Source organism: Periophthalmus magnuspinnatus, chromosome 9 (genome assembly GCF_009829125.3).
Source record: "Periophthalmus magnuspinnatus isolate fPerMag1 chromosome 9, fPerMag1.2.pri, whole genome shotgun sequence".
Lineage (NCBI taxonomy): Eukaryota > Metazoa > Chordata > Actinopteri > Gobiiformes > Gobiidae > Periophthalmus > Periophthalmus magnuspinnatus.
Window position 1 is genome coordinate 25560903 of NC_047134.1, and position 288358 is coordinate 25849260.

The following is a 288358-nucleotide window of genomic DNA, read 5'->3' on the forward strand; positions in this document are numbered from 1 at the left end:
ATCCAAATGTGAAATATAACAAAGTAAAAGTAGTAAAGTACTGTTCTTAAGTACAATTTTTAGGTATCTGTACTTTACTTAAGTACATTTTACAGTGGATACTTTTTACTTTTACTTCACTACATTTGAGAGCAGGTATCTGTACTTTCTACTTCACTACATTTTTGAACTAGGCACTCACTACATTTGAATCCTCAAAATTTGTGTGAAATACTTACTTTTTACTCCTTGAGTACATTTTTAAACAGGTACTTTAGTACTTATACATAAGTATATTTTTTCTTTTACTATGATATACTTTTACTTTAGTATTTTTTGCTAGTAACAAAATTAAGTACTTCTTCCACCACTGGTACCCAATAGAAATAAATATACAAGCAATAAAAACACATTTTTATTCCATATTTCGGGAACATTCCAGGGAAAGCAGTTACATCTCCATGGCGACAAGCAGGTGCCGTGCCCTCCACAAGAAAAGCAGTGGAGGATCAAGTACTCAAGTTAGTTACTTAAGTAAAAGTACAGATACAGAGGTGAAAAGTTACTCAAGTAAAAATAAAAGTTACACATGGAAAAATAGACTTGCGTAAAAGTATTTAAATGCCCATTTAAAAATGTACTTAAAAAGTAAAAGTATTTCACACAAGTGTTGTTCATTTGCTGAAGTGTTAAATGTAGAGATATTGATTAAAAAATAATACATATGTTGTAATACAAATCAATTTCTTATGAATTTTGTGTTTATTTTTGTTTGCTCACAGCCGAAGCTTGAACTTGAAAACGTTTGTCAGGATGTCTCTACAAACATTAAAAAAAATAACCCCTCAAATCATATGAAAAGTACTTTTTACTTTTCAGGCCTGTTCAAAATGTAATGAAGTAGAAAGTACAGAAACCTACTCTCAAATGTAGTGAAGTAAAATTAAAAAGTATCCACTGTAAAAGTTTTATAGTGACAAATAGATTCTCTTCTGTCAACTGGACAAAAGTTGAAGTGAAGACGTTTCACTGCTCATCCAAGCCACTTCTTCAGTTCTGGTCAGATTACTGATGGACACTGCCCTATATCTGTCTGAAAGGAGGAGCTAACTACACCTACTTGTTTACAGTTTCTAATGGCTGCTCTTACACCTGTAGCATACTGGCTATCACTGTGTTTTTTCCTTGTTTTGATTTAGGTCTGAGGATGGGGGTATAAATAGGAGATAAATGATGTTTAAGCCCCTCATTCATGTCCAAAGATGGATTGTACATATACCTAAAATATCTATTTAAGTACAGTACTTTACTATACTTATTATTTATATATTATATTTACTATACTTCATTAGCTTCCATCACTGTAGAAAAATTGCATAGAGCATCTTTGATGTGATTTGAGCTACCATGTAGTGTGATTCGTGAAAGAAATATTTAGGAGGAAAGTCTTTCAATGCTTTGTAAACCAAATATCTACAAATGGTAAAGTAACTACACCACATTAACTGAATCACTGTGTCATTCTAGTTCCTACACTAATGTCAGTACTATAGAGTTTATATATAAACCTCTGTATACAGTCTATGGTCAGTACCCAAACATTCTGCACATTATAATCACAAAAAAAGGACAAAACTTCAGTTACGAAACATGCATACAGTGTTTATTGCGACCAGGACACTTTAAATAAAACTACAAAGTACTTCACTTATACAAAAGATAGATTATATCCCATTCACATACAAAAAAACATCAATAATTTACTGTATAAATTAAACTTTTCACTAAACTATATACAATTGCATGAAAACAATGATTTGGTCAAAGCAGAACTTGTGATGTTAGCGTGATGCTTATGTCAGCTAATGGACCGCCATTTTTAAATCTTAAATCTCAAATCTCAGATGGACGGCAGGACTAAATATTCCAGTTTGCATAATAAAAACACTGGGTTTTCCAAAATGGTGCTGTCTGGTTGAATTTGAATTTTACTTTCACTTTTGTGTGCCTTGTCTGCTATTTTTACTTGAGATAATTAATATACCGGTAGTTTAAATTTTTTTCTTGCAAGCAAAAATAGTTCCGGTTGTACTTTTGTTTAAGTTTTAGATCATATCAAGTGCTTATGTATGATAAGTACATGGCTTTTAATTGCTGTAACTGAAAAGTACAAATTAATTTCGTAGGGTAAGTGCACAATGAGCCGAAAGTTGGTTAAAAGTCCAATATTACACAAAATGGACACTTGTGAGATTTTAGCCATGTTATAATGTCATTACCTCATCACAAACAAACCTGGAGTTGTGTTTTGTTTCATTCACTGTCACCACTAGCCTCAACGAGCTTCATTTGGCTGGAGCTGAACGCTACGGGTGATGTCACTTTCCCTTTGTCCACTTCTTTATACAGTCAGCAGTTTAAAAACACAGTGGAGCACTTCCTGTATTACCACATGACATCACAAGGTGGCGCAGAGAGTTTCCTGTTTCAGGGAAGAAATCAGCCTAAATATGCAGGATATGTGAGTTAAAACATGTGTAAATGAAACATAACACAACTCCAGGTCTGTTTGTGATAAGGAAACAACATTTTAAAAGCCAATGTTATTATTATTTGCGATAGTCCAAAGCCTGGATAAAACAATCAAAATGGCATCTGACATAAATCGTACATTAATATCCCATCAATATGCAAATCCTTGTTTACTCCACGTCAATAGATTTAATGTGTTGACCCTGTACTGAGAGGAGCTCCCTTTAGTTTAACAGTGAAGGACGATTACTATGCAGATGGAGCAGTGGCTGTATTTTGACCTTTCAGGAGTAGTTTAAAGTCACTGCTGTAAGCGCCGGCTCCAGAGGACAGAGACACGCCGTTACACTGGGTAGGTTTGTCACGACAACGCTGATATTTGCAAAAAGGAAAAAAGTGAGAAATAGTTGTTCTCTGTGCAAACACGTAGTTACTATTTGTTTCAGATAGCACCAATGTACAGTAGAGATCGACCGCTGTGGTGTTTTTTCATGGCCAACGCCGATACGGATTGATTAAAATACAGAGGAAACAATGGCTGATAAGATATTGCGATATTTTGGGGTCAATGAGTAAAACTAAAGTGTTAATATAAAGCTTTGTGTGTATTTTTTAGGCAGCAGATCGACTGAAAAAAAAAAAAAAATCATCCTCTACTGGACATTTCAATGTAATAACAACATGGTAATAGGACAGAAACCTACCTAACAACAATTTTGGTCATTTTGGTATTTTCGTGGTAACAAGGCCTGTAGGTCATGGAAGTATTTTTAAAACAGTTAAGATTTCACGACCGTAGAACATGAATATTCTTTTTTTTTTTCATGTTTCGCTGCTTGGATATGTGTAGTTGTAATTATCTTATTACCATGTCCAAGTCCGAGACAAGAAGCCTCACATGGGCGTTCCCCCTGTAATATAAATTAATAGGAAGAGGATGCAATTGTGGGCCCTTAAGACCCTGGGGCCCGGGACAACAGACCCCTTTGTCCCCCTCTGTCGACTCTCCTGACCATGACTGTCCTGTAGTCATGGCATTACTGTATTGTAACGTAATGCAACCTTAACAATATATAAAATGATCTCGCTTATGTTTTTCCTTTTATCAATTTTAGTTCAGTGACTCTATCATATTTTACACAATATTTTCATTAAGTGTAACGACATGCCTCTATCTCCCTGTATTTAAACTCGATCACATACCACAAGTTCTGTAGCAAGTTGCAAATATTTTACCGCATTAAACTGAATCCCACATGAACCGCTTGTGTGTGAATCCATAGGCGTTTGCTGTGTTTTTTCCTTTTGTCCAAACACCAAAAAAAAAGAGCTGACATAAATATCGTCATTCCCAGGCTGAATTACATAATGTACAACAACAACATGTGCCCCCTTGTAATCAGAGGACAACTAAATGTGAACAATATGCTCAGTAAATGTCCCAGACTATCCAGACAGAGCACACAGACAGACGGAAGAAATAACAGCTATCTTGTACAACAGAAAGAGGTGGGTGTTGTAAAAGGTCCTATATTACGCAAAACTGACTCTTGTGAGCGTTAAGTCGTGTTATAATGTTGTTACTTCCTCAAAAACATACCTAGAGCTGTGTTTTGGTTCATTCACACATGTTTGAGTAATCCTTTATTACTAGTCTTAGTCTTAGTCTGTTTGTGATGAGGAAACAACATTAAAACATAGATCAGTAACTAGAGTAATATGGGCCCCTTAAGTCAATGTGCTCACAATGTCCACTATCCAATCTACAAGGTGTACTCTTTATATAATCAGAGGTGGGTAGAATAGCTATAAGAGTACAGTTACTTTACATTAGTATTAGTAGAAGCCAATAGTCGTGACCCAAATAAAAAAGTATTTGGTGACTATTACACCTCACTGCGTAACTGTTTGGACTTCGGATTTGAGTGTGTAATGGGACGGACAAATCTAAACCCTGTAGAATCTGGTATTTTCAACATTTAAAGGTTCAGAAAACTCAAATATTCAAACATTATTACTCATATTGGGGGGAGGAACCACTACTTTTACCCAAGTAAGGCTTACTAAAGTAGAAGTAAATGTAAGGTGTTGAGAAAACTACTTTGAGGTTATATCTGTGTAATCCCTCAGTCGTCCAGGTCTGATCCATTGAAAAAGAAAAATATAAAATCTGTCCAACGTTGTAGGAGTGAAGACGTTTTGCTGCTCATCCAAGCTGCTTCTTCTAGCCTGTAAACAGAAACTATGAACAATAGGTGTTTTTAGTTTCAGTGTAGTTAGCTCCTCCCTTCAGATGGATATAAGGCAGTGTCCAGCAGTGATCTGACCAGAAATGAAGAAGCTGCTTGGACGAGCAGCGAAACTTCTTCACTCCTACAACGATTTGTCCAGTTGACAGATTTCATGTTTTTGTTTTGCTTCTTTGCGAATATAATTTTTTTGAAAAGATTACTCAAGTAAATACAACTGATATCCAGCTGCTACCCACCTCTGCTTATATGTCATCAATATTTTCCATTCATTTCTGCCATTTAATCAAAGATCTCACAGTGATTTTACAGAGTGGAGCGCTCACTCCACAGAGGAACCCTGTTCACACACACAGATGTGAGCCTTCCAAAACAGATCCTTAAGGCACTTTACTTGAACACGATCAAACCAGAAAACCACCCACTCACTCACGAGCTAGCATACACCGCTCTCACATCTACCCCAGCCAATCCCTAAATGGCAGTTAGCTTGTCTGCAATCGGCACCACCCGTCTTTCCAACAAAACTACCCCCCTCGGGTGAATGTTGCGGTTTCTTCTCCCCAAAGGGATCCACGCCGATTTAGGAGTGGGCGAGCTCTAGCCTTAGATCTTTTATAAAGCCTGATTTATACCCCAAAGTGCTGTGGCATCTACCTTTCCGAGTCTTTTTTATTCTGTTTCGTCATCCGCGGTGAGCTCGCATCCTGCAAAACTTAACAGAAACGTTTGCAGAAGAAAACAAATAAACAAACACGTGTTTCTTTGGATGGAAGGATAGTTTTTGGTCCATATGAGGCAGTTATGTGTGTGTCGAACTCGTTTTGACACTGGTGAACTGCAAGTAGCGCTAGCAGTACGTACAGTAAAGTCTTATTTTGTCCCTCAACAAAGCGTCCAAAATCTTGAAGGGCTCCATTTTGTAGTAACCAAAACCACAAACCCTTTACGAAGAATATGTTTTACTTGATAATCCATTGCGTTCACGAAATTCCCCTCGCGTCCTCTCATCTTTGGCCCAACCGCTCTGGCCTAAATGCCATTTTGGTAGCAGTTCCCCATTTGTTAGCCATTAGCCACGCACTTGTTTAGCTTGTTAGCTTTAGCTTGCTCATCCGAGTCCTATTAGGTGTAGCCCTGGCGTTCGGCGTACACAAAAGAATTGAGGGAAGTGATTAGTTCTCAGTGAAGCGCATCATCATTATTATCAGCAGCAGCAGCAGCGATGGCGGCAGTGGCACTAGTTGCCCACCAGGGGGCTGAGGTCTCCGTGGTGGTTCTTTAGTTTCTTCTTGAACAGGGAGATGGTAGAAGGTCGGTAAAGGATGATCCAAGGCTCTGAAGATGTGGTGCTCTGACTGCAGCTGTCTGAACCGCTTACTGTTGGGATGTTCGGAGCCCTGAGACACAAAAACAGCTTGGTTGAGAATCAGGGACATAGGAAAAAGCCAGACGCACTGAGACAAGGAGGAGAAGAGAGGTAGAGAGAAGAAAGTTGAAATAAAAGGACCACAAAAGAAAGTGCCCAGAGGTGCTAAGAAAACACTTAGAAGAACAAAAGTGCTGCTCTACAAAGGAACTGGCTCCTCCGTGTGCCTCCATGTTTCATTCATGCTTTGCCAGGTGTACTCCAAGCACCAGCGGCAATCGTAGTGAGAAAAGTTCACTTTTAAACTTGATATGGCTCTCATAAGGATTCTTTATAAAAGGTTTCACACAGAACATATAAAAATCTGTTTTGATTTAGGTTCTGCAATGGTTAAGGACAGGCCCATCAACAGAAATGTAGGGGCCCGGGGCAAGAAGCCTCACATGGTCCCCCCTTTATAAATTAATAGGAAAAGGGTCCAATTCTGGGTCGCTAAAACCCTGGCGCCTGGTGCAATAGACCCCTTAGTCTACCCCCGTTGATTTCCCAGGTAAAGGAGGTCAGAAACTTCAAAGTCAAACAAAATTATGAATACTAGCAGCCAATCAATGTCTGTTGTATTGACTGATATTGTGTTGTGTATCTTGTGTATTTTAAACATTATTTTGGCCATATTCTGAATATTCACATTCTGAATGTTATGTTCTTTTGATAGTTGCTATTCTTTAGTAACATGAGGAGAAACATGGGGAAGACACATTTTATTTTGTGGACTGACACCTCAGCTGTATTTATACATTTCAAATGATCTGGTTCTATGATGGTGGTTGGTTCAGTTTTCAGTTCACAAGCAACTGCAAGTATTTTTATTTTTTTTACATTTTTAATTTTTTGTATAATTTCACACAAATTTAGAGTCTATTTGTAATTAGACATAGACTGATTGATATTTGCACTTTTTAGCGTATCGGCTATCGCCTTTAATCTCCAGCACAGGTCGATATTTTGCTTTGGCCGATCTGCTGCCTGAAGAATACACACAGCTTAATTTGAACACTTTAGTGCAAAGAGATAAGTGTACAAAACACAACAAACTGCTTTTGTTTTTAAAAAAAGAGGCCATGGGTGAGTTTGTAGTACATTTAAATGGCGTAATTTGGGGAAAATGATCTACATCTGCCCAACATATCATCTGAAAAAATATTGGCAGAGCTTATTGGCCACTGGTTTCTCATGAATCTAAACAATCGGTATCAGGATTGGCCATGGATTGGCCCTTTTGCATGGCTGTATGTTTTGTATTTGTAAAGATAAACTTACTTGACTGTAATGTGCAGCAGCAGCTTGGCCACCATGGCAATAACGGTGAGGACGAGCAGAGCGGCCAGAGCGTAGATGGTCCACACTAAAAACAGAAAGAACAAGACCTCAGCACATGAATCACAGCAACACGTGTTATCTTCACCGTATACGCAACCATAATGATAGAATGAGCAAATGGTCCGAGCACAAGCACACCTGCTCGATGTGTTTGGCAAGAAAATGGTTGAGAAATGGGGATGCATTTTGGGAGCACATCTGGTTTCCTCTAGTTGAGAAATGTATCTGATGGATAGCAGTTTGAGACAGAATGTTATGAGCAATTTGTGCAGAGGTTAAAGGAAAAGACGGGCTCTCGATCAAATCTAGATCCAATCACTTCCAATTGTCAATGATCAGCTTGGGGCTTTTTGACTGGGAGGTCTGCAGCCAATTGTCTGTCAGAAACTGCAAGTGGTTTGGAGCTGAGTTCCTACTTTGGACGAATACACAGGAGTATTTTTCTGGGTTAAATGGTATAACATAAAAGTCTGGATTGTTCGTAGAATTAGAATTGACAGCTATGTGGATTTGTTTTGAATAGGAAAAACAATTGCATGATCGATCAGTACATACGCCACCAGTCACAAGTTTGGACGCATCATCTCATGCAATGTTTTTCTACATTTTAAACACATGCAGAAGACATCAAATATATGAAGCAAGATATATGTAAAGAGAAAAACCTACACATAACACAAAATATTTTTGAACAAAGTAAAGGATGGTTACTTTGAGGATTTGAATATGAAATATATATATACATAAATAGCAGTAGTATTTAATGTTTTCTTTGCTACATAGTTCCATAGATCTTACTTCATATATTTGATGTCTTCTGTGTGGATATAAAATATAGAAAGCAGTAAAAATTAAAAAAATAAACATTGAATGAGATGGTGTGTCCAAACTTTTGACTGGTCGGGTACATACATAAATAAATCATGATACATTTGTTTTGCCATTACTGTCCAACCCTAACCTTAAGTCAAAAGTTGGACTCAAATGAAACATATTATTATTTTAAAATATTTTTTTTCATCCCAAGCTAATAAACAATGAAAAAAAAAACCCTGCATAACACAGTATTGTCAACCACTGTGGGTTTTTTCATGGTCGATATTAATACCGATTGTTCAGAATACAGAGCAAAGATGGCCGATAATCTCTGCTGATATTTTTGGACCGATGTTTGATTATTTTCCTCAAATTAAATCAATTTTAATTCACTACAATCTCCCAAGCCTTTCTTTTTCTTTTTTTCTTTTTTTTTTTTTTTTTTTTTTTACCATAATTTTACCATAACTATTAGACAGCTGTATAGTCATGTTTGTGCAGCTATCTCTTTGTATTTAAGTGTTAATATAAAGCTTTGTGTGTATTCTTTAGGCGGACGTTTGGACACACCCGCTCATTCAATGTTTTTCGTTTCTTCATTTCTACTGCTTTCATTTCATACACGAACAGAACACATCAAATATATGAAGCAAGACATATGGAATTATGTAGTAAAGGAAAAAACAACTATAACTCTACTAAATATCAGCAGATCAACCAAAAGAAAATATTGGTCTGTGTTGAAGATTTAAAGCCAATAGCTGATACACTAAAAAGTCCAAATATTATGGTCCAAAAAGAAAAAGGAAAGAAATTATCTGATGAGGCTTTTTGCTGAAACTAATCTCAAAATAAAAAACAAAATTGGACACCGCAGAGAGCTATAGTTTTTTCATTTTGGCAGCTGCTGCTCCTTACATTTGCGTCTATAAAGATATTTGTGTGTGTTTTCTGTTTGACCTGAAACTAATAAACAGAGAAATAATTGCTAACTTGCAGTAACCAAATGGTAAAACTGGAAAAATGACTTGTGGGTTGTGTCTACTGCAACTGCAAATGGGACTATTACTGTTTTTTTATATATTTTTTTTAATATATATTCACTGGAAGAAGTGGAGGACTGGAGGAAGTAAAAAGATGGATCGATCAAGTAACTTTTTTAGGATTTATATGGACCACAGCTGAAAAGAGTTTAAGAACCAGAGCATGCCAAAAGGGAGCAGAGATAGAAGCTTCCCCAGTACGGAGAGGACATGGGGGGGGGGGAACGGCACATACTAGCGCTGTGGCCGGTGGTCTGGGAGCGTCCAGCCCACTGACCTGGCATGCTGTGCTCCGGTTTCCCAGGGCTGGACGTGATGACGTAGAGGATCTGTGAGGTGCGCCCCCCGGTGGTGCCGTTGGAACGCTCGGTGACTCCTCCTGCCAGCTGTGGGCCCGTAGTACTGGAAATGTCCTCCCCATCATCCTCTGAGTCGGGTCTGTCCGGCCCTCGCAGCGCTGTAAGACAAGATATGGATATACGTTTCAGTGTGATTAAATATACTCATAATAAATGATAGGAAAGCGTAAGAGAGGATGACGGATGAGACCATTTGTATCTAAGATGGACCCAACCTTTTTTGGATCAGTTACCCCCAGAGACTATGAATACGTCCTTACTCGGGTATTAGGCAAATAACCACTATAGTATACTGTATTTTTAATTATTGTGCGGTTTAACCTACACCTGTTCGCCCCTCCACTCACCCACCAGTGCACCCAGGTTCATGTCTAAAATCCTCTGAAACATCCTTAAAGGGCTCATATTATACTATTTTCTGATCTATGTCATGATCTAACCCTGCGTATTTAGGTGGAGCTCTTCTCTCAAACAGAAAACACTCTGTTCCACCTTGTGATGTCACGTGGTAATACAGGAAGTGCTCCACTGTGTTATTAAACTCCACACACCTTCATTAGAATCATTTGGATGATTTCAGCCATGGAATTGCCAATCTCTACTGAACGTAAGGTTAAAGGTAGCTGTTATCTTGAAAAACTACCACTTCATGACATCACAAGGTGGTACAGAGCATTTTGAGCTTTGAAGATGTAGACTGACTAATAATAAAGGATTATTCAAACATGTGTGAATGAAAAAAACAACAAAACTCTGGGTATGTTTTTGATGAGGTGACAACATTTTAACATGGCTTATGCTCACAAGAGTCAGTTTTGCATAATATACGACTTTTAAAGAAAGCTTTTTTTTTATTATTCAAGTACTATTCAATTTGACTTTCTTTTAAAATGTGTAAATATATGTAGATATCATTGGCCCTGTAAAGTAATTTGGCCTCTGCATTTGACCCCTCCATGAACCTGTCAGTAGAGAATTAGCTTGTTAGGCCTGTTTTGGTGTAATGGGTCAACTGCAGTACCTTAAGACACCGCTAATGATACTTGCTGAGATCCACCTGAAATGTATATTTTTAAAGGAAATTAATTATAATTTTTAATTTCTGTTTAAACGTTCCTGACTATAATAACATGATATAAATATATAACAGTGACAAGTGACAGCAGACAGTAGCTCAGCTGGCTCATAAACATCACTGGTTGAGCGGTCAGATCTACTGACGAACAGGGCAAGACACTTAACTCACCTCGCCCCCAGAGTCTGTGTACACTGGTGTGTGAATGGGTGAGTGGTTCCTTGATGTAAAGCCCTTTGAGTGCCTTGAAGGTGGAAAAGCGCTGTATAAAAATGTGACCATTTACCGTTTTACCGTGAAATGCTGAATACAATGTTTATTTATAGCTTTTCAAATCACTTCAAAACCCCTTTGGTCACATCAGTTACTTAATCTACAGTGAGTACTTTTTACTTCTATAAGCTAAACAGCAGCCCATTGTGTGAACCAGTGAACCAAACTCAACCCTTCATATGTTTCAGTTTTAGACTTCACCAGCATTTATCACATTTGTCAAATATACAGTAGAACGCGTTGTACACATAACGGTTCACTGGACATGTTTTCTGGTTCCTTTTCAGCAGCTGCCTCACACTATTGCGGTTCCATTCTCCATCTCCAATTTGTAAAAAGTGACAGTCGTATTTTTGTTTCATGGAGCGATGAGTGATAGTGTACAGTGAAACCCAAGACCCTGCGGCGGCCATGTTGTTTGTAGTTTCACCTCTTGCTGGACATGGATCACTTAGCGGCGCTGTTACTGTGGCTAAACTCCCCACTCGCAGTAATAGGATACACAGTGTTGACGCGATTGTTGAAAGGACTTATATACAGAGGAGAACGAGTAAATGCTTAATATTGTGCCAGAACAGCTGAAGTTGCAAAGCCATCTGGGTAAGCCATAAACATGTGGTGTCGAGGGCTGCTCCAGACACGCGGGAAGGAGCGCTTGCAATAAATTTCGTTTGTTTTAACCTGAACGCAGGGCCACATGGAGCTTTCTACACAGAAGGAAAGGATTTAAAATTGTAGAGGTTTTTACTTTAACATGTGAGTATTTTGCATAAGTTTTAACGCCACCAATGTGATACCGAAACACAGAAAATATTGAATCAAATGCAAACGCGATTGCTAGCAGGTTAGCTATGTCCATTTATATATACAGTCTATGGTGGTCTCTTAAAGGTGCATTATGTAACTTTTCTGATGGAGGGTATGGCGCCTGCTCATCTCCATGGAGATGATATTGTGTTGCATTCAGTTTCTAATGTATGGCATTAACTCTCCAAAACGCATTGAAAAACATGCACTCAGTTAGCAGTTAGCCACTTCTCCATAGATCTGGCCTGTAACTTGGACTGGTGGTGTCACCTGTTTGTCTCCGTGGAAACTGATATATTTATTACCATACTGAGGAACATTTCAAGCATAGCAATTTCATTTCCAGGGAGAAATATATCAACTGGACAAATTGTTGCAAGAGTGAAGACGTTTCGCTGCTCATACAAGCCGCTTCTTCGACTTGAGCGAAACGTCTTCACTCTTATGATTTGTCCAGTTGATGGATTTAAACTTCATCTTTTGCTATGATTCAGACCTGAACGACTGAAGGTTTATGCAGATAGCTTGAGTAGTTGGACTTTAAATTTGCTATACATGACCCCACCATTAGAGGGTCATGTTCATGATAAGGTACGATATTTATTACGATATTTTTGTGGAGGCGAACAAAACTGTGAATATGCTACATTTTCTTTTTAAAAAGCCTCGACAAGACTTTGGTTCTGTCATAATCCAAAGAACTAAGATTTAAAAGTGCTTATAACAGATATTTTTTCATGTCGTCTGCACTGAAACAGCAAAGTATCATGGTCTGTGAAGTTCTCTCCCCTTTGATATATTGTGACATATTATTGTGAGAGTTTTGACAGTACGATATCACGATATTTTGATTACTGTTACATCCCTACACAGCATACTTCATATATAGCTCCTAACTCATTGATTTAGTCCAAGTAGGAAGCATAAACTGGCTGTGGATTTGGTTTAGGAGCAGAGACCAGGCTGCCGCAGTCTGATAACAGGGAGCTCTCAGAAAAAAAAACAAAAAAAACAAAACCTGTATTTAAATATGCAACGTTACCCCGGGCGCTGAGACATTGACTGGCAAATGGAAAAAGAAAACCTCGCCAGTGGTGTGACAAGTGCCTCACTACAGCTAAAAGCCAAAGTCCATTCAAGTAATGCCATGGAAATGTGGAGCAGACAGCCACAGAGCACAGCACACACCTGGACGGGCCAAATGTGAGGCCGAGGCTGAGGTGGAGGTAACCATCTGCCCCTCTGTTGGTAAGAGCACAGTCATTCAGGTCCCCAGTTCTCACCCCATAGACAGATTTAGATACTGCGCAAGTTTTTCATTGGTGCCATGTGAATTGTATACAAAGAAGTGAGGTTTAACTAAACGTTAACTTGCAAAACATATCAACCTTTCTTGCGCACTCGTCTTCTTCTGACTTTCTTGGTTGTATAGTGAGCTTTGTCAATTGATATATACAGTCTATGATCGTGAACTATTGCTATTCCAATCTCTCTCCATGTTTTGGTAAAATTAAAATAGAAAATTTAAAGCCGATGTAAGCAAGTGAAGCTTCCATGACAAGTTACAGGTCAGATCTGTGGAAAATCCCGGTGACCCACAAGAATGCATGTTTATCAAGTTATCTTTCAGCAATTATAAACACATTGTATTGACTAAATTCGAGCTTGATAAGTTTAAGGCCAAGCAATACCATCTCCATGGAGAAAAACAGATGGCTGATCCCCCCATTACAAAAGTTACAGCACTTTTAAAGTTGTTATTATCTATAAACTTCTATCTATCTGACCATGTCCCACTTTTACAACTATTTGTCACCCAAGTTGGAGGCAGCACTAGAGGCTATAGCAGCACTAACCACACATCATCACTCATACATTTATAACCCTCTTTATAGGAGTACTTTTCTCTGACCTTGGTAGAGCAGGGCGAATCCTTGGGCCTGGTTGGTGCGATCCGAGAAGAAGTACAAGATGACAAAGTCCCCGGTGATATTGACCAGCTCTCGGGGTGGGCTACGCCAGTCGAAACGCGCCACCACCTGGTTCGTGTACCCGTCCAGCATCTCCACCATGTCCGTCTGGTCCGAAATGTCAAAGAAGGTGAAGTTGAAAAGAATGGCGGAGGCCCCTGGTACTTGAATGGTCCAGTAGCACACGCGGCCTGGGTTGTATTTGTCAGGAAAATCTGGTGAGTAGATGACTCCGGAGGGGGAGGTGTAGTTACCACCACAGGCCCCCACTCGAGCTGAAACAGGCAATGTTACAGAAGTGTGAAATTAAAAACTGCTCTAGAGTTTATATTCGAGTCAGCGATGAGCGCTTGTGATTCTTTGGAATATAAAAAAGCAGGAGAATCAGTGTGCAATTTTCTGCTAAATTAATTTCAACTTATTTGCATAGTTTTGAGGAGTTCATGAACCTGCTTCTTCTTCTATGAATAATACAGTATACAGTAGTTTTGTATGCGATGATACTGATTTTGTGTGATGATTATTATGGCCAAAATAACTGCGATTAACGATTATATCACAATAATTATTAAAGTTGCTGACAGTTTAAAAATGTTATGGATATGAGTTAGAGATATATCAGTTAGCCAATACATTAGGACTATATTTTCCCTTTGTAGCACATCAGCTATCAGCCTTAAAACTAAAACACTTGTTGATATTTTGTTTTGGCCAACCTGCTACCTAAAATTTGTTTGAACACTTCGGTGCAAATTCATAACTGTAAATAAGGGCCTATGGGTAAATTTATAGTAAATTTAAATGACATAATTTCGGGAAAATTATCCAAATCTGACCCAAATACATCGGCAGAGCTTATCGGCCATTGGTTTCTCTGGCTTCTAAACAATCGCCATGGACATCGGCCATGAAAAAACATATGCATCCATCTCTAATATGAATAATCATCATTTTAATGTGATGAATAAGTTCCATGTTTAAACATTTGTTATATATAACTGCACTTTGTTATAAGTGAAAACTACAATCTAGAGGAAAACAGGAGAAGTAGGTTTGTTCTGCACATTCTGGAGATGTAATGGCAATTATCCTTGTTGGCAATTATCACGATTATTACGATAAACAATATTTTTGTTTATTATCATGTACATATGCATATGGAGTAGGCCTTCAATGATAATTACTATATCAACTCGTTCAATAGATGACAGATGGAACAATACTATTTGGTAGTTGTCATGTTTGTCATACTTTATCTAATACTACTGGCAAACTTTTAGTTATTTTTCCGGTTCTACAATTAGATTTGAGCTTCAGGGTTGAATAAGTAACTTCTACGACTCATTATAGATAACTACAGCAGTGTATTTATTTAGTGCTCTTTGTGTTATTTTAACCATATTACACATTTAGAACAGTTATTAGGGGATAATTCCACTTTGGGTTTATTATGTCAGTGGTATAAATTTGTTCCAGTATTATTGTTTATCGGCTATATTTTTGTTAGCAATAGTAATATCGAGCACATTGGTCTTGGTCAGTAATTGTGTTTTTTCAGGTTTGCATTTATTCATAAGAACTAAAGAAAACATATACAATTCAGAAGCAAAAATAAGTCTTTATAATTCAATATATACCAGGGCTGTTACTCATAATTAGAGATGGATCAATATGGGGTTTTTTCATGACTGCGTTTCAGATGACATCGCAACATTCTATTGGCCAGTAATATTTAATACAGTTGTTAGAGTGGGATTTGAACTGCCAACCTTCGAATCCGACAATCGCTCAACCAGCTGAGCTACTGTCGCCCCCGTATAGTTCATCTACGACACCAAAGGATCATTGTTTTATATTTTGGACCTTGATCTAAAAAGACTTAACAAAAAATACATAAATTGTGCACTTAGCAGAATACATAAAAATGTACATAAAGTTCTATACTACAAAAAAGTCCTTTGAGTTAAGATTAAACTTGAATAGGACACCGTACGTACTTGAGCATATCACCTCGTTGACCTTTCTGAGTGTGTGCTAAAATCCAACCGCAGTTTTAATGGCAGGTGTGAAAAATGCCAGCAGCACCGACTGTCCTCACCTCACTTCCTATAAACTTTACTGGAGCAACCAAAATGTACTTAGCCCCTCACCTCTGCAGCCCTGTACTTAAGACTTACGTACTTAGAATTATGTCTGCACCTTAACACAGAGATGAGAGCCGAGGATGCGGTTTGATTATTCTAATTTCTGGTTTAACCTTAGGGAAACATGTAAACAATTCATATAAATTAAGTAAAACTCTACACTAAACTCTACACACAGAAAGTAAGCACCATTTTGAATCTAAACGTAGTGTAATGATCTGATATTTTGTGTTTAGCTCAGATTTGACACCTTTTGTCGTTGCAGGCTAACTGTATATGTGTTGTTGTCATAGACTGTATATATAAATGGACATAGCTAATCTGCTAACTTCCCTACTCCAAACAGGAAGTGATCAAGGGTGCGCTTCCGGCTCCATTGACACTGGCTCCAATTCACTTTACATGGGAAAACCGTCACCCATCTCTCTGTAACTGCTGCTGTCAGGCTCTTCATTTTCATATAAAAATGTTCATATTAACCCGCTCTACATGATTCTGGTGTTTTTATTTCGCTATTGTGTCCGTAACTCCAGATATGAACATTAATAACTGCTTTTGTATGTGACACTTGGTTGCTATGCTGCAGTTAATGTGATGGTTGTATTTGTCAGTTACTTGGCTGGTTTTGGAGACTGGCTGTGGTGAGTTGAGACTGCTGTTGTTTAGCTCTTGTTTTGGCACAGAAGTTTGGGGAAGTACCTTTTTCCTTTTTAGTTCATAATTTGTTTACAGATTAGAAAGATTCAATATGGTGGTGAGATTATAAAGCCAAATCAAACAGTGTGGCAAAAACAGAAAAGTACATGATGTACTTGGATTCAGAAACAGAAATCTTGATCTGACTGGTTTCAACATATAATGTTGATTTTGATGTGTTAAATCCACAGACTGTATAAACAAGTGGACTGAGGGAATATGATGTCACCCATAGACACAGAGAGACCTTGGGGAAAGAAGGCGCCTGATCTGTTATTAATGTTCATATCGCGGCTTCGCGTTTTTTTGTGTGCAATTTTGCATGCTTTTTTTTTTTTTTTTTTTTTTTTTTACAGTGTATGAACGTGCATTGTGTTCTGCGTCCTGATTGGCTGAGGGACTGTGGACCATTGTCCATCAGTCTCCTCCGTGCCGTGTCTCCTGTACAGTACAGAATGTGTTCAGACAAATTTACATAAATGTTGGATCGCAGTGTGACTCTGAAGTGCTGTATGTTTGCAAGTTTTCTCCCTGACAAAACCCACAATGTCGATGAAACGTTCAGCACCGACAAATTTCAGAAACGCTTTGGACTTAAGTGTTTCTCTGCACAGAAGCGCCTCTGTGGATACCACTGGAGCAGAGGCACGTGAGCAACAAATTTAAAGCGATCATCGAGGAAGAGGGATATAATATACAAAGTTTGAACTTGAGAGTGTTTAAACAAGAGAGAAATGTGAGAAAATGTTAATGCCTGTGTGAGAAAAGTGTATAAAGTGTGTGGTGAGGGGTTTTACAGCCACAAAACATATAATAATTGTAAAAAATAAAGCTGACTACTTCATGGATTTCGACTATTGCCGGTTATTTTTAGAAAGTAAACCCTGCGATAAATGAGGGACCACTGTATTAAATCATTTTTTTCTGTCCATAGTGTATGAATATTTCGTCATGACAACAAGCCTGAATTAAAGTTGTGCTGTGGTCTACTAATGAATTTCTTGGTTAACTAAAGACATTGCTTATGCAACTATTAGTCAACTAAAAGGGTCTAAACACCATGAAGCATCTCTATAATCTGACTGGATTTCATGCAAATAAATAACTATTTATACAAAAAAGTACAGTTAAGTATGTATTTACATGTACAAAAGGTAGAACAAACTCACACTTCACTCCTAAATCCTTATAATCCCAGTAAAATAATAGTCAATTTATACAAATTTGGGTACACCAGCCACCAAATCATTGACTAAGAGACTAAAGACTTACAGCCAGGTTTTGCTACCTGCCTCAACACTATAATTGCGCATATTTATATTTGTTTAATACAGATATTCATAAATGTGCTCTGTTCTTAAACAATAGTTCAAGGTTGGCACTTCGAATCCCGCTTTCGACATAAACATCATTAGTAAAGTGGTCATATCATTTACATTTTAACTCATGTAGCTGTCCCTATATAATTCTAGCTAGACAGGATATCTTGGTGTTTTATTGTTCTTTGCCTATGGACCCTATATTTTTGTCAACTTTTGTGTGAAGCATTTTGGGTAGTTTAAGTTGTATTTTAAATGTGCTATATAAATAAAATTGAATTGCACTGAATACAGCAGTGTACCTGTAATACACTTTATATACACATATTTCTACTCACTGTCGAATATGATGACCCATCCATCACCTCCACACGGCTGGTTGTGGTTCCCGAAGCAGACGTGATTACACTCCATCCCAGGCGACTCCCCGTTCTCCTGCAGGTCCACCTCATTGCCACAGAAACAGGCATATCCCGACTCCATCCCGGCCAACTGTCAAAGCAAAACAAATGTTCCGCAATGCTCTTCAATTTTTATCTATGAGAAAATGTCACGGGTGGGTGAAATACGCTCATTCGCTTCCTGTTTGTTCAAATAAGTTTAAATATGCGAGAGTTTAGTCTTGGGTGTCACAGTCAAATAAAAATGATTTATGATAGATGTTTTGGAATGTGTAAGCAGTTGGATGTTGTTAAGTTGTTTTTTTTGAGATTTGGATTGTGTTTTGTCATGATTACACAACACCATTATGTAGGGGGACCGCAAACTCCCAGCTGATTTGTGGCACCGCAGACCAAATGGTAGAATTAAACTAAGAACAAAATTTAACTGCAAAACAAAAGTTGAAATTTAAAGAGAAAATGTAACCTCTCTGCCAACTACAGAAAAAAATATCAGAATTTGGAAAAAACACAAGTGTATTTAAAGGTCCTATACTACGCAAAATTGACTCTTGTGAACTTTAGGCCATGTTAGAATGTTATTACCTCCTCATAAACATATCTGGAGGTGTGTTTTGTTTCATTCATAATTTTGCGTATTATGAGTTTGTCTATAAACAAACTAATAATTGTCTCCAGAGGTTCACCTTGTGATATCATGAAGTGGTAGTTTTCAAGTTAACAGCTCCTTTTACATTTAGTTCAGTTAATATGGGCAGTTCCAGGGAGGAAATTATCCAAATGATTCTAGTGAAGGTGTATGGAGTTTAAAAACACAATGACATCACAGGGTGGAACAGAGTGTTTTCTATTTGAGAGAAGAACTCAGCATAAATATGAAGGGTCTGTGTGTTAAACATGTGTGAATGAAACAAAACACAACTCCAGGTCTGTTTGTGATGAGGAATTACAACAGATCAGAGTAATACAGGCCCTTTAAGGTAAGTTGGATTTCATATGAGGTAAATATAGTAAAATCATGTATTCATTATTAATAATAAATGTGGATTTATTCACAATTTAAAAAAAAAGAGTTTTGGTTCTCAATTCAGTTATCCAATCAGAAAGTGGAGGATGTTTCTGATTTTTGGTTGCCAGATCCAAAGATAAAATTCATTGTGCATGAAAATGTAAAGGGGCTTTCTTTGGAAGTATTCCAGATTCTGTTGTGATTGGATAACATTTTTTTGAGCACGTTTTACAGATTTAACATTAAAAGCTAAAATTCATGAAAGCCAAATATATGATGCTTTTTAAAGTAAAACCATTACACCAGTGACTTTATCTCATAAACTGTATATATAAATGGGCACAGCTAATGCACTAGCCGGCGTATTCCAAATAGGAAGTGATCATGGGCGCTTCCAGCTCCATCGACTCTGGCTCCAATTCACTTTACATTAGAAAACTGTCGCTCTTTGTAACTGCTGCAGAGAACCTCATCATTTTGACCTCAAAATGTCCGCATTAACCTGCTTTACACAATTTTTATTTCACTATTGTGTCTGTAAATCAAGATATTAACTTTAATAACAGACGAATCACGTGCGTTCTTTCCCCGAGGTCGTTTCGCTACCATTCCCAACAGGTTTGATTGACAGCGTTCCTAAGCACCCGCTCTCTGCTAAACCAGCAGTGTGGGTGGGAGGCGGCGTTAGCTTCAACATTCTCGCTGTGGACTGGCTTTTTGGTTACTGTGATGGTTACAGAATTCCAGATATCAAACTCGGCTCCAAATTCACTCCTATAGCTGCTACCCTCAAGGAGCTTCATTTTTACTGAAGATGAGTGCTATGGGTGACGTCACACTCACTTAGTCCACCTTTTTATACAGTGTATGCTCTAACTCTTAAATATATGAGGGTAAAATGAAAAGCACGTTCCTAGAGGAGTTGGTGTAGGAATGTGAAACGCCATATAGCATTTTGTATCCTGACCTCTCCACCGATCTCAAAAGAGCCTTTGTCCTTTCGATAATGACACTATTGTACCATTTTTGAGCCTGAAATGAATTGACACCACTGGAGGTGTTACACGATTCCCCAAGCAACGCTCTTTGCCTCAACCACTAGGAATGCAAATGGCTTCGGCATCATTCTATGCCTCGGTTCTTTAAGGGTTCACACTTTTGGTTTGGTCCTGGTTTGAAGTCAGTTTAGTCCTAATGTAGAGTTTGACTGGTCCTGTTCTAGACCAGTCAAACTCGACATAGTTGTCATGATACTAAAATGTTGATTTCGATACTAGGGAATAGACTTGATTCTCAACATCGATTCCAATGAAAAGAACTCTTTACTTAGGCAATCGAATGTGATTTTCAACATTAAATGGTAGTACTTTCTATATTACCATGTGGCCTTATATTTGTGTAATCCCTCGGTCATCCGATAGGGGGTGTATACTAGTCTTTGTGGTCTTATACTTGTTTTGATACAGCTCAAGATCATTCTAAAGCTATTCAGAATTAATTAAGGTTAAGGTAGTTTTAGTACTGATTAGTTTTCAATACTTTTGTTAACCCTGGTCCTTCTATACAGGACTCGAACAGGACTGGTATAGTCCTGTTTTAGACCAGGTATAGTCCTGTTCTAGTCCTGCTATAATCCTGGTATAGCCTTGGTATAGTCCTGGTATAATTGTGATATAGTCCTGTTCTAATCTTGTTCTAGACCTGGTATAGTCCTGTTCTAGTCCTGGTTCAGCTCTCCGTCGCGCTCTTACTCATCACACAGGCCCCTTTGTCAGTTACAGATGACGCATACTTCTAAGCAGAGTTACTTTTGCTCAATAATATATGTCGTCATGGTTTTCTTCGAAGAGATATTTTTATGGATGTAAATGAAACAAAAAAAAACAAAACAGACTACAGTATGACTAAGGGTCACCACACCACATAAAAATGGATGAAAACGGGACAAAACAGGAACTGAAACTGGACTAGACCGAGACCAAACCAAGTCTACGTCAGGACTAATCTGGGACCACACAAATGTCTGCATAGGGTTTTGTCATGTTATATCATTCATGACATATTTATATATTTTTGGGTGGCTAATTCCCCCAGCAGTTTTGAATGATGGGTCAAATGCAGAGTACACATTTCCATAGACAATTTATTTATTTATGTTTATTTATACAGGGAAATCCAATGACAGCATTCAGACTTTCTTTTTCATGGGCGCCCTGTTTAAAATACAATATAAACTGAAAAAGGAACGAAACAAACAGGTCCATATAAAACATTAAAAACAGGGGCAGGTGTGTGTATAAAAGTCTGTTATCAGATCATTAAACTGCAAATGTGTGACCAACATATCTAGTCTTGCTTTTCGTTGGATTGTGTTCCATTTTGGTAAAGCAAAACAGCAAAAAGCCTCTTTCCCGTCTCAGTTCTAGTGTGGTCACGTGATATTAAATGGTATTAAATGTCCCGGTAATGAAGTGGACCTTAACCATAACCTTAATTTGGTAGTTTGTTTTGTGGACTAACCCGATAGACTGTATAAAGAAGTGGACTAAGTGAGTGTGACGTCACCCATAGCGTTCGGCTCCAGTCAAATGAAACCATTATAATGACAGAAAGGATTTGTGGAGAGGAAGCAGACAATTTAACTAACATGTAAACAACTGTAACAACTTTGACCTAAAGGGTAAAGGCCATGGTTGAAGAATTTTGTCTATGGCAGGCTGTTATCAAACTGAAAACAAATTAGGTTAAAGACCATAGACATTATAAAGAAGTGGACTAAGTCAGTTACAGATCAGGCATTAATGCGAACATTTTAAGACCAAAATGACAAATCTCACTACAGCGGTTACAGAGAGAGGGGTGACTAATTTCCAAGGTAAAGTGAATTGGAGCCAGAGTCGTTGGAGCTGGACGCGGAGCCCGTGCTCACTTCCTCTTTGGACCACGGCGGTTAGCTATGTCTTGTCTCTATGTTTGCGACATATTACAGATTCAACAGACTAAACTAAATCCATCCACTAAAACTAGACCAAAACAAAAATGATTCACCAAAATCCTGACTAAAACTTCAAATGTCAAAATGAACCCTGCCCTGCACTCATTACAAACAGGAACAGTCGGATGGTAGGCAGCGGTGCCAGTCTGCTGCCACTTCCTGTAACATCTGTAGAGCTGAGCACGGAGGAGGCTGTCAAAGTCTGCCCATGCACGTCAGGAGAATTACACGCGCAGAAAATAAACACCTGGCATGGGTTTAAAGGAGGGACAATGGGACTCTATGAGGACAAGTACCCACTGGGCTAATCACACTCATTTCCAGCTGTCAGTTCTGATTGCTGGGCTGGTTTGTCATGCGCTGGCTGACTTCATAAAAAGAGTCAGATAGTGGACATGGTAGTGATTACTGCCCGGAAATGCCACACCAGTGAAGCTGATTTCCGCATTAGAGAGCTTATATTATGCTATTTTCTGATCTATGTTATAATCTTGTTTCCTTATTTAAAAAAAAAAACAGACCTGGAGTTGTGTTTTGTTTCATTCACACATGTTTAATACACAAGTTCTTCTCTCAAACAGAAAACGCTCTGTTCCGCCTTGTGATGTCATGTAGTAATACAGGACAGGAAGTGCTCCACTGTGTTTTTAAACTCTATAAACCTTCACTAGAATCATTTGGACAATTTCAGACCTGGAATTGCTAATCTCTACAGAACAAAAGGTAAAAAGTAGCTGTTAACTCGAAATCTAATACTTCATGACATCACAAGGTGGAACAGAGTATGTGTGAATGCAACAAAACACAACTCCAGGTAAGTTTGTGATAAGGAAACAACATTATAACATAGATCAGAAAAGCCTTTAAGAAAAAATAAAGATAAATGAATGATACAGTGTCACTAAGATGCCCAAAATTACTACAGGGAACTTTTGTCTTGCATACAGGGTCGTCTCTCCATAGATCTGACCTGTAACTTGGCCTAGTGCCATCATCTGCTTATTACCATGGAGATAGCTAGGTTTGATGACATACCGTGAAACATTTTAAACAAAGCAACTTACCCTGTATCTCTGTTTGCGACAGAAGCTGATGCAGTTTTGGATGGTGAGTTTGTTGGAAGTCTCGCTGGTGCCGGACAGAGTTGGAGGGTCCCCACTGTCTTTGTAACAGCCTAAGTTTCCAGGCACTGCAAAGAGACAATACACAACACCATAAGTCAATATAACATCACAAAATGACAGTTAAAGAGGAAATATTATGGTATTTTCTGGCAGTGGGCGTGTCTAGGGGGGAGTTGAAAAGGGAAATTTCAGTCATTTTCCACTTTCAACGCATTCAAAGCAGACATCGGGGGTGAAGGGGGTTAAGTGTCATGCCAACAGTAATCATCCATGGGAGCTGGAATTGCACCACCAACCTGTGGGCCAGTGAATCTGATCCGCCTATCAATGATGTTTTAAGGTTGAGAGCGGGATTTGAACCACCAACCTTCAGATCAGTGGACAAACACTACCAACTGTCTGTCACTCATCATTAACACGATAAGTGGAAGATAGTGGCTCAGTTGGTAGAGTGTTTGTCCATTGATCTGTAGTTGGCCGTTCAAATCCCGCTCTTGTCCTAAAATTAAATCATGATTAAAAGTCAATTTAGCTAAATATTTCTCCTTTAAGAAAAGCACGATCACACCTTAATTTAAGCCAAACATCTTATCTTATCGCAACATTTCAAAATTTGCAATTAGTACATTGCATCAACTCAAAATAGTGTAACTTTGTGTGGAATACGTTTACTACATTTACTGGGAACACACTGTGCTTTATAAAGTGCTGTGGTCTATCGCTGCAGTCTGGCCAGTGTAACCACAACAACTCTGCTCAATGCATTCTTCTTAGATAATTGGTATTTTTATAAATTCATTTTGTCTTTTTAGGAGAACTTTGATATGATATTTAGCAGATAAATGGCCAAGTGGTTGTCATTATGAGAATATATCCACTGTTTTGAATGAGGCTTTTAAATTTGCATAATTTAAAGAGGAAATCCCAACCGGACATGGGACGATACTGAAATCTGGTGTCACGATTATCATGGCCGATTAATGATTATGTCACGATAATGATTAAGTTGCTGACAGTTTGGCAATTATCTTTTGCCGATTCTCACAATTATATAAAATGTCGCACATAAGATTTTTGTCAACCTTTTTATCTCAATAAATGATATTATGATCTATTGTCCCATCCTTGTTCCCAACACAATATGCCAAATGTATATAGCGATGTATATGCTTCTTGGAGTCTCGAATCCCTGGTCCATTCAGCAACTTCTGTCAAACGTGGCCACCAATATAGAGCCTCTCTGATCACCTCCAATCACTAAGCAGATTCTGTCAGGTTAGTTGGAAAAGTCAGCTGTGTGAAGTGTTTTCATTGTACAGTAAGAGGAAATCTGTTAAAACAAAAATAAAATAAGACAAAACTAATTCACATGTGTTATGTAGCTATGAATTAACCCTTAAGAAACAGAACAGCTTTGTATAAAGGTATAAATAAAGTTTCTTTGGGCCAATTACTATTTGTAAATACTTCAATTTATATGTCCAACCAGGATATCAGTTGAATTGATATTTGCAATCAAATTTCCAATCCAACAATTTTTTTAAGCATTGGCTCTGATATCTGATACCACATTCCTCTACCAAATATGAGCCATGTGCCATAGAGTATTCCCTCATCTTTCTCTCGTGTTTATTGCAAACTTTTAATTACAAATGGATATATTCAACAAACATGAACAGATAAGGAGCTTCAAAGGCAAATCTTATTTAAGTCAAACTCCATCCAAAAACGATACAAGAAGTTTGAGGTCATTCCTGCAGTTTTACCAGTTTATCAGTTTACCCTCGTCTATGACCTCTCTCCTCTACTCCTCTTCCCATTCTGCCAGTTCATAACCACACAATGCTCTGAATATCTGACCTGTGTGTCATTGTGCTGCTGGGAAGAGGAGCCGTGTTAATCACCATCTTTAGTTTTCAGTTTTTGTTTGTACAAACTTGAGCCGGACTTGTTTTAAGGAAATAAATGCAGTTTTTAGTTGCTACTCAGTTGATATTGTGTATTGGCAGATGCTTAAACATAGTATCGAAATTGGTATCGGACCTAAAAAAATAAATAAATAAAAAAAAAAGCAGGATCAGTGCATCCCTGATCTAGAAAAATAAAGCACGGAAATGTACTGCTCTCTATAATGCTTACGTAGTACATTTAAAAGTATACTGTAGCCCTTCCTACTATGTTTGCTAATCAGTCTTCTGTGAGATAGTCAAGTATAATGTCATACTATGGAACATTCAAGGCAAAGCAACATCATCTCCATAGAGACTAGAAGGTGACTACGTTCCCCCTGAAAGGTTACAAAGTGCTCTTTATGTCAGACACCATATTATTTGGAAAGTAAAATTGTTTATCAGGAAAAAATAGCCTTAATAACCACTGTGTTGTTTCTACATTCTAACCAGGGGAAGACATAGGGATCCCCATGTGAGGTTTCATGCCCCGGGCCCCGAAATTTCTGTCGACGTGCCTGATTTTAACAAAACATTATCACAGTCTTTAAGAGTTCACCTCCTGCTGGCGCACACAAGTACTGCATTCTAGCGTCATTCTAAATACTATTACGTAAATAATCAAACAACAGAACGTTATCAGAGTGAAGAACAAAACTTTCCACATCTTTCACATCTTCACCACCCAGACTCCCGCTGCCCCCAACCATTGTGTATTCATCAGATGCTCCTCAGTCTTACCAAATCCGGCTCGCTGATTAAACAGTGCAAGTGCATTCAGTTCTACATAATAGGAAGCGGTAACAAAGCCCGCAGCAGTCCGTATCCCACTTGTTATTTTCCGTGGGAGTCAAACTGGCTTCATTCATTTACATAATCTGGAGGTAAAGCACTTTGAGTTCAAACAAGTGCCATCAACACTTTTTAGATAATCAGAGTCTGTTTCACTCAAAAGAGCATGTTCCACAGTATGGCATTTAAAGTGCCCATGTTACACTATGGTCTGATCTATGTTATAATGTTGTTTCCTCCACAAAGATATCTGGAGTTGTGATTTGTTTCAATTCACACATTTAACGGCTGAGTAATTCTCTCGAACAAAAAACACTCTGTTCCACCTTGTGATGTCATGTGGTGATACAGGAAGTGCTCCACTGTGTTGTTAAACTCCATACACCTTCACTAGAATCATTTGGATGATTTCAGCCCTGGAATTGCTATTCTCTACTGAACTAAAGATAAAATGTAGCTGTTAACTTGAAAACTACCACTACATGACATCACAAGGTAGAACAGAGCATTTTGAGCTTTGGAGATGTTACAGAATAATAATAAGGGGTTGCTCAAGCATGTGTGAATGAAACAAAACACAACCCCGGGTATGTTTTTGGGGCGGTAACAAGATTATGACATAAAGCTCACAAGAGTCAACTTTGGATTTTTTAGCTACAAAAAAACTTGCCATTGAAAAAAAATACAAGATAGATAACTTTAAGTAGTTTAAAGGTCCCATATTATGCTGTAGGTGGAACAGAGTGTTTTCTGCTTGAGAAAAAAATACAGCCTAAATATACAAGGTCACATGTGATTGAAACAAAACACAACAAATACAGGAACCAACATTATAACAGATCAGAAAATTGTGTAATATTTGACCTTAAAATGTGTTTTCTTTTGTATCAGACTCATGCAGTGATCTCACAGTGGTCTCTTTTTTATGCACGATCCCATTCTCTGGCTCTTTTTGCCGGGCCGGTTTTGTCAGAATCGTTGGGCTGTGTTGTTCCCGACCTCGTGCCAGTTGTTTATTGAGGGAGCTCAGCCGTCATCATTGGAGTTGGCAGCATTCCTCATGCAAATGTTTGGGAAGACATGCTTCACAACACAGGAGAGCTCAGGAGAGATGGAGGGTTTTGTTGGTGCTGCTGCAGGGGACCAATTCAACTCTCATACATATGTAGACAGTGTGAACTCATCATCAGGATCTGCCCCAGTTAAAACTACACGAGACCTAGACTGTCTGAGCGGCCTCATACTTACATAATAGTGTCACATCTCGATATACATTTGAAATATACAAATGTCATGCTTATTTTGACAAACTCCAGTTAGGTTTTTGACGAGGTAACAACATCATAACACCGCTTAAAGCCTAAAGAGTCCATTTTGCGTAATATAGGACCTTTAAGATTCTCCCAGTACACCGCAGTCTGGAAATGTCAAGTTTAAAAGAAAGTCAAAAAAGTAGAGAAAAGTCTTGGTTTTGTGTTGAGCGCTGACCTGCAGGATTCTGGTCTTGATTTACAGCTATGTTAAACTGTATCTGACAGGCGTCTCACCACCCCAATACAATGTCCTCAGTCTCTCTTAGACATGCAATAAATCATGTGTACCAATCCTTTTCAGACACAGCCCGCAGAATCTCATTACAGGATTAATGCGTTTAAATGACTTAAAGAGCACTCGGAGAACACAGAGGCAGGATTACACTGACAGCAGACATGACAGCGAGAGGAGTGTAGTTGTGACGCTGTGCTGAGGTAAACACTGAGGAAACTAGACTTAAAGAGGGGTCTGTCTTAATAGGCTCTGTGCCATAGACTGTATATATAAATGGACATAGCTAACCTGCTAGCCACTGCGTTCTAAATAGGAAGTCAGCATGGGCGCACTTCCGGTTACATCAACTCTGGCTCCGGTTCACTTTACATTGACAAATTGTCTGTAACTGCTGCTGTGAGCCTCGTCATTTTGGTCTTAAAATGTTCGCAATAATCCGGTCTAAATGATCCTGGTGTTTTAATTTCATTATTGTGTCCATAAATCAAGATATGAACATTAATAACAGACAAATTAGCTGACTCCTTTCCACGAGGTCGCTCCAACCAGCGTTAGCATCAAGTCCGCTCCAACTCGCCCCTATAACCGCTAGCCACGATGAGCTTCATTCGCCTGGAGCTGAACGCTTTGGGTGACATCACACTCCTTTAGTCCTGTTTTTATACATTCAGTCTATGCTCTGTGCAGCTCACTGTGTCTCAAAGTTAATGTCTCAAAGTCACGTTAATAAAAAAAAAAACACATAAAATAAACAACCTGTTAAAATAAAAAATAATTAAAATAGAGACTACATGATTTTTTTTTTTTTATGAAAATACTTCAGTTTGTTGCATTGTTTTAATATTTATTATGCATCAAAATTAGCATTAGCGTTAGTATTGAGACACAAACGTCTCTCTTTCTAAACACAGAACTTTCCTCCGGTGAAGTATTCATGTTGTCGGTGACATCCACCTGCAGCTCTCTATCCACTGCCTCATCTTTAAATATTATTCATTTTAGTGTGACTTGGCACACACCTAATAAAGATACAACTGAACAGGAAGTAGTGATGCTAACAGTGAGGTTGATGGGCACTACTCTGCACATAAAAATTCCCTGTGACCCCAGATTTACAATATGAATTTTGAATTTACTAAGAACAGTGTATCTATAATTTACATTAGATAATATGTTATAATATGTTTTAACTCTCATCCAAGAAAGCACAAGGAGCCTCACTTTGCTTCAACAACTAAGTCTGCATTAAACCCAAAAACCCTTTCTTTAAATGGGTTTCAGAATTACAACAGCTGCCATAGAGATTAGCAATTAAAAAAAATAAATATTGTGTTTTAATTGGAAAAAAAAAAATCCTCAAAATGTTTATGTTCACTCAAGCTGAAACCATGAATTCAAATGTTTTCTGCATAGACACCATTTTGAGGACTTAATCATTCAAAAGACCATTCAAAAGATATATTTTGTTTTAAATTGAGACTGAAATTATGTGTCCTATAGTAGCTAACGCAGCAGAGTCAGTTGTCATTGGATTGCCGTTTTAAGCCAGTAATATGTGTTAATTTAAGAGCAAAGAGGAGAACACGAGCAGATAAGCAGCCGTTTGGGAGCGGAGCGGCAGGTCGGACTTGAATGGCGTTCTGAAAAGGCGTGCGAGAAAATGCTCCTGCAGGGCTCAAACGCAGATTAAAGGCAGTGAGGCTTTTTTATGCTTTTCTGAGCTTTGACAAGAAGATTGCAGACTACACACAATTTACTACTCTTTGTGTTGTCCTGTCCCGCCGGCAGAGGAGGAGCATCGGCGGGGATCACATCACAGAACATGAAGCGGAGGTGCTGATGGGGAGGTAAAGGGGGATTATGTATCGGTATTAGTGATAGTGATGGTATGTTTAATATAATGATTCCTGGTATAAAGCCAATGTTGTTCTACCAATTTCTTTCTTTTTTCACCTAAATATTTTAAGTAGAGATGCACCAATGCAGCTTTTTCAGTTCCAATACTGATTTCGATACAATGGCTTTAAGATGTGGTGGAATGTAACAAACTAAAAGTAGTAAAATTCTGTATTTAAGCATATATTTTAGATATCTGTACTGTCTACTCCACTACATTTTTTCTAAAAAAAATTTTTTTTTTTTTTTTACTATTTTTTATTATAGTTTGGGACCTGCTGAAAAGGCTGAGGCTTTATTTTTAATTTGAGTTAAAAATATACAAATTAAAACAGGTAGAAAAACAAAATTGAGCACAAGTATTCACAAAATCAGTGCATTTTAAGCTTTATTAGATGCCAAAATATGCATGTACTTTTCCTTTTTGCTCTTTAAGTACATTTTTAAACAGATATTTGAATACTTTTACTTTATGAGATTTTTCATGTGATATTTTTATTTTTACTTGAGTATTTTCTTTGCACTGGTATCTGTACTTTTACTTAAGTAACAAAATGAGTACTTCTTCCACCACTGGCTTTAATTATTTGCTCATACCCAATATTGCACGATACCAGAGCAGAAACTGAAACTAAAATAAAATAAAACATAACGACTTGAAATGTGTTATGCAGCTTATGTTTATCTCTTATGTAACTACAGAGCATCTTTGTGTAACTAAAAGCTCAAACATTCTGAGACTTTGTGGACCAACTACGGCCAGAAAAGTCTTATTACATAATTTAAATGTTCAACCAGGATAGCAGCTAAATCGATATTTTGAAACTGATATCCAACCTAGCAAAATTTTCAGTATCGGCGTCACTATTCGATTCTAGTATTGGATTGGTGCATCCCTAATCTTAAGTAAAAGGACAACTTTTTCAGATTGGCAACAGACGCCATGTGGGCTAATTGTTCAACAGACTTACCGTGGTCTATTTTTCAAACCATAACAACAGTCAGTAGGCTTTTTTCTTCTTCTTCTGTTTGTTAAAGGTTCAATTTCTTTTCCATGAACTTGACCTAAATGTGTCTTGTCCCAGTACAGATATAGATATATTGTATAAACAGGTCTTGAGGTCAAAATAAGTCTGCTGCATGATGTCTATGACTAATTATACAGCGCTTTACTGTCAGATAATCAGGCAGTGTTGTTAGCTTTACCATCACATAGGCATTATAAGTGCCTATAAACAGATTGCGTGAATAAAAACAATGCTCAGAACGCATAAGGTGAGTGAGGAACAACTTTGGACCATGGCAACCTATTGTTCCTGTTTGTAAGACAGTAAAAAATCACATACAGCGCCTTTGCATGTGGTGGCTAATGCACTAATTCCGCCAGAAACGAAAGCCAAACACTGGTAAGTCTCGTTAGTAAAAAAATACGTATCTATATATAATTAAAAACATTCTTTCATGTCCCACCCCTCATTGTTGTGTAGTTATAGGAGCCTGGAGCGTGTTCCTGCTGTTTTTGGTGCTGAGTGGGGCACAACTTGGACAATAGCCAGTGAAGTGTGAAGCTAATTGACATATTTAACTGGTTATAGTTATATTAATTCCTTATGGGCATTCCACATTACATCTGCAGTATATGTGTTAGTATGTGAATGGAGGAGATAAAAATGAGAGAGAACTAAGAGATAAAGACACTATATGTAATTTTAAACTGTGAATCTAGTTAGCAAAAACACACACAACTATAACGAACAATAGTAGTAAGAGTTTAACTGCAAAAGGTTTGATTTAGTAAATAAAATGCAGTGATAAAACTAGTAGGGGATTAAAAGTGTAGATGGGGTTAAAGGAGCACTATGTATTTTTTCTGTTGGGGGTCTGCCAGTTGCTTTTTCCCATAAGGATATTACTGCTTTGCTTGGAAAGTTCCACAATATGGCATTAAACTTGTCTATTTACATAAAGACAAGCAGGTGATGTCAAGTTTTTTAAGATTTTTTTTTTTTAGCAATTACAACACCTATATCAATGTAACACTTATATTTTAATAATTGTAAGACATGTTAGTTTAATGCCACAATGTGAAACTTTCCAAAAATACCATCTCCGTGAGGACAAGTAGGTGGTTGTTCAACGCTGGAGAAGTTACTTAGAGTTGTTTTAAACTTGCCTTGTAACACTTCAGTTGGAGAGATTTTATTAATAACATACTGTACACTTGGCCTCGCGGAGATTGAAGTTTTATGGAATTTTCAAGGCAAAACAATAACATCTCCATGGAGACAAGAAGTTTTCAGAAACTGCACCAGAAAATCTATTAGTCCACATTTAAGTCCTATATATATGGACTCTTGAGAGGTTTTAGTCATGTCAAAAGTATATCTGGAGTTGTGTTCTGTTTCATCCTTTTAATATTAGTCTGTCTACAACTACAAAGCTGAAAATGCTCTGTTCCACCTTGTGATGTCATGAGGTTTTTCAAGTTTTCAAATTAACAGCTACCTTTCACCTTTGGTTCAATAGAGATTCAATAGGATCAGCAATTCTAGGGCTGAAATTATCCAAATGTTTCTCGTGAAGGTGTATGGAGGTTAAAAACACAGTGGAGCACTTCCTGTATTACCATATGACATCACAAGGTGGAACAGAGTGTTTTCAGTTTGAGAGAAGAACTCAGGCTAAATTGTAGTATGCAGGGTTTGTGCGTTAAACAAATGAATGAAACAAAACGCAACTCCAGTTATGAAACAACATTACAACATAGATCAGAAAACGGTATAATATGGGGCCCTTTAAAGATCTCCTCGTTTAGCTGTTGCTCTCAAACATCTGCTCTACAGGTGCAAACGTCTTAACTCCATGTACAATAAAAGTAAAAAGTAAATAAAAACACGCACAAGAACCCACAGCTGCTGCAGGAATCTGGACTTTACCAAGACGTGTTCCAGTAAGCCAGCAGGAGGGACCCCCGCTGAGGAGTGCAACGAGCGCCGCACTTGTTAGCCTACCCACAATGCACCACGGGAGGCGGCGGGGTTATGGCAGGTGACACCTTTGCCAGTGAAGCAGACACAACACGGGGGGAAAATCACAGCGCTGAGGGTATCATAAACAAACATCAAAAAGTTGAAGCAAGTTTTGGCAAGAGCGTCTGGCACAGCGAAGGAGCCCGGCGCTAACGTGTTATTAGAGAAGCTCAGTGACTCTTGTAAATCCAGTGACATCAAGACAGTGAAGAGATGAAAGAACAAGGGCAAATAAGAGGTTTGTATGTTAGAACAATAGACGGGGGCGGGGTTGGAAAAATATCAAATGGATGGTTTTCTCTGTCTGACACATGTTGCCATAGCGATTAGATATGCTAAATATTTTTTTATGAGCAAATTTTACACATGTCCGGAGGCGTTAACATTTGAAATAAGACTGAAAAATGAACTGACGTGTTTGTAGAGGTTTAAACTAAAGGGTTGCAAGGTTTGATACACAGGCCTGACATTTTATTACCTGCAGTGTTGCAAATTGCATCTATTCAAATTGTGATTTCAGTTCAGTTGCAACACATTTTTATACAGCGCTTTTCCACCTTCAAGGCTTTATATCAAGGAACCACTCACCCATTCACACACACGTTCATACACCAGAGTACACAGACACTGGGGGTGAGGTGGGTTAAGTGTCTTGCTCAAGGACACAACAACAGCATTCATCTGTGGATCAGTGGATCTGACCGCTCAACCAATGATGTTTATGTCGAGAGCGGGATTTGAGCCACCGACCTTCAGATCCGTGGGCAAACACTCTACCAACTGAGCAAATGTCATCCTAATATATAATTTGAAGCTTAATTTGAAAATATGTAAATATATAAATACACACATACTCTCAGTTATATTGGTGATGCATACAAACTGTGCAGCTGAAAGGTGAAGTGGTCAGCCATTTTTCCAACAGTCCAATTCTAAACATATAGTGTCATTACTTGCAAAGAAAACTGAAAAGAAGTTAATATCATTACATAAGCAGCTTTTCAAACAGCGCATAATGCTTTGGTGAAATTGTATTAGATTCTACAAAACCGTCTGCCCTCCCAGCGCTCTGTTCATCTCCAGCCCCATGGCTCATTATTAGACATTTGTTGAAGGCTGTTTGTTCCAATGAAACTTTGTGCTTGCTGACGAAAAGAAGAAGTATACCAGACTGAACCCATTTTGTGTCCAGACATGTTCATAATAATCAACACTTTTCCGATAAGAGTGACGGTCGCGTTTCCACTCCCCTCTGTAACGCCGATGAATACATAATTGGTTCTATAATTAATGATTTCAGCCAGATCTTTTTGTTTTTAATTGCAAATCTATAGCACACAACAGCTAATGTTTGTTTCTTTAATCGGCACTGGCTATAGGCCCATTAACATCTGAACGCTTTGAGAAGTTTCATTTTCTCTTTCTATGCTGTCTGGATAAATGGATATAGCTAACCTGATAGCCGCCATGTTCCAAACAGGAAGTGAGCATCCGGCGTCATTGACTCTGGCTCCAATTCACTTTACGTTGAAAAATTGTCACCCATGTCATATTGACCTGCCCTACATGATCCTGGTATTTTTCCGTAGCTCAACATATGAACATTAATAACAGAAAAATCAGCTGACTTCTTTCCCCAAGGTCATCCCGCTAGCTAAGAGGTTTGATTGACACCGTCGCTCAGCTCCCCCCTCCCTGCTAAACCAGCGGCCCAGGCGGGAAGGGGCGTTACCTTCAACAGTCTCACTCCAGCTTGGCACTTCGGTTGATATGATATTCGCGGTCGGACCTCCGAATGTGCAACTCAGCTCCAAATTCGCCGCTATAACTGTTAGCCTCAATGAGCTTCATTTGACTGGAGCCGAACACTAAGGGTGACGTCACACTCACTCAGTCCACTTCCTTATACAGTCTATGGTCTAAAGTTTTCTTAATCACCATCCATGTTTACTTGAAATCTTGCTTCACATTGAAATAAAATCTAAAATCCAAAATCCAGACAAGATAATCTCAAAGAGGCTTGTAAAAAACATACAAAGAATTCTTCAAAGAGAAAGAGTCGTGGAAAAAAGCTTAACTTAAATGTTTCTTTAAGCATCAAAAGAGCGTCATTAACATCCAATTACAGAGAAGCAGGCAGCCCAAGTCATTAGCCACACCACTTTAGTGCTGAGATGCTAACAGGCAGAGGTCAAGAGAGGAGACGCAGGATTAACGACACACTTTAAGCCTGAAGAGAAGTAAATATAAACTAAGGGCGCGCTTCTAACTTATACCAACAGCACTTGGGCTATGTGAGGTTACGATGGGCTATATGAGGTGTCGTTCTCTGTGTGTTTATGCTTTAGTCGTGGGTTGGTGGTTTGATTCCAGTTAATGGCCTTGCATGTTTTCATTGTAGCCATTGGGCACGACACTTCATTCACCTTGCCTGTATGAATGTGTACGATTGCATACGTGTAGGTGCAGAATCACTGGCAGCCAAATGGTCTTCAGTCTGCCCCATTCCACCTATGGCTACAAAAGCTGCTTACCTCAAGAGACTGACAAAACAATATAACGAATTTAAAAGGATGTTGTCCTCCATTGCTGTGAATAAACACATTTATTTTATTTGCACTGTATTGCCTGTTACTTTGGCCATAACACATTTTGAAGTGTGATATACTGCAGAACAAACTATAGACAATAATCGATAACATAGAAACTAATTTTTGCCACTGATACAAAAATCAAATATATAATATGTTTATAATATGGTTAAAAACACAAACTGCTATAAAAAATAAATAGCACAATTACCTATTCGAGTACTTTAGATCTGTATCTATAAAGAGTCATAGAATTTATTCAACCCTCTTCTGCTCAAATCTAGTAGTAGTAGTAGTAGTAGTAGTAGTAGTAGTAGTAGTAGTAGTAGTAGTAGTAGTAGTAGTAGTAGTGATAGTAATCTCATAGTACAGAAAAATAAAGAGTTCCCCAATCACCCCCCAAAGAATATTGTTCCATCTAACATATATTGAACGATAAGTGGATGTAGTAATTATCGTGACAAGCCTAGATACCAGTGCAGAGACTAAAAATATTTATTTATTTGTTTATATTTTGCAAAAAAAGTTCAAACATTATGAGGCTTTCTGGGCCGACTACAACCAGGAAACAATTAGAATTACCAAAATTATTTCTATTTGCTGAATGCCAGAATGAGAGAAGGATTTTTTTAAATTACTTTCTGTAAAAGTCAGAAGTTTGCATACAGTAAGGTTACTATGACTTTAAACAATTTGGGGACACCCAGATGATGATGTCATGTCTTTGGAAGCTTCTGATGAGGTGACACCATTTAAGTTAATTAGAGACACACCTGTGGATGTCTGTAAAGGCAAACCTGAAACACACTGCTTCTTTGTGTAACATCATGGGAAAGTCAAAAGAAATCAGCCAAGATATCAGGAAGAGACTTGTGGAGCTTGTCAGCTTTTCCCGGAGGCACACCGCAAACAAAAGTCCAGTAGGCTCAAGTAGATCCATAAACCAGGTTCTTTATTTCGGCACAGGCATCATTCAAACTGATTCAACATCATGATCTCTTCATCTCCTAATTTTACATCTCCAGAGTGGGCTCTATATACTAGTAGCACACGTCACATTCTCTTAATGATTAGCTTAGAATATACAGACATGTACATGTTATCTGGGTTCAATGAAGACAAAGTCAGCATGCTGATCTGGTCTTTCTTAAGAAACACACGTCTTGCACGTTTTGGTACAAAAATGCACATAGCACTTCCACGTCCATGTATGTTCCAAGTACATTATGACATCATCGTGCCACACTGGCACCCACAAAAACATACAGGTCAAAGTATAATATATCAAGTATAATAATATCATGTTACATGAAACATTAATCTCACAATCCCCCCTTTTGATCACATTAAAAACATGTGATCACACCAAAATTAAAAACAAAACACTACTTTCACATAATAATGCATTCAACTTAAAGTTCCCCTAATGAGTAAAATATTAGCATTAGCTTTAGTCACTGCATTATAACACATCCCAGCCCTTAGGCTAACATAACACATAAATTAACACATGACTCTCGGACAGCAAATAAGAAACAAGGAGCACTTACTAGGATTCAGAATTTGGATTTTATATCTTTTAAAACAAATGATCAATCTACATAGTTTTGACCAAACTTAGTCAATTGGTTCAGGACATGAGAATTGAGACCTTACGGAGAATAACGAAATTTGTGACGAGGGAACTTCTTCATTAGGACAGTGGCCCTGCACATGTCTTCGACCTCTACCAGCAATCTAAGACATGGCATGACACAACATCCAATTATGACTAAGATAACAAACATTTTGTAGAGCCAATTTGACCAAGTGTTTTCAGATGCGCCAGGATTTTAGCAAATTCCATGGACAAAGACTTAAGGTGGTTCAGATCCTTAGTAAAACTCCCATCAGCAGAGGTATTATTTAGTATATAAGTACAGCATTCTGCTTCAAACTTGATACATATTTATTATTCTTTGGCAAGTAACATATCTAAGGCAATCCTTTGGGTTTGGGTTTAGATTGATAAGACAACGACCTCTTTAAATGCATGATTATTTCTTGAGTTAACTCTGTATGACAATTTAATTTGTTTTAAATTTAGTGAATTTGCTACACCTTATAGTGAATAGAATAATTAACATAATTGATGCACAAACACCTGACCATGTTTTTGATAGAATGGCATACAAATGTAAATTTGCACATTGCAACCACCAAATATCTGCACAAGCAGTAGTGTGTTCAGTTAAAAGCAAATTCTCCATAATTATCAAAAGATAAAGTCTAATAACAGAAATCGTTAGTAAAACTTTCCATTTCATTTTTATCATTACTTCTTGTGTCTATATGTATAACTGCATCTTTAAGGACACAAGTAGCCATTCCCATAGTCCAAGATGGTACATCTTTTAAAGCTACTACTGGTAATTTATTATGTAAGTGATAGCATTCAGTTTTATCAAATTATTTTTAGTGAAGAGGTTAAGTATACAGGTCAGGTCTTTTTCATTAGAATATGGTATTGATGTAGTATATTTGAGCAGTATACTGTACCCATTTTAGCCAAGTATTTTCATTCATTACATATTTCAGTTTTGTTTGTTTCAATTTTATTTCTCTGGTTAAATCATTTTCTGGAACAGGTTTATTAGGTTCAAAATTGTTGTTTAGATGTAGCCTTCAAAATTTAACTTTATTTTTCTATTGCAGGTACAGTATCAAATTTGGAACACTGGAATCCCATGGAATATTCCAGAGTCATAAAATGTAGGATTTTTGATAGATAATATTAAAGGATTGCATCGTTGAGTAATTGATTTGCGCCCTCTACAATGTTTTAGGTTCGTTTGATAAGAAGCATAATTTTCCTATTTTTTTTTAAAGTAATTCTCTGTTGTAAGTCAGTTTCAAAATTATCTTTCTCTTTATTATATTGTCCATTGGTGCTGGTTACAACTCTGGCGATCTCTATAACTTTATCATCGTAAACATTGTTTTTGTCAGACATGTGTCCTTACAGACAACTTGTACATTTATTGCATGATCTATAGCAGGTACATCTCGCACACAGTCTAGCACTTCACATACTGTAGATTGAAGAGTATGTTGCAAGTTTGTCCCTTATAACAATATTTTACAAGTTTTGGTGTCCTTCTCTTTACTCTTTTCAGTGCCCATTGTCTCTTACCTGTATTATTGGTTGTCAGCTTGGTTTAATCGAGGCTTGCCATTTTGATTGTTGGCTGTCCGAGGCCATTCTCAACACTTCAATGAATAAGGGGAACGTACAACACTAGAACAACAGAAATTAGCATAATTAGCATAATCAAGAATACACATGGAACATTTTCAAAACATTTTTCAAAAAATATGGCCTATACTCTCCTTTTCCTTCGTCTTCTTCTCTTTTCCTTCGTCTTCTTCTCCCCCTTTTCTCCTCCTTCTCTGGAGCCCTAGTGGTAGCAGGTGGTCGGGGTTGCTCCTCAGAGTCACCGTGTCCAGTGATGTCCGGATTTGGTCGACTTTCTTCATCCTTCACAAGTGTTCTCTTGACAGTGGCATTTATTCGTTCACAACTCCTTGACTTATGCCTTGTGGAATTCCAAATTGTGGAAAAACATCAGCAGTTAGGTGTTTGACTGCTTTCTTCTTTAAGTTCAGTTTGGTATTTCTGCAATTGCAACTTCACAGTAGTTAGTCCCCACTTTTTCTGTTCTTCAGTCTCCTTCTTTGTGTGTTGGTAGTAATGTTTGTTTAGGCTCCTCACTGAAGCAAGGGAGGGGCAGCTCAATCTCCAGGCAGCCAGTGCTGGCTTTCACATATCTCTGAGCCTCCTCAGACACTTGTTGCACAGTGCTGTGCACAGTCACATTGAACTGGTCGATGACGTAAATAAACATATCTACAACAGACTCAAAGACAGGGTTCAGCTGTTCCATATCCAGGGTGGACACTCGGTCTGCAATGTCCTTCACAGCAGTCACAACTCATCTGTATGCTGTGTTCACATTGGCCAAAAGACCATCCAGATAGTCAGAGTTGATGGAAACGACAAACTCTTGAGTTTTGTTTACAACCGCTTTCAGGGTCTCGCTGATCTTGACCAGCATAGTATCCAGGCTCTCCATGTTGTTCACGAAGTCCACATTTGGTCAGAGATGCCTTTGCCAGTTATTTCGACATTGTCGATGATTTGACCAAAGGTCATCACATCTCCGATTGGCATGCGCAGCTCCATAGTGTTAAAGGTGTTCACAAAAGCATTTGTAGTAGTACTCCATGTTGTCATAGACAACTTGGATGGTGGTGCGAAGAACAGTAGCAATGCTGGTGGTCATATCCTTCAGAACAACAGGCAGGGTGGTCATCTCCTCAGAGCCAGGAAGACAGAACTGGGTCTCCCTGAGCACTTTGATGGCAGCATCCAGGAAAGCTTGGACATTTTCTGGAACTCAACAATGAAGTTGCGGAAAAAGATTAAGAGCTGGCTGAGCTGGACGTCGTAGTTAATGTCAGTGTTGTAGGCCTCATTGATTCTGGCCACAATAGTGTCTCTCCACTCCAGCACATTGCTTATCAGTAGGTTGTTATCAGTGAAGCTTTACAGAGAGGACAGGACAGCGGGGGACTTGAACTCAAACAGCATAGCTTTGGGGCCTCCATGTTGTAGGCCACCTGAAGAGTCATCCTATCACTGTCTTTGGGAGTGGAACACAGTACCAGGATGTCAACATCAGCATCTGTGTTGTCTTTATTCCAGCTTCATGACCTTTGCTTTTCTTTGATGTTTTACTGCTAGTTCTTTCTTCAAGAGTTGGATATATTCCCACAACAGGTTCTCTCAGAAGTTCTTCCTTTAAGATCACCCCTTCTCCTTGTAGTAGTAATCACTTCTTGATTATGCCTTGAATGATGGACTGGTTTTCTCGAGCCTTCTTTGGAATCTGTTTCTTCGTGAAGTGCCTTATTTTCCAGAACTCTATTAATTGGTTTAATGTGATTTAATTGGGACATTGTGATATTTTAGTATTTTGTTAAATTACCTTCTCAGCTGCTGTATAACAATTTGGATATTGCTTTGATTGTATTCAAGACGTAGAGTCTATGATTTTTATAGAATGAGTCACTATTTAATAAACGGTTTACTTAGATAGCGTGCGAAATCTATCTAGGAGCCAGCATTGCCTTATTATAGTTCTTAATTGAGATTATTTATTTTATTTATTTAATTTTTTTTATTATTATTATTTTTTTAACAATCTTAATATTTTCTTAATTTTATTTATGCATTATTATTTATTTTATAAATTTAACAAGCTTAGTATTTTCTTAATAACAGTTTTATTTCACATTTATTAAGCATTTATCTATATCTTCTAATAACATCTAATGATATCAACTGTTTTCTAAATTCTTATTTATTTAGTCAATTTATTTATATGAATAACACTTTATAAGAACTATACCCCATCTGGCCACAACAAGATACAGTCACTAATAAATGCCATCCAATTTTATCCTAATTTAATCATTTCAACTGTCTTCTCTATTTTGTGTTTCAACATCCCAACTCGAGGTAGAGGCTGAAACAGGAGGATTTAAGGTCATGACCTTAGCGTTCCCTGCCAAACGCAAACACAACAATATAGCCATGACCAATATGGATCCTAAAGTTTAAAAGATAGCAATAAATGCAGCCAAAGTGTAAATAACACTTCCTTTCTTCTTTTAGATCTTTTAATATTTTAGTGATATTTGCTAAATTTGACGGACACTGTTTTAATTTTACAGTGGCAAGATAATTCATGTCCATTCTGGGTGTAATTCATTTGGACAGGTTCGTTTCCTTGAGATCTTATCATGTTGATAAAAATTGCTGCTAGCGTTACATATAGTTTTTTGGGTACCACATTTTTGTGTAAACTTGATTAAAAGTTTTGTTTTCTTTTTAGTGTAAAGTTTAACCACTAAGTGTATTTTTTATAAAACTTGCTTTTTTTCTCTCTTCGTGCTAAGCCATAAACACGGAAATGATTAACTTTTTTCTAATCACACTTTACCTGATCAAAGTCTAAACTTGCTACTTATTATTAATTCCAGTGCTTTTTTTCTCTCTTCGTGCTAAGCCATAAACACGGAAATGATTAAATTTGTTTCTAATTACACTTTACCTAATCTAAGTGTAAACTTGCTACTTATTATTAATTCTAGTGCTTTTTTTCTCTCTTCGTGCTAAGCCATAAACACGGAAATAATTACAAATTTTACATAGTATTAAAGTTATAACTTAATTAATTTCACACAACGTCCCAAAAAAAAAACCCATCACATTAATTTAGCATTAAACCAATTGACAGAAATTCTATGAAAAAAGGCCTCTGTCGTACCGTCTTTCTGGAGAGCTCGTTTTTGCGATGTCTTTCTCAGGCGTTCTGTGGAGGAGATGATTTGCCTGTGCCTCCAGGATTATCACGTCGGGGGTCACCAAACTGTCAGCTTTTCCCGGAGGCACACCGCAAACAAAAGTCCAGTAGGCTCAAGTAGATCCATAAACCAGGTTCTTTATTTCGGCACAGGCATCATTCAAACTGATTCAACATCATGATCTCTTCATCTCCTAATTTTACATCTCCAGAGTGGGCTCTATATACTAGTAGCACACGTCACATTCTCTTAATGATTAGCTTAGAATATACAGACATGTACATGTTATCTGGGTTCAATGAAGACAAAGTCAGCATGCTGATCTGGTCTTTCTTAAGAAACACACGTCTTGCACGTTTTGGTACAAAAATGCACATAGCACTTCCACGTCCATGTATGTTCCAAGTACATTATGACATCATCGTGCCACACTGGCACCCACAAAAACATACAGGTCAAAGTATAATATATCAAGTATAATAATATCATGTTACATGAAACATTAATCTCACAAGCTGCACAAGTCTGGTTCATCCTTGAGTGCAATTTCCAGATGCCTGAAGGTGCCACATTCATCTGTTTAAACTTGGCCTACAAACTTGGTTTAGTTACACAGTTCTGTCAGGAGGAATGGGACAAAATTCCAACTATTGTGAGAAAGATATCCAAAACATTTGACCAAAATCATAGAGTTTAAAGGCAATGGTAGCAAATACTCATGACATGTATGTAAACTTCTGAGTTTGAAGAAAGTAATGAAAACATGTCTAAAAAAAATCCTTCTCTCATTATTCTGGCATTTAGCAAATAGAAATAATTTAGGTAATTCTAACTGACCTAAAACAGGAAACGTTTACTCTGATTTCATGTCAGAGTGAGAAAAAAAGCATATGTATCTTTTTATAAAGTGTACCTAAACTTCTGGTTTCAACTGTTTCACTTCTGGCTCCATTGATAATTGACTTTACGTTGAAAACCTGTTGTCCCCCTCTCTGTAACTGCTGCTGTCAAGCCCCTCATTTTCATTTAAAAATGTTAATATCAACCTGTTGTACATGATCCTAGTATTTTTTTTATTCCATTATTGTGCCTGTGAATCAAGATATGAACATTAATGAGAGACAAATCAGGGGCCTTCTTTCCCCGAGGTCTCTCCCACTAACGTTAGCAACAGGTTTGATTGACAGCACCGCAAAACCATTCATATGGGTGGGAAGGGACTTTAAATGAGCAATATCGCCCTAGATTGGCTCTTTGCTTGGTATGATACTCATGGTCGGACTTCCTAATATGGAACTCGACTCCAAACTGGCCCCTATAACTGCTAGCCTCGTGGAGCTTCATTTGACTGGAGCTGAGCGCTATGGGTGACGTCACACTCACTTAGTCCACTTCTTTGTACAGTCTATGGAGGGACATGGTGTACAGCCCATAAGTGTTAAAAAACTACCCTTCGCTTGTTTAGTATAAGACTCAGGTTCTTGCACATTTGGTAAACACACTCATGCATTACAAGCAAGTAATCTATTGAATTTTATGCAACAGCCCCACTAAACCCATTACAGACTTTTTCCAGCCGGTTTCATTGTGGCGTGGGCCTCATCTATTACCTCTTTTGTGTTACAGTATATTGAACGCATAAACAAATACAGCTGCCGCACTCCGTCAGCCCTGTGATTACTCTTGTTGACTGAGCACCACAAACCAAAACAACCCCGAGAAGTGGAGGGACCCCCAGGACAGGACTGTCTGGAAGTACGCTATTGTTTTGGGGGAATCAGGAGTCGTTTGCTTTTCTATTGAGATCGTGCTTCCTCTACAGTACAAATGGTTTATAATCAGACAATGAGACGTGGTTTGTTATTGAGAATGAGAATTAGAATGTCTTATAGGAGTGTTTTGTCAGTTACAGTGGAAAAGGATGTTGTTCATGATATTTTCTGACTATATTTTTGTTGGGTCATAATCATAAACTGTATGTATAAATAGATATAACAAACCTGCTAGCCGCCACGTTCCAAATAGGAAGTGAGTGTGGGTGCGCTTCGGCTCCGATTCACTTTCCATTAAAAAATTGTCCCCCCTCTCTCTGCAACTGCTGGGTTTGTCATTTTGGTCTTAAAATGTCTATACTGGCCCGTTCTACATGACTTGGTATATCTACTTAGTATTTTTATTCCGCTATCGTGTCCATAACAAAAGATATGAACATTAATAAAAGATAAAGCAGCTGACCTCTTTCCCTGAGCTTGCTCCTGCTAGTGATGATGAGCTTCATTTGACTGGAGCCAAACTCTATGGGTGACATCACACTCCCTTAGTCCACTTCTTTACACAGTCTGTGGGTCATGTGACCACTTTCATGTGACCCAAAATACCTATTGGGTATTTTTTCAGCTCCACTGCTGTTCACATTTTCACGTTGGTATATGCTGAACTAAATCTCTGTTCCTCCATTAAATAATATTACTTTCATTTAAATTACCTTGTGGTCTTATATCTGTGTAATCCCTCAGTTGTCCAGGTATGCCCCACTGTGTACTTATATGTATTGGTGGAAGACATACTAAATTTTGTTACTTACTCAGTACAGATATCGGAGCAAAAAATATTCAAGTAAAAGTATCACATTAGTATCACGAAGTATATTCAAGTAAAAGTATCACATTCAAAAATCTAGTTAGATAAAAGTAAAAGTATTAAAGTACATGTTAAAAAATTATACTTAAAGAGTAAAAAGTAAAAGTATTTTCAGGTTTTGAGATCTTATAAGGCTTCAAATGTAGTGATTTTTATACAGATTTGTGCTGAACTGGAACAACTGAATCAGTTGTTTTTTTAAGCTGTTTTCATTTGTATATTTTTCTTCGCTCAAATTACGAATGTGTTAAAAAATAAACCCTCAGACTTTTCAGCAGGTCTCAGACATTGATCAAAAATACGTTTACTTTTCAGTCCAGTTCAAAAATGTAGTGGAGTAAAAAGTACAGATTTCTGCTCTCAAATGTAGTGAAGTAAAAGTAAAAAGTATCCACCTTAAAATCTACTTAAGTAAAGCACTGATACCTATATTTTGTTACTCAAATACAGTACTTTACTACTTGTACTTCGTTATATTCCACCACTGCTCATATGACAAACCTCATGATTCACTTGCTGTTGCTGCTGTTCTCCAATTCAAATCCTTAAAATCTAAACAGAATAACTGTCGATTAATGCAATTTTAATACTGATTACAACTGATTAATCGATTTAACAACTAAAGCACTACAGACGCACATTATAATGTCAAGGACTCCAGTCTCATTATACCCAAAGTGTCCTTCCCAAGTCTGGCAGTTTGGGCTTATTTGTGCACTACCATTATCTCTGTTGTTATTACAGCTGCAACTGAGGGCCCACTTTATCTGATTCAACTGTATGTGTGTGGGTGTGTTTGTGCGTGTTTGTGTGTGTATGTGCGCACAACAAGATAGAGATGGAGGAGATCAATGGGCCAGCCCGGGGCCCAGGGATAGTGAGTAACCATCTAATTAGAGAGAAGAGGAAAGGGACCCAGTTTTAAATGAATAATTAGTGCTTGGGTCTTAACAATGAGACGAAGATGAAAAATGGCTGCCATACCACCACATCAGTCAAAGCCAGTAGATTGCGTCCCGAGGAAAGGACCTGATACGTAGCAGCCCGTATATGAAAAGATGAGCCGTACAGGGTGACCTCCTCGGGCTATAGTCGCACACGGCCCCTGTACTTCTATTTGTCATCAGCCACTTTGAAACCTAATCCCGGCCCCACCGCTACTGCCAAGGGTCTGCTGTCAGCGCGGTCATAAGTTCTGGAGAGGTTCCCACGACGCCAAACTTTAAAGGTCCTATATTACACAAAATGAACTCTTGAGATTTAAACAGTTATGATCTTGTTACCTCCTCAAAAATATACCAGGAGTTGTGTTTTGTCCCATTCACACATGTTTGAGTAACACTTTATTATTAGTCTGTCTACATCTCCAAAGCTCAAAATGCTCTTTTCCACCTTGTGATGTCATGAAGTGGTACTTTTCAAGTTAACAGCTACGTTTTACCTTTTGTTTAGCAGCGATCAGCAATTCCTAGGGCTGAAATCATCCAAATCTGGTGAAGGCGTATGGGCATCACAAGGTGGAACAGAGTGTTTTCCAGTTTGAGAGAAGAACTCAGCCTAAATATGCAGGGTTTGTGTGTTAAACTTGTGTGAATGAAACAAAACACAACTCCAGGTCTGTTTGAGATGAAGAAACATTATAACATCGATCAGAAAATAGCGTAATAAGGGCCCCTTAAAGCCATGAGAAACAGTTTTATTCATGTCTGGATTTCCCTATCTGGCAGTCAGCTTTTTAATTTGCACGTTTTAAGTCTGAGTGATTCACAACTTAATCTTAACTTTGCTACTTGGTTTTAAGGTTTGGGAACGGGTCCAAGTCCTGTAACTATGAGCTTAAGCAGGGTACACCATAAAAGAGCTTTGAGTCACCAAATCACCACTTGCCAGATTTTTAAGGAATAAGGGAAGAAGCCACACAAAAAGAAGCAAAAAAAGAAGAAACTAGATAAACATTGTGATGCTACTGAATGAGTACTACTGAGATATGTACAGAACTTATTTTTAATAGCATATTCTACATCGCTAACCACTACTTCCTGTTTTACTACATGACATCACAAGGTGGAACAGAGTGTTTTCAGTTTGAGCGAACAACTCAGCTTAAATATGCAGGGTTTGTGTGTTAAACGTGTGAATGAAACAAAACACAACTCCGGGTATGTTTGTGAAGAGGAAACAACTTTACAACATAAATCAGAAAACAGAGTAAACAGGGTGTATTACCGTGAAACAGAACTAACCCTCAGCTCTCAAAATGTGCAAGTGACTTTCCAAAAACAGAAGGCCAAGGTCGCTAAAAAGAAGTCGACTTGGCAACACTGTGAATTACAATTGCTTTTAGGATGCTGGAGTTGCTGAAGCCATTTACTCTTCATAAGAAAATAGGACATTGTAGATAAGTCTCCTGTGCAGTTAATCCAGTTTAAATTTTTAGATGCAATAGAAATCTAGTTTAGGTTAACAGCAGCCGACTGTCAAGACCACTGCACAAGACATTTATTTTCTTTGCTATATAATTTCCTATATCTTACTTTATATATTTGATGTTGTCTGTGTGTATATAAAATGTAGAAAGTAGTAAAAGTAAAGAAGTAAAACACTGAATGAGAGGGTGTGTCCAAACTTGACTGGTAGAGTACTTGGAGTAGTATTTCATATAAAGAGTTAGGTGCCTTTTATATGGGATTCATAATGGCCACTTCAACATCCCAACCCAACTGAATATAGTATCAGAACTGCCCTAAAATCTGCCATGCTTAAAAACTATTAGCAAAAATAAGCATAGCTATGAAGTCTGGGTCAGCCTTTAGAGTGATTCTCACCTCATCAACCCATATGTTAAAGACTTATACGGGTTTTTATGAGTTTTCTAAGCGTCTACAGCTGGGGACGGCACTATCTGAATAACACATGAAGTTCAGATTGCATTGGTGCACCTGTGCTCATCTTTGGCTGCCAGCCCTGTTCTTTTTTACTAAATGGGTTGACCGCCTATTCATCTCCCTTTTCCCAAAGACAAGTCCTAAACAATGGCCATCTACTCGCTCTCATTAGCAAACACTCTCCCAGACCCACTCTCCCTGTAATCAATACCTTTAATTCCCTAATGGGCCGGGCCGATTTGAGCCAGGAAGTGCAACCGGAGAGATCAGTCCAGCGTGCTCTGTCCTCGGCCTGTCACGATAATGAATTTAGAAGAACAATATAGTGATACAGAGAAATATCGAGATAAACGACAATATTGACAATATTTTATGGCACTGACACAAAACAACAAAGGCCTTATATTACGCAAAATTGACTCTTGTGAGCTTTAAGCCATGTTATAATGTTGTTACCTCCTCAAAAACATACCTGGAGTTGTGTTTTGTTTCATTCATACATGTTTCAGTAATCCTGCATTATTAGTCTGTCAACATCTCCAAAGCTCAAATGCTCACTTCCACCCTTTATGGCTCAAATCTGACCTTATTACATAAAAATGGCAAAAATCTCCCCACTATTGCAAAGAAAATGTACACACGATAAACATGGAGCCCCAAAATATATTGCTCAATTTTGATAAGTCGATATATTATCATGACAGCCCTACTCTGCCCTACTAATTCAAGGTTTAGTTTTAGTTAAGGATCTGACTGGCGGTGGTGAAGCGGACAGGTATTTCCCCCGAGGGCACAGCTTAGTGAGGAGGTCAAAGGTCAAGGGAGGACAACAAAGAGCATTCTCATAGCAGCCCATAGCACATTCACCTGGTAATGGGCCGGCCTAAAGCAGGTGAAAGAGAACGCTGAGCTCAGAAAGTCCCTAATTTGCAATGCTTTGTGATGGGACATACCAAATGACATTTTCAAACTCAAATAGACTCAATACTGATTCTGATACCACAATAATAATAATATGGCTCCAGTCAAATGAAGCTCATCGAGGCTAGCCAATCCGCAGTACAACTGTTGAAGGTAATGCCCCTTGTCGCCTGCACCGCTGGTTTAGCAGGGAGTAGGCTTTTAACAATTCTGTCAATCAAATCTGTTTGCTAACGCTAGCAGGAGCAACCTCGGGTAAAGAAGACGCCTGATTTGTCTGTTATTAATGTTCATAACCCAATTTACAGACATGATGGCGAAATAAAAATACCAGGATCATGTGGAGCGGGTTAGTGCGAACATTTTAAGACCAAAATGATGAGTCTGACAGCAGCAGTCACAGAGAGAGGGGCGGCAGCTTTTCAATGTAAAGTGAATTGCAGCAAGAGTCGATGGAGCAGGAAGTGTGCCCTTGATCACTTCCCATTCGGAACACAGCTAGCAGGTTAGATATGTTCATTTATAACTATATAAAACTATTGACGAAAGGTTCATTTCTGTCCTACTGATGAGACTTTTTTTTAGTATCGATACTTGCTCAAATGAGTATCTAGTTTCAGTACGAGTTTTAGTATCTGATGTCCGATACTTTTGACAACCCTAGTCACAATATCGTCATTATAATCTGTGTATTTTGTCTCATTTTTAATCATTTCTCTGGAGTAAAACAACTAGCTCCATGATGACACTAGGTCTGATCTGGATGACCTCACCGCTCAAAAATTACTTAAGCTTTCAGAGCAGCTCCCAGTCACGTCTGACACTCATCCTCGGAGTGATGTCCAGGCCTGCCTCTCTGCTGCAGCTGGGAACGCCGCTACAGAAGACCACCAAGACGGAACACTCAGGGTCTCAAAGCTATGACATAAACACTGCAATAACAAGAGCCAGAGCACCCCAATGGAGATGAGACTCAGGGCCATGTGTTCAGTGTAACCTCGCTATTGGCCTGAGTTTTATATGTTGTTTTAGATGGGATTTTTATGAAGGAAAAATATACTGCAAGAGTGAAGTAGCAAAGCAAACAGTAAGCTGACCTTAGAGAAAGCGTACTTACTTGGGTCATCAACAGTGGCGATAGTTGCCTAGCAAAACTACTACTGGATGTAAATCTATTTTGTTTTGTTTTTTACAGATGGATATCGATCTGATCCCCACACCCTTTGTCACACACACTTTCAGACAGTCAGGTTTGTTTATTTCAGTGACGTATGTGAAACAAAGTAATCTTTCTACCATTTACAAACAAAACCACATTTCTATTACCTCAGATTAGTTGTTGAGTTTAGTTCTTCGCTGTCTGATTCTTCAGAAATCTGCCATGTTTTCAGCCTCCTGTGATATTTATTTCATGTTTTTTTCCTTGTAAGCAGACATCTTTTTTTTGGATACAGACAGACCATGTGTGTCCCTGATTTGATTTTTCATGTGATACTTTTACTTGAGTGACTTTTTACCTCTGTATCTTTTACTTAAGTAACAAAAATGAGTACTTCACCGACTGTTCTAATTAACCAGACTCACATCTTCATAAAGTATTGAAGACGAGTGTGGCTATAGATTTTGGGTTCATGTCATCACAAATAATATCATTTTCAGATCAGTCTTATGTAAAACCAATAGGGATTTTAAGATGTTCTAATAAACTTAATGCTAACACGATAGCGTAGATCCACTTCTTAGGGCAATTTTTTACAGTACTTTTATATTTCTCTGATAGCAATTTTTTTAGTTTTGAAAATGTATCTTCTGATTCTAATTTTTGCACTCCAAATAAGTCATATACTGTATATATAAATGGACATATCTAACCTGATAGCTGCTGCGTTCCAAATAGGAAGTGAGCATGGGCGCGCTTCCAGCTCCATCGACTTTGGCTCCAGTTCATTTTACATTGAAAAACAGTCGCTCCTCTCTAAGTGCTGATGTCAAGCTCATCATTTTGGTCTTAAAATGTTCATATTAACCCGTGCTACACGATCCTGGTATTTTCATTTCGCTACTGTGCATGTAAATCAAGATATGAACATTAAAAACAGACAAATGGGGCACCTTCTTTCCCCAAGGTTGCTCCCGCTAGCGTTAGCAACAGGTTTGATTGACAGCTAAATCAGCGATATGGACAGGAAGGGACTTTATCTTCAACAGCCTCACTTCGGATTGTCTCTTTGGTTGCTACAATACTCATGGTCGGATTCCAAATATGAAACTCGGCTCCAGATTCACTCCTGTAACTGCTCTAGCCTCGATGAGCTTCATTTGACTGGAGCCAAACGCTATGGGTGACGTCACACTCACTTAGTCCACTTATTTATACAGTCTATGAAATAAGTATTAATATATTCCTTTTTGTCAATACAGCCCACACCGAATTACAAGGTAGATAGTAACACAACTACTAACTAAGTCAGTGTTAAAACAAAAAAACTCAATTGTTTGTGGCCCTGTGGATCCTCTCTACAGCAGGAGTCTATAAAAAGAATACTACACATTTACAACCATTGAGGCTGGGAAAGTTCAAAAAAGACTTGTATGAAACATCGTAAAAATGTGCCCCATATAACAGCTCAATTTCTTCTCTGTGTTCCGTGCACCTATAGGATTGTTTTTGTTCTTTTACACAACCAATCTAGTTCATTTTTTACGACTTGAAACTTGATATTGAAAATTGACTCAAATGTCACCTCTTCTCAAAGTGCCATTCACCGTCAACATTAATCAATCAGAATTAAAGACGAGCTGTCACGGCGTAGTATTTTCCACTGCTTTTTGTCGTAAATTCTCAAGACAAAAGCGTAACTACTCTGTTCTAATGACATTGAGGCGTGGCGCTGGTACGTTGCCAGATAGTTGAGGAGTCTTAAGTCATAAAAGTATTGACAGACAGGCTCAATTAAAACCCACCAGCTTAGCAAGTATTTTAATAAATGAAAGTAGTTTATAATTATCAAGGTCATTAAGTGTTCCAGTAGAAAGATATCCGATGATTTAATAAGGTTGTATTAAATGTTGTTTGTTTTGAAATGTTACGTCCTGGTGAACCACGATCAAAACACAAAAGGCATTTGATTGTAAACTAATAGGCTCGATGAAATATGTCAAATATCCAAACCAATCAGGGAGGCTTATTCTTGTAGTACTCATGGTATTGCAATTTTTATATACTTAAATACCATAGGAAAGTTGAGCATTGTTCTAGTTTAGACCTAGTTTAAAAATATGCTATCTATGCAGATGTTCTAGGCTTGGTAAATGGGCACATTTTTATATACCACATTCAAAGGAACCACCCATTCACACACACACACACACACACACATTCATACACCAGTGTACATCAACACAGTGGGCAAGGTGGGTTAAGTGTCTTGCCCAAGAACACAACAACAGTATTCATCTGTGGGAGCTGGAACTGTCAACCTTTGAATCAGTGGACAAACACTCTACCGACTAAACTACTGTCGCTTGGTCTAGTTCTGATAGAACAAGTGAGAAAGGTTTACTGTAAACACTGCCCCAGGAACACTGAAAGATGGGTCAAATGCAGAGGACAAATTTCTCTATGGGGACATTAAAGTGGACCTTAACCTTCTTCTTCTTCGTCTTGAATTATAACGTGTACATTTAGACGGTTAAGTTGTATTTTTACTGCCTGGGATCCAGAATACACTTCTCCAATACTTTATAAAGATGTGGGTCTGGCTGGTGAACCTCTCCGACTTCAGATGGGTGTGATTGACAGGTGGATTAGCCAATCTGGCAGACCATGCGTGAAAAAGTAAGAAAAAGTAAAGGGAAAAAAATCAGAGGGAGCTGAAAAACATGGGGGAGTACTGCAGATTTCATAAGTGAAGCGCCCAAAAATCTGATAAATTAAACTTTATTTGTAAATCACAGGTGACCAATGAGCTCCTTCGTTTTACATGTGTCACTGAAATAAATGGATCTGATTGGACGATCACGTTTGCCGTAGGGACCAGACTGATATCAATCTGTACAAAACATCCAGAGAGATATCATTCTGAAGTTGCCAGGTAAGTATTTTCAGTCCATTTCTCAAAAGTTCCCGAAATTCAGTGATCTCTATATAATTCTTACTGATCACTGCAAATTAAAAACTAACCGAAAACAACCTGAAAAAAAACATTGGAAGGTAAAAGTTACATTGGAAAACGGACATGTGAGTATTGTCTCGCACTCACAAAACACACACTGCCCCAACGAGTTCTTCTTGGTTGGATGCTGTTGACAGATAAGATCCCAGGACGCATACTTCAAAGGAGTCTTAACTTGGCAAGAACACATGACAGTTCTGTTCTGTCAATCAAAACTCTGCACAATATTTCATCAGGCAAACACAAATAATCCACTCCAAAACAACAGCGGAACCTCCCTGGAACTTCACAGAAAGCGTTGGTTTAAGTTAGGGGCGGTTCAGTTCCAATAGCTGAAGAATGTTTTGTAATTACAGGTAATAGAAAGGATATTTGCTTTAGTCATAGTTTTGAGCAGCAGACAAAAGCCAAAAAGGTGATGGGGTTAAGTAGCTGTTGTCGTCATAAATTATTTAACGGAAGAGGTGCAATTTAGTAAGGTTAAACAAGGGTGAGTGATAATGTTGGCGCTAATTCAATGTATTTTTTTCGTAAGTAGAAACTAGTTCAAATTCTCACAACTGCAACTGTGCTACTGAAGTTTGGTCTCATCTATTAAGAGAGATAGAATGTTTAATAAGGCTTTTTTATGTCCTAAAGGTACAATAAGGAACTTTTCTGGTGGAAAATCTGCAACCCGCTTGTTTCCCATGAATATGTTGTTACAGAAATGTTCCGCAATACAGCATTAAAGGTCCTATATCACGTGAAATTGAGTCATGTGACCGTTAAGCCATGTTAGAAGGTTGTCACCTCCTCAAAAACATACCTGGAGTTGTGTTTTGTTTCATTCACACATGTTTGAGTAACTTTTTATTATTACTCTGTCTACATCTCCAAAGCTCAAAATGCTCTGTTCCACCTTGTGATGTCATGAAGCAGTAGTTTTCAAATTAACAGCTACGTTTTACCTTTAGTTCAGTACATATTGGCAATTCCAGAGATGAAATTATCTGAATAATTCTAGTGAAGGTGTATGGAATTCAAAAACACAATGGAGCACTTCCTGTATTACCACATGACATCACAAGGTGGAACACAGTGTTTTTCTGTTTGAGAAAATAACTCAGCCGAAATATGCAGGGTTTGTATGGTAAATGAAACAAAACACAACTCCAGGTATGTCTGTGATGAGGAAACAACATTAACATCAGAAAATAGCATAATGTGGGTCCTTTAAACGTATCTATCTCCATGGAGACGAGCATGTGATGCCTCCAGGTAAGTAACAGGTCAGAACTGTGGAAAGACCAGTCTGCTCACAATAAGAATCATGTTTGTCAAGCTTCTTCTGAACAGTAAATCACCCATAATTACAAAAAGAAAATAGGTCAGCTAAATGCTATGCTGTGGAACATCGCAGGTAAAGCCATAACATCTCCATGGAGACAAGCAGGTAGCAGATCCTCCCTAAGAAAAGTCATACCATTTTCCTTTTGGCTAGTTTGTCCTCGAAACTTTACTATCAAACTGAAGTAATTCTTGTTTGGTGTTATCTCATCGTGCCCTTTGACCTCTGAAACACTTTAAACAAAACACATAGAGCGGAGCAGCCAGCAGTAGTAGCCTATTGTTTGGCTTGAGGGCTGGGTCATTACGCAACATTACCCAGTCTCATAAATCCTGATAAACGATCTAACCACTATCTGTAAACAGCCCACACTATTGTATTCTTCCATCAACGTGATTTGTGGCTTGCAATAAATACGCAAATGTTGTCAGATCTGCTGTTTAGGTTGAGAGGATGACTAGAAAAGTGAGTCAAGGTGGTAGCGCGTATTGCGATGGTTTAAACTTGTTAACATACAGCTTTTGTCACTTAAGACTTACTCACAACAAGGAGAGAAGCCAAAACTTTCACTCAAGTACTGCTACACATGCATTTTAAGACATGTTTGTATAGGGAAAAGATACAAGGTTAGCATGTTTTAATAGTAAAACCAGTGAAGAAGAGATATTGTGTTGTTTGTGGAGAAAACATAGACTGTATATATAAATGAACGGAGCTAACCTGCTAGGCGGTGCGTTCCAATTAAGAAGTGAGCATCTGTGTGCTTCCAGCTCCATCGACTATGGCTATGACTAATGCTGTCAGGCTCGCCATTTGGTCTTAAAATATTTGTATTGATCCGCTCTACGTGATTTTGGTGTTTGTATTTTGCTATTAGGTCCATAACTCAAATCAGGCACCTTCTTTCCCAGAGGTCACTCCTGCCAGCGTTAGCAACAGGGTTGATTGACAGGGTTGCTATGTGGCCACTTCCTGCTAAACCAGCAGTGCGGGTGGGAAGGGGCGTTACCTTCAACAGCCTTGTTCCAGATTGGCTCGTTAGTTGCTATGATACTGGTGGTCAGAATTCCATATGTTGAAGCTCTAAATTCGCCCCCTATAACTGCTAACCTCGATGAGCTTTATTTGACTGGACTCGAACTCTATGGGTAATGTCACACTCACTTCGTCCACTTCTTTATGCAGTTTATGGGAGGAAATGTTTCTATTCAGATAATAGCAGCCTTTGCAATCACTTCAATGCCTAGTAAATGTTCTGCTGTATTTTGGTAAATTTTGGTAAGCCATCACATTTTTATATAGCGTTTTTCCACCTTCAAGACACAAGCGCTTTACATCAAGGTACCACTCACCCATTCACACACACATTCATACACCAGTGCACACAGACACTCAGGATAAGGTGGGTTAAGTGTTTTGCCCAAGGACACAACAACAGTATTCATCTGTGGGAGCTGGAATCACTGAAACTGACCGCTCTACCAATGATGTTTACGTCGAGAGTGGAATTCGAACTGCCAACCATTGGATCAGTGGACAAGACACTGTGGCACTAAACATATATATATCGCCATAGAAACAAACACAGTAAGAATGTTTATTTTTAGCATTAAGCGTTTTAGCATTATGTCTGTAATTAAATCAATGCATACAAAACTTTAATGCCATACAGTGGAACATACCAGACAACATAATAAAGAGACAAGCAGTTCTAAGAATAGTTACTTCTCTAATGTCTTCAGTGGTGGAAATGAGTGTGTCCCCTTTATGATGTTGACATAGCTCTGAGTATTTTCAGAGTCTGGTGAGTAAATGGCCTGGTGTGACCCGCCTCCTCTCCAGGGTGGCACGGTCCAGATGACAGGGCTGTGGACGGGATGATAGACTGACCAAAGATCTCTCAGCACCAACACGCGACATCAAACGTGGAGCAGAGCCGCAGAGCAGACAAAACAATGGTCAGACTGAATAAAAACAGTCCCACAGCACGGTGTCTTCTGCAGCAGCAGGAGGAGGAGCTCACACTGGGCTGGTTTAACAGGGTTTCACACAGGGCACAGACACACTTTAAAAGTACACTATGCAACTTTTCTAGGGGAAGTGCATCACTCGCTTGTCGCCGTGGAAGCCATAGACTCTATAAAGAAGTGGACTAAGGGAGTGTGACCTCACCCATAGCGTTCAGCTCCAGTCAAATGCAGCTCGTCGAGGCTCGCAGTTATAGGAGCGATTTGGAGTTAAGTTCCATATTTGGAATCTCAACCACGAGTATCATAGCAACTAAAGAACCAATCCGGAGTGAGGCTGTTGAAGGTAACACCCCTTCCCACCCGCACCGCTTAGCAATGCTGTCAATCAAACTTGTTGTTAACACTAGCGGGAATGACCTCTGGGAAAGAAGGTGCCTGATTTGTCTGCTATTAATGTTCAGATCTTTTTATGGACACAATAGCGGGATAAAAATAGCAGAGGTTAGATGTTCTCACGATAACAATTACAGAGAGAGGGGCGACCAGAATCAATGGAGCCGAAAGTGCGCCCACGATCATTTCCTATTTGGAACGTGGCAGCTAGCAGGTTAGCTGTGTCCATTTATATATACAGTCTATGGTAGAAACACATCTAACTTGCACTGATGTTTTTTACTGCTTAAAGAGGGAGTCTTTTACTTCTATGGGGTATTAACTGCTAACCTATAACATATTTAGATCCCCATGTTTCCTTTTATTGTTTTGAAAATGCTATATTCACCCAAAACAACGTATTAATATGTTTATACGTTTATATGTTAGGTATAAGTTTCACTTTAGTTTTCAACGCTCTGAGTCTCTCCTCCCTTTGTCAAGTTGCTGTGGGCGGATCTTTGGACAGAATCTTACAATAAGGAGGGTTCGAATAGGGCCCCGGAGAGGTCACTAAATTATTGAAACATGCATGGATGACATCTAAAACCTCCTCAGACAGTTTTTTTGTTTTTTTTTGTTTTGTTTTTGATGAGGGAACATTATAACATGGTAGAAAGCTAAAAAAAAAAAAAAAAAAAAAAAAAATCGATTTTTGAAAAACATGCATTCAAGTGAGTAGGACCATCTCTCCACAGATCTGACCTGTCCTGTCCATGGAAATAGTTTAACATAGATAGTTGAAGTTTAACGCCATACAGTGGAACATTCCAGTGGCAGCAATATCATCTCTATGGAGACAAGCAGACCAAAACATACATTGTGCACTTTTAATAAGAGTTTTGATGTTTTAATTACAGGTATTATATGAGATGATAATTGGAATAAGAGTAACACCCAAAGAGAAAAGGGTGATCGGGTTAAGAACTGGTTTGCCTTAATTAATTGGTGCCATTTTGGTAAGGTTAAATACAGGTCAATAACAATGTTCGCAATAATTCAAACTCCATTAACTCCTTATTCTGGGCCGTGTCACGGGTGCAGCAGACTTCTCTCACCCCATAGCCCCTTCAGCGTCTCCTGGGTCTTTCCTTTTCATAATCAGAAACCAATTTACATTTGTACATCTGCTGCGTTTGCTCATCATTTATTTTCTTGGTATTGGTAGAAAAAAGCATTTTTATGTCTTGAAGGTAGAGCTGGGCAATTCATCAAATATGAATCAAGCTCGTGAAACAGTTATTTGTAATTATTAGTGATCAGTTTGTGTCTTGTTAATGGAAAGCTCATAGTTTGGAGAAATAAACTGTTTGATTTTTTATGACAGTGATTTAAAGTAGCAGATTTTAGTGTCTCCAAAACATGAAAACAAAACTAGTTCATTTTAAACATTTTGCAGGGGTCCAAAGTTATTCCTCACTTAAATTATACAGTCTGAACATCCTAATTATTCACCACAATGAGTTTAAAAGCACTTTTCATATCTTTCAATGACCAATGTATGAGTTTTGCTGTGACGGTAAAGCTAAGTTGTAAATATTTGTAGCTAATCTTTAATTTTTTTTAAAATCTTTGTTGAAAACTCAGTAGTATGCAGATGTACTAATGTAAATTGGTTTATAATTATGAAAAGGGAAGACCCAGGAGATGCTGAAGGGACTATGTTTGTCGGCTGGCCTGGGAACACCTTGAAGTCCCACCGGATGAGCTGGAGGAAGCGTCTGGGATGAGGGAAGTTCTATCATGTTTTTGCATGTTTATAAGATCGCACTTTAAATTGCCTTTATATAGCAATTTGGGCAGCTGTGGTTGTTTTTAAATGTGCTTTATAAATCAATTTGACTTGACTTTAACAACAACTAGCATTATAACGCGCACTTCCTGATTATATGGCAATAAATCGGTTTATAATTAGACAAAGACAGCACGCAGTAGACTTATTTTGACCTCAAGAGATGCTTATCCAATAGATCTGTACTGGGGCAAGAACAAATTTTGCTGGGAAATAAACGGAGGCAGGGGCTTTAAAGAGTAATATGTAACTTTTCTGGTGGAAGGTTCGCTACTTGCTCAACTCCACAGAGCAGAGCCGCGGAGCAGACAAAACAACGGTCAGACTAAATGAAAACAGAACCCCACAGCACGATGTGTTTGGCAGCTGAGGAGGTGCTGACACTGGGCTAGTTTAACAGGATTTCAGACAATACACAGAGACAGCAGGGAGCTCCATGTGGACACTGGGGTTGGACAGTAAGTGAGTCATGAGTTTCCTCTGCAAGGAACAACTAAGCAGACAGGATTTAGAACACTGGAAGTATGATCGTATTCTGTAGTGGAGGAAACGACTCTGTTTTGCATAGAGATTTGTATAACGAGCTGGCTGCATATAATCATAACAAATACATAAACACACATATTGTTTCTTTTCACTGTTGGGAAGAACACTTTGCAAATGTATTTAGTTACACAATACTGAACACCTGCATTAAGTATGTATTTTGTAACATATTCAGTTACATGGGCCAATCAGAGTACTGTGTTCTGAATACTCTGAATACGTTTACACTGAGTTTGTTACGCATTCATTTATGTCTAAGTAGAGAAGGAAAAAATTGTACGCGCACACATCACTTGAGCTGTGTTTTCTTCACTCTCACTAATACTGTGCAGTTCAAAGCTAAAATGGCGTAATGAAGTACTGCCACGTATTACTTTGATTTTACTGCAACTGTACCAGAATGCAGTTACTCAAAAGAATATGTATTTTAGTTACTTTTCAACACTCATTATTTTTAAGATGGATATGGCACTATTGACAACCAGTGGTGAATGAAGTACTCCATTTTGTTACTTAAATGCAAGTACATATAGAGAGGTAAAGGTAAAAAGTTACTCAAGTAAAAGTAAAAGTATCACATGAAAAAAATCTACTTAAGTAAAAGTATCTAAGTTCCGATTTAAAGATGTATTTTAAGAGTAAAAAGTAAAAGTATTAGCTCAGCAGTCTTTTCTCCCTAACCCAAAGTTTGTGGTTTGATTCCTGATCTCACCACTGCTTCTGTGTCGTTGGGCAAGACACTCAACCTATAATGCATCCAGTATCTGCAAATACCTTCTATGCGTTGCGAAATTTTAGTCAATGCTAAGGCTGCACGGTTTTGGAAGAAAAACATCTATTTGTGTACTGGGATTTTATTTATGAGTTTGTTGTTTTGTGTGGATATTCTGTAACTTATCCCTTAAGCCCCAATGAGGTCACCCAACAAAACATGAATTACATTTGAGAAACAATAATAACTCATTATAACTGAAGTCACAATTATTGGGTTTGGCACACTGGATCCAAGAACAACCACAACATTTCAAAGTTTTCGCGAGACAAAGCTTTGGCTAATACCATCAAAGTCCGTATCCTTGTAAGCTCCTCTTGGACTTCACCAGAGACAGAACACAAGCTAAATGCCCATTTGTTTTAAGTAGGTCAGTCCGATGCCCGTTCTGCCTTCTTACACAGAGAGTACTGTGTCGTGCGGCTAACAGCTACCATTAGCAGAGCGGCTAATGTCTCCTGAGCTTTTCAAAGGGTGGTCTTTAGTGAAGAATGCTGCTCAGATGGGATCGCAGTGAGGAGGCTGCAGGGTGGTGGGGGTATGAGGGTATAAACATGTACAAATAACTGTAATATTCTGTAGGTGGCGAATGTGTGCTGCCCCTGGTGGTGTGAGGGACCCTCTGCAGTTTGAGTTTTTGTTTATGTTAGAGACAAATGTAAATGTATTTGCGTTTGTCCCTCTCTGTCTCATTTTAGACCTTGTTTAGACCTACTTTTGGCCTGATTAAGTTTAGATCTGGTGGTACTAACAAACTAAATATTATCGAGTTAAAAGTTTGAGAACCAGTGTCTTAAATATTGTCATTTGAGTTCGTGTACAAATGAATAGAATCTGTTTGTTTACGGTACAGAGGTGGCACCACACCTGCATAATTCTGTGGAAATAGAAAGTTAAAACCATACTTCGAAACATTATCTATGGAGGTAGAGCTTTATGCCATACTGAGGAATATTATAGCCAAAATTACAATATTTCCATGGAAACATCCCTTTATTTGTTATACACATTGATGTCAGTTTGGTCCCCACACCTTCCATTGCATGTCAGGCCAGAATCAAACATAATCATCCAATCAGATTTGAGTTTTTTTTAAGTGACATGTGAAACAAAGGAGCTCATTGGTCACCTATGATTTACGAACAAAATCACATTTCTCGCACCTCATTGATTCTACAGAAATCCACAATGTTTTTCCGTCCTGTGTTATTTTCTCCTTTCTTTTCTGAATGTAAGCAGCCATATTTGTTTTGATACGGAAAGACCATGTATGTCCCTGATTGGCCAATCCACCTGTCAATCACACACATCTGAAAACAGGGAGATTCACATGTGACCAGACTCATATCTTCGTAAAGTATTGAAGAAGTGTGTGTTCTGGATCCCAGGGAAAAACTAAAAACTTAAGTGTTTCATTCTGCAATTTATTTATTTCAGTTAATGATTTTTAACAATATTGCAGATTTAGAATATTTTTGCAGTTTTAATCTGCTCTTGGGTTAGTGTGTCAGTGGCATAAATTTGTTTCAGTCTTATCGTTTATGGTCTATATTTACTTCAGCCATATATCAAACTTCAAATTTTGTTAGCATGACAGGCTTAGCAGGATTTCCAGAGTTTGGCATCAACTCTATAGTTCCACATCATCCTCCTTTCATCAGCGCTGATTAAAAAGGTGGAGAAACTAAAGTGAGGAGATTACATGGAAAACAAACACACGGAAGCCAAACTGGTCCTGAAAACAGAACTTCAGTCAAGCTAATCGATACAACACAACCCATCTCTAAAGCGCACAAAGCCAACCCAACAAGAACATACCATTATTCCTCACAACATTGTCAAAACAAGCACAACGCCAAAGGGGAAAAGTCCGCAAACCCACACACACACGCAGTCAAATTAGAGAGATGATTGACAGCTCATATTATAGGCAGGACAGGCCCGGGCACGGAGGGGGAGGGGCAGCGGCACCAATTAGAGACATTTTTGTGCATGATAATAACTGTGTACAAGTCTATAAAGGCTATTGATGGCAGCAGTGCAGATGAGCAGAGTAATGAAAATACCTGTGTGTGCCCAGAATACGGCCCCGAGGGCATGACCCGGTGTGTGTGTGGGGGGGTGCGTGTGTGTGTGTGTGCCTCTGCGTGTGTTTGCGCCGGGGTGTGTGTGTGTGTGTGCCTCTGTGTGTTTGTGCCTCTGTGTGTTTGTGCCTCTATGTGCCCATGTGTGTTTTTGACTCTGTGTGTCTGTGCCTCTGTGTGTGTGTGTTTGTACCTCTGTGTGTGTGTTTGTGTCTCTGTGTGTGTCGGGGTGTGTGTGTTTGTGCTTCTGTGTGTCTGTGCCTCTATGTGTTTGTACCTCTGTGTGTGTGTGTTTGTGTCTCTATGAGTGTGTGTGTGCTTCTGCCTCTTTGTGTGTGTTTGCGCCTCTGTATGTGTGTGAGTTTCTGCCTCTGTGTGTGTTAGTACCTCTATGTGTGTGTGTGTGTTTCTGCTTCTGTGTGTGTTTCTGCCTCCGCATGTGTGTGAGTTTCTGCCTGTGTGTGTGCACCTCTGTGTGTTTTTGTGCCTCTGTGTGTGTGTGTCTGTTTCTGCCTCTGTGTGTGTGTGTGGGTTTGTGCCTCTGTGTGTGTGTGTGTGTGTGTGTGTGTGTGTGTGTCTGCCTCTGTGTGTGTTTGAGCCTCTGTGTGTGTGGTGAAAGGGAGAGAGGGAGGGAGAGAGGAAGAGAGAGTGAACGGGAGGGAGAAAGTGTGAGTGAGAGAAGGAGAGAAGGAGCAAACAGGAAGAAAGAGAGATAAGGGAGGAGAAGAGAGGGAAGGAGAGAGAAAGAGAGAGAGAAAGAAGAAGAGATGAGAGAGGAGGGACGGAGTGAAGGAGAGTGAGAGTGAGGGGACTGGAAGGGGGGAGAAAGAGAGGGTGGGAGAAATGGAGAAAGATGGAGGAAGTAGACGGGTAACTGAAAGAGAGAGAAAGCGAGGGGGCATAAAAAGAAAAAAGAAAGAAAGCATGAGAGAGACAGGATGACTGATGAAAAGAGGGAGGGAGAGATTGGGATGGAGAAAAGGGAGATAGAGGGAGAGCAGAGAGAGGGAAAGAGAAAGATGAACGCAGAGAGGGAAAGTCAGAGAGAAGGAGAGTGGAAAATAGGAAGTATGAGGGAGAGGAGGATGGAAAGAGATGAAGAGAATGGTGGAAACACAGAGAGAGCAGGAGGAGGAGGAGGAGTGCCCAAGACTCACTCTGACAGGTGGGGATGTCACAGTAGCGCCAGTAGATGCCGTCTTCATGGTCTGCGATGTAGCACCAAGGCTGAACGTCTCCATCTGGATTCCTGCAAAAACAAACAAAAGGGTCAAAACACTTAAACAATGGAAGAATTAACATCTAGGACAAAAAAAAAACATAAAAACTGTTATATAATCCAAACAATTGGATTATACAACTACAAGAAGCCATGTTAAGTACCAACCATAGACTGTATATATAAATGGACATAGCTAACCTGCTAGCTGTCACATTGCAAGTAGGAAGTGAGCATGAGCACACTTCTGGCTCCAATTCACTTTACATTGAAAAATAGTCACCCCTCTGTAACTGAGCCTCTTCATTTTGGTCTTAAAATGTTCGCATTAACCTGCTATACTTAATCTTGGTATTTTTATTTCACCATTTTGTACATAAATCAACATATGAACATTAATAACAGACAAATTGGGTACCTTCTTTAAAACTGGCATTAGCAACAGGTTTGTTGACAGCGTTGCTAAGTGCCCGCTTCAGTAGTCTGGTTCCCAATTGGCTCTTTGGTTGCTAGGATACTCACGGTTAGCCTCAATGAGCTTAATTTGGCTGGACCCGAACGCTTTAGGCGACGCCACACTCACTTAGTCTATTTCACAACACAAAGAAAAAAAATCTACCACGTAACAGGACAGGACAACTCAAGTGTGTGTTTTGTTTCTTCCAGTAGTAGCCAGTAGTTTTGATTTTTCTTTTTAATTTAATGACCAGAAAAACATTTGTTATGGAGAGATCAGGGGATGAAAGAGTCACTCAGAGGAGGTGAGGACAGAATGAAATGAAAGTAAAAACAACAGAGACGGCTCTTCCTCTGAACAGTTGGCTCTGTTACTCAATATTGTTTCAAGGCCTAATCCTTCCGTCACTCAAACATGATCACCCCACAAGCCTGTTGTCGTCGTCCTCTACCTCTACTCGGGCCTGTCAGTCATGGGGCAAAGGTGAGTGGAGGTCATGAGGAAGGCTACTGGTAAATACCTTCTCGTTTAGGTTGATACCAGATGGTTAAATCCGTGCTCCTGTTGACACTTGACACCATCTACTTCATGGATGTCTATGGTGAAATATTCAGCAGTTACCACGGTGAGCCTCTGATCAATACAAGCATTCTTGGTCCCATTTGGCTAGCTAGCTTGTGACTGCTATGTTATTTGAAAGAAATGTGTTTAACTGTACCAATTGGCTCTCATGATCATGGTGTTTTTATTTCGTCATTTTGTCAGGTGCCTTCTTTCCACGAGATTGCTCCAGCTAGCGTTAGCAACAGGTTTGATTGACAGCGTTTCAAAGCGCCTGCTCCCTGCTAAACCAACGGTGCGGGCGGAAAGGGGCGCTACCTTCAACTGTCTCCGGATTGGCTCTTTGGTTGCTACGATACTCGCGGTTGGAACTAGTCTCCAAATTCCCCCCCTGTAAACTGTAACTTGTTTAACTGTAGAAACTGGCTCTCATGTTGTTGTTCAAAGCTCAGATTAAAATCTAACGTGCGTGACACAGCTTCAGATACAGAAGCAGACACAGTAGTAGTAGTACCTCCAGTTAGCTTCACTTTGCCTCTTCCAAAATTTGGTCATGTCAATCAGGGGACACTCTGCTGCTCCAGAGGTTTTAGTGGGGGGCGGAGGTGAGTGGAGGTCATGTAGAAGGCTCTTTGTGGAAGGGATTGTTGTAAAACTCCGGGTGATGAGCCAAAACCTTTTGTCTGAAGTCAGGGCGTTTTTGAACCTCACAGAGATACTTTTAAGTCATCACAAGGCGCTGACAACCCCCTTGGTGCTTTTCAGTGTCACTTTCAATAGCAAAGATAGAGAGTGGAACATTTAAATGGCCCATAGCAGTCTTCTAAGGTGAGGGGAGACGATGAAATTTGTACTGAAGTAAGAGTACTGTTCAAAATAATATTACTCTAGTGGAAGGAAGTAGTGGTCCAAGAAATGGCTCAAGTATGAGAGTAAAAAAAATACTCATTATAATTTAAAGTCAATGTATTTGTAAGGGCAAAGGATATTTTCAAAGGATAAACCAAAAAAAAAAAAAAAAATAGACAAACTAAATCATATCTGAAAGAGTAAAGCAAGAAACACAAACGCTCAAATAATTTCATTTTGTCAACTTAAAGCCTTTGTGAGTAGCCGTGTACAGCTACTCACAGAGGGAAGAAGAACAGAAACTAAAAGCCGGAGTGGTTGGTAACAGTTATGAAAACTACAAGAGTAACTGTGAGCTGCACTGAAAGAAGCCACAACTTAGAACAAGTGTATATTTGTTTGCCCAGATGCTGAATGATGAAGGTAACTCAAACATGTTATTTTTTCACATTGTTAAACTCAGTGGTCAATGTGTAGCCTGTTCTGTTATGTGTAAAAAGCAGGAAAAGTCCGCTAGCATAAGGCGCTAGCTAATGCTAACATGTCGTTTAATAAAAAACTTGTTAACACTTTTGTAGCCACACTGGCTTCATCTACACAATTTACCTTGGTATAGAACTTATTAAAAGGTAATACACATCATAATATCACATAAAGGTGACGTACTGTCTGAATTCGGGTTAGCTACTCTAGCCCCGCCCCCCGCTGTCTTCAGCCGCTGCACTCACAAACCTTTTGCCAGTGTACAATTCAACATTTACGCATTCAAACTTTTTGGACCAATTGTACCTTTATATCAGGGACATCAAGTTTACATGCAAACTCTATGGTGGACGCGCATCTTGGCCGCACTGCATTTCTACAGCGTCAGACACAAGAGTTGATCTCCTCCATTGTTGGGTTTTATGTATTAAATACACTAAAGCCATTCTCTCGACCTGATCTGCATCGTTCATAAAGAGTCTGGGAAAACAAAACATCCAAAGGCACTCACAGACTGCAACGGACACCCCTGGACGTGCATCCAGTATTTTTCTCAGATTTTCTTAAATGCAAGGGCGTCCAAGGCATTTTTGATGCCCGAGTCTGAACGCAGCATAACAGTGAGGTTGCCGGGCGCTGTTGTGCACAGAGCCAATTGTTAAGGCGATATTTCGGGATGAATATGAACTATAAAAAACACACGCCCGTCAACCAGTACATCGTCTAAAATGTCAGTGCTACTTTTCGGTCCTGTTGTAATTGCCGGAGACCCTTTGCGTGGTTTCTTTTGACACAGCTCATTGTAACTTCATGAAAAAGCCCTGTGGCGCTGCCCTATCCCATTTCGCCTTTTGTGAGTTGAGTTGTGAAGGGCGTTTCCAATTCTTTTCTTCTCCTATCAAAAACACTATCCTGGGTTTCCTCCTCTCTTTTCACAGTCAGAATGAGGGGATGACAAAGATGTGGCCTCTATAGACTTTTTAGCTGCTGAACTCGGGTTTAAGTGCCTTAAGCTTTTCTTTATCATCAACAACAAACTGTTTTACAACTGAAAAACAATTCACTGAGAAAAATAGGACTTAAAAAGATATCAAATTGTAATTCAGATCAAGATTTAGGAATAAATAGGGCTATTTTTGTGTTGAAAAGCACTGATTAAAAGTCTGTATTGTTTTTGTTCATGAAATCATTACTGAAAACCATTTTTTAATTTAGATTTTTTTTTTTTTTTTTTTAATATATAAATTCAATCAGATATTGAGGTTAAGATTAAGGTACAGTTTATTGTCCCTGTAGGGAAATTTGTCCTCTGCATTTGACCCAGATTGGTCAATATGAGGGAAAAATGTTGAGTCATCAACATTCCCTGGAGGTGTGATGCTAACTGTGAGCACTACTCTGTTAGAAGCTCCGTTACTAAAGTTAGACTTTAATTTGAGCTTTTTTTTAACACAGTCTGACCAGAAAGCGCTGACTTAGCTGGAACTACAACAGGCGAGATGATTTGTGCTGTTAAACAAGTCATTCTCAAATAACATTACAGTCACAAGCTAGCGAGCATTAGCCAACAATTTTGTTTTTCAATAGTTTTTTGTTTTTTTACAGTTCAGTTTTTGTTGAAAACCAAACACAGGACCATGAACACTCACATTAATCACAGGCTTTTGAAAACGTGCTGTTTAAATCCATTTTTTGTTTTTTCTTATGTTTTCAGACTATTGTAAAAGCTTTTTTTCTTTGTTTGCTAATGCGTGCGTGGTGTCATCATGGTAAATGATGAACATTGCACCAACAGAGCTACGTGCAGAACACCCCCAGCGTTTATTGGCTTTAACTTGACTTTTTTTGCCTTATAAAGTTGTTTTCATGCCTGTTATGTTGGGTTTAAAATGACATTTTTATTCAAATTTTAAACCGTGTTAACTTACTCAACTTGGCACCATCTCCCGTTACAGCTGTTGTTGACGAGACAGCAGATTTGTTTACCTGCAAAGTTTGACATTGTATCTTGGACAAAGATCTGTTTGTGGCTCCACCCTGACACCTGTTTTGTCACGCCTGAAGTCACTGGTAAAAACACAAAAAATCCTCATATCCATCCTAAACTGAATTGTATAACCTTCCGCCATTTTCCTCTTCTCTTCTCTCTTACAATCCTGTCAATGTGAAATACGACTCTTAAGAACTCATCCAAGACTACTCAGGTAATTTACTGCAGTTTATAATCACCCCCTACGGACAAAAATGTGAATTACAACTATCAGAGTAACTGTAAAGACGATCCTGACCAGACCACCCCAGCTAATGCTTAGCCGGCGGCCGCTTTGATGGCTAAATGATGTAGTGAGCATATGAGATTTCTTCTCCAAGCCCTCGGTCCCAAAATAAAGAAAGATCATGTCTCGCTATCATACACCTGTGCACGGATCGCTTGAAAAAAGGAGGGAAAAAAGCAAAAAAAGCATGGGAATATCAGATACAGGTCTGAGCTGAGCTGAAAAGTAGAACCAACTGTGCCCCAGGCCACAGATTGTTTTTAAGGGTGACAGGGGAGAGAGGTGGGGGTGGATTAGGGATCAGAGCAGACGCTGAATTAATTTTAAGACAGGAGTAGGTAAAAAGTGTAATTATAAGATTCAAGTTTTAAGTTTTCTGGTTAAAAACACCAAAAGTTTTCTGTAATTCTGCTAATACTGCAAAGATATGAGAAAAGAATAACACACTAGATTCATTACTAAAATATGGGGAATTCATAAAAAAGTATGTTTGTAGAGTCTTATAACCCAGTATTTAGATATGCAAATGTATTATAACTATGAATTGTGTTTTTAAAGCCCCAAAATACAATTCCCTCACTGGCCAAATTTGACAAAATGTTGTTAAAATCGGAAAATATTAAACTACTTAAAAGAAACGATTTACTTAGATAGGTTGAAAAATTGTACAGTTCAAAACAATCAAAACTGCATACATATTTTGACTTTTAATTTTATGAATAAATACCATAGACTGTATAAAGAAGTGGACTAAGGGAGTGTGACGTCACCCATAGCGTTCCGCTCGAGTCAAATGAAGCTCATTGAGGCGAGCAGTTATATCGGTGAATTTGAAGTCAAGTTCCATATTTGGAATTCCGACTACGAGTATCATAGCAACCAAAGAGCCAATCCGGAGCGAGTCTGTTGAAGGTAAAACCCCTTCCTATCTGCACCACTGGTTTAGCAGGGAGCGGGTGCTTAACAATGCTGTCAATCGAACCTGTTGCTAATGCTAGCGGGAGAGACCTCAGGGAAAGAAGGGCTCTGATTTGTCTGTTATTAATGTCTGTATGTTCATTTACAGACAAAGTAGCTAAATAAAAATGCCAGGAACATGTAGAAAAGGTGAATCCGAACATTTTAATACCAATGGAGCCAGAAGCGCGCCTATGATCGCTTCCTATTTGGAACAGCTAATGCGTTAGCTATGTCCATTTATCTACAGTCTATGATAAATACACAAACAAATGATAGTTCTAAATCTGACGCAGTGATATTATAATCTGTGCTCATGTATTTAATGAATGTTCTGACTTCTACATCCCCTCTGACAAACGGCCTCATTGCCAGAGCTGGATGCCAGAAGATGTTTGGACACTTCATCGGGACTATTAAACTGATTGACTCTTTTAGCTCCAACTGAGAGACAAACTTCACTATAGAGACAACTAAAGACTCGTTCAATTTATATCCCACAAAACCCCTGTGCAGCAGTGGAAACAAGTGCCCAACCTGTGAAAGCAGTGAAAGCAAATGGGTTCTCCATTCTGTTATCAATTCTTCAGCTTTCACTAAATGCCAGTAGGGTCTGGGGCCCCCTTTGGCAGCTCAGATGCACTACAGGGGATGCCAAAAGCTATTTACGTAACAAGCACATGGGTTTGAAATCAACTTTAATTATATTTGTTTAAAGATCTGATTAGCAGTGCAGAGATGGTCCACCCTTTTTCACTTTTCTGTCTGAAAATGCTGTTCTAAAGCTGTGCTAGTTGCCAAAATGTATGCATGTGAATACTGACTATGTGCCAAAGAGTTTGTGAACACTAGGAACAAATCTGAGATATTTAAATACTTTAATACTTAGAAAATTAGGTACCCAAGCTTTAAATGCACTACTTTTAGCAAAGTTAGTATTCTTTTTTAATATATTTATTACTGGCAGGCCCTGAAAGATTTTTGGGTCAATACGGGAGCCATTGTGCTGCAACATTAACAGAATGGACTTACTCACTTACTAATCTCAGTTTTCTAAAAGTTAAAAAAATATTATCAATAAATAAAGATTCAAAAAGGCCAATTAAAACAAAAACTTGTGTAACTAAAATGCCAAAATATAGATTACAAAAGTCTGTGTGGAGTATTCGAGGTCACCAGTCGGAAATAGTGCTGAGACAGTGTAATTGCCTGGGATGATTGAGCATGCAAACGCCATGTCTGCTGCTGCTTTTATGAATGCATGTATTGACAAGGAGGTCTTTTATGTGATGTGTATAGTCTACTGTCTATTGTGGTTCTCAGACTGCCTACTCCAGCAAATTACAAGGCCTGCATCCTGGAGTTATGAACGAACTGCAGTTATTTTCATCTTTCATACATGAAGAATCTAAATGTGAGACTGATAAGTGCCTTACAGTTATGATATGGTGGAAATAGAAAGTTACAACAAGTTACAAAAGTTACAAAATTCTAATCTGTCAAATGGACAAAACGTTCTGAAGGTACATAGATATAAGGCAGATATAAAGCAGTGTCCACCAGTGATGTGACCAGCACTGAGGCTTGGACGAGCAGCCAAACGTCTTCACTCGTACAACTTTTTGTCCAATGACAGATTTGATTTTTTCTTTTACTATAAATCATACCTGGACGATTGAGGGATTACACGGATAAAAAGTTCTTCAGGAAGATGGCTATGTTTTATGCCTTATTGTGGCCAAATAAACAACATTTCCATGGAAACAAGCAGGTGAAGTAAGATTCAGGTCTGTGGAGATGCAAGCCCATTCACAGTAAGGACGCATGGTCAGTGAAAATCAATAGGGACAAGAAACGTTATGGTATTTTGATCTCAAACAGCACAAGATCTTATCCCATGTCTACTCTTATATTTTAAATTCTGACTTGTCTGAAGGATGCATGTTTTTCTATATTGTTCAGTCCAATAAACACAACCAAAATGAAAAAACCCTCTTATTTTGGTCTATTTTTTGGACAAAACATTACTACTGTGGCTTTAACTTACCAAGCACCAGTCCGACATTAAAACATAAAAGTAGACAGGAGATAGTGTCTTGTGCTAGTGTTCTTTTCTTTGTATGTGTAGTAGCACAGTTAAAAGTCACCTTAAGGATCTGCATACAAACTTGTGCATGAACTGGCACAATGACTTTGTTTGAAATGTGTGTACACTGGCACGTTCAAACCAGAGCTCTCCTTATTTACAAGTCAAATTATTCTGCATGGAACAGTGGCTCGTATAATTCCTTCTCTCTCCTCCAGTGTTGATCTCTCACCCCTCTGCTCTGCTCTGCCCATCTTGTTTTGGACACCTCCATTAACTGGTTCAATTTAACCAGCGCTGCTCACAGGTTGTAATGCTCTTATAGCTCAAATGTGCAGCTAGCATCACAAAGATTCCATTACAACTTGAAGACTTGAAGAGAACCACTCACTCTGGCGTTTCTATTATGTCATCTCTGTATGGCAATGGCGTGGAGGACGATCACAGCATTCACATTACACAAGGTGGTATTGAAAATGTTGTCTTTAGGATATGTAAAGACTGAATCACTAATATAGAGTCTATAATCAGAAGCGTGTCAAAAAGGAGCAAAAAAGGATTTATTCCGGAAGTTGCCATCATTCAGTTTGTATTATTTTGCATGGGGCTGTCAACAGCAAATAAGCTCTATTAAGAAATAAGTTCTATCTAGATTCTAGAGAGCTGTTTTAAAGTGTTGATGAACACTGAACATTTTACACAAATCAACCTACTTTATTTCTTATGTTAGTAGCAAAACTTTTCCCAAATTCTCCATTGTGTCATGATGTCAGTTTCCCTGTCCTCCCGTGCTCTCTCCCCCTCCCCTACCTGTGTGTCTGGAGCTGGGTGGAGTGCCTGACTCCTCCCGTGCACACCTGGGGTGCATCAGCCTAATCACCACCACCTGCTGCTGAGTACAAGAAGGCTTGGCAGTCTACACTCGGTGCCAGACCGTCCGCGTGTAAAACGTGAATGTTTCTTGCTAAGCTTTGTTATATGGTACTTTCCGGCAAATGCTCATTTGGATTTATGCACCCTCCAGATTCCTGCCTCTACTCGCCCAGCTCCTGCCGCCACGTTCCAGTCCCGGTATCGCTTCCAGCTCGTCTTGTCTCCTGCTCGTCTCGTCTCCTGCTCGTCTCGTCTCCTGCTCGTCTCGTCTCCTGCTCGTCTCGTCTCCTGTCCGGTCCTGGTCTCTGGTTTGTCACCCGCTCCCCGCTCTGGTCTTCGTCTGATCCGCCTGCCCTGGTACCGCACCTGCTTCTATCCCCGTCCTGGTCCTGTCCTGCCCGCCTCTACCTGCACCGCACCCGCCTGACCCGTCTCCCGCTCCCCGGTTCCTGTACCTGCTCTTGTGACCTGTTTAAAGACTGCATTTTCACCGCTGTAAATAAACACTGTTAAAACTGCTCTGGTCTGCATCCTTTGGTCCTATCCGCACCGTTACGACAGAACGGTCTGGCCACTATGGACCAAGCAGGCTCAGATCCGGACCAGACGCGCCGCCTCACGCACTCTCACCCCGAGGCGGTGCTGGGTCAGCATGAACAATCCATTCGGACTCTATTGGAGCTAAATCAGACATTGTCCCAGCAGGTGGCACAGCTTAACCACCAGGTGGCCGCGCTCCTCGTCACCCCGCCTGCTGCAGCCGGAGCGCCGCCACGCCTCCCGGAGCCGAGAGGCACGGATCCGGAGCCGTATGCTGGACAACCTCACCTCTGTCGCGGATTCCTGTTCCAGTGCGAGTTCATGTTCCAGCAATGCCCTTCTCGTTTCAGCTCGGGGGCCACCAAGATCCGATATATATGTGGATTACTCCGGGGCAGAGCTCTCCAGTGGGCAGAGGCGCGCCTAATGAAGACGTCTGTGGATAGCCTGGATTTTAATGAATTTGTGTCCACGTTTAAGCTGGTGTTTGACCACCCGCACTACCAGGACAATGCTGCCTCCCGGTTATTGACTCTCAGCCAGGGCTCCAGGACGGTAGCGGATTATTCCATTGAATTCTGGACACATGCGGCGGAGCTGGACTGGACGGACAGCGCGCTGCGGGCTGTGTTTGTGCGGGGCCTGAACGAGACTTTGAAAGATGAATTGGTTTCCCGGGACGAACCCCCCGACCTGCGGACCCTCATCTCCCTCACTCACCGTATAGACAACCGCCTACGGGCTCGTCGCCGAGAGAGACGCCGGTCACCGGTCCCGCCGGAGCCACGCGCTGCCCCGCCCCCGCCGGATGAGCCCATGCAACTCGACAGGACCCTTGTGTCGGCCGAGGAGCGTCAACGGAGGCGTCGTCTGGCCGGGGCTTGCCTCTACTGCGGTGAGCGCGGACATTATGTGGTCACTTGCCCAGTTCGGCCAAAAGGGGGGGCCCACCAGTAGCACTGGGAGTACTGGTGGGCGAGCAACACATCCTGGACTCTTCTAATAGACTGCGGCTCAGCGCCACCCTGTGCGTTCGCACAGAGACCTTATGCGTTTCCGCCCTTATCGACTCCGGGGCTGAGAGGGACTTTATTGATGCCCAAGTCGCGGAGCAGCTCGGGGTCTACCTGGAGCCCCTCGAACGCCCCTTAAATGCCCAGGGGCTCAATGGACGTTTTCTGGGGCACATCACTCACATCACAGAACCTGTCACCGTGATTCTGTCCGGCAACCACCAAGAGAACCGTCAGTTTCATGTCCTGTCCTCCTCCGCTTCTCCTCTGGTCCTTGGTTACCCCTGGCTACGCGCCCACAACCCTGTTTTCGATTGGGCCAGGGGCGGAGTTTCGGGCTGGAGTCCCGATTGCCACGCCAAGTGCCTTCGGTCCGCCCTCCCTCCGGCCGGGAGGTCCGTTCCTGTCGCTGATCCGTCCCCAGACACCCCCAATCTGTCCTCGGTGCCTGCTGAATATCACGACCTGGGGGAGGTTTTTAGCAAGAGCAAGGCCCTCTCTTTACCGCCCCACCGTCCATATGACTGCGCCATTGACCTCCTGCCGGGTGCCCCACTACCATCTAGCAGGCTATATAACCTGTCTAAACCTGAACGCGAGTCAATGGAGGACTATATCCGTGGGTCCCTGGCTGCCGGAATCATCCGCCCGTCCACTTCACCCGTGGGAGCGGGGTTCTTCTTTGTGGCTAAGAAGGACAAATCCCTGCGGCCTTGCATTGATTACCGGGGTCTGAACAATATAACTGTAAAGAATAAATACCCGCTTCCCTTACTGGACTCGGCATTTACGCCCCTCCACGGTGCGACCATCTTCTCAAAGTTGGATTTGCGGAATGCGTACCACCTGGTGCGCATCAGGGAGGGAGACGAATGGAAGACGGCCTTCAAGACACCCCTGGGACATTTCGAATACTTGGTTATGCCCTTCGGTCTCACCAACGCCCCTGCCGTATTCCAAGCCCTCATCAACGATGTGCTCCGTGATTTCCTTAACCGATTCGTCTTTGTTTACTTGGATGACATCTTGATTTTCTCGCGGTCCCCCCAGGAGCATCATCAGCACGTTCGCCAGGTTCTCCAGCGCCTCCTCGAGAATAAACTGTTCGTGAAAGCTGAGAAATGCGAGTTTCACGCAGAGGAGGTCAGCTTTTTGGGCTTCATTGTAGGGCGGGGCCAAGTAAGAGCTGACCCTGAAAAGATCCAGGCTGTCACTGAGTGGCCCGTTCCTACCAGCCGGAGACAGCTCCAGAGATTTATCGGCTTTGCCAATTTTTATAGACGTTTCATCCGGGATTTTAGTAGGGTTATCTCGCCCTTAACTAAACTCACCTCTCCTGCTTTGCCGTTTGCCTGGTCTCCTGAGGCGCAGACAGCCTTCGAGAAGCTTAAGAGACTATTTACCTCCGCTCCCATCCTGCACCAGCCCGACCCTTCACGGCAATTCATCGTGGAGGTCGACGCCTCCGACTCGGGAGTGGGGGCCGTGCTTTCGCAGAGGTTCGACCCCCACAACCGCCTCTGTCCCTGCGCCTTCTTTTCCCGGCGATTGTCCTCGGCCGAGGTCAATTATGACGTGGGGGATCGGGAGCTCCTTGCCGTAAAGCTGGCCTTGGAGGAGTGGCGCCACTGGCTCGAAGGGGCGGAGCAACCATTCATCGTCTGGACCGACCATAAAAACTTGGAGTACATCCAGTCCGCCAGGCGCCTCAATCCCCGTCAAGCTCGTTGGTCCCTCTTCTTCAGCCGCTTCAACTTTCTCCTCACCTACCGCCCCGGATCTCGGAACGTCAAACCCGATGCCCTCTCCCGCCAGTTCGCCCTGGAGGATAGCCCGGTCACCGCAGAAACAATTATTCCCTCCTCGTGTGTGGTGGCCGCGGTCCATTGGGATATCGAGGACACCGTCCGAGAGGCCCAGACCAACGACCCCGACCCAGGTAACGGCCCTCCAGGTAAACTGTTTGTTCCCGATTCTGTCCGGTCTCAGGTGCTCCAGTGGGTCCATGCCTCCCGTTTCGCCTGCCATCCTGGTGCCGGTCGCTCTCTCTCCCTCCTCAGGAGACGCTTCTGGTGGCCCACGATGGACACAGACACCCGGGCTTATGTCGCCGCCTGCCAGGTATGTGCTCGGGCCAAGGCCTCCCACTCACCCCCTTCTGGTCTCTTGCATCCTCTCCCAGTTCCTCGTCGCCCTTGGTCCCACATCGCCTTGGACTTCGTGACGGGCCTTCCCCCTTCCCAGGGGAACACGGTGGTTCTCACCATTGTGGACCGCTTCTCCAAGGCCGCCCATTTCGTTGCCCTGCCTAAGCTCCCCACAGCCAAAGAAACTGCCGACCAGCTGACCAGTCATGTCTTCCGACTCCACGGCATCCCGGTGGACATCGTGTCCGACAGAGGGACCCAATTCACCTCTCAGGTATGGCGGTCTTTCTGCGACGGTTTGGGGGCCACGGTTAGCCTCACGTCCGGGTTCCATCCACAATCTAATGGGCAGACGGAGCGGGCCAACCAAGACCTGGAGTCGGCCCTACGGTGCACAGCCTCCGCCAACCCCGCGACCTGGAGTACTCACCTGCCCTGGATAGAGTATGCTCACAACTCCCTCGTGAGTTCCGCCACTGGTATGTCCCCCTTCGAGGCATCGCTGGGATATCAACCCCCTCTCTTTCCCACGGAGGAGAGGGACCTCGCCGTCCCGTCTGTTCAGCGCCATCTCCAGCGCTGTCGCCGGATCTGGAAGAAGGCCAGGGCGGCCCTTCTTCGGGCTGGAGCGCGCACTAAGGCGACGGCCGATCGCCACCGTGTCCCGGCGCCCGTATACCAACCTGGCCAGATGGTTTGGCTCTCCGCCAAGACGGTCCCGCTGAAGACGGACTCCCGTAAGCTGTCCCCCCGATTCCTGGGACCGTTTAAGATCATGAGGATCATAAATCCATCGGCGGTGCGCCTCCAGTTACCCCCGTCTCTCCGGATTCATCCGACCTTTCACGTCTCCCAGGTTAAACCAGTCCGGACCAGCGACCTGTGCCCTCCGGCCGATCCCCCACCGCCCGCCCGAGTCATTGACGGCCACCCGGCGTTCACCGTCCGCCGCCTGATTGACGTTCGTCGCCGTGGTAGGGGCCTCCAGTACCTCGTCGATTGGGAGGGTTACGGTCCGGAGGAGCGATCCTGGGTGCCCAGGGCACGCATTCTGGACCCCGACATGGTGAGAGACTTCCACCGCGCTCATCCTGACAAGCCTGGGGGTCCACCAGGAGGTGGACCTTAGGGGGGGGGTACTGTCATGATGTCAGTTTCCCTGTCCTCCCGTGCTCTCTCCCCCTCCCCTACCTGTGTGTCTGGAGCTGGGTGGAGTGCCTGACTCCTCCCGTGCACACCTGGGGTGCATCAGCCTAATCACCACCACCTGCTGCTGAGTACAAGAAGGCTTGGCAGTCTACACTCGGTGCCAGACCGTCCGCGTGTAAAACGTGAATGTTTCTTGCTAAGCTTTGTTATATGGTACTTTCCGGCAAATGCTCATTTGGATTTATGCACCCTCCAGATTCCTGCCTCTACTCGCCCAGCTCCTGCCGCCACGTTCCAGTCCCGGTATCGCTTCCAGCTCGTCTTGTCTCCTGCTCGTCTCGTCTCCTGCTCGTCTCGTCTCCTGCTCGTCTCGTCTCCTGCTCGTCTCGTCTCCTGTCCGGTCCTGGTCTCTGGTTTGTCACCCGCTCCCCGCTCTGGTCTTCGTCTGATCCGCCTGCCCTGGTACCGCACCTGCTTCTATCCCCGTCCTGGTCCTGTCCTGCCCGCCTCTACCTGCACCGCACCCGCCTGACCCGTCTCCCGCTCCCCGGTTCCTGTACCTGCTCTTGTGACCTGTTTAAAGACTGCATTTTCACCGCTGTAAATAAACACTGTTAAAACTGCTCTGGTCTGCATCCTTTGGTCCTATCCGCACCGTTACGACACATTGAAATGAATGGGATTCTCACTTAACCGGAAGTGCCACCACCACAGACTGTAAAGAAATGGACTAAGTGAGTGTGACGTCACCCATAGTGTTCAGCTCCAGTCAAATGAAGCTCATCAAGGCCAGCACCAAAGCAGTGGTGCGACACTTAGCAACTCTGTCAATCATATCTGTTGCTAACACTAACGGGAGCAACCTCGGGGAAAGAAGTTGCCTGATTTGTCTGTTATTAATGTTTGTATCTTGATTTACGGACACAATAGTGAAATAAAAATACGAACATTTTAAGAACAAAATGCACTGACTGCAACACTTACAGAAAGAGGGGTGACAATTTCTCAATATAAAGTGAATTGGAGCCAGAGTCAATGGAGCCGGAAGCACGCCCATGATCACTTCCTATTTGGAATGTGGTGGATAGCAGGTTAGCTGTGTCTATTTATATATATAGTCTATGGCAGTGGTGTCAAACTCAAATTCACAGAGGGCCAAATTTAAAAACTATCACTAAGTCGTGGGCCAAACTAAAATATTTATTGAAAAATTTCACCAACATCTGCATGTTTTTCAGAAGGGGTGAATTAAATTTGAGTGAGGCGACAAGTAGCAGATGCTCGTGAGTGACAACAGAAGTGGTAGAACCATTTGCAAAGCATTCTGGGATTCGTAGTATTAGGGGTGCATGTGCTATACTGGTGCGGCGGCCGGCGGGCCAGCTCTAATACATATTTGATATGACCTCGCCCGTGGGTCTGAGTCTGACATGTCTGGTCTATGGCCACCACAAAGAAAATGTGGTGTAGGAGCATTTACGGCAAAAATGGACGAAGCACAATAAAGTCAACAGTCTATTCAGTGGCTGCGGTTACATGAACAGCAAAATCTGATTATAATGTAAGAACCTTGGGTTGTCTGTAAAGACAACACTGTAGGAAATGCATTTACCTACCATTATAATCTGTTTTAAAATTAGTTAAATGACATACAGACAACAAAATCTATTATTTAGCTGTTCATGTGTCATTTATAACTCTTTTGAAGAGTTCTTTAACGTGAATGGTTGAATCTGAATCACATTTTTTTAAAGACCTGAAACTTTCTCTTTCTAATTTGTCTGCAATTTTATACTGATTAACATTGAACCGACACAAAAATCAACACAGAAGCAGAGCAGGTGTCATGAGCGTGCACAAAAAACATATTTGGCATCATAATTACAGTTAGTTTTAAAATTAGTATTATTGTAGTGTAACGTTTTATTTAGATTTTGAATAATCCCAAAGGTTAAACTCACTCCCTCTCTCAGTTTAAACTATTTTAAACACATTTAAGACTTGGTCATTTCTCTCTATTATTAGTCTGTTGTTAAAATGAGTTCTCACATTGGCTTCTGTCACATAAATAAACAGTAAAAGAGCCAGTCTTTGGAAAGGGTCTGAAATGAACACATCCAAAAGATTCAGATCCCATAAATGAGCCAAAAGTCCCATCACTAATGATTTCTATTATATCATCAGTTTATGGGAATGACATAGAGGACAATCATAGCATTCATATGACACAAGATGGTACTGAAGATGTGTTGTTTAAGATATTTAAAGACAGAATCACAAATATAGTGTCTAGAATTAGAAACGTTTCCAAAAGATGTAAAAAGGGATCCCTATAAGAAAAGACACTCTTGCAAACAGCCAACATATAAGACGATATGTCTGCACTGCACAAACAGCCTTTTCACTGGCTACAGCTACATTCACCCCCAAATCTGATTATAATCTAAAAGAGACAACGCAGTAGGAGATGTATTTACCTTTTTGACATGTTTTGGCGTTTAAAATAGCTTAAATGATAAACCCCAAAATTCTATGTGAGTAACCAGAGGGATCATGCAGGATCAGAGAGAAATCCTATTATTTAGCTGTTTACATGTCATTTTAATAGTCTTATAACTCCAAAAGTAACACAATAATCATTTTGAGTACGATTGTAACCGCAGTGCAAAACTACAGCACTGAACAGTAGGCCTGTCATGATAAGTGCTATACAGAACTATAATTTTTGGGGATAGGGGGGACTTTTCTTTGTAGTACTGGTAAATATTTGGTTTAACAATTTTGCACATTTCGAACACTTTTGGGGGATAATTCTGCTTTATAATTTGGTTTCAATATTATCTTTTATCATCTATATTTATGTCAGCAATACATCACATTTCAAAATTTGTTATCGTGACAGGCCTGGGTTACAGACACATTAACGCTACTTTGGATACATTCATCTTGTAAGTTACAATAAGACAAAACAAATCAAGATATTAACATTGTTGAGATGAAGCAAAAACATGATCGGATTATAGTTCTCGGGAGAATAAAAAGAGAAAACAAAGATCTGGAGAACAGTTTTTGTCCATATTGTCTACACCTGGATATAAAGAGGCAGGAAATGTCTGCTAGAAGTATTCACACCACTCACCCTTTGAACAGCAGGTGCTTCACACTTGCACTAAAACAGCTGTGGGACTGTCACATGTGAAAACAGAAATGTTAAGTGCATGTCTTGGTTTGATCTGTGGTTTAAAGGGCTCATATTACACTGTTTTCCGATTTATGTTATAATGTTGTTTCCACATCACAAACATACCTGGAGTTGCAAACTGAAAACGCTCTGTTCCACCTTGTGATGTCATGTGGTAATACAGGAAGTGCTCCACAGTGTCCACAAGTCAGGATATGAACATTAATAACAAACAAATCAAGCGCCTTCTTTCTCTGAGGTTGTTTCCCGCTAGCATTAGCAACAGATTTGATTGACAGTGTTGCTAAGTGCCTGCTCTCTGCGAAACCAGCAGTGTGGACGGGAAGGGGTGTTACTTTCAACAATCTTGTTCTGGATTGGATCTTTGCTTGCTATGATACTCAGGAATCAGTCAGAATTCCTAATATGCAACTTGGCTCCAAATTCACCCATATAACTGTTAGCCTTGATGAGTTTCATACAACTGGAGCCTAACGTCTATCATGATCTCTGTCAGTCCTGCCCTTTTTTGCGCTTTCTCCCCTTCCTTCTGTGTTGAACCTGGAGCTGGGCGGAGACACCTGGACCTAATCCGCAATCAGCTGCACCTGGGGAGGGTAAGAGGAGCCAGGACCTGACACTCAGCTCCAGATCGTCCGTGTATCTTTGTGGTACACTTTGGTTGGCTCGGTTCATGTTTTTTCACTTTTTGATTCCTGCTGAATTGGATACTCTTGCTCCTCACCAGATCCCGCTCCCTGGACCTGCTCAGCTCTTCAGTCTCCGACCCCGCTCTCCTCTACAGCACTGTTCATCTCGTCTCAGACTCTGCTACTCCCGCTCTACTCCTGGACCACAGCAATCACCCCGCTCTCAACTCACCGATCGATCTACCGTCATATTGCACTCTGTAAATAAACACCGTTAAACCTTTCCCCAAGTTCCGTCTTTGGTCCCTCCTGTCAGTCTTTACGACAACGCCATAGCTGATGTCACACTCCTTTATACAATCTCCACACCTTCACTAGAATCATCTGGATAATTTCAGCCTTGGAGTTGCCAATCTCTACTGAACAAAAGGTAAAAGGAGCTGTTCACTTAAAAACTACCACTTCAGGACATCACAAGGTGGAACAGAGCATTTTGTTCTTCGGAGATGTAGACAGACTAATAATAAAGTGTTATTCAAATGTGTGAAAGAAACAAAACACAACTCCAGGTATGTTTTTGAGGAGGTAACATTATAACAGGACTTAAAGCTCACAAGAATCAGTTTTTGCGTAAAATAGAACAATTAAGAATTGTAACAGAGAGAAATATTTCATACACTAATACTTTTAATAGGGATTATTATAATACAGTAGCTTTTATCAAACATTATAATTTAGCATCTCATAAAAACATGTTTACATAACTGCATTGCATAAGCATTACTCATAGCAACTCAAATATAAATGCCTGGTTTATTGCTACTGATTTTTAACGAGATATAATTGTTGTTCATTTAATTAAGTTGAACCAAGCTCAAGTTTCAGACGTCATATAAAAGTTTTGGGTGTAATTTTGGCTTGGAGTTACAGTACCAGTCAAATGTTTGGATACACCCCTCTCATTCAATGTTAAATATTTTTCGAGGGTGGTTACTTTTTTCTTTGCTACATAATTCCATATATCTTACTTCATATATTTGATGTCCTCTGTTTGTATATAAAATGTAGAAAGTAGTAAAAATATATAAATACAAAATACACATTCCTCGGGGAGTCGAGCTAACTAGAGGCACTGCTGCATCTGAAGATTTGTTACTTAAGTTAGACTTTAATCTGAGCTTTATTTTAACACAATCTGACCACAAAGAACTGACTTAGCTGGAACTACAAGAGGTGAGCTGATCTGTGCGGTTAAACAAGTCCCTGTCAAATAGCATTATGTCACAAGCTAGGTAGCATTAGCCAACAGTTTTTCAGTTAGTCACTCTCACCTTTTTTGCTGAGCCATGAACACGTTTATTAATCACATGTTTAAATCTATTTTGTATTTTTGTTTTGTTTTAAGACAATCTAAAAAAATGGCTGTGTTTGCTAAAGCGTAACTGCTAAACATTCCACCATAGACAGCCATGTATGTCTCTCCTAGCATGTACTGTCACTGCAAACCAATTGTTGCGATTGGTAGCCTCAGTCACCGTGTCACGATTCGCAAGTGATAACATGTGCTGCTAATTTCCAGCTGCAAAACTGAGGGGTATAAAATGTAATCTCCTAATATGAAATGAACTGTGAACAAGTGGGATAATGACTGTAGAGACTAATCCAATAAAAGAGCGCTGGCTGGACACAACGGCTTCTGTCCTTTAGCTGAAACTTTTGCCTCAGAATAATGTGACATTCCCCCTCGGCCTGCTCTCTGCGTTTTCACTGGATGATTTTACAGCCGGCCATAAAGATGAAATGTGGAGAGCTGATCCAGTCTTTCTCTTGCACCGCTGCGAGACCCTCTGCTAGGATCAGCTTCCAGAAAACTCCAGTCACAAGAGGACAGGAGGAGCTTCACAATACTTATACTCGAGATGCTGTAGCTCAAAGTCGTCTATGTGGCATAAATAAACCCTTACAGCTCCTTTACTACAGCAAATCGAAATCGCAGTTTGAGTTGGTGCTGTTATCCAATCGTAAAGCCTCCCAAGTATTTATGGTCACATTTTTATACGGCGCTTTTCCACCTTCAAGGCACTCAAAGCGCTTTACATCAAGAAACCACTCACCCATGCACACAAATACTCATACACGAGCATACGCAGACACTGGGATGAGATAGGTTAGGTGTCTTGCCCAAGGACACAACGACAACATTCATTTGTGGGACCTGGAATCGCACCGCCAACTTGTGGGTCAGTGGACAAACGCCCTTTTGCATCGTTGGTTCGATCCATACTTCATACGCTCCTGGAGTTGTTTAGAATATAGTCTGAATATAATCCTACTTTTTAAACATATTGCAAAACTAATAGCAATACTTTTTGTCCCCAAAACTCCACAGCCCTGTTATCAAATTCAATAGAAAATGTACCTTGGCCGGGACAAAAGGGTACGCATTAAATTTAAAAGGAAAAACGCAGCATTCTTTACAGCAAGATGAAGAGTTCGGGTTCAGTTCCCAAGCCAAGGTCATGTTCTCTCTGTTTGGATAGATTTCCTCTGGGTACTGTTCTTTCAAATAAAATAGACCCAATAGACTAATAAGTAGAAATTACATTATACAAAACGGCTTTTCTGGGCTGCCCAGATTGTTAAGATGAAGACATAATACTGGAGGATATATAAAGATGTTGGTTGAATCTTTGTTAAGCTTGTGTACAAATGTAAAACGTTTCCTAATGCTGCTAAGTACAGTATAAAGGTGGTTTATTAGCAAGGCAAGGTAACTTTATTTGTATAGCACAATTCATAAACAAAGTTATGCAAAGAGCTTTACAAAACAAGAAAGACATTCAAATCACAATACAAACAAATCAAAACTTAAATAAACATCATAACATTTGTCATTGTCAAAGTAGAGGCCTGTCTGGCATCTTCAGGAAGAAAGTTCCAGGTTTTAGCTGCAGAAAACTGAAACCCCGAGTCCTTATGTTTAGTCCTGGTTTAGTCCTGGTTTAGTCCTGGTTTAGTCCTGGTTTAGTCCTGGTTTAGTCCTGGTTTAGTCCTGACTCTGGGCACCAGCAGGAGGCCGGTCCCTGAAGTCCTCAGAGTGTGAGATGGTTCATATGGCTCTAACATGTCAGAGTTGTACTTTGGTGCTGGTCCATGTAGAGACTTATTCACAAACAGAGCTGCTTTAAAGTCTATTCTCTGAGCCACAGGAGTCAGTGCAGAGACCTGAGCACAGGACTTATTTGCTCGTACTTCCTGTTTCTAGTCAGGACCCGAGCAGCAGAGTTCTGGATGTACTGCAGCTGTCTTAACGCTCGTTTGGAGAGGCCAGTGAGCAGGCCGTTACAGAAGTCTAACCAACTGGAGACAAATGCATGGATAAGTCTCTCCAGGTCTGGTATTGACAGTATTCCTTTGATTTTTGCAATGTTTTTAGACAGTAAAAAGCTGCAGATGTTATTGATTTGATGCTGTTAAAGTTCAAGTCTGAGTCCATTATTACCCCTAGATTACTAGACTGATTTGAGGGTTTTAGAAAGAGAGACTGGAGTTGATTGCTGACACGTTATTGGAGACGATAAAACCATGAAAATACAAAATAATTCCACAAAGATATGACTGGAGCGTTTAAGGTTACAATAAGCTTGGAACATCATTTGAATTGCAAGCATATGTTGTGTAAATAGGGACATTTGCAAGACAAAGCAATGCAAAAACATGCAGGGCCACCCAGCTCCAAAAACTTCCTCCCTCCGGTGATGTGATTAAAGGCTCCTCTGATAATCTGCTCCTAAACAACTGCACGCCCTCCGTCTAAGCTGTTCTCATCAACACATACTTGACCCACAGTGCAACATGCCACAGATGCCTTCTCCGGGTTCTCACAATGGAACGGCCCCTGCACTGCCCTGGCCTCTGCTTCATTCTTCACAAGTCAAATTTGAGTGTGCAATTATTGCGAGAAGAAACATCAGGATTTTACCATTTCTGACAGTTATTAGCAAATGAACATAAGCTAGCAGTTAAAGCCAGCTTTCTTTCAAATTGTCTCTAGAGAAGTTCACCATTCCTCAAACTTTATGAGATCAAACTTTCTGAATGATAAAAGTTAAAGGTATACTATGTAACTTACCACTGCAGAAACTGAGAATATTAATTATTTCCTTTAAACACAAACGGGGAATGGGAAACAATGATACAAATGTGTTTTTAAACTAATTTATCATATGAAGTAACAAAACAGCTTTGAAAAATATACAAGTTCAATATTACAAGGCATTCTGGGACAATATTGGTAAGTAAATCATCTTATTACATTGCGTGCCAAATCCAGAATATCTCTCTCTATTTTTTATACAGATTGATATCAGTCTGGTTCCCACGTCCTCTGTTCCTCTGGTCCTCAAGCCCAATCAAATGTGATTGTGCAATCAGATCTGTTTATTTCAGTGACACATGTGAAACAAAGGAGCTCATTGGTCACCTATGATTTACAAATAAAATCTAATTTCTCTCATCTCAGATTAAGAGTTTAATGCTTCACTCATTGATTCTGCAGAAATCCGTAATGTGTGTCAAAATCCGTAATGTTTGTTATTTTTTACGATACAGTGGACCATGCGTGTCCCTGATTGGCTAATCCACCTGTCAATCACGCCCATTTGAAACGCAGAGATTCCCCAGTGACCAGACTCACATCTTCATAACGTATTGATAAGTGTGTATTCTGGATTCCAGGCAACTTATCACACCAGTTGATGTGCCAAAATGGGATATCGACCGAACCGATACCTTGGGACTGATATGCAATCCATCAAAATATTCAATATCAGTGTACTAGTACCAATACCAGTATCGTATTGGTGCCTCCCTGTCCACAGTATGGCATTAAACTTATCTACCTCCATGGAGTCAAGCAGGTGTTTCCACAAACCCAAGCTACAGATAAGGTCTATGGAGCTCTCACCGTAAGAATACATTTTTCAAGGTATAAAAACACCAAGCAGTCAAGCAGTTGATGGAACTGCCCCAGAAAAGTTCCATAGTCCACCTTTAAAATGGCAGAGATACGAGACAGGCGAGACAGAATAGATTGAATAGCAATATCTTTATTTTACTTCTAAAATGGTTAAATATCTTATTTTCCAGTCCATATAGTTCCTAGGAGTCAGGTGCCAAAGAGAAAGTGAGAGAAACACACAGCTGTTTGCGATGGAAAAAACTGTCATGTGTCCCCAAACAATAAAGATGTTGATTTTGAATTGTGATAAACACGGCACATCATGCTTAATGCAATGTGTAAGCTTTGGTGTCTGTCCCAGAGCTCTCCACATAAATCACAGAGATTCTCGTCCAGTTCTAGTAAAAACAAATGAGCCGGGTGCCACTTCAAAGCATTGCTGCGTTATGAGTTTACAGCACTGACTTAGAAAAATGTTTTAGCGGCTTTGGACTGAAGAGGAGGGGGCTGTGTCTGGCTCTCAAGCTAAACCTGCCAAGCCACTGTTCTGAATAGCTGTGTACATTTGTGATTTGGCTAACTGTGTGTGTGCTGTGCAAAAACCAGAACTGACAGCCTTTTGCCAGGGACATTCAAAACCACTGTGTCCACTTTAATACAGGTGTAGGTAGAGACGACCCGACCATAGACTGTATAAAGAAGTGTGACGTCACCTATAGAGTTTGGCTCCAGTCAAATGAAACTCATCGAGGCTAGCAGTTTTAGGGCCACGAGTATCATAGCAACCAAAGAGCCAATCTGGAGCAAAGCTGTTCCCGGCCGCCCCTCTGGATTAGCAGAGGACAGGCACTTAGCAACGCTCTCAGAAGGCGCCCGTTTTGTCTGTTATTAATGTCCATATCTTAAGTTATGGACACAATAGCAAAATAAAAATATCAGGATCACGTAGAGCGGGTTAATACAAACATTTTAAGATGTAAATGATGAGCCTGACAGCAGCAGTTACGGAGGGGCCACAGTTTTCTAATGCAAAGTGAATTAGAGCCGTTGGAGCCGGAAGCACACCCATAATCACTTCGTATTTGGAACGTGGTGGCTAGCAGGTTAGCTATGTCCATTTATATGTACAGTCTATGGTCCCAATCCAGTTTTTAGTGTTTTCTTGGCTCCCGATCCAATACAGATTTTTTTTATTACGGCTGTGCCTTTATAAAATTCCATGGTGAATTTCGGCCCAGTTGAACGAGTTGGCTCTTTTGAACAATTCCCCGACGTGAATGATTGGAATTGGATCTAATTTTTTAAAAGAACTAGGCTCATCACAATAAGTGAAATAAATATAGTACATACACAATAATACTGAAACCAAACCATAAAACAGAATTATCCCCCAAAAAGTATTCTTTAAGTACAATGCACAAACAGCAATAAATAAATAGCTGAATGCAACATTCAAGTTGTTAGTTTGTGTCTATAATGAGTCATAGAAGTTCATAAATCCACCATGGCACACACAATAACCAAACTTTTCGCACTAGTGCAAAGAAAAAGTTCTACGATAAATACTGACCTGCAAAAAGTATTGTTTCATCTGTCATGTACTGGACAATAAGTCAAAATATACTTTAAAGCAGCTCTGCTTGTGAACAAGTCTCTCCATGACCAAGCACTAAAGTCCATCTCTGACATGTTAGAGCCATATGAACCAACTCACACTCTGAGGACTTCAGGGACCGGCCTAAACCAGGACTAAACCAGGGCTAAAACAGGACTAAACCAGGGCTAAACAAGGGCTAAACATGGGAATCAGTGTTTCAGTTTTATGCAGCTAAAACCTGGAACATTCTTCCTGAAGATGTGAGACAGGCCTCTACTTTGACAATGTTTAAATCCAGACTCAAAACTGTTCTGTTTAGCTGTGCATATGACTGAAAGGATTTTATTCTGCACTCTTCTCTTTTAATGTTAACTTTATATAGATTATTTACTTTATGATTTGTTTTTTTGTGATTTTAATCTTATTCTGTAAAGCACTTTGTGTTACTTTGTGTACGAATTGTGCTATACAAATAAACTTGCCTTGCATATTTATAGTGACAGGTTTTATTATTCCTTTGCCTGAAAATTTCCACCGTATGGCATTAAAGTCATCTCAATGGAGCCAAACAAGAGACACCACCAAACCAGGTTACAGGTCAGGTCTGTGGAGAGCTGACCCCAACCATCATAGGAAAGTGTTTTTTTGTTGTATAAATGGATGTTAGATAAGTTTATATTATACTGTGTATTATCCCAAGCAAATAGCTAACATATACTCAAAAAAGTTGCATAGTGAGCTTTTAAATTGCTATGAGTGCTTGACGTCTTATGTTGGCCAAAGACTGAAGCGAAGACTGGCGAACACCAACACTCCAGACCTGTTTGTGTCCTTGCATTGACAAGGCCCAATACAATATTCAAAGAGTGTCACAGTCCATCTATTGTATACAAATATGATGAAAAATAACACCAACCTGTGTATGAATTATTCACAAGTCAAGAGCTTTGTTCCAAGAGGTCAAGGCCCATTGGAATGTGATTAGAATATGGCTTCTACTTATTGACTTGCATATTTCTGCAAATAATTTATGTAGTATGGGATTTGTATTCGTAAGCTTGTGTCAAAATCAAATTAAAATGGTGGTGTCAGGGTTGTATGTTGCCTAAATAAGAATGCATTGTATTTAGAACATACTTTACATTAGAATACACATGTCAAAGTGCTAAAGAACATGGTAAGAGAATGACCTATGCCTCCTTCTCGGTCTTTTCCAAAATGATTGTGTTCACATTGCTGTTGCTTTCCAAATAGGATGTTAGCATGCTCCATTAATTATGGTCCATTTCACTTGCTATTGAAAAACTGTCACCCCTTTCTCTGTAATTGCTGCTGTCAGGCTCGTCATTTTGGTCTTAAAATTGTCGTATTGACCTGTGCTACATGTTCCTAGGGTTTTTATTTCGGTATTGTGTCTGTAAATCAAGATAAGAACATTTATAACAGACAAATCAGGTGCCTTCTTTCCCCGAGGTCACTCCCTGTAGTGTTAGCAACAGGTTTCATTGACAGCATTGCTAAGAGTCCGCCCCCTGCTAAACCAATGGTGCCCCTGTAACTGCTTGCCTCAATGAACTATGGTTGACGTAACACTCACTTAGTCCACTTTAGTCTATGGTCTTCATTCATGAGGAAAGTTGTTTTGCTGTTACAAAGCGCTGTAGAACTTTCATCAGTCCTAAGAGATACTGACCTGCAGTAGTTATGGCTGCCCAGTCCGCCCTCTCCGTTGGGGTATTTGAGTGTGTTGTACGGGTGCTGAAACGTCTCATTCCAAAACAGACACGGTTTACCCCCATGCAGGCTGGTCACGTTCTGAAACCCTCTGTAGTCCTCTCCGTTCGCCGTGTAGCACTCTGAAAGAATAAAAAGAATAAAGATGATTAAAACCTGGCAACCCCCAAAAAGAACATTTAATAAGTTATAAATCAAAAGCTTGGATGGAGCCTTAAGCGTTTCAAAGACAACCACATGTGAGACCTGTTTTATCGAGAATCTGTTTCTGCTGAACTGTTTATTAAAATGTTTTGCAGCGATCATAAATGGTACAGTAAGAATAGCTGTTTTCTAGGCCGGGGATTAATCGATTTTCGCTGCAGCCAAACATGTACAAGCCTGATCCATCCTAGTATTGTTTTAATTAATGTCATCACACGTGCTGAAAAAAGCCTTCGAGATTTTCAGTAAAAGCTAACATGGCTTGAGTTTCCACTTTCCAGGAAGAGTATGACAACCATATGGTTGGGCAAGCGAGGGACGGGAGTGAGAAAGGCAGAGAGCAGGGTTCCCAAGGCAAAACAAAGGCCAGTGCAGGACTTTCTGTGCCCTAGAGACAAGAGTGAGATAAACAAGATGTGATGGGAGTGAGATGACGAGCCATCAGAGCCCGCCAGCCTCACGGGGGACCCTTTAGCGAGATTTAACCACCAACCAAGTCCATGTTTGATTGCATTATGGGAATAAATATTAATCCACAAGTGACATTGATGAATGCAGACCCCGACAAATGGTGTTTACACAGCAGTTCATGGAGTGTTCTCAGTAGTCCCAGTATGAAGATTATTTTTTCCAATAAAAATGGTACTGGAATTGGTAAATGATACTGGTGTCAGATATCGGCTTACAAATATCGGCTAAGTCGATATCCTGTTGAACCAATAACACTTTTTACTGGCCATAGTCATAGATGTCTCATAATGTCAAGTCTCATAATGTTAGAATTTTTATTTAAACAAAGTTGTTCTGTAATTACTTGAACGATAAAAAACATTTGGAGTTTCAGTTTTGTCCTATTTAATTTTAGTTTAAAGGAATTACACGCTGTTTTCAGTCTCTGCACTAGTATAGGTCAATATCAGGTAAAAGCGGCAGATACTTAACGCTACAATATTGAAATCGCTATCGGAACTAAAAAGGCTGGATTGGTGTATCCCTATAAAAATATATTAGCTTTCAAAATAATCGTTATTCATGTAGATGTAATATTTTATAAAGCCTTTAGGAGATCATGGACGCTATCTGCTGCTTTTAAGAGTTCTTACTTCACTGTGATTGGTTAACTCCACCTGTCACTGAAGAATATAACAGAGTCTGACCAATGGGAGGTCTAGCCTTAAAGCTGCACTATGAAAGTTTCTGGTGAAGTGTTTGTCACCCCGTTTGCCTTGTCTTAAAATGATATAGTTTTTTCTGGGAATGTTGTATAAACCTATCTAGCTTTCATTAGTTCAATTACTTTGTTTTATAGCAGAAAATATATTTGGTTTGGAGGAGTCACTTGCTTGTCTCCATGGAGATGGTTACGTTTTAGGCCATTTTGTGGAACTTTCCAGGCTAAACAACATCACCATGGAAAAAATAAGGTTCTTACCATCCACCTAAAACTACAAACTTTAAGTAACGAGTAAGAAACATGATGAACACACTAATAACATTTTCACATTCTAAGTATGGGGCACACTACATTCCATCATAAACAGTTATATACAGCGTAAGCATCGACATAGAAGTATTACAGGAGGTCACTATCAGGCCCCACTCTCTCCCATTACGCTTCAATCTGCCGCCATGTGACACTAAATGAATGGGTAGTTTTGAAATTCTTAAAATAGTTTCTTTCAAAAATGTCAAGAGAAAAATGCTACACTCTTCCTGTCAATCAAAGCAAAACACGGCGAAAACAAGGCGGACTTGTTTGGCCCGTCTCCATGGGGTCTCGTTGCTATGTACGTGGTTAGCCAATGACCAGAGCCTCTCATCAAACCAAGCTGTCTAGGGCCAGTATGAGGTAATGCATATGACAATCATTATGCTCCTCAGTCAAACAGCTGCGCTCCAGGACACTTTTTTTTATTTAGCGGACTTTAATACCTTTTACAGAAATGTGGGATTTTTGCCACACCAAATTTGCAATGGAGTAAACATATGGCTGCTTCTAAATTGTATTATTTATGTATTTATTCAAAGTATTTGGGAAGCGATGTTGAATACTATGTATCAAGAATTCATCGTCGACAGAAGCCATGAGCCGTAGGCATGGAAGACGATATTGTCTCAAGACTAAATAAATATATTCAGAAAATGTCATCAAATTATTTAATGCTAACAATATAAAAAAAGTTTAGAATACAAAATGCCTCAAGGGGTGCATTAAAAAGCAAAGTGTTATGTATTATGAAGCAAAAGAAATGGTACCTGTTGTCAACCTAGCTTAAACGCTCAGTGGAGGCAATTTGAGCTTTAACATAATCAGAAAAAAAACAATTATGGAAGGGGTATGGACTTTAAAAACATGGAGGATCTTCATGAATTGCTTCAATGGTAAACGGTTACATTTTTATATAGCGTTTTTCCACCTTCAAAGTGCTTTACATTGACACTGGGGGTGAGGGGAGTTAACAATGACAACCTTCATCTTTGGGAGCTGGAATCGCAACTTCAACCTGTGGGTCTGTGGATCTGACCGCTCGACCAATGATGTTTCCATTGAGAGCGAGAATTGAACCGGCAACCTTCAGATCAGTGAAGAAACAGCTACTATCACACCCCTCCTATGGTATCTATTGTCAACGTAGCTTAAATGCTCAGTAGAGGCAATTTGAGCTCTAACATAATCAGAAAAAATGTTTATTGTAGGCGTATGGACTTTAAAAACATGGAGGAGCTTCATGTATTGCTTATGTCACCAGTGAGAGCATTTTGGGCTCTAGATACAGAGGGAGATGTCACTAAAACATGCGCAAATGAATGAAGATATAACATAATTAAAACTTAAGAAATGCAGTTTAGACATTTTTATGAACTTAACACTTTACCGGAACAAATGTGTGTGCAAATATTTACGCTCATTGTAACACATTCTGGAGAGATTAAAAAGAAAGTTTTCTCTCTGTTTACATTTTTAGCGCCGGCAGCCACAGCAACAGAAAACACCGCCATTGAAAGTTTGGCAGCGGCACAAACAGCACAAACATGAGTCACGGCTCCACAAAACCAATGGTGATGTTTAGTACTCAGTCAGAGGAGAACATCAGGACGACAGGACCCTCACCACATCCCCAACAAGCTCGCTCCCTTCAAATATCACTCTCCAAAACAACCAGCACACTCTACCAAAGGAAATGAAACTTTCCTCTGGAGTGTAATAATGTTGACATGATACTAAAATTTCAAACTTAATTTCTATTCAAAGGAAAAGCCTCAAAAATCACATTGATAATACAAAACACTCTTTAGAAACGTGTCTAATCAAATTATACGGCTGGGCGACGTCCCTCATGTTGATCGATCATATATTCCTATTTAATTTTGACTTATTAAAGACAAATAGGAACGATATGGTATGAGATTTATTTCCTGAAGATAAACAAGACTTATGAATAGTCAAGTCCTCCGATGTCTGAAGTCTGCTCCAAACCACATGCTTTTACTGACAGAGTTTTGGCTGTAGATCTTTCAAGTACAGTAAAAAGATTCAAGCTGATCACTCATCATTACAAAAGACTGATTAAAATGTAATTAATAGCACAGCCTTGAGTAATTTTAAATGCAAAATAATAATATCCTTTATATTACCATGTGGTCCTAGACAAGTTCTGATACAGATAAAGATCATACAACAAGAAAGGTCTTATTTTATCATGTGACAATTCAGTATTACTACTTGTTCAGTAATTAATAATAAAGTAATTAAATATCCAATTTTGACACAAGTGTGAAGGTAATGAAGTACACATAGTAAAGTACTGTACTTAAGTAGAATTTGTAGGTATTTTTAGGTGTCTGTACTTTCCTTAAGTACATTTTACTGTTGGTACTTTTAACTTTAACTTCACTACATTTGAGAGCAGGTATCTGTACTTTCTACTCCACTGCATTTTTTTAAAAATTGGACTCAAAAGTAAAAAGTACTTTTCCTATGATTTTAAGATTTATTTTTACCATGTTTGTGATGACATCCTGACTAAAATTAGGATAAACACACAAAATACACCAAATTCATATGAAAAAATAATTGCCGATGACCAAAATATGTATTATTTTTGAATCAATATCTCTACATTCAACACTTTAACAAATTAACAACACTTGTGTGAAATACTTTTACTTTTTACTCTTAAAGTACATTTTTAAATCGGCACAAATACTTTTACTTAAGTAGATTTTTTCATGTGATACTTTTACTTTTATTTGAGTTACTTTTTACCTCTATGTCTGTACTTTTACTTAAATAATAAAATTGAGTCCCAAAACGAAGCTTCCATTTATCATGAAGAAGAGGAGTGAGTGAAGAGTGAGAAAACCATAATATACACAGTCCAAGGAGCATGCGCATAACAGAAAAGTATTTACACTAGTATTAGTATTGAAATGTACCAGAATATGTAGCATAAAGAAGTAGTTTTGCCCACACATGGTCTGCTTGGAACAGCTCACCACTTGGCTATCGTCCCTGCTCCACCGCAGCCAAGTGCTGTTTCCAAAACGAGATAGTAAATATGGCAGTGACTTGCTACCAGGAGGGGGCCGAGGGGGAGGAGACGTGTGTTCCATGTGGTTTCAAGGCACCATTTGTTTGCGGTGGGGAATGGGAAGTAGCAGATCTGTTTGGACTTAGAGATATAGGGAGGCCAACATAAAGATAAATGGGATGATTAATGAACCCTGAGGAACGCCACACATCTATTAAGCTATTAGGGTAAAATGGGAAAGGCAGGTTTTACAGTGAAGCAGCGTTGATGTCATGGCACAGTAGAATATAGGGCTTGTGGACCTTTATTTTTAGGCCTGTCATAATAACAAATTTTGAAGTGTGACATATTGCTGAAGTAAATATAGATGATAAACGATCCAAACCATCAAACAGAATCATCCCCCAAAAGGTATTCTAAATGTACAAAATTGTAAAAAATAAAATAAAAATGAACTACAATAAATACATGACAAAACACAAGAGTAGAGTAGTTAGTTTGTGTCTATAATGAGATATGGACGTTCATAATTCAATCTTCTGCAGCTCAAATCTCATTATGATGCAGAAAATTAACAAAAAAATTCCAATCTGTGCAAAGAAAAAGTCCCCATGATAAATATTGACTTCCAAAAATAATTGTTCCATGTGTCATGTATTGAAGGATAAGTTGACATATATTGTGACAGGCCTATTTATAGTTCTTGCAGTTTTATTCTGGTTATTGTTTAATCTTGGTTTAGTCTATTTGTGGTTAAGAACTAGTAATGTTGTAGTCTTGGTTTAGTTGTACTTTTTTCATTGATATTAAAAATTGGAGCACAAAATGTATATGGTTCAATTTGTTTGTTTATATGTATACATAAAATGTATATAGTGTATAGTTTTCAGTTTTGTGTACTATGTTTTTGTTGAAAAAAAAAAAAAAAAAAAAAAAAAAAAAAAATATATATATATATATATATAGATAGATAGATAGATAGATATATATAGATATATAGATATATAGATAGATAGATAGATAGATAGATAGATAGATAGATAGATAAAAGATTTTAGATTTTGTTTTGAACTGTTAACGGCCATGACAAGAGTATTATGTATTATTTTTGTTCTTTACAGTGACACCTATGAGCAACAGAAGCTTTGTTGAGTCAAACACATTTGTTATACATACAGTTATAATGTTGCTTACATATCATTAAGCGGAACATTTACTAAATAAAATGGAACTATTTTGGCTCCACTCTCACTTCCAAACACACCCAGCATCCCCTCTCAACTTGTCACCAGGCAACTGTTGCACCCTCGTCACACAGGCCCAGACTTTCTTGTGGTTTCATCATGGACCGTGATGAGAAACAGAGCTAACCGCTGCATGAAAGATGGGGGAAAGGCCTGGAAAAAAAAAAAAAACTATAAAATACATGCACATCTACAAATAGAAAAAGTCCGGGAAAATGGGAAGAAGAGGACTCGCCCCCAAAACCAAATGCTGCACCACCCGGCAACAAAATAAAAAAAATAAAAAAAAGCAGAGTGCAGTATAGCCAGTGGTGGAAGGTAACGAAGTACAATAGTAAAGTACTGTACTTGTACTGTAGAATTTTTTGGTATCTGTAGTTTACTTAATTCAGTTTTACAGCAGATACTTTTTCCTTTTACTTCACTACATTTGATGCATCCAATACTAGTATTGAATAATGGCTCCGATACTGAAAAATTTGCTGGATCATATATTGGTTTCCAAATATTGATTCAGCCGATATCCAGATTGGACGTATGTATCAATGTAGTTGAACTTTTATTTACACAAAGTTGTTCTGTAGTTACTAGAGAGATACATAACAGCTATATTTGGATAAGTTATTTTAATGTTTGTTTTAAGTAAATAAAGGCTGTTTACATTCTCTGGTATCGGTTGATATCGGGTATCGGCAGATGCGGTATCGTTACTGAAAAAGCTGGATCAGTGCATCTCTAGTTTGTATATGGTCTGGTTTAGGCCTATGGAATTGAAAAGAAACACACACTCCTGCTGTTCCTTCTGTAGCTGTAGCATCTATCAAACAAGTAAAGAAGTATCTGTACTTTTACTCCTAGTTTTGAGCACTATAGTTACTTTTTAATTTCATTTTCTATCAACAAGAAAATTACATAACATACAACATACATTACAAAAACTATGACTAATATATTAGTTGCAGTGGTGGAATGTAACCAAGTACAGGTAGTGATACCTTTTACTTTTACTTCACTATATCTGTACATCTGAGAGCAGGTATCTGTACTTTCTACTCCACATTTTTTAAAAGGCCTGAAAGGTAAAAAGTACTTTTCATCTGATTTGAGGTTATTTTTACCATGTTCCTGACTAAAGTTTTCGAATTCAAGCTTCGGCTTTAAGTAAACAAAAAAAACAAAAAACAAAAAAATCGATTTGTATTGCTGTTGACCAAAAGTATATCATTTTTAATCAATATCTCTAAATTGAACACTTTAACAAATGAACAACCAACCCTTGTAAAATACTTACTTTTTAGTCTTAAAGTACATTGTTAAATACTTTTGCTTGAGTCAGTTTTTTCATGTGACACTTGAGTGACTTTTACCTCGGTATCTGTACTTTTATTTAAGTAACAAAACTGAGTACTTCATCCACCACTGAATATAGCTGACAGAGCTCGCTAATCGGCCTGTTATTATATTTGTTGGGATTCACGGCTAATTGCTTCCACATTGTATCTTCAAATGGCAAACAGCGAGGGGGGGGGGGGTCAGAATGAGGTTTGAGTGGGGGGGGGTCGGTCATGTGACTTAAGGAACGCAAACAAACAAGTCTACATACAAATGAGTTGTGTGAACGCATCGGCGGGTCACATGCACACACTGCTCTATTTGTTGCGAGGGATGAAAAGCAGATAATTACAGACGAGGGTTGCAGAGGGTTGACATAAAGAGCTTCCTTCCATCTTTATTATAAGCCTGGGAGCTCTGACGACAGCGGAGAGGTTTGCTCTATGAGAAATACTAGCTCCAGCAAGGCCAGCACAATGTGTCACAAGATTACTGATATCAGACTGGTTAATACTCTTTCCATACTGCAAGAAACTAAATATAAACTATTACAATTCTCCAACTAACACAGAGTTTTGAAAAGTTAAAATGTAAAAAATGTCACTTTTCAGTCCATAGCTTTGACTTTGTGTTGGTTTAGTGCTTGTCTCCATGGTGATAGTTTTGTTTTGCCTGTTCCACAATATGACATTAGTCTATCTATCTATCTATCTATCTATCTATCTATCTATCTATCTATCTATCTATCTATCTATCTATCTATCTATCTATCTATCTATCTATCTATCTATCTATCTATCTATCTATCTATCTATCTATCTATCTATCTATCTATCTCTGTCTGTCTCTGTCTATCTATCTATCTATCTATCTATCTATCTATCTAGCTCTCTCTGTCTCTCTCTCTCTCTATCTCTCTGTCTATCTATCTATCTCTATCTCTCTGTCTCTCTAGCTCTATATCTATCTATCTACCTCTCTCTCTATCTATCTCTCTCTCTCTCTGTCTATCTCTCTCTCTCTCTCTAGCTCTCTATCTATCTATCGACCTCTCTCTATCTCTCTATTTCTCTATTTCTCTCTCTCTCTCGCTATCTATCTATCTAGTTATTTCCATGGAGACAAGGAATTGACACCACCACCAAATGTCAGATCTGTGGAAAGGCAAGTCTGCTCACAGTAAGAACACATGTTTGTATCAGCAATAAAAATGTCTGTAATTGTCTAACTGCAATATGGATTTGTTTTATGTTTTATATTCAAGGCAAACCAACCACATCGCCATGGAAATGGGCAGAGAGCATACCCCTCACAAGAAAAGGTTTCATAGTGCATATTTACTTTCGGGATGCACAGATACCGTGTTGAATATCAGTGCAGATCCATGGAAATTTGCTGGATTGGGTATCGACTCCAGAATATCAGTTCTGCCGATATCCTGGTTGGGCCTTGAAAGTGATGTAATAAGACTTTAAGACTTATTACTGATCATAATTGGTCCAGAAAGGCTCACAATGCAGCTTTTAATACAAAGTTGTTCTGTAGTTACTTACTAAATAAATAACAGCTACATGACACGTGTCTGTGCTATGTACTGACCACTCCTTTGAAGACAGTGAGGTACAGATCTTAGCCAAAAAAAAAGAAATGCTTTGAGTTTTTGTTAGGAAAGACAATCCATCTTTGAACAGGAATCATCTATCGTCGATCTTCTATTTATATCTCCATCCTCAGACCTAAAACAATAGAAAAAAAATTGGGCTAGCCAGTATGCTAATAGGTGTGAGAGAAGCCATTAGGGGCCTGAATGATTATCCTAAATATGACTGAACTGAATGTTTCTTTTACTAAGCTACATAACACATTTTGTCATATAATACTTCTTACTTTTAGGAAAATAAAGTCTATTTTCAGTGGTATTGGTTGCAATCTATTTGTACAAATGACAACACTCTACTCGATCTATTTGTACAAGTGACAACATTAAACGAAAGAAAAACACTTAAACGCTTCCAAAAACAACACACGAGGACGATAGGAAATGAAATGACAGATAATTAAAATGCAATCGTCTACAATATGGCTCCCCTTTACCGCGTCCTGGTAGCGATTACTGATGGTGCTCATTAATGTCACTGTACTGAGAACAGGGGCCAGGGCCGGGCCAAACCAGGCCAGATGTGGTGGGCTGTGGAGTCCTTTACTATGAGATGCAGCTGGCAACAGTTGAAGCCTGGTCCACCCGTAACAACATCCATTTCCACATCAAAACCACATCACAAGAATCTGGCCCGGGACAGATTGGAATGAGGCTATCCGGGCATGTGATACGCACTCAATCAAGGGAACGCCAACATTATTTGAAACATGCTTTTGCTTATTTTTGAATAGATGATACTTCAAATGTGTAGTTTTGTAGTTAACAGGAGAAGTAGTAGTAACAGTAGTGTAAGTGTTAGTGTTATTAGGAGCGGTTATTGTCACAGTGGTTTTACAGCACCTCAAGGAGCGAAGGGGTTTATTTGTTTTGGTAGTACTACAATGTTTGACTTGGACATAAAGAGAGCTGGACTTCTAATCCCATTGGTTTTGGTTAAATATCCAAGTTTTACAAAAAAAAAAGAAGTTATGAATAATAATACTTTATACTTCAGTTACAGTGGTGGTGTTGGTTCTTGGTGTAGAAACAGGCAACAATTTCCTGTTGGTTTCCTGTATTATCCATTTAACGACATACACTACCAGTCAAAAGTTTGAACACACCCTCTCATTCAATTTTTTTTCTCTTTATTTTGTCTACTTTCAGCATTTTATATACATACAGAAGACGTAGTAGCACATATGGAACTATGTAGCAAAGAAAAAAGGTAAATAGACTGTAAGTATAAATGGACATAGCTAACCTGCTAGCCGCTGTGTTCCAAATAGGAAGTGAACATGAGCGTACTTCAGGTTCCATCGACTCTGGCTCCAATTCACTTTACATTGAAAAACTGTCGTCCCTCTCTCTGTAATTGCTGCTGTCAGACTCGTTATTTTGGTCTTAAAATTTTCAAATTAACCCACTCTACATGATCCTGGAATTTTAATTTTCCTATTGCGACAAACAGACAAATCAAGTACCTTGTTTCCCTGAGGTCACTCCTGCTAGCATTAGCAACAGGTTTGATTGACAGTGTTGCTAAAAGCCTGCTCTGTGCTAAACCAGCGATGCGGGCGGTAAGAAGAATTACCTTCAACAGCCTTGCTCTGGATTGGGTCTTTGGTTGCTATGATACTCGTGGTTGGAATTCCTTCCTATGAAACTTGACTCCAGATTCGCCCCTATAACTGCTCTAGCCTCGATGAGCTTCATTTGACTGGAGCTGAACGCTATGAGTGACATCACAATCACTTAGTCCACTTCTTTATTCAGTCGGTGTAAATAACTCTGAAACATATTTATATTCAAAACCTCAAAGCAGCCTCCCTTTGCTTTGTCCAAAAATATTTAGTAGAGTTATTAAACTTTCTTTCTTTATAATTCCACATATCTTCCTTCATAAATTTGATGTCTTCTGTGTGTATTTAAAATGTAGAACTTAAAAACTGGTCGTGTATTCCTAGTGCTACTTCTATTTTGGTGCAGTTTCCATGTTACATTCTTGAACACATTTAATCATCTTAGAACAAGTGCAATAAACAGAAGTCCATGATGGGGGCGTTAACACAGGGGTTACTGCCTCTCACCTCTCACCTCCCCTTTAAGAGCTGTTAAAGTGTCCTCACGCAGGAGGGTCACAGTTAGCACTAGAAATAAAGCTGGGGAACTTCCAACGCTCTGCTAAAAAGCGCCTTTAACTTGTTCAATCGCTACACAATGACTCCTCAGTAGGATTTTACAGTCCCTACTTCTATTTCATGCTTTTGTCAAAGGTTGTAGCCCCCAGATAACCAGGCTGTAAAACCAAGGCTTCATTCAGTCCCAAAATAGACGACCTCACCGCTATTCCTCCACCACCTCCTGAGTTCACTTCCACAGTAGCCACAAACCAACCGAACCTGCCAAATTTGGGTAGCACCTATAAAACCCAGGCCCAGCTCATTCTAGTGTGCCCCCTATTATTTAAATCTGCAATGGAAAAGCTTTAATCTGCTGGAACTCATGGTGCACCGCCAGAAAAAGTTTGTTTGATCTCTGTTGTCGCAGTAAAGCATAAAGCATAAAAGATTTTTTGGAACAAATTGCTGCTGTCTGGTCTTTGATTTAGCATTATGTATCAGCGTGAAAAACAAAACATATTGGGAGAGAAACAAAGAGAATGCATTTGCTGGATCATGTGGGATGGGGTGGAACAAACCGAGCTTTTACTGCACAAAAGAGTAATAAAAGTAAATATACATAAAAGGCCCATGTTACACTATTTTCTGATCTATTTTATAATGTTTCCTCATCACAAACAGACGTGGAGTTGTCTTTGGTTTCATTTTACATGTTCAACACACAAACTCTGTATATTTAGTTCTCTCAAACTGAAAACACTCTGTTCCACCTTGTGATGTCATGTAGTAAAACAGGAAGTGCTCCACTGTGTTTTTAAACTCCATACACCTTCACAAGATTCACTTGGATAAATTAAACCTTGGAATATCCCATTATTAGACAGACTAAAATGGGATACTCAAACATGTATGAAATTGTTTTACTACTACTATTACTACTTTTAAATACTGTTGTAGAGATATTGAGCATGGCAAAATATCCTTAGCTGTACTAAAATAAAGATATTCCCTGTAAAAAAAAAAAAAAGTATTTTGAGATTCTTAAATTGTACTCCACCACTGGGAGAGGACATTGACGTCAAAGCAGCCCAGATGGACATAGGCACATTTGGTGGCATCACTGAACGCCAATGGAATGAGATGGGACAATTTTGCGTTAAGTTTGGCTTGAGTTCAGGCAGTGAATGATGGCTTGTGGGCCCAACTATGACGCAAAGGACGTTCAGGGACTCGTAGAACGCCCAAGGGGAAAAAAGCAGTTGGCAAAACGTCGACATCGAAGAACTGCCAATGAAACTGACAAGAGGGTGGACTTTAGTTTCCGCTAGATGTGCTGTCGAACGAGATTAAGGTAGTCGTGTAGGTTCTTGCAGTTGCTAACACCCTATCGCTGTGGCAACCTTCAGGTGAAAGGGTTAAATAAAGACGAGTTATCGCACATGGTTCACACAAGACAAAGAAACTGCTCTGACGCTACTATAAATGACAAAGTGATGGTACAGACTAGAGGTAGGCGAAGGTATTGTATAACATAATAGCCAAAAACTCCAGGAAAGAAAATAAACTCATGGGGCAAACTCTCAAATAAAGATCAAATGTGGTGTTTCTGAACTTATTTGGTTATTATAAAGCTTGAGAACAAATGCCAAAAACAATGTTACAGGAAAGATGTGCAAAATGTCCACAGAGATACACATAAGGCAAGATATTTGGTACACACAGTACGGTAATTCAAAGTGAAATTCAAATTCATTTTTTGGTGCAATACTTTAACCTAAACTAGGTAATATACAGCTGTTTTTAATATATATATTTAAGGTTATCAGGGAAAAAAATGTAGATAGAGTTCCAGACCCACTTGCAGCGAATAACTTAAGTGAAAGGCGACGCAAGGGTTAGAAATATGCTGCAGCCAACAGTAAAAACTTGATAATTCACATAAAATTCATGTAAAACCACACGCTAAAGAGGAGTTGATACACAAACACTGACCAACGAGACAGAGAGGGACTAAAACCAATTTTAAAACCAGACCCTGCTGATCGTTAACCCAGCCTTCAATTTTCATCTTTCATCTTTGTTTATTGCACCCTCAAAGTCTAATTTCCATTTCCCATGTTACAAACCAAAGGCCAAGAAAAGTTCAAGCTTGAAACATTAACAACACATTGCACACAACACAAAGACATCCAAGGGGACTTACAAATGCACACTCACTTTTAGTCTAAACATCTAACGCAGATCTGAATAGAAAAAACATGTTGATTTCAGCAAAGCAGCACTCATCCCATCTGGGCTCCCCCGTTGCCTTTGATAAGCAGAGGATCTAGAGGCCTGGGACTCACAACATGATGGCGCGCTCTTGCTAATGGCGGTATGCGCTCATATGGGGGTGTTTGGGACTTGCATGTTTTGCCTGTAAAAGGAAAATTGGAAAAATGATCTCTCAGTCAACTTGTGCTGTCAGGTCCCCTCTGATAAGCACATGCGCTGACAACATTAAGTCCTACCCACATCATTCCAGGATCTTTCTCTCGCTCGCTCTGTCGGTCTTTGTTTTTCTCTTCCTCTCTTTTTAGTTCTCTTTTTCTGTTCCTTGTGATGTCATGAAATAATACAGGAAGTGCTCCATTGTGTTTTTAAACTCCGTACGCCTTCACTTGAATCATCCGGATGATTTCAGGATCTGGAAAGGCCAATCTCTACTGAACTAAAGGTAAAAATGTAGCTGTTAACTTGAAAACTAACTCTTCATGACATCACAAGGTGGAACAGAGCATTTTGAGATTTGGAGATGTAGATGGACTAATACTAAAGGATTACTCAAACATGTGAATGAAGCAAAACACAACTCCAGGTACGTTTTGGAGGAGGTAACAGCATTATAACATGACTAAAAGCTTACAAGAGTCAGTTTTGTGTAATATAGGACCTTTAACAATGGAGGAAAAATAAAACCTATAAAAATAGTTATCTCAGGAAAATAAAAATCTCAGTCTCAAGTCTGAAAACTCATATTTGTCATGTTCAAAAAGCAGTGGGTTGATGTGACCTCATGAGCTCCCACCCTCTGTAACACAAGAGCTTTGATTCATATACCACATTATATACCACCTCATTTTGTATGGCGGATTCGTGAAGGGCACTTCAATATGACGACATATGAGAATTATTATTTCTTCTCTTTTCATCCATATTGAACTCAATATTATGCTCTCATCCCCTCTCTATTTTTCTCCCCTCCCTCTCTCTCTGTTTCTCTACAGCCCCCCGTTTCTTTATCCCTCTGTCTTTCCCTCCCTACCTTTCTCCCTGTTTCTCTCTCTCTATTTCTCTTTCTACCTGTTTTGTTCTCCCTTACCCTTTCTCTGTTTCTCTCTCTATCTCTCTCTCCCTGCCTTTCTCCTTGGTTCTCTCTCTGTTTATCTATCTCCCAGTTTCTCCCTCTCTCTCTCTCAGTTTCTCTCTTGCTCTCGCTTTCTCCATCTCTCCCTCCCCCTCTCTCTGTTTCTCTATTTCTCTGTTCCTCCCTTTCCATCTCTCTCCCTCCCTCGCTTTCTGTATTGCTTCATCCCTCTCTGTTTCTTTCTCTCTCTCTTTTTCTCTTCCCCCTCTCTTTCTCCCTCTCTGTTTCTCTACCCCTCTTTCTCTCTCCCTTCCTCCCTCTTGTTCTCTCTGTTTCTTTCCCCCTTCCTCACTCTCTCTCTTTGCTCCCTCTCTATTTCTCTCCCTCCTTCCTCTCTCTCCCTCACTCTTGTTCTCTCTGTTTCTCCCCCTTCTTCTCGCTCTTCCTCCCTCTTGTTCTCTCTGTTTCTCCCACCCTCTTCTTCTCTCTCTCCTTACCTCTTGTTCTCTCTGTTTCTCTCCCCTCTTCCTCTCTCCCTCCCTCTTGTTCTCTCTGTTTCTCTCCCCCTCTTCCTCTCTGTTTCTCCCTCTCTCTCCCTCCCTCTTGTCCTCTCTGTTTCTCTCCCCTCTTCCTCTCTCCCTCCCTCTTGTTCTCTCTGTTTCTCTCCCCCTCTTCCTCTCTGTTTCTCCCTCTCTCTCTCCCTCCCTCTTGTCCTCTCTGTTTCTCTCCCCCTCTTCCTCTCTGTTTCTCCCTCTCTCTCTCCCTCCCTCTTGTCCTCTCTGTTTCTCCCCCCCTCTTCCTCTCTCCCTCCCTCTTGTTCTCTCTGTTTCTCTTCCCCTCTTGCTCTCTGTTTCTCCCTCTCTCTCCCTCCCTCTTGTTCTCTCTGTTTCACTCCCCTCTTCCTCTCTCTCTCCCTCTTGTTCTCTCTGTTTCTCTCCCCCTCTTCCTCTCTGTTTCTCCCTCTCTCTCTCCCTCCCTCTTGTCCTCTCTGTTTCTCCCCCTCTCTTCCTCTCTCTCTCTCTTCTCCGTCATAAACCCGCACACTTGCAGAGTGAGAATAGAGAGGAGAGGTTTGGTTGGTGCAGAGATGGTCTTGATGTGGAGGCATAAACACACAGACCTCTTTGTTCTATTTACTGTTAGACCCAGAACCACTGAAGAACTGTTGTCTCCCACTCGTCTCATGCTCTTTAGATACTGTCCATGAAGTCACTCCTCCCACAGTGAACCTACCGCCACCAAATCTCTGCAGAATTAACGCTACGATAAATAATAAAAGGATTAAAACGTCCTATATTACACAAAATGGACTCTTGTGAGCTTTAAGCCATGCTATAATGTTGTTACCTGGAGTTGTGTTTTGCTTCAACACTTTATTATTAGTCTGTCTACATCTCCAAAGCTCAAAATGCTCTGTTCCACCTTGTGATGTCATGTAGTGGTAGTTTTCAAGTTAACAGCTACATTTTACTTTTAGATCAGTAGAAATCTGCAATGCCGGGGCTGAAATCATCCAAATGATTCTAGTGAAGGTGTATCCCTCCCTTTCATTCTCTCTCGCTCCCTCTCTCTCGGTTTCTCTCTCAATATCTCACTCTTTTTCTTCATCTTTCTATGTCTCGCTCTTGCCTTTCCATTTCTGTTTCTCTCTATCTCTCCATCCATCCATCTCTCTCGCTCTCTGTTTCTTTCTCTCCCTTCCTTTGTTTCTGTTTCTCTCTTGTGATGTCATGAAGTGGTAGTTAACAGCCAACTTTTACCTTTTGGCAATTCCATGGCCGAAATAATCCAAATGATTCTAGTGAAGGTGTATGGAGTTTCAAAACAGTGGAGCACTTCCTGTATTACCACATGACATCACAAGGTGCAACAGAGTGTCAATTTTAGACAAGAACTCAATCTAAATATGCAGGAATGTTTGTGATGAGGAAATAACATTATAACAAATCAGAAAATAGTGTATTATGGGCCCTTTAACTTAAGACTCTAGTACAGGGAGCAGTGAACAGGAGCTAAAAGTTTGGACAGATATCACTTGAGGAAAAACTCCCATCTCCAGCCTTATTCCAGCTGACCACCAAACTAGACGAGACGACGAGTTTAAACCTTTTCTCTCACACACTGTCCCAGAATGGAGCAGCCTATCAACAGAAGAAGTTTAAATCTCAACTCTGAAAACCTTCATAGGTCCATTTGCTCGTGTAACATCAAGTAACAAAGAAAAAAACTAAAGAAGACTGTTTATTTAAGCAGAAGTTTTGTGTGTGTGTGTTCAATGTAAAGTGAATAGGAGCCAGAGCTGATGGAGCCGGAAGCGCACCCATGCTCAATTCCTATTTGGAACGCGGCGGCTAGCAGGTTAGCTATGTCCATTTATATATACAGTCTATGCTGATGTGGTCAGCCTCTCTTCCTGTCCTCCAAACTGTGACGTTCCCTGACTCCCTCTCACCTCCAAACACCCTCTCACCCCAGATTCACGAGTTGTGCCCTTGACCCGCACACCTAGCTCACATAAGCCGACTTGAAAGCAGGACATAACACATAACAGAGGGTCGAGCCGTGAGGGAGGAAGACGAGGGCTGACGCTGAGCACACCTGTTTTCGATCGCCCTGTTTGCGCTCAGGTTAGCCGCTATCTGAGGAATGTAAATTATAAGGGGTTTGGTTTTGGGTAGGAGCTCTGTAGCAGTAGGAATAGAGAGCAGCCATTACCGACCCCTATTACCCCCCACCTCCTCCTCCTCCTCCCTCTCCTCTTCCCATGAACTACCTTTAAACCCACACTCGCAAAACAACCTCCTCTCTCTCTTTTTCTCTCTCTCCATGAACTACCTTCTAACGCATTCGCAAAATCATCTCCTCTCTCTCTCTCCCCCTGTCTTGCTCTCACCCTCTCTCTTTCTCTCTCTCTCCCTCCCTCTCTTCCTCTTTCTCTCTTTCCCTCTCCTTCTCTCTCTCTCTCCCTCCCTCTCCGCCCCTGTCTTGCTCTCACCTGCTCTCTTTCTCTCCCTCCCTCCCTCTCTTCCTCTTTCCCTCTTTCCCTCTCCTTCTCTCTCTCTCTCTCCCTCCCTCTCCCCCCTGTCTTGCTCTCACCTGCTCTCTTTCTCTCCCTCCCTCCCTCTCTTCCTCTTTCCCTCTCCTTCTCTCTCTCTCTCCCGCCCTCTCCCCCATCTTGCTCTCACCTGCTCTGTTTCTCTCTCCCTCCCTCTCTCTCTCTCCCCCCGCCTCCCTCTCTCTTTCTCTCCTTTTCTCTCTTGCTCCCCCCCCCCGCCTCACTTTCTCCCTCTCTCTTTTTCTCTCGGCCTCCCTCCCTCTCTCTGTGTTCCTCTCTTTCTTTCCCTCTCCTTCCCTCTCTCTCTCCCTCCCTCTCTCCCCCTGTCTCGCTCTCACCATCTCTTTCTCTCTCTCTTCCACTCTTTCTCTCTCCTCCCCCCTCTCCCCCCCTCTCTCTCTCTTCCTCTTTCCCTCCCCCTCTCTCCCTCCCTCTCTCTCTCTTCCTCTTTTTCGCCCCCCTCCTCCCTCCCTCTCTCTTTCTCCCAGGTCCAGGATGATTACAGGGTCCGGCCAAAAGAACACTCAGGTCGGATAAATAGAGGGAGAGTAGAAAAGAGGAGAGGAGGAGGAGAGGAGGAGGGATGTAACCTGCCCTGCAAAAGCAGCTAAAGAATAGCTTGTGTACCAGATCAAAAGAGCAGATTTTTTCCCTGTTTATTCATAACAGACTTATTATTAAGGAAAATAATGCACCGCAGACAAATGGAGAAATGGAGGACAGACAAGCAAATGAGTCAATACTGTCTGCCCAAAGTTTGAAATATCTATTTACACGGTTGGGTGCTTTTTAGACATAGTTTGAATAGTTTTTTACTTTTCTTGGAGTTAAGGGCTATAAACTGGTCACACAATGAAGGATTAGGAATGCATCGATCACAGACTGTGTAAAGAAGTGGACTAAGGGATTGTCACGTCCTATAGCTCCAGTTAAATAAAGTTCATCAAGGCTAACAGATACAGGGACGAATTTGGAGCCGAATTCCATATTTGGAATTCCGACCCTGAATATCATAGCAACCAAAGAGCCAATCTGGAGCGAGGCTGTTGAAGGTAACGCCCATTCCTGTCTGGTTTAGCAGAGAACGGGCGTTTAGTCGATGGAGTCGATGGAGCCAGAAGCGCGCCCATGATCACTTATTTGGAACGCGGCGGCTAGCACGTTAGCTATGTCCATTTATATTTACAGTCTATGGCACCGATACAATACTGGTACCGGATAATAGCGCTAATACTGAAAATTTTGGTGGATCGGCTATTGGCTTTCACAATATCAGTTCAGCTAATATCTCATTTTGGTCTAGGAATTGGTGTAATAAGACGATTTACTGGTCAAATGTCCTGTCACGATAGCACATTTTGAAGTACGATATATAGATGATGAAAGTATAGATAACACACGATAATACTGAAAACCATTACACCACTGACACGATCACTCTAAAGCAGGATTTCCCTCCAAATAGATTCTACATGTACAGTTTTGTTAATGAACATGAACTGCTATACGTAAATGAAACACTTAATGAGTCATAGAAGTTATTTATCCAACCCTCCACGGCTCAAATATTTTCATAGAACAGAAAAATAACAAAAAGTTCCCTACTACTACTACACAGAAAACGTACCCACAATAAATCCTGACCTCCAGAGAGTACTATTCCATTTGTCATGTGCTGAACGATAAGTCGACATAGTAATCATCATGACAGGCCTAACCAATGTTGGTCCAAAACGTCTCATTATATTAAACGTGTATTTTTACAACACTGTTCTGTAGTTTTTAAACACATTTGGATCATTCTTAACTTATAGCGTTCGTGTTTAATGGAAATAAATGCTGTTTTCAGTCTCTGTCCTAGTATTGGTCGATATCGGGTAATGGCAAATACTTAAAGCCAAAGTATCGACATTGGTATCGGAACAGAAAAAGCTGGATTGGATCAGTGGAGTTAAGTTCATGAGCTACTTGGCCTGTCACGACAACTGGAACAATACTTTTGGAGTCAATATTTGTCCTGTGTGCAGCTTCTTTGCACTACTGGGACATTTTTGATTATTTTTTGGTTATACGATGAGATTTAAGCCATGAAAAGTTGAATAAATAACTTCTATGACTCATTACAGATGCAAACTGAAGACTAAAGTGATTCATTCAGCTGTTTATTTATCACAGCTCAAGGTTTTTGTTTAAATATTGTAGATTTAGAATAGTTTTTGTGGTTTAAATCTGCTCTTGGGTTATTTTTTGTCAGTGGCATAAATTAGTTTCAATATAATCGTTTATTATCATCTGTATTTTCTTCATCGATATATATTGCACTTCAAAATGTGTTATTAACTGGCCTATGAGCAACTGCTGTTAAATGAATTAAGATCGACACATTATCTATGAGTCAGGATTTTGTCTGCCTTTTGTTATTCTAACTAATTTGACTTCTACTTCTTGGACAGGGAACCTTTTCTCAAGAGGATGGTATGTACAAAGAGTTCTTATCATGGTTAAATAAATAAAAAGAGAACAGGACAGAAGTGTTTGTTTAATTTTGAGAAGAATGTTTCAGTGTTGTAACGGAGTTGGCAGAGACGACAGTGAATTTTCCAAATAAAGGATCGATGATATATCGGGGATAATATCGGTATCAGTGATATCAAGGCAGATGTTTTCATGTTGTTGGGTCTATTTGTTTTTTGTTTTTTTACATATTTTGTTTAATTTTAATGGAAAAAGTAATGAAGCTAAAGAGGTGGCTCTATGTACTTTCCAGAGTATTTTCCAAAGTAATTATCCAATGAAATACCATTTGTTCTGTGTGTTTTGTGAACTTAAAGGTCCCATATTACACAAAATTGACTCTTGCGTGCTTTAAGTCGTGTCATAATATTGTTGCCTCATCACAAACATACCTGGAGTTGCATTTTGTTTCATTAACATGTTTGAGTAACCCTTTATTATTAGTCTGTCTACATCTTTTAAGCTCAAAATGATGTCAATGTGATGTCATGAAGTGGTAGTTTTTAAGTTAACAGCTCCTTTTTACCTTTTGTTTAGTAGAAATGGGCAATTCCGGGGCTAAAATCATCTAAATGATTCTAGTGAAGGTGTATGGAGTTTAAAAACACACCGGAGCACTTCCTGTATTACCACATGACATCACAAGGTGGAACAGAGTGTTTTCTGTTTGAGAGAAGAACTCAACCTAAATATGCAATATAATAATAATAATAATAATAATAATAATAATAATTATTATTATTATTATTATTATTATAGGAAGAAGAAGAAATAAAATATATTATACAAATTCAAATAAAACCCATATTAAACAATCCCTCCTTCTCCCTATTTTTCTAACTGCTCATTTTAACCACTTCTATATGTGAATTTGATAACGTCATACGAAGAGCTTATAAAAATAACTGATCACTCGTGAAATCTGTAGAGCACGTTGCGTTGCATTGATCTCCATTTGTGGCCTTTTAAAATATATTGGGCTGTCCAGCAAACTAGCAACAGAAAACAAAGAACAAAATACACAAGGCATTACTGTCAGCTTATCTGCAAATGATCTGACCACCAAGGCAAAACGCCATTACACATCAGAGCTCCCAGGCCGAGACGAGGCCCCGCTCTGTAATCGTTTCCTTCACAAATACAACCACGTAGTTTCTGGAAATTGGACTTAACTTGATCAAATGTCTGTCAGAGTCTGAAAGCCATGAGTATGTGATTAAATGTAACCAAAGCAGACCACTAAAGGAAGTCTCCCCTCGGCCGGACAGGACGAATAAACCAGCAGTCAAATGAACGCAAATAATACATGTTAAAGCTGCACTATGTAGCTTTTCTGGTGTAGGGTCCGTCACCTGCTTGTTTCCATGGAGATGTCATTGCTTTGCCTGGAATATTCCACAGTACTTTTTGTCCAGTTGACAGAATTTAATTTTTCTTTTAGTATGTTCCCCAGTATGGCATGAAACATATCTATCTCCATGAAGAAGCAGGTGATGCCAATTACAGGTCAGATCTGTGGAGAGGAGAGCCCATTTACAGGAACAACACATGTTTGATAATGTTTTGTTTGTTTGTTTGTTTTTTCTTTTGCCAATAAAAACACCACAAATTGAAAAGACTGTACAGCATTTCAAAACAAGAACAAGAAGGTACTAGAAAAGTTACACAGTGGACTTTTACATTTAGACACATTACAGACCTTATAGAGCAGTGTACACGTCACAAAACATGAAGTCAAAATACCAAAAAATACTAAAACTTGTATTGGAAGTAGATACTCATTTCTGCATTGATTCTAGCTAAGCTGGTCCTTAGTATCATAATCAAGAAAGTTTCATGATAAACTGTAAAATTCTATATAGAGCTTTTCCACCTTCAAGACTTAAAGCACTTTTGTTTCATTCACACATGTTTGAGGAGCAGTTTATTATTAGGCTGGCTAAAATCTCCAAAGCTCAGAAGCTCCTTGTGATGTCATGAATCGGTAGTTTCAGGTTAACAGCTACCTGTCACGTATAGTTTAGTAGAGATTGGCAATTCTACGGCTCAAATTATCCAAATGATTCTATTGAAGGTGTATGGAGTTTAAAAACATCATCGACCACTTCCTGTATTACCCCATGTGTTTTCTGTTTGAGAGAAGAACCTAAATATGCAGGACTTGTGTGTTAAAATGTGTGAATGGAACAAAACACAACTCCAGGTCTGTCTGTGATGAGGAAACAACATTATAACATAGATCAGGAAATAGCGTAATATGGGACCTTTAAGTGTTTTAGCCAAGAGCACAACAACAGTGTTCATCTGTGGGAACCGCCAACCTTTGGATCAGTGGACAAACACCAGTGACATAAACCATATTGTTGACCTTTTATTGATGATTTCAAAGTGGCTATTTTTGAGTTACGTTAGCTATAGTTTTATTTTTCTTCCCCTGAAAATGTGCATTGTTCAGGTCTTTGAAACGCTGAAACTTTTTTGCCACAAAGCCAACTCCATCCTTGTTTTGTCTGTGTTAGTAAAACGCAATTGGATATTGGCTTGTTCTGTCATATTCAATTTTTGACGTAAAAATCCCCAAAGTACGCACACTCCCACATCAAAGTACTTTTACATAATCTTTTGTCACAGCGAAACTGGACAAAACACTGAACGCTGGAAACGTCCTTAATCGCTATCACCAAAGGGCAAAGTCATTGTCGTTTTTTAGAGTGCAGTCTTTTAAAATCTTTCCGTCACGTACGTTGCCGCTGTGACCTGGTCAGAGTGCGAACAAAGCCCGCAATTCTCCTGTATCAGATCACAAAAGCTCCTCAGAAACCCACAACAGAACGTACTTCCAAGCGCACAATAACAAACGTGACAATAGGCCGCCACAGAAGGGGACTACACTGTTGGCCATTCAGCCCCCTTTTAAGAACCTTGTCTCCAGTTCTCAATCTTGACTGCAAAAGCGATCCGATTTCACTGCGGTTTTTGCTTCGCGATGGGAAGCGCCGCAGTAACCGGGAACCAGATGGTAAAAGAGACGCGGGGGTATCCCAGTGGCCCCTCAAAAAAAAAGGAGGTGGAGGGGTCCCAAAACGTAGCCTCCATTGAAAGTCCGGCGTATTGCGTTTCATGGCGGCGTTCGGCTATGACCGGTCCTGGGGTTGTTGTTTGGGATGGTGCCACGTAGGCTGCTGGAGGGTTGGGATGTCTACGCGCACCTTGGGGAGTGGCATTCACCTCCAAATGCGGGACAGACAACGAAATGGAGGCCTGGGCGCGTCTTGGGTTTCATCCCTTTTCAGCTCCAGTCTCTTTCAAAAGTGCAAGGGGATACGAAAGGCTCCACGGCTCGCAGGACAATGGATGTTTGTGTGAACGGTTGACTGAGATGTTCTTGTGAAGGCCCGGCTGAGAGCTGCTTAAGCCCACAGTGGCCGTATCACTGCTTCGGTTAATGGACACTCATTTCCATTTTCTTTTAGGGGAGAATGACAATTAGGCTTTTACCAGAACAAAAGATTCAGGTGGAATCTGATCTTGAACGAGCGAATGTGCTTCTCCTAATGTGAACTAAAAACTGGAACATTCTTGGGAATCTGTCTGACAATGACAATCAATGTGTTTTTGTATTATTTTAACATTAAATCATTGTTAGTGCTTTGGTAAATTGTTACATTTTTATAAAGTGCTTTTCCACCTTTAAGGCACTCAAAACGCTTTACACACATTCACACACACATTCACAAACACCAGACTACAAAGACACTGAGAGTGAGGTGGGTTAAGTGTCTTGCCCAAGGACACAATCACAGCATTCATCTGTGGGAGCTGGAATCACACCACCAACTTGTGGGTCACTGGATCTGACCATTGAACCAATTATGTTTCTTTTTTTATATCGAGAGCGTGATTCGAACCGCCAACTGAACTACTGTTGCCTTTACTTTATGTAGCGATGAAAAAACTTCAAATTTGGAACATATCTCCATTTGGTTTTCTTCTTCTGGGTTAAATTGAAATTGGCTTAGTAAATGTGAGAATGAAGTTTATTCACTACATAAGGGTGGAGCTTAAAGCTGCACCATGTAACTTTACTGGCAGAGAGTCCATCATGCACTGGTTACATCTTTGCTTGGAATGTTCCACAGTTTGGCATTAAACATCGACCTTGCATTCAATTGGAGATGGTTTTATAACTTAAAAATACCTTGTCCTTGTACCTTAAAAAAAAAAAAAAGGTTATATTTGTTTATAATATTACGCTGTTTGTTTTTGTGTAAGGGTGGGGGAAAATGGAGATATAAAATTGCAAAAATATTGTGTCTAGAAAAATAAAAAGTATTTGTAAATCTTTAAAATGTAATAAAAATAATGTAATAAAATAAGTCTAAAAAAAACAAAAAAAAACCTTGCAAACTGCTTGTCTCCATGGAGATAGATAACCTGTTTGTAATGACAGCTCAGTAATGCATACTGTGGAACATTCCAAGCAAAGCAACAACATCTCTATGGCGATAAGCAGGTGACGTTCTTTCCACTGTGCAAAGTTCCATAGTGTATCTTTAACATTTAACTGTCCAGTGTTGATGCAGTATTCTACAAGCTGCTGTTGACCTGTTAAAAGCTTCCACATTAGTCAAGTGTTTCATTTTTTTTTTTTTTTTGTATTTTTCCACCAGCACATTGAGATGGCTCCTCCCTGGATAACTACAACTGAAGAACCAGCTTTAACCCTGGCCACTGTCGGAAAAGATAATTGATCCAAGCTGTTTTGAAGATGCTCTGAACATTTCGCAGTCACGGATCCTTAGCGCTCCCACTCTTGGCTTTGTTCCTGTGTTTGCTGTCCACTTAGCTCCCTCTGCTCTGTTTGCTCCGTCCTCTCGCCCATGTCCACTCCGATCGCTCCCGTCTGAGGGCATTTCCTTTGGGGAGGCGACAATTTGCCACAAGCCGGTGCAACTGGACAGAAACCAAGCTAGCAAGCCCTGGAGCTGAGCAGCCAAACGACTTCCCTCTTTATTTTGGAGTGGTTCACATTATCCTCCACCGCACTACATCAGAACGGACCCGGCCCAACCATAACTGCTGTATAAAAAGCATTCCAAGTTCACCGGGCAGGTCAAAGTTTCACACAGTAGCAATTCAATACTCTGCCCCGTGATGTTCCCTGGTTACGCTTTTCCAAACAAAAAGAATTGAGTGACACCACATAACTGCATGGTTGCTTTGAAATGTTGGTCTATGGAGATTTTTACAAAAACACCGTTCCCGTTCGCGGTGAGGTGCTTGGGACGGGTTACAAGTTGAAATCAAAGGAAGAATAACAGCTCATTTACCTCAATTACAGCCATGTCAGACGTTTTATTAATAGTTCAATCAAAAAAAGTGGAAGCCAGGAAGGATGGAAAGTGTACTAAAGCCCATCCAACCGACCCTAAATGATTCAATTTGAAAGATAGAAACAAAAAGCGGTCCAATTGTGCTTTTAGGGAATTGCAAAACAGCTCTTTGCGTTCTGAACAGGCCTGTAGCGCTATAACATGGTATTTTAATTCTGCATTATTACACAAATCCAATACTGAGAAAAGGAATAGTCATATTGTTTATCTTAATGCATCGCTGGTTTACCCCCCGGGACACTTCGCCCTGTTTTAAAATTCCATTCTCTCGGATCCAAATAGAGTGTTGATAATGAAAACAATTGTTCGCCAGAGTTAATATAATTCATAAAAGAACATAAGGCTTGGTGGTATTTCATTACTTTTCTGGCTCTATTAGATCTATGCGCTCGCCTGGAGTGGTTCTGAGATGATGGGGAATGGCAGTCCGTCTCAGTGTGTAGGTTCACTCCTGCATAGGTAAATGTCAGGGTACACGAAGCAGTCTTATACAGTGTCATGGGCAAAAAACAAAAGTGTCCCTGTTCACCAAAGCTAAGAAAGTCCATACAAGTGACTTAAAGCTGCACTGTGGAACTTGGAAATAAGAAGATGATCTGTTGGAAAGGCAGTGGATGAAAGTAGCTCAGTTGGTAGAGTGTTCATCCACTGATCCCAAAGTAGGCGATACAAATCCTGCAGTCGACTTAAACATCATTGGTTGAACGGTCAGATCCAGTGACCCACAGTTTGGTGGTGTGATTCCAGCTCCCACAGATAAATGCTTTTGTTGTGTCCTTGGGCAAGACACTTATCAGCTGTAGGAATAACATGAAACAGGTGTAACTGCTCGCAATTGTAAGAGAAAGACACAACAAAATCAACTGCGGCTATATTCAAGACCCTGACAGTAAAATGGCAAAAAAGGAGAGGTGACACTAGTAGCTGGTAGAGTGTTTGTCCACTGATCTGAAGGTTCACTGGACAAAGAATCTTGATCCCACAGAGTTGTTGTGTCCTTGGGCAAGACACTTAACCCATCTCTCCTCCATTCTCTGCATATGCTGGAGTGTGAATGAGTGAGTGGTTCATTCATGTAAAGTGCTTTGAGCGCCTTGAAGGTGGAAAAGCACTGTAAAAAAAATGTGAAAATTCCAGGCAAAGTAATAATCTGTCCATGGAGACATGCAGGTAGCAGCCCCATGGTAGACCTATAAGTGTCTACCAGTTGTAGGATTAACATATTGTCCAAAAATGTCAAAGGTTTTGGCCATGGCCGCTCACTCAGGTTCCAGAAGTAAATTTTCCATAATTTTTTTCCCATTGATTTTCGAAAATTTCAAACATTAAGAGTTCAAACACATCGCAGAGGCTTATATCCACAACATGGTTGTTGTGAGTTCAAAAAGGCAGCTTAAAATGCAAAATTCAGCGAAATGCTTCAGAAACAGATTTTAAATAAAACAATACGTCTTGTGGTTTTTAGTTACCACATAGCTGATTATAATTGAGCAAGCTTTCGAACTTTAAATATATATTTTTCTGGAAAGATTAGGAGAAAAATGAATGGGAAATTTTGATTCATAACCATGGGGTGGGCGGTCGGTGTTAAGCTCTATTCCTCATTATCATGCAAATCACAACATTTTAAGTTCTGTCAGTTTATCAATTATAACAAACTGAACAAAGAACATGACAAAGAACTGCTTGCAATGTAAACGAAAGACAACAAAATAAACTGTGGCTGTCTCAACATTAAATGAAAAAGAGAGATGACACTAGTATCTTGTGTGAAGCAGACCTCCTCCAGCACTACTGGGCCCATGAACGCCGTCTGCATATAAACACTGTTTATCTGCCGTGGACTCTTGTGCATGCTGCCGACTGACAACTTAATTTCATGTTGTCAACAGAGCCCGCCTCCACAGATCAGACCCAGAACTCAACCTCAATCCACTCTTCACAGACACCTCTTCTGCCTGTCACAATAACTAATGTGAAAGGGTAACACCGTATACTACTACAGAAAATATTACGATAAATGATAATATTGAAGAGCACTTTGCCACATTAAGCCTACAGCATGACAATCTCAGTAAAACCCTGTGTAAACGAAGTACATTGTAAATGAAATGAGCTGCTTTATTAATTATTTGACCCTATAAACTCTAATTTTAACATATTAGAGATGAGACAAGGAGGCTCATGTCTGTTTAAGAAGCCACAGTTAAAAACATGATCACTTCCTATCCTATTCATTTATATATACAGTCTATTGTTATAATGAGCAAAACAAATGAAAATAAAGAAATTGGACAACTTTAGGCCAAAAACATGATCTAAACAGAGTAAAAATGCATGTATCGTGGATTATGGCAAGATTATGGTAAAAGGTCACATTTTTACATAGCGTTTTTCCATCAATGAACCACTCTCCCATTCACACATACATTCATACATCAATGTTCACAGACACTGATACACATGCAAATAAAAGGTATAAAAGACATGATAAATATTTCACATTTATTGAACAATGAGTCAGGAATAATCACTATGACAGGCCTGTACATACACAGCTATTGGGTTGCTCATGCCCTGAGGTTACTTCCCTCTCTGTACCTGCACCACCATCCCTCAACCTTACTCCGGATCTGCCTGGCTGCTTTGCATGCTGGGTCATCAGATCAGCCACTGATGCAGGTGGTGATTTGTACAAGGTGAGAGAAAAATGAAAGAGTTCAAGACGGTTTTAGAAAAAGAAGCAGAGAATGACACAGACAGAGACACTTTGATCTGACTAATATGAAGTTTTGAACACGACAGGGCTAGCTCCACAGTGGCACGGTAATAAGCATGATTATGTTTATAATAACTAGCTCTCTTTCTGAATACAGTCAGTGGTTTTGTGGGCGGTGCCTGTCCCGGGTGCACACGGAAAAGGGTGTTACCATGGAGTTGACCTTACCATGCACCGGGTCAACAGGAAGTAAACATACAGATTAAAGGGCTCATATTATGCTATTTTCTGATCTATGTTATAATCTTGTTTCCTCATCACAAACATTCCTGGAGTTGTGTTTTGTTTCATTCACACATGTTTAACACACAAATCCTGCATATTTAGTTCTTCTCTCAAACAGAAAACACTCTGTTCCACCTTGTGATGTCATGTGGTAATACAGGAAGTGCTCCACTGTGTTTTTAAACTTCATACACCTTCACTAGAATCATTTGGATGATCTCAGGCCTGGAATTTCCCATTTTTACTAAACAAAAGGCAAAAGGTAGTTGTTAACTTGAAAACTACCACTTTGTGACATCGCAAGGTGGAACAGAGCGTTTTGAGCTTTGGAGATGTAGACAGACTAATATTAAAGAGTTACTCAAACAACAAAACACAACTCCAGGTGTCTTTTTGAGTTGGTAACAGCATTGTAACATGGCATAAAGCTCACAACATTTGTGTAATATAGGACCTTTAAACTGCTACACCGAAACTCCCTAAAAAATCCCCATGTCACCTGAGGGCGGAACTTCTTCTATTATTCTATTGCAACCCATTTTTAAACAGTTTTTTCCTATTCACCTGTGTTGCCAGGTCTAAAAAACAGACAACGCTAATTTAGACCTAAAGTGATACCAAAAACACATTCATTTTTTCTTTTACTTTCCATTTGTGCATCTGGGTGGCACAATTTTTCCCTCAAACGCAGCTGCTAAACAACAGCCTCTTTGTCGACTTTTAGAGGTTATGCTCGTAAATGTTGATTTTTGCCAATAGATTTTTTCACAATCAGGTTATGTTAGGGTTAGGATCAGGGTATGGTTTAGGAGTAGAGAAAGTTTAGGGGTTTGGGATAGTTTGCTAACTGGGTATGAAGAGATCACAAAAATACTGCCAATGTCACTGAAGTATTTGCTGTAAATACATCGGCTGATTCTCTGCCTGTCCCAAAGATAAATCTGATAAACCGGCCAACCAAAGACAGAGAACACAGCCATCAAAAAAATAAACTGACAAGCAAATCAGGTTAAGCAAATCAGCAACACAATGGTACTCGAGTGGCGTTTGACATGAGATGAGGAAACACCATTAATAACGACACAAAGACAGAAATAACGGAAGAAAATGGTGCCACAGGTGCAAGGCCTAAAAAACACCACGAGTATCATAGCAACGGGGAAAGAAGGAGCCGGATTTGTCTGTTATTAATGTTCATATGCTGAGTTACGGACACAATAGCGAAATAAAAATACCAGAATCAGGTAGAGCGGGTTAATATGAACATTATAAGACCAAAATAACAAGCCTGACAGCAGCAGAGAGGGGCCACAGTTTTCCAATGTAAAGTGAATTGGGGCCAGAGTAGATGGAGCTGGAAGTGCGCCCATGATCACTTCCTATTTGAACCGTGGCAGCTAGCAGGTTAGCTATGTCCATTTATATATACAGTTTATGGTACAAACAAACATGTTCTGAAATGTGCTCCTTGTATTTGTTTTTCAGGTTCATATTTCTGTCTTTCAATTGATCTGGAAGCAGTTAAAATTTGAACAAAACTGTCTATATCATAAACCGCAAATCTAATCACAATGCTTGTTAGAAAAATTGCACTTGTATAGCTATTCTGCCCAAACTGTTCAGGGTTACGTGGTATTTTGATCTTTCTTTAACAAACCAAATTGGTACAGACTGCCTCTTAACGCTTCCCTGCATCTAAACTAAATAATATTAATTTTGTATTAGTTGAGCAATAACAACATAACCGCAAAGCCCAAAGGAAAACAGCAGTGGGACGAAGTAAATGAACTCTTTAACCTGTTGTGCAGTAACTGAAATCAACAGCCATAGTTTACGCTTTCGTACTAAACAAAAAACAACCCAGAGAATTCCACTGAACACTAACGAGGACGACATATGGGCTCGCATGGAACTGATTATGCACAGACCCAGCACTGAGGAGAAACACAGTAACTGGTTTTATTGTCAAAACAAACAAGTTAATCCACATATCAAGTAAAAGATTGTGGCCGTTTGGTTATAATAAAACATAATATGGTGTGTTGGCTTGGCCCATACTTGCACATTGTTCATTCATTCTTTCTTTGTTTGGGAAATTTTCTTCCAATAGCTGTTAACCACGCGGCATAGCACAAATGATTTAGACCTGCAGTTTTGGAGTACACTGTCACGCTCACAGCAACATAGTACTGAATACTCCACACCAACAGGTAGGGTTGTTCTGTAAATCAAAACTAAATAAAATAAACTACTAATCACTAAAAACGAGATACTAATGGGAAAGAATGATTTTTAATTTGTCTGGGATCAAAATACACACTTTTTTTTAAAGATGTGAGAATAGACTGAATAATAGGAGTGAACTAAGGGAGTGTGACATCACCCATAGCGTTTGAGGCTAGCAGTTATAACTGATAATCTGCAACCAGACACCATATTTGGAAATCCGAGCATGAAACCAAAGAGCCAATCAGCAGTAACGTTGTTGAAGGTACACGCCCCCTTTCATCCATCTTGCACCGCTGGTTTGGCTGGGGGCGGGTGCCAGATTGGTCTGTTATTAATATTCATTCACTGCCCGGCCCAAAAAAAAGTCGCCACCTGGATTTAACTAAGCAAATAGGTTGAGGTTGCAGCATTTGGTCAGGTCTAGGTTCAGCAACAGTCTGTGCTCAAAGAATGAGGTCAGCTGACACCTGAATATACTGAGTGACCAGGTTATTCCATCAATGGATTTTTTTCCCCCTGATAGCACGGGCATATTCCAAGACGACAATGCCAGGATTCATCGGGCTCAGATTGTGGCAGAGTGGTTCAGGAGCATGAGACGTCATTTTCACACATGGATTGTCCACCACAGAGTCCAGACCTTAACCCCATTGAGAATCTTTGGGATGTGCTGGAGAAGGCTTTGTGCAGCGGTCAGACTCGACCATCATCAATGCAACATCTTGGTGACATTGAAGAAGCAAAATCGAAACAATGCCACAGTAAATGAGTGCCGTAATCAAAGCTAAAGACGGAACAACGAAATATTAGAGTGTGTGACCCTTTTTTTGGTGGCGACTTTTTTTTTGGCCAGGCAGTGTATCTTGATTTAGGGGCAAAATAGCAAAATAAAAACACCAGGAATGTAGAGTATGTAGGTTTAATATGAACATTTTAAAATCAAAATGACAAGACTCACAGCAGCGATTACAGAAAGAACGGTGACAGTTTTTCAATAGAAAGTGAATTGCAACCAGAGCTCGAAGAAACCACTTTGCGCTCATGCTCACTTCCTAACTGGAGTGCGCCGGTTAGCGTGTTAGCTATGTCCATTTATATACACAGTCTATGGATGTGAGTCTTTTCATCGGTGAATCTCCCTGTGCTCAAAAACAAATATGACAGCTAACGAGGAAAAAAAGACAGGAAAAAAATATCAATGGGAAAATGAGCCAATGACCAATAAGCTCCTTCGTTTTCACACGCGCCGAAAAGAAATGAAAGAAAAACCAATCCGGACGATGATGTTTTTTATCCCTCTGTATAAAAAATATAGAGGGACATTCTGGATTTGTCAGGCAAGTTTTTCAGAGTTTGAAAATGAGTGAAATTAGTGAAAAACGGATTCTACTATGAAGGAGGTGAAGACAGGAGTTCACATATAGCAACTTATGCTTGTTAAAAAAGTGTGTTTTGTCTTCATTTTGGTATCAGTATTAAATAGCAAATCGATTTTAAATGCTAGTACGTTGACATCATTACTAACAGGTGGCGTGGGGGTTATCGCTCAAAGCCCTGACAGACCCCTATGAGATGAAAGAACGACAGTACATCATGTGGACAGCAGGTTAGCTTCTCCTCTGAGTGGTGCTGACAGCTCTCCATACCTCCAAAGCTGAAGCAGGTCCTCATTACGCCGCGACGTCTGCTTCTTTTCACCACGCGTTTGGGTAAATAGATTCAATGTGATATGTCAGGCTATGAAGAAAGACTTTGGACATAGCTCAGCACTGTACAATGGGAATAAATGTCATATGGCTGGAGAGGACTCATAAAATACATTGCAATATGTATATCTACAACTGCGGTTTAGAGCATATGTCTGTGGCATGATAAAACTTTTATATATTGTTTGAAGTAATGTAAGAAGAATTTATACGCTCGTGTCGTCTCTGTACAAATGTGGTGCAATGCAATTTCAATTCAATTTGATTTATATAGTTCATTTAAAACTACTTCAGCTGACCAAAGTACTTCACATAAATACTCAATAATAAAAGTGAATCACCACCAGAATACACTTTACCTGTATATTTACTGTTGGGCATATACCCGTAGTGCAGTCAGTTAATTTACCTCTTAGCTTTTGTTGCATTTTTGTTTCATCTTTCTTACTTTGTGTTTTTACTTTACATTGTGTTTGTACTTTATTTCATATTTTATCTTACATTTTATATTACCATTTTGACATTGGTATACTACTGTTGCTGTTCTTGTACTTTGTTGTTAAAGAAGTAATGATCCCCTTTGTGAGTCAAACCAACCACCCTAGACGCTTCCTCCAGCTCCTCGCATGGGACCCCAAGGCGTTCCCAGGCCAGCCAAGAGACACAGTCCCTCCAGCGTCTTTAAAATTGCAATACGAGTTTTTCTTTTTCCAGTGTTTACACCTTAAATTCTCAATATTTGGATCAGATTGAGTTGACTTACTTGCTCAGCCTAATCTTCAAGACACATCCAAGTAAAGATTATGGCAAATGCACAAAGACACAGTAAAAACATCACATATTAGGTCCAATCATCACAGCACAGAAGCTCACCAGGGCTTGGACGATTTCTATCTTCATCTCTTAAACAGGGAGCACCACAAGAGCCACATCTGAGGCCTGGACCCTACACGCTAATTTCCCAGTGTGCGCTACCCCCCTCCAGCTGAAAGGATATGGCTTAGCTGTACACCAAAGGCCCTTATGCTAAAGTCTTCAGGAAAGCCGCACTCTGTCAACATCTCCCCGGCCAAAAGCTATACTGCCATTTTCTCAAAGCACTGCACATGGGCTCTTATTATTCAGATAAGATGGGCCAGAAAAAAATTCACAATTAATAAATAAAATAAATAAACAAATAATATAAAAAAAATAAATTAAATAAAATACTACTAAATTTAATTAATACATACAAATATAATAATGATGATGATGATGATGATGATGATGATGATGATGATGATGATGATGATGATGATGATGATGATGATGATGATGATGATGATGATGATGATGATGATGATGATGATGATGATGATGATGATGATGATGATTTAAAACTGCCCTGTGTAACCATCTTGCTTGGAGATGTTATTGCTTGTCTTGTATTTATTCAAAGTTATATATAGACAAGTGTAACATCGTGCTGTGGGATACAGAAATCTCCATGGAGACAAGCAGGTGGCTGACTCAGCACCAGAAAAGCTACACAGTACACCTTTAAATTACTTCAAACTTCAAATATTCTGACATGAATGCATTTAATTATGAATTACTTAGACCTCTTTTTAAATCTATTTTTTGTGTGTATCTTATGTGGTAGCAGTGTTGTCACGATACTAAAACTTTAAACGTCATTTTGATGCTTAGGAATAGACTCGATACTTAATACGGATTCCGATACCACAATAATATTTAAAACACTCTTTACTTAAACCATAGAATGCCATTTTCAACATTAAGTGGTAGTACTTTCTTTTATATTACCATGTGGTCTTATATCTGTGTACTCCCTCAGTCGTCCAGGTAGGTTCCATAGTGGTCCATGGGTGTTTACTAGTCTGGGTGTCTTATACTTGTTCTGATACAGCTCAAGATCATTCTAGTGTGACTTTTGAGTATCGATACTTGCTCAAATGAGTATCTAGTTTTGACACTAGTCTAGTATTGATTAGTATCTGATTCTCAGTACTTTTGACAGCCCTGTGTGTATGTGGTTGTGCATGCGGCGTAGGGGGATCAGATAAGGATGTGGGGTAGATATTGAGAACACTATGGGATTCTGCACATGGTCAGCGGTGTGTATGGAATCTACAGATGGCCCCAGCAGACTCACATTTGAACTTTACACCAACACAAAGAGAATTCACAGAGGTTTTTATTATCCGCTTAATTAATTAGCCAATGACAGATCCTAAATCAGCAGACAAGCTAAAATGTCATATGCTGATTTGAGTTTTATGAGCATATTCTCGGTACTCGTAAATCGAATCTGTTGCTATTGTTTCGAAATGTCACCTAAGGGTTCAGCCCAGTTTGAATGAGTTTATTCATTTTCACTGTTGCAGTTCAAATTCAAACAGAATACATATTTTTGAGCGCTGCATAAACGATGACCTGCTTTACCCTACGGCCTTGTCTGTTCTGATGGGGAAGTTAGTTGTTTTCAGAAATACTTAACTTCGCAAAGGCTCATTTAAAGAGTCGTGTAAAATTCAGGTTTTGCTATGGATCAGACCTCGACGACTGAGGGATTACACAGACATCCATTGTGTAACTTCTTAGATTCGGAGAAGAGCCTTGAATATTCCATATGATTACATTAAACTCATCTATCTCAATGGGATCTGTGTAACTCCTCAGACGTCCAGGTATGACCCATAGTAACAGAAAAACCTTTTATCCAGTTGACAGAACAAAAAAATATTTCTTTTACTATCTCAATGGTGACAAGCAAATGATGCCAATAGGCCAAGTTACAGGTCAGATCTGTAAAGAGGCCACCCCATGCACAGTATAAAAAGACCTATAACTGATTAAACGCAAGATAGATGTTTAATGCTACACTGTGGAACATTCTAAAGCAATAACAAATCCATGGAGATAGGCAGTTGGTGGACTTTCTACGAGAAAACTTACTTACCCTTAAACTACATAAATCTTGAGTATGAGATTCTTAGACTAAACAATAGCACATTACATAACGTAGAGGAGAAATATAGAAGGGGGAGTCAACCGGGGGGAGGGGAGGAGGGGGGCTGTTGTCTCCTAAAGAGTCTTAAGGGGCCCAGAATTTCTATTAATTTATATTCGAGGGGTTGCACATTTCTGTCAAAGGGCCTGGACATAGGCCCTTTGGAAGGAATACTTTGAGGGTCTCCTCAATCCCACTGTCACGTCTTCCGAGGAGGAAGCAGAAACTGGGGACCCGGAGGCGGACTTGTCCATCACCCTGGCTGAAGTCACTGAGGTGGTTGGCAAGCTCCTCGGTGGCAAGGCTCCGGGGGTGAATGAGATCCGTCCTGAGTACCTCAAGTCTCTGGATGTTGTGGGACTGTCTTGGCTGACACGTCTCTGCAACATCGCGTGGCGGTCGGGGACAGTACCTGTGGAGTGGCAGACCGGGGTGGTGGTCCCTCTGTATAAGAAGGGGGACCGGAGGGTGTGTTCCAATTACAGGGGAATCACACTCCTCAGCCTTCCCGGTAAGGTCTATTCCAGGGTACTGGAGAGGAGAATCCGACCGATAGTCGAACCTCGGATTCAGGAGGAGCAGTGTGGTTTTCGTCCCGGTCGTGGAACACTGGACCAGCTCTATACTCTCCATCGGGTCCACGAGGGTTCATGGGAGTATGCCCAACCAGTCCACATGTGTTTTGTGGATCTGGAGAAGGCATTCGACCGTGTCCCTCGTGGTGTCCTTTGGGGGGTGCTCTGGGAGTATGGGGTCCGGGGCCCTTTGCTAAGGGCTGTCCGGTCCCTGTATGATTGGAGCAGGAGCTGTGTTCTCATTGCCGGCAGTAAGTCAGACCTGTTCCCGGTGCATGTTGGACTCCGCCAGGGCTGCCCTTTGTCACCGGTTCTGTTCATTATATTTATGGACAGAATTTCTAGGCGCAGCCAGGGGCCGGAGGGGGCCTGGTTTGGGAACCAGAGGATTTCATCTCTGCTGTTTGCAGATGATGTTGTCCTGATGGCTTCTTCGAGCCAGGACCTGCAGCCGGCACTGGGGCGGTTTGCAGCCAAGTGTGAAGCAGCTGGGATGAGAATCAGCTCCTCCAAATCCAAGGCCATGGTTCTCGACCGGAAAAAGGTGGTTTGCCCTCTCCGGGTGGGTGGTGAGTCTCTGCCCCAAGTGGAGGAGTTCAAGTATCTCGGGGTCTTGTTCACGAGTGAGGGAAGGATGGAGCGGGAGATTGACAGGCGGATCGGTGCAGCGTCTGCAGTGATGCGGTCGCTGTATCGGTCCGTTGTAGTAAAGAAGGAGCTGAGCCCAAAGGCAAAGCTCTCGATTTACCGGTCAATCTACGTTCCTACCCTCACCTATGGTCATGAGCTCTGGGTAATGACCGAAAGGACAAGGTCGCAGATACAAGCGGCCGAAATGGGTTTCCTCCGCAGGGTGGCTGGGCGCTCCCTTAGGGATAGGGTGAGGAGCTCGGTCACACGGGAGGAGCTCGGAGTAGAGCCGCTGTTCCTACACGTTGAGAGGAACCAGCTGAGGTGGCTCGGGCATCTGCTCAGGATGCCTCCTGGACGCCTCCCTAGGGAGGTGTTCTGGGCATGTCCCACCGGGAGGAGGCCCCGGGGAAGACCCAGGACACGCTGGAGGGACTATGTCTCTCGGCTGGCCTGGGAACGCCTTGGGGTCCCACTGGAGGAGCTGGAGGACGTGTCCGAGGTGAGGGAAGTTTGGGAGTCCCTGCTTAGACTGCTGACCCGCGACCTGGCCCCGGATAAGCGGAAGAAAATGCATGGATGGATGGATGGATGGATGGCCTGGACATAGACACCTGTAGTAGTTGGTGGACTGTCTACAAGAAACGTTACGTAGTGTACACTTAAACTACAAAAATCTGGACTATAAGACTAGACTAGACAATAAGGGGGGCCCATGTGAGATTCCTTGCCCCAGACCCTCAAATTTCTGTCAACGGGCCTGGACAATGAGACACCTGTAGCTTGGATAGACCCCACCGACATCTGCAAATAACACAAGCCACGCAGAGCCGATTCTTTTCCAACTGAACACAGGCTGGGCAGATGGTCTGACAGCAGCCAGCCCTCTCTGGATGTCTCAGAGCTACTGTGGACCGCTTCAGTCCAGTACCTCCGCATGATGAGATCTGACAGAGACAAGACCAGATGCCCACTGCACGACCAGATATAAAACCAACAAAAATATGTGTGCACAAAAGGTATAGTTACACAAGTGGGTTTAAGGTAATGACGCTGTTATGTTCTACAGAAATAAATCAGAGAATTCTAATACTAATATAATACTATTAAGAGAACAGGAGTGTATTGGCTGCAATTGCTAATCACTCTTGAAAGTCCTTGTGTATCAATGATGTATATATGTATTTATCTAATAATAGTACTACTACACAACATCAAACCAGTGCAAACATCATTCACATGTTTTATATTCGATCGTATTGAGTACATTTTGACTAGTCTTGAAATACCTTTGCCAAAGGAACAAAGAGTAAGACTAGTCCAGATGTACTGTTAATTCTTGCAATTCTACACAAAATTGACTCTTGTGAGCTTTAAGACACGATATAATGTTGTTAACTCCCTCAAAAACAACTTTTATTATTAGGATCTATACATCTCCAAAGTTCAAAATGCTCTGTTCCACCTTGTGATGTCATGAATTGTTAACAACAACCTGCAGTTCCAGGGCTGAAATTATCCAAATGATTCTAGTGAAGTTGTGTGGAGTTTAAAAACACAGTGGAGCATTTCCTATATAACCACATGAGCGAAGAACTCAGCCTAAATATGCAGGATTTGTGTGATAAACATGTGTGAATCAAACAAAACACAACTCCAGGTCTGTTTGTGATGAGGAAACAACATTATAACACAGATCAAAAATAGTGTAATATGGGTCCTTTAACTTCATTAGATTATCTAGATTAGTTTTTAGTACTTTTACCCTATTACAGCTACTGTGCAATTACTAGGCATACTGCTAAAAACCTGGAGCAAAGGTGCTATGGCAGTACGAGCAGAGAATTGTGGTAGACACTTTACACATCTGTACACTTAACAACTGTGTATTATATCATTTGCCATTCAGGTAAAAATGTGCAGATAAGTCCATCAAAACAAACTGCCAGTCGTCCGGTGAGTTCTGGATGTGGATCTGAACTCGCTGTGCCTGGAGGAGCAGAGACGTGCCAGTGTGGAACCACTTAAAAGTTTAAACATCTCCATCTCTGAGCTGGAAACAATCACGCTGCTTTTACCTGCGGCATGTCGATGAGATAAGATAACTCTACCGCAGTGTGGCCTCACTAGCATGCCAGGTTAAAGCTGCATTATGCAACCTTTCTGATGAATAGTGCCCCATATGTTTCTTATAGCTCATGCATGCTATTTGTTGGCCTGGAATGTTCCACAGTACGACATTATCAAGAATACGTTTCATTTCACAGGTGTTTCTGTTGCTCAAAATACATTAAAAAGCATGCATTCTTACTGAGCGCAGTGTCGCCTTTCCACAGATCTGACCTATAAATCAATTTGATATCACTGGCTTTACAAATCTGCCGATACCGATATCATCCAATACTAGTGCGGAGACTGAAAACAGCATTTATTTCATTTAAACAAAAGTAAAATAAGACAAAACTGACTGAAATGTGTTATGTAGCTTTGACTTATCTCTCAAGAATCTACAGAATAAATTTAAAATAAAAGTTCAAATATTATGGGACTTTTTGGTCCGACCACGACAGTCTTTTTATATCTGTTTATATGTCCAACCAGGATATCAGCTGAATCGATAGAGCAAATTTTTCAGGATCGGTGCCGATATATCAGTATCAGATTGGTACATCTTCACTTCACCAGAAAAGTTGCATAGTGCATCTTTAAGTACGAACTCTAAATAACAGCAATCTAGTTGGTGTAGTTTCTTCATCAAGAACGTCTTCAAAACTTTGTCTTTGTCTTGTCTGATCAGATAAAGTAAAGATTTTCTAAATGTCACAACTTGCCCTTTTCAAACATGAATAAAATCTCAGATCTGAGTATTTTAAAGGTTCTGCTGTGTGTCACTTCACTTGTTTGAGCTTGACTGAGGGAAAAACACACTCAAGTTTGGTTGGCTAATAAAAGTAACTCTAAAGATATCATGTGAAAAAGCACGGGATAAACCTCGGCTGTGTCAGTACTACTCGAATGTGAAGTAGAAAACCTCAGTGCAAATATTAGAGATAGTTGATAGATATTGGGCTGATATTTGTGCTTTTTTTTGCGGCCTTAACTCTCCTGCCTGGGCCGATATTTGGTTTGGACTCACAAACTGTAGCAAAAAGCTTTGTTTTAACACTAAAATGATGGCGTTCACAAAATTAGATTACACTGCTCCATTATGGGTTAAGAGCAAAAACAGGGTTGTGGATTTCTAAAAATAATTTCTATTGAGATTTTTTAAAATATTATAACTATACTATGCAGGACAGTAAAAAGTACAAACAGTATTTATGTTAGTATTCATTTCAAATTATGTATTTATGGGGAAAATAATCAAAATCAGCCCTACATATCGACTTATCGGCTGCTCTGGATTCTAAACACTCGTATCAGCTCTGAAAAACCCTATATCTGTCAATCTCTAGCAAATATTAAGTCCTCTTTTCTTTCTCTTTTATCATATAATCAAATACACACCATACAGTACAAATGAAGTACAAAAGTCTATAGTAAAATCTAGGACTTTTTTTCTCCCCGTCTGTCTATGGAGCTGTAAATGCGTTATAGCACCTTATGATGTCATTGGGTGGTAAGTCCTTCATTGCGCTTGTGGTTGTTTTTAAAGTCTACACAGCTTCACTAGACTCATTCTTTCTGATCATTTTGTTGCTCAAACTAAGACGCATCTCAAACTCAAATAGTAGCTATTGTTTTTAGCCTTGTTTGAACTGCTTCGCTCTTCGCACTATATAGATTTATTGTTCAATATATGACTGACGGAACAACATATTATGGATATTTTTAGCAATAGAAGGGAGATTTTTGCCATTTTTATGTAATAACCATAGACTGTATATATAGATGGACATAGCTAACCGCCGCTGTGTTACAAAAAGGAAGTGGAAAACTGTCCAGATTGATTCTTTGGTTGCTAAGATACTCGAGGTCGGTACTTGGCTCCAAATTCTCCCCGTAACCACTCGCCTCGACGAGCTTCATTTGACCGGAGCCGAACGCCGTGGGTGACGTCACACTCACTTACTCCACTTCTTTACACAGTCTATGGTAATAACTTAAGATTGCAGCTCAGGCCTTTTAATGAAACTGTGTACTTTAAAATTGGTTTACTGGGATTATCTTGCTTTAGTGTTATTGCATGAGTAGCATATGGAAAAGATAAAACATTTAATTTTTCATCAAGAGTTCTAAGTTTTATTTCCCCCACTGCATTTCAGCAGAACCAGTCTCATAAACTCCAGGCAGAAGCTCTATTCTCTCACGTATAAACCAGGACTTGCGTGTGTAGGATCCTGACACTATCGACACGTGATCATTAGAGGCATATGGGGCAACTCAATTACACATCACAATGACAGGTGACAGGTGTCTGACAGTGTGTGTGTGTGTGTGTGTGTGTGAGTGTGTGTGTGAGTGTGTGTGTGTGTGTGTGTGAGTGTGTGTGTGTGTGTGTATGTGTGTGTGCACCTGCCAGGACAGCAGCGAGTGGGAATGAGAGCGGAGTGTGAGGCATTAAACAAGCGTGCCATATGGAGCTGGGTGAACCTGTTTTGTCATTATAGTCTTTTATATAGCACAAGGTAATGACTACAGCCATTTCACATGCAGCCAGCTCATGTGTGCGATTATCAAAACTGTTTAAATATCGTGTTGGATTCTGGGGCAAAGCTTGATAAATAATTCAATATTTGACACCACATTGAAAAAAGTTTGTTAAAGGTGCAGCCTGATACTTGAAGATTAATACAAAATAATACAACATTTAAGCACTATTTACTGCTTCTTTGCAATTACTAGTTTTTAGGGAAACCTCGATCCAGCTTTGTCAGTTTTGATACTGATACGGATACTTTGGCTTTTGGTATCAGTCAATACCTGATATTAACTGGTACTAGCGCAGGGACCATAGACTGTATAAAGAAGTGGACTGAGTGAGTTTGGTTCCAGTCAAATGAAGCTCATCAAGGCCAGCAGTTATAGGGGCCAATATGGAGCTGGAATTTTGTCCGCGGGTATCATAGCAACCAAAGAACCAATCCAGAGCGAGGCTGTTGAAGGTGACATCCCTTCCCGCCCACACTGCTCATTCAGCACAGAGCAGGCACTTAGCAACACTGTCAATCAAACCTGTTGCTAATGCTAGTGGGAGAGACCTCACGGAAAGAAGGCGCTTTATTTGACTGTTATTAATGCATATATCTTGATTTACGGACACAATAGCAAAATAAAAATACAAGGATCATGTAGAGCGTTTTAATATGAACATTTGAAGACCGGAATAATGGCAGCAATTACAGAGAGAGAAGCGTCAGTTTTCCAATGTAAAGTGAATTGGAGCCAGGGTCAAAGGAGCTGGAAGTGCGCTCATTCTCACTTCCTATTAGGAACACGGGTTAGCTACATTCATTTATATATACAATCTATGATCAAAACACAGTTAAGTTACTATAAAACTGATTCAATTTTTTTCATCCAGCAGATAACTGTTGAACAGCTTTGTATGAATAAAAGTTCAAACCTTACGAAAAGTCTTTAGGTCAACATTTGCCAGTAAATAGTCTTATATATAGTCTAATAGTCTATTACCTCCAATTAAAGGCACAACCAGGATATCGGCTGGAACAATATCATAGAACCAATACCTGATCCAGCAAATTTTCCTAGTATCGTTGCATCCCTACTAGTTTTAGTGTTTTTGACAACCCCCAATACACACTTAGTTCTGAGGCTTTATTGTCAGTTTCGCGTGTCCTTTGCTAAATGGTATTTATTATACCAGGTCGCTATCCCACATTTAACCACAAGGGGCAATTTACACTCATAAAGTCTTGGAGAAGAATGAGAAAGAGAGATTACTCATATCAGGGCCCAAGAATTTAACCCAAAACCAATGCAAAACATCACCATTCCAGTACAATAAAAGTTCATAATCCAACTACTTTGTTCTTTTAGCTAAAGTGATTTCAGGAACAATCGTCAAAGAATAAAGCTTAACCAGTAGAAAGTCAAACTATGCCATAACATGCTGCCTGCACCACTGACAGAACAGGAGACAAATTAATTTTCTTAACAATCCAACTTTATTCAGTGTGTAACCCCCCAGGCCCTTAAAAGCTCTCAGTGAAACTTTTCCTGGATACTGCCGTCACTAAGCCAAAGTGCACATGGCATTAACACAGTAGTAAGACCAGACAGGGCAAACGCAGTGGGGTTTAAATATGCAAATCTGCCCTTGTCAGTTTTCAGCTTTTCCCTGGCTCTCCCTCTATAACTATAACATAACGTCACCTGGATACTTAACATCACGACAGAGGTGTGGCGTTAGTAAAAACATATTTTGGTGGTTCAGCGTGTCAGGGCTCATATTTCAATTGAAGATTTGAAATGGAATAAATTTGCATCTTATTAGGTTTGACTGTTGAAGTGGCTCTGGTTCTGAAAATTAGTAGGAAACGATTGGGTTCATGTTCTCCGATTTCATGTGGATTATTAGAAAGAGGTAACACAAGAATATTAAAGAGGGGGTATTACAGCTCTATGGGGAATTAACTGCTAGCACAAAACATATTTAGATCACCGTGTTAGCTTTTACTGTATGATGAACAATATTTTCTAGGGGTCAATATTTATCGTGTGTACTTTTTTCTTGGCACTACTGGGAAATTTTTTTGGCGATATGATAAGATTTGACTTGTGGAAGTTTGAATAAATAACTTCTATGACTCATTACAGATGCAAACCAAGTATTAAAGTGTTTCATTCACCCATTATTGTAAATTTAGAATGTTTTTTTTGTTTAAATCTGCTCTTGGGTTGTCGTGTCAGTGGTATAAATTAGTTTCAATATTATCGTTAATTGTCTATATTTACTCCAGCGATATATGAAGGCCTATTTTGTTTCAGTCGTGTTATAAAGTGTCGTCACTGCCAATTTGCTACTTCTCCTTCCTAAAGTCTTTTTCTCAAACCCTTAAAAGGTCATATATTACACAAAACTGACTCTTGTGAGCTTTAAGCAACGTTATAAAGTGATTACCTCATCAAAAACATACCTGGAGTTGTATTTTGTTTCATTCTCACATGTTTGAGTAATCATTTATTATCACTGTCTGTCTACATCTCTAAAGCACAAAATGCTCTTATAATGACATGAAGCAGCAGTTTTCAAGTTAACAGCCCCTTTTCACCTTTAGCTCAGTAGAGATGGGCAATTCCAGAGCTGAAATTACAAGAACTCATCTTAAATATGCAGTGTTTGTGTGTTAAATATGTGTGAATGAAACAAAACAGAACTCTAGGTATATTTGTGATGAGGAAACAACATTATAACATAGATCAGAAAATGGTGTAATATGGGCCCTTTAAGGAGGTCCGCTCTTGTCGAGGTCTGTTGTTAGTCTTGCAGTCTTTTTATAAGCGCTTCGGAGTTGTTGTGAGACTGGTTTTCCTTATCGAAGTCTCCTTTGATTAATTGCTGTGAGTAGACGTATTCTCTGGCACTCAAGTCACATCAGCGCATTTTGAGTTATGACATTATTCATTACAAGTTTTACAACATTTTGAATGTTTTAGGATCAAATTTGCACCTAAATCATTAAGACAGTTCTGTGCCGACTGAATAACTTACAGGGCACAAAGAGCATAATCTATTATTTTTGCCTTTTGTTTCCAAATATATATACAGCATTTTTGGTTTATGGTAACGGTAAATAATCACGTTTTTATATAACGCTTTTCCACCTTCGAGGCACTCAAAGCACTTTATATCAAGTAAACACTCACTTATTCACACATACATGCATTCACCGGTGTACACAGACACTGGGGGCGAGGTGGGTTAAGTGTCTTGCCCAAGGACACAACAGCAGCGTTCATCTGCAGAAGTTGTGTCAATCATGATTGTTTGTTTTTGGGGTTTTTTTAAGGGTCGAGAGCGGGACCAGTGGGGAAAAACTCTACCAAACTGAGCTACTGTCTGCCATACTAACAGGCGCTTAAATCTTTAACAGGTGAGAGGTGCAGACAGGTTGACGTTTCACCTCCACTCCTCCATTTCATGTCACAGTGCGCACAGTTACACGAAACAGGGTAAAAGCATGAAATATGGGCCTATCCCATTACAACCAGATGCTGTCCATATAATGATGTTTTACAGTACATAGGCCACAGCTGACTTCCACTCAACATAAACCCCAGCGTTACGAGGGGGAATACCATTGCTTTAAATACTTTGTTAATACATAGGTACACATGGGAGCAGTTACGTACGAGCCCAGATGCTAGACCCTCTAATTTGAAATGCAAGGCTATAATTAAGAGACAAAAAAATTAAAAAGGAAAGCGTACGGATTTGGTGCCTTGACATGAAACGCGGAGTAAATTATAGCGAGAAGAGGCTCGGTTTGTGCGGTCACCGTATTAGACATCCACGTTTTTTCGGTCTAAACATGGGACGGGAAAAGAGGTTAGAATTCTGCACACGTGCGTAAAGGAGGACCGTGTCGGAATTAGTCTGAACTTGAAGGCAAATCAAAGAAGAGAAGAGTATCACATGTCTACGTGCGCGTTTGGGTTCATTTCAGGTGTAGCCATAATAGGGACAAAATTGAGTAAAGGACAGGACCTAATGCGTGTCAGAGAGGGCGAAAGGCGTTAACATATAGACGAGACAGATGCGTCTGCGCGTAAAGTGAAGTGTACACATCTATACACACGCACAAGTGTTTACCAAGCAGTGCGTAAAGATCAGCATATAGACAAGACAGATACGTGTGCGGTTAAGTGAAGTGTACCCAACTATACATACGCACAAGTGTTTACCAAGCAGTGCGTAAAAGATCAACATCACGCGTACTGTATGAGGGCTGAGTTGAAACAAGCTCATAAAACGGGCATAATTTCTCTTTCGTGGTGGCTCGAGTCCAAATGAGCTCACGCCTCCATAAAACAACGTTATATGGTTTGTTTTGTTAATGAAAATCCACACTTGCATAGACCACATCAAAACTGGGACTAAACTGGGACGAAATCCGGGACTAGACCGGGACCAAACCAAACCAAGTCTACATCTGGACTAAAGTGGGCTCAAAGCAGGACCCAACAAGTGTGAATTACTAACTATAGAGGTAACTCACTCATTGTAATATCGTAATAACACGTAGAACAATTTGTCAAACCTAGATAATAACATAAGTTCGCGTTTTTTTGTGCGTCTTGGTTGTTTTGCGCACAGAGGATTTGCACGGCGCGTAAAAGTCACTACAGAACGGGAACAGTGTTGTCACTTGGCAAAAATGGTGACAGGAAAAGTTTAGACTTCTTACCCGTGTCAAAATGATTGAAAGCCGCAGAAGAGATGAACCCAGCCAGGAACAGCGCGGAGGTGACCGTCCAGGCATCCATGGTGACTGGTGAGGTGATACGGCGCAAGGTTCAGGGTCCTCAGGTGGACTACGGCTCGGGGAAGCGATGCCTGCACACCGGGGACTACGGGGACTGCTCGTGTCGCTCTCTTCGCTCCTCGTTACAAGTCCAAGTAAAAGTTGATACGTCTCCAAGTTACTACTACTACTACTACTACAACAACTCGACTGAGACTACAGCAGATAGTAGAAAGCAGGGATCCGATTTCCAAGCCATGTGACAGGAAACAAGGGCAACTGATTCAACCTGCAGCAGCGAGGAAGCGGCGGTACTGAGTGTGAACTAAAGAAGAGGAGGAGGAGGAGGTGGGACCGGGGAGGAAGAGACGAGAGGCTGGGCTCGGGCTGCAAAGAAACTAGTGATGGGACTTTCGACTCTTTTCATGACAGAAGCCAATGAGAGAACTCATTTTAACAACAAACTAATCACACAGAGAAACAACCAAGGCTTAAATGTGTTTAAAATGGTTCAAACTGAGAGTGGGAGTGAGTTTACCCTTTGGAATAATTCAAAATCTAAACAAAATGTTGCACTACAGTCATAATAATAATAATAATTTGAAAACTAACTGTTATGATGCCAAAGATGTGTTGATGCTCAGTGTTAATCAGTTTAAGACCTCAAAAATCAGTTTGCAGATGAAAAATTAGAAAGAAAAAGATTCGGTTCTTTGGAAAAATGAGAGTCGGGTGCAACCGTTCACGTTAAGGAACCGTTCAAAAGAGCCGACTCGTTCACGTAGAAAGAACAGCAGTTTGGAAAGTTATTCTGTTTAGCTCTATTACAGTTATAAATGGCAGTTTTGCATAGGGGGTAAAACAGAATAACTTGGAATATTTACCAAAAATAAATTAAAAAATAGAAATAAGAAGCATGAATTAATATTTTAAAACTTTGGTTAACTTTCTAACTATGACCATTCACCGCATATTTAACACGTTTTTCCCTTCTACTACTTCAAACTGTGTATTTCCATTCATAAAAAAGCGAGTGGGCCTAACCAAGTGCACCTGACCGTGCGCATGTGAAATAGCGCCCTCTAATGGATCACATCTGCAAACTTCACACAGCACAGAGGAAATGTCCAGTGTGACCAAACCCAAGTAATTAAATCTAAAAACAAGAATGACCTCATCAGCGTTAGGAAAAACACCAATGCAGAAGTGACAGGGCTGAGATGTGGGAAAGCCATCTATGACCACTGCCCTCTGCACTGATGTGGGCCTGCTGTGGGCCTGCTGTGGTCTAAGGCGGGGACGCTGGAAGAGGAAATCCACGGAATTAAAACTTACAAGTTAAACTCATCCGTTTATGAGACCACAAATACACAGCGTTGGTTATGATAGTACTGTAACTGTGTCTAATTGTAATAACAGATACTTGATGACTTACATAGGCCGGACAGATATAGCCGACTTCAATTCAATTCCCTTTTGCACTGCAGTTACTTCATATGGCTTAATAAATCTGTGCACTGTGTAACTTTTCTGCAGGGTTCATCGCCTGCATGTCTTAAAGGAGATGTTTCATAGTTTGGCATTTAAGCTGATCGGTCTCCATGGATACAAGCAGGAGACATTTTCAATTTTCAAGGCATTTCTGAGTAATAAAACTTGGCACCGATATGACTGGATAAGATATCGGCTTCCAAATATCGGTTCAGACGATATCCTGGTTGAACATATAATAAGTCGTATTTGGCCCAGAAACTCTCTGAATGTTTGAACTTTTATTTATATAGATCAGTTTTGCCTTATTTTATTTTTGTTTTAAGGAAATAAATGCTGTTTTCAGTCTCTGGTATCGGTTGATATCGACTATCTGCAGATATTTGAAGTTGTAGTATCAAAATCGGTATCACAACTGTAAAAGCTGGATCCATGCATCCCTGAATAAAAAACATGCAATTAAATAAATGCAATGGAGCAATGTTGTGGAACACTCAAAGCAAAGCGATAACATCTCCATGGAAACAAGAAGGACTACCAGAAAAGTTACACAGTGTAGTTTTAACCAAAGGAAAGTTAGAAAATCAAACAGTGAAACGGTCATTAGTCAATAACAAACAAGCAGATTCACCAGCTTTAACAGGAAGCAAGTAAATGTATAACTGTCCCAGAGCGCCCCCTGTCCTTAGACTCTCATTCTGCAGGAAAAACTCCAAAAACCCAGTGGAGAATAAGAGAAGCCTCGAGGAGAACCACTGTGAAGGACAATTATTTGTTAGTAAAGCTACACTGTTGTTAGTCCAAAGAGGGTCATGGTCACATTTTTATAAAGTGCTTTTCCTCCTTCAAGGCACTCAGAGCACTTTACAGCAAGGAACCACTCACCCGATCACACACACATTCATACACCAGTGTATGCAGACACTGTGGGTGAGATGGGTTGCTCAAGGACACAACAACAGCATTCATCTGTGGGAGCTGGAATTGCACCGCCAACCTGTGGAGGTTTTGGTGTTGTTTTCCAATCCGTGGAGGCAGGATAATTTTTCTTAAGCCATTTCTAACCATTGTAAAAGAGAGAACCACGTTATGGACTAGGACGGAGCAAACATCACGAGGACAGAGGACAGGGAGTATTTAACACAGTTTAACACAAGGCTAAAAACTCACCTCCTCCCTGGTATTTAATTCTAGCTAGACAGTACATCTTGGTGTTTCATTGTTTTATTCTTCTTTGCCTGTGTTGTATTTTAAGTATATCTGTTTTGTTGACTTTATGTGAAGCACTTTGGCCATCCTAAGTTGTATTTTAAATGTGAAGTATAAATTAATTTAAACAGCTGACCAGTCACATCACAGCAACATCACGTGACCACTCTGAGGCGCTAGTGAGCAGTCCAAACCGTCAGGTAAGAAAACAAAATAAAACTTGGTCTGAAAAACGAATCTGCAAAAATACATTAATCGTAAGTATTAAATGAACATTACAGTTTCTATAGGCTTTACCTCGCTCACTTGCTCATGGTGATGTGAGAGAAAAGCAGATGGTGTCGAGTCAGATGATGAATATGACTGAAACTGCAGACTAACCGTGTAATAACTCAATGCACAGGTTTGAGGTGAACTTGAAATGGAGGTTTTATGCTCTGAAGTTTAACTGGGGACATGGATCAAACGATAGAGACACACAATGATATACTGTTATTGGTAGCCCGGTAACTTAAAGGTTCACCAGCTTTTCTGCATGGGGATGTTATTCCGTTGCTTTGAATGTTCCTCAGTACGGCATTTAACTTATCTATCTCTAAGTAAACAAGCCACCAAGCCAAGTTAAGCGAAAGTAGCTGAGTGTTTGCCCACTGGTTGGCCGAAGGTTGGCGGTGCGATTCCAGCTCAGTGTGAATGTGTGTGTGAATGTGTGTGAATGTGTGTGTGAATGTGTGTGAATGTGTGTGTGAATGTGTGTGTAAATGTGTGAGTGGTTCTCAAGGCGCAGCGGGCCTTGAGTTCCTTGAAGGTGATAAAGCACTATATAAAAATGTGACCAAATTTACAAATTTGACCAAGTTACTCACTATATTACTGAGCATCAAAAACAGCTGAATAAATACAGGATAATTAGCTTTAAATGCCATACTGTGGAACATTATATTTACATTTTTTTGCATTGTGATTTTGATGTCCTGCTCATTCTGTAAAGCACTTTGAATGACTTTGTGTACCAATTGTCCTGTACAAATGCACTTGTCTCGCCTTGCTATTCAAGACAAAGCATTAACATCTCCATGGAGACGAGCAGGTGGCAAGTCTTCCTCCAGAAAAGTTACATAGTGCACCTTTAAACATTTTTTTTAAACAGAATTAATATTTTGAAATCTAACTCTGGGCGTATATCTATGACATAATTACTGGTGACCTTTTGACCTCAGACACAGCAGATCCTTTGTCGTTTTCTGGTGCTTTGTCCTCTTCCTCAGAGTGTGAGTACATGCTGGGCTTGTTCGTACACGCTGCCTGGCCACATTCCTCCTGGTCTGCTGGAGTTACTGTAATTCTTCTCTTTGTGTGACTTATGCTGGACAAATCTATCAAAGGAATACGTGGAATCTCTGGCTCGCCTGTCAGTGAATGAAAACTTATGCATAGTTGAATTAGAAGTTGGCTACAAATGCAGAGATACACGGGCCAAGAGAATGTCACGTCCTTGTTGAGTTTGGGGTAAACACTAAAAGTTTGGCCCTGAATCTTAATGCTCCCTCTCTTTTCTTTGTGGTCACACTGTTCTTTGCTTGGCTTGCGTTTCTCCTTGGACTTCAAAAGAATGAGTGCTTGTAATTTATCATAAGGCAAAATGCATTTATTCATATGTATTTTAATGTCTCAAACCAGAAACACTTGGAGCGAGGCTTCAATTTATCTTCAAAATGTCTATAAAATCATGCATTTCAATTATATTATGCCAGTTCATTTAAATTGCATTATTTATTCACTCCTCACAATTGGAGGTGGTAAATGAGAGTAGCCACAGCTGCCCTGGGGCTGACTAAATGAGTTGTGGATGTCAATTGATGCCAATAGCCTCTCCAATGCAAGGTGTTTAATTGTATAACGCACACACAAAGTAATTCTAAGCTCTTTACAGAATAAGAAATACATTAAAATCACAATACAACAAGTCAAAACATAAATAATCATCATAAAATCACATCTTCAGGAAGACTTCCAGGTTTTAGCTGCATAAAACTGAAACGCTGATTTATTTATTTATTTATTTAAAAGGGTCAATGCACATTAATAAACACCAGTAAAAAATACACGTGTAAATGTGCCGAAGTTAGCTGCACAGTTAATTTACGTTCGCAGTCCCTCAAAATCAACTGGACAACAGACAGGACAACACAAACAACAATCAAACAACTCCACAGATAACAAAAAAATCACACTCCATATGGTCTAAAGTGCCTATTTATAAAGTGCGTATGTGGCTAAAGTGATGTAGTGTTCTAATAAATAAGTTTATTTAGTTTAAAGCCAGTTCAGTCCATGTGTTAGTCGTCTCCTGCTGCTCAGAGACCCATGTTTAGTCCTGGTTTAGTCCCAGTTTTGTCCTGGTTTCATCCATCTTTAGTCCTGACTCTGGGCACAAGCAGGAGGCCAGTCGCTGGTCCTCAGAGTGTGAGATTGTTCATATGGCACTAACATGTCAGAGATGTACTTTGGTGCTAGGCCATGGAGAGACTTGTACACAAGCAGAGCTGCTTTAAAGTCCAACCACCAATCACTCATTACCTTTATAGAGAAAGTGTGTTGCCCAAGGACAGAACAACTAGAGAGAATGTATAGGACAGAGAGACTCTCCTTTGAGACGTACTAACCACTCTGGGGCGGTAATTACAATCTTCGTACTATATAATAAGTACACCTTAATTAGCCTTAAGAAAGGTTTAGCAACTACTTAATAAGAGGATTAGGAGTTAGAGTATTAATTAAGTGGTTCCTACACTGGTTTTATTCTTGGTAAATGGTTTGTACATTATAATTTAATGCATGTTCTATTAAGGCTATTAAAAGTATAGGTATTATAAAGTATGAGTATGATCCAGGGCCGTCATTACTATTTTCTACATTTTGTATACGTACAGAAGATATCCGATATATGAAGTAAAATATATGGAATCATGTAGTATTGAAAAAAGTTAAATAACTCAACCAATATTTTATTTTTAAATTCATATTAGAGAGCGGGATTCGAGATGCGAACTTTTGGATCAGTGGACAAACACTCGACCAACTGAGCTACTGTCGCCCCTGACCTCCATCTAACAACACAACTGATGGAAAATAATAGGATATGAAGATAATAGGGTGCAACCGTAGACTGTATATCTGTGGTATCCCTCAGTCGTCCAGGTCTGATCCATAGTAAAAGCCAAAGTTAAATCTGTCAACTGGATTAAACATTGTAGGAGTGAAGACGTTTTGCTGCTCATCCAAGTCACTTCTTCAGTTCTGGTCAGAATGCTGGTGGACACTTTCTTATATCTATCTGAATGTGTACCAACACCGTCACAAGAGCTCCTCTGGACCCCAGTCCGCCGTACATCTCCATCTGACAGCCACTAACCACTCCTATGAAGATAGTAAGGTACAGATCTTAGCCAGAGAAAAGAAATGGTTAGAGAGGGAAGTTAAAGAAGCTATTTTTATTGCGAAAGACAATCCTTCCTTGAACAGGAATGGAGGCCTGAGACATCACCTGTCCCCAATTTATAATTCCATCCTCAGACCCAAAGAAAACAAAGGAAACAAAGAGAATAATAGTGCGAGCCAGTAAGCCCGTTAAAGGTTGAATGGATGTCATTAAAGCTGAAACTGTAAACAATAGCTGTTAACAGTTTCAGTGTAGTTCGCTCCTCCCTTCAGACAGATATAAGGCAGTGTCCAGCAGTAATTTGACCAGAACGGCTTGGATGAGCAGCGAAAAGTCTTCACTCCTACATTTTGACCAGTTGACAGATTTAACGTTGGCTTTTTCCACAAACTGTATATGTAAATGGACATAGCTAACTTGCTAGCCACCACATTCAAAATGGGTAGTGATCATGGGCGCGCTTCTGGCTCCATCGACTCTGGCTCCAATTCACTTTACATTAGAAAATTGTCACCCCACTCACTGTAACTGCTGCAATTCTTTGTAGAGACTTCTTTGTTTACTGACTGAGAGTCAGTAAACAAAATGTGTTTTCCAAAGAATAAGAAAGTCACTCATTTTTACATTCAATGCAATTTGGGGTTATTTCACTAAACAAAACTAGAACAAAAGAATCTGTAACCAGCCACAACCTTCAAGTCTAAGTCTAACTCAAATGTCTTTTAACTGTTACATTGTTTATCTGAGTTTTTTGTAGAAATGTGTTTATTATTCCCAAGTCTTTATGTGTCTTTGAAAGCATCATTGAGCTGTTGTTTGCTGTCACATTCATTCTTTGTCACTGTGTAATCCCTACATGGCCGGCCTCATTATAGAGTAATTAAAAACAAAAGAGGCTGGCACAGTGACGCACAGCTCCTCCCGCTCTCTCCTATGGGGCACACACTGACTCAATGTGCTTAGTCAACACAGCATCTGGATGCTGTCTGAAGTGACTTTGAAATTCCCCACAAACCAAAACTGTAAAATATCTTCAAAAGTTCATTCAACTCAAATGAACTAGGGAGATTTATAGCCATAATGACACAAAAACACAAAAAAACAGAAAAATAAAAAATAAACCAACATATGAATAAGTGGCCTCACTCAAAGCACTTTAATTCAAATAAAGTGCTTTGAGTGAGGCAATTTCAATCACCATTCATACACCAGTGTTCACAGACACTGGGGGTGAGGTGGGTTAAGTGTCTCGCCCAAGGACACAACAAAAGCATTAATCTGTGGGAGCTAGAATCACACCGCCAGTTTATGGGTCAGTGGATCTGTTGTTTATGTTGAGAGCGGGATTCAAACCACCAACCTGTAAATCAGACAAACACTGTATCAACTGAGCTACTGTCACCCCTGATTTACACCTAACAACACATCTGATGGTGGCAAGAAGGTAATCAGTGTCAGTGTGCAACTATAGACTGTATATTTAAATGGACATAGCTACCCTGCTAGGCGCCACGCTCCAAATAGAAAGTGATCATGGGCGCACTTCTGGCTCCATCAACTCTGGCTCCAATTCACTTTACGTTGAAAAATTGTCACTCCTCTCTCTGTAACTGCTGCTGTCAGGCTCGTCATTTTGGTCGTAAAATGTTTGGATTAACCCGCTCTACATGATCCTGGTATTTTTATTTTATTATCGCATCTGTAAATCAAGATATGAACATTAATAACAGACAATTCAGCTGATTTCTTTCCCCAAGGTCTCGACGAGATTCATTTGACTGGAGCCGAACACTATGGCTGACGTCACACTCACGTAGTCCACTTCTTTATACAGTCTGTGTGTGCAACAGACCGAATAAAAACATGAAATATTTAAAATTACATGCAGTTTATTTGAAAATTAAGAAATAAAACCACTTTCAGCTTGGTTTTGGTTAAATGTGTGCTCAAAAGATATGATTTGAGCCATTGGGTTAGCAACATACGTATTCAATCTGGAGCGGTGCAGGCTGTCATATTCTCGACAAGAAACTTCAAACCACAAAACGGAATATTCTAAGAGTTTGTTCACAGTTTGTATCTGATGTAGACTTGGTTAGATCCTGGTCTGGTCCTAGTTTAGTCCTGGTCTTGTCCCAATTTTGATGTGGTGTGAAATTGTAAAAGCTCTCTCAGTTCTCTAAACACAACTATAAGCAAGTCAAAGTAAGTCACTTTCTTGATTACGAAAGAGTAACTATTAGCAGTCACTTTTTGACCCCAGCACTGCTCCCCCTGCCGCCTGTGGTCTTATCTGGACCAACCTTCATCTCTCTTTAACTTTAACCGTGCACACCTGAACAGCCCCTGAGCTTAGCCGCGTTCAAAGATAAAGATAAAAGTTTTGGATCCAGCCACCTGCAGCAGCCAGAAGCCGTCTCTCTCCTTCCTCCTCCTCCTCCTCCTCCTCTGACAAACACAGCCGTCAACCCAGACCTCTAATCAGACACCCCGAGGAATGCTTTACGGTAACACAACGCAACGCTAAGTCAGAAAAACCAAAAAGACAAAAGATTACTCAGACAGTGTTCATCATTTAATCTGAACATCTGTGTAATGAATCCCAAAATTAGAACATCATTTGAGGATGACTCTGTTTGTGGTAAAATGCAAGGACACGTTTTCAAGATGGAGGCTCGGCGGTAGCTCGGTTTGTTTTATAGCCAGCAAATCTAGATTGAGACGTTGCCTGTGTGAATGTTCCACACCACAGCATTAAACGTATCTATCTCCATGGAAATAAAGGCGAGTTACAGGTCAAAACTGCGGACGCCCCGTGTTCACAGTAAGAATGAATGTTTTTAGCAAAAAGTAGTGTCAATGGAATACATGTTTCATTATAGAGCTATCCGGGCCAAGCAATGACATCTCCATGGAGACAAGCACGTCGCAGACCTATCTCCATAAAAGTTACATAGTGTATCTTTAATTGTAATATGATTTTCCTTCAGTCTCGTGTAACTACATAAGTAAATACATTGGAAACTGAGGTAATGACCAGAGGAACTACAAAGCCACGGCACAGCAGTGAACACCTGTCTTTAATAACACCTCTGCAGGAGCAAAACGCATCTTCAAACATGCTCCGGGTCAAAGGTCAACTAGAAAGTTCAAAACAATCCATGACTTCACAAGTGCTGTTTGTAACCCAATATGATCTTTCTATGATCAGTCAGTCTGATATGCAGGGCCGGTATGATGTCTTTGTAAGAGAAGCTAACGTACTTTTTGTTCAGCTGTTTATGGAAAGTGTCTGGATTGTAATTTCAGATTGGTTTTTACTTTGCTTTTCACAAAAACTAAAATGATCTTTTCTCATTATATTATGGCATTCCTGGTTTAGTGATTGTGTTTTAAACCAACAAGACCACATTTATAGTTATTACAGTTAACATTGTAAAACAGAATAGAGTGATCTATTTACAAGGGAAGGGAAGATGAGATATAATTCCCATGAGAATTAAAAAAAAATATATATGTTCACTGTTCATTTAAGAATTTTGCCATTACAGTTATCCATCCATTGTCTTTCCCTTATCCAGGGTTGGGTCATGGGGCAGCAGTCTAAGCAGGGACTCCCAGACTTCCCTCACTCCAGACACTTCCTCCAGCTCCTCCAGTAGGACCTCAAGGCGCTCCCAGGCCAGCCGAGAGACATAGTCCTTCCAGAGTGTCTTAGACCTTCTCTCCAGGGAGGCATGTAGAACAGATGCCCAAACCACCTCAGCTGGCTCCTCTCCACATGAAGGAGCAGCAGCTCTACTCCAAGTTCCTCTCATGTGACTGAGCTCCTCACTCTATCTCTAAGGGAGTGTCCAGTCACCATGCAGAGGAAACTCATTTTGTCTGCTTGTATCCTTTCAGTCATTCACAATCACAATTTTTATTATTACTAACAGATTTACTCTACAATACACTAGAATATGTTGTCTTTTTAAAAAATATTTTCATTTCACCTTTTGTTTGGTTGTGACTGTATAAAGAAGTGGACCAAGTGAGTGTGAAGTCATCCACAGTGCTTGGAGCCGAGTTCCATGTTTGTAACTCTGACCATGAGTATCATAGCAACCAAAAAGCCGATCTGGAGCGACGCTGTTGAAAGTAACGCCCCTTCCCTCCCACAAGGCTAATCAAACCTGTTGCTAACGCTAACAGGACCAACCTTGGGGATAGAAGGCGTCTGGTTTGTGTGTTATTATTGTTCATATCTTGATTTATGGACACAATAGCAAAATAAAAAACGCCATGATTATTTTTTTACAGACACTTTTGGTATTCAAGACAGACTAAAAAAATCAATATGAACCATGGTAGAGCATATTTTGAAAGACCCATTTACCATTTGCTGAGGGATAAGATGTTTGTCCTAAAGAGACCAACGGAAGGATAGAGCAGCGATTACATTACATTCACTGAAACGGCCCCGTCTAGTGAACCAACACCGGATTTATGACACGGCTTATGATCTTGGTAAAATGTTTTGCAGGGAGTAAACCTATTGCATTATGTTCCCGTTGGAAATCTATTTTGACAACCAAGTAAGAAGGATGTTCAAAACTGCTTTAGAAATCGGTCAGTGCCGCATCAGCTCCCTCGGTTGAGCAACTCCTAGGGCTAGGCAGTGATTGGGAACAGATCCGACTATCTCTCCTATTTTTCAAGTCAAAACCCACAGAGGACTGCCATACGAGGACAACAAAGTGTAAACACGCTTTCTGAGGTCGCTGTGGCGTAGAAATCAGAAGTGCCAAAAGATTAAACGCAACACAACGTCATTTGTCATTGCTCAATTTGTCATCGAAAACCGATGGGAATTGGACGCTGTGTGACATACACGTACTTCCACGGCCTGTCGAGACCGCGGAGCAAACAAATGTATGTTTAGAGTGGTACGAGGACGCAACGGTAAACAGGGCAGTCCCAAGACGACCTCTCACTCTCGCACACTTTATCAAACTGAAACAGCCAGACCACACAAGCCACGCGGGCAACATGCGATATACCACAGCAATACAAAGTGACTGCCGCGTGGAGCAAAGGGGGACAGTGATGAAAAGAGGCTGTTGCTGTATTTATCCAGCGCAGATGGCCCCAGCACAGTGGTGGCCAATACAATGTGGCGACATGAGTAAATGGTTGTGTCTGGCAACGCTTGAAACGAGAAATAATACAATATCTGAAGGTCTTTTTTCTCGCTGTCTGTCCATTTTATATTAAAGTGATGGATTACGTTATATTTTATTGGATATTGAAACAAAAGATATGGGATCATTTACTGGAGTTGAAAGAAAGTTAAAGGTCATCCCGAGTTGTTTTGGTTCTTAATATAAGTTTTCATACACAAGTCTCTGCTTCTTGTTTAAAGGTCCGACATTACGTAAAATTGACTCCTGAGATTTTCGTTGTGTTATAATGTTACTTCATCAAAAACACACTCAGAGTTGTGTTTTGTTTCATTCACACATGTTTGAGTAATCCTGCATTATTAGGCTGACTGATGTCTCTATTTTTTATATAGATAGATATCAGTCTGGTCCCCACGTCCTCTGTTGCGTCTCAAGCACAGTCAAACGCAATCATCCAATCAGATTTGTTTTTTTTCAGTGACGCATGTGAAACAAAGGAGCTCATTGGTCACCTATGATTTACAAATAAAATCAAATTTCTCTCACTTCAGATTAGCAGAGTTTTGTGTTTTGATCATTGATTCTGTAGAAATCTGTGGATGTTTTTCAGCCTCCTGTGATATTTTTTTTCCTTTATTTTTCCGAAACAGCCGGACCATGCATGTCCCTAATTGGCTAATCCACCTGTCAATCACGGCCATTTGAAAATGGGGAGATTCATAGGTGAACAGACTCTCCAGACTCATCTTCATAAAGTATTAAAGATGTTTATGTTCTGGATCCAAGGCAAGCTGTCTGCATCTCCAAAACTCAAACTCTTCTGTTCCACCTTGTGATGTCATGAAGTGGTAGTTTTAAAGTTAATATCAATTTTTTTTAGTTTCAACGAGGCTAAAACAGTAGATAGCTTCAAAGTTTGGCCTTTCTCGGGCTGGACATTATTCAAATGATTCTAGTGAAGGTGTATGAAGTTTAAAAACACAGTGGAGCACTTCCTGTTTTACCACTCAATGACATCACAAGGTGGAACTGAGTGTTTTCAGTTTGAGATAAGAGCACAGATATCTTTTTGGTGAGGATACAACATAATAGCAAAGATTAAAAAAACTAACTGTGTAATATGGGCCTTTTAAGTGTGCCAGTGTGAGTACTTTTAACCATTCAAAACTTGTAATATTTAGTCTTGGATTGTTAATTGCTATGGTAACTGCGCTTATTTCTACCACTATGAAACTGACTGTCTGTTATGACAAGGGACGTTGCTTTTCATGGTTGTGGAAGTGTCTGTAAGAAATGAACCAATGTCCCAACAGTGTCTATATGCTAATAACACTGCCAACACTTCCATTATGATGCATCCCCATGACACCCAAAGACACTGAGGACTTTTTAAACATTTTGGCCCCATTTATCTGTATTTCACATTTTACCACTCTATATTTTTATATCAGCGAATAAAGACCAAACAACAGCAGTAAACATCATATTATGTTTAGGAAAAAATACAAAAGATTCAGGACCTTAAGATCCCCAGTGATACAGATCTAAGTTTGACACAGAGAGGAGTGAGTGGAGACAGTAAACAGTCCCAGAAAGAGCTATCTCTCTTTTCATCTCATACATTTATATTGCAAGACGTGCTCCTGCAGGTAATGTTTTATTGTACAAGTAATATTGTCTTGTTTGTTTGGCACAATATCAAAGCAGGCTATAGGTTGCATTTTACAGTAATTGCATGGGAAAGGATGAGATATCATGAGAAATGCAACAACAAGGGATAAATGTGTTTTGGAGGAAGAACTGTATAAAGAAGTGGACAAAGTGAGTGTGATGTCACGCATAATGTTCAGCTCCAGTCAAATGAAGCTCATTGAGGCTAGCAGTTATAGGGGCGAATTTGCAGCCAAGTGCCATATTTGGAATTCTGACTGCGAGTATCATAGCGACCAAAGAGCCAATCCAGAGTGAGGCTGTTAAGGGTCACGCCCCTTCCCACCCGCAGGGAGCACCATCAAACTGATTGCAAGTGCAGTAGCATGGGAATTTGACCACAACGGGAAAAATTACACTTTCAAAAGGAACTACCTCTGCTGGTGATGACTGGTGTTGCATTGATTGTGGAAATTGTAAATATTTGTTTAAAGGGCCCATATTACATTATTTTCTGAACTATGTTATAATGTTGTTTTCTCATCACAAACAAACCTGGAGTCGTGTTTTGTTTTATTTACACATGCTTAATACACAAAACCTGCATATTTAGGCTGAGTTCTTCTCTCAAACGGAAAACTTTTCTTTTTTCCACCTTGTGATGTCATGTGGTAATACAGGAAGTGCTTGGAATTTACCAATCTCTACAGAAGATAAAAGTTAGCTGTTAACTTGAAAACTCCTGCTTCATGACATCACAAGGTGGAACAGAGCATTTTGAGCTCTGGAGATGTAGACAGACTAATAATAAAGAGTTACTCAAACAAGTTCAAAACAGTAAATTTTGTGTAATAAGTTGCACTATGGAACTTCTCTGGAGGGTCTGCCACATGCTTGTCTCCATGCTTTACCTGAAATGTTTCACAGTGTGGCATTAAACATATTTATATCCATGAAGGCAAACATATATACTGTATTTTCTTTTTTTTCCCACTAATAACAGTAATTGCCTTTGTGCACAACAGCACCAGGCAACTTCACTGTTAGTGTCACTACTTCCTAAATAAATATTAAAACAACACCACAAACTGAAATAATCAACACATAAAAACAAATGAATAGTCTTTACATTAATCAATTTTAATTTTAATGGGTTGTTTATTTGATATTTTATGCGTTTAATGACCGCATAGCATTAGCTTTGAGATACAGCATGGTCCTGTGCACAGAGCCTACTGAATACTCTTTAGACAGATAACGTTTGGAAGCCGACTGCAGAGCATTCCAGGCAAAGCATAATAAAAGTTTCATAGTGTGACTTTAAAAAATATCTATAAAAGATCCACAGGAGACTTGTCTGCACCGGCTCGGACAGATATCGACCCATTCCGCCCCGTGCTTCTTGTGTGGCATGTTTACTACGTATTACTTCACAAACTTTACTACATGTACACACAAGTGCTACTTAATTCCCCCAGTATCAGATCTGCTATCCTACAAACCCCATGAACGCAGCCGATAAGCAGAAGAAAGAGGAAAATCGCAGAAGAGAACTGTTTGAAGTCATAAGATAATCTTGGAACTAGCTTTGGCTTAACATGGCTAGCTTAGTAGGTCATTAAGTGTAATAGTAGTGAAGGATTGTGGGGTTTTATCTTTGGGGGAGAGAACAAAGTTGTGCTGGATCTGGGGATTGTGCAGCTGGTTGGATGGGACTTCCCGCTCAGAGCTGCGCTAACACACAGGTGCTCGCATAAATCTCTACTCAGGTTTATTATACAAGTGATTGAAGTAGATCATGATGGGGGGATGTTCAGAGGAGGGGTAGGGGCAGGTATTCTAAATTGGTTTGAAAAAGTCTTGTAGTGTCTTAATATTTAAACAAATGAATATGTTGTAATTATAAACTAGAATAGGCTTACTTCAAAATTTGGTATTAGGTAAATATGGACCAGTGGATTCACTCTGTCACTGCATCCAACAGATCAGTGTGTGGATGCAAAACAACTTTCTCAAAAAATCAAACAAGACTGAAGTTACAAAGGGGAAGCAGTCAGGTCCAGTCTCCCACACTGAAACCTTTAAATCAGGCTGGAAATCTAGGGGTAATAATGGACTCAGACTAACAGCCACATCAAATTAATAACATCTGCAGCTTTTTACCATCTAAAAAACATTGCAAAAATCAAAGGTTTACTGTCAAAAACAGACTTGGAGAGACTTATCCTTGCATTTGTCGGTTTGTAGAGGCCTGCTCACTGGCGTCTACAAACGGATACAGCTCGGGCCCTGACTAGAACCAGGAAGTACGAGCACATAAGTCTATGCTCAGGTCTCTGCACTGGCTCCTGTGGCTCAGAGAATAGACTTTAAAGCAGCTCTGTCTGTGAACAAGTCTCTCCATGGCCTAGGACCAAAGAACATCTCCAACATTTTAGTGCCATATGAACCATCTCACACTCTGAGGACTTCAGGGACCGGCCTCCTGCTGGACTAAACATGGGGAATCAGCGTTTCAGTTTTATGCAGCTAAAACCTAGAACAATCTTCCTGAAGATGTGAGACAGGCCTCTACTTTGATAATGTTTAAATTCAGGCTCAAACTGTTCTGTTTAGCTGTGCACATGACTGAAAGGTTTTTATTCTGCACTCTTCTCTTTTAATGTTCATTTTATAATTATTATTTATGTTTTGATTTGTTTGTATGGTGATTTTACTGTCTTTCTTATTCTGTAAAGCACTATGAATTACTTTGTGTACCAATTGTATTATACAAATAAACTTGCCTGCTTGCCTATTTTCGAATTTTAGGCAGAGGCATTTTGTTTTAATAACATTGCACAACAGGCTAATTCTTCCAGCTAAGTACTGACCCTAATGTGACTCTCAACTCATCATCCTCCCTTCTGTAGAGGTGAGTCACCAAAACCTCGACTCTACTTCAAGGGCCCATATTATGCTATTTTCTGATCTATGTTATAATGTTGTTTCCTCAGCACAAACAGACCTGGAGTTGTGTTTTGTTTCATTCACACATGTTTAACACACAAAATCTGCATATTTAGGCTTCTGTCAATTCACTCCGTTCCTGTGCTCCAGTGTGTTTTTAAACTCCATACACATTCATTAGAATCATTTGGATAATTTCAGTCCTGGAATTGCCAATCTCTACAGAACTAAAGATAAAAAGTTAAAAGGAAAACTACCACTTCATGACATCACAAGGCAGAACAGAGCATTTTGAGCTTTGGCGGTGTACACAGACTAATAATAAAGAATTACTCAAACATGTGAATGAAACAAAACACAACTCCAGGTAAGTTTTTGAGCAGGCAACAGCGTTAAAGCTCACACGAGTCAACTTTGTGTAATATAGAACTTTTAAGTAATAATACTGGTGAAACTAGTACTGAACTGAGTAAGTGTTTCGACTCAACATCTGATTTTGAAGTTAATGTACAAAACATTCAATAATTTACATAAAATCTGTTACGATCAAAGGATAGAGCTCAAAAATGAAGAAAAAAAAAATCTAATTTGAAGGAGTGGTTTAAAGAAGTATATGCAGATGTTCAAATCAGTTAATATTTTCATTATAAAGCTTTTATCTCTTAAGGGTTCACACTTACAGACATCACAATAACACATTATGAAGTGTGATATTTTGCTGTGATAAATGATACTACTGAAGCTAATTTATGCCACTGACACAACAAATCATGAGCTGCAATAAATAAACAGCAAAATGAAACTTTAATAGTTGGTAGTTTATATCTGTAATGAGTTATTATTTCAAGCTTTTACGGCTCAAATCTTATCATATAGTCAAAAAATAACCACACATAACCTCAAAGAAACTGTACACAAGATAAATATTGACCCCCAAAATATATTGTTCCAGTTTCATATATTAAACGATAAGTTAATATAGTAATTATTGTAACACTTGCACAAACACCACAGCAAAATGGCGACTAAACTAGGATGAAATCTGGAACTAAACCTGGACTAGACTAGAAAAGTACAATTTTACTAAAAAGTTCCTCAAGTAAATTGCATTTTTTGGTGCTAGATTTCAGTGATCAGTGTTCACTTTCAGCCAAACTACTTTGTCACTCTCCTGCTTCACTTCGCATTTCAAGAATTCTAAATGAGAGAAAAACAACTGGAGTTTCCAAGAGGCTGCGTTAAGTCTATATTTGGTAGTGACGGCGCAGTGCACTCCCCTGCCCTGGCACGGTGCCCCCCCCACAGGCCCTCCAAGGCTCTGCACTGGAGGAGACTGATTGATTGGCGCTTTAATGGTTTCCTGTGTTGGTTGGGGTTGGCCCTGGGTTAACATCTGTGAGGGACACTCTCAAACTCTCAAACTCTCATGTGGTTCAGTGAAGGGAGGATTCGGACTTCTTCTGTGGCTAGTCAGAATGACGTGGGCCAGTATAAAAAGACTGGACTTCAGTGAAAAGAATGGCCAAGAGGAGGAAACTGAGAGAAACAACATGGACTATATGATTTTGAGCGGTTACTATGTTCTTCCTATATAAAATAAATGAACATAGCTAACCTGCTAGCCACAATGTTCCAAACAGGAAGTGAACATGGGCGCGCTTCTGGTCTCCATCAACTCCAATTCACTTTCTACTGAAAATCGTCACCCCTCTCTCTGTAACTGCTACTGTCAGGCTCATCATATTGGTCTTAAAATGTTTGTCTTAACCCACTCTACATGGTCCTGGTGTTTTATTTCACTTTTGTGTCAATAAATTAAGATATGAACATTAGTAAGTGACAAATCAGACGACTTCTTTCCGCGAAGTTGCTCCCACTATCGTTAACAACAGGTTTGATTGACAGCGTTGCTAAGCGTCCACCCAATGCTAAACCAGCAGTCTGGTCAGGAAGGGGCATTAGCTTCAACAGCCTCTCTCCGGATTGGCTCTTTGGTTGCTATGATACTCACAGTCTGAATTCCAAATATTGAACTTGGCTCCAAATTCACCCCTATAACTGCTCTAGCCTCGATGAGCCTCATTTAGCTGGAGCTGAACACTATGGGTGACGTCACACTCCCTTAGTCCACTTCCTTATACAGGCTATGATCCTATTCTGGCTCAAGGTCCAGACGAGGGGCCTGGGGGCTGCAGTAGTTGCTCATTTCTGACAGTTTTGCCCCATTGGAACGGCTAAATGCAAAAAAACAACAAATGTTTGAAATAGGGAGCGAGCAGTTCAAATACCTTGTTATTTTGTTTGCCAGTTGCTAATAGCCATAGATTTGATATATTTCAGTGTTTCTCAAGCTGTGGTACGTGCACAGACTGTATATTTATTTACAATAGCATGAGGGTACTGTAGTTTGAGTATTTATTTGAGATGTTTTTGTTGTCCTTTGCTTAGAGTATTATTTGGGAGCTACTTTATACGTAGCTTAATCTCATTTAAATGGTCATACTTTTACATCAAGGAGACACACACACATGAGACAAGGTGGGTTAAGTGTCTTGCCCAAGGACACAATGACAGCATTCATCTGTGGGAGCTGGAATCGCTCCGCCAGTTAAACCACCAACCTTCAGATCAGTGGACTAACACTCTACCAACTGAGCTACTGTCGCCCCTAGACCTGGTTTTAGTCATTTTAGACCATGTTTATCTCTCATTCAGTCCTGATAAGATCCAGGTTTAGATCTGGTTGTACTCGCAAAGCCAAATATTATCTTTTGTGGTTAGGAGGCTTCTTGTTGCTAAAGTTTGTGAACTACTTGGCACTTGCATATTTAATACAATAACAGCCCTACAGAGTGTTGGTCTGGACTCCACTATTTGGGAATTAATGATTTACTCAAGACTTTGTAAAAGGCTTTAAAAATCAGCCATTTTACCGTCGTCCTTAGCATTACAACTTTATATTTTAACTCCATCCACTTAACTCTTACTCGAGTAATTCTCCAGATGATCACTTTTTAAGATGACATGCGATGACAAGACAAAACCCATTAATCTCGGCCCACAGACCCTTTAAAGCGGAGGTATAACTTCAGAGGGGACTAGCAAACCACAAGGAATTAGCCTGAAATGACAGAGCACACCTGCAAATCTGGCTAGAACATGAAACAAAAGAAGCACTCCCAAAACAAAAGGCTCATCTAAAAGAAGAACTTCACTAGACTTTGTTCCTAATCCAGGGATGTACGGCAGGTCGGAGGCAGAGGGGGAAAATCCCACGTGAAAGCTCCAGGCCTCCTCCACGTAGCCCGTTAGCTTCTCCAGTTTGAGCTCGGCTGGGCTAATTGCGGCACGTTGCTGTGACGATAAGCGCCGTAAACACTGGAGCGCCCACAGAGATGAAAACGCTCCACTTTCATCTCTCGGCAGTTAATCAGAGTTTGACTTTGCAAATAAACACGGGAGCCTGCCCCATTGCCTCACTTTTAAGCAGTGACATTAGGGACTAGTCAGTCAGAAGATTACAAAGATCTGATGTGATACTATGAGAGAGACGGCACGCAATTCTGGCTGATGTGAACTTTGGGTTTTCAGAAGTAGTAGTATGTGGGTTTAAAGGGCCCATATTACGCTATTTTCTGATCTATGTTTTAATGTGTAGGCAGACTAAGAATAAAAGGTTACTCAAACAAAACACAACTCCAGGTATGTTTTTGAGGAGATAATAATATTATAACATGGCTTAAATCTCACAAGAGTCCATTTTGTGTAATATAGGACCTTTAATCTAGTGAGTCTTTTAAGTAGAAGCAGTAGTTGGCATTGAAGTAGTAGTAAAAGTAGCAGAGGTGGTAGAGTAGCCAAAATTTTAACTAAAGTAAACGTAATGTTACTTCAAATTAATATTACTCAAGTAGAAGTACAAAGTAGTCGTACAAGAAATGGAGTAAAAAAGTGTCAGTATCTGAGTAACTGTAAGAGTAACTGACATCTGATTTATAATTTGAAGTGAATGAAATTTAAAGGACAAAACATTACATAATGCACAAAATCTGGTATTTTCAAAGGATAGGAAAAAAAGAGAATAACAAAATCGTATCCGAAGGAGTGGAACAAGAAACACAAATGTTCAAATCATTTCATATTGTCAACATAAAGCTTTTGTCACTTGTACTTACTTAAAGTAGGAAGAGGAACCACAACTTTTACTCATGAGTACTGCTAAAAACTACAATAGTACTCAAGTGGTAGTAAAAGTATGCTATGAAAAAGTACACTGAAAAGTAGTACCCATCTCTGAAAGGTAGTAGATAAAAGTAGCAGTAGTAGTAGTAAGTATCATAATAGTCCATGATTAGTTACAGCTGCCCTGTGACTGACTGACATATGTGGCGTGCATTCTGTGCCAACGGCCTCTACATCCATCACCATTCACACACACAAACTACACATTCACAAAGGCAAAGTGGGAGACGTGACTTGCCCAAGGACACAAGAACAGTATTAAAGAGGGTGTTTCTTTTTTACTGTTACGCAATAAACTATTTTGCCATAAAACATATTGTAAAAGCAGCACTTGGGGTCAAAATCAGACTGCTGCGCGCTGCCTGCATCAAATTATAAAGCAGTTTTATGGATCGCGAATCTGTAAGTAATGCTGTTGCGCTGTTGCCATGCTAGCTGTTGTTGTTAGCATTCCAAAACTCCACTCTGACTTCTGAAAGATGGGAAATACACTTATAACATCATTGTGGTGAAGAAGTCGGAAGCTAAGTATGCGTTGAGAAGAAGAGGAATAGATTTTGGACCATAGACTGCATATATAAATGGACGTAACTAACCTGCTAGCCGCCGCGTTTCAAATAGGAAGTGCTCACGGGCAGGCTTCCGGCTCCATCGACTCCAATTCACTTTCTATTGAAAAACTGTCACCTCTTACTCTGTGACTGCTGCTGTCAGGCTCATCGTTTTGGTCTTAAAATGTTAGTACTAACCCGCTTTACATGATCCTTGTATTTTTATTTTGCTATTTTGTCCGTAAATCAAGATATGAACATTCATAACAAACAAATCAAGCACCTTCTTTTCACTCTTAGTCCATTTCTTTGTACAGTCTATGGTTTGGACTGATGCAGACTTCTACCTCCATTGTTCACCGTTTTAAGGCAAAAAAAAATCTGGTGCAGCTCCTTTAACAGAATTAAACTGACAACCCTCTAGTTATAAGGCAACCACTCTACCACCTGTGCCGCTATTGCCCCAAGAATAGTACAGCATAGTGACAGCTGTGTTTATAGAGTTGTTGGAAAGTTTACTTAAATAATCAAAGTCGTAGGCTAAACACATTTGATTTTAGTTTTGTAATATTTATTTTCGTTTTCTTACAATGTACAGATGTTTGGAACCTCATCCCCGTGGAATACTTCTGCAATTAGCAAACTGGATACACATGTTCTTGTTAAACCCAATTGTATATGTTTTGTATTTAGGCACAATAGATCCTGAAGGCCCCTAAAGCCAAGAAAACACAGCTACGATGAGCCGGTGCACGGGCCGGTAATGGAGTCACTATTACACAACAGCCCACACAACTTCAAAGTCTATAAAGGCCAGGTTCTTTCAATTAGGTCTTACCCCAGGACGAGCTGTGCCTCTGCAGCTGGACCCCCTCCTATCTCTGCCTGGGATTGGACACGTGGGACCCCTTCAGTGGCCCCTCGGGGATGTGTTTTGGAGCAGGCCACAGGTTCAAAGTGTTGGAGAGGTCTGGGCTGAAGTGCAGCTGTGTCATATGAAGACTGTTGTGGATCACAGCTACACACGGTAAATAGTTTGTACAGAATCATTTGTTTTTTTCTATTACAAACAAAAATATTAGCTTGTGTACAGCTCCCTGTTAATGTGATAAATGTAAATAAACATGAAAAACATGAAAATATGGCATTTATGACTAAACAGCGTATTGCAATATCAAAACCAGTGGTAGAAGAAGTACTCGATTTTGTTAGTTAAGTAAAAGTACAGATACTGGAGCAAAAAAATACTCAAGTATAAGTATCACATGAAAAAAATCTAAGTAAAAGTATTAAAGTACCTGTTTAAAAATGTACATAATGAGTACAAGTGAAAGTATTTCGTGTAGATTTTGAGGTTATGAGGTGTCAAAAGTAGTGATTTTGATAAAGATTTGTGCTGAATTTTGTTCAACAGTTTTTTCCTAGCGGTTTTTATTTGTATATTTTGTTTGTGTTAAAATGTGTTACAATAAAACCTCAGCCTTTTCAGCAGGTCTCAAACAAGAACACAAAAAAAACCAAAACAACAACTTACCTGTTCAAAAATGTAGTGGACTTGAAAGTACAGACACCTGCTCTTAAATTTAGTGAAGCAAAATGCTGTAAAATGCACTTAGGTAAAGTACACATACCTAAAATGTGTACTTAAATATAGTACTTTACTACTTTTACTTTGTTAAATTCCACCACTGACCAAAAAACTGCTGCTATATGAGAGGAACTGTCAAATATATCTATGCCGCAGTTGCCGATACCCAAGTGAATCTACATAATAAAAATGTCCTCACGGTGAACTACAGAAGGTAATAGGACCTTGAAGTCAAAATCATGGGATAGCGGTTAAATGGCTAGCACTCAAGGCAAGAAGGTCACAGGTTCAACTCCAGGGCCTTTCTCAAGATCTGGAGATGGGTCCACGGACATTGTACTGCAACTGCAACTGCTCCTGAAAGCTTGGAGAATTTTGTCCCTTCATAAAATATACCTTACTTATCAAAACCACAACACAACTAATATGTGAAGACGAAGAGAGTTTAGTTCACATATAGTATCAGCTTTTGATCTCCTAAATAGTGAAAATGTAGCTTTTATTATAATCTTTTATCCATCCATCCATTCTTTTCCGCTTATCCGGGGTTGGATAACACTGCTCCTCCTGAATTCTCCAGTCCTCACTATAATCTTTTATGGTTAACAATTTGTACATTTTCACATATTTTACGCCCAAATGAGGAGGTGTAACAATTTTTCTGTGAACTATAGGTCTCAATTTGATTCAATTTAGCCCAAAATCACAATAGCAGTTACTTCTTAAGGCTTAAACAAGAACATTGATGTAGCCAGCAGAAAGTTGGAAAATCAACAGTGAAAAAGACATTGGTCAATAACAGACAAACAGATCCACCAACACAAAGAGAAATAAATCCTCAAAAATGGCGTCTCTCCAAAACTTTGCATCCAATTTCATGCAACCTTGTTATATTATTAAAGTGGTACAAAGAAAACATATGGACATAGTTATGAACATGGAGAATATTTAGTCTCTCCGCCAAGGGACATGTCATACCAGATAAAAATCAATTTGTTTGTTGTCCATATAAGGTGATAGTAAAAAGCTGAACTCATCCATCCTCCTCAGATTAACAAACAGCATCATGTCCAAACAGCCAAATATCAATTTTGAATTTTGAGGTTTGAACATGGGAAAAAAGTGCAATCTCCAGCCATTTTAGATATAGACACTTAGGCCTATAGATCTTATTTTACCAGTGTGTTCAAATTATGCAACCAAGCCTTTCCCATTCATCACAATAAGACAGCTAATTAAACTCGTTAATTGGAGGCTTTTAGACAGTGGGAATTAATGGCTATTGTTTTATTTACTGTGAAAACATTAAAGTTAATTATGGCACAATAATTTGCCTGTTTGATGATTCTTTCGCTGAAGTTAAGTTTGGTCAGTAGCGTAGGTGCAATAGTTTGTATAGAACAATTGGTACACATAAGAAAGACATTAAAATCACAATACAAATAAAATCAAAACATAAATAATCATCATAAAATAAAAGAGACAAGTGCAGAATAAAAACCTTTCAGTCACATGCACAGCTAAACAGAACCATTTGGAGCCTGGATTTAAATGTTGTCAAAGTAGAGGCCTGTGTCACATCTTCAGGAAGACAGAAGAGAACAATAGAAAGTAATAGTAATACTTCCAGCGTTGGTTGTTGTTGAGTCTGTAAGACATAATACCGATGATGGTGCTGTCGAAATATATTTAAAAGATGAAATTTTCTTAATTCTGGCCATTTTGTTTTCATAGCTGTTTAAAAGATTGAAATTGGAAACTGTGTCTCAGATCACATGGCCCTGACATGTGGGGTACCCCAGGGGTCAATCCTAGGACCCTTTTTATTTAATCTCTACATGCTACCATTAGGTCAGTTAATAATCCGTCCTACCACAACTATGTAGATGACACTCAGATCTATGTCTCATTGGCAGCAGGTAAATATGGACCAGTGGATTCACTCTGCCTCTGCATCCAACAAATCAGTGTGTGGAGGCAAAACAACTTTCTCCAGCTAAACTCAGACAAGACTGAAGTCATCATCTTTGGCCCACAGAAACATAGAGAAAGTGTGAGCAGTTACCCTCCAGTCTCTCTCTCTAAAACCTTCAAATCAGGATAGAAATCTAGGGGCAATAATGGACTCAGACTTGAACTTTAACAGCCACATCAAATCAATAACATCTGCAGCTTGTTACCATCTAAAAACATTGCAAAAATCAAAGGTATAATGTCAAAACCAGACCTGGAGAGACTTATCCATGCATTTGTCTCCAGTAGGTTAGACTACTGTAATGACCTGCTCACTGGCCTCGGTAGGACAGCTGCAGTACATCCAGAACGCTGCTGCTCTGGTCCTGACTAAAACCAGGAAGTACGAGCACATAAGTCCTGTGCTCAGGTCTCTGCCCTGGCTTACTGCTGCTCAGAGAATAGACTTTAAAGCAGATCTGCTTGTGAACAAGTCTCTCCATGGCCCAGCACCAAAGTACATCTCCGACATGTTGCACTATGAAGACCTCAGGGACCAGCCTCCCGCTGGTGCCCGGAGTCATGACTAAACCAGAAATAAACTAGGACTAAACCAGGACTAAACATGGAGAATCAGCATTTCAGTTTTATGCAGCTAAAACCGGGAACAGTCTTCCTGGAGATGTGAGACAGGCCTCTACTCTGTTAGGCTGTGCATATTTATTCTGCACTCTTCTCCTTTAATATTAATTTTATGATGATTATTTGTGATTATTTATGTTTTGATTTATTGCATTAGGATTTTAATGTCTTTCTTATTCTGTAAAGCAATTTGAATTACTTCATGTATGAATTGTGCTATACAGACAAACTTGCCCTGCCTATTATAATATTTTAACCCATGTCAGTAAAAGCATGTTGTTTGGAGCCAAGTTCAGACTTCGGAGGAATTCATTTGACTTTTTTGTGTTAATGGCACAAATCAAAAATCTAGTTTATGAAAACAACAATCATGATTGGTCAATACAAGCACATAATGCCAGGTTTCAGATGACATTGCAACATTTCAAAGCCCAATAAGACACACACATTCATACACCAGTGCACACAAACACTGGGGGCAAGGTGGGTTAACTGTCTTGCACGAGAACGCAATCTTAGTATTTCTTCCGTGGGAGCTGGAATCATACCGCCAACCTGTGGGTCAGTGGATCAGGCTCCTCAACCAATCATATTTATGACAACAGTGCGCTAATGTAATGTTTTTGCAGTGTAGCAGCATCTCTGATATGATCTTGTCTTTATGAACAAAATTATAATATTAAAAATACAGTGTGTGCTTCGGTGCAAACCTGGTGACCTCTATGTAACATTCCTCAGTTGCTAATCAAAGCTCTTAGTTTGATTGACAGCCCCAAAAACCCAAACCGCTCAACCAGAAACTACAGGGTTCACTTCACATTTGACACGAGAGTGAACACATCTGCTCCCCAACCAACACAAGACAAGTGCTAATTTTTACAAACAGTTTCCTGTGAGACATTTATGAAAACCTCATTTAGCTGGTCAAGTAAAACATCTCTTCACTAATGGTGGAAGGTAACAGAGTAAAAGTATACTGCACTTAAGTAGAATTTTTAGGTTTCACTTTACTTAAGTACATTTTACTGTGGATACTTTTTACTTTTACTACATTTGAGAGCAGGTATCTGTACTTTCTACTCCATTATAGTTTTTAACTGGACTGTAAAGTAAAAAGTGCTTCTCATATGATTTGAGGGGTTATTTTTACCATATTTGTGGTAACATCCTGAATAAAGTTTCAAGCTTCAAGCAAACAAAAATAAATATACAAAATTCATGAGAAAAAATTAAGACATATCTCTACATTTTACACATTGACAAATGAACAAAACTTGTGTGAAAGACTTACTTTTTACTCCTAAAGGGTACTTAAATATTTTTTTCATGTGATACTTCATCCACCACTGCTCTTCACTATCCTTAATCCCCACAGTACACACTATTTACTCCATTTACAACATTAACATCGTCCTGGAGGATATAAGCTTTTTCTTTTTTTCTCAATACGATTGTGAAGTGTTTTACTCCTAGGCCTTCAAATGTTTGTTTATTGAAGTAATGGTGTAATTTTATGCATTTGAGCATTGGTTGGACAACAGAAATTAATTACAGCTATTTCATTTAGTAAACAATCTGAAAACCAATTCAATCTGAAACATCAGTGTTCATTATATTCAGAGGATTAAATCTACAGATACCATTACGCACTTTTTGCTATATAAACACGCCTGAAATGTTCCACAGTGTGAGCATGAATTTATATATCTACATGGAAACAAGCGCATGATAACACCAGGATGGGTTACAGGTCACATCTGTGGAGAGGAAACCCCACAAATAGTAAGAATGCATGTTATTCGAGGTATTTTGGAGAAGTAAAAATGGAAGATAGATAGGTAATGCTATACTGTGGGTCATTCCAGGAAAAGCAATAGAGACAAGTCCCCCAGATACAAGTTGCCAGATACAAATTTTTACATTTTACCAAAGTTGGCTGAATGGCAAGTTCACATTGAGAATCTATTTATTTATGCCAGGTGTGCCCAAACTCTTTTCACCGAGGGCCATACCTTGAAAAATATTCGACCCTGAGGGCCACAGACCAGTGGTGAATACAGTGGATAATTCAGATGGGTGCATTTAACATACTTTAAATAAGGCTTGAAATATTAATATTAGGTCTGTATGACAATGCAATGTGATGTTATTTAGATTATATTGGTAGGATTCCTTAAATTTGCCATATAAAGTACTGATTATGATCAATTGGGCCAGTTCAACTGAAATAAAAATTGGTCTGAGGGCCACATTTCGCCCCTGGGCCATAGTTTGGACACCCTTGATTTATGCTATATTTTGACATAGATTGTTACTAATAGCAACTATAGAAGGTCAAAAGTCAAAGTTCACCAACTAGATATGAAAGTTGTGAAATGACATCTTCATTAATCCAGCTGTGTATCAGGGTTGTCCTTGAGCCTCTGTTATCTGGTCCAGTTCAGATTTTCTTTCTCTAGAGAGAAAAGCAGTGCAAAAACAGTACAAATGGTAACTTCTGAATTATGAAGTGATGTAGAAGTGTTTGTGGTACACTGTAAAAATCTTATACATAGTTTATTGGGCTTATTAATTGTGTTTTAAGAACAGTCATGTAAAACAGATCCTCATTAGAGATACAAACTGGGGTGTGAGTGACGATTGCAGCTATTACCATTTTAAATTGTTCTTAAAATCCAATATAAAAATATGTTTGGCATATATAATAGCATTTATATGTTTTCTTTCCACATGGGGTGACAGTAGCACACAGTAGTGTTTGTCCACTGATACGAAGGTTGGGGGTTTGAATCTGCGTACACTGGTGTAAGAATGTGTGTGAATGGGTGAGTGGTTCCTTGAGGTAAAGCGCTTTGAGTGTCTGGAAGGTGGAAAAGCGCTATATAAAAAAGTGACCATTTGGTATTTTTGGCAGCCAGTTACAATCAGCACAAACTTGATATTCACCTTTTACTGCTACTACTATTACTACTACCTACTAATAATAATAATACATAGCACATAGAGCTTTTCACGACACTCAAAGATGCTTCACACAGTTCAAGACAAAACACAAATTAACAAAACAGATACAAAAGGAGATGCAAATATTTGAAGGCAGTTTTGAACAGGTGAGTTTTCAGGGCGGTTTTCCTGCTCGTGTTAGCAACAGCTTTGATTGACAGCGTTGCTAAGTGCCCACCCTCTGCCAAACCAGCCGGCGGGAAGGGTTGTTACCTTTAACAGCTTCACTCCAGATTGGCTCTCTGGTTGCTATGATACTCACAGTCAGAATTCCTAATATGGAATTTGGCTCCAAATTCGCCCCTATAACCACTAGCCTCGATGAGCTTCATTTGACTGGAGCCAAATGCTATGGGCGACATGACGCTCAGTTAGTCCAATTCTTTATACAGTCTTTGGTACTTTCAAACATAAACATATTCTTTACCCTATAACTTTCATCTTCTGTCATATTGTTCCATAATCTCCAGTGTTATCAGATGTATGAAATAGCCTATATCCCTCCTCATTTAGTCCTTTTATCTTTGTGAAATCTCATCTCCGAGTTCAGACAAAGCCCCCTATGGCGTTTGATGTGTCATATAGAGACGCAGAAGTGGCTCAGGGTCTAATGACTTTCCTGCCCTTGTGGGGAGTGTGTGTTTAAACCTGTTTGAACCTGCTGTTCTCTCAGATGTGGAAAGTACCCCATGAAACAGTAAGGTATAGTGTTGAAGATGAGTATAGCTACTGCAGAGCTACTGTGCACCAGGGAGAGGTTTGATTTTCACTTTAGTTTTAGTTTCAAAGAAATTGTCAAGTTTTAGTCAAGACTGTGTTGTTATAATAATTATTAATTAGTTTTAGTTGATAAAAAAAGATAATATAATAGAGTATAACTATTTTAGTATATTGTTGTTAAATAAATTGAAATAGCCCAAGAGTTGGAGTCATGTGTTTTTTCTCTTTTTGGCAGAACTTTATCTCCCACATTTGTATGAGTTTGTATTAGGGATGCACCAATCCAATACCGGTATCAGATATTGGTGCTGATACTGAAAAAAATGCTGGATCAGATATCGATTTTCAAATATCGGTTCAGTTGATATCCTGGTTGGGCATATGAATCAATGTAATAAGACTGTTTACCGCTCACAGGACCTGAAAAGTCTCATAATGTTTGAACTTTTATTTACACAAAGCTGTTCTTTAGTTACTTGAGAGATACATAACAGCTATGTTTGGATAAGTTATTTTAATGTTTGTTTTAAGTAAATAAGTGCTGTTTTCAGTCTCTGCTCTGGTATCGGTTGATATCGGGTATCGGCAGATGAAGCCATAGTAAAGAAATCGGTATCGTAACTAGAAAAGCTGGATCGCTGCATCTCTAGTTTGTATATGGTCTGGTTTCGGCCTATGGAATTGAAAAGCAGCACACACTCCTGTTGTTCCTTCTGTCGCTGAAGTATCTATCAAAGAAGGAAGTATCTGTACTTTTACTCCTAGTTTTGAGCACTATAGTTACTTTTTGATTACATTTTTCCATCAGCAAAAATATTACACACACAAACTACAACAAACTTATTAGTTGCAATAGGTAAGGTAACAAAGTACAAGTAGTAAAGTACTGTACTAAGTAGAATTTCTAGGTACACTGCACTTTACTTAAGTACATTTTACAGTACATGTTTTTTACTTTCTACTCTACACTACATTTTTGAATAGGACTGCAAAATCAGTAGTAACTCTTTATATGGTTTGAGGGATTATTTTTACCATGTTCGTGGTGACATTCTGACTAAAGTTAAAATAAATACACAAAATTCACAAGAAAAATTAAGAAATTGATTTGTATTGTTACTGAGAACCAAAACATTTAACACTTTAACAAATTAACAATGCGTGTGTGAAATACTTTTACTTTTTATTGTTTTTATGTTTTTAACTTGTTCTGTGCAGTGTCTTTGGGTGTTTTGAAAGGAGCTTATATTTAAAATGTATTATTCTTATTATTATTCAAGTACAGTTTTAAACGGGAACTTAAATACTTTTACCTATGTAGATTTTTTCATGTGATACTTTTACTTTTACATTAGTTACTTTTCATGTCTGTATTTGTACTTTTACTTAAGTAACAATATTGAGTACTACTTCTACCACTGATGAGCTGACAAAACGAACACTGCTAACACATAGTACACATACTAACTCAGTGGTTTTGCTCCAGACGTGATCTGAAACACAGTGAGCCCCTGTACATGTGTGAGCATGTCTGTAACATGTGGGGGGCACTTGTACTAGAAACTATTGGCTAATGTTTGCATGTAAAATGTATTCCAGATCTACCCTTATGCAACCAATGATGTTTTCAATATATACGTGAAATGTGAAGTCATGAAGCATGAGAAAAGAATGAGAGATGCACATTGTTCTGGTAAGGGCTGGAATAACAGAAGGCAATATTTAAAAAAAGGCTTTACTCTAAACATTTAACTATGATTAATAGCAACAGTAGCTCAGTTGGTAGAGTGTTGGTTATGTCAAGAGTAAGATTTGAAACAACAATCACTGGTTGAGCGGTCAAATCCACTGACCAACAGGTTGGCGGTGCGATTCCAGCTCCCACAGATAAATGCTGTTGTTGTATCCTTGGGCAAGACACTTAACCCACCTCACCTCCAGTGTCTGTGTACACCGGTGTATGAATGTGTGTGTGAATGGGTGAGTGGTTCCTTGATGTAAAGTGTTTTCTGTGGAAAAGCGCGATATAAAAATGTGACCGTTCACCATTTACCATAATTAAAAAACAACACGTTAGAACCAGCAAAGTCTTGACATAATTGGACATTGAGACTGATCCAATGTAACAGCCCTTGTTATAATGAAGACTCTAAGCACTACACTGTGAGCTGCTGTGTCCTCATGTAATTTCCCTTGGCGATTGATGAAGTTTGTCTAAGTCTCAGTATAAGTCGGCAGAAATAACAGATATACAGTCCAGCATTCAGGAAATAAGTGTTATGTTTAAAAACATTTTAAAATATTTATTTATGTACTTATTTATTCATTCATTTCATTAATAAAATATAACTCCTAACATGCATATTTTTGCGGAGGGTTCAAAACAGTGACATTTTTCCATCTTAAGTTAAAGGTCCCATATTACACAAAATTGACTCGCATGAGCTTTAAGCCATATTTTAATGTTGTTACCTCCTCAAAAACATACCTGGAGTTGTGTTTTGTTTGATTCACACATGATTCAATAACCCTTTATTTTTAGTCTGTGTGCCTTGTGATGTCATGAGGAGGTACTTTTCCAGTTAACAGCTACATTTTAGTTCAGTCAAGATTGGCAAATCCAGGTCTGAAATGATCCAAATGATTCTAGTGAAGGTGTATGGAGTTTACAAACACAGTGGAGCACTTCCTGTATTACCACATGACATCACAAAATAGAGCAGAGTGTTTTCAGTTTGAATGAAGTCAGCCTAAATATGCAGGGTTTGTGTGTTAAACATGTGTGAATGAAACAAAACTCAACTCCAGGTCTGTTTGTGATGAGGAAACAGCATTATAACATAAATGAGAAAATAGGGTAATATGGGCCCTTTAAATGCACATACCGTATTTTCCGCACTATAAGGCGCATCGGAATATAAGGTGCACTTTAAATGAATGGCCTATTTTAAAACAGTTTTCATATATAGGGCGCACCGCATCATAAGGCGCATAGAATATAAACTACTGTAGTAGCTGGGGTTGTGTTATGCATCCACGAGATAGAGCTGTGCTAAGGGGAATGTCAACAAAACAGTCAGATAGGTCAGTCAGTCAAACTTTATTAATAGAATATGAAGTGAGCTAATGAGAATAGCTCACTTTTTCAGTTCATTCCTCATTCACGAATCCGTCGAATTCTTCCTCTTCAGTGTCTGAGTTGAACAGTTGGGCAAGTTCAGTGACAATTCCTGCCTTCGTGAAAGCTCGGACCACAGTTGAGACTGATATCAGCCCAGGCATCCGCAATCCATTGGCAGATTGTGGCGTATGTCGCCCGGCGCTGACTCCCCGTCTCCCCGTTATTACTGCTATTGCTTCGGCGACGCCTCCTGACTACAGGTGTCATAATTGACCAATATTGATCCATATATAAGGCGCATCGGATTATAAGGCGCACTGTGGTTTTTTGAGAAAATTAAAGGCTTTTAGGTGCGCCTTATAGTGCGGAAAATACGGTAATACAAATCACATTGGACATTTTGGCTGCTTTTGAAGTACCATGACATCAACTCCATCTGGCCCCCCGGTTCACTGCTCACTCAGAGGCAGGTGGACTGTGCCCTCCAGTCGTTTTACTGAGGCGGGGTCTCGGGGTGGGACCCTTTGACTCCCACAGCTCCGTTTGTTTCTTCACTGCTGGGTTATAAAGTAGGGGAAAGCCCATATGAAGTCTATGAGCCCATAAAACAGGCCTTTAATTTGCCAGAGCACAGCCTGGAGCTAGCACTAGCATTAGCCTCTTGTTTTCCTGGTTCTGTCGTGACCCCACAGGCTACACTGATCCAGGCAGAGGAAATCTTTTATGAGTGGAGCTTGTAACACAGGGATATGGACTACAAATACTGCACACATGGAAGAAATATTTTTTATGGGGATGCCTTTCTATGTCTTGAGGCGTTTAAGTTCAGGCTAAGGAGACTGAAGGAGACCTATTCTGCAAAATCAACTTTTTAGCGCTTTTAGTCATGTTGTAATAGTTTTCACTTCTCATTTACCCTCTTGAAGTTGGACTTGGGGCGATGTGTACATGATCTTTATTCTTCTGCATTAAAGACATCAATTTGAATTTCTTAATCAGTGATGAATGTAGGATTGAGCAACCCGGAAATCAGCTGACTTCTTATCTGTATATTTGTTTTTTGGTGACTTTTATGTGAAGCACTTTGGTCAGCTGAGTTGTTTTTAAATGTGCTATTTAAATAAACCTGAACTGCATTTCACATGTAGACAAAAAGTAATTGAAAGTAAATACAACTCTATGTTTTAAGAGCTGGGGAAAGACCTTTCACAATAATGACTGATTGATTTTAAAGAGGAGGTGTTATGAAAAATTGATTTTTTTAAATAGCTTTCAACCATGTTATAACATTGTTCCATTATCAAGAACATGCCTGAAGAGGTTTTAGATGTCATCCATGCATGTTTGAGTAATTTAGCAATCTCTCCTAGGCCCTATTCAAACTCTCCTTACAATTAGCAGTAAGAATCTTCCAATGCTCTGCCCAAAACCTTTCATCACACACAACAATTCTCATTAATATACAAAAAACATGATGCAAAACTGCACACAGCAACTTCACAAACCTGGTGCAATGTGCAGTAGCTTCATTAGTGGGATACGTGCTGACTGTGTTGTGATATCGCTCTGAAGGGGGAGTGACTTCGCATGTAGAACTAACTGTGGTGCCTCAGAGTAAAACTTATAAAACAGGTTCATATGTTATTTTCGACAAATGTAATAGCATTTTCAAAACAATAAAAGGTAAAACAGTGACCTAAATATGTTACATGTTAACAGTTAATGCCCCATAGAAGTAAAATACCCCCTCTTTAAAATATTTATTAATTTGTTGTAACTCTGAGTACATACAAGTCTGTGCGTATACGGTTACATCATTTTTATGCCAATGCTTCAGGCCAAGTCTCAAGCAAAGTAATTGATGACATTTTTCAGTGTTTAAAGTGGAATGTGTTCTATTGAAAAGAGAAAAGGAATGATTGTAGGCCAACATTTCTTCAATGCCAAACCTGATCTAATCCTTCTGCAAACAGCACCTAATACAAAAGCCAATTCAGTACCTCGTGATTAGCTGCACAAAAGGAATTCATTTCTCAAATACTTTTAGATATAACTCTATCAAAGTCTATAAACTTTGTTCTACTATTGAAACAAGCAAATTTGGAGCAGCAACACAGAGTCAAAAACACAGTTAAAAATGTATAAAGATATGTTTGTAATCGATTGATTTAATTCAGACTTTAATACTAGTTCAAATGATAACATTGGTTCTCTCATTTTAACTGGCACTGTTGTATAACGCATATGGTACGACTGAACGATTTGGGGGAAAAATCAAATTGCGATATTTCTGACAAGCATTGTGGTTACGATTAGATTTGCAAATAATGTTTTTAAATGGTAAATGTCCACCTTTTTCTATAGTGCTTTCCACCTTCAAAGAACCACTCACCCATTCACACACATTCATACATCAGTGTACGCAGACTCGGGGGTGAGGAAGTGTCTTGCCCAAGGACACATCGACAGCATTCATCTGTGGGAGCTGGAATCCTACCACCAACCATCTTAACCAATGTTGTTTTATGTCGAGAGAGTGATTCAAACCGACAACTTTCGTATCACTGGACAAACAAATGAGCTACTGTCCCGATGCATATTATGATAGAATTCAGTTCAAAGTTCACATTTTAAATTAATCCAGAAGAATTGACAAAAAGGCTGAAATCTGAACTGACAAACTAATACAAGAATCACATTTTAGAACAAGTTTGTACAGGGTTAGCAGTTTTTATGCAGAATAAGAGTATTTGTGGGGGAAATGATGGTACTTCAAAAACTGCACCCTTTGCGATTTTGCTAATTGCGTCCATTCAGATTTCAATTGTGATTCATCTTGCAGGCCTAGCATACAGGGCTTTTAACCCAAGGTAATTTGTCTGGATATAAGAAAAAAAAACGAAAAAAAAAACTGATTCTTTATTTGCTATTTTACTTACCTCTCCTGCTTCCTGATATGTTGGTGAATCATTACTCCCATAGTGATAAGCACGGAGGAAAATCCAATGGCACCAAGTATGAAACTCAATGGGTTATCTGGAAAACAAAAACAACAAGACTGATTATGGCTGATTTTAAAGTCAGACTTAAGACAACATGTCCTCTCTCTTGGGGCTGTATTCAATTTAAGTCATTACAGTTAGAATAACAATATGGTTCTACACAGTTTTGTTTCTAATCATACATATTGGGGGACAGTAGTTCAGTTGGTAGAGTGTTTGTCCACTCCTCAAAGATCTCCACTGGTTTCCCATCTCCCAGTGTATCCAATTCAATCTCCTCACCATTGTGTACAAGTCCCTTCATAACCCGGCCCCCACATACCGCTCTGAGCTCCTCCACCACCTCGCACCCACCCACGCTAACTCTGGTCAGCTGATGCCAACCTCCTGTCTCTCCCCATCAGGATTAAACATAAGATCTGGGGGGACAGGGCCTTCTCCGCTGTTGCCCTCACCCTCTGGAACTCTCTGCCCAAACACATCAGAGACTCATCCACACTCAACAGATTCAAAACAGACAGAAAATCCACCTGTTCAAAACTGCCTTAAAATAACTCCATCTCCTTTTGTGTCTGTTTTGTTTATTTGTGTTTAGTCTTGAACTGTGTGAAGCGTCTTTGAGTGTCATGACAAGCATTATACAAGTGTTATGTATTCTTCTTCTTTTTTCTTCTTATTTCTTCTTCTTATTTCTTTCTTCTTCTTCTTCTTCTTCTTGGCTGGCCTGGGAACGCCTTGGGGTCCCACTGCAGGAGCTTTGGGAAGTGTCTGGGGTGGGGGAGGTCTTAGAATCCCTGCTTAAACTGCTGCTCCGCAACCCGGCCCTGTACAAGCGGAAGAAGATGGATGGACTATAACTGCCATGGCAAAGGAGTGGGCGAGTATGACAAAAATTAATCTCTCTCTTTTTTATGAGCTCAAAAACAATATTTAGTTTCTATTATGGCAGTTGAGAAATGGGATGGGATTAAATGTGCTGGACTGTATCACAGTATCACATAAAACATGAAAGGATTATAAGTCTAACCACTAAATATCACTTTACACTTGTTGGGAGGATTATTCAGCAAGGTTTTAATTTTCATAAACCTTTTCTGGAGCCTTTTCCAGAACGATGATTGCAGTCTTATTCATTTTTACAAATATTTCACAACTCTACTATTGTGCTTGTGTCTGCTATCTAGCTACAACACCTGCAGATCATTATGTTATAATTTGCACAATTTAAAACACAATAAGAATCTAAAATGACTTCCGCGTTAGAAAACTGCGGTGCCGACTAGGAACTGATGACGGAGTAAAAACCATCACAACAAAGAGCTGTGTAGTTGTCGGCCTCTACTATAGATAGCTGCAGATTACACGAAGGAGCAGTGGATTTTTTCCCCCATTTGTACCAAAATGACTGCGTGACATTGTCAAATCCTACATGTATCACAAATAAATAAAATAAAACTGAACAATCAACTAAGTATGTCACAGTGAGTGTATGCTGGTGGCGGTGAAACAGTGATTGATGGGCAATATGGCATCTTGATTTATATATGGTGTGAGATAGGTGATTTGGGAGTTAATCTACTTAGTTTTCTAGTATGTTTCTGTTGAAGTAATTGATTTTGAATGAACTCCTGCGCAGTTGTGAGTGCTGTTTGAGTGAGATACGTGTTAAGATCATAACTGGGCATCTCTTTTGTCTTCTTTATTCAGCTACAGCCGCAACTATGAGATCAGTTATTCTTTACGAGAGCAGATATTGGCACACAAACTTCAAATTGGAAGAACTCAAAGGGAAATAACAACACGGTTCTTCCCCATACATTCTTGGCACTGTAGATTAAGCACACCTGTCCCATGCTCTGTTTACATTTATCACCAAGAGGATTAAAGGTCAGGTACATAACACAGACATACTCATTTATCATAAAGACGTGACCTAATATGGCCTACAGTTAACAAGCGATTCCCAGCTGTTTCTATAGTGATGAAATAGCATAGAACCACTGGGGTCTTGGCAAGATGTCTGAACCTTTTTGCAATATATTGGACTATTCAAACGGCGACTGAGCCAGATTTGTGTCTATAAAGTCACAGGATAGAAAGGTAATTTATAGCAGAAGCCTGTCAAACGTATAGTGTTTGCTAATTGCTTATAAAAAATCCAAAGACTAGCAGTAAAGAGTCATTGTTTTGGGATTTTCAGTTGAATTGTCCTATATTACAACACTGCCGGGTTATTGGGAATGCATAGATGTTGTTGGCGTCGTAAGAGCGCCTCACAGCCTAAATTTTCTGTATAGGCTTGGCATGTTTTCAATATGTCTGGCAGGTTTCTTTTGGGTGCTCCAATTTCTCAGGCCAGCCTAAAACACCCAGGTAAGTACTCCTGACCGAGATGATGTAAGGATGGTCAGGTGTGATGGGTCAGTCTCAGATCACATGGTTCTGACCTGTGGGGTGCCACAGGGGTCAATCCTGGGACCCCTTTTGTTTAATTTCTACATGCTGCCTTTAGGCCAGTTAATACGCAGCAATAATGTGTCCTACCACAACTATGCAGATGACACTCAGGAAACAATGTTATAACATAGATAAGAAAACAGCGTAATATGGGCCCTTTAACCATGATTAACCACAACACTGACATATGGTGGAGGACTCCTTAAAATGTGTGTCACTCAATCTAAATAGGGTTGTACCTACATTAAACAAAGAGCATTTAACCCTGAACTTGCATGATTTGGATATCCCTGTGGTATTGTACTTTTAAGTAAACTAATATCTCAGCGTCTATCTGCTGAATCATTGCTTTTTCAAATATTTATTTCACAGCTTCAAAAGGGAATACAACCTTCGGGATTCCTGTTGAGAGATTTCACTTGACAACGCTGATAGAATCTTGCATTTTCTTCATAGTAACAGTATTTATTTCACAACACACTACTGTTGTCATCGAATATTATGTCTTGTCGGATTCTGAAGTATTCCTGGAATGTATCAGCCAAGTCTTCACTTTAAATACTCAGCTGAATTAGAGACTGCGACACAAAATTAGGACGTAATGTACAAATTTTTGTATTATGTTAAAGGTGGACTATATAACTTTTCTGACAGCTGCTTCAGATGTCATTTCTTTGCCTGGAATGTTCCACAATATGACATTAAGTTTACCTACCTATCTTGCATGAATTCAATTGTAGATTTTTATTATGGCAAAAATACCTTGAAAAAAACTGATTGTTACTGTGAACAGGGTAACCAGTCCACAGATCTGACCTGTAAATTGCACTGGCATCATTATCTGCTTGTCTACATGGCGACAGGTAAGTTTAGTGTCATACTGTGGAATATTACAAGCAAAAATACCTTGAAAAAAAAGACTATTACTGATAGCCAGACCACAGATCTGACCTGGAAATTGTGTTGGTGTCGTTATTTGCCTGTCTCCAAAGCAACAGATATGTTTAGTGTCATACTGTGGAACATTATAAGCAAAAATAAATAATAATTTAGCAGGTAAACACTCCACAGATCTGACCTGTAAATTGTGTTAGTGTCATTGTCAGCTTGTCTCCATGGCAACAAGGAAGTTTAGTGTCACATTGTGGAACATTACAGACAAAAATACATTGAAAAAATTGATTGTTACTCTTAGCCACTCTACAGATCTGACCTGTAAATTGCTTTGGTGTCATTATCTGTCTCCATAGTGACAGATATGTTTAGTGTCATACTGTGGAACATTACAAGCAAAAAAATAACACCTCCATGGAAAGAAGCGGGTGGCAGAACTTCGGTCAGAAAAGTGATTTTATTTGCAGGCACATTCCCCGGACTTTATGATTTTCAAAGAGCTCCTGTAAATCATCGCCACAAAAGGAAAGGCCACATGGAGCTGACGACATTTTAGAAAAAAAATTATACCAGACAAAAAGACAAGATTAAACCAACAAAACTGCTGCAAAACTCACGCTCAGCATCTGAACAGAGAGCCGCCTTCAGTCACTAAACTAGACCAAAGTAGACACTTATATTTGAACAACGTGCTTGAAGGTTTACAGATGCCCTTGGTTCATTTCATCTCTTCTTTTCTGCAGCCAACCTGTATTTAGCTCGCACTCCAGTGACTCTCGGGCTCGGCTATCTCTAGAGAACTCTCAGAACAAGACTATGGACAGAAAATGAAAGAAGCTTTTTATCTTGCGTTGCACGTTACATTGAAAATGGCCATCACCTCATCATCTCACTCACTCCTCCATCTGTCACTTCTTCCTTTCCTTCATCACTTTATTCAGCTCTGTGAAGCTAGTTTATTAAAGTTTTTTGATAGCAATATTGAGGTCACACTTACGTAATTTGACATAAATGTGTTAAAACTGTCCTGCTCACACTTTGGCTCAGGTTCTGGAAGTAAAATTACCATAAAATTTTTCCCATAGACTTTTGGAATAATTCAAACATTACGAGTTCAAAGAGATCGCAGAGGCTAAGCAGCTACGTGCTAACTAATATCTATAATGCACTTATTTTAAGTCCAAAAAGCACATTTAACTCACAAGATTCTGTGAAGTATTTTAATAACTCAACAGTTTATAAAGACTCAAAAACTGATTTTTTTTTAAAATGATCGGTTATTCAGAAAGTCTAGTTTCAGAACTGGGGACGGACCATCACTGTTGAGCTGCATTGGTTCAAGTATATTAGCACTATAGGGAATGAACTTGAAAAAGAAGTTAAAGTTAAATGCAGAGATGTTACTTTGTTTTCATCCTGGTGTTGAAGATTTTGTTTACACAGCGATTTCTGTGGTTCCACCTTAACAAATATAAGCCAAAGGTCAGTAAGTTATAATGGTAGTACTGATGATTCATGTTTAGTAAAACTCCTGTTTTCATTGCAGTTTACAATTAGTTTTTGCAAATTGTCAGAAACTTGGTTTAGTTTGATCATTTCATTCAAACATGTATCTCAACAAGGGAGGAGGTGGAAACATCATTTAGAACATTTGTCATCAGTTCACACAGTTCTCAGGCTCAGAACATTTGACACAGGTGTCATTCACAAACACACATGATCAGTGAATTCACCCTGTGTTTTCAACACTACAGGTCTGTTCTCACGCACTAAAAGGCTTTGGCCCAAACTCTGTCACTTTCAATATAGAAACTCAAACAGAACAGCAAAAAACTGCAAAGGATTTCACACGTGTCAAACAGGGAGCGGGGCTCAGCAGAGCAGTGTGAATGTGCCTGTGTAAAGACGTCCTGCACATAGTATACTGTGTTTACAGTGAGATGTGTAAATGTCACATCACGTACAGCAAAAGCAGCACTGATGTATTTGATAGTCTGGAATTTCCCCACTGTGGGACTAATAAAGGCATATCTTAAGATCTTCCAGTTTCATCATAAATAGTCTACAAAATACAATACACATACAAAATGTTGTGATTGGTAATGTGTACCTTTATTTTTTAATTATATATATATTTTTTACAAAATACAACGCAAGTATGAACCCCAATTTCAGACTGCAGTAAAACAGTGATTCTCTGTGTATCTCTAAGGGTAAAACTAAAGCTTCTGAGCTGCACTGTCATGTGACTGAATGAGCTCATAAAAACACATTTGAGAGTTTTGATGGTAAAACTTGTTTTTGGGGGAGGACTGAACAGTTATGAATGTAAAACTGAATTTTACTCAGAAGAAATTTTGTTTTGGATAACTAAAATTCTGTTTTGGAACTGTTTTCTACCAAGAAATGTGCCAAAGCAATAGAAAAAAAATGTAAAGGTTGCATTGTGTAACTTATCCTTTCTTTATTTCTCTGCCTGGAATCTTCCATAGTATGGCATTAAAGTTATCTGCTTTACATTTATTCAATCAACAATAACTTGAAAACATGCATTGTTACTGTGAGTGGACTCGCCTCTCAACAGATCTGAGCTGTAACTTAGCCTGGTGATGTCACCTGCTTGACCCCAGGGAATAGTGTGGAACAATTCAGGCAAAACATCTCCATAGAGACAGGCAGTCTACCTGAAAAGTTACATAGTGCACATTTAATTAACACAACTTGGGTCATGAGGCTGGTGGGTCAACAATATGGAATTTTCATTCATTTCATTTATCTTAATTTATACAGGGACAGTCCAATGAGAACACCAGACTTTCTTTTTCATGAGCGTCTTATTGTAATACAGAACAATACAAACAAAAACAAACAAGATAAAACTGCGTAGGTCCATTTAAAACATTAAAAACAGGAGCAGGTGCGAGTATAAATGTTTATCACCAGATTATTAAAGTGCATTAGTGGCTCCAATGTCTCCAGTTTTGCATTATCCTTCTAGTTCTACATCTGGTGATGGCCAACCTACTTTTTCATAGATCCGGATAAACATGAAGCATTATGGGATGCTATTAATATTATACTACTTTAAGGACATGACGTATACTTTGGGTGTTGTTTTCCATATTGGGCTGTGACAGAGCAGCGCAGCCATAAACCTGATATAAGTTTCCCATAGTTAACATCAAAAACAGATCAAGGATGTGTGTTGAAGCCACACCCTCATTCAATTTTACACTCTCTTGAGTCTGGCCAAAGATATTAACATTGATCATCTGAACTCACCGCGCCCCTGTCACAACACAAGGTCATAAAAATGTTCATTGACAACTATTGCAGTTCATTCAAATCAATCTTGTAGGTGGAGCCTGGTTAAAGGGACTCCCGTAACCTTGTTAACGGCAAAGGTTTTATATAAAGAACGGGATCCATGTCATAAATTGGACGACGAAAAGGAATCCACCATGTTTATCGCAAGCAGGCAAAACATCTATAGATATTCACGAGTCAAAACGATATTAAAAGAGCCGTGGAACAAACAGCTGCTGAAAACTTTTGGATGAAAGCAGACTCAAGTTGTTAGCAAAACTTATAATCTTGGTTGGATTAAAACCATAGACTGCACTGTATGTATAAATGGACACAGCTAATGTGCTAGCCACTTCATTCCAAATAGGAAGGGATCATGGGCATGCTTCCGGCTCCATCAACACTGGGTCCAATTCTCTTTAAACTGAAACACTGTCACTCCTCTCTCTGTAACTGCTGCAGTGAACCTCGTCATTTTGGTCTTAAAATGTTCATATTAACACACTCTACGTAATTCTAGTGGGTTTTTTTCACTATTTTGTCCGTTAATCAAGATAATAACAGACAAATCAGGTGGCTTTTTTTCCCGAGGTCGCTTCAGCTCGTGTTAGCAACAGGTTTGATTGACGGCGTTGCTAAGCACCCTGCCAAACCAGCAGTGTGGGCGGGAAGGGGCATTACCTTCAACAGCCTGGCTCCTGATTGGCTCTTTGGTTGCTATGATACTCGCAATTGGAACTTGGATTCAAATTCACCCCGTAACTGCAAACTTCGATGAACTTCATTTGACTGGAGCTGAATGCTGTGGGTGACGTCACACTCACTTAGTTCACTTTATGATTAAAACTTGTTGGAAAATCATTCTATGTAGAGCTAGGCAATAAATCATCTTAAAAATAGTATTGAAATTGCACTTTTGAATGTATACAAAATTAAATGACGGGGCTCATTGCAGCAGTTACAGAGAGAAGAAGAGTCAAAGGAGCCTGAAGCATGCACGTGAGCAGTTCCTATTTGGAACACAGCGGCTAGCAGGTTAGCTATGTCCATCTATATATACAGTCTATAGACGTAACATTATTCAAGTCTCATGCTACTTTTTACTATTAAATGCCTTGAAAAGACCTTAGTGCAAATCATTACTGTCATAATACTAAAAATTAAGATTTAATTTAAAGTAGGCTTACTTATTAACAGTTATTTCTTCATGTAGTCTGCAATGAAATGGAGCAATGGATCATGGTCTATGTAGTTACATCTGTTTTTTAGCTGATGCTGGAACAAAACAATGCCTTTAAGCAAGACCTTGTAATCCAGTTTATTGTGACAGCCCATAAACTGTATAAAGAAGTGGACTTAGTGAATGTGACGTCATCCATAGTGTTCATCTTCAGTCAAATGAAGCTCCACGAGGCTAGCAGCTATGGGGCGAATTTGGAGCTGAGTTTTATATTTGGAATTCTGACCACAAGTATCGTAACAACCAAAGAGCCAACCCGGAGCAGGGCTGTTGAATTTAACACCCCTTCCCGCCCGCACTGCTGGTTTAGCAGGGAGCTGTCAATCAAACCTGTTGCTAACGCTAGTGGGAGTGACCTCAGGGAAAGAAGTTATTAATGTTCATATCTTGATTTATGGACAAAAGTAGCAAAATAAAAATACCAGGATCATATACAGTGGGTTAATACGAACATTGTAATACCAAATGATGAGCCTGACAGCAGCATTTACAAAAAGAGGGGCGACAGTTTGCTAATGTAAAGTGAATTGGAGCCAGAGTCGATAGAGCCGGAAGCGCGCCCATGATCACTTCCTATTTGGAACGCGGCGGCTAGGAAGTTAGCTATGTCCATTTATATATACAGTCTATGTGACAACCTTAACATTATTGTAAGACACTTGAAAATATGAGATCGCAGTATTTCAGTTTTTTATTCATCCCTCGTAACAAATAGAGAAAAAGGGAGGGGCATGTTACAGTTTGTACCTGTAAAAGTAAGTACCAAAAGTATCACCTGTAAAGACAGAAGCATTTCGTTTAAGTCCCAAGTCTTAGTCCATTTTATCAAGTCAAGTCTCATGTCATCAAAATAATGACTCAAGTCTGACTCAAGTCCATGTCACGGCTTGTATGTCCCACCTCTGGTATATTGAAATTGAAAGGGAAACTCACCCTCTGCGCTTGACCTACCCCTCCCTGCTTTTTGTGCAAATTTCAAAAATACAATGAATAATGGCCCACCCCAAATTCTGAGTTCAGAAGAAAACAGTGATTTTTTTGAGTAATTCTGGTCTATAGTCTTTAGTTAAGATCTCCGACAAGGCCGAGGGTCACTGAGGAAAATGACAGAGGTAACACCTGCTGCAGACCGCCTCCGGGCATGTTGTTAGCTGTTAGCGCTAATTTGGCTAATGAGAGAGTAAAAGGGGAAAAGTGTGATATCAGCCGCAAAGGACAAGAGCTGCACTTTGAACAACTTTTAATTACCTTTACTAGTAAGAGTGTTTAATGAGAATTCTCAAACGAAAATCATTTGTAAAAGTGTCACTGGGCAATTTTCTGTTGATTTAATTTTAAAACTACAACATTTTTGTTTGAAGGGCACACTTTGGGGTCATTTCTGTAAAATAAAATCAGTATGAAAGAAGAGACAGAAAGACAGTGTTTCAAATTATCTTCAAAGAGCCTGTCTTCTGTCAGTCAAAGCGTGTGATTGTATCATATTCAAATTTTGTGTTGTGTGTTAACAATTATATCACAATAATGATTCAAGTTGCTGATAGTTTACAATGTTATGGATATTAATAATTATAATTTTAATATTATGGATATGTTCCATTTTTAAACAACTTGTATATAATTGTACTTTGTAGCAGAGAACATTATGGATAAGCAGGCCCATTGACAGAAAATTGGGGGCCCGGGGCAAAAAGCCTCACATGGCCCCCCTCTAATATAAATTAATAGGATGAAGGTTCAATTCTGGGCCCTAAGACCCTGGGACCTGCGACAGCAGACCCCTTTGTCCCCCCCTCAACTCCCCTGTGGATAAGTAGCTTGACATTCTTTTGATATAATGTTGATTATCTTTGTTGGCGATTCTCACGATTATATAAAATGGCCCACAAACAATTATTCTTTACCCTTTTTTATCATGATAAACAATATTACGGTTTATTGTCTCATCTCTACACAGGCACAAATTTTCCTTTTTTTTAAGGTTTAAATAAAATTATTAAAAATATTGTTGTGGTGGGGTCAGTTTTTATTATATTTTTGAATAGCTTCATTAATTCAAACACTAACAGCTGCCAGTTGAAAGAACTTCTGAGCCACAACCTTAATATGGCAAATTTGTGAACCCATTTAAGTAATAATCTGGTTTACAGTTGTGGGATTTCTGTTTGTTTTTTTATTTCAACCATTCATAGGTTTAAACTTCCTACTGTATGCGATATCTTAAGGATGTTTCACCATTCAAAAGATATCATATTTTGCTTTAAATTGTTAATTACTATGGCAATTTTTTTCATCATTTTGAAACCCATAGATCAGAAAGATGGATAAAATGATGCAATGATGACTCAACTGCAAACATCTATGGCCCCAAAACCGTCCCCTGAGCCCAGACACCACGCCTGGTGTTTTGTGTCTCACATTTTCTCTTTGCTTTTTGCACTGTCTATATTTAGCAAAGAGGAGGAGGATTTAAGCATTTACAAGAAGAAGCAGCTGTGGAGCGGAGTGCATCACAAAGAAACGCAACTATACAATAAACAGTTATAGTGTCTGTCTCTGAAATAAAAGCTTGTGACTGAGAGAGATAAGATAATGCCGCTAATAAAAGTACATTTACACAGGGCCACAAAGTGAGTGGTGACATTCATGTGCATAAACCGGCTACGTTTGATTGTGTGCAGCTGTGCAGAGTGACTCACATGTGCAACGGAGGGAAAATACTGTAATTATTATTATAGAAAAGATGGAGGACTGGGAGCCAAAGGCAAATGGTCGAATGTTCGTGGTTTGAATCCGGCTCTCGACATAGACATTATTGGTAGAGCTGTCAGATTCAAGTTCCCACAAATGAACGCTGCTGTTGTTGTGTCTTTGGGCAAGACACTTAACCCCCTTGCCCCCGGTGTATGAATGTGTGTGAGAATGGGTGAGTGGGTGAACAGCCTGAAAGGTGGAAAAGTGCTATATAAAAATGTGACCGTTTACCATTTAGTTGCATTTTGTACATTTTTCTTGCATTCACTTTAACAGTGTCAAGAACTTCAAATAATTCATGGATTTAATTTTTAAGCACATGGGTATTTGAACTATGCAGGAGATGGTAGAACAGGAAACACTGCCATCTGTAGGCAAGAGACTATAACTACATTAAAGCCCAGAGCCCAGTTGTACTTTTCTTTGTAATGGAGGTAATGATCAAATATTTAATCAAACCTTTTCTCTCTTGTCAATATCAGTATTTAAAGATGCACTATGTAACTCTTTTGGTGAATTGTCTGCCACCTGGTTGTCTCCATGGAGATGGTATTGCTTTGTGTAGAAGGTTCCATAGTATGCCATTAATCTTATTTATCTCCAAGCCACAAGGCCAAGTTATATGTCAGATTTGTGGAATGGCAACAACACAGTTAAATTACATGTTTCTCAATGCATTTTCAAGGAATAAAATATCTCTTATTGAATTGATCAAACTAGAAGAAATTAATGCCATACTATGGAACATTCCAGGCGAAGCAATGACATCTATATGGAGCAAAGCAGGTAGAAAATTCTGCCACCAGTGACAGAGCACCCTTAAATAAAACCTGTTTTTTAATACAGTCACCTGAAAATGCATATTTGCTATATGGTATTATGCAGAACAGTTGTTCATTAAAGACCTATTGTGCTGGTGTCTACTCTATAGTTATGATCAATGACACTAGGATCTAGGATCATCATGTTATAATTTGCATATTTTAAACCACAATATTAATCTAATGAGAGAAACAAGTCCGCCGTCCTGCCATGTTGCCCAATGAGAGCTGCAGATCACACTAGCAGATTTTTTAAAATTTTACCAAAATGACTGCGCAACGCTATCAAATCCTACGTGTGGCTTCTGGAAAATAATAATAATAAAGCTTGCTGAAACATGCATGAATCACATCAAAAACAACCTTGACAAGAAAACAACTATAACTGCTCTATAAAAGCTCTAAAATGTCGATTCTGTAGAATAGGTCTGCTTTAAATATAAAATAAAATTTCACCATAACGTCTAAGCTCGAATCTGTGCTGGGATGATGAAATAACTTTCTATTCAGTCCTGATTCACCATCAGGTATCAGGTATGAAATCACTCTTTTCAAAATATTCCCCAAACCAGTCAAACTAACCTGATATGCAGTTGGGCCGCTGTCCTGTCCATGTCCCCTCCTCCAAACACATACACTCTGTAGATCCATACAGCCCATAGCCCGGGTCACAGGTGAAACTCAGCCTGTCCCCCTTCAGGTAATGAGTACCATTCTTTCGGCCATTTTTAGGTGTTGGGAGCCAGCCACATGAAGACACTAAAATAAAAAAATAATAATAATTTGATAATAATGACATGTTAAATTGTTTTATTTTAGACAAGTAAAGGTGAATGTCAATGAAGCATGAATGATCTTAGAAATGTTTTGCTATAGCATAATAGGAAAGTACATTTATTTACATTAATTTAATAAGTGCTCAAAAGTCAGTGGGATAATTATAATATATATGTGATATTATGGTTATAATTTTTGGGGATGGTGAACTAATAGTAATAGGCACTGTATGTACTGGTAGTTATTATGGTAGTTATTTTGATCTTTTGCACTTTGGATATCGATTCACTCGATATCCAAACATTCCAGTAAATCGAGTGATATTTGGGAGACGATATCCGATAGACCAAATTTTTCAGTATCAGCGCAGATATAGCCACTTTTTAGGGTTTAAAACGTAAGCACTAAGAGCATTTTTTTCCTGTATGACTGTATTTATAGCTATTTGGTCATAATCAAATGCATTCAACTGGACATGATTTAACTATAATTTTTAATATATATTCATAAGTAAACCAACCTTTAACCTGAATAATGAATAAACATTACAATTACAATCAAAATTTGGTGCCTAAACTAAATTTCAACTGAGATGTTGTGATTTATGTTTTAAAACAAGACTTTAACACTGACAGCGCGAACATTACCATTTGGAAGATACAAAAACCCCATTCATTTCAGAACATGTTTGTAGATGTATAAACGATATGGTCAGCAGGCATTTCTACATAAAACATGATATTTGGTTTTCATTTGTCATGTAACTGACCTTACCTGGTTTCAAGTCTTTAACGAGCTCGAGGTGGCGGTGTAAAGCCCTGAGCGTTGTATTTCCCACAGCCAGGCTGCGTGTGAGGAGTGTATCGTATTCACAGAAGTGCGCTCCATCTCCAGAGCACAGTGTCCGCATACTCGTCACCAGGGGGTCACCGGGGTCCTCGGGCGGGGACAGGACAGGGACAAAAGCTGGTCTGTCAGCTGCAGGAGAGTGATAAGTCTCCAGAAGATACGAGGAGTCATACGTGAAGAGGGAGGATGTCTGTGAAATTTTCCCTATGAACAAATATTAAAACAATCTGATAAAGGCAGGTACATTTATTGAGCTGTTGAAACTGTTATATTGGTAGCACTGGTGGCAATAGGTCGGCTTCTTCTAGGTATAATCGTAGTTAGTCTTTTTAGGTCCTGCATTGCACAAAATGGACTCTTGTGAGCTTTAAGCCATGTTATAACGTTGTTAGCTCATCAAATCATACCTGGAGTTGTGTTTTGTTTCATTCACACATGTTTGAGTAATCATTTATTATTAGTCTGTCTACATCTCCAAAGCTCAAAATGTTCTCTTTCTTCTTGTCATGTCATGAAGTGGAGGTTTTCAAGTTAACAGCTGCCTTTTACCTTTAGTTCAGTAGAAATTGGCAATTCCAGGGCTGAAATTATCCAGATTCTAGTGAAGGTGTATGGAGTTTAAAAACACAGTGGAGCACTTCCTGTACTACCACATGACACCACAATGTGGAACAGAGTGTTTTCAGTTTGAGACAAGAACTCAGCCTGAATCTGCAAGGTTTGTGTGTTAAATGTGTGAATGAGGCAAAACACAACTCCAGGTACGTTTGTGATGAGGAAACAACATTATAACATAGATCAGAAAATGGTGTAATAAGAATCTAAATTTGAATGGGAGCAATGACAACTGTTATGCCTTTGTAGAGGTTTGAACATAATCATAGTTTGGACACATTCTCTCATCCAGTGTTTTTTCTTTATTTTTACTACTTTCTACATTTTACATACATGCAAAAGACATCAAATATATGAAGCAAGCTATATGGAATTATGTAACAAAAATAAAAGTTAAAGAACTCTACGTTAAAAAACAAACAAACGGTATTATACATTTAAATCCTCAAAGTAGCCACCCTTTTGCACGCTAGCTAGCTCACTTTGTCTCAAAGTAAGACAACATAAAAATAACAACCTATTAAAATTCAAATTAAGATTCAGCCGATTATTTTTATACATAGAATACTTCAGTTTGTGGTGTTTTAATATTTTTTATGTCTCAAAATTTGCATTAGCATTAGCGTTAGCATTGAGACGCAAACATCTTTCGTTCTAAGCAGAGACATGTCCTGTATTCAGACATATGCATTTTATTTGTGTAGTATTTAACATGTTGTCAGTGACATCCACCCGCAGCTCCCTGTCTTATCTTGAAATATTTATTTATTTTAGTGTGACTCGGCAAAACCTCATAGAGATAAAATTGGACAGGACGTAGTGATGCTAACAGTGAGGTTGCTGGGGGCAATTGTACTGATAAAATCTGTTCTATCGTGAGAAAACAACCAGAAGTACTAGTAAATCTTTTGACTGGCTGTTGCGAAAGTTAAACAAGTTTATATGAGGACAGTTATTTAGTTTAATACTCACAGTCTTCTCCAAATTTGAAGATATTCTCTGGAGTGAGAGAAGCTGAGGAGAGGACTTCTCCAGACGGGGTCATGAGGTCATCAGAGGGGTCAGAGTTCATCACACCGAGGAGGCCTTTGGTTTGATTTGCGAACACCAATGGTAACAACACAGTCGCTGCCATCATTTCTTCATTCAAACGGACTTCTACACCAACCCCACAGGAAAACATCACCCGAACATACTGAGGACTGGGCGTAAACACAAACAACCCTAAAATAAAGAGGGATTTTAAATATCTGAAATGCAAAGAGTCAGCGTTTGCGTCTCTTTTTAAAGCCGTACTATGCAATTAATGAGGTTGAGGATCTGCCACCTGCTTGTCTCCAAGAAGATAATACTGCTTTGTCCAGAATGTTCCACAATATGACATTAAAGATACTATATTATGCAAAATTGACTCTTGTGAGCTTTAAGCCGTGTTATAATATTGCTACTTCATCAAAAACAAACCTGGAGTTGTGTTTTGTTTCATTCACAGATATTTGAGTAACCGTTAATTACTAGTCTGTCTGCATCTCCAAAGATCAAAATGCTCTGTTTCACATTGTGATGTCATGTAGAGGTAGTTTTCAAGTTAACAGCTACTTTTTACCTTTTAATCAGCAGAAATGGTCAATTCCAGGCCTGAAATCATCCAAATGATTCTAGTGAAGGTGTATAGAGTTTAAAAACACACCGGAGCACTTCCTGTATCACCACATGACATCACAAGGTGGAACTGAATGTTTTCTGTTTGAAATAAGAGCTTAGTCTAAATATGCAGGGCGTGTGTGTTCAACATGTGTGAATGAAACAAAACACAACTCTAGGTATGTTTATGATCAGGATGGTGTCCTCTGATCCCCATGAAGCCATATATGTTTAATGCCATACTGTGGAACATCCTAGGCAAAGCAATAACATCCCTGTGGAGACAAGCAGTAACATAATGCACCAAAATACCTTTATATTTTAAACAAATACAGTGGTATTTTCACTATGTATATAGTTTTAAGCAACATTAAAATAAATAAATAAATAAATAAATAAATAAATAAATAAATAAATAAATAAATAAATAAATAAATAAATAAATAAATAAATAAATAAATAAAAAAACGTGTATGTTTCTCTGACAGTGTGTGTTCATACCGTGCAGGACCATCCATGTTTGTTCATTAAGAGGTAGAATCTTCTGGTTCCTCAACACTTGTAGATGGTTCTGCATCTGACGAACTTCAACAGTATCAGAGGAGGCCTCCCTCATGGCCACTGAGGAGAGCTGTGTGGCATAGGCTGAAGAACCTAAACAACAAAAATAATTATGAATAGAGATTATCTGGTTAATCAGTGATAGTGTTTTTTCAATATATTCTTAATAATTTTAGAAGCAAAGTTAAATCAGTTCAATATGTACTCTGAAAAAGTAAACCTAAAAAGTGCTTTTGAATCTGGCTAATATGATTTATGGCATTAACTTAACATTAAATTACAGACAGTAGCTCAGCTGATAGAGTGTTTGTCCACTGATACAAAGGTTGGGGGTTTGAATCCCACTCTTGACATAAACATCATTAGTTGAGTGAGTCCAGATCCACTGACTGATTCTGCACAGATGAATACTGTCGTTGTACCCTGGTGTATGAATGAGTGTGTGAATGGGTGAGTGGTTCCGTGATGTAATGTGCTTTGAGTGTTTTGAAGTTGGAAATGTGCTATATAAAAATATTTCATAAAGCTGATCACATGCCTCATGAATGGCAAAGTATTAGACAAGATAATTAAGGATAAACTCAATTGTTCCGTTTCTTCTCACAATAATCATGACTGTAAAATTTGATGTTGTGAAATTCCTACTTATGAATCATTGTAATCCCTCTGTATTATTCTGTAATGATCCAGATACTTGTCTCTAATGGGCTAATGAGAACAATGTTTATGACATCTACAGTCACTTGGCCAAAGGAGATTAGGTCATGGTTTGGCAGAGAGTCACTCCCATAAAGCTGACATCTGCTCCCCTTCTCGCTCCAATCATTCATATAACACAAAAGTCAAACAAAGACACATGGGACTGTAGTGCACTGTGAATGGGGCATGGTCTGATTATTATTTTATAGGAAAAGGCAAAATGTAAATGCAAAAATGTATTCTTGAATTTATTTAATAAGCACGACCAGTTCCAGCCTGCTGTATTTGGGTGTGAAGACTTAAAATAACTCTTTCTTTACCACACAGACTGTTGTGGTAAAGAAAGAGCTGAGTCAAAATGCAGAGCTCTCAATTTATCAGTCAATCGACCCTCATCTATGGTCATGAGCTTTGGGTAATGACTGAAAGGACAAGATCACGGATACAACCGGTCGAAATGAGTTTCCTCCGCAGTGGGGCTGGGCGCATCTTTAAAGATGGAGTGAGGAGCTCAGTCACACGGGAGGAGCTCGGAGTAGAGCCACTGCTCCTTCATGTGGAGAGGAGCAGCTGAGGTCCCTAGAGAGGTTTTTTGGGCATGTCCAACCTGGGGAAGACCTAGGACACGCTGGAGGGACTATGTCTCTTGGCTGACCTGGGAACTCATTGGGGTCCCACTGGAGGAGCTGGAGGGCGCGTCTGCTGAGGCAGCAGTTTAAGCAGGCACTCCCAGCAACCCGGCCCCAGATACGTAGAGGAAAATGGATGGATGGACTTTAAAAAGTAGACATAGGTGAGTTGTATTTTAAATAATAGGTCTGATTGAGTGGGCATTCAAAGCTCAAATGGCTTTTAGTGGCTCTCAACTGCTTTGCAAGTTTTACAATAAATTTAAAAATATTTGGCTCAAGTATATTTTACAGTAGATACTTTTTACTTTTACTTCACTACAATTGAGAGCAGGTATCTGTACTTTCTACTCCACAAAATTTTTGAACTGGACTGAATATTTATCATATGATTTGAGTTTTTTTAAAATCATGTTTGTGGTAACATCCTGACTAAAGTTTTCGAGTACAAGGTTCGGCTTTAATCAAACAAAAATAAATACACAAAATTCATAAGAAACATTAAGAAACTGAGTCATATTGTTACTGTTGACCAAAATATGTGAAAAAATATATGTCATGTAATACTTTTACTTGAGTAACTTTTTACCTCTGTATTTGTACTTTTACTTAAGTAACTGAGTACTTTTGAATTTAATTTTCATCTCAGTGACAGGTCAGTGACATCAGTCCACTCACCATTTTGAAGTTTCACTTTTTCAGTTCTGGCCTGAATGTGCAGTTCATTATGTGGAGACAAAACCAGGCTGTACTCTCCTTCACCGTTGAAAGTGTAGTTGAATCCATCGAATGTAATGAAATGTGGGTCTCCAAGGACAACAGCTGTAAAGCATTCAGAAAGACTGCACTGAATACAAAATCATACACAGATTAAGTTAAGTGTCAGGAGCAAGCTTCACTGTGTATGATATTGTTTTTCTATTCTTCACCATAAATACAACTTATGAAAACAGGAGAGACTGTCTCTCAGCTCGGAACACCTTGGGGTCCCACCGGAGGAGCCGGAGGAAGTGTCTGGGAGACAGAAGTCTGGGTGTCGCTGCTGTGTAGGAAAATGAATGGATGCATGGAAAACGGTGGAGTTTTGTTTTGAAAATGTTGTAAAAACCTTTGTAAACTGACTCCATTGTTATATGAGGATTAAAACAATTATGTGAAGGATACAACAAGAAAAGTGAGTATGAGTAATAATAAACCTGAAAATGATTAACACATTCTTGCCTGCATGTGGTGGTTGGTAGCGTCGACATCCACTAGAGGGCCTATTCTTCAGATATATGGGACAACTGTCTGACCAAACGCAGCAGTAGAAAAAACTCATGACGTCATAGAGCCAGTGGGAGTAGCCTGGAACCCGCGGGGGCTTTCCATAAGGAGGAGCCCCCCAGTCGTGAGCTTTGTCAGGGGTACTTCCACCAGCTGAGTCCCCTGTCAGCACAAGATTACCACTGTGGTCATAGCAGCACTGCTGGCCAGCTCCATATGTCGGACTGTGAATATGACAAACAGGGAGTTTTACAAAATATATAATAAAAGTACATATTTAAATGAAAGGGTTTTGTCAGTTTTATTACCTGGCTTGGACTGATCTGACACAGTGGACACAACCTGGGTGATAAGTGCAAACACTGCCTGTCTCGATGTTACAACTATAGTCAGTCTGAAAGAGCAGAAAATAGTGTCTTAAGTGTTGATATCACAGATAGCTTCTTCACAAAAACAAAACGATAATAAAACATTGTATTTTGATCTATAAGACGATAGTGTCATATTGTGACTTAGTTCTTCTCTGTTTAATGCAGCACTAGGCTTAACATTGACATGTTCAACACCATTATACTCTGAACAGTGATGGGAAGAACATTTTGAAAATGTATTTTGTATATGGGCCAACCAGAGTACTGTATTCTGAATACTTAGACTACTTTTACATCAAGTCACATTTAAATTATAGGGTAAAGACATACCACAGGATTAAAAACAACTTTATATTTGTATCATTGTTTCCTATCCCTAACTGGAGATTGAAAAATCACACCTGCGTATTACCTGTGCAGTTTGAAGCCTAAATTACATGATGAAATACCATAATGTATTCCTTTGATTTTAGAAAAGTAACTGTACTCTGAATACCACCAAAAGTACCAGAATACAGTTACAGTTATACTCAAAATTAGTATTCAGAACACATATTCTCAGTACATGTATGCAGTTACTTCCCAACACTGGCTCTGAGTGAGTGACAGGTGGATTTAACCAATGAGAGTGAAGTGTGAGCAGATGAAAGATTTTAAAGACGATGTAAGGATGTGAGGTATATTGTGATTTAAGCTGCTGCCATATCGTCCACTCCTATCACAAAGTAATATAATAACAATAATAAATAAAACACACATGAAATCTGCCTGTGTCTGCTCTGGCCTGGGCCAAAGTACAGGGACAGTCCGTGAGTTCATTCAGAAAGTTGGGTAGGGTCTTCTCCAGGGCGTCCCACTGTAGGCATTTACCCTTGGCCCATGCAGCTGAGTCCTGTCTGAAAGCCTCCTCCAGGTGCCAGGCTAAAACATGGCCCCTACTCCACAGAGCTGGCACATCCCTGTGAAGACACACATAGAGGTGGGTGATACAGCCACTACAAGACAATACCCAAATAGTTGTTAAAGATATGCAAAATTCAAATATTAAGTCTACTATTCATAATAAGAATAACAAAAATATTATCAGATTATTACCAAAAGTGAAAAAAATGGTATCAATTGTCTACATACTATACATTATAGAGTACTAGAGAGATAAGAAAACACATTGTCCTGACCTTGCTCCATTCAGGACAGAGTTTGCAGTGATTCGAATGTTGCCCAGCTCTATGTCTGAATAGTTCTGTGAAGACTCTGGGAAGAAGCTGAATAAACCGGTGTTGGGAACATTCGTGCCGATGGAATAAAGGTAGTGGATGCTAGCTTCATAAGAGAGTGTCTCATTTGTGCCTGCTGTCCCGGTGTTGATCTCCTCATAGCCCCACAACTCAATGTTCACTGTGTCTGCTCCGATGCGTGACTGGTTCCAGGTCATCTCTAGCTCTCCTGATATGTTCTGAGAGCCATAGTTGTGCCATTTTGTTCCATTAACAAGAACAACTTCAGAAGAGGGGTCGGCTTTGCTTGGGTGGACTGGTATAGGAAAAAAAAAGATTCTAGTTTTATTATAAAAACACAAAAGCCTACAGCAGAAACGCCATATCTTTTACCAGTATAGGGCTGTTATGTATAAACAGGATTTACAGAGTCCCTAACATAGAGTGCTTGTTTTTCTGTTTTCTTTTTTTTTTTTTATTAAATCATAATTGCACAAGAGGAATTTACACTACCAGTCATAAATTTGGACCACTCTCTAATTCAATGTTTGTTTTTCTTTATTTGTACTACTTTCTACATTTTAGATATATACAGAAAACATCAAATATATCAAGTAAGATATATGGAATTATGTACCGGTAGTAAAAGCAAAAGGGGGCTACTTTGAGGATTTCAGTATAAAATATATTTTAAAATTTTAGTTCAGCTGTTTTTCTTTGCTACATAATTCTATATATCTTACTTCATATATTTGATCTGTATATATGTAACATGTAGAAAGTAGACAAAATAAAGAAAAAAAAACATTGAATGAGAGGGGTTGTTCAAACTTCTGACTGGTAGTGTACATTTTGAGATTTAGTTAAAAAAATAAAAATTCTTAGAGGTCTTTAGTCAGTTAGGGTTAGGGTTTTTACTTCATCTCGATAAAATCTTGTCAAATGAGTCTTATAAATTATTGCTTCACTAATGAACTAATTTAAAAAAACATCATCTGGCTAAAAGACAACAAAAATAATAATTAGTTACAGACTCTTACCTGACAGGTACTCTCCAGTTCGGTCAAAATCACTTCCATCTATTGAAATGTCAACTTGAATCCAGCCTATTTCATACAACAGAGGAGAAATGCAGAAAGCTTGACCCTCTGAATCAATAATCCCTCTTGTCGCAATTTCACCTTTGAACCTAAAACAAACAAAAAAAAGCTCAAATCAATGCATAATTAGTGGTAGATATTGTTATTTCCAAACCTGCATCTAAGCTGGTCATTTGGTAAAAGAATCAGGTTGATGATCTTCAATGGTGTCCCTCCTAACATGGAGCTGGAGTAGGGCCTCACTTCAAAACAGGACTGGTTGTAATCCAAGCAACAATTCTTGAAAGACTCACAGGTCGAATGACAGGAGCACCCAGCCAGTTTAGATCCACACAGTCCCCTACAGGATTCACCTGTCAGAAAACCAAATACAAGAGGAAAAGTCAAATATTTTACAGTAAAAATGTAATAAACGTATCAAATTAAGCATATACATTTTTCCTTACCAGCAGCTTTAGAGGAATACATAAGAAGCCCTATAACTGCCAATAAAAAATAGTTTTGCAGCATTTTATTAAATACAAGTTCAATGCACAGCAGGATAACACTAGCTACAGCAGACCTGCTTTGATTTTCTGGATCTATGCTGTGGATCAGAGGTCATTCTAACAGAAAACTGACTTTCTATGCCCAGTTTCGAAGTTATATTTTAACCCAAAATGTGTCTTAAGAAAGTTAATGAATAGTCCAAATTGTTGGTTTAAGTTAGTTAGTTTTAATACAGGCTCACGTCTGACCTTACCGCGCAATATGACACTTTCTGCAAAAGTATTGAAGCTCAGATAAAGCGAATGTTATACTGTAATAACGTTATAACTATTCACGCGTGAGTTTGTTTATTTTGATTTTGTATTCTCGCGAGTTTGCATTTCTCGCGCATGCGCACAAGCGTTTCGCATCTCTGAACGGATAAAGATGCTTCACCACGATTAAGGAGGAGAAAAACATCATTATATTTCTGATCTTAAGTAATATTTAAATGCGAATTGATGCCGATGATTGGTCGCAAACCCACAAAATATAGGGAAGTTAATATACCGCCAATTCATAGCTGGGAGCTTTTTAGGCTAGCTTGTGTTAGCACATAGTCATAGCAGCTGGATCCTGTCTTTGGAGCTGTAGTTTTAGAAAATGTATGTTCTGTACACCATTATTGCGTCTTTAGTTTCCTTTCTTGTCTTGAAGTGGATGAAAAAGAGGAAGTATTGTACTGATCCTAAAAGACTGGATGGCAAAACCGTTCTTATTACAGGTAACTACTGGAATCTATCTGCCAATCTCTAGACCTATCTACCTCTACCTCTCTGTGTCTATCTGTCTGTCTGTGTCTCTGTCTATCTATCTGTCTGTATGCCTTTCTCTCTCTCTGTCTGTCTGCGTCTCTCTGCTTGCCTGTCTCTATCTATCTATCTATCTATCTATCTATCTATCTATCTATCTATCTGATTTAATTTCTGTGTTGCAGGGGGTAATTCTGGCATAGGAAAAGAGACAGCTGTGGCCCTGGCAAACCGTGGTGCCCGTGTCATTGTAGCCTGCAGAGATGGAGAGAAGGCAGAGAAAGCTGTGAGAGAAATAAAGTTCAGAAGCCACAGTCTCAATGTGACTCACATGGAGCTGGACCTGGCCAACCTGCGCTCCGTCAGAGAATTCTGCAAGAAGTTCCTCCATGCTGAAAAGAGGCTTGACATATTGATTAATAATGCAGGTGAGAAAATTGTTATGACATGCATTTATTTAATCTATTATGAAGTGTATGGAGTAGTCTAGACCAGCGGTGCCCAACCATTTTCTCCCAGTGAACATACAGATGACTCCAGAATTATTATTCTACCTGTGAAGATTGTTGTTTCTAAATATAAAAAATATACAGATAACACAATATATAGAAAAAGTACAATAAAACGCCTAGATATCCTGTCTAGCTAGTGTTAAATGCCAGGCAGAAGAGGCGAGGCTTCACATTTTTGATGGCTGGAGAAAGTCACTGCACTGTTACTATTTTCCCCCTAATTCATCCAAGCACATTTTATACACCTACAACAGTTTTAAAAGGCCAACCATTGTGATTTCTGTCATGTTTTCTGTTCCTCAGGCATGCCCAGTGTCCTGGACTGGACCGACGATGGATTCAGCATGTGTTTTGGCGTTAATCACTTGGGTCACTTCCTCTTGACTAATTTGCTTCTGCCTCGTCTGAAGGAGTGTGCTCCGAGCCGCGTGATCACACTCACATGCTCCATTTACAAATACCAGAAGCTGGACTTCCAGGATCTGAACTACAATCTTCTGCCGTTCTTCACCTACAGCCGCAGTAAACTGGCAAATATCTACTTCAGTCAGGAGCTGGCTCACATTACAGAGGGCAAAGGAGTCACCTCGTATGCCATTCACCCAGGTATGATTTTGCATTAAACATATAAGTGAAATTAGAGGTGAGATGTGTTGTCTACAAGACAATATTGTTTTGAGGCTGTGCAAAATTAAATATTTAATTGTCTGTGTACCGGTAATCCCTCAGTTGTTCAGATAGGGTCCATAGCAAAGTCTGGTTAAATTCTGTCAGTTTATGTCTTTATGTCTCTTTTGTCAAAGAATACAAAGAAAACTGTTGAAACACTGCAAAAAGATATGTAAAAAAAACAACAAAAAAACTAAGAGTAAAAGTTTTTGTACTTTTAGTCCAATTACATGTTTGGCAGTAATTGAACCTCAGTGAAGACATATATAAGCACATTTTGGCACATTTATGATGGACTGAAAAGTTATTTTCTGATTCTCATTATTGACAGAATCTAAATCTCAAGATGATCATTTTTGTCCTTGTTTTTCACCTCCAGTAAAGTAAAACATAATAATTAACCTGGTAAGATCAAATTAAATACATTTTCCTGCAGGTTTTGTGCAGAGTGGCTGGACGTGCCACTACTCCTTCCTATTCCGCATGCTGATGGAGGTGGTGATGCGCATGTTCTTTGTGCCGTGTGAGGTTGGAGCTCAGACTGTGGTGTACTGTGCTGTGTCTGAGGAAGCTGCGAAACACAGCGGAGGATACTTTGTGGACTGCAGACCGGCCAATCTGCGTCCATTCGCCAGAGACGCTGGTGTGGCTAAAAAACTGTGGGAGGTCAGCGAGAGACTGGTAAACTTGTCCTGAATATGCCCAAACAACTGATAATGTAATCTTGTGTTTGTTTTTTATACATATTTTTGAAGTGTTATTTATTTGCCTGTTTGATTTTTCAAAACTTGAAGCCTGGTACAGTGCACAGCGATGGAAAAGAAGTCCCCATAAACAACCAACTGAACTACTGAATGCTGAACCACTATTTATTATTTTGTTTTGTTTTTTTATACATACTTTTGCATCCTGTTTAAATCTTTGTAACCAAAATCACAAGCCTGGTGATAGCTTAATTCCTGAAAGAAATATATCACGGTTAATGGAACACATTTTTAGTGCTTTTCTCGACCTTCAAGGCACTCGGGCGCTTTACATCAAGAAACCACTCACCCATTCACACACACATTCATACACCAGTGTACACAAACACCAGGGCGAGGCGGGTTAAGTGTCTTGCCCAAGGACAACTACAGTATTCATTGGTGGCAGCTGGAATTGTACCACCCACCTGTGTGTTAGTGGATCCGACCGCTCTACCAAAGATGTTTATGTTGAGAGCGGGATTCAACCTGCCAACCCAACACTTTTGAAACTAAGCTACTGTTGCCCCAGTAGTTAATAGAAGTTTGTAATGTCAACATGATAAAGGGAAGGGTGATATGCCCAAAAAATACAAAGAATGTTTTTCCCTGTATTGTCTGATCGCATTTTTTTTTTAAATTCAATTATATTTTGTGTATTTTATTATTTCTTACAACATAAGCAATACAATGCAGACTACAACTGTCAAATTCCTTCCACCAAAGTTTGAACTCTTCTCTTAATATGACAAACACCAGCACTGAAGTATGAACTCAACAGCATGTCAACAATTGAACATAGTAAAAGGCAAAAGTAAAATCTGTCAACTAGACTTCACTCTGGAGTGAAGACGTTTCGCTGCTCAGTTATATATGGGGAAAAGGTGATGTCTAAGGCCATTCCTGCTCAAGGAAGGATTGTCTTTCCTAACAAAAATCGCTTCTATAACTCTACATAGAATAAAAAACAAAACATTGAGGTCAATAGATCTTCTTTCTCTTTTTATTGATAATACCTTAACACATTTTCTTGAAGTTAGAGAAACACATGTTGCACATAAAGAGAACAGAGCCATAACCTGCAGAAGAGAGAACTAGAGGATTATTTTACAAGATACGACCAAACTGACAGAAAAATTAAATGACAGACAAAAATAAAAACTAGAAAAAGGCAAAAGTGGTTGAAAAAAAAACCTTTGAAACATAAGGTAAGGTCAGGAAAGAGTGTACAAAAACCACCCAACTCAATGTTGTCAGTGCATTTTAGTCAAAGGCAGTTCAAAAGCTTCTTCAGTTGTATTCGACAGCAGAGCTACTACAGAAAGTGTAGCTAGAGTCGTAAGAAATACCAAAATACCCATATTTTATTTGTTTTGACCAAGTTTCATTTATAAAAAAAAATAAAAACAATTGCTGGAAGTAGAAATTGCATTCGATTGTCTCATGTTAACAGTACTGAGCTGCTGTCCTGTGTTACCTAAGGAAACATTGTGCTATTTATACCTGTGCTTTGTAATGAATGGCAGTGCCCCCTGCTGGAGCTCTTGCTGTAATAGTTTTTTTTAACTTGTTTTACTTTCCTGGACAAATGAACAGCTTTTCTTTCTGCTCTGAATACAGAAATAAGCCGACTGCACTGACAACATAGAGCCACCATACAAGCATGCAGAACACTCATCACATCTTTATCACCAACACAGCCCCCATAGTCATCTTTAGGGCCACGGTCAATATATAAACCTTCTAAATCTTCGTTATATCATCTCGAGACAAAAATAGTTATATGCACTTAAAAAGCTCCGAAAATACATAGAGAAAGGTTGAGTATACCAGCATTCAGTAGAAAATGAACAAAATTAAAAACAATAAAGTAACAAGTGCCCTGTTGACTGCCATGCAAAGAAAACGCCAGCTACACAGCTAGCTACGCCATATGTATTTGTGTAATACTGTGTACTACTCCCCTGTTGTACTGTGAATCTTATACCAATTTTGATTTAAGCACAGAAAGAAGTAAGCACGTGAAGAATTGAATGACAACACGTTTGAACTGTACATGCTGCGTATTATCCGCCATTTTGGATCAGGGTCGTGTTAAGAGCGAACACAACCTTGACCTTTCAATAACAGACCACGTCTATGTAACAATGCTACCGTGAGAGACACGTGTTTTTTCTTCTAAAGAATAAGTGATCGAAGCGAAAAAGATAATTATCAAAGATTCTAAAATGAATTACACCTAAAATAATGCCATAACATTGCAAAGCGGAAAAAGCACAAAGAGAGTAATTCACACCAAGTTGGTCGTAACAAAAACAACACATGCAGTGTCCAAACTGGGTGTAGTCCCCCTTTAAAACAGCCACACAAAGCAGTGTCCCTTTAAACAGTTACAGACAATACTTGTACAAGTGCATGGGCTGTACAATAAGAAGAAGCACACATTCAAATTAACGCTAAAATAAATAAATAAATATTCTAAATAAATATAAACCTGAGGACACCAAACCGGCTGCTTGCTCGTTTCAATCTTCATCTTGCATTTGGGACAAACACTCCAAGTCTGTCAATGGTGAATGAACAAAACGAGAGCTTCACACATTAACGTTACACCTCCACAGGTTTACAGTGAGGCCCTCTGGCACAAGCACTTTAGTATCACAGATAAAATAAAAATATGAACAAAAACATGATAAAACATGAAAAAATCCAGGGCTGAAGGCGGGAAACTGATATGTCCTTGAAATAAAGCATTTACGTTTCTTTACCATTAACATCCTCACACATTCGTCCTGGGCCCGTGGAGAGCGCGCGCGCGCACACACACACAAAAGCCAGATACAGGCACACACGCAGACACACAGACACACACACACACACAGAGACGCAAAAGCCAGATACAGACACACACGCAGACATGCAAAAGCCAGATACACACAGCTTTGTTTCTTCATCTCGGAGCCCACTGTTTTTGGACACATACAAGTGCTTCATGTAATAAAACATTAGCACCATTTTTGTAGAATCTTTGCCACTTGTTCCTCTGTCTGACAAATGTTTTTTTTTTTTTTCAAACAGCACCTGTTACTTCTACAAAATGAAAAGTTTCAACTAGTACCACCAGCAGTGCAGTTCAACTCCACCCCTTCACACTCCTCTCAGTAATAACTAGACAGAAATCTGAGTCTGGAAAGGCTACAGTCTGAATATATTTCAACTCACGCTGTTCGACTTTGAATTAAGAAGTTAATATATATAATAAGAACTAATCTTTTTGTGTGGCTATGCAGACTTGTCTATTAGTATTATCCATTACAAATCTAAATAAATGTGATCGCTATTGCATGTTTTTACATGTAACATGTTGCAGCACTAGAAGATATTGACCATAAATGCAAAAGTTCATCTAGGCTTTTTTCAGTGCACTTTTCCTTGTACTTGTACTTGACTGGCACACGAAATGTTGCTCTCACAAACACATCTCATCATGTAGTGCACCTCATTCAAACGGCATCAGACAATAGTAAGAAGTGTGTAGAATATGCAAACAAACATGGTGTGGGCGCTGGAGCATGTATCAAACAATAAGCAAATTACAAAAACTGCCAATATCATTTTCCACTTAAGCCACAATAGAAAACAGCCACTGTTATTATGGGGAAACATGCTTCTTAAAAAGAACAAAGAACCCTTGACTCTAGAAACCACTGGCATTAAGAATTTTGAATTATACAAATTACAATTGCAAATGTGAAATTATAGTAATTCTCATAATTATGATAGTAATAGAATTATCTTAAAACTTTACAAACTGTATTTCCAGTGCAGTGTTTATGTCACACAGAGTGTGGATGATTCATACAGACACAGGGCAGAGGGGAGACCAGAGGAAGAAGGAATCATGGTGAGTGCTGCACTCCTCAGTCTGAGGAAGAGGAGGAAGGCTGAGCCGGTCGCTCCAATAATCATCAGGGAGGCAGGTGATGGTCAGGTACAGGGGCAGGAGAGATGCATGCTGGGAGTTTTGACCCGTGTTGAAAATGCGTCTGTCCCTAAAGCGACACGGCACCCCTCCTTCCTCTTCTTTCACTTTTTCCTTTGTAGAGCACTCCATCCAGACACAACATGGCATTCATCCTTTAAAAGAAAAGCAGAGTAAAAATTCAGGAAGAGTAATCTGATGATGAAGGTAGTTCAGTTTGTCTCTAACATCTGCAGCATGGTGTCATATACAGTACTTCAAGAACAGCACTTCCCATGGACCTGCCCCTGTCTGTACCTCACTGTAGCGGCGCCGCGGGTGCCCCGGAGCAGTGGAAGTGGATGTTCTGCCACTTGCTGTCTCTACGGTGCCACACTCGAGTCTCCTCTGATTGGCTGGAGCGCGGTCGTCCTTGGCCGTCCACAAACTGCGTCAGGCGGATGTAAGCGATGCAGGCGGCGTCCTCCCCGATCAGGTGCACATGGGGGTTCAAGATGGTGGTGTGGATGGGTTTGCTGTTTTTAGCCAAAACTGCAGAAATAGACAATGACATATATGTAGCTTAAAGGTACACTGACTTTTCTGATGGTCCGCCTGTGTTAAAAATATCAAGAAGTTCCACAATATGGCCTTAAGAGAGAAGTTTGCCTGTTAAGGTATGAGTTGAGGTTAGAGCCCCACTGCTGGCAAAGCATGTGTTCATAGCTGTTCATGGGTAATATGCTGACCAATGTCACTGATGACCTAATGTCACTGTGTGAATTATCAGCAGGTTTACTGGGCTGGTAACTATGGCAATGGTAAATATGAGTACATCAAAGAAATACGTAACAAGACTCACGGTTTTCAAAGTAAAATCTGTGGAAATCCATTCCTTCGACCAAGTTGCCCAAAGCCTCAGGTTCAAATGACGTCAGACCCGGATCACAAATCTTACTGAGGACCAGAAGAAAATACACATCACAAAGGCAGACACAGTATTTACATACACACAAAACATCTGATCATGATCTGATTATTCAAATGTCATATAAAGCAATCTGATGTTAGTAATCTGATTTATTGCTGACAGTTCACACCTTTGCAGGTTTTGACAATGCAAAATATGTAAAAATCAATTATGAAAAAAGAAATAAAGGTAGAAATGTTGATAGAGCCGTTAAACTGGGGCCTTATAAAGTGATATAGGAGTAAAAATGAGGACTTACGCATAAGCTTCAAAGTCTCCGTTGTTAATGGCTTCTATGAGCTGTTCTGTGATCTTGATTATTTCTTGTTTGCGTGCTGCAGAGAACAGAGTAAACTTAAATTTTAAAATTGTTACATAAAATTACAGCAAAGGTGACACAAACTGTTAGTAAAGCAGCATTCAAAAGACTTACTGTCATCAGCAGTTATTGCCTTAGAACTACATTATTTACACCATTTGGCAACAAGCACGAGTAAAAAGCAAGAAAAATACATTTCAGATCTCGGAACAAACATGCCGTCAACACAACCGCATAAAACAACAGCTCGTTAAACCCACAGGCAGCTTCAGACTAACTGCTTTATGATTCAGTTCAATTATTTTCACCTCATATCAAACATCAAACCCGTGGAGCAGTTCTGTTGTCGTTAGCCGATGATGAAGATGCAACGAACCAACGGAGCCGTGCCTGTGCTGTATACTCACTCTGGGCGGAGGTCGGGGAGGGGCTGGAAGGGGGCTGGGGTGGAGGTGGGGGGGTGGCGTGGGCTTGGTGAGACCTGGGAGTGGGCACAGGAGGTGGTTCGCTGTCGGTGTGAGGGGCTGCGGGGGCTGGGGTGACCACGTGGGCAGGAGGGGTAGCAGGCACCTTACGGACACTGCTAACCAAGTCTGTGAGCCTGGACACTGAGCCAATGTAGCAGCGGAAAAGACAAAGACGGTAGTGAGGAAAATGCTGAGGGGGGATTATTATGATTATGTTGTATGCTTATTATTATTATTATTATTATTATTGTGAACAGGAAGAATAATGTCCTTATTTATTACATTTGGTATTTTGATTGCTATATCTCTACTAACATAATGAAGTATTGCTGTTCTGATCAGGTAACAACTGCAATTCAGTAAGAAGAATTTCCCTTAGAGACAAAGTAAAGCCCACCACACACAACAGGACTGTGTGTTAAACAATTTTTAAAGCTGCAAAAAAAAAAAAAAACACGAGGAGAATTTGATGAGATTTTAAATCTTATGATCTCCTGAGTGCAAAGGCTGCAGCAAAGAGACTGCACACCACAAGCTAAAAGTTGTGAGCTATCAAAACTATAGCATTCCTCGCATCAGCCATTTTGACTCACTTTGAGTTTTCCTGAGATCAGAGCATTGCACTTCTAGTTTAGATGCAAGTCAAAACTGTGTTATTATTATTAGTGAAATGTGGAGCAGTAGTTCAGATAAATGCTTTTAACGCACAGAAGGCTGGAGATAAACTACACAGGAAGTAGAGTCTGTCTTTACTGAAGCAGCAGCTTAACCCTGATCAAACAGAGACACGAGAGGAACTATTCTTGACTTTTTACTTTTTAAAGAACGCTTCAAACTGGATATTAGTGCTGTTCTGTGGACTGGGGGGCGAAGGACAAATTCTAATGGATAATATGAATGAGAGGTGAAAAATAAAGCCGCGTCATTATTTCCTGAGTTTCTATTTTGCGCCTCTGTGTCTGTTAGTCCATCTGCCCCTGATGCACTGTTTTATTAGCTCTTGCCGTGGTGATGTTTTGTGGTTACGGGTCATGCCTCCCTGAAGTTGGGGTGAAGCAAATTGAGACCTGAATTGGGCAAATAATACTGTAATGTGTGTTATTTTGATTATTTTAAATGCAGAAAAATATAACCTCAGGCTACAGTAGGGTGTAGTAATAAAATAAAATAAATAAGCCTAAGAACATGCATATGCCAATCAGGAATTTCAGCAATTTTCAAGAGCTAGAATTTGTCAACATCTATTATGTTGGTCCAACAGCCACATGCACCTGCTTACAGTTAATATAGCTTCATCAAAGAATATAATAATTTTCTTTCTTAGTTTTGTTTATTTTACTTATTTTATATTAATATTTAGTTTTAATATTCTGTTTGCTTTTTACCTGATGATTATTGAAGATTACTTGTATCACTAAGTCCTTGTTCCTCCTGGGTCAAAGTTTCTATAATATTTTGAGGAATCGGGTTGGATGAAACCAGCCGCTTGAGCCCGTTTTACTTACTCTGCATTGGGACAGCAGGGGTGTGCGGGGGTGAGGGAGCAGAGAAGGCAGAGGGGGGAGGGGTGGTACAGGGTCTGACCTCTCCGTCCGGGATGGGCCCTGAACCTCTACGGACTGAGCCCAGCAGGTCAGCAAACTTAGCGGCCGCTGAGTGTGGGATGAAAGCAAAACAATGACCACACTGAGAACGACAGCCGCACTGATCACATGACTGCACACAACATGTATGGGCTATGGATACATGAAGTGGGCTACAATGACAAAAATTAATACTGCAATGTTTTTAAGGACTATCGTGATCACAATAATGCCTTGGTTAAGGTTCAAGTATCCATGGCTTTCAGAATGACAAAAATGGACAATTGTTACCGCAGTGGTTAATAATTTAAAACTAAATAGGTTATGTTTTGAATGAGAAAAAGAAAGAAAAAGTTGCATACAACAGGAAGCTGAAAGCCATGAATAGGTTGTGTTCACATTCTATAACTTCATGTCATAATTTTTGATGGGCCTGTTTAAGTCTATGGGAGGTTCACTGTTTTTAAATAAATCAAAATCGAAATATTCAAACTTGTAATCCACAAATATTATTTATCTGGGATTGCGCCACAGATTTGCAACATTAATCTCAGGGCAACAATCACATCTTTGGGGTTGAATAATGACATCACTTTGTTATAATTTCACTTTGTATGCTGACAGAGAGGAAGTGCAGGGCTAGACAATTTTGCCTGAAAATAAAATTGTTGATTTTTTTTTCTCTAAAAATTCGATTCAAAGTTGAAAAGTCTGGCAACTGGGCCAAAGGGTTAAATATGAATGAGATAAATAAATGAGATAAACTATTGTATTAAACATGCAGCCCCAACATTTCATTTGACTTCTGATTTCAGAGAAGTAAGTGCTGCATGGCCCTGTGTATGTGCTAAACTTTGGTCCCTGTGAATTTTCAATCAAATCAAGTTGAACTTCAATCAATTTAATCGCTTTTTTGCCCAGCCCTAGTTTGCATTTTAGCTTCATGTGGCTAGGGCCAGTCTCTGATTAGGATATCAGGGTATGAGCTATAAATGAGGTCACCAAATCTGCATTTTCACAGTTAAATACTACTATATACACTACCAGTCAAAGGTTTGAACACACCCTCTCATTCATTTTTTTTTTACTACTTTCTACATTTTTATATAAAAACTGAGGACATCAAATATGTGAAGCAAGATATATGAAATTATGTCATAGTGTCTTACTACAGAAGTAGTAAAAAGTGGTTAAAATAAAGTAAAAAAAAAAACACTGAATGAGCGGGTGTGTATAAACTGACTAGTAGCGTGTTTCTAACCTGTCCTCCAGCTCAGCTCAGCTCTAACCTATAGTGTGTCTAGAATGTTGTAATGTCACTTGAACCCAAGATATTGCAGAAATACAAACTGTACTATTGCATATATTCAAACCAACTCTTTTGACATTGAATTGTGTCCGATCTATTGCCCACTTCTAACTGAAACCACTGCAGAAATTAGTAAAAGCCACAAACACACAAATAGAATGTTGTCTTTGATCACTAGGTGGAGCTAGGGAGCTGTAGTCACCGGTGGCGTGGGTGAAAGATGGGGAGGAGGCCAGAAAACAGTGTCTGATTTTGTCTTGCACCATGTAATTTGATAGATTCATATTTGACAGTATAAAAATGAAATGGATATAGACATGAGATCAGAGGAGAACTAATTATCATGTGTTTTAATTTTAACACAGGTAACAGTGACAGGAAGCATATGAGGGTAGGCCAGTACAGCATGAGGCTCAATATCAAGTGTATGTACTTTTATTTGTCGTTGCTAAGGAATAGCCTGGATTGTTCCACATTTGGCATTAAACATATCTATCTAAAAATACTTTGAAACACATGGACTCTTACACGTTCTCCACAGATCCCACCTGGAACCTTGCCTGGTGGCATTAATCGCTTGTCTTTGTTACATAATTTTTATGTCAAACTGTGGAACAGAATGACAAAGCTAAGATCCCCACAGTGACGGACTGTTCACAAAAATGTTACATAGTGCAGCTTTAACCTTTTGAGCAGCAGATAATTGAATAATTTTGCATTTGATCCATTCTTCAGTGCTACTTGGGAAACCTGTCATGAGCAGTGACTATACTTAATATAGTAAATTTATAATATCGGCTTCCAAATATGGGTTTAGTCAATATACTGGTTGGACATATGAATTGATGTAATATCAGTATTTACAGGTCACAGTTGAACCAGAAAGTATCAGAATGCCTGCACTTTTATTTATACAAAGTTGTTCTGTTGTTACTTGAAAGAGAAATAACATCTACACAACACATTTGGATCAGTTTTGTCTTATTTCATTTTTTTTTTAGGGAAATAAATGCTGTTTTCAGTCTCAGCAACTCATGTGTTTTACACAATGTTTATTTAGACACACAACATTGTTTACTGGGACTGTCGTGCTTATGGGTTATTGTGTCAGTGGTTTAAGCAGTCTCAATGTTATCGTTTAATACTTTCTATGGCAATATAAGACACATTAAGTTTAACAGTGATAGGCCTAGGGTGGATGTTATGAAGCTGCAGGGGCCATGCTAACTTACAGTGCACAGCAGTGGAAGCACCCTGACTCACAGAGTGGGAGCAGGGGCTGGACGGAGCCTTAACTGAGCAGTTTCCTACACACACACACGGGTGATACACAAAACACAAAGGTCAGACTATGGTCACACACTGCTAAGCGAGCGTAAGATATGAGACAGTTTGAATGGGGTTGTTTCATCAGGAAGAAGCATAAAAACATGAGAAAAAATAAAATACGCCACATGCCAAGTTGTTATGGGAGCGTAGCAGCCGTATGAAAGAAGATTAAGCTTTTAGACAAGTGCTCTGGATATATGTACACTATTACAGACAACAGCCCCATCGCTTGGAACTGTATGTATAACTTAATATATAGTTCCCATTGTGTCCCAATCATATACATTTGAATCCAGAAGGTTGGGTTTCATGAAGCTGTTCAAAAACTACAGGACTATATTTATCTATATAACACAAAAATCAAAATTAATGATTTCACAGTTATGGAATGTAACAAAGTACTGTGCTTAAGCAGAATTTTTAGGTATCTGTACTTTATTTTCACACACAGTGGGTACTTTTTACTTTTACTTCACTACATTTGAGAGCAGGTATGTGTACTTTCTACTCCACTACATTTTGAATAGGACTGTAAAGTTAAAAGTACTTTTCATCCTTTTTCATCCTGACTAATGTTTTCGAGTTCAAGCTTCGGCTTTGAGCAAACAAAAATGCACAAAATTTATAAGAAAAATTAAGAAATTGATTCGTATTGTTACTGTTGACCAAAATATGTACCATTTTAAATCAATTGCTACATTTACACTTTAACAAATAAACAACACTTGTGAAATACTTTTACTTTTTACTCTAATGTTTTTAAATGAGAACTTAAATACTTAGGAGTAGATTTTTTCACATGATACTTTTACTTGAGTAACTTTTTACCTCTGTATCTGCACTTTTACTTAACAAAATGTAGTATTTCATCCATTGCTGCTCAATAGTAACAATAAAACGTGCAATAATCGTAATTTGAACATATGACATTGGGACAGACATAAGAATTTTGTAAATGTTTTTTTTCATTAATGATTGTGTTTGAGTAGGATTTACAGCAGTGCCGGTCACTGCTCAGGATTTTAGCTGGCTGGAGCCGAACTCGGTGAGCGGTAATGGGAGAGCAGCCAAAGACCAGAGGATGGATGACAACATTGACGGCTGGGATAATGAGAGCTGTATCTGCTGCTCGTTAGCGCCTATTTGCCTAATCAGCGCTCTGAGCACAAGACACTGCACAGGACCAACCAAAACTCTGAAGAATCTGATACAAAATCTGATTAATTCCAAAGTGCAAAGGCAGCAACTTCTTTAGGGAAAAACAGACTGTATATGTATGCGTGTGTGTGTATGAACCAACTCACACTCTGAGGACTTCAGTGACTGGCCTCCTGCTGGTGCCCAGAGTCAGGACTAAACCAGGACTAAACATGTGGAATCAGCATTTCAATTTCATGCAGCTAAAACCTGGAACAGTCTTCCTAAAGATGTGAGACAGGCCTCCACTTTGATAATATTTAAATCCTGGCTCAAAACAGTTTTGTTTAGCTGTGCATATGACTCTTCTGTTTTAATGTCAATTTTCTGATGATTATTTGTAATTATTTATGTTTTGATTTGTGTGATTTTAATGTCTTTTCTATTCTGTAAAGCACTTTGAATTACCTTGTGTACGAATTGTGCTATACAAATAAACTTGCCTTGCCTGTTGAAGCAAACACCCCTTCTCACCCACACCGCTGGTTTGGCAGTGAGTGGAGGTTGAGCAACACTGTCAATCAAAACTGTTACTAGCACTAGTGGGAGTAACCTCAGGGAAAAAAGGGGCCTGATTTGTCTGTTATTAATGTTCATATCTTGAATCACCGGGACAATAGCGAAATGAAACGAACATTTTAAGACCAACATGACGAGGCTCACTGTAACAGTTACAGAGAGAGGGGTGACAATATTTCCATGCAAAGTGAATTGGAGCCAGAGTCGATGGAGCCGGAGGTGTCCATGATCACTTCCTATTTGGAACGCAACAGATAGCGGGTTAGCTATGTCCATTTACACATACAATCTATTTACTTTACTTTTTTGTTTACTTTTCACAATTACTTTTACCAGTGTATTTCTATGGAGTTCTGCAGTGTTGCCAGATGAGGGGCAAGAGCCACATTTCCCTATTGTTTACACTGTATTTTGTCATCAAATAGTCAAAAAGTAAATTCACAAATATAGCTATTGAAATTGAGCAGCAGTGGAAGAAGTACTTGGTTTTGTTACTCAAGTTAAAGTACAGATACTGGAGCAAAAAAAATACTCAAGTAAAAGTATCACATGAAAAAATCTACTTAGGTAAAAATACTAAAGTACCTGTTTAAAAATGTACTTAAAAGTATTTATGCGCAGTTTTTGAGATCTAATAACGCTTCAAATGTAGTGATTTTGATAAATATTTGTGCTGAATTTAGCTCACCAGAAAACTAAACCCATCTTTTTATTCTAGCTGTTTTTATTTGTTTTTTTTGTTGTTTTATATTTTTGTTTTGTCAAACTATGAACATGTTAAAAATAAACCCCTCAGTCTTTTCAGCAGGTCTCAAACAATAATAAAAAATATTTTTACTTTTCAGTCCAGTTCAAAAATGTAGTGGAGTAGAAAGTACAGATACCTGCTCTCAAATGTAGTGAAGTAAAAATAAAAAGTATTCACTGTAAAATTAACTTAAGTAAAGTTCAGATACCTAAAATCTGTATTTTACTACTTTTAGTTGGTTAGGTTCCTGAGAATGCGTTGCAGAAGCCCCCCCATACTGCAGTAAAGTATGCTTCACTATAAAAGCAATGAGAGTAATAACACAGACATGTTGTCAGATGTTCTAAACGCCACATGGGGATTGGGTTTCAAACCAACTGCCCAGCACTCGCTGACCCCACAAGAACCCCCCAAACATCCACACGGCTCAAGTATTCAGCCCGCTCCCTCACTCACCTGGTTCTTGTAGTTTTCTCCACCTCCGCTATCTGCCTGATGTGTCTTAAGGAGTTCGAAACTGTGCTAGACTGGAGTTAGCCCGCGGTGGCGCTAGTAGGACAGAAAGTGTAGCTTTAACTGTCCACTGGGGCGCTGGCTAATTTTAGACGCCTCCCTCTTTAGCCATGACCCTCCTCCCAAGGTGTCCGTGCCCTCTACATTTTTAACAGTGAGAGGTGGGACTGTGGCTCCAGTGTGACAACTCTGACATATATACCTATTGTGTATGAAATCAGTGTTTTTTATAGTCAAAGTATTACATGGTTTTTACATTAAACATATGTAGGTCACACTGCTAACATGCTCAAACTGTTTCAACTAGTGAAACTTGGCTAACTTCTTGTCAAGGTCTGTTTCTTTAATGTGTCTACTTTTATGTTCATTTTGTTTGTCTAAAGTTTGACAAGTTTGTAAAGCAAAAACACTGCCATCTGTTGGACATTTGAGATATTAAAATTTACAATGTTATACATCTATTGCCTCTGTTGTTTGATATGCAATTTTAGTTATATATACACTAGTTGTGAAATACTGTTACATTCTATTTGAAATAAAAAGTACTACAGATAAGGTTTACAGCAGTGGTGGAAGGTAACAAAGTATAAGTAGTACTGCACTTAAGCAGAATTTTTAGGTATCTATACTTTACTTAAGTACATTTTACGGATACTTTTTACTTTTAATTACTACATTTGAGAGTAGGTGTGCTTTCTACTTTACTATATTTTTTAACTGGACTGAAATGTAAAAAGTGCTTTTCATATGATTTGAGAGATTATTTTTACCATGTTTGTGGTGACATCTTGACTAAAGTTTTTGAGCTCAAGCTTTGGCTTTGAGCAAACAAAAAATAAATACACAACATTCAGAAAAATTAAGAAACTGATTCGTATTGTTACTGCTGACCAAATTATGTATCATTTTTAATAGAGTGAAATACTTACTTTTTAGTCTACAAATACAGTTTTAAACGGGTACTTAAATAGACTTTTTCATGTGTTAATTTTACTTTTACTTGAGTAACTTATTGCCTCTGTATCTGTACTTTTATTTGAGTACTTCCACCACTGGTTTATCTGTCAGTTCAATTTGGGACATGTGCCGATTGAATCCTTAATACATTTTAGACCATTTGCTTTTTTACACGTTAATTCTTATTATATTTACAGGTTACGAAGATAGAAAGATCTGAGATAAAAACAGAGCAACCTTATTACATTACAGACATGATACTAACATAATAGTGAGGTCACACACCAAAGGCCAGATTTGTGTTGTGCCAAAGAAATGGAGGCTATGGCCCATGAGACGTGAGCTAAAAACAGAGCACTAGTTACAAACCAAACTTACTTTGACGAGCCCTTGTGATTTCCTCATTCTTTCACTACCTTTTGTGTCCCTGATAGAGCTGGTGGAGTGTGTGACATCTCTGCAAAGCCTCTACGGGGAGCGGGAGAGGAGCACATTTTGTTCTGTTTGCTTGGCACAGAATCTCTCCATTCCTGACCTGATTTAGATGCATTGTACTAGATGTGGAGAGCACGCATGTTTAGAAAGCCTCCTCTTCATAATAGTCTTTGCATAAACGCATTAAGCTTAAGGGGCTCATATTATGCTATTTTCTGATGTATGTTATAATGTTGTTTCCTCATCACAAACATACCTGGAGTTGTGTTTTTGTTGACCTTTAAAGTACACACGGGCCTATAACACCTTTTCATATTTCATATTGTGGTCTAGTGATTTTGTCAGACAGTACATGTAGTAAATATTTATCATAGTTTTATTTTAGTTAAGTGGCAGTTTGTGAAAAAAAGCTGAGAATAAAAGTAAAAAAAAATACAGGAGGTAGTGAGGTGAGTTCATAGGTGGTGAGTTCATCCAAAATGCAGACAATTTACACATATGGAAGGCATTTTTTTGTCAGTTTAAACATTCTAGTAAGAAAATAAATGTGTTGTATTTTATTTGTATTAGTTAATCATAACTCTAGTCCAATTTCGGCATGTTTTGGCTCTTGTTAACGGTTGCTAAGTAACAGTTATGTCTACTTATGTCACATCTGCTGCCCAGTAAAATCTTAAATATCAAATTCTGTTCTGAGTAGCCTAAACTGTCATAATCACTTTAAAGATAGGTACGGGATATTTTTGAAGCCTGACACAATGTCCTAAAGATATTCCCAAACAGCAGGCGCCCATGGTGACAAACTCTGTGGCAGGTTGACAGCACAGGGATTAGAAGGAGGGCTGGGGAGGGTGGGGTATTGGAGAGGTGCGATTCCTGGTACTGGGGTTTCAACAAACAGTTTGGGAAAGCCAGACACACAAACAAATAAATGCCTCCCCTAAGCTATGGCCCCAAACAACACTGCCGTAGAATCAGGTAGTTCCCCGAAGCACCAACAGGGGTCGCTAACGGGTCACCAAAGAGCAGGAATGCCAGTGATTAATTTAAAGTGTCACCAATGCTACTCAAGCCCACACATGCTAATATCTGTTTTTGTTGCTAGAATTCATTACATTTGAAATCATAATATCCACAAACCCACATTATGTAGTTTATTTCAACACAACAAACTCTTAACCTTCTGAACTCACGATCACAACTGAACCTGGATTGCCATTAGCTGTCGTATACTGAGAAGACAACAGATCATAGACATCACTGGGTTTAGTGCAAGCTGGTTTTAGTCTTAATATCTGGCAACCCAAAGCAAAGGGCACGTTCCGCTTTCTGACTGTATAACTGGCTTGCAAACCAAAACTCAACATGAAAACATAAACAACTTTTCTGTCATTATATATCACAAGTGTTATTAGATCTGCAGACCAGCGGACACTGATGATTATACATATACATCTTTTAAAAGTCTCACAGTTATTTCATTTTGACTTAAAGTTTTGTGTAGTCTTACCTTTCACATCTTCATCCTCCACAGTGGTGTTGCTGCTGTCCGATGACTCCTGAAACAAAATGGTAAGTTTGGTTTTGCATTGGCCACATTTACACTCAGTTATAAATGAATGGGAGACAGACAGAACCAGAACGCCCACACAAACCAGCAAGTATGTTACAAAGCAGAGAAAAGCAGGAGCACCGTCTTTATGGAGGCTAAAAATATGACCTATCTGGAAACACAATAGCTAAAGACTAAATGTGAATGTGAAAAATGTATAAAGTGTGTGGTGAGGACTTTTACAGCCTTAAAACATATATAATAATTCTAAAAAATAAAGCTGACTACTTTGCAGATTTCGCTTATTATGGGTTATTTTTAGAGCGTAACCCCGCGAGGGACCACTATATAGTAAAATATAAATAGTATATATAGTACTATAGTATATATATAGTAAAATTAAAAGTGCAATATGCAGCTTTTCTAGTGGGGGGGTCCGTCACCTACTCACTTTCCCTAACACCTAGGCCCGAACCCTAATCACTAACTCTAACCCTAACCTTAAGCCTAAATCTAACCTTATCCTCTAACCCCAACCCTAACCTCTAATCAGATAAATAAGTAAATAAAGATAGAAGTTTAATGTGTTTAATACAGCAATATATTGTTTGGCAGATATATCAGCCCAATATTTGAACTTTTTTTTAGCGTATCTGCTATTGGCCTTAAATCTCCGACAGAGACCGATACTTTGTTTTGGTCGATCTGCTGCATAAAAAATCCACACAAAGCTTTATATTAAGACTTGCACAAAATGTGTCTACAGCTCTCTTATGGGATTGTCGTAAAAAAGAGCTTGGGGAGTTTAGAGTAAATTTAAATTACATAATTTGGGGAAAATAATCTAAATCGGCCCTCTATATCTGTCACCAGTGCTCTGTATTCTAAATGTTCGGTTTGGCATTTGGTAATCGTATTGGCCATGAAAAACCCCATATAGGACGATTTCTAGTTCCTGGCAACGCAATAACATCTCAAGCTGGTGGTGGATCCCCTACGAGAAAAGTTACACAATGCACCTTTAAAAAATGTAAAAAAAAATAAAAGCCTATTTAAAATGTCTGTATACAAAAACATATTTGGACGAATACAGAAATTTTCAACTCAACTATTTATTTTTTAAGTCCACTTAAGTCATATTCCATCCTCCATCTTTCTTCTGTGTTAGTACCTGCCTAAATGGTTCTATTCGGTCTGGACAGTAGCTCTCTATTGGGCTTGACCCTGCTAAATCCTGTCTCACTGTCTCTCTCGCTCTCCGCTGGTTCTTATAGGCCTAAGCCATTGGAGTTGTGAGCATTAAACTCCAATTAGCAGATAAAAAGGACCTACACTCTTTGGTATGTCAAGGGGAGACGAGGAGAGCTGGCAACCTCATTAAACTGTGTGTGACTGAGAGACAAAATCCATGCACCGGAAGCGTGTTTTACAGAGACGAGATAAAGTGGACAGTGACACAGAGACGGTGGATTACGAGGAAAAATGTCTACAAGTCTATAGGTTTGTTACTTCATACCAAACATGATACAGACGTGATTCCCCCTAGTATGTGTAATATAAGCTCTACTCTATATAAACCTGTAAAACAGCCCTATCAATGAGATTACTGCTTATTACTACTGTTTTATAAGGGAAGTTCTATACGGTCCTCAGCATTTGACCCATGATTCAATGGGGCTTGGTGAACCTGTCAGGAGAATTAGGTTACCACCATAGACTGTATATATAAATGGATGGAGCTAACCCGTTAGCCGCTGCGTTTCAAATAGGAAATAAACATGGGTGAGCCTCCGGCGCCACTGACTCTGGCTGCAATTCACTTTCTATTAACAAACTGTTGCCAACTTTCTTTGTAACTGCTGCTGTCAGACTGGTCTGATCTTGGTCTTAAAATGTTTGTATTAACCTGCTCTGCATGATCATAGTATTTTTATTTCACTATTTGTCTCTAAATGAGGATATGAATGTTAATAACAGACCAAGCAGCTGCCCTCTTTCGCTGAAGTTGCTCCCACTAGCATTAGCAACAGGTTTGATTAACAGTGTTGCTAAGCGTCCGCTCCCTGCTAAACCAGTGGTGCGGGAGGAAAGGGGCGATACCTTCAATAGTCTTGCGCTGGCTATTTGGTTGCTATGATACTCAAGGTTCGAATTCCTAATATGGAACTAGTCTCCAAATTCACCCCTATAACTGCGAGCCTCGATGAGCTTCATTTAACTGGAGACAAATGCTATGAGTGACGTCACACTCCCTTAGTCCACTTCTTTATACAGTCTATGGTTACCATTGGCACAGTTAGGGTTCATATCTGTTCCACTAAAGTTGCTCACTCCATAAGCCTGACTTATTTGGCTAAGCCTGGCTCATGTTGTTATGCAGAAGGTGAGTCTGTCAGAAAAAGTCCCATGTGAACGTCCAGCTAAAAGTTCACTTGGTAGGCTAAAGAGTCCATATTGTGGTGTTTTTTTAATCTACGTTATAATGTTGTTTACTTATCACAAACATACCTGAAGTTGTGTTTTGTTTTATTCACATGTTTAACACACACACCCTGCATATTTAGGAAGTTCTCCTCTAAAACAGAAAACACTCTGTTCCACCTTGTGATGTCACATGATAACAGCCAGCAATTCACTGTGTTTTTAAACTCCATACATCTTCACAGAATCATACAGAATCATTTGGATAATTTCAGCCCTGGAATAGCCACTCTATACTGAACTAAAGGTAAAAGGAGCTGTTAACTTGAAAACTACCAATTCATGACATCACAAGATGGAACAGTGCAGTTTGAGCTTTGGAGATGTTGTAGACAGAGTAATAATAAAGGGTTACTCAAACATGTGTGAATAAGACAAAAAACAACTTATGCTCACAAAAGTAATTTTTGCATAATATAGGACCTTTAAAGATGCACGGCGTAATTTTTCTGAGAGGTTAAATCACCTGCTTTTCACCATAGAAATGTTACTGCTTTGCTAGGAATGTGATAATGTATAGTGTTAAAACTAACTACTTAAAATTGTGTTTAATTGCCAAAAAATAGCTTACAATCTTATAGCGAGCACGGTCACCACTCCATAGACCTGACTTATAACTTGGCCTTGTGGCATCACCCTCTTGCCTTCATGGATATGGATACATTACCATACTAGCACATATTTTTAGGCAAAGCAACAACATTTTCATGAAGAAAAGCAGGTAGCAGGCCCTTTGTATCAGGAAAGTTGCACAGGGCACTTTAAGCTGTAGGGTCTCTCAGTGTTTTGATAGAGAGTAGCTAGCTGGAAGATTAGCTTACTGTGTTTACATTGATAGGGAAAACTGGAGGAAACCCACACAAACATAAATATAAATATATAAATCCTATAAAGTTCCCACACAATCTATGAATCAAAGTTGTTGTTGTCTTTTAAGTCTCCATCTGTTTGAATAACACAATCAAACTCAAATTATGCAGGTTATCGCTAACCAAACTGTTATATTCATTATTACTAACCATGTGTCTCAAGCAGGTGTGAGACGAATCATCAGCTCAATAAGCTCTGTGCACAGTAGCCCCCGGCAGCCTCACTATTAGCGTCACTACTTCCTGTCCAATTTTATCTCTATCAGGTTTTTGCCGAGTCACACTAAAATGAATAAATATTTAAAGATCAGGCAGTGGAAAGGGAGCAGCGGGTGGATGTCACTGACAACATGTTAAATACTAAGGCTAATGCTAATTTTGAGGCATAATTAAATATATATAAATGGAAATGGCTAAACCGCTAGCTGCTGCATTCCAAATAGGAAGTGAGCAAGGATGCACTTCCAGCTTCAGCAGCTCTGACTCCAAATCACTTTCTTTTGAAAAACTGACGAACCTCTCTCCATAACTGCTGCTGTCAGGCTCATCATTTTGGTCTTAAAATGTTTGCTCTACCCTTAACCCGCTCTACAAGATCCATTTTTATTTCGCTATAGTGTCCATAAATCAAGATATGAACAATAATAACACAAATTGGGCACCTTATTTCCTCGACGTCACGCCCGCTAGCATTAGGAACAGCTTTGACTGACAGCATTACTAAGCGCCCATTTCCCGCTAAACCAGCGGTGTGGGGGCGAGAAGTGGCGTTACAGTCAACAATCTTGCTCCAGATTGGCTCTTTGGTTGCTATGATACTCGCGGCCAGAATTCGAAACATGGAACTCGACTCCAAATTTGCCTCTATAACCGCACGCATTGATGAGTTTCATTTGACTTAAGCCAAGCACTATGGGTGACGATACACTCACTTAGCCCACATCTTTATACAGTCTATTATAAATATTAAAACAACACCACAAACGGAAGTATTCTACATATAAAAATGACTGGGTAGTCTTTTATTTTCATGTATTTAAATTTGAATACGTTGTTCATTTCATGTTTTCCTGTAAGTGACTGTTAGTTTTGAGACGCAGTGAGCTAGCTAGCGCGCTACAGTGCACAGAGCCTATTCAAACGCTTTGTTAGATATGAGTCACTCAAGAAATCCATGCATTCATAAGAACACTACACATTACAAAAATGATATGTGAATTGATGTCAGTGTGCTAAACATGAGATAAACTTGAATCTTTAGTTTTCCTATCCACAGCAAAACCCAGGCACAGGAGACAGTGTGAGCCCATGTCACTGCACCCACACTGATGCAAAGAACGATAGATTGATAAACTGATGAATAAAGAAAGAGAGAAGAAAACAGATGTAGAGAATGCCTGGGGAGCTTGAATGGAGTGTACCTTAGTCCCGTCCACTGGGTTATGGATGACAGTTGTCTGAGGCTCCTGGAGGGGGAGGAGGAGGAGGAAGAGGAGGAGAAGGAGGAGGAGAAGAGGAGGAGAAGGAGGAGGAGAAGAGGGGGCGAGTGGAGGAGCATGGCACATATGAGATAAAGGAGAAAATAGGGAAAGTGAAGAAAGAAACAAATACACGCTCATGACAAAAAGGTTTAAAAGTGAACAGCGAGGAACAAAGATAGTGATAATATGAACGCTATATATATGACAAGAAAGTGCTTGTTAAAAGTTGGCAGAGGAGCGAGGCTTTCTCTCAAGTGAGGGAGTGGGCGGACGAGCTGAGAGCTGTAATCTCAAGACACTTGTGTTTTGTTCCCCATTTTCAAGAGAGGAGGAAGCAGAGAGAGAAAGAGAGAGAAAAGCAGGCGAGAGAAAAAGCAAGACTAAGGGTGACAGAGAGAGAGTTAGATATAAGGAAGTCTGTTGGGGTAATAGAGAGAGGTAGAAAGACAGAGTCGCAGGACATTAAACAGAGAGAGAAGAAGAGAAAGCGAGAGGACAAGACATGAGTGTGTGCGAGAGAGAGTGAGAGGGGAGAGAGAGAGAAAAGAGAAACAGAACAAGAGATGTGCAAGAGAGGAGAGAAAGAGAGAACAAAAGATGAGGGCAGGAGACTGACACAGAGGATGGGAGAAAGGAGAGGAAGAGAGAAGAGATAAGTGCGTGAGAGTGAGAGAAAGAGGGAGAAAGAGAAAGAAAGAGTGAGGGTGAGAAAGAAAGAGAGGGAGAGAGAAGAGAAAGAGAAGAAGAGATGAGTGCGCAAGAGTGAGAGAGCGAGAGGGAGAGAGGAGAAAGAGTGAACCAGTAATAAGTGTGCAAGAGTGAGAGAGAAAAAGAGAGAACAAGAGATGAGGGTGCGAGAGTAAGAGAGAGAGAAAGAGAGAGAGAAAGAGAGAGACAGAGGAGAGAAAGGGAAAACAAGAGATGAGTGCACGTGAGAGAGAGGAGAGAAAGGCAGAAAGTTACACAGACAGACAGAAAAAGAGAAGGAGAAGCCATTGCCCCGGGTCAAGTGTCTGGCATGAGGACAGCCGTGCTCACACAGCGAGAGCGTTCTGTCACTGCCGCGGGTCAAACATAAACAGATCTTTAGCCTCCATGTTTCGGATCTAAGTTTAATACAGCAGAATACCACATTTGATACAGAACAGTTTGAATACGCCACAGACTCACAGGCAAAATGAATACGTCTGGAAAGAGTAAAGATGATGTTTCACAAAGAAAACAAAACCTCGGAAATGGCAGCAGTGTGTTCAGATACGGCTGAGTCACTGCACAGTATAACACCGCTCTCACGCTTGCTTTTGTTTTAATCAACTATTTTAAGGTTTATACGCTGACAGTGAAGCAGTGAAGACAGTACACAGTTGTTGTTTTTTTTAAATGAAGATGATATTCTATGCTGGATTTTGGGTTGTGGGTATATCTTTCAAAAATGATCAACCTACATTCTTACTGGGATAAAAAGAAACATCACAACTGAACCGGGGTTACCAGAGTCTTAACCTGCACAAGGACTCAAATACGAGACTTACTCATGCCTCATGTGGAAGCTCACAAACTCCAGAGGTTGCACTAGCACTCATTCAGAGAGAGAGTCATGTGACACTCATTCTGCCTTCTGATTGGATGATATTATTGAGAATCCAAAAATGGCAGAGGGGAAGGTCTATGTATGGGTGAGTGAGCTCTGCACCTCTGCAAGCTGCTCAGAATGAACTTTTGAACTATAAGACTAAAGACTACAAGTCTAGTTAAGCATAAGGCAGTGAATACTCGGTAAGTAAACAGTTTCATATCGTGTTTTGTTAAAACTGTGCACTAACTGATGGTGATGGCATGTTCCAAGTACAAACACTGGAAGGTGAATGCACACTGGAGTCTCTATTTCAGGCGAGGAGAGCAAACTAGAAATGCTCAATCGACTTGGAGCTTCTGACCAGTTTATGAACAATGACAACCAAATATGATCAAATAAACAATGTGCATATTATTGTAATAAAAAATACATCAACATTATAACGAAAGCAAATGTTGATTGACTTTTCAACATGTTTACATTGTGGACCCAGACGCCTTTTTCATTATAATATATCTAATCATTTTGTCCAGTTGACAGTTAACTTTGGCATTTACTATTCATTTTAACACATATCTTACTTTTTTATTCTACATTTTTCATTTTCATGTATCTTTATTTCTACAGGGGGAGCCTAATGAGAGTACCAGACTCTTGATACAAACAAAAGAAAAACTACATAGGTCCATTTGAAGCATTAAAACCACCAGATTATTAAAATAGATTAGTGGCACCAATCTATCCAGTTTTGCATGTCCTTGAATGTATTCCATTTCTGGGAGGCAAAATAACCAAAAGTTTTTTTCCCATTTCAGTTAAGTGCTGCTCTTCTGACACATAGCGCTGGCCAACCTGAAGTCTGCACTCTCTTTAAAACTACCAAAAGAAAGATAAGGTCTCATTTGAAACAGTGATTTTTTCTTACTGTGTCATGCAGTAGTAGTGGCATTTTTTTGACAAGCATTGTTAAGGCCATTGTACTTTCACGGAAGATTATGTAATTAATAGCCTAATTGCAGCCTTGACAATTTTGTGTTAAAATTGTAAAGATTTGAAACATTTGGTACGTCCCTCCCTGTCTTAAGTCCCTCTCCTCACAGCTGTCTGCAGTCTGACAAGATCTGCTAGTTAAACGCTCTGAGTGACAAGCTCCCTGCCCTCTCTCCACTGCTGCAGACAGCACGTTTCCAGGAAGTGACACCCCTATGATGACCAATCCGCCGCTGTATCCCTGATGAAGATGCTGGGGTTGTCAGAGCAACTGTCACCTAGGGCAACGGGAGCTGCAGCCAGAGATAATGCAATACAAGAGAACAAAGTGCCAAGGGTCTGCAGATTAGGAGGAAGGGCCAGTGCTGATGACGCCATGGAAATAGACAATAGATCAATCGCTATCAATAGATCAATCGTAAACAACAAAATATTCTGTAGTTTCATCCTTGTATTAGTTTAGCAGTTAATTTTGCTGTCTTCCCTCAAATGTTCTCACAACCAATTTTGTCTTTTACTGTTAGCTTTGCGACACAGTGCCTTACCAAATTTTGAACCGTGACTAAAGAACGTATTTCAGTTTAAATTCCTTGCCCCACTCACTCACTCCCTGTCCTCAACTCAATATTGAACCATGGCAAACAAATCTGCGCTCAGGGTTAGCCACAGTTGTTTCTACATGGCTCTCATCTAAAAATATCCGTGATTGGACAAAAGCAGTAAACCTGGCAACCTATGATTATCTCTCCACAAAATGCATAGATCCTTCAAACTCATTTTCTCAAATAGCTGCTCCTGTAAATAGGACATTCATATAAACTAGCAGAAATAATAGCCAGGCATGGTATAGTGATGTTTATAATCACAGTGGCCCACGTGCCAATGGGCTACACAGCACATAGCTGACATCCCTGGCAACAGCTTTGGAGATAAGAGCAGTCTTCCCACTCTCTTATCCCTTCAAGGAACAGAAAAAAGCTGTTGTTGCCTCAGCGGATGTGCCCACACTTCTCTGCACACTTGTACGCAGAGCCATATTAAATCCAGATTAAACACGAATGGGCTCACGTTGCACAGGCAAGAGAGACATATTTGAACTAATATCAGCAGAACACGTGATATGAAGAGCTGGGGTAGACGTGACTGTTGTTTAGATGTTATTTTAATAGATATTTTCTTGTTTAGATACATGTGTATGCGTTTTATATGTTGTGTTGTGAAAAAAAATTGTCTTGTCTTGTTTGTGTAAGTATACGGCTACGCTGGGAGCAGAATTTTTTTTTTTTTTTTCAGTATTCCCTCAAATGTAAATGCTCCTAAACTAAATTGTTGAGACCCTTAATCTCAAACCTAATTATTTCAAGTAGACTATCGGCATAAATTGCAGTTTTTATGGTAAATGGTCACATTTTCATATAGCACACAAATTCACACACCAGTGTATGCAGACACTGGAGGCAAGGTGGGTTAAGTGTCTTGCCCAAGGACACAACAACAGCACTCATGTCTGGGAGCTGGAATTGCATCACCAACCTGTGGGTCTGTAGGTCTGACCACTCAACCAAGTCAAGAAACTGCCAACCTTCAGATCAGTGGACAACCAACTACTACTGTCACTCACAGAGCAACAGTGTCTAAATGTCTTATGTGTTCATGCTGAAATTAATAAATGCTATTTTTATGTTTTTAAATACAAAATTAATTGAAAATTCCATGTTAGCAAATTTTATATATATATATATATATATATATATATATATATATATATATATATATATATATATATATATATATATATATATATATATATATATAAAATGATTTGGGTAAAAATATCAAGTTTTGAACAGATATTCTGAATCACAGTTGATAATACTGGCTTTACAAATGTCTAAAGAGGGATAGATTTCTAGAAGTAAAAAAATGTCTCCAGCTTTATCATGCATCAATACCCACGGCCCAATAGACCTCTACTTTGACAATGTTTAAATCCAGGCTCCAAAGAGTTCTGTTTAGCTGTGCACACGACTGAAAGGTTTTTATTCTGCTTCTCTTTTAATGTTAATTTTATGATGATTATTTATGTTTTGATTTGTTTGTATTGTAATTTTATGTCTTTCTTATTCTGTAAAGCACTTTGAATTACTTTGTGTACCAATTGTGCTATACAGATAAATTTGCCTTCCCAGTACACTTCTCTGACAATCTGAATTTCTTCTCTTAAAACCAAATAATAAAAACTCAACAATAAGCTTAAGAGGATGGTGTAGCTGTTTGCACTTCCTCGTGACGGGCACATTGTCATCACATGCCTGGAGCCTTGTAGCTTGTGTGACGGCGTTATATTTAGCCCGAGCCAGAGCGACACGTAAACGCCCGGTCCTCCGGGTCTTCAGCTGTGTGCCATGTCTAAGTGGGTGAGGTCATTAGCTGGGCCTTTAGACTTCTGCTCATGGACAGTTATTTATTCCTGAGCAGCTTCTGGCTGAGGCTTGTATAAAAAACACAGGGATGGATGGAGTAATAGAGGTGGGGACTTAACATGGCTAGCACAAGTTATGGCTAAATAAACAACCAATTTTCTGTAACATTTTATAATAATTGCATTTTAATTAGTCTTAATAAACATGAAGCAACACTTAATTTATATAAACAAGTAGGTTATTAAGAAGGATTCAGGCTTGGCAACTACTTAAAGCTCCTATATTACGCAAAATTTACTCTTTTGAGCTTTAGGCCATGTTATAATGTTGTTACCTCCTGAAAAACATACCTGGAGTTGTGTTTTGTTTCATTCACACGTGTTAGAGTAATCTTACATTATTATCATTATCTGTCACAACACAAAGTGGAACAAAGTGTTTTCCATGTGAGAGAAGAACTCAGCTAAAATATGCAGGGTTTGTGAGTTAAACATGAATGAATGAAACAAAACAAAACTCCAGGTATGTTTGTGATGAGGAAACAATGTTAGAACATCCAAACGTCTTTACTCTTTTGAAGATAGTGAGGTAGATATCTTAGCCAAAGAAAAGAAATGGTTTGAGGGGGGTGTTAAAGAGAGTTGTTAGTTTCAGTGTAACTACCTCCTCCCTTCAGGCAGACATAAGGCAGTGTCTACCAGCAATCTGACCAGAATTTAAAAAGGTTTTTATTCAGCTTTTTCTTTTACTATTTGTTCATTATGAATTCAGTGTTTCTTCATGCTATACTAAGGCATGAATAGATGTAGTTATTATAAAGTGTTACTTCATTATCTAATACATACTAGAACCTGCACAGGTGTCTTAATGTACTTCTTAGTTCATTTATTTTTCAGATTTTTTTCCCTCTCTCAACACCAAAACTTTCTTCATTCATATTTTAAATTTTGTTCATCAAGCCTTTTAAAAAAATATTTCCAGAATTAACTGTGAGCTCAGGTCTTTGGAAGTTTTAAAAAGTGCTTATAAACTCATTGCGGTGAATAATTAGGGTGTTCTGTATTGATTTGGTAAGTGAGCAGTTACATACCTTTCATCTAGACTTTATAAGTTGGACTTTACGCAGTGCTTACTATTATTCATTACAAGTACATGTTCTTTTTCTATATATAATTAAAGGTGAGTTCAATGTTTAATTAAAAGGTTAATTCAAATTTTAAAGGGCCCATTTTACACTGATCTGATACTGACACTAAACATACCTGGAGTTGTGTTTTGTTTCATTCGCACGTTTAACACACAAACATGAAACAAAACACAACTCCAGGTATGTTTTTGATGAGGTAACAACATTATAACATGTCTTAAAGCTCAATTTTGTGTAATATATATATTAAAAACGTCTATGTCATCATGCCTGAAAAAAATGCCTGTATTGTACTGTAACGCCTTCTAACTGATATTATGAGCAACAACAAGAACACATAAAAACACAGATCTACCTCTTTTATTTTTACTTTCCTCCAGCAGAAGGAGCCGATATAACATAACCACTATCCCTACAGGAGCTGTCTGTCTGCTCCTCTTTGCTCAACTTTCACTCCACCCTCCACACCACAGCAGTGCATCCATCTGAACTGTGTCACGCTTAAACATCTCCACCTGTCAAAGCCAAATATTCCGTGACACCACCTGCTGCTTCTTCTAACTGCTGTGACCGGAGCAGCACATAGGCACAGACATAGGCATATGAGCTGCTGTTAAAGGCGCACTATGGAACATTTCAGGTGGAGGGTCCGACACCTGTTTGTTTCCATGGAAAAGCCATTACTTTGACTTCTGCAGTATGGCATTAACATATTTATCTCCATGGAGACAACCAGATGATGTCATAAGAGTGACTTTTTCATTGGTCTCAGCTTCCTCTTTATAGGAGATATCTTGAGGACTTTTACCCATTCAAAAGATATAGAATAATGTTTTAATTAGGGATGCATTGATCCGATACTGGTATCGGCACCGATACTGAAACATTTGATAGATTGAATATAAACTTCCAAATATCTGTTTAGCTGACATCCTGGTAGGACATATAAATTGATAAGATAATTTACTGATCGTAGTCCGCCCAGAAAGTCTCATAATGTTCGAACTTTTATTTATACAAAGCTGTTCTCTAGATATTCGTGTAATCCCTCAGTCGTCGAGGTCTGATCCATAGAAAAAGCAAAATGTAAAATCTGTCAACTGGACAAAAAAGTTGTAGGAGTGAAGACTTTTGCTGCTCATCCAAGCCGCTTCTCTTCAGTTCTGGTGAAATCACTGGTGGACACTGCCTTATATCTTTCTGAAGGAAGGAACTAACTACACTGAAACTGAAAACACCTATTGTTTACAGTTTCTGTTTGTGGTCTATTAAGCTACACTAAGTGTGAACTGTGCTTGTATCATACTTAGCATAGTCATTCAGGCCCTTAATGGGTGCTTTCACACCTATTAGCATCCTGGATAGCCCTATTGTTGTCTTTGTTTGCTTTGGGTCTAAGGATGGAGTTATAGATAGGGGATAGATGATGTCTAAGGCCCCCATTCCTGTTCAAGGAAGAATTGTCTTTCCTAACAAAATTGGCCTCCAAACCATTCCTTTTCTTTGGCTAAGATCTGTACCTCACCATCTTCAAAGGTCTGATCTTTGAACTCTTAATATTTGAATTTTTGCAAAAGTCTATAGAAAAAAAAAAAGACTTGATTTACTTTCAGAACCTGAGCAGGCGGTCACTGATGAGCTCCATAGTGACAACTGTAATGGACTTAATGCAAGATGAGGTTTGGTGCCATACTACTGAAAAGTTCAATCAAAGCAATAACATCAACATCTTCAGTGAGACAGTCAGGTAACAGAGTCTTCACCAGAAAAGTTACATAGTGCACCTTTAATGCACAGGAAAAGCAGGTAAAGGGGGAAGAGGAGGATGAGGACACAGAGAAAGACATGCAGAACCACACAGACAGACACAGAGGAGAGCGGGCGAAGGCGGTAAATACCAGAGCAGGAGACGGGACGGTTCCTTTGGGGCTGGTGACAATGCTGTTTTTGGTGCTGTTTGTCTGGGGCTGTGTGGGAGAAGGAGAGAAGGAGGGAAAGAGAGAAGGAGAGAAGGTGGAAGGGGAGGGGTGGGAAGAGAGAGGAGAAAAGGAAGGAGGAGACGAGAGGAGAGGAAGAGAAAAGGAGAGCGGGAGGAGAAGAGAAGGAAGTACAGGAGGGGTGGGAAGGAAGAGGAGGAAAGGAAGTGAGGAGATGAGAGGAGAAGAGGAAGAGGGGATAGGGAGAGGAGAGGGGAGGGGTGGGAGGAGAGAGGACAATAGGAAGGAGGAGAAGAGGAGAGAAAGAAGGCAAAGGAGACACAGTATTAACAACAACAAGGAATCAACAAGTAACAGATCATGCAAGTAGCAACAGAAACCTACCCACATCCGACTTGAACTTTGGGGATGTGAAATAATAACATTTTAGGTTCTGAATCAAAGTTTAGTCCTGATGTAGTCTTGGTTTGGTCCTGGTTCTAGTGCAGGTTTAATTCTGGGTTTCTGGCTTTCTGTCTCACAAAACCTGGAGCAAATTCACTCATCCAATCCCTTAAAATGACCTTGATTTCAGACATGGATCAAAATAAGAATTCTTCTGTAACCAAGAAACCTCCATTTTGTTTGTCAATAAGCACACAAGTTTATAAAAAAAAACCTTTAAAATGATCCAAAAGAAATGGTTAAACTGGTAAGAGATGTTGCACCTTTAGAATCACCAGGTTATCAACATTATCATGTAACTTGTTGATCTCTACAGACAGAGAACCAACGTGTCACCTTTAAAAGCTGTCATCAAATGCTGCTTTCAGGGCCCTACATCAAAGTGTGGAATATCGTCATTCAAATCAGCTTCTATAAAAACCCTTGTCGGCTTTGAATGTAATTACACAGCCTCGTCCTAAATGTAGATGCAGTTAGTTCAGTTTAACAAGATCTACTCGCTGTCAGAAGTCAAAACACATTTATTATAGACATTTTCACATTTTTATTTCTCTAGGTATAAACAAAATATTATACAAGACTTGATTTTTTTATGCAAGTGCTTATATGAGTAGTGTCATTTGTAAAAGGGGTGAAAGAAAAGGGTATAAGGGCAACACTGTCAAAATTACATTCTCAAAAACACACATTTAAGTAATTGTAGTAACACATGTATTTTTAAGTTCTTTGAAGAATTTGTAGAACAGATTATAGATCAGTACAATTAAAAACACATTAAAAGGCCTGTACTTGTTTTTTCCCCACATATTTGAGCAAGATTTGTATCGTATAAAAAGCTTGTCAGTCAAAATAAGTTCACTGTGTACTGTCTGCATCTGATTCAAGAGTTTTATTTTTCAGAGAAGCAGGAAGTGCATGGTTAGCATGAGAGTCGTCGTTTCTGTGACGGTAAACTCCGCTTTTGTCTCTGAAATTTGCAAACTGCACTTATGAAGTCATAGCGGTACCATTTTGATACGCTTGTCACTATCCCATAAAGTACTGTGTGCATCTATTTAGAAAGCGTTTTATTTTCAGAGAAGCACGAATTGCACTGTTAGCAAGTCATTTCTGTGATGGTGACAAGACTGAAGTCATAGTCTTTGGCCCACAGAAACACAGAGAAAGTGTCAGCAGTCACCTCCAGTCTCTCTCTCTAAAACCTTCAGGCTAGAAATCAAGAGGTAATAATGGACTGAGACTTGAACTTTAACAACCACATCAAATCAATAACATCTGCAGCTTTTTACCATCTAAAAAACATTGGTGAAAAAGAAAGGCGAGGTTGAGGATGGATTGGCTGAAGATTAATAAAATGGTGAGCAGTTTTGAAATGAAAGAAAAAGAAAAAAGAGAAGGGCAGCCTTAAGGGGGTCTATGAAGATCAATATATCAATAAAAGAACCAACATAAGAACTGACAACTCAACGAATCAAAATGCCATATGAATTTGAGATTGACATGGAATATAAAAAGGTACAGATTAAAGCAGGTAAAGGAGAAAAAAGAGGGGAAAAAATAAAAGAAACCCAAAATGACACATAGCTCACCATGTACTGGACAGTGGAGCTGGACTTCCGTTTCTGTCCCAGTGATGGATAGGTAATGTAACGACAGATGGGTGTGACAAAAATGGAAAGAATAAGTAACTGATGATGAATGAATACAATGCTATTGATGCAGTTAAAAACACTTCCATCTCAACTTGGCAGTTTCAAAGTCTGAAAAAGTGAGATTGCACAAGTAGAAGAAAAAGTAAGGAGTAGACACAGCAAGCAGGAACCGAAAAAGTATAAAAGATTATTTCAAAAGGGTAAACACCAAGATGTCGTTTGAAAGCTGTGGGAGCTGTTGTTCAGTATGGTGTTTACATTGTCTGGGTCTACGAAGGATTGAGCCAGAGGGGAGTTGCAAGAATAGAAAGTAATTGGAAAGGATTAGGGGTGAGCCGAGAGCTGAGCCAGAGCCCTGAACAAAAATGAAAGTAGGATGGTCACATTTTGGTCGCATTTTTATATAGAGCTTTTCCACCTTCAAGGCACTCAAAGCACTTTACATCAAAGAACTACTCACCCAATCACACACATTTGTACACCAGCAGACACTAAGGATGAGGTGAGTTAAGTGTCTTGCCCAAGGACACAATGACAGCATTCATCTGTGGGAGCTGGAATTGCTCTCCTAATAATGTTTATGACAAGCGAGCAGTCCCCTTGTTGCTATCCCTGAAACTAAGGATAAGAGAATCTTCACTATATAAATATAGTGAACTGTATGTATATAAAAGAAAGCCTGTATAGTCTCTGATAACAACTGAGGTAGTAAATAACAGATATAAAGTTAAAGTTGCACTAAGTAGCTGTCCTAGTCGGGGGCCCACTAACTGCTTCTCTCCATGGAGATGTTGCACTGCCTGGAGTATGTTTAGCTTAATGCCATACTCTGGAGCATTCAGTGCAAATCCCTAACAGCTCTATGAAGACAAGCTGATGATGGACTTCCCCGATGGAAAAGTTACGTAGCCTATCTATAAAGTTGAAAACCTTTAATTATGTTTATGATGGCAAACGCTCGACCAAAACTGAGACACTGTCGTCCCTGATAAAAAAAAAAAAAAATGTGTTCCATATATTTAAAATTATGGTAACACTATTATATATTATACTATAAAGGTACACCATGTAACTTTGCGCGTGGAGAGTTACCTGATTGTCTCTTTGGAGATGTTATTGCTTTGTCTGGACTGTTCCACATTATGGTATTAAACCCTGTTGTGCTTGTGTCTGCTCTGTAGTTATAATCGCTGACACCTGTGGATCAGTATGTTATAACGTACACGTTTTAAATCATAAAATTGATCCAAAACAACGTAATAAAAGAGACAAGTCCCACGGACTTCTGCGTTAGAAAACTGCTGACGACGGCATAAATGTCATCCCATCAAAGAGTCGGCCTCTCCTATGGAGAGCTGCAGGTCACATGAGCGAGTAGCAGTGTTTTTTTTCCATTTGTACCAAAATGACTACACGACACTGCCGAATCCTACGACACCGATTAAGAAAATAAAATTGAAGAATGAAGTAAGTACGCCACAGTGGATGTGTACCGGTGGCAAGAAAAACAGAGTTTTGGTGTCTAGAATATAAGTGACTAAAGATTACTCAAACATTAATCATTCCAACTTCAGAGGGTAAATGAGAAGGAAACAACTATAATATGGTTGAAAGCTCTGAAAAGTCGATTTTGCAGAACAGGTCTGCTTTAAACTATATATTTATTGCTATACTGTGGAACATTCCAGGCAAAGCAAGAATAACTCCTAAGAGACAAGCAGGTAAACCGGAAAGTTACTTAGTGCATCTTTAACAGAGAATAAACTAAAATGCAATTAAGGCTAAATTGGGACTAATTAGGAAAATAAGGACTCAAATCTTACATTTTAACCCTGCTCCCCAAATAATGTGATTGTTATTACAATACATTTAGTCACTTGCAATATGGAAGTTTGTTCTGTGTACACTTAAATCTGTATGTATTCAAATCTGTCTAAGCATAAAAAGTGGTCTAACAGGAGCAGGAAGTCTCAGAAAACAAAAGAACATTGAAGGAGGGAAGATAAGAACTAGGAGAAGAGCGGAAGTGAGAGAGAGAAAGAAGGCGTCTTTGGAAGAGGTTTGGGGCCCGTGTGTAGGGAGCCTGTTGCTAGGCGATGAGGCAGTGCAAGTACAAGTGACTATTTCTGTCATCTGAGTTTCCAGGGTCCAGACTGGCAGCTATTCCTGGATCGGAGCATCGCATTCCTGGCTGTACCGAGCTCGGAGAATGCGTCGCACAGCTGCACAGGAGAAGCTAGCACACGCACGCGCTGTTTTCTTCTGACAGATAAATGTGATAGGGATTTTAAAGTGAATTTGACAGGTTAAACTACTAATTTAAATAAAACATAGTTTTAACATTTTGCCTGGTTTATCATTTTAATTCCTGATTCCTGGACATAGGTAGCAGATATGACATACATACAGGTAATTTCAACTGTTACCTAGCAACCGTGAAGTTAACAAGGGCTAAAACTTGTCATACCCTCACAATATTTATCATTAGACCAGTGGTGAAATGTAACAAAGTAAAAGTAGTAAAGTATAAAACTATGAAACTAAGATAAATATTTACCGCTATCCCACAAAAACCAAGTAATAATTAGAAAAACAGGAAAAGCTGTCAAATGTGGTTTAAAGGGCCCATATTACACGACACTACACTTTCCTGATCTATGTTATAATGTTGTTTCCTCATCACAAACGCCTGGAGTTGTGTTTCATTCATACGTTTAACAAACAAACTCCACATATTCCCCACCTGAGTTCTTCTCGCAAACTGAAAACACTCATGTCATGTGGTAATATAGGAAGTGCTCCACTATGTTTTTAAACTTCATACACCTTCACTAGAATCATTGGGATAATTTCAGATCTGGAATTGCCAATCTCTAGTGTACTAAAGGTAACAAGTAGCTGATAACTTGAAAACTACTACTTCATGACATCACAAGGTGGAACAAAGCATTTTGAGTTTTAGAGACCCAGACTAATAATGCAGAATTACTCAAACATGTCTGAATGAAACAAAACACAACTCCAGGTAAGTTTTTGTTGAGGTAACAACATTATAACATAGGTTAAAGCTCACACTAGTGTATGTTGTGTGATATAGGAACTTTAATGAGTAGAAATCAGGCTTAGGCACATGATGGACGGAGCTAAGAAAAGCAATGGAGACTCGGATAGTGATAGTTGTGGAGATGGTTCATGCGCGATGAGGATGTTGAGTGGGATGTGTTACCGCGGCGATGTGGATGTGCGAGCGTGGGATGCACCGAGGGCTTCATTACAAGGATGAACGAGAAGATAAGCGAGGATGGGGTTAAAGAGCAGATGGGGTGAGTGGGGAAAAAGGAAGTGGACGCAGAGGGAGAGAGGGAGAAAAGAGAAAAAGAGAGAGGGGGAGAGGAGGGGTAGTAAGGAGAGACGGAAAGAGGGAGAGAGAGAGAAAAAGAGAGAGAGAGAGAATGAGTGAGCAGGGATGGGGTTAAAGTGCAGATGGGATGAGCAGGGAAAAGGCATTGATAGACAGACGGGGTTAGAGGGGGGTTAAAGAGCAGATGGGGTAATCAGGGGTGAAAGAAATACAGAGGGGTGAGACAAACAGAAAGAGAGGGGTTAAAGAGCAGATGGGGGTGAACAGGGAAAACGGAAGTGGACAGGGGGAGTGAGAAGAGGAAGAGAGGACAAGAGAGAGAGGGGAAGAGGGGGGAGAAGGAGGTAGTAAGTAAAGAGAAAGAAATGGTGACAGTGAGAGTGAAATAAGTGAGCAGGGAGGGGGTTGAAGAACAGATGGGATGAGCAGGGAAAAGGATGGATAGACAGATAAATAGATAGAGAATAAGGATGGGTGCAGGGTTAAGACCAGATGGGGAGCGCAGAAATAAAGATAAGAGAATAGAAAGGGGGAGGGGTAAATATTGATTGATAAATATTGAGATAATACAGAGACAGAAGGAGAGAGCAGGGGAAGAGAAAGAAGGGGGAAGGTGGTGAGAGAAAGACACAGAAAGCAAAGGTGGGGTTAAAAGAGCACACGGAGTGAGCAGGGAAGAGACAGAGTGAAAGAGAGAGAGAGAAGGATGTAAATATTGTTATGGTATATAGATAGGTGGAGAGAGGGGAAGAGGATGGGGATTGAAAGACCAGGGATGAACAGGAAGATGGAAGCAGAGATAGAGATCTGATAGAAAGAAAAAGGAAGAGAGAGCAAGGGTTATAGACCAAATGGGGTGAACAGAAAAAAAGTGAGAGAGGGGTAGAGAGGGAGAAATACTATATTGATAATGATAGCAAGGAAGAGAGAGAGATAGATAGAGAAAGAGAGTTAAAGGGGAGGAAGGAAGTAGAAAGAGAGGTGAAGAAAAGAGAGTGAAAGAGCAAGGATGGGTATGAGCAAAGACCAGATGGGATGAGAAGGAATAAGGAAGAAGATAGATACAGACAGACAGCCAGATAGATTAAATAAATCAACAAATCTATAAATACATGTATTTAAAAGGGATGGATAAGTTAACATGGAAATATGCCAGATTTACTGAATATACAGATACAAATGTACATAGAAGACAAGATAAGATAGATAGATAGATAAGATAGATAGTAGAGAGTGAGTGAGTGAGTGAGAGAGTAAAGATCTAAGAGGAGAAGAAGTGGAGAGAGAGTCAGCGTGGCACAGATGGTTACACTTCATAATGCTTACAGATGGAGAGGTGGCAATGAGCTGAATAACGCCAGAGTTTAATGGAAAAAAAAAGCTCTGAAGAAGAAGATGTGCTGCAGATGAAGCTTCTCTAACACAATGAGAAGGTCTTTAAACTACTACACAGAATTCTTTAAAACTACTACATAAACTACTATATATGTTACTATACAATGAGTATTCATTTTGTACACTGGATACTTGGGCGTTATACTTTTAATCTATCTAGAATATAGTATCAAGTTTCCTATTTTTGACCCATTTACACATTTATCCATGATTGGAAGTGGCAAACATTCCATGGATTACGTAAAAAAATCATTTATAATAATTAATGATCTGAAGGTTGGCAGTTCGAACCCCGCTCTCGAAATAAACATCACTGGTTGAGCGATCGGATCCACCGACCCACAGGTTGACGGTGTGATTCCAGCTCCCACAGATGAATGCTGTCGTTGTGTCCTTGGGCAAGACACTTAACCCACCTCATTCCCAGTGTCTGTGTAATCTGGTGTATGAATGTGTGTGAATGAGTGAGTGGTTCCTCCATGTCAAGTGCTTTGAAGGTGAAAAAGTGCTATATACAAATATGACCTATTACTGTATATTTTTGAATTTTTGAGAAGCTGTGAAAACCCATTATATTGACATTACTTTTTTTTGGTTATTAAACATTTAAATTATTACAAGAACTCTACTATTTAACCTATATAGAATATTTGGTTTATTTTTTAACAAATAAATGTAAACCTTTGCATTTATAACGCAGAAATGCTTACGTGATATTGATTTTGTGTACCTTTTGGAATACAACCCCTTATCATCAAAAAGCCTTACAAACCTGACACAGCCACTTTGGACTGCACAATAAAATCACACTTTACAACCATAGACTGTATAAAGAAGTGGAATGAGTGAGTGTGACCTCACTCAGCTTAAGGCTCCAGTCAAATGAAGCTCATTGCTAGCAGTTATAGATGCAAATTTGGAAATTTCCATATTTGGAATTCCGACTGTGAGTATCATAGCAAAGAGTCAATCTGGAGCAAAGCCGTTGAAGGTAACGCCCCTTCCTGCCCGCGCTGCTGATTTGGCAGGGAGCGGGCACTTAGCTACTCTGTCAATCACGCCTGTTGCTAATGTTAACGGGAGCGACCCTGGGGAAAGACGACGCCTGATTTGTCTGTTATTAATGTTCATATCTTAATTTACGGATAAAACAGCGAAATAAAAATACCAAGATCAATACGAACATTTTAAGACCAACATGACAAGGCTCACTGCGGCAGTTACAGAGAGGGGGCAACATTTTTTCAATAAAAAGCGAATTGGAGCTTGTCGATGAAACCAGACGCGCATTCATGCTCATTTCCTATTTGGAATGTGGTGGCTAGCGGTTAGCTATGTCTATTTATTTATACAGTCTATGTTTATAACACAGAATGTACATTGTACATTAAAGAGAAGAGTTCAAAGGTCAAACAGAGAGAGTGGGGACAGGACAAAGGTGTGTGAGTCTTACCTTCACATCTGCCTTTTTGTTCAGCAAAGTCTTGGCTGCTGCAATGAAAAGAACACAACAAATGTTAGAAATGAGATAGAACCAGCAACTGTTGTTTAAGATCTGCAGTGTTACATTATGGACAGAAGGAGCTCTGTGTTTGTTGACCTTCTTACAAAATCCTTCTGCACTAAAGCATTGTATACATTCAGGACTGTCACGATAACATATTTTGCGATATATTACTGAAGAAAATAAACTTTAAAATATGAATTAATCCACACATATAAACTGTTGTAGGTTTATATGAGTCAAGAGTTCTGTGTCTATGATAATGATTAAAGTAAATGTATACCGGTACTGTTATGTGACTATATTGTTGAGCTGTCATATACTGGTCAGGGCCCATATTATGCCATTTTCTGATCTATGTTATAATGTTGTTTCCTCATCACAAACATACCTGGAATTTGTTTTGTTTCATTCACACATGTTTAACACACAAACCCTGCATATTTAGGCTGAGTTTACTCTGTTCCATCTTGTGATGTCATGTGGCAATTTCAGCCCTGGAACTAGCAATCTCTACTGAATTAAATGTGAAAGGTATTTGTTAACTTGAAAACTACCACTACATGACATCAAAAGGTGGAACAGAGCATTTTGAGCTTTGGAGATGTAGACAGACTAATAATAAAGATTTACTCCAACATGTGTGAATGAGGTGGTAACAACATTATAACATTGCTTAGACCTCACAAGAGTTTTGGGTAATATAGGACCTTTAAATCAAAATAAAAAAATAGAAAAATTACATAATACATTTACATAATATAGTTATTTAAACCCAACATTTATTTTCCTTATTATAGAACACATCTGACAAGTGGCCCTGGTTATATGTGCTCTGATTGGCATTAATATAACCACGCTTCCAGGGCTCAAATTAGTGCTGCAAGAACATGCCCAAAATTACACAGGTGTGACTCATATCTGGCACATGGAGCAAAGAACGTGTTTGAATTTGATGTGAGGGAAACTGCACCCAAAATTGGATACTGGGGAGGTAAGATTAATAATAAAAAATTTAATGGGGGTGGCAGGTATCAAGAAGCAACAAAAGTTAATTTCTTTAACAAGTTTCTGCTAAGATCCAGCAAATCTTCTTGGTTCTAGGCATTACATAATGTTGAGTATAATTAGGCATAGACACTACACCAGGCTCGTCCACAGACATCTGTTCGCTCGGGACAAGAAACCCCTCATGGGCCCCCCCAATATAAATCAGTGGTGGGTGATGTACTGAATTTTGTTACTTAAGTAAAAGTACAGGTACAGAGGTAAAAAGGTACTCAAGTAAAAGTATCACATGAAAAGATCTACTTAAGTAAAAGTATTTAAGTACCCGTTTAAAAATGAACTTTAAGAATAAAGTATTTCAAACAAATGTTGTTAATTTCTTAAAGTGTACATGTAGTTATATTGATTAAAATGATAAATATTTTGGTCACAGTAACAAAATTCTTAATTTGTCTCACAAATGCAATAAAGTTAAAGTAAAATGTGCTTAAATAAAGTACAGATACCTAAAAATTCTACTTAAGTACTGTACTTAAGTACAGTAGACTCCCCTGTACCACACAATATATAAATTCTACAGTATTTGAACTATAGACAAAAAGCTGCATACATTTAGTCCTCTTAAAATTTCTCAATCGTGTATTTTTTTTTCAAATCTTGCACAGACATGAGAGAAAATACAATATCTTCACCGCCACAGATTTCTAATTTCTAATTTTGATCATTTATTCTTAATGTGTTTATTAAGTAAAAAAGCCAGATTATTGCAAAGTTGCCATCAGATGCCACTATGACACGCTGTAAATAAGAACTGGCACACGACATAAAACGATGTCCAAAGATGCAATATAGAGTGAGTAACGCTGTTTTCTGATCGATGTTTCCTCATCACAAACACCCCTGGAGTAGTGTTTTGTTTCATTCACACATGTTTAACACACAAACCCTGCATATTTAGGTTGAGTTCTTCTCTCAAACAGCCTTATTATGTCCTGCTGTAATATAAGTGCTCCACTGCACCCAACACTTTCACTAGAATCATTTGTAATCCAGAATTGCTCAACTCCATGTATGTTTTTGATGAGGTAAAAACAATATAACATGGGTTAAACCTCACCCCCGCATTTCAATCGGTAGCAATTTTGGTAGTGAAAATACAAAAAAATCTATTTGAATTTCTAACCTGTGGCATTTTCACACTGCAGGAATCTTTGGCAGTTTCTTGGACTTTTTTAGCAGTAGCTTAATGGGAAAAACAATCACAAGAACTGAAATGAGTACAGTGCAACAATGCCTGTACATAATGGTTAGGGCTCATCTTTTGCACTTCCAATTTGACCCATACAACTTTTTCTTTATAATATTTTGATAATTACCACATAACTCCTAATTTGCCGTCAGCTCAAGTTGTTGTCAGTGAAATAAAACCCATTATTGCATTGTACTGTTGTTTTGCATCTCTGTGTGCCAGTGTAGCTCAAGGAGAAAGAGAACCAAGATGGCAGCTCATTTACAGCCCAATAAGCCATGCCTAAAGGACCTGGGGGAGGATTACTCGTCAGTCTGCTGTTTAATGGAGATGATACTGCGAAAGTACTTCTCTAATGACTGTATCATAGGCATAATCCGCTAACATGGAGAGAACTGTACTATGGACTGCGGGGCATCTGGTGTAAAAGGGTTTTGGTGCTTGGCTTGGTGTTATGTAACCAGGCAACCAGTTAAAACGTTTACAGAAAAGTGAATGTTTACATGGGTTAAAATGATCTAGCTATTTTCAAACAAAGTTCCCTGGTAGCTCTTATATGATAATAAATGCACTAGTTAGATAGAAACTGGTTTGCTCAAATACATATTTTATGAAATATATGACCATCATTACTATGTTTTAGGATTTTGAACTTATATATATTTATTATCACATCATGGGTACCAGAAAAACTTTCAAATATTGGTATTGTAAAGCAGACACTGTTTAAAGGGCCCATATTACACTATTTTCTGATCTGTTATAATGTTGTTTCCTCATCACAAACATACCTGGAGTTGTGTTTTGTTTCATTTATATGTTTAACACACAAAGCTTACATATTTAGACTGAGTTTTTCTCTCAAACTGAAAACCCTCTGTACCACCTTGTGATGTCATGTGGTAATACAGGAAGTGCTCCACTGTGTTTTTAAACTCCATACACCTTCACTAGAATCGTTTGGATGATTTCAGACCTGGAATTTCCAATCTCTACTGAACAAAAGTTAAAGTTAGCTGTTAACTTGAAAACTACCGTTTCATGACATCACAAGGTGGGACAGAGCATTTTGAGGTTTGGAGATGTAGACAGACTAATAATAAAGGGTTCCTCAAACATGTGCAAATGAAACAAAACACAATTCCACGTATGTTTTTGAGTAGGTAACATTACAACATGGCTTAAAGCTCACAAGAGTCCATTTTGTGTAATATAGGACCTTTAAGTACAAAAAAAACCAAAACAAAAACAGCCGTAGTATGTCTGAAAACAGAGCCAAAAACACACTTGGCTCGTATGCTGTGTCATGTTGTTTGAATATTGATGTGAATGTAAATGAGACGTGTGCAGTTTTGATTTTGCTCCCACGCTGCCTCACTGGTGGGGCAAATTGCACTAAATACAAGAATCTCTGTGTTACTAAAAAAGTTTTGTGTTATCAGTGTAGAGCTTGTTTTTTAAAGGTACAGTTTGTAACTTCCTGGAGAAAGCACGTCACCTGCACGATTCCATTGAAATTGAAAACTTCAGGAACATTTTCCAAAAAGGTATATACATTCTATGCCATACTATGGAAGAGTATAGCCAAAGGAACAATATTTACATAGAGACAAGCAGGATGTGACCCTTCTCTACACTAAATAGGAGTCAGGTCTGTGGAGATGCAAGCCCCCTCAGAGTTAAGATCTGTGTACAACCAAACTTAAGGATATGCTTTTATTTTAGTCTAGTTTTGGCTAAAAGTTACATACTGTGGCTTTAAAGGTGTTTGTATCTTTTTCTTACAGCCTTATTCTGGGGTCAAAATAAATCATACTCTACTGCATGTGAATCTATACTCTTGTTCCTTCTCCTTCTTTTTAAACAAAACTAAATGCAAAATAAACAGTACTTCTAGAATCAAAATATCATTATTTGTCAAACACAGAGTTATAAAAATATAGAATTTTCCTAGATTACATGTTGCCTGAGGGTGGACCTAACTCAGAGCAGAACGGGGGTATAATTTGGGCTGTAGTGGCCTCGTCACAGACCCAGTCCTGCTTCTGGACCTGATCCTTTTTGGGACTAATCAGATAAAATCACATCAGCAGCCGCCATGTTACATAAAACAATGGTTATGTCTGAATCACGTTTCTCTTCCTGTATTTACCCTCATCCTTTATTTATGTCGATTCTCTCTGTTATTTGTCTCCTTTCAGTTATTATAATTTATGCTTTAGAAGAATTAGATGGATTTCTGTGCTTTAATGTATAATGTGAGAATGAGATGTGGAGTTTTCAGTGAAGGTCAACCACTCGCTTGTCTCTGGAGATACTATTGCTTTGAATGCCTCACAGTATGGCATTAAACTTTTGGAGATAAGTTATAGATTCAATCTATGGAAAGGCAAGCCTACTCACATTCAGAATGTTTTTCAGTGTATTTTTCTGGCAATAAAAACATCTAAACAATAATAATAAAATTGATTTATATAACATTTTCTTGGACACTCAAAGATGCTTTACAGAGCAACAAGCTACTATTGCGGCCACAACTACCCTGGGGCAGACTGACAGAAGCGTGGCTGCTAATCTGTGTCATGGACCATTCTGACTCCCACCAGCACTCACGCACACCACACCATTTTAATACTAGGCAAAGTGGGTAAAGTGTCTTACCTAAGGGCACAACGACTAACCAGGCTCAGACCTGCTTAATATCTGTAATCTGATGAGATCAGACAAGTCGATATGGCCACCACTAACTGAACTGTATGCTTGAAGGATGTTTAATGCTATGCTTTGGAATATCCCAGGCTAAGCAGTAACATCTCTATAGCGACAAACACCCCCCGCTAGAAAAGTTGCAGTAGTAGTTTTAAATGTTTTATTCATTTGCTCCATCCACTAACCATAAACAAGATGATGAACTAGTTAGTGTTACGCATCTTTCAAAGGTCAAGTTGGATATGTATATTTTATGAACCATGGTATAAACAATAAAAATACGAGTTTAAAATGGCTTGGGTTGCAAAACAAGTGAAATTCTCTGAGGATACCTGAAAAAAAACAAACAATTAGAGATCTTAATCTGCAGAATCAATGTCTCTCCTTACCTTGGCACAAATTAGAGAGAAAGCAAGAAAAGAGAGGAGGAAGAAATTAAATCAAAAGTACCAAAGTTTGTATCGTCTTTATGTAGAACAGGCAAGATGCACCACTGCCAGAGCGAAGCAAGGACAGGCGCGGGTACACACAGGGTCCCAATCAGAGCACTTCTTCCAGTCTATTCTTACAAAATTTGCCAAAGGGGAATCTGCTTTTGTATGCAGGATATAGCAAGGTCGGTGGTGAGGGCGAGCCAGTTTGAGCCTGATGAGCAGCGGCAGCCCATTATAAATATTTGATTGAAGTCTACTGGAGGCAGAGGGACACAAGGAGGAGTGCAGGATCCCATGAGACCAAGGAATAAGGACAGTACCTCCTCTTCATACGGGCCACTGTCACGTGAAGATGTGGAGTAGTTTTTTTTTAACTGCACAAGTTCTGTTTTAGTCCTGTCATAGGCCTGGTTTAGGATTAGTTTAGTCTATGTTTAGTGTTAGTTTAGACACATTTTGTTACTGGTTAAGTTCAGCTGGTGCTACTCATGTACAACACAATATTTTCTAGGTGTAACATAATTTGAATATTACTGATTATAGAAGTCTGACAATTTCCCTAAAACATTTAAAGAAACTTAAATTTTAGTTTGATCTTAGTAGTATTTGCACAATTGGTATATTTGCTTTATAAAGAAGTCCAAAAACTAAGTAAGATTCAAAAGTTGGAGTAGAGCTTCACTAGGACAATGTGTTGTATAAAGCTCAGGTACGGCGTAGGCATTTGTAGACTTAAAACAATATATGGCCCTTACTATCCTGTGGTTTGCATAGGCAGATAATATATTGGAAGTTCTTTACTTTAAGAGGGACACCAACATGCTTCAACCCTTATGAAGACCAGTCTAATGGTTGAAACTCTTTTGAGTAACTGGCGTTGTACTTAAGGGTAGCCGGCTAGTTCAGTAAGTAACCATTTCAGGCGTAATGTAATGTCTGAGGTTTTTGCAGAGTCAAGCTAAAATCACTAAATGCTGACAAATTAGACAACAAAATTAAATACTGTTGTGAGGACGACCCAATCATTTTTAGGTGTAGATTTTCAGTCAGTGGTGTTATTTAAATATTTATTAAACTCCGATGTACCTTTGTAAACACAGTGTCCTCTGGTGAAGTTTATCAAGTGTTTAACATGTTTTCAGTGACATCCACCAGCAGCTGACAGCAGATCTGTCAGGATTTATTGATTATAGAGCGACCTCATAGACATTGCATTACCCCGGAAATGGTTGGGCCAACTGTCCCTTTGATTGGAAATAACCGGATACCTTTGTGCACAGAGCCAGTTGTAAATTGAATTTCACGAAATGAGGATTATGGTTAAAATGATTACATTTATGATCATCACAGGGTAGTTTGTCCTCTGGCCCATCCTTTAGTGCATAGTTTCATGATCAGGAGTATCTAGCAGCGCATAATGTTATGAAGGTTTATAAGCATTCTTTGGCATGTGAGTTTCTTTGAGTGATAACAGAAGTGCATCACAACTTCAAATGTGAGTAATATTTTTGGTTTGTATCCACCCCGGCCTTGCTTCGTCCACAGAGTTCACCAAGCACCAGATCCTGTTTTGGCAGAACATGCAGCTGTCCAGTGCCCCATGCAGCATTCACCAACAGCTCGGGCCTTTCCATCCTTTACAGGGAAAACTTAACAGTCATTTTCAAGAGACAGAAAAAAGAGAAGGAAGGAAAAAAGAGGATACAGGAAAATATGCAAGTGACACAGAAAATAGGATGAGTTGATGAGACGGAAATTGAAACAAAAAAGTGACAAACAGAAGACTTGATACAATGAGAAACAACAAGAAGATGGAGAGATACTGTGAACTGATAATGAGAGATGGATGCGTAAAGGGGGTAGAAGGGGGAGCAGAGAGAGACAGCAGAACAGAGGGGCAGAGCGCTGGTTGGGTCATGCTCCATCTGAAGAGGACAACGGCGTGATTACAGAGACGCCCTGCGCATCTCGAAGAAGTGAGCAGAGATGGAGGAATAACGTTAGCTGGGTTTCCATCTTCAAACTGATACACAAAAACCTTCTGCCATAAATATCTGGCTTTATCCAGACAAAACTGGGTTCACTTCAACTATAGAATCATTCAATGTAATGGTTGGTTATGATGGACCCAGGAAGACGAGCTGAGTGCTACTGGGATCTATCTACAAACAGCTGCTGAAGCATTTTCTTATATAAGTGAATGTGTTACAGATGCCTCATTATTGCACATCTTTAACAAGTACAAAGATTTGCTGGGGAAGTGCCTGATAAAACAAAACACTATATAAATATGTACTCATTTGTCATTTTTTAAAGCTGACGGACGTATTAAGTGTGATATATGTACGCATTACACAAAGAGGAGTTGTACGTTCTATAGTTTTAACCATGGATCAATAATAAGAACTGGATAAGACACTCCCCCTCCGTCCCCTACTGGCCGCTCTATAGGTACTGCAGCAAAATGCATTTCTTTGGAATTTCAAACCACCCGCGTTCAGCTGACAGGGCGTCCACAGCTTTCACAAAGGTCGGATGTTACAGAGATTTTTCTGTATTTTCACAACATGAACTTTTTAGAAGTTTTAAATCCTTTAAGCGGCTAAAATTTTGCTTTATTTAGCCTAGCTCCGCTCTGACCTCGCGCTAGCTCTGCTATAGAAGCTACCGCTCTGATTGGTCAGACCTAATCACACGGTAGGATAAGTAATGCAAAAGAAAAAAATCTGGCAAATCAGGCATCTTTGGTTCATCTTCCAGGTCTTATTATACTTCTATGGTTTTAACACATGAGTCGGAGTTGTTCATTGTGCTGTTACCATGGCTACAAACTGAAATGACTCACCTATTAATCTGTAATGCTCATACATTGTATGAGTTATTTCAGTGTTTTACCGTATGTTTAAATGGCAACACTTCTTTATTCTTAACACTTCTGGAAAAGGTTAATAGCCTAGGACGGATTTTTAAATTATTGTAACTGTTTCTTGTAGTCAGCAAAAAGTAGATGGAAACCGCTAAAGCTAGAAATGAAATTAATGATGAATATAGCTACCATGCTGCTGTAAGAGAAAAGAATTGGAATGGTGGGGGAGAGAGGTGCAGGTCAAGAGGCAGGGGAGACAGGTGCATGTTAGGACTGGCAGGGGAGACAGGAGTAGGTTAGGAGGAAAGACAGGAGGTCAGGAGGTGTGATAGGAACAGGTCACGAGGGTTTGGGTGAGGGGAGCAAGGGAGGATCATAGAGACAAGAGTAGGTAAGGAGGGGCAGAGAAAACAGGAGCAGGTCAGGAGAAGTGACAGGCGCAAGTTAGGAGGTGTAGGTGAGACAGCAGCGAGTCAGTAGGGGCAAGTGACAGGTGCAGGTTAAGACGGGCAAAGACAATAAGAGAGGGGCAAGAGGTGCAGGTCAAAAGGGGTGACAGGAGCAGGTCAGGAATGACAGGAGCAGGTCTGGAGAGATGACAGGTGCAATAGGTCAGGAGAAGGAAAGTAGACAGGAACAGGATAGGATTAGCAGGGGTGACGGGAACAGGTCAGGAAGAGAGACAGGACAATTTCAGCTGAGGGGACAGGAGCAGGGGTGGCATGCCCTGTGTGTGCCACCGGTCTACCTTGTTCCACCAGGCCAGCGGTGGTGCCGGCCGCGGCTGCCACTGCTGCAGCCGCTGCGGTCACTGAGGATGGAGCTGTGGTCTGCCTGCTGCCCACTGCCAGAGCCAGGCACAAAGAACAGACAAGAGAGATCCGTGAGGAACGAGGAGAGAGGAGAGGGTCAGGAGGGAGGATAGAGCCAGAGAAGCTTTCTGGGTTTAGTAAAAAGGAGGGATCTCTTCTTAAAACATGCACAAGGACTTAAGATATTAGAAGATGTTATTAGGACAAGAGAGTGGAGTGTTTTGCATGTGGAACACTTAAGCTGCATCCACACACATATGTTTTCATTTTATAATTGGTCAATTTTGAAAGTAGCAAGACTGAAATCTACAATGTTGGTGTGTAGCTACTGATATGATGTTCCCAGTTATATCCAGTGGTGGAACGTAACAAAGAAAAAGTAGTACTATACTGAAGTACAAATTTTATGTATCTGTACTTTACTTAACCCTATACTGTCATTGATGCTATCGTCTCCGATAGAGTGCAGTTGTGGACTTTCCATTACCGTAACTCCGCAACCAATTGTGTTATCATCTAAATTTAAATGTCATCTCAAAGCAGAGCGTGGGGTTATTTTACTGTCATTAAGGTAATCTGCTTACGTTGTCCCTAGAAGATGACGAATCAGAGGTGCTGCCGGGATTTTCCCAGTCAGTTATTCGATGCGTCAAAGGAAAAATAAGGATGGATATGTAAAAAAGACGCAGTTGTGTGAAAAAATGCACTACATTCTGATACTTCCTTTAACATGATTTTTATGGCTAAAAAAAGAATAAAAGTCTAGGCGAGCTATAATGGTCTATAATGTGCTCAGTCCATAAAGGGTTAAGTGAATTTTAAAATTGATACTTCTTACTTTTACTTCACTACATTTGAGAGAATGTATCTGTACTTTCTATTCCACTACATTTTTAAACTGAACTGAAAAGTATTTTTTATTATTGTTGTTTGAGAGTGGTTTATTTTTAACGTTCATAGTTTGAGCAAAAAACTATTTCCTACAAATAAACACAGGAAGGAAAAATCAATCAATTCAGTTGTTTCTGTTAAATAAAATTCAGCACAAATCTTTATCAAAATTATTGCATTTGAAGCTTTATTAGACCTCAACATCTGTGTGAATAATTTTAGTTTTTACTCTTTAAGTACATTTTTAAACAGGTACTTTAATACTGTTACTAAAATAGATTTTTTCATGTGATACTTATGCTTTTACTTAAGTAAAAGTACAGATACCGGAGCAAAAAAAAAAAAAAACTTAAGTAAAACAACTGACTACTTCTTCCACCACTGGTCATATCTAGGGACAAAGATCGTTTTCATATAATTCCTTTATGGTCATTTACTTTGATATAAACAACCAAAATGAAAAGACATGAGTGTGGACTTGAGACATTTGTAGATCCTGAAAACAGTACAGAACTTGTTAGTAATTAGTGGTGATGGTGATCAGGACAGACTGCGTTAGTTCATGTGTGTTTGGTGTGAGCTGCATAAACACACAGATGTCCAGTTACTTTGATCCATGTGGGATAACACTCTCACAGCTGCACGGCCGGTCCTCCTATAGGTTGCCTACTGCTTACTGCTTACTCACTCTAATCTGTAAATAAACGGATCATTTTATATGGCTCTAAGTGACTGTTCCCTAGTTTTTTCAAATGGTTTTGCAAGTGATACGTTCAGCTGACGGCCTCACAGTTAAAGTAAAGAGGATGAAAAGCAGAGTAAATGTGTGTGTGTGTGTGGGTGTGTGTGTGTGTGTGTGTGTGTGGGGGTGTGTATGTGTGTGTGTAAGGGTGGGTTGGGGGGTGGAGGGGGCTGACTCGTGCACGTGAGGACTGTCTCTTTGCGGAGTTTGCAGTGGCAGAACAGCTGCTGTAAATCTGGTTTTCTGAAGCAGCAAGCTCGCAGCACACACAAACATGAACAGAGACATGGATGCGTTAAACAGGCTCATGCCTAAGAATCTTTATTTCACTGACAACGACTGGACCAATGTGATCTGTGGTGATTTACGAATTTTGTATCCCACTATGTTTATTTTAGATCTCGTCAGCACTGGTGTGGACAAGATGTAAAATGAACTATTTATAACAAGGAAATACACAAACAGTAAGGACAAGTCAGTGAGCTGGCGATGCAGTTTCAGTGCTCCTCTGAGTGTGAATGTGGCCACAGGGATGGGATCTGAGGTCTGCTACACGACAACAGCGCTGTCTTGAAATAATCATTTTAGACAATGTGCATCTGTATCTGTGTCTTTACCTTTATTTATACAGGGGAACCTAATGAGAGCACTTACACTCTCCTTTTCAAATACAATACAAACAAAAAACAAACAACAAAACAACAAGAAACAAGTTCATGTAAAACATTAAAAACAGGTCAAGGTGTGAGTATAAAAATTTGTTACCAGACTATTAAAATGTGATTGTGGCAACAAAGTTTTCTTTGACCTTGAAATATATTCAGTTTTTGTGAAATAAAACAGGCAAATGCCTTTTTTCCTATTTCAGTCAACTCGAACATTTTGACTGTGGCCATCATAAAACAGGGAGATGAAACACTGAAGGTGCATTCAGTAATGTGGTTTTTTACATGCTCCATAATAAGCTACAAGACAAAGACATTTTGGATGTATAGGCCATGGAAGTCTGTTTAAACAATACTACATATGAAATCCTTTAGAATCACCTGCATATGTCATGCTCATAGACTGTATACATAAATGGACATAGCAAACTTGCTAACCGCTGCGTTCCAAAAGGAAGTGAGCATGGGCGCGATTCTGGGTTCACTGATTCCGGCTATAATTCACTTAACATTGGAAAACTGTCACCCCTCTTTCTGTAACTACTGCAGTGAGCTTTGTCATTTTGGTCTTAAAATATCCCTATTAACCTTCCGTACATGATCCTGATGTTTTTATTTTGCTATTTGGTTCGTAAATAAAGATACAAACATTGATAACAGACAAATAACGCGCCTTCTTTCTCTGAGGTTGCTCCTGCTAGGTTTGATTTCATTGACAGCGTTGTTAAGCACCTGCTCCCTGCTAAACCAGCAGTGCAGGCAGGAAGGAACGTTACCCTGGGCTCAGACTGCATACAGTGCCGCTCCGGTTCGGTGGCCACTAGTATTCCGTATAGTACAGAACACAAGAGGAGCTCAGATGGCACGCCGCTCAGACAGCATGCCGTGCAGTGCAGTGGTGCCGATAGAGGTGCCGCAGAGCTCTGGATCAAATCTGCTGGATTCTATTTTTGCCAGATGCCGGAGCAGACCGCAAGCCTTTTTCCTTAATAACAGGACAAGACACAGGAGTAAGGTGTTACCTTCAACAGCCTGGCTCAGGATTGGCTTTTTGGTTGCTATGGTACTTGCGGTCGTAACTCGGCTCCAAATTCGCCCATTTGACTGGAGCCGAACACTATGGGCGACGTTACGCTCACTTAGTTCACTTCTTTATACAGTGTGGTAATGCTACATCGGCCCATAAAGATCTATTTATCTTGTAGAGTAAGTCCAGCTGTACTTTACTTTAATTCTTTAGCTTGTTTTTATCCCAGCTTAAATGGAAAATGTCCCCACTTAATGGACACAATTTATATAGTGCTTTTAGACTGAGCACTTACGGAATCAAGCAACTGTCAACCCACCAACAAAGCTACCACCAAAGCTAACACTGTGAAAGTATCAGATCCCATGAAAAAACAAATTGAATTGTAAGTTTCCAGCAAAAGGTTTTTAAAAATAAGAGGAAAATTTTTAGAAGCAAATCAGATCAGTAGAGCAAAGTAACTTAATAATTAGCAACACATTTGTAATCCCAGATGCAACTAGCCACGGTTACTCAGCGCTTTCATAACTGTTTTAACACTTTGTAAAAATAAACCAATGAACAAAAAGTTGTGCTTCATTCTAATATTGTAACAGTGACATGAATAATAGTGACAGGTTCACACAAGAGGGTGCAAGTCACTCCACACTTACCAGAGAAGTTTCTAGATACCAGCATAGTTGTGAGAATGGCTCCCTGGAAGACAAAAGGATTCAGTTATGATGGCAAACATTTAAAAAGGGGGTATTACATTTCTATGGGGTATTAATTGGGGGTATAAACACATAACATATTTAGTAGGGATGCACCGATCCAGTTTTTTTCAGTTCCAATACGATTTCAGTACTACTTTAAGAGTCTGCAGATACCCGATATCAACGGATACCAGAGCAGAGACTGAAAACAGCATTTATTTCCTTTAAAACAAAAATAAAATAAGACAAAACTGATCCAAATGTGTTATGTAGCTGTTATCTCAACAGCTTTTTACATTAGTTTATGTGCCCAACTAGGATATCAGCTGAATCGATATTTCGAAGCCGATATCTAGCAAATTTTTATGTATCGAATCAGTGCATCCCTAATATTTAGATCACCATGTTAACTTTCAGCGTTTTGAAAAGACTGTTTTCGGCGAAAGCAGTTTATTAAAATGCTATGTAATACGTTTCAGTTTTGTTTCTGACTCCCCTTGCTTCCCATGCTAAGTCCCTCCCGCTTCAATTCAGATTGCTATGACAACACAATCAGTGTGCACCCCCAATGAAAGTTTGAATCCAGTTTATGTATTCTCATGGAAAATAGTTGTGTGGAATCGTGGGTGAAAAACTGTGTAATCCCTCAATCGTCAAGGTATGAGCCACTGTAAAGGAAAAATTCTAATCTGTCAACTGGACAAAAAGTGAAGAGTGAAGATGACTGGCTGCTCATCCAAGCCACACCTTCAGTTCCGATCAGATTACTGGTGGACACTAATTTATATCAATCTGAAGAGAGGAGCTAAATACGCTGAAACTAACACACCTAAGACATGCCAAACGTCTTCACTCCTACAACTTTTTGTTCAGGTGACAGATTTGAATTTTTCTTTTATCATGGGGGAAGTAACCTCACAAGAGTCGTGAACAAGATCATACTGCTAACCGTAAGTAGGGTTTGAATAGGACCCGGGAGAAATCACAAGATTACTCAAATTATCTTAAAGAAAATTTTGGACCAATACAAAATCTCGTCTTTGACCCATTTTTTGGTTCTTCACAGACGAGCGTTGGCGGCTTGTGCCATGTCGGGCGAATGATCCAACATTTGTTTATGGCCACCTGCGCCTCTGCTTCCAGCTCCTCGTGTGCCGAGATCTGAGCCAGGACTGTCATCGAGCAGACGGCAATAGCTCCAACGTGAGGGGCAGAGGCAGCACGACTTTATAATAGCAAGGCCGAATCACAGTGCTGCTGCGATACAAAAAAATTATAATTCATTTTTTTTGGAAAAGGATCAACACTTAATACCAATTTTGATACCATGAGGGTAATAAAATATGTCTTTTTATACAACAGAATGCAAATTTTCAATACAAGACAGTAATAGTTTATTTTATGCTAACATGAGGTCTTATTCTTGTTCTTAATATTATGCAGAACAGTCAGAGGTGGTAGAGTAGGCAATAACTGTATGGTATTTATATGGTCTATTGGAAAATGTAATAACTGAAATCAGCCCTATTGTGCTTGTGTCTGCTCTACGGTTATAATCTAGTGCACATATGTCAAACTCAAGGCCCGTGGGCCAAATGCGGCCCGTCAATGGAAATTAAAAGGTATGACTGTCTTAAAATGTCAGTTTATCATTAGATACACAGCAGCCAATTTTTCATGTCTATGCAAATCCATATGCAATATTTGTAACTTGAATAAGTAATACATTTAGAAATGGTTAATTAACAAGATTAAAAAGTTGTTGCATTTATTTTACCTTCAATTTGGTTACATTTAGTGACATTTATCTTACAGTTAGTTATATCTGGCCCTTTGAGAACAACCATTTTGTTGATGTGGCCCTTTGTGAAAATTAATTTAACACCCCCGATCTAGTGGATCATCATGTTATAATTTGCACATTTTAAATCAAAATATCCCATCTAAAACAATGTAATAAAAAACATTTCCACGTTAGAAAACTGCCCAATGGGAGCTGACGTCGCCATAAATGTCATCACAACAGAGCTGCGAAGTTGTCGGCCCGTCTTATCGATAGCTGCACTTCACACTAGTGAGTAGCTAGTACCAAAATGGCTACGCAACATTGCCAAATCCTACGTGCATCAACTATTAAGATGAAATTGATGAACGAATTAAGTACAGAGCAGTGGCAGTGTACCGGTGAAAACGCAGACTGATCGTCAATTAGACATCTTGAAAATAAGCGATTAAAGATTATTCAAACATGCACGAATCACTCCAAATACAACTTTGAGAGGGTAAGTAGAAAAAAATAGGGAAACAACTATAAAACGGCTAAAAGTCGATTTTGCAGAGCAGGTCTGATTTAAGTACAAGTAAAAAGAAGTGACCAGAATAATTACATAAAACATTATAGGTGAACATATTACTCAAATAACTGTTCTTATCTTAATGTAATATGACACATAATAATAATGCACAAGTACAGATAACAAAAATTTTTAAAACGAGATCTTACTCAAAGTTGAAGCAATAAACAAAACTTTAACTAGAGCAAGACTTTTACCTAAAATGCAGGTAGAGGTAAAAATATTCAAAATAAAAAATTAGTAAAAAAAAAAAAAGTATTCAAAATTATTCAAATTTCTCAAGAAAAAGAAACCAGCCACACCTGAAAACAATTAAACATTAAATGCATAAAAGCACCAAGGACCACAGTGATCTTTTCTCAAACATAAAAATGTCGTGGGACGAACAGACCTTGAGTTTCCTCCTGGCATTGAATTTCTTCAGGCATTCCACAGTCTCCTGTCTGTGCATCATAGAGGCCACTGTGGATCGTTGCTGTAGATACAAAGGGACAACGGAACACAGATGAATGGAAAAATACACAAGCAATTTAAGAAATTATTTTAAGTTTTACTTTGTTTTGAAGAAAGATAATGCTTTTTGATTATTTTGAGTAGTAAATATGATTGTATTTTTGAATGAGAATCTAGGTACACTTACGCAGACCCATGGGTGCTTGAGGGCCTCCTGAGCAGTGATCCTTTTGGCTGGGTTAATGGTCAGCATCTGGTTGATCAGGTTTTTCGCCTCAGGAGTCACTGTGTCCCACTCTGGGGAAGGAAACTGCACAAACATAGGAGGATTTCATTGAGTTATTAAGCACTGGTTTACAAGTTAGATCATGCTGTGATTCAGTTAGAATTCGTTCTCACTTTGGTTCTGGTCTATGCCAGTTTAGTGCTGATATAGACCTGGTTTATCTTGATCTAGTACTAGTTTAGTCCTGGTCTAGCTCCAATGTCATTGACGTATGTGCAAGTGTGATCCACAGACTGCATATGCAAATAGACACAGCTAACCTACTAGCAGGCGCATTCCAAATAGGAAGTGAACATGTTCGTAAAATGTTCATATTAATCCGCTCTACATGATCCTTAGCTAATATGTCCGTAAATAAAAATATGAATACCAGACAAAGCAGGCACCTTCTTTCCCAGAGGTCCTTCAACACCCTGACTCCGGATTGGCTCTTTGGTTGCTATGATACTCGCAGTCGGAATTCCTGATATGGAACTCGGCTCCAAATTCGCCCCTATAACTGCTAGCCTCGATGAGCTTCATTTGACTGGAGCCAAACGCTATGGGTGATGTCACACTCCCATTATCCACTTCTTTATACAGTGTATTGTGTGAACGCATCCTCAACAGAAACATCAATAAACACATTGAGAAGATTTTAAATTTACACTTGCTCTACATTGAAAAGCATAGCTAACTGAAACCATGATTAATGTAGACCCTGTTACATTAACCTGTAGACAAAGAACAGATTTATGTCATATATTAATAATGTTGTAAGAGCCACTCTAGACTTAACTTGTTTTTGCTTTTAATTTATTTTTAAACTCTTATAACAATGAGAGGTTTCAGGCTTAAAGATTCGTTCCCGATTTCAGGGATCTGTCAGTGCAACAGCCCTCTGTCAACATACAATTGTCCCACATCCTTTGGGTCTAAGATCTGAGCCTGTAAATCCATAGCTGAGATTTAAAGGGTCCATATTACGCTATTTTCTGATCTATGTTATAATGTTGTTTCCTCATCACAAACATACCTGGAGTTGTGTTTGTTTCATTCATACATGTTTAACACACAAACCCTGCATATTCAGGCTGAGCTATGTTCCATCTTGTGATGTTATGTGGTAATACAGGAAGTGCTCGACTGTCTTTTTAAACTCAATACACTTTCACTAGAATCATTTGGATAATTTCAGCCCTAGAATTACTGATCTCTAAATGTAAAAGGTAGCAGACTAATAATATAAACAGACTAATAATAAAGGGTTACTCAAACATGTGTGAATGAAACAAAACACTCCATGTATGTTTTTGAGGAGCTAACAACATTATAACATGGCTTAACGCTCACAAGAGTCCATTTTATGTAAATTCTCCCATAAGCCTCCACTGTGACCCCTGACAGGAAAAGACAGGTAAAAGTGGTGCATTTTCTATGAATCAGTGCTGCAGAATCATTACTCTGCTCCATCTCTGCATCGGCCTCTGCAGTTAAACATGAGGTACGCTTCACCGTCTTGTACTCCCTGAAATATGAATGAGGTGACAGTTGCGTAACCACAAGTAAAAGGAATGAGGCCAGAGAGGAGGCTTGGGACCTTCTAGTAGAGAAGAAAGAGAAATGGAGAGAGTTAAGTAAGAGGGAGAGAGAGATGATAAGGAGAGAGGTAGAGGGAGAGACAGTGGGGTGGTGAGTGGGAGAAGAGAGGGAGAGAGATGAGGGGTAAGAGTGGCAGAGGGGAAGAGAATGAAGAGGAGGTAGAGAGGATGGGAGAGAGATCAAGACTTAGTGGGGTGAAGGGGGAGTGGTAAAGAGAACGTGGGATAGGGGAAAAGAGAGACAGAGAAAGAGAGGGTAGGAAGAGAGGTACAGGGAGACAGGCTGAGAAGGAAGAGTGGAGGGGAGAGTGGAGGAAAAGAGGGCGAGCGATAGGGTAAGAGTGGCATAGAGGAGGACGAGGAGGAGAAGAGGTAGAGAGGATGGGAGAGAGAACAAGAGTGAGTTTGATGAAGAGGGAGTGGTGAAGAGAACAGGGATAGGGGTAAAAGAGACAGAGAAAGAGACAGAGAGAGAGGGGGGTAAGGAGAGAAGTAGAAGGAGAGAGGCAGACAGAGGGAGAGAAGGAAGAGAAAAGTGGAGAGTGGGAGAAGAGAGGGAGAGCGGTAGAGAGAAGGAGCAAGAGGAGGGCAATAGAGGGAAGGAGAGGGATGAAGAGAGAGAGGGGGCAAGAGAGGGAGAGACTGGGTGGGGAGAGAGAGAGAGATGGAGAGAAGGAAGAGGTGAGCAGCACAAGAAAGTAAGGGAAGAGGGAGAGAGAAGGGTGTAAGAGAAGCACAAGGAAGGAAACTGAGCAGAAGAGAGACAGAAGGTGAGGCAGAGAGACAGAGGGAGAGAAGGAAGAGACGGAGTAGAGAGAGTGGAAGGAGGGGTGCAAAAAAGGCACAAGGAAGAGAGAGACAGAGAGGATGGGAGAGAGAGAAGAAGAGCGAGTGGGATGAGGTAAAGAGAAAGAGAGATAGAAAGATGGGGAAACGAGAGAAAGAGAGAGAGGGAGGAGTGAGAAAGAGAAGATGGGAGAGAGAAAGAAAGCAAGAGTGAGTGGGATAAAGGGGGTGCAGTAAAGAGAGAGACAAGAGATAAGAGGAATAAGGGAAAAAGAAAGAAAGACAGAGAGGGAGAGAAGGAAGAGAGTGGGGAGAGAGAGGAAGGGAGGGCAGGGGGGAAGATTGTAAGAGAGGCACAGGCATGGAAATGAGTGAGAGAATGGGAGAGAGAGAAAGAATGCAAAAGTGAGTGAATTAAAGAGGATGTGGTAAAGAGAAAGAGGGACGGGGGAAAGAGACAGAACGAGAGAGAGGGAGGGAAAGGTAGAATGAGTCAGATGGAGGAAAGGGAGAGAGCACTCACATCGTAGGCCCCAGCCTTGATCTGTTGGTACAGTTTGTGCTGGTCCTCGTCCCAGAAAGGAGGGTACCCCACCAGCAGGATGTAGAGGATCACCCCTGACACACAAACACACACAGCACACCAATGTAAACATGATTCACCCTTATCAAAGTTAGTATGTGTTATCCGTGTGTGTGCTTATGTGTGTTTGTGTATGAGTATGTGTGAGTGTGTGTGAGCGTGTGTATGACTGTGTGCATGAGTATGTGTATGAGTGTATATGTGTGTGTGTGTGTGTGTGCTCCCTGTTAGACTCACCACAGGCCCAGATGTCCACAGGTTTACCATATGCCTCCTTTCTCAACACTTCAGGGGAGAGGTACCCCGGTGTGCCAGCAAACCCTGTGTAGCAACGGCACAGTTCAGTTGAAGAAGCAGATAAGGTCACTTGGATTCCTATTAACTTCATAATAAAAAATGTATTGGTCTCACAGTGAAAATGGATGATGTTCTACACCTAAAGACAAGGCTTATCTGAGTGTTCCTCTCACTTTATACCAAAAGCCTCAAACATATCTTATAGTCACTGATTAAGATCTAGCAATCACGTAAATGGTAAATGGTCACATTTTTATATAGCGCTTTTTCCACACTCAAGGCACTTAAATTGTGTTAAATCAAAGAACCACTCACCCATTCACGCACACATCCATACATCAGTGAACACAGACACTGGGGGCAAGTGTCTTGCCCAAGGTCTTGCCCAAGAACACAACGATAGCATCCATCTGTGGGAACTCGCACCCGCAACCTACCAATGATATTTATATCGAGAGCGGGATTCGTACTGCCAATGCTTTTTTTGATGCAGAAAGTGCACACCGTGGTCATATTTTGACCCTAAGAGCAGCTTTTATACCATATCTGTATTGGGCCAAAATCAATTTGACCTTAATGTATAGAACAAAAAATCTGGTACTGTCCCTTTGAGATTTGGTATATTCTAACTATAGCAACACCACATATTAAAAACTAAAACATTTACAAATAGCATCACACTTCAACCCACCAAACCAAGCCTGCTGGTCTCCCTGGACCTCGATGGCCAGGCCAAAGTCAGCCAGTTTCACCGCTGCGTTCTTGCATTTACTCGCCAGGAGCAGGTTCTCAGGCTGGACACATGGAGACAGAGAATAACGTTATTTACACTTATAATACCTGTTACAGAATGATTTCCTAAGTTTTGGGCAAAAGCTTCAGACTGTCCATGCAAAAATATACAAATACTGATGCCACAAAAGCTGCTTTGGATTAGCAATGTGCTAAGATAAAATATCAAAATATCAAGATACTAAATTTGGTGATTCTGTATCTATATTGTGGGCGTTTACGACAGCACTATGAGTTTATTTGCTTGTTTCACATATTCACTGTTTTGATTATTAAAAGGTATTTATTTCATATTTAGTTTGTGAAGGAAGGGTTTTAACATAGAAATATTGAGATTAACATACTTGGGTTTGCTACCTGCTTGTTTCCCTGTTTATGTTAGTACCTAGATTGTTCCACTCTATGGCATTCTTAGACTTTATATACAAGTGAAGTGAATTGGCTCCAATTCACTTTACATTGGAGTTGCCCGTCTCTCTGTAACTGCTGCTGTCAGGCTCGTCATTTTGGTCAGAAATGTTCATATTAACTTGCTCTACATGATCCTGGTGCTTTTATTTCGCTCCTGTGCCTATAAGTCAAGATATGAACATTAAGAGCAGACAAATCAGGCGCCTTCTTTCCCCGAGGTCACTCCCACTAGCATTAGCAACAGGTTTGATTGACAGCGTTGTTAAGCTCCTGCTCCCTTCTAAACCAGTGATGCGGGAAAGAAAATGCTTTATAGTCAACAGCCCGGGATTGGCTCTTTGGATGCTATGATACTTGAGGTCGGAATTCCTAATATGCAATTTGGCTCTAAATTCGCCCCTATAACTGCTAGCCTCAATGAGCTTCATTTGACTGGATTTAAATGTCACTTTCCCTTAAACCACTTCTTTTTACAGTCTACAATGGTATTTTTACTCCTAAAGAAATTATAAAACATATTTTCTTACTTTGCGCAGGGTCCTTTCTGCATATCTAACCTGTAACTTGGCCAGGTTGGTTGCATCACCAGCTTGTCTCCATGATCAGTTTAATGCTATACTGTGGAACATTCCAGTGGTGGTAATAACATTTCCATGGAGACAAGCAGCCGTTGTACACGCCACCAGAAAAGTTACACTGTGCAGGTTTTAAAAATATAATGGAGGATTTAATGTGTGATATACTGAGTGTCATATTGAAAAGTGAGGGACCCTGCGATTTTCTGATGATTCGATTAATGTTTTAATATTGTGTTCAAAGTTCACATTTAAATGTCTTAGAGCATTTGACAAGAAACTGACATGCGAACTGCTAATATAATACAAGAATCCGGTATGTTTGTAGAGTCAAAACTAGAGGGTCAGTAGTTTCTTTTACATACTGTAATAACACAGAATAATGTGTTATTTGCAAATAATGTTAATTTAAAAGTCCTGTATTACACAAAAGTGACTCTTGTGAGCTTTAAGCCATGTTGTAATGTTGTTACCTCCTCAAAAACACACCTGGAGTTGTGTTTTGTTTCATTCACAAGTTTGAGTAATGCTGCATTTTTAGTCTGTCTACACCTCAAAAGCTCAAAATGCTCTGTTCCATCTTGAGATGTCATGAAGTAGTAGTTTTCAGGTTACCACCAACCTTTCACCTTTTGTTCTGTACAGACTGGCAATTTCATGAGTGAAATTATCCAAATGATTCCAGTGAAGGTGTAAAGAGTTTAAAAACACAGCGGAGTATTTCCTCTATTACCACATCACAATGTGGAATACAGTGTTTTTAGTCTAAAAGAAGAACACAGCCTAAATGTGCAGGGTTTGTGTGTTAAACATGTGTGAATGAAACAAAACACAACTCCAGGTATGTTTGTGATAAGAAATCAACATTATAAAATAGATCAGAAAATCGCATAATACAGGCCCTTTAAAGTCCTTGCGATTTGCTTTTGGGACTACTCAAATTGCGATTCCGATGTCTCTGCGTTGAACCAGTGCTGCAGCCAGTTAAATTCAGTTCTTTTTGTCGAGCTCCCCTGTGGCACTGCTGTGGTCTATAGGCCCAATCTCAGTGGCCCAGATAATGCAGCCAGCCTCATTATTCCCTGTCAGTAGAGATCTCTAATAATGGGACTCTATTCCCGGTGGTGTGCGCTCTTTCACTTTCCCCATTATAATACAGTAAAGCCTGTTTAATCAGAGACAGTGGAGGGATGTGGATATTGTGAGTGACAAATAATGCACTAGAGTGAATGACATTATGGAAGTTTCCTGGAGAGATTATTTTAAGCGAGCAAAGACAGTGAACGTTCCCAGATTATATTTGGGCTTATGTCACTTGCCTCCCCTGCACTGCAGCACGGCGTCTCCATAAGCCATCCTCACACTTCAGCTAGCATACCAATTTGTTTTGCTGTTAATCTTACCATTGAAACAGAGCTGAATAACTTTGGGAAAATACGCTCAGCGCTCTCTCACATGAAAATTAAATATGAATTGATAATTACTAGAATCAGGATATATTAGTGGAGGTCTAAACCACAGGGGTAGCATGGGTTAGCACAGGTTAGCAAGACTTCATGGCAACTCAAGACAATTTGATAAATTTTTTTTGTATTGTTAAACCAGGCAGACCAGGTCCCCATATACCCATATTCAGAGCAGGAGAATTTGATCATTTTTCAATACACTATTATTTTGTGCATTTATGAGAGTAAGATTTATAATACTGATTAAAATAAGATCAACTGCACAGACAACCCTGATGGAAACACAAAACGCTTCTTACCTAAAGAAATGTGTATATGCAATTTGCTCATTTCAACCAGCTTTTTTAATCAGTCGAGATGAGTCCTAACGTGACTTTTAAGGCTGTAATTTAAATTTAAACTCATTAGATTTAAGTTGCACTGTGTAACTTTTCTGGTGGAGATCCATATCCTGCTAGTCTCAATGGAGATTAATTTATCTGACTTGCATTTACTGAATTACAAGTGCTCAAAAAATACCCTCCCATCTGTATTAAATATTATTGGCCTATAGAACACTGTGATGTCACGTGAAACCCAGCAATTCTAGCGATGTGGGGGCGCACCTCTCCATAGATCTGACCTGTAAGTTGGACTGTTAGTGCTACATGCTTTTCTCAACAGACATGAAGAAGGTTAATGCCATATTGTGGAACATTTTAGGCCAAGCGATAACATCTCCATGGAAACAAGAAGGTAGTGGATGCTCCAGCAGTAAAACTACACAGTGTGCCTTCAATCCCCAAACAGCTATCTCCTGTCACCGCGTTATCCCAAAGTCTAAATCATAAGGCGCCCCCACACTGCAGCAGGGAGCTGATGTCTGAAAGCTGGTGTGGGCGGGTTTACTGAGGCAAGCACAAATGTCACCAAGGCACAGAAATGCAGCGTAAAGCAAACAGAAAAACATCCATGAGCAGCAGCGGAGTCCTCCATCTCTTCAGACAAGAGCCACGTGCAACACAGAGCCAAACACACAACTAGTCAAGGTCCAGAACAGTGCGTCACTGCAAAGGTGCGTTCAATAGCCCGAGTGGGTGTATGAATGAAAGGAATGGGACTATTTCACTTTTCTATGGAATGTAAGTGTAAAAAGTAAGTACGTATCGTAATAGGGTTTTATATACAGTGAATTCACTGTATGGTTTTAAAATGTACAAATCTGTTTTAGTTGTCAAATAAATAAGGACTTTTAGCACAGATGCTGACCTGTGCAGCATATATGGAAGTTTTAGCCAATCAAATGGTCCCATTTATTGTGAATAAGGATTGGATGGATTAGGTCGTCTCTTCCACAAATGGCTGCCTACAGGCAAAACAGGCAAAATATTGTCGATTGATTCAAAATGGACTGCGATTTTGTTCAAACACATAAATTGAAAAAATTGTTTAAAGGTGCACTATGTAACTTTTCTGGGATTGAGGTGGGGTCAGCCATCAGAATGTCACTGTGGCATTAAACATATCTATGTTGCAATTAAATTATAGTTTTTTACTGCTCAAAACAGCCTCTTATACTACATGTGGCCTGCCACTCCACAGATCTGACCGGTAACTTAGCCTGGGGGCGTCACCTCCTTGTCTTAGTGGAAATTAATATATCTGACCCCATATTGTGGAACAGCCCAGGCAAATCAATGCAATCTCCATGGAGACAAGCAGAGGCAAGCAGGCCACGGACACCCACCAGAAAAGTTACAATGTGGCACTTTAAGTTTGGCTGAATTTTGTGACAGTGTAATGATCCAGTTTTTAATCATGAAAAAATGCTTTGAGGTAAAGTATCTCCATAAGAATATTTTTGCTGCTAGCTCACAATGTATTTGAATCATAGATTGTATATATAATTGGATGTAGCTAACCTGCTAGCCACCACTTTCCAAATATGAAGTGATCATGGGCACGCTTCTAGCTCCATCAACTCTGACTCCAATTAATTACACATTAGATAACTGTCGCCCCTCTCTCTGTAACTGCTGCTGTCAGGCTTGTTGTTTTTGGTCTTAAAATGTTCGAATTGACCCGCTCTACATGATCCTGGCATTTAGCCATTTTGACTCATAAAATATGAACATTAATAACAGACAAATCGGGCACCTGCTTTCCCCAAGGTTGCACCCATTAATGTTAGCAACAGGTTTGACTGACAGCATTGCTAAGAGCCCGTTCCCTGCCAAACCATCAGTGCGGGCGGGAAAGGGCATTACCTTTAACAGCTTTGCTCTGGGTTGGCTCTTTGGTTGCTATGATAGTTGCGGTTAGAATTCCAAATATGGAACTCGGTTCCAAATTCACCCATATAACTGCTAGCCTTGATGAGCTTCATTTGACTTGAGCTGAATGCTATCGGTGACGCCACAGTCACTTAGTCCACTTCTTCATACAGTCTATGATTTGAATGCATGAATATATAAATCTATTTTGATTACTGTGTTGACTTTACATTTGCATTAACCCAATTCCTAATTTGAGTGCTCTTGTCACCCAGGCTGTCCTCAGTCATCACACTGTGACCTATTGCATGAAGCGCTCCCCAACGCTCGGGTGTGAAACCAGATCGGCGTCTCGGCTAAATAAAGAAATAGCCACAACAGTCCTGATCAACACAACACCCTCTGCTGGAATGTCGGGATTGACATTTGCGTCGACCCGTTCAAACTGACAAACGGCCGTGACACATGATCTCTCTATCATAGTGCGATTGGAGCCGGGATCTATATCGAAAAAAATGTTGTTGCCCTGGAGATATGTGCAATTAGAATATTGAGCATATGGTTTAGAGCTGATTGAAAACAAATTGAAAAGAAATGTGCACTCCCAAAGAAGTGCTACAAAGTGATATTCCCTTCACGTTTTGTGGCATACTTGAACCTCAGTCAGCATATATCAAGACACATTGTTGCCCATTCATCTTGCAGCATCTGAATATTGTTATCAAGATAATGCAGAAAATATACACTACTAGTCAAAAGTTTGGACAGACCCTCTCATTCAATGTTTTTTTTTTTTTTTTTTTTTTTTTTTTTTACGATTCTATATCTTATACAGAAGACATCAAATATACAAAGCAAGATATATGGAATTATGTATCAAGAAAAAAACGTGAAACAAAGCTATTACTGAATATTTTTTGACATAACCAAAGGTGGCGAGAGTTCCGTATGTCTTACTTCATATATTTGATGTCTTCTCTGTATGTATGTAAAAAATAATAAAATAAATATATATATATATATATATAATTTTGGTTTGTATTGGCCAGCCACAGTTGCAATAGACTTCCAGTAGTTGTAAACCTGATCTCGATATGCTATGTGCTAATCCCTGTTTAATAAATAAATGCCCTTTGTACACTACCACGATTCACCGCTGACTAAAATTAAAATTAGCCATCACTTTGAAGCATTGTGGCTGTTCCCTGATCTATACAGTCAATCCAGCTCACATTGTGTCTCATAATCGATACTAAACTAGTCCCTCCGAGCAGTAAATAGAGGAGTCACATTGTCCTTGGGGGCCGCACAGGATCGATTTTTCAACCGAGACTCAGAAAAAGCCTCATCTGAAATGTTACAGAGCCGAAGAGGGTCTGTGAGTCTGACCAAAGAGTGGAGAAGAAGAGGAGAAGAGGGGAAGAGGGGAAGAGGGGGAGAGGGGGAGAGGGGGAGAGGGGGAGAGGGGGAGAGGGGGAGAGGGGGAGAGGGGGAGAGGGGGAGAGGAGGAGAGGGGGAGAGGGGGAGAGGAGGAGAGGGGGAGAGGAGGACAGGGGCAGGAGAAAGAAGCTAATGTATGTTAAATATATTCAGTTTTATATTAAAAAAGATAAATACTATAAATAGAGATTAGGGATACACCAATCTGATGCTGGTGTCGGATATCAGTGCCGATACTGAAACATTTTCTGGATCGGATGTTGGCTTTTGAGTATCGATTCAGCTGATAGTTTGGCATAATAATTGATGAAATAAGACTGGTTGTAGTTGGCCTAGAAAGTCTCAATGTTTGAACTTTTATAAATGTTGTTTTCAGTCTCTAAACTGGTATCAGTTGATATTGAGTATCGGCAGATAGTTAAAGCCATAGTATCAAAATCGGTATCGGAACAGAAAAAGCTGGATCAGTGCTTCCCTAACAGAGATCCTAATTTCATAGCCTTTTTTTAGGGGGAGTGAAATGTGATACAAATGTGGGACAAAAAAAGTATTTAGTCAGCCACCAACTGAATCTGCAATAGGTAAGCAGCTTGGTGTGAAGAAATCAACTGTGGGAGCAATTACTAGAAAATGGAAGACATACAAGACCATTAATTATCTACTTAGTCTGGGGCTCCACGCAAGATCTCACCCCGTGGGATCAAATGACCACAAGAATCCCAAAAATCCCAGAACCACACGGGGGGAATTAGTGAATGACCAGCAGAGAGCTGGGACCAAAGTAACAAAGGCTACCATCAGTAATGCACTACGCTGCCAGAGACTCAAATACTTTAGTGCCAGACATGTCCTCCTGCTTAAGCAATACATGTCTAGGCCCGTCTGAAGTTTGCTAGAGAGCATTTGGATGATTCAGAAGAGGATTGGGAGAATATCATATGGTCAGATGAAACCAAAACAGAGCTTTTTAAAAACTCAACTTGTCGTGTTTGGAGGAGAAAGAATGCTGAGTTGCTTCCAAAGAAAACCATACCTACTGTGAAGCATGAGGGTGGAAACACCATGCTTTGGGGCTGTTTTTCTACAAAGGGACAAAGATGCGCCATCAAATTTGAATTGACTTGTAAGCTATAGCCAAACAACCATTCTACCCCACCTGTAATACTCCCAAATGGGGGCAAGAGACAGTTTTTCCTGTTGATTACATTGCACTTGAAATATACCATATATACCATGAAATATCAAAAAGTTAAATCATAGGCTGGATATATAAATGGACATAGCTAACCTGCTAGCTGTGGCGTTCTAAATAAGAAATTAATAGGCTGCGCTTCCCGATCCATTGACTCTGGCTCCAATTCACTTTCTACTAAAAAACTGTCTCCCCTCTCTCTGTAACTGCTACTGTCAGGCTCGCCGTTTTGGTGTTAAAATGTTTGTATTACCTCGCTCTACATGATCCTGGTATTTTTATTTTGCTAATGTGTCTGTAAATCAAGATATGAACATTATGAACAGGCGGGAAGAGCTGTTCCTTTCAGCCTTACTCTGGACTGGCTCTTTGGTTTCTATGATACTCATGGTCGGAATTCCAAATATGGAACTCGGCTCCAAATTCACCCCTATAACTGCTTGCCTTGATGAGCTTCATTTGGCTGGAGTCGAACGCTATGGGTGACGTCACACTGACTTAGTTTACTTCCTTATACAGTCTGTGAGGTAAATGTACAAATGTAATGTGACCATTTCTGTTATGGACTGGACCCATTAACTAAAAATGTATTTTAACGATTTTCATTCTAGCTGCCCTCATCTGTATTAAATATCATTGGCCTATAGAATGTTGTGATGTAATTTGAAACTAATCAACTACATTCATAATAAGAAGCGAGACATACAGACAAAAACAGAACAACACACACACAGTGACATCACACAGGCACACACCGTTACACTGACCCTTGCACTCACCTTTAAGTCCCGGTGCACCACGCCCATTTGATGGCAGTGAAGCACCGCCTCCAAAATCTGCTGGATGCAATGACTGCATGCAAACATCAGGGGGCGCATGTTAGTATGAGCAGCGCTACAACTCTCGTGCACAGGCCAGGTACAAGGGTGAGAGAGGGCTCGGGGGTGGGATATGAGCGATGACACTGTTTTAATAGACTGTTAGCTAAGTCTACAATAAGTCTAATGGCAAACTGTGGTGTTGTAAAACTAACCCAACTCACTTATGGTGTAATCATGCCATTATGTTGTAAATAATTGTTTGTGGGTCAAGCCATAGGGAAATAAATACAAGATTTTAAATGTCCCACATTACACAAAATTTACTCTTGTGAGCTTTAAGCCATGTTAGAACTTTGTTACATACCTGGAGTTGTGTTTTGTTTCATTCACACATGTTTGAGTAACACTTTATTATTAGTCTACATCTCCAAACCTCAAAATGCTCTGTTCCACCTTGTGATGTCATGGACGTGTAGTTTTCAAGTTTTTTTTTCAAGTTTAGTTTAATTTTGCAGAAATTCCAGGGTTGAAGTTATCCAGATGGTTCTAGTGAAGGTGCATGAAGTTTAAAAATACAGTGAACACTTGTATTAACACATGACATCACAAGGCATTTTCTGTCTGAGAGAAGAACTCAGCCTAAATATGCAGGGTTTGTGTGTTAAACATGTGTGAATGACACAAGGCAAAAGTCCCAGTACGAGGAAACAATATTATAAAAGCCGCCCCAGACTTCCTGTGCACTGAACATAATCAGTTTAAATACATCGTAATTACAGGTCTCCTATAGAGGTACAGATAAGATAACAAAGTAAAGTATAGCAAAGATAATAAAGTAAAGATAAAGTATGAAAAATAGTGCTTAGATTCAACAAGAGGTATCGGATTTCAAACTACATGGTATGGCAATTTTCAATATGTACAAAATATGAAGTAATACAAAAAAACAGTGCAGTAGTGTTGGATTAGCTTGCTAAGCTAACATGTATGCTAAAACAGCTATAATATATAAATCATTCTTTAAAGTGACCTAGAAGAGAACATAATGGATTAAGTAGATTTTTTTTCTTACATCAATTTGTCCTAACCTGCTTTTGACAAATGTGATTACAGTACTCTTTTGATGTGCTTTTTAGCAACACATTAAAGGACCACTATGTAACTTTTCTTCCACATTAAACTAAACTTATCTTGCATTTACTCGATTACACGTGTTTTTATAATGGGCAAGTAGATTTTTTCACAGTCTGGTGGTAATACGGCAGCCGTCTTTGTTGAGATTATACATAATGTACCACAAACTATTATTCCCTGTCTGTTTATCACAATTAGCATATTATCGTTTATTGGCTCATCCATACTTTTCCAGCTGTAACTTGCCATGAAAGTTTCAAATTCACTGGTTTAGAACAAAGCTACAATCATCAAATCCCATCCCTGTTACTAATAGTGGTACATATTATGCAATTTGGACTATAGAACTATTTACTTTCAGCTAGCAACTAATTAGAGATGAGAAAAACAGCTAGACTTGTGTGTGGGCTTTGTGCAATTTTTTAATTAGGCTGAGTCCAAAATGCATGCATTCATCTGCATGATTAAACCCACAAAAACAACAATTTATAATGCCTTTCTTTGTTATAATCACAGAGCTTTTAAGGTGTACTTTGATAGAGACTTGAATGCTGCAGGTGGGAACAAACCCACTCTTCACTTCTGGCAGAGTAGGAGGAGGTTAGAAAGATATTTACTGGCATCTGTATCGATTTGTATTTTTAGACCCCCTTTAAAGGCTGTGTGGCTATAGTAAACGATGGCATTCATCACACCTCCACAGGTCTGAACATGTGTGGGAGAAATGGAGGAAGGAGGGTAGAACTTGAGAATTATTAAGTTTTAAAAGCAAAACATACGTGAACGAGCATACAAGGTGCACAAGCAAACGGGCGGTTGTCAAGACGATACAGACAGGAGGGGTAAGGAGGGGAGAGGGAGGAGGGAGGGCAGAGGGGTAAGAGCAGGCGGGCGGGGGAGGGTGGATGCAGATGCCCCTAAACATGTACTAACCTTTAGGTCTCTGTGCACTATGTCATGTTGGTGAATGTGATGAACACTGTCTAGAATCTGATGGATACAGTGACTGTGAAGACAAAACAGAGAGGGAGGAGGGCAGAAGGGGGTGAGGGGGGGCAATGGAAGGGGTCGGGGGGGGTGTGAGGGCGGGGCAATGGAAGGGGGTGTGAGGGGCAAAAGTGGAAAACGGGTGACGATGGGAGGAGAGAGATGGAGGTGATGAGTTTGGAGAGAAGGAGTGCACATGAAGAAGAAGAGGAAAGAGAGGTGGAGCGGAGACAAAGGGTACAGTTTGTTTTGCTTTTTAAAAACAAGATGTGTAGCAGAACAACATGCCAGACAACACCAGAAGAGAGGAAAGGAAGACAGAGGAGAGGGTAAGACAAGAGAGAGGGGAGGTAGGAGATAAGAAGGAGGAAGATGAGATAAGAAGAGAAAGGCTAGGAAGTGTGTCAAAAATGTAAAAAAATAATAATAATAATCTACACTCACTACTAAAGAGTAGAAGTATTAGAAGAAGTATTGATATTGAAAGAAATACATAAAAAGGACCTTTCCTAAACAGTAATTAAGGTCTCGATCTATGTTAGTAATAATATGAGACCACATGGTAATATTAAAGAAAGTAGTATGGAGTATTTAATAGTAGGAGGAGGAGTAGTAGCAGCAGCTAGTCTAGTCCTCACCAAGCCAAATTTAAGATCTGGAGATGTGTCACAGGGCACTGCACTGAAGGGTGGATCAAATGCAGGTTTAACCCAGAGGCATTAAAGGATGGGTAAAATGCAGAGGACAAATTAAAGGGGGCAGTAAGGTGTACCCTAAAAACTTTGTGGTATTGAAATCAGTATAAAGCTTTTACCTTAGTAAGTAAGGAAAGATGGGGGTTGGTAAGAGGATAAGAGTTGGAAGAAAGTAAGAAAAGGAGAGGGAGAAGAAGAGGAGATGACAAAAAGCAAAAGATACGCAGATACAGGAGGAGGGAGAGAGAAGACAAGGAGAGTGAAAAGACAGAGGGGAGGAAAGAGGAGAGAGGAGGAGGGAGGAGGAGAAAGAATTCCTAAAAAAATGCAAAAAAAAGAGGAAGTCTTTGTGGAGATAATAAAAGATGAAGGTAAAATGGAGGAGTTATGTTTAGGATGAGGATCAGTTATAGCAGCGGCTGGGGAGCCGTTTTACATCACTCTGTCCTAACCTGCTTTTGACAAATATGCTGAGTCTAAGAACCACAGGCAGTTCTGTTTACTTACAATATTCTTTTGATGTGCCTTTTAGCAATACATTAAAGCTGCATTAGGTAACTTTTGTTGTGGTGGGGCTGGAATCTTCTACTGTACGACATTAAACTAAACTTATGTGGCATTTATTCAATTATAGGTGTTTTTATTGCTCAAAAATACATTGACAAACTTGAGTTGTTGCCTGCCTCCATGGCGATAGAAGTTAAAACCATTACTGGTATTGGGAACAATGTCCATGGAGATAGGTTTTATGCCTTACTGTGGAATGTTCTTGGGTAAAGCAGGTGACGGCCCACCACTGGAAAAGTTACACAGTGAACCTTTAAGACAAACTGCTCATGTTAAGTTTGATACCTCATTATTACAGACTATGGGTTTATACACTACCACTCAAAAGTTTGGACACAAACTCTCATTCAATGTTTATGCAATAGTAGCTCAGTTGGTGGTGTGTTTGTCCACTGATCTGAAGGCTGGCACTTTGAATCCCGCTCTCAACATTAACATCATTAGTAGAGCGGTCAGATCAACTGATCTAGGTTGGTGGTGCAATTCCAGCTCCCACAGATGAATGCTATTGTTGTGTCCCTGGGCAGGACACCTTGCCCCCAGTGTCTGCATACACTGGTGTATGAATGTGTAAGTGAATGGGTGAGTGGTTCCTTGATGTAAAGCGCTTTGAGTGCCTTGAAGGCGGAAAAGCACTATATAAAAATGTGACCATTTACTTTGAGGACTTGAATATAAAATATAAAAAATAATTTGTAGAGTACTTTCACTTCTTTTCTTTACTACATAATTCCATATATATTGTTGGATATATTTGATGTCTTTTGTATGTATATAAAATGTAGAAAGTAGAAAAAAAAAAAAACACTGAATGAGAGGGTGTGTCCAAACATTTGACTGGTAGTGTAGTGCGTAGTGCAAACAATACTAAAAAATACTAATATTATGAATAATAGTGCAAAAGAGGCTGAAATTTGCAATAATCTCTCAACTAAGTAAGATTCCTGCACTTGTCCATTTTTACAACTGTGACATTTAGGAGTCCATTTTAGCATAGTTCTAATAGATCTTCATAATATTACCTAGATGTTGTCAGTATAATCTAAAAAAACTGTCCATATATTCAAAGCAGCCATATAAAACATTTCTGTGCTAATTCCACAGCGCTAACCTGATTCTGACAGCTAGCATCTTCATCATCGTCAGCTTCAGTGTACACTCTGAGCCGTCAGTCCAAGACTCCTGTATTTCTGAGCATCTGGTTGAAAAATGTGCTGGGTTTCTATTTTTGATCAGGTTAAAGACGTGTGCGTAGGTGAATGTTTAGTGACAAGAGGAAAAGGCTGAGAGCTAGCTAACAGCGGAGGGCACCACCTTTCTCTGTGCAGAGTTAAATGGTAAAAAACAAAAAGTCACACGTTTGTTTATTAAAGTTTGAGACTCCACCTGTGGGGAGTGTGATGCGCTAATGTTTATGCTTAATGAGTGAGTCAGAGGGAGAATTAATAATTAACTAATGCTCAGTTCCCTGAGGCAGTGGTGCTGGTAATGGTTGAGCCTACAGACCAGAAGGTAACTGGTTTGATGCTTGTGCTCTTAGGAAAGACATCTACATAACTCAAGTCACAGTAATGTAGCATTTTATTCACTGGTGCGTTAACTATTCTGGTTGAAAGTATGCCACCTGCCTGTCTTCATGGATAGTTTATTGCTCTGCCTGGAATGTTCCACAGTATGACATTAAGTGCATTTATCTCCTCACAACAGGGTGATGTCACCAGGCAAGAGGTTACAGTTAGACAGGTGACCTAACACTTTGTAAGTATACATGTTTTATTTTCAAGGTTTTATTTACACACATAATTGAATATATGCAAATTAGATCTTAATGTCATACTGTGGAACATTTCAGGCAACACAATAACAAGAAGATGGCGAACTGATCCCCTCGCTAGAAAAGTAAGCCACAATGGATCTTTTTCAGACTGATTGATTGGCCAAATGCAGGTTTAACCCAGAGACACTAAAGGATGGGTCAAATGCAGGGCACATCACAATGCATCTTGTTGCCACAGAAGCCTTAAAAATGGGTTACATTGGGGTATTTGGGGTATTCATTTGGGGCGGTCTACCCTCTCTATTTAACACAGCCAGAGGTATTGACAGAAATGATACTGGCCCCCATAATCCTGGTGACGGTCTGAAACATGAGGGGTAAAATCCGTTGGATAGGGGGCGACAAACTGAGCGGTGGCACAGTTTCAAAGGTGTGCGCATGCTAGCGTGTGTGCATGGCTAATTACTGGCACTAATTAAAGTCCTACTTCGGTCTGGTCTCCCGGGGTGTGAGAGGAAAGAGCCAGAGAACACTAATGGCCTCAATGACAGACATTCAAAAAAAGCATAGAAAGGGTGAATGTTTAAAGCTTCAAACAGGTCTGTCTCGATAAGGAATACATGTTCAATGCGACAGAATAAACCATAATGTTAAAGACTATACTGGCTGGAGAGTGAACCACTTTGAGTCATATTGCAAAGAAAGAAAAATAGAGTCAAATTAACCAAACACCTGTTCTGTGTGTCAGTTAATTGATTTTTATAATGTGGCATTGGAAGTCAAGACCTCTCAAAACTAATAGAGCTAAAAGACTAAAAGCCCATCAGCCGTACACCGTACAATCAGACACACCACCACAATCTGTATCAATGAAATCTAAGACCGATTTTTTGCAGCTCAAATGCAGTGGTGAAAGGTAACAAAGTACAAGTAGTAAAGTATTATACTTAAGTAGAATTTTTAAGTATTTAGATAAGCTATTTAGGTACTTTACTTAGGTAAATTTTACAGGGGATTCGTTTTACTTTTTTAAATTTTTTTAACATACTTTTTTACATTTTTAAACTTTTATTTAAGATTTTTTTTTATGAGATACTCTTGAGGGTTTTTTTTTCTAAATCTGGCTAAATCTCATTGTGTAGTGTACATTAAGTCTTCTATCCAGAGTGGCTCACAAAATACTAATACATGTGCTGTTAGCAGGAGCAAAGCTATTGTTGAGAACTGATAAAATAGTGTGGTGTTGTGACCTTTTAACTGAAAGACATGTGAGCCCCCGCTGCTGCTGCTGCTGCTACTGCCAGGGATTACAGCAGCGCACACAACCAACACATACTAAGATACAGTTACTTTACGAGCATGTGATCATTTGGACTAGCTCATTTCAATACAACGTAGTCAACATCATTAGATTTGAGATTGAGCTAAAAATTACTGACAATTTTAATGAAGTTTCTAATTTATATACTATTGGACATCAGATCATAGACTGTACATACACTGCCTGGCCAAAAAAAGAAATCACCACCAAAAGAAAAAAAGGTCACACACTAATATTTTGTTGTTTCGCCTTTAGCTTTGATTATGGCACGCATTCACTGTGGCATTGTTTCGATAAGCTTCTGCATTGTCACAAGATTTATTTCCATCCAGTGTTGCATTCATTTTTCACCAAGATCTTGCATTGATGCTGGTAGAGTCTGACGGCTGCACAAAGCCCTATGAATCCTGGTATTGTCATCTTGGAATATGCCCGTGCCATCAGGGAAGAAAAATGCAATATTGGAATAAACTGGTCATTTAGTATATTCAGGTGTCAGCTGGCCTCATTCTTTGAGCACATACTGTTGCTGAACCTTGACCTGACCAACTGCAGGAGGCTCAGACCTATTTGCTTAGCTAAATCCAGGTAGCGACTTTTTTTTTTTCTTTGGCCGGGCAGTGTATATATAAATGGACAAAGCTAACCTGCTACCCGCCGCATTCCAAATAGGAAGTGCTCATGGGTGCGCTTCTGGCTCTATCAACTCAGGCTCCAGTTTACTTTACATTGAAAAACTGTCACCCCTCTCTCTGTAACTGCTGCTGTCAGGCTCGTCATTTTGGTCTTAAATGTTCGTATTAACCCGCTCTATATGATCCTCGTGTTTTTATTTTGCCATTTTCTCCGTAAATCAAGATATGGAGATTAATAACAGACAAATCAGACACCTTTTTTCCCCAAGGTCACTCCCGCTAGCATTAGAAACAGGTTTGATTGACAGCACTGCTAAGAGCCCTGCCCTGGGAAGGAGCATTACCTTCAACAGCTTCGCTCCAGATTGGCTCTTTGGTTGCTAAGATACTCGTGGTCAGAATTACAAATATGGAACTCAGCTCCAGATTCACCCCTGTAACGCGAGCCATGCTGAGCTTCATTTGACTGGAGTGAACGCTGTGGGTGATGTCACACACACTTAGTCCACTTCTTTATACAGTGTATGCATCAGACACATACTTAGTCAGTCACTGTGTTTAACTATAACAGCATTATAACAGCAGTAACGAGTCTAACTAATGACACACCTCTGCTGTAAATTCATCATAGTAACTGTCAGTGTAACGGGGCTCGTTAGTTTATTAACCATTGAGAGGAGTGAGAGGAATTTTAAAGTAAACACCATCCGAACTACAAGGAAAAATGTCTGTGTTTCTGTGTGTCAAGTTAAGTATTCACATATGCAAGAAATACACAAAAATATTATATTGTTACTGTATTGGTGGTGCAATGGTGTAATTCTACCAGATGAGGGGGCAAGAGCCAGTTTTCCCCTATTGATTACATTGTACTTTCTGTTGAAGGTAAACACAGAAATGCTGAACCAGATCATTTCTATTTGTGACTAGACCCAAGAGAACACTGTATACTACAAAAATCTGCATTTGTAAATTCATTTTAGCTGTCCCCCATCTGTATTAAATATTATTGGCCTATAGAATGTTTTGATGTCATCTGAAATCCAGGAATAAAAGCAAGCAGCCATTAGAGATGGGACAATAGGAGAGAATATCGCTAATCGCAATCAAAAAGGTTCGCAATCAATTGTTCGTGGCATTTTTTTAATAACTGAGATCATTGCGCACAATTATAGTCACCTTTAGAGCACCAGACTGCCTCATGTTTCCGGTTTCAATACAATGTTAAGATGTTAGTTCTGGTGTTTGCCCACAAGGGAGGCCCTCTGTCATAGCATCTGCATCCAGATGACCACATATTTATCCACCTACACTCAAGAAGGTTAAGTCAGATGTGTGGAATTATTATGACTTTGAAAAACAAGACCAACAAGGCAATGAGCCACCAAACTGCAGAGGCTGCCAAAAAAAGTTCAAGGGCACTTCAAGGCCAAACACGAGCAATTTACATACACATTTGTGAGACAACCCTCTTACATTGTTTGACAAACTTGAGCAGAAAATGTCCATCGATAGTAACATACCATGTGAAATAAATTATTGAATGTAGTTTGTGTTAGTTTGGATTTGTATGAATATGGGTACATGTTTGTGTCGACTTTGCTATTGCTAGGTTAGCGCTAGCTGAATAGCATTTTGCACAGCTGATGGTTGCGATTCCAGCATATCCTTTATCATATCCTTTTTCTGGCGGCTTTCTCAGGTTGGTTCATGTGTTGTTGTTTTTTATAGTCAAGAGTTATGTAAGTGACACATTTATTATTCATACATTGTTAATTTCACTAGCAGTAAAAAAAACAATAAAGGTGATTGCCTCGACACCTGCAAATTGTATGGTAATTGATGTTTTAGTGACTTTTTAAAAAAACTTGGTTTAATAATTAATGTGATAATATCGTTAATCACAATTATTTTGGTCAAAATAATCATAAGTCTAAATTTTTATATCGTCCCATCCCTAGCAGCTATAAGAGCTTTTACATTATATTTATTCCATTATTGTTATCAACCAAGAAAATAAGAAAATAAACTTGAAGAAAAAAGTAAGTACGTCACAGTGGACATATGACAGTGGCGGTGAAAATGGGGGTTGAATGGCAATATGGCATCTTGAAAATAAGCGATTAAAGATTGCTCAAACATGCACAAATCACTTCAAATGCAACTTCGAGGGGGTAAATGAGAAGGAAACAACTATAATCTGGTTAAAAACTCTGAAAAGTTGATTTTGTAGAATAGGTCTGCTTTAATTTCTTTTGTAACTCAAATATCGTTGGGTACCATTGTAAGATGCTGATGATGTATGGAAGGAATGATGTGGACAACGGGAAATGTATTCATTCAGTAATGGTATGGGAATAAAAATCTATGAAGTAAAGTTGTAAGGGGAGAGGGAGGTAAGCGAGAATAGGAGGAGAGAGAAGACAGGAGAGGGGAGGTACACAACAACAACAATAACAACAAAACAAGAGTAGACACAAACTTCAGGACAAAAGTAGACCATGTACCTCGCATCTGCCTCACTGTAGTATTCTCTGGCTACAATGTCCTCAAAGAGCTCCCCTCCAGTCACCCTGTGTGAAAGACAAGAGTCACAGTTATAAGACGAAAAAACTTACAGATAAAATCTTTTAGCAGTACTTTTATATATTTAATAGGGATGGGGCGAGACCATAGACTGTATATAAATGGACATAGCTAGCCTGCTAGCTGTCATCGGTTTCTTTATAAATGCTGCTGTCAGGCTTGTGGTCTTTAAATATTTGTATTAACCAGCTCTACATGATCCTGGGGTTTTTATTTGGCTATTGAATCCGTAACTCAATATATGAACATTAATAATGCCGGAGGTCACTCTATTTGGTATCAGAGCAACCAAAGAGCAAATCTGGAGCCAGGCCACGCAAACCTGTTGCTAACGCTAGCAGGAGCGACCTCAGGGAAAGAAGGCGCCTGATTTGTCTGTTATTAATGTTCACATCTTGATTTACTGACAAAATAGCGAAATAAAAATACCAGGATCATGTAGAGCGGGTTAATACAAACATTTAAGACCAAAAGGACGAGCCTGACAGCAGCAGTTAACATTGATACTAATAAATATTGAAACTAGTATCAAAAACAGATAACAATTTAAATTACACTTAATTCTATAAAAAATATATTTATTTTCAAATTTGATGTAATTAATTTTTATATCATTGTGTCATAATATTGCGTATTGCATATCAAGCCAATACTTAGAGACAGACATTGAGTTTTTGTATTGTGACAGCACTAGTTCTCACGCTTATTATAAATCAGAAAGGAGAATGAGCGCCTTACTTGGGGTTGCCAAATATGACTAAAATCGGTAGCCAGTAAAGCTAAAAACAACTCTTTGATCTAAAAAATCATTACCAAAATATACTCAAGGACAATCCAGGTTCAGTTGTTACTGTAGTACCACTTTTAAACCAGTACTGCAAACACAACATGAAACCACTGAGGTTGCATTACATTATGTTCAGGAAGCCACTCTTAACGCTACTAGAAACTAAAAACACAGCAAAATAAACCATGCAAATTCTCCTCTTGATTTAGTACCCCCCCCCCCTTCATTTCATACGGCACGGTCGCCATGGAAACTAGAGGGGAGATGCCGAGAGAGGGATGAATGTGGAAGGCGTGGGCGGTGGCGGGAGCAGGGGAAGTGGGCTAGTTCAAATATAGGAGAGGTTTATGTAACTGTGTACGTTAAAATGGGTGGAGAGCCAGGCTATAGAAGGCGTAAAGTAGACTTACAGGTCAAACAGCAGGTAGTGGAAGCCCTCCTCTGATATGCTGTCGTGGAGACGCACTGGGGGGAACAAGGAAGGAGGAGCAGTTTATTTTTGGTGCAGTTTGTTGCATAGATACATTCCTTACATAATCATTGTTGTTTTTAAATACATCAATTTATAAATATTCAAAAGGATAAGTCCAAGCGGTAGAGTAGGGATGGAACCATATAGGCCAAACAATGAATCGTTATCGAATCGAAATTGGAATTGGGGGTAGTTCTCAAATTGCAAAGGCTTCAGTGATACTAGAATATTTCATTCATTTTCATTCATTCATTCCATTTCATGTAATTTAATTTCATTTATTTATTTCGAGCAGATTAATGAACACATGTATCCAGTATTTAATGCGCATTTCACATATTTTTTTCTTATTTAAGCTCAAAAAGGAGTGGGAAGTGGGACTAATATCCTATCTTCTAATTGAAAAATCACATAGTACCTATAGTTTAGACCTCTACATGTTCAAGTCCTAACATTTTCTGAAACAAATGGGATTCTTGTACTAGTTTATCGGGTCTTATTTTAGTGTTATCTCTCATGTTAATGCTCACTGAGTTGTTTACAATGTAGTTAGGCCTGTCACAATAACACATTCTGAAGCACGATATATCACTACAGGGAAATATCGCAATAAACAATAATATTGAAGCTTCTTGATGCCACTGAGACAAAGCTAGATAATGCCAGTGAACCAATTTTTGCCTGAGCTGCAACAAATATGTAGCAGAAACAACCAATTATTAGCCACAGAAGTTATTTATTCAACTTTCCACAGTTCAAATCTTATCGTATTACATGAAAATGTAATACTCCCACTCCCCACTTTTGACTGTTGAAGCTTTCATTTGCTGAACGGTAAGAAATTTGGTATGAAATTTCAGTGTTGAGATTGTTGTGACATAAACTTCAATTTTATGATTATATTTGATTATTGAACCCAAGACCAAAAAGTACAATATATATCACCATCCAACTAGTGAGAACAACATTATATATAATGTATTTATATGGGACTATGACGATAAACTGCCTGTTCAACTTTGATACGGGAACTTTTAATACAAGGTCTCATGATTGTCTACATCTAAAAAACTGGCCACACTAGAACTGAAATGGGAAAAAAAATTTAATACATTTCAAAGATATGCAAAACTGGATAGATTGGAGACACTAATGCACTTTATTAATCTGGTGATAAACATTTATAATCACACCTGCTCCTTTTTTTAAAGTTTTAAATGCAGTTTTTGTTTGCTTGTGTTTGCACTGTATTTTAACAGCTGAAATTAAGTTAATGGGACATAAACAGCCAAGTAAAACACACTTTACATTTTTGTCTTTACATTTTTGGAGTAAATGTTGAATTGAAATCATTTACTTTTGTTTCTATAAAAATACTTTTTTTGGGTTCTTATTATTATATTGAGGCCTGAATAAACACAATTAACTGATTAATCTTGATATTCAGTGTATATTGGTTATAGTAATGCATGGAACTCTAAAATAGAAAACATGGACTATATAAACCTACCGATGTTTGGGTGTTTTAAGAGGCGACAGATTCGAGCTTCTCGTTCCAGCTTCTGGTGATCTAAACCGCAAAGACAAAGAAAGAAGAAAATACTTTAAAATGTTTGTTTATATTTACATTTAACTGAGAGGCAAAAGCAAGAGTTGAAATGTTAGAAAACCATCAAAATATTGTTATGCCTGTCTCAGGTGCACAACAAAAAAGGAAGATGAGGCAAAGTAAAAGTGGCAAAGGAGTCTGTCTAGATGAATGGAAGTAGGGAAGCATCAATCCAGCTTTTTCAGTTCCAACACCAATTTTGATGGCTTTAAGTATCTGTGAATACCTGATATCCACTAATACCAGTGTAGGAACAGAAAATGTATTCTCTTAAAATCCAGTTAACTCATTACACAAGAGATCCAACAGTGTTTTCTAACTGTCATTTGTCCTTCAAATCACTACTGAACAGCTTTGCATGAATAAAAGTTCAAACATTACGGAGACATTATAGGCCAAAATCAGCCTGTAAATTGTCTCATTACATCCAATTAAAGATCCAACCAGGATATCCACTTCAGTGATATCAAGGAACCGATACCTGATCCAGCAAATTTTTCGGTACGTGTGCCGATATTTGATCCCAGTATCGATGCATCCCTACATGATCAGTTTAAAGAATAAATAAATAGAAACTGAGTAAACAAATCATATATACTTATAAAACATGGTTAGTAATAAATGCTATGTTTTAAGTGTTGAATCCAATGTTGACTGCAACATGTCCACAAAGCAACAATTTGAAAAGTAGAAACAAAGACATATTTTTGGTGTCAGTGTTCAGGTAGCGCACAAGAGCTAGTAGTAGTAGGAGTCACAATGACACGTTTTGAAGAACAATATATTGTGGAAAAGTACATATTATTGTGCCACTAACTGGATCACTCTAAAGCAGGATGTCCCCCACAAAACTATTCCATATGTGCAGTTTTGTTTACACGAACACGAATAAATAACTTTGATGACTGTTTCATACGTTTATTGCAGCTCAACTCTCTACAGCTACAGATATAATATTTTGGTTTTAATTGATCATCGCTATACGGCAGCACGGTGGCTGAGTGGCAACACTCATGCCTCACAGCAAGAAGGTTTGGTTCGATCCCCAGGTCGCCCAGGCCTTTCTGTGTGGAGTTTTGCATGTTTCTCCCCGTGTCTGGATGGGTTTCCTCCGGGTACTCCGGTTTCCCCCATCAACCAAAACATGAACGCCCTTCGAGACAACTGTTGTTGTGATTTTGGGCGTTACAAAAATAAAATGAATTGAATTGTATAGCAACTGTATAGATTTTTCATCATTCTGAAACCCAAATCCAAAACAAATGGACATAGCTAACATGCTAGCCAAATAGGAAGTGAGCAGTCAGAATTCCAAATACGGAACTTGACTCCAAATTCACCCCTATAACCACTAGCCTCGATGACCTTCATTTGACTGGAGCTGAACGCTATGGCTGACGTCACACTCCCATAGTCCACTTCTTTGCACAGTGTGTGCTGAAACCTATGCTGGAGATTAATGAGACTTAAATGTTAACGCTCGCTCGAGTTTATATAACCGCTTAATGATCCTAGTCAACCTGGATTCCACAGCTATCAGTGTAAGCCCACATAGAGCACGAGCGCAGACTCCACAGGGGGCGGACCACCACCAGACAAAGGAACACACAGGATCGTCTCTGTCATGTTCTCCAGCACAGGGCCCAGCACACCCACACTGCCAGCCTGAGCAGTGACAGTCACTGTAAAACCAGTGATTAGAGAAGAGAAGAAGAGAGGAGTGAGGCGGAGACAAGGGAGGAGGAGAGTCAAAGAAGGGAACAGGGAAGTAACTGTGTGTAAGTAGGGGTGGGCGACATGCCAAAAAACAATAACATGTTTTTCTAAGAGACAGATTATTTTATCACGATTCATGTGAAGTGAAAACTAGGTAAAATGGTAAATGGTCACATTTTTATATGGTGCTATTCCACCTTCAAGCCACTCAAAGAGCTTTACATCAAGGAACCACTCATTCACACACACATTCATACACCAGACACTCTGTGGGAACTGGAATCACACCGTCAACCTGTGGGTCAATGGATCTGACCGCTTTCCCAATGATGTTGTCATGAGTTGTCATGAGCTGAAAGAATCATTTGCCACTGTTCAAGTCCAGGCTAAAACACTCCATGTCTACATCACTTTGAATTACTTACTGAATTACTGTGAAAATTGTTATTTCCAGCCCAGCACAATAGAATACATACTTTAGTTGAACACCAGGTACAATAGGTATATAGTGACCTCCAAGCTCCAGTTTAGGTACTTTTTGAATCTCTTGCCCGGTGCTCAAGACCGTCTAGTTTTGATAATAATTTCACTTTTGAACAATATTTATTGATCATGCCATTTCATTTTGTTGGCATCAATTTAAAGAGTCAAAACAAAATAATCAAACAATTAACAAATACAACTGGTATGTGCCTTGACTTTATTGGCATGAACAAAAGGAACAGGAAGAAACTAAATATTATAAACCCTGCTCCAGACAATATTGGTTCAGTCTGTATCCCATTTTGGTCTATAAATTGGTTTAATAAGACAATATACTGGACAATGTTGGCCCAAAATACCTTGTAATAATAGTTGTTCTGTGGTTATTTCAGATGCTGAATAACAGATACAACACACATTTGGATTTTTTTTTTTTTTTTATTTGTATCGATGGAAAAGATGGATGCCTCCCTAGTAGCTGTTAAGACATGGTGGTCTAAAGACAAAGTGAGCCTTGATTACAGATTAAACACCGTTTTCTTGCTTCATTCGACTCTACAAGTAAGCACCATGCTTTATCTAAACCAGGTCTACCAGATGGCGAGCTACTGTACACATTAATAATAGTCTGGCTGACAAAGGTCACATCATGAAACCATTTATGTATTTTAGTGTTCTATTTGAGAGATTATTCAATGTGTCATTTGCAAAAATTAAAGAGTTTTTATTCCGTTGATTGACATTGTTGGGTTGCAGCATTCAGCAGCAGGTCACTTTTTAACTGGATATGGTGGGTATCTAAAAGTGCACTCATAAATATTCAGTGATATTCTAAAATGTTCACGATGGGCCCACTTAACAAATGTCAGTAATGGAAGCAACTGTTTTTATCCAGCTCACAGTCTGGTCTCTATATTTACATCGAAAAGGGGTTTAAAACAGAAATATAATAATATCCTTTGCCTTTTCATGAGCTTAGATAAATCCTCACTAAAACAATAGTTAATTATACGTGAGGGGATTTAAAGCCAGCTGACTTAAAATGAGACACAAAACCTGCTTAACGACAAGGAGGTCACTGTTCAGGTCCCTTATCCCCGCGTTATCCAGCTCGTGAATCAATGAGCTAAACCCTCGTCAATACTTTCAAATGGCAGATGAGAGCTGAAGGATCACTATACGGTATTGGAACATCCTCACAGTGATACTCAATCAGGGAGAGACTCAAACACTTCAGAAACAAGAGGGGATAATGTCAACAGTGAGACTCCAACAAGGCACTAGTCCTTTCAGACAGTGGTGTTGTGCCCGGACAAGTTCAAATGAGGATATACAGGGTGTCCATAAAGTCTCTTTACAATTTTAAAATGTAATTACAAAAGGGAATTGATAAGATATATTAATTAGATTTGTTCTGTTGTACTCGGTGGTCATGAAAGTTTTTACTCACTTTAAAAAAAAAAAAATTATTTCAGGCATCCTGTCGATTAAAGAGGCATCCTTTTGAATGAACCCCTAAGAAATGGCTACTTCTCAAGAAAAGGCACAGTGTGTATCAAGGGTTCCGTGGGGCTATGTTAAAGATATCATGTTTTGAACAAAGATACGGGACCTTACTGAACTAAAGCAAAAGATAACTGATGTGTTTGCAACCAATGATGAGGCAACATGGCAAGAAACTGAGTATCGTCTTGATCTGCTTCATGCCACTAATGTGTCCATATAGAGGTCTATTAAACGGGGTCAAAAACTTTGGAAACCACTGAGTACAATAGGACAAGTCTGATTAATATGTCTTATCAATTGCCTTTGTAATATATTTTTAAATTGTACTTTATGGACACGCTGTAAATGGTAAATGGTCACATTTTTCTATAGCGCTTTTCCACCTTCAAGGCACTCAAAGCGCTTTACAACAAGGAACCACTCACCCATTCACACACACATTCATACACCAGTGTGCACAGACACTGAGGGCGAGGTGGGTTAAGTGTCTTGCCCAAGGACAAAACGACAGCATTCATCTGTGTGAGCTAGAATCGCACCAACCGTAGTTTTGGAGTTTAAGAATAGGATTTGAATAATTTAGGTAAAATTGATGAAATATAATCAAGATCAAGTTCAAGGTGCGCATATTACACTATGAGCCTGTAGCATTTGCTAATTACAATAATTTATGTTGTAAAGTGCTTTGAGAGCCTTGAAGGTGGAAAAGCACTATACAGTAGTCTGCAGCATGATCCGATATTTTAATTCGAGCAACCAGCTGCCTAAAGAATCCACATAAAGCCTTATTTGAGCACTTCACTATAAAGAGGACACTGCACAAAATGTGACTACACTGCTCTCTGATACATTTTGTAGTAAATCAGGGTTGTGCATGAGTCTGTACTGAATTCAAATTATATAATTTGAGAAACATTACCTAATGGGCCCTACATATCAACCCAAAATATCGTCAGCTTATCAGCCACCAGTTTCTCTGAATTCTAAACAATCGCCATCGGCCATGAAAAAGCCCATTTTGGTTGATCTCTGAAGTGAACCTTAACCTTTCGCATCGTAGGGTTATATTCACACAAATGTACTAAAATGCACAATGCTAAATTTTATGAAAAATGGGACTAAGCATGGGACTAAACCTGGACTAGACCGGGACCAAACCTTCTCCATCGGGATTAAACTGGAGTTAAACCAGGACCAAGTGTGAACCTGCCCTGTAATGATGTAACTGTCCATTGCTAAAGCCATTATATTTTGATTTAGAGCTCAATAAACATACGTATTATTGGTGACTGCTGTTTGTATCTGATACACATGTGTCAGGATTCCTGTTTTTTCCCTGTGTTCGACTGTGAGGTCTCCCCCCTCCCTTCTATGACTGTGTGCCAGGAGCTGGCCAGAGATCCTGGCACCACCCTTACCAATGGTTTCCACCCACTACTCACCAATCAAGCTACAACCTCTCCAGTACAAACACTCAGCTCATTCATCCACAGGCTGCCAGTTCCTCAGTTTACTCACTGTGGTATTGTACTGCTTGGCTTAGTTAATCTCTTTGCATTTTTCCATCTACTTACCGGTAGTTGTTTTTTTCCATATTTTCTTCAGACCCTGCTTTTGGACCAGAACCGACCTCAGCCTCCGAGCCAGCTCCCAGCACCTAGCTTTTGTCTTTTGTTAATAAACCCTGTAAATTTTTGAGTTCACTTGTTAGCACCTTTTTTGATCCACCAGTCATTAAAAGAACATACACTCTACAGATGGTACAAGATAAGCTACTAAATATTAAATTAAACCTAAACAAATACACAGTTGGGATATATTTCATTTAGAGATGTCTCACTAACAGACTATACACTAGCTGAAACTAATACTGATAAAGACTTAACCTTCCGGGAGCAGTAACTGACACAGGAAACAGAGGAGGAAGGCTGAGAAGGCAAGGTGAGAAGAGCCAAAGTAGACTGCGATTTCGTGAGTCATTTTGCACAGTGCTTATCTGGGGTAGAGATTCAGAGGAAATAAGACCCAACTCATACAGAATGGATTTGTAGACAACTTGGAACAAAAAATATGTTCCATTTTGAAGTGTTCATATGCGTCATTCCTTCTGTATCTAAAAACAAAACTAAGCTCAAGTTATGTTCAGTTTCCTGTTATAGGCAACATTTTGAGATATACAGATATTTTCAAATGGTTATTTGCTTATTTCTTGTCACTCTGAAACTCTTGTATAGGAAGCAAAACACCCTGCCTCTCATTAAAACCTTGACAAACATGTACTCAAATGCATGCACTATTTCTATTAGTTTAACAGTTCAGATTTCAGTTAAGTTTAAGTTTAAAGATTTCAGTTTTCTCTCCAATGTAAGAGCTTCTGGATGTCTTTACGTCACTTTCAACAATTTATCTACTCTTTATTTTAACAGATTATTTTTCCAGACCAAGCTTTAATTTGTTTTCACACCTGACAGTTTGAACTGCTCACTAGTGCTCTTCCTCAAAGTGGTCACATGATGATGCTGTGACGTGTTTGGTCAGCTGATTTAAACAGGTTTTGGCACCATCTGCAGTCTGACTTCTTCAGGACAGTATTCCAGGTATGTGAGAGTAAAAAAGCCATCCCTGTTAAAGTACAGTTTCAGTACACAAAAATAGGAACATAGGACAGAATGTGAGAAGGAAAGAGCAAAGGTGTGCGCATGAGAAACAGGAGCAACTCAAATTTCTGACCATTGTCAAAGAGAGAACCACATTATGGACAGGGACGGCGCAAATATCATAGGGAAAGAGGACAACAAACATCGTTGCTGGGTTAAGGAGGCAAATATAGAAATTACTTTAAACCAGGACGAGGGAGTCTTTTTACTCTCACACATCTGGGATATTGTCCTGAAGAAGTCAAACTTCTGATGGAGCTGAATTTGCAGGTAGGAAGAAAACGGCTATACCTGTTTAAATCAATTGACATCGCATGACCACTCTGAGGAAGAGCGCTAGTGAGCAGTCCAAACTGTCAGGTATAAAAAAAACGAAACCTTGGTCTGGGAAAATAATCTGTTAAAATAAATGGAAGATCAGATGAACCTCATTGGATTAGTTTGTCTCCTTTTGCCAGAAGAGTGCGGATGAACAACAGTTATACTATTATTGGGTGAACTATTGGAAGAAATGGTATTAAAGTCAATTTTACGTATAAAATGTTCTAGCTCAGACGTCTTTTGGGACTTTTATCTGTTACATTTGGACATGATATAACTACAGCCACTCACTGTAGATCATGAGCAGGTGTTTGTTTGGCAGACGTGTGATTCAGTCAGTTATTTTAAAACCAAAGTGTGAAAAAACAGTGAACGCGGTCCATTTGGGATGTGGAGACGGTGAAGTATAGTGTTGAGTGACTGCCCCTGTCACATCTGTCCTCTGTGACAGGAGCTGCATGATTTGGGGAAAAATTTAATAGGGATTATTTTAGAGTAGGATTTTGCTCATATTGTAAACAAGCATTAAAGGTCCCATATTACACAAAACTGACTCTTCTGAGCTTTAAGCCACGTTATAATATTATGACTTCCTCAAAAACATACCTGAGTTGTGTTTTGTTTCTTTCACATGATTGATCCTTTATTATTAGTCTGGCTACATCTCCAAAGTTCAAAATGCTCTGTTCCACTTTGTGATGTCATGAAACAGTAGTCTTCAAGTTAACAGCTACCTTTTACCTTTAGTTTAGTAGAGATTGGCAATTCCAGGGCTGAAATTATCCAAATGATTCTTGTGAAGGTGTAAGCAGTTTAAAAACAAGTGGAGCCCTTCCTGTATTACATCATGACATCACAAGGTAGAAGAGAGTGTTTTCAGTTTGAGAAGAACTCAGCTCAGTGTGGTAACATGGTCCCTTTAACATTTGAGAGAAAACTGAAATATGAACTGATAAATTCATACAAGCATCACTTTCTTTTCAGAACATGTTTGTAGAGATCTAAACTAAGATTGTTCTATTAAAAAACAGGATATTGCGAAATTCTGTCTGAACAATTGCAGCCTTCTGCAATTTGCTGCTTGTGCCAACTCAAAATATGTTTTTGAATTGATTGCGATGTACTGTACTGTCCACTACATGAGATATGCCACACAAGCTGCTTCTTGGACAAACCAGATCAGACGTCTCCAACTGTATTAATCCCAAAACTATAAAACTAGGGATGCATCAATCCAGCTTTCCCAGTTCCGATACCGATTCCAATACTATGGCTTTTTTTTAAGTAACTGCTGATACCCGACACCAACCGATATGAGATATGAGAGCAGAGACTGGGAACAGCATTTCCTTTAAACTAAAATAGACAGAACTGATCCAAATGTCCAGTACATAGTCTTTACTTCCATCAGTTTTATAAGTCCATCCAGAAAACTGGCAGATTCGATATTTGGAAGCCGATATTGGGGCCGATATTTGATACCATTATTGGATTGGTGTATCCCTAATAACAGTCATGTACAACCACACCCATTCAAATCCAAAGTTTGATAGAAGAAGGAATAAAATAATTTTCTCCCCTGAACATGAGAAATACAAGTCGGTATGTGTGCTCAAAATCTACTCCTTCAGGCCAAACTGTGTCCAGAAAAGTGCTGCGGTAAACCAGCTCACTAACTTGGCGAGGGATTGTGGGTTTGGTTCTGGGTCTAGAACGAGCAGCTGTCAGGAACAACAACAGAGGTCACTAGAAAATCGTTAGCTTGAACTCGAGTAAAAATAGTTTGTCGTCTTCCATATTTAGTCCATCATTGTTGGTATGTGGTAAGTTTTGTTAATTGTTATGACCTAATTATTCAAATACAGAAAGAGTCAAACCAATTTGCACTAAATATGCCTTCAGGACAAAAACACAACTCCAGGTATGTTTGTGATGAGGAAGCAACATTATACCAGAGATCAGAAAATAACCTAATATGGGCCCTTTAATAAAGATAGCCTACCCTGAACTCTAACTTTATATTTTGAGATTACAGCTTCAACCATAATGTAACTAACAAACCTGCAGTATAGAGAAGCTTATCCCTTATTATTCCCCCACATATCCCTCTGCGCCCTGAATACGATGGGTGTTGAGAGGAGGGCAGCTGACAGAGTGCATTAAGTGTCAAACTGGTGGATATAAGCGTCTGGCCCAGTAAGAGCCGAGAGGCAGAATCAGATGAGAGTCCCGTGCTTAAGGCATGCAGCAGGCGCCCGGCCCTGGTTTCTTCTCCTGCATGACTCCCCCTCTCTACTTCTCCCCTCCCTCCCCCCCTTCTCCCCTCCCTTATCTCTCTCACTCCTCCCCCTTCTCCCCTCCGCCTCCCACCTGCCCACCCTAAAACACGTGCCTCTCAAGTCTAAGTGTAGTCCTGTCTTTGAGCTCAATCTTATCAAGGCAAACCAGCAAATATGACAATAGTCTCAATTAAAACATCTTACTTAAAGTGGATCTATTATGTGAAATCTACTTTTCAGAGGTTTTAGCCATGTTATACCGGTAATTGTTTCCTCTTGTCATTTACCCTCTGACGTTGTTTTTGAAGTGACTCATACATGTTTTGAGTAATCTTTATTTTCAAGATGCCATATTGCCTGTGAACCCCACTTTGATGTACTTACTTCTTTCTCCAAGCTTATTTTTTTTAATCTGTGATACACGTAGGATTTAGTAGCGTCACGTAGGCATTTTGGCACAAATGAAAAAATGCACTACTAGTTAGACTGACATGCAGCTATAGGAGGAGCCGACAGCTCCAAGACTCTTTGTTGTGATGGTGTTTACGGCGACTTCAGCTCCCCTTAGGCACCACAGTTTTCTAATGCCAACGTCAACGGACATGTTTCTTTTATTAAGTCGTTTTAGATGAATATTATGATTTAAAATGTACAAAATATAACAATGATCCACGGGTGCCATAGATTATAACACAAGCACAATATGTCTTTAAAAATGTATGGCTGCAAGATGAAACGTCTTGAAAACTGTGAGTTAGCCAACTGTAGAGGCTTCATTTATTTATACAAATGTAATGACATCTGCAGGTAAATTAGGTCATCTACATCGGGACTGTAAAAATGGAACGTGAGAGATATATCGAAAAAGGATTATATTACATTTGCTGTTATGAAGATGTAACATTTGTGTTTATAATACAAACTAACGCAAATGTTACAATTTCATAACAGCAAAAAAAAAGTTGCCACCTGGATTTAACTAAGCAAATAGGTTGAGGTTGCAGCAGTTGGTCAGGTCTAGGTTCAGCAACAGTCTGTGCTCAAAGAATGAGGTCAGCTGACACCTGAATATACTGAATGACCAGGTTATTCCATCAATGGATTTTTTCTTCCCTGATGGCACGGGTATATTCCAAGATGTTGTTTGTTTTTTTTCCAATCAGGCTCAAGTGGTTCAGGGAGCATGAGACATCATTTTCACACATGGATTGTCCACCACAGAGTCCAGACCTTAACCCCATTGAGAATCTTTGGGATGTGCTGGAGAAGGCTTTGTGCAGCGGTCAGACTCGACCATCATCAATGCAACATCTCGGTGAAAAATTAATGCAACATTGGATGGGAAATGAAACTTGCGACATTGACAAAGCTTATTGAAAAAATGCCACAGTGAATGAGTGCCGTAATCAAAGCTAAAGGCAGTCCAATGAAATATTAGTGTGTGACCTTTTTTTTGGTGAAGACTTTTTTTTTTGGCCAGGCAGTGTAGTTTAAGGCTGCAAAAAGAGCTGATTACTACAATTACTCCACTATTCACTTGCAATACTTGAATCCTAACAACTACATTTACAAACACATGATAGCACATTTTTAATAAAAAATATCGAGAACCAGTTTAGACCTTCTCTTATTTAGCATTAGCATTAGTTTAGCAGCTTTGCAGTTTAGCTAGTTTTATGTATCAATTGTATAAAATGTGAAGTATGAACCGAATGCGTTAAACATTTTGCAAATCTAATAGTGATCACAAAACATGGAAAATAAAAAACAATTCGATTTTTGTTCATTTTTGTTCCTTCCTATGTCAATCTAACTTTGTACATTGAGCCTATAGTAGTGGGGATCCATGTGTGGTAGGTCATGTGGCTATAAATAGAAATGGGAGTCAAAGTAGCGCAGGCCATTTCTTGAACATGGCGCATCCATTAGTAAAGAGAAGTAAGAGTGTGGCACTAGTATCGTGCACCGGCCAGTCAGGTCACATCAGCTCAGATCCAATGAAACGGGCCCAGCATCCAAGCACTAGAATGGCCCTAGTGAAATGTATCTCAAGAACGCTAGCTAAACTGTGAGGGTGAATTATTTATCATGTGTGTGTCTGTGCATACACTGGTTTTTATCAAGCTAACCGCCATGATAGCTGCTAGCCTGCCAAGAACATATAGAACAGCTGGATTATCTAGCACAGCTTTAATCTTGTTAATAGAACGCAGTGCATATTTAGTTACATAAGGCAGAGAAAAAGAAGACATCTTCAGCCATTTCTGCTAAAACAACAAAACAGTTCATACACAGAGTTTGTTTCTAGCTATAGTAGCTTTGGCTGTTTGTTGAGTTAAAAAAAAAAAACTATAAAATACTTTTTCAGGGAAAGTCAGTCATCAGCAAGGACATCAGAAATAGATTTTTAGTACATTTTGCCAATAGCCGCATGTTTATACCTTCATTTTTATACCTGCACTTTACATCAAGGAACCATTCACACATTCATACACCACTGTACGCAGACTGGTGACGAGGTGGGTTAAGTGTCTTGCCCAAGGACACAACGACAGCATTCATCTGTGAGAGCTGGAAGAACTCTGCCAACTTGTGGGTTAGTTGACCTGACTGCTCTACCAATGATGTTTACGTCAAGAGTAGGATTTGAACCACAAACCTTCGGATTAAAGCTAGACAGATCGGCTTTAGCACAGGTACACCATGCTTTATTTGAACACTTAAATGCAAAAAGATGTGACAACACACCTCTGTTGAAGGTGTGTGGTAAAAAGAGACTGTAAGTGAGTAGTAAATTAAACTTACATAACTTGGCAAAAAAAAATAAATAAATCTTCAAAACCGGCCCTGCCCATGTCAGTCAACTTCTACTTCAAATCAGCGAACAAGCACTCTACCAACTGAGCTACTCATGCCCATAACTGTAAAACATTTTGTTGATCGTAAACCCGGAAGAAAGAGTCAGAGAGCTATGTTGGTAAAATCTGTTGTGCTGATGGTTTACCTCTACTTCACTGTCTGAAAAAGCCTTTTTTTTTTTTTTACATAACTTGTGCATGTGAATAATGGAGGTGCCAATGACTTTGTAAGAGCTAGGAACAAGTTAGACAGAGTTAAATACTTACTTTGTACTTTCAAGGTTTGAAAATCAGGTGCCCCAGATTTAAGAGCAATAAAGAATCACAAAATGAAATGTGACCTAAAAATGTAGACAGAAGGTAGATATAGAAGTATTCTGAACAAAACTGTAAGATGCAACAAGATTCTTAGTTAATACCATAAACTGTACACAGAAATTGACTATGGGAGTGTGACGTCACCCATATATAGCGTTCGGCACCAGCAAATGAGGCTAGTGGTTATAGGGACAAATTTGGAGCAGAGTTCCATATTTGGAATTCCGACCTTGAGTATCATATCAACCAAAGAGCCAATGTGGAGTGAACTGGTTGAAAGTAACACCCTGAACCACTGGTTAAGCAATGCTGTCAATTAAACCTGTTGCTAACACTAGCAGGAGCAACCTCGGGCAAAGAAGCCATTTGATTTGTCTGTTATTAAAGTTCATATCTTGATTTACGGACAAAATAGCAAAATAAAAATATGTGTAGAGCAGGTCAATACAGACATTTTAAGAACAAAATGACAGCAGCAGTTACAGAGAATGAATATATATATATATTAGGGATGGGACGATATTAAATTTTAGACTCATTATTTATCGTGGCCAAAATAATCGTGATTAACGATATTATCGTGATAATTATTAACCTGTTAAGATTCCGACGGCCCGGGCCTACTTTACAACTTTACAGCAATGTACATACACTTCTGCGTCACCCACACAAACAATCTACACATCAAATGAAAGCTGCAGCGCTCGTCTTTCTGGATATGCAAACCATTTTCACCTGCAATCACCACAGTGCTGACAGGAAAGACGTTTTTATAGAAAAGTCACAAAGTGTGAATCTGGACTTCACTTACCATTGAGCGCTCTGGTTCTGTCAAACATCAACATATTCACACAAAGTTGGTCACATTTGTTCCGTAAAGGTCCAGAGAATATATTCCAGTCAAGAAATTATGTCCACAAAATAAGATCCTCCATGTCCAATCTGCTGCAGGAAAGTACTCCAAATATGAAATCTGCTCCGTCACTTCTTTGCATTTCTTTTGTCAATTTCAGGCATAATAAACTTCTGACAGCGCCAACTTTGTTCCCCAGTGCTAAACACACGTGTCAGCTTGTGATTGACACCACTGTTGGCCAATAAGGTGGGGGTTGTGGGTTACTGAGGCTGCAGACAGCGAATTAGTGCTACAGATGACTGAAAGTTTACGCCCCACTCTTCCCCTTGTAGAATCAACCAATTACATCACACACATTTAGTGATGTTTTCCCCTTACAGCCAATGAGCAGCGGGACAGGATGATGTATCACATGGCATGGTTTTCCGTAAACAGACGTACCCGGAAGAAAATGTGTACTCCTCAATGCCATGCTGCCGAAATGGACCGGTCCTTGTTGCGCCGGAAGTGACGCAAGTGCCCGTCGACGAACACTTAATTTTTTTAATTAAGGCACTTTGGTGAATTGGGAAACGAGTGGATGCAGAAATGTGTGCATAATGGCGCATTTTACGCACTGTTGTGTTGCGTTTTAAACATGACGAAACGGACAAAACAAAGGGAGTACGTGATCGAGGACACTGTGGATGTTTGTACAAGTTAAACTAGAGGCATCTCGGAACCAGAGCGGTTCATGGCAAAGATTAAAGATCCCACAGTGGACTCAGGAGTAAAGGACCTTATTTTTTGATGGATTGGATGCTGTTCTCGATCGGTAAGCGAGGTTTATTCTGCTAAATTCTGACTTTATTCTGACTTAATTGTACATAAAATATACTGTGTATAATCGCTAGCTTTGCTTCTGTGCACATAGTGCGCATTTGGACCATGCACTCTGGCACATTTGTGTTCAGCTGTGTGAATTAGACTTCATTTGTCTATTGTTTAAAAGGTGTTGTTTTATTCTGCAGTTTGCATTATTGTAGGTAAAAATATAAGATGTGCACACATTAGCGTCTCATCTGTGCGCACGGGTGAGGCGCGCGCTGGTACGTTCCTGTGGAGAGTTACAGATCAGACTTTGTTTATTGTTGATATCTGACAGAATATAGTTCAGACAGAGATAAGCACAGAAGCTACAAGTGTCATTGCTATGTCAGAGTGGGCAAACACCACAAACTAACATCTAAACGTTGTATTGGAACTGGAAACATGAGGCAGTGTGGTGCCGTAAAGGTGATTATAATCGTGCGCGATGATCGCGATTATTAAAAAATGCCACGAACGATTATTATTATTATTATTATTATCATTATTATTATTATTATTATTATTATACATTTTGGTTACCTGTCCAGTCAGAACCGCTCATTTGGACAAAACTTTACAAAGACGAGTTGGTCTTTGTAAAGTTTTGTCCAAACAAGCATGATTGACAGGGGGATTAACTAATCAGAGAGAGAGGCATGGTCCGTTAATGTCTAAAACAAACATGGCGCCTTACGAGTAAAAAAGCAGAAAAGAAAAACATAAAGGATTGAGAAACTGTATGGATTTCTGCAGGATTAACAATTGACACACCAAACTCTTAATTATCTCAGGTAAAAGAAGTGTGTGTGTATATATATATATATATATATATATATATATATATATATATATATATATATATATATATATATATATATATATATATATATAAATATTAGATAATATTATATATATACATGCTTGTTCTTCCAAAGTACGTTTCCCAGCCTGTCCCTGTGTGAGTGGCCTGACAGTGGGACCTCAGGTTCAGGTTACAAGAGATTTACGCTGAGCAAGTGGTGCAGGGAAGGGCCATTGGGAAGAAGGGGTGGGTGATACTAAGAAAAAATTAATATGAAGGTATTTAGGATAATCCCGAAAATGGTGTTCACACAATACTCTGGCCAACTGAAATGTGCTAGAACACCGCTATACGTGTCTTGGTTTGAGTTGAAATATTGCTCAAATCAGCAATGGACTATAAAATGAACTCTCATTTGCACAAATATCATCTTTTACCCTCTTATTCGAAAGTTTACACAGTAAATCTTTTTTGCTCACTTTGGTATGTTTTAACAAAAAGTCTTCACTGGATGTTCAAATTTTGCATATGCATTTTCAAAATTTAACACAACATTGCCAATTTTCCCTATATCCCACCGCTACAGTAAAGAACAACACTGTATAAAATGCATTTATAAGGGACAGACTGCATGAATATCTCACTTGGTTGTTGAACTTTGATACTGGAACTTTTGCTACAAGATCTCATGATTGTCTATGTCTAAAAAGTGGTCACACTAGAACTGAAATGAGGAAGAAAAAATAAGCTTTTGGTTATTTTGCTTCTCAAAAATGGAATAAATTTCAAGGACATACAAAACTGGATACATTGGTGCCACTAATGCACTTTAATAATCTGGTGATAAGTATTTCTTCTCACACCTGCTCCCGTTTTTAATGTTTTAACTGGACCTACGCAGTTGTTTGTATTTGCATATTGCAGTGTGTAAATCCAGATTATGGATTTCTAAATGAGCTGTCAGTTTGTCACAATTACTCCATTGAGTTTGTAAAGGGCTACTGACAATAGGGCTTTTTGTTCTGGAGTCTTTTATTTTTTCCAAAGGGCGACAGTTTCTCGGAGTGTTTGCCCATTGATCCAAAGGTTGGTGGTTTGAATCCCTCTCCGTACCTCTTTTGACATATACATTGTTGGTTCAATGAGCAGACCTAATTACCCACAGTTTGGCAGTGCGATTCCAGGTCCCACACATTAATACTGTGCTTGTGTACTTGGGCAAGACACTTAGTGCCCCCAGTGTCTGCATACACTGGTGTATGAGTGTGTGAATGAGTGAGAGATTCCTTGATGTAAAGTACTTTGAGATGCCTTGAAGGTGGAAAAGCTCTATATAAAAATTTGAACATTTATTAAACAAGTCCCAGGAGCACTGAGGTGGGTGCTTGACAGCGAGCGTCTGGCGGCCGAGTCTTTCCTCATGGGGCCTGATTGAGCGCAGCCCAAAGAAGCAATATGGGGTCGCCCTCCCGTGGACCCACCACCTGCGGGAGGATCCATGAGGAGCCGGTGCAGAGAGATCTGGGCAGCAATCAAAGGCAGGGCCCTCAGCGACCTGATCTCTGGACATGAAGACTGGCTCTGTGGACATGGAACGTCACCTCACTGGGGGAGAAGGAGTCTGAGCTTGTGGGGGAGGTTGAGCATTACCAACGAGATACAGTCAGCCTCACCTATACGCACAGCTTGGGCTCTGGAACCCAACTCCTTGAGAGGGGCTGGACTTTATTTCTCTAGCGTTGCCCGTGGGGAGGCAGCGAGCTGGTGTGGGCTTGCTTATTGCCCCACAGCTCAGCTGTCACGTGTTGGAGTTCACCCCAGTGAACGAGAGGGCCTTGTCCCTGTGCCTATGGGTCAAACAGTAATGCAGAGTACCCGGCCTTCTTGGAGTCCTTGGAAGGGGTACTAGACAGTGCACTGACCGGGGACTCCATTATTCTACTGGGGGGCTTCAACACCCATGTGGGTAATGACAGTGACACCTGGAGGGGCGTGGTCAGGAAGAATGGCCTCCCTGATCTGAACCCGTGGCATGTGGCACCAGGACACCCTAGGTCAGAGTTCAATGATCAACTTTGTTGTCTTGTCATCTGACCTCTGGCCACGTGTCTTGGACACTCGGGTGAAGAGAGGGGCAGAGCTGTCAACCAATCATCACCTGGTGGTGATCGGTCAGAGGGGGCCCAGGAACGTCTTGCCGTTCCTGGGACTCCATCCTACAGTTTATAAAGGCCCATTATCTATGATCACTGAACTGAACCACCTTGAGTATTCTCATTCAGTCTTTGCATGAACTCAGCGACAAGCCAACCTGTTTACGCTGAAGCTGCTGTCAAACTTGTGTGAATACGCCATTGTCTTTTTGTCAGACTCAAAACTCCATTGTGATAATGTCTCCTACGCTTTGCCATCTGAGAGGCTAACAGTAACCGCTAACTCTTATGTAACTGTCTACACTGAAGGTGGAGAGCAACCACTCAAACAGTGAAACTATGCACAACTTATTC

General features: G+C 39.4%; 4 protein-coding genes across 23 annotated transcripts in view; 1 reads left to right on the top strand and 3 right to left on the bottom strand.

Moving 5' to 3' along the window:
- Positions 1–1620: 1620 nt before the first annotated feature.
- On the bottom strand, positions 1621–134304 carry kremen1 (kringle containing transmembrane protein 1). 2 transcript variants are annotated; one of them, XM_033973288.2, is made up of 9 exons: positions 133943–134304; positions 87992–88154; positions 62458–62549; positions 23481–23605; positions 18350–18503; positions 13795–14127; positions 9646–9825; positions 7450–7534; positions 1621–6160 (listed from the first exon to the last, which is right to left on the bottom strand). In XM_033973288.2, exons 1-9 carry the CDS (start codon positions 134019–134021, stop codon positions 6001–6003), a joined length of 1371 nt encoding a protein of 456 aa, XP_033829179.1. In that variant the 5' UTR covers positions 134022–134304; the 3' UTR covers positions 1621–6000. The 2 variants fall into 2 exon arrangements, with proteins under 2 accessions (XP_033829179.1, XP_033829178.1); XM_033973287.2 differs by having other exon boundaries at positions 9604–9825.
- A 26873-nt stretch (positions 134305–161177) lies between these two features.
- susd2 (sushi domain containing 2) lies at positions 161178–190441 on the bottom strand. Its single transcript, XM_033972576.2, has 14 exons — positions 190374–190441; positions 190082–190280; positions 189868–190016; positions 188789–189143; positions 188368–188569; positions 187548–187633; positions 187195–187463; positions 186652–186795; positions 184586–184738; positions 183413–183664; positions 181751–182029; positions 180782–180958; positions 168665–168761; positions 161178–161336 (listed from the first exon to the last, which is right to left on the bottom strand). The coding sequence occupies exons 1-14, from the start codon at positions 190435–190437 to the stop codon at positions 161285–161287; spliced, it is 2478 nt and encodes an 825-aa protein (XP_033828467.2). The 5' UTR covers positions 190438–190441; the 3' UTR covers positions 161178–161284.
- Positions 190442–190803: 362 nt separating this feature from the next.
- On the top strand, positions 190804–193743 carry si:dkey-174n20.1 (uncharacterized protein LOC796174 homolog). The gene is made up of 4 exons (XM_033973368.2): positions 190804–191179; positions 191393–191635; positions 192023–192325; positions 192825–193743. The coding sequence occupies exons 1-4, from the start codon at positions 191059–191061 to the stop codon at positions 193082–193084; spliced, it is 927 nt and encodes a 308-aa protein (XP_033829259.1). The 5' UTR covers positions 190804–191058; the 3' UTR covers positions 193085–193743.
- A 377-nt stretch (positions 193744–194120) lies between these two features.
- camk2b1 (calcium/calmodulin-dependent protein kinase (CaM kinase) II beta 1) overlaps positions 194121–288358 on the bottom strand; it is a 99622-nt gene continuing 5384 nt past the window's right edge. Inside the window, exons 3-25 of one of the 19 annotated variants that reach the window (XM_055224372.1) lie at positions 271108–271167; positions 269536–269590; positions 268260–268325; positions 258595–258667; positions 250379–250481; positions 249628–249711; positions 249331–249425; positions 246343–246465; positions 246094–246177; positions 243307–243349; positions 239265–239360; positions 230200–230234; positions 223928–223960; positions 221856–221924; positions 213762–213806; positions 208949–208997; positions 202973–203047; positions 200354–200500; positions 198789–198989; positions 198322–198397; positions 197955–198049; positions 197411–197644; positions 194121–197268 (exon numbers count right to left, since the gene is read on the bottom strand). In XM_055224372.1, the coding sequence (XP_055080347.1) occupies positions 197412–197644; positions 197955–198049; positions 198322–198397; positions 198789–198989; positions 200354–200500; positions 202973–203047; positions 208949–208997; positions 213762–213806; positions 221856–221924; positions 223928–223960; positions 230200–230234; positions 239265–239360; positions 243307–243349; positions 246094–246177; positions 246343–246465; positions 249331–249425; positions 249628–249711; positions 250379–250481; positions 258595–258667; positions 268260–268325; positions 269536–269590; positions 271108–271167 (1940 nt within the window). In that variant the 3' untranslated portion in view covers positions 194121–197268; position 197411. Of the gene's footprint in view, positions 197269–197410; positions 197645–197954; positions 198050–198321; positions 198398–198788; positions 198990–200353; positions 200501–202972; positions 203048–208948; positions 208998–213761; positions 213807–221855; positions 221925–223927; positions 223961–230199; positions 230238–239264; positions 239361–243306; positions 243350–246093; positions 246178–246342; positions 246466–249330; positions 249426–249627; positions 249712–250378; positions 250482–258594; positions 258668–260703; positions 260777–268259; positions 268326–269535; positions 269591–271107; positions 271168–288358 lie in introns of all 19 variants that reach the window. The other 18 variants (XM_055224373.1, XM_055224374.1, XM_055224375.1 and 15 more) reach the window with 18 other exon arrangements.

What these genes read in the sequence shown, in the direction of transcription:
- kremen1 (XM_033973287.2), bottom strand. Translation starts at nt 134,021, where the DNA reads ATGGATGCCTGGACGGTCACCTCCGCGCTGTTCCTGGCTGGGTTCATC. An exon ending in TGACATCCCCACCTGTCAGA is followed by an intron (nt 23,606 to 62,457) that starts GTGAGTCTTGGG and finishes GTCTCTTTGCAG; the next exon opens with TGCCTGGAAACTTAGGCTGT. An exon ending in GTCGCAAACAGAGATACAGG is followed by an intron (nt 18,504 to 23,480) that starts GTAAGTTGCTTT and finishes TTGCTTTGACAG; the next exon opens with TTGGCCGGGATGGAGTCGGG.
- susd2 (XM_033972576.2), bottom strand. Translation starts at nt 190,437, where the DNA reads ATGCTGCAAAACTATTTTTTATTGGCAGTTATAGGGCTTCTTATGTAT. An exon ending in GTCAGATCAGTCCAAGCCAG is followed by an intron (nt 187,464 to 187,547) that starts GTAATAAAACTG and finishes TCATATTCACAG; the next exon opens with TCCGACATATGGAGCTGGCC. An exon ending in CATATCAGGAAGCAGGAGAG is followed by an intron (nt 161,337 to 168,664) that starts GTAAGTAAAATA and finishes TTTTCTCTCTAG; the next exon opens with AGAAAGAAAATCTGAACTGG.
- si:dkey-174n20.1 (XM_033973368.2), top strand. Translation starts at nt 191,059, where the DNA reads ATGTATGTTCTGTACACCATTATTGCGTCTTTAGTTTCCTTTCTTGTC. An exon ending in CAAAACCGTTCTTATTACAG is followed by an intron (nt 191,180 to 191,392) that starts GTAACTACTGGA and finishes TCTGTGTTGCAG; the next exon opens with GGGGTAATTCTGGCATAGGA. An exon ending in CTCGTATGCCATTCACCCAG is followed by an intron (nt 192,326 to 192,824) that starts GTATGATTTTGC and finishes ATTTTCCTGCAG; the next exon opens with GTTTTGTGCAGAGTGGCTGG.